Raw genomic sequence first — 243793 nt, 5'->3', positions numbered from 1 at the left:
TTTTGCATCAATATAAAGAAATTGACTTAAAACAATTGCCTGTTTCTTGCAAAAAAGGTGCTTATAAGGTTGTTTTGTTGTATTTCAAGTTTTCTAAGATATTTTCAATAGAAACTTGACAAAAAACACTTGGTTAGACTTAGATTTGTTTTGCAGTGTGTGATAAACGGTATTAAGTTAATCTTCCAAGGAGTTCAAGTAATCAAAAGATTAAAATGAACGCCAAAGAAATAAAGCACATGTGGCAACTAAACACCGTTTTGAACAACAACAAAAACCCTATTCTCTTTTATTGGACATTTTTGTAGAACACATTACAAAAAATAACAACAAAGAAGCCGAATGAGGATTTTTTTTCCGGAGTGGAAAGTACAAGCTTTGTTATTGTAAATCATGATCACTTTTTAATGCCCACGTTGCTCTAAAGAACACTGTGTCCAGCAGGCACCAGCACGACAAAATACACAAGCTGCAGGAAAAAGTGCCACTCCAGAGATGAGTCTCACAAAGTAAAAATACTTCATGTTTACGGTTCTCCATTGTTCCTCAAGCTCATTTTCCCTCGTGGCTTGTCCATTGTAATCTACACCGGTGCTATTAATGCAAAGAAAAGTTCTTGTTCCTCTCAAGGTGTTTCCTTTAAGGCTATAGTTGTGCATGGGCATGAGAAAGTCTCTCTACGGTGAACAGTAGCACTTCACTATTACCCAGAATGCACTGGAAAAGTTAACACCCATTTTTTCTTTTTTCTTTTTCAACAGGAGAGAAGCCAAGAAGAAACTTGTCAGTCCGAAGGTAGAGGGAACACGTAAAAAGCAAAGCATCTGGATTGGAGAAGCAACGTTTCCACTTGTATTTTTCTCTCTCAGGGGGATTTCTGTCACTCTTCTATGAACTATTGACTTGTTTGGCTCTTGCACAGACGCAGTGGAGTCAGCTTCTGTAGTTTTTGGCATTCCAAAGGTGTGAGAGATAGAGAGAAGACGGCTGGAGTGGAGGGAGGAGCTCCAGTGCTCTGCGTGTCAGGGCTCTGTTCAAATGGTAAATAGATGGTCACATGGGGCAATTTTAGGTCCTCAGGGAGTGGGGAAAAAGGGAGGGAAAACAACAAGAAGTTACGACACTACAGTGGAGGACTTTGGTCTGTCTGATGGACAGGAAGCAAAGACTTTCGCCCCCTAGTTTAGAGGACGTTTCCAAATAGAAGGTTTTGGAATATTTGCCATGTTGTGGTGACACTGGAGATTTAACACTTTTCACCAGTCCCCCGGAAGGGTTCTGGACTCTCTTTGGAAATTATCCTTTGTGGGAGAGGTGTCTTCCATCAAGCCTCTGCCCACTTTCTTTCTTCTTCTTCTTCTTCTTTTTTTTTAATTATCATCGGACACCTGACAGAGGAGCCAAGATGCCCACAAACTTCACTGTGGTAAAAGTTGAGGACATGGGGGATGGCAGCAACAGTGGAGCTGTAGCTGGAGGCAGCAGACCAATCAGTCTGGACAAAGTCTTCCAGGAAGAGGGGGATGTTAGCTCCCCGGAACCCGAGCCAGGTAAGACGGCATATCTGCCTGGTGTTAAACCAAACTAAAGGAGGGTTCTGCTGAAACAGAAGAGTCATCCCTCCCAGGATGCGCCGAGATAAGAAAAGACAAAGTGTGCACGTATGATAAAGTCAGAGAGTGATTCTGTGAGTAAGGATATACAAACGGAAAACCTCTGACATTGGCAAACGCAAGCCATAACATGCACATGCTTTATACACAGAGGAAAGAGTTTAAAGAGCTCAACCAGCTGGAACTTGCGCTGGGCATGAATGATGTGGCTGGGTGGGGGTCCTAATGTGTTGTCTGGTTATCGCAGTCCTAAGTGATTGTTTTAGCTTTATCACAAGCTTAAACTACCATGAAAGAAGTTTCATAAGCAATTTTCATAAAACGTGTTTAACCTACATAGATTGGGTTTTTTTCCATTTGTGAGCTCCAAATGCTTTTCCTGTAAAACAGAGTTTGCTACAAAATTTCCTGTCATGTAAACAAATAACCTGACAAAAGCCGAAATGATTAGATCCCCAGAGAATGTAACGCAGCTTGGGAAACATGAGAACATGTGCATGTTTACAGTGCCACACTGGATTCATACCCCTTGAGTGTTTTCCGTTTTGTCACGAACCATGAGCTTCAATATATTTATTGGAATGTTCATAGGCCAACATAATGTAGTGCAAGGAAAATCGTGCATGTTGCTTGCAAATATAAATATGAAAAGTCTAGCCTGCATTATTTTTGCGTTCATCCCCCTTTACACTGACAACCATAAGTGAAATCTATTGCAAGCAAATGCTTTCAAGAGCCCAGCTGTGTAAATGCATCTGGAGATCTGTTAGAGAAGTTTAAAGCAGGGATATGTTATAAAACAATATCTCAAGCTTTGGAGCAATGAAGGTGCTCTGATAAGATGAGATCAAAAATGAACCTCCTGAACTGCAGGCTGGTGTATGGTGATGCATTGGCTAGTACTGCTGCAAAGAGGTCCTTGCTTAAAATCCCATCCTGCTCTTACTTACACACGTCCTCTCATGTGTTCTCTCCAGTTACCTCAGTTTCCTCTCAGTTTCCTCTGTCTTGTAAAAACTCGTTACTTTTTGGTCAGTGGGTCCCTCTAAAATAGGGGTGGGCAATCCTGGTCTTTGAGGTTCTGGTGTTCTGCAACTCTGAGATGTCTCCCTGGTCCAACACACTTCAATCTGAATCGCCTCCTAAGTGCAGTCGAGTTCTCCAGAGTCCTGCTAATGTCCTCATTATTTGACTCTGGTGTGTTAAAGTAGCGATGCATGTAAAAAGTCGCAGGACACCGGCCCTCGAGGCCTGCTGTTGCCGACCCCTGCTCTAAATCAAGGATCTGCAACTCCAGTCCTTGAGTGCCACTGTCTGGGCAAATTTTGGATGCAGCCCAACAGATCTAAAGCAAAAGAATGGTTTATGGCCAGGCCTTTGTAGAATTTGCGGGGATGCCAAAACGCAATTTGATGCATCTGAAAATTGCAGGACAGTGGCAATGTTGGAGTTGCAGTGTTGTTGCGTTCTGTATCTAATTTGGCCCTAAGTTTCAGTGTGTCCGTGCATGGCGGTCTCTCCATTATGTGATGGACTGGTCACCTGTCCAGGCTGTACCCGGCCTGTCACTCAATGACTGCTAGAAACAGGTACCATCTCCCTGCAACAGCGAAGTGAGTATGGATGGACGGTTAAAAAGCAAAATAATATAGATAGTGAAAATGTCACACTGGACATCACCATGTATGCACAATGCATGGTGGTGGAACTATAGTTCTGTAGGGAATCTTTTCAATATTCTTAGGGACAGTTAGTCAAAGTTGATGTGAAGATAGAGGCAAATATAGAGAAATCCTGGTAGAAAACTGCAACAACAAAAAAAGACATGGCGGGAGGGTTTTGCTGGAGGTAATTAAGTGGCTGTAGGTTCAAAATATGTGAAGTTCAAGGGACATGAATGCCACCACAAGGCACTGTAACAATGAAACTCTCATTCCAGAAATCCACAGAATAAAAGAAACTGGTATTACCTGTCAGTGGAGGTCAAGTGACTGACTGAGTTGTTCTCTACTCATTGTTTTATGTTCAATAGGCTGACTAGCTTGCGTGGCAGCTCCTCTGTCATCTGTGTCCATGTTTCAGGGTGTGTATGAATCAGCAAAATACTATTACACACAATTTCAAAAATATTTTATTTTTTATTTCTTTCGAACATGATAGAAGTACAAAATCACACATTAACATGGAATGCAAAATACACATATTTTTGTATAATGAGTAAGAAACTTATGAACTCCTGCCCTATAAACTCATACAATATTTTTAGATGGACCCTCATTATTAAAAGAAAAATAGGACTATGATATTAGTTAATTTTTCCATCTTATCTGAGTTTACATGTCTAATACAGCCATTCCCACACACACACTCATATGCGTTAGTCTCAATTTACATATTTGTGCTAACTCTCACCCATATTTCTTATATTTTCTGAAAATGGCTTCCTTATATTTCCTTTTATATTAGAGGATATATGATGACAAAAAAACTATATTCAGACATCTGGACCCCAAATAATAATAATTACCACAGAAACTGTGGCTTTGTTTGGTTCTGTATTATGTTGACTGAAAACAAAAGACCAACTTTGTTTTCTTGCTGCACCTGTTTCATCAGCTGATGAATGCAATTTCCGAAGTCAATTTTCTACAAAAAAAAGAAGTAGAAATTGCAGTATACACAGTAGAATAACAGTAGAACAAAGTAATCAATCTTTTGTCATCAAAGCAAAAATATGCACTAATAATACATAACCAAACATTTTAAAACAAAACGGACGACCGAGTTAGTTGTGATTTTAAACACTCAAATTCTCAAGTGGAAATATAAAATACATATTATATGCTTATAATCTAAATTTCATCATGAAATCAGAGAATTATAACACTATTGGGGTTTTTTTTTAATCCAAAATAATTTTTTTTTGAAGGACAATATAGAATTTGGTTGATTCATAGGAGGTGGTTCTTACTTTCTACTGCATGCCATGCTGGTAGGGGAAGAAGTCTCAGCCTGTAACATTCACACCCTCAGACTCCAATGCCAAGTGCTGATTAGGCAAGATGCTAACTGTATAAACACCATCTCAGCACCATCATTTTCTAACAGGGTACTGCTAAGATCAGGTTTCGTTCTGACCCACTTTCTGCCTGTTTTACCAACCGACTGGAAATTGCCGCAATGTTTAGAGAGGATTTGTTCTCTTAAGTCTATTTACATAAACTCCAACGCTTAGTCTAAAGAGAGAGGAAAAAAATCAGGATGTCAAGGAAGATTTTAGACGTATTAAACCTCCTCACTCATGGAATGCGTTTTAGGTACTGAAACTGATTAGATTACAGTTCAGAAGATTATGACGAGTTATCAATAACTGAGCTTATTCATAGCTCAGTTATTGATATGACTGTAACATGTCGACAGGCTCTCTGCCCCCGCCTCCTTTCTGCCATTTCATTGCTACATTCATACTTACACCTGTGTGACTCCAATATATTTCACATCATGGTTCCACAATAAGCACACAGCCACAAACTCCTAGGGTTGTTTTTTCTCCTTCCATTTAATTCAATGCAATTTGCTGACATTAGAAAATCAATCTATGTTTGTCCTTTACTGGAGTTTTAGTTTTAGCAAAGTTCTCTGAGCCTATGGGAAATTTTGGTTTGGTTGTATACAAAAACATTGTGTTTTTTTTACTGGCTTTTTTTTTACATTTGAAATTTAAGGCTTGTATGTTTTGTACATTTAAATGACTTCTGGTTTCTGGATCTACCAATTCAGTCATTGAATTTTCTGGAAACGAAATACAAAAGGAAAAGCCAGTATAGCGGATACTACATCCAAGGATAGTTAAAATACTAAACAATGGGAATCCTGCATTGTACATGAACTTGATGGATTGATTGTATAAATAACCTGCAGTTGTTCATGTGGAAATATTAATATGTAGTGACTATAATTGACCTCGTTTTAAATTATTTGCTATATATGTTAAATAAGTTATGTGAAAGCATTTGAGTTTTTATATAAACCTACAGGTGATTTGGCCTGTGTACTTTGAGTTATTTTTAGTTTCTAAATTTTATACCCAGTATCTTGTTAGCTTTTTTTTCTTTATTAAAGTCTCTTTAAGGTCAGATTAGATGCATAATACTAAACTTAGAGCATAATTTTCTAAATGCGTAAATATTCAGAAATTATTTCTAAATGCGCAACATGTTACTTCCGTAAGTAACATGTTGCGTAACATATACGCCAGAAGTAAGCATGCTGCTTATTATAAAGGAAAGAAGATGCAACAAGCACAGTGTAGTATTGGAAAACATATTTATGGAAGATAACAAAAAAAAAGAAAATTATAAGGAAAGGAGCTTCACTGTAGAAATCTCAGTGCACACAAAAACTGACCTGGTGAGAATTTCAGACCTGAGAAATCACCTAAAAACTTTAATCCAGGATAGTGTGGTATGGATCAAATAAAAGTAGCAGAAAAATGCACAAACATTTTTGCAGTAAAAAAAATGCAGTAACATTTGACCAGACTAGAGTAAAAAAAAAAAAAGAAAAAAACAATAATTGAAAAAAAACAGTTGCCACACTCCATTTGTCTTATTACTGCATCCAGCAGGGTCACAGTGCGCACAGCTCAGTTTTCATTCCATGATCTATAGTGAAGAGCTGCGTGGCTATGAAGAAGAACTGGTGACAGATAATTGACCAAATTGAACAGTATGAAACTGCTGTACCAAAAGATGAAGGCAAAAATTCAACGGGACAGGCTTTAGCTGTGCTGTTTTGAAGAAATCTGGCGCCAGAAGCTCTTCAGATAGTCACACACCATGTAATTGCAAATTACTGACACTCAGATCCATCAAATGCAGTGTTTAAAATTGTTTTTGAACTGGTATTTTAGACTGTCATGGATATAGATCACTGTTTCAAGATGGGTTACTGTAATTGTATTTACTCTTTTGATTAACCTTTTCTATCACCCAGGATACTAAAAACATGACAATTTAAAACAGTTTGGTTGTTTTTTTGTCTTTGAAATGTTACTTTAGTGTTGTAGAACATAAATTTATCATTGGTTTTTTCAGATCTTATAAAAAGTCTCCCATTAAGCAAAGGGGCCATCCTTCTTTTGGCACTAGCTTGCAAAAGAAAAGGTTGTAACTATTGCCTGTGCAACAGGAAACAAACTTGAGTATCTTCGTGTCATATTCAAAGTAATGGTGGGATGAAAATAGGAGACGGAAGGATTATGGTTCTTCTGTTGCAATGCAGGCACTGCTTCAGTCTGATATGTTTTTAATTCCATATTTTAAAGGTTTCTTTTGGATCTAGAGTTCTTTATTTGACAGTAAGACATGCAGCAAAGGTCAACTCGAACTTGCAATGGCCGTAAGAGTATCCGTACATGGGTCCACAGTACCCTAATCTTGTTTTTTTTACATTTATTCTTCGACAAAAAACTTTAATAAAACAGTGTAGAATAGGACACAAATGCAAAGAGGAGGCAAGAGAGATGCGGTTGGAAAATGTCATCCTATATTCAAGGAAAAAAGCACAAGGCCCAGTAGACATGCAGAAGGTATCTGACACAGACACTGACTGAAAGATTTGAGCTTTAGAGTTAGTTGCTGAACCGGGTGCAGCTGTGAGGGACCAAAATTGAACGGAGGAAATGGCTGACAGAATGTAAGACAACCTGGGAATCAAGCAAACAGCAATGTAAACAAACCAGGGATGCAGCCCAACATAATAATTGATCAAGATCCAGACCAAAACGATGACATCAGAACACACAAGCAACAGGGAAACAAGTAAATAGAAAAAACAAGATTCCAAGAACTAAGATATATAGAGAAGTGTAGGTAAAGATTGCCACTCGGAGCTGAAAATCAATAGATATACCATGACCAATGCCAATACAGGAAAATCTTGCTCTCATATTACGAATGTAAGTAGGACACAACTCTACAACTTTGTGCAGTTGCTTGTTCTTCTGTTGTCTGTCTTGCTTCTTGTTAGTTTGTCAGTGTCTCATGTTTTTTTTCTTTTCTTTTGAATGTTTCTAATAGATGAAAGTCACAAAGAGTCCACTCCATTCCTTAACTCAAACGATGACGAGGACTGCAGCTATGAAGACAAAAACATGGCCCTGTATGAGGTAACCGACGCTCTCGCGTTTGATTTCTCAGAGGTTGGATTTGTTTCAGCTTTACTCTCACACATTGATCTGTTTGCCTTCAGGAGGAAATGGACAGCACCCCCATGGTAGCGTCTCTTCTCAACAAGTTGGCCAACTACACCAACCTCACCCAGGGCGTACGTGAGCACGAGGAGGCTGAAGATGGGGTCAGGAGGGTTGCCGTCATGGTACGGAGAATCTGTCTTAGTACCTAGAAGTTTCGGTCGTTAAAGTGAACGAGTTGCCTAACCCAGTAAAGTCACATTTAGATTACAGTGGACCCGGCCATACCCAACAATATAAACTTGGTCACTTGCTTCCAAGTGATTCTAGAATAGCATCTTACCATCTGTTTCTTTCTGGAGTAGACTTTGATTTCGTTTCATTACAACACAGAACCGTAACCAAAATGAACTAATGGAGTTATGCTAAAGGAACGAGGCGTGTTCTTTTACGGTAGCCTTTCACCTCATAAGACTTGTCATAAACACATTGCCAAAAGGTTATATTTTACTTGTTGGAGTACAAAAGTCATCCTCCTGAGCTTTTTTTTTCATCTTGGGAGTGTTTAAGAGCATTGACTAATTTTATTTTTATTTTTTTTTATATAGTTTGAATTTAAGAAGCTACTCCTGTGAGAAATTCCCTGTCTGTGAGAGAAACGGATGCCTTACAGCGATCCCACAGATTTACAGAGAATTGATTTTAAAAGGTATTTGCAGTTGTAATTTGTGTGTTTAATTACACATTCATTTAGCTTGCATAACATAATCAGTAACGTGACTTTAAGTTATTGAGTGAAGAAGCTGATGAAAATATCGATGCCAACAGGCTTTTTATGTTTGTTTTTTTTGTTTTGTTTTATTTAGCCACTGTGCAAGAAGCTTTTGGATTAGAACACAAAAAATGCTCAAAGATGTCAAACCAAGTCTATTGCTTTGATAAAGAGAGAAGACAGAAGTGTTAAAAGATGGCTTGGAGGATATGTGCCATGACCCTTGAAGGTCTTGTAGTTAATGGATAAACGTCCTTCAGAACAGAGTAAAGTTGGCTGCACTGCATAAAGACAAATGGTTCTACTTCAGAGAATTTTCCTTGATTTAAAGTTTATCGATCCTTGTACTCTTGCTCTACTTTGGGATTTGAAAACAGTTTCTTCTGCTTTAAAAGATGAGTTTTTTAAAAAATATTAGTAAACTAAATATCCTAGATTATTCACACTCTCACGGCAAACCTGCTGGACTTAAATGCTAAAACTCAGACCAGGGAACCTCCACTGAGCGCATATTTACTTATAAGACTTAATGTCTACCTGTTGGCCAATACCCAACGTTTACAAATACAGTAATCAGTCTTCTAGTAAAGTATAGTTTGCAACGAGTTTAGCTGCCCTTTTTAATGACTACCTAACGGGGCAGGAACAGTTTTCCAAATAGCTTCACAAAATGTTAGAATGTGAATGCTTCAATGGTGTGTATATGAACATTGTTGTCACGGCGTCCATATTCTGGGTCTTATTTACTCAGCAGATGTTCAAATGAGGTAACTCCCCAAGAAATAACTTGCTACATCTGCAACAAAAGTAGTCTGTTCAGCAGCGTGTCGAACGGAGAACATTGGGAATTTTCGATAAAAGCAGATCCTCCAACTTTGAACTCTTGGTCTGTTAAGAGACATTGATTGTGTGTTCATCAAGAACCGCCCCCTAAATGGCATCTTGGAGCACTTGGAGGAGATCTAAAGCCTAAGTCCAGCAGGAGTAAGACAGACGATGCAGAGAAGTTGAGGGGAAGGAAGGACGAAGCGGGAGGCAAATGCAGGGCAACTTGGGGGAGAAAATATGGGAAATGTGGAAATACACCTCCACAAAAGGCACGTTGCATCGTTTGGAGAAACCGCTGTGTGCAGTAGAGAAGGCACAGGTCAAGGAGTTTTTGAGTCAGAAGATGGTATGCATGTTTTGGTGTTTGGGGAAAGTGACAGTGAAGGTATGATGATATTTGATCCACCAGTTGTTTCTTGGAGATTATTAAAAAACAATTTTCCAACGTTTTCTGGATGGTGATTCTAAATTTCTGTTTTAATGCTAATGTTACTGTTTTAAGGTTTTATCAGGGTTTCCCCCAGTATATTATAGGCCTGGCAGCCCGCCATGTTTTACAAGCCCCACCGCCAGGCTAAGCCTTTCCTGTTTATGTTTTTAGGAAAATAATAAATAAATTAAAAAATGCTTTTTAAAAATTTTAAAGCTGTATTGCAAGCGTCTCTGTTGCTCTGAGCGTTTCACTGGCGGAGCAGATTTATTTCTAAAAGCTAAAAGATATGTTTATAGAAGATAGTTTTATAGTTTATTCATTTAAAGCCGGACCAATCACACCGCTGGCGCCTCTTCAGCAGCTGGATCAAGTTAACCTCTTCGCGGATCGCGCACGCCTCCTTTTACTCAAACTGGACACAGTATGGATATTTAAATCAACCTCTTGTGAGGAGTTATGTTATGTTTCTTTCCAGAGTTTTTGATCAAGACAGGAGTTTAAAAACCCACCGCGTTAGCTCTGGTTGTGCAGCTCTACGTAAACCTCAGGAATAACTTGTAGTGGCTTTCAGAGGTGCGTTGAGCGAGCGGTGAGAATGATTTATATTTGTGGACAAAGAATTTTGTGCGGCTTTTACATCTCTTACATGTAGCTCTGTCTACGCTGATAAGTTTATGTATGTGTTCCTGGTTGGCCGGAGCGTTAGTGGTTAACAACCAGCGCTGACCTCATCATGCAGGTTCAGACTGATTTTTAGTATTATTTTTCCAGTTATGATGCATCAAACTATATCAAATGCTTTTGCTTTGTCCACTTAGTCAGACAGAGGTAATGTGCGCGGAGATCTGACAAGCTGGACCAACCAAAATAGTTTCTGTGTCCCCTTGTTAAAAACTCAACAGACACGAAATTGAAGAGCTACTAAAGCCACATTAGCAGCATTAAATTAAATCTCCCGTTTGTTGCGCATCTCTGAGCAGTGCAGCGGATTTAACTCAAGCAGGGCCGGTCCAAGGCCGCATGAGGCCTAGGGCTGAATTTGCTGCTTAAAACGTCAGCATCTCTAACAGCTTCTGTGTTACGGGGTGGGGGAGTAGTTTAATCGGCCAACCTAAAAAGCGATAAGTTATAATTGCAGTTTACTAGTTTGTATTTGTGGGCAAACAGAGCTCAAACTCAAAGATTAAACTCACAGCATCAGATTGTTTCTATGGTAACAAAAAACAATCTAACTATGAATATTGTTCTTTGATCTTTTTACAAAGTAAACTTGCCAGCTCCTTAAAATCTTACATATAAATGTTAAACAATTTAAAATCTTTTAATTTATGTGCTGACACCACTAAATCAAATTCAGCAGCATTGATCATCTCAACAAACAAATGTTACATTTATGTATCTGTGCTCTGTGTTAAAATATTAGCATTTATGGCCCCTGAAGCCCTGGGGGCCTTATGGAGCTGCTGACTTAATTTGGATTAAACAGAAGTGCAAATAATTTATATTTATTTTAATTGTGTTTTCTGATTTGTTGTTTTTAAGACTAGTTGTTTGTTTAGATCGTGTTTCACTGGCGATGTTTTCCCGTAGCATATAATTACCCAGTAATATTTTTACATTTGCTGTCTACTTACCATCTTTTAATACAAAAACACGGTGGACCACCGGTGGACCGCCTCGGCACCCCGACCACCGGGCTTAGCTAGTTTTCTGGGGGAAACCCTGTTTATGTTGTCCAATCAGTAAATAAATTGATTTCAGAGTTGCTGTTTTAAAAGGGCGTTAAAGATAACTTCAGATGGGTCAAAAAGTTTAAGGCTTATTTTTACTTTTTCTCTTGAAAAAAAACATTGTAAGCACCTAATGCACATTTAAAAAAATATCCACTATAGCCTTAAATGTATTTGTTAAATCAAACAGTGGATTTTAACTTTTCTTTAGAAGCAGCTTCATTTTCTGTGCTGGATGAAAAGAAGTAAAACATACAATCCTTCAAAAAAAAAAAAAAAAAAACCCTCCCATTTTAGTCTGAATAACCATGTATTTCTCACAAATATTCACACTTAAAAGCAAAATGTGTTAAAAGCAAATATATAATTCTTTTGTGTCTTTATTATCTGAATAGATAAATGCAAGTTGTTGTATTTTAGAGGAGTGGAAAATACAGGCGCTGTTATATTTCTGTTATAAGAAGGGGAAGACTCCTGCTAAGTCATCATCTCTTATGCATTGGTTCATATGATTAGAAGTAAATGTCTGGCTTTAATCTAAGGATGCAGCTTGCATGGCAACTGTTTCCTGCAAACACTTTGCATACCCAACCCCTCTTTGCTATGCAGTCAAGAAAAGCAGCTTATGCAGTGCAGCAGTAAAAGACAATAATGCTTATTATAAAGAGTGGTAAAATATTGGGGTTAGGCGTTATTTGGAGCTAAAATAAACTTAGCAGCCACTTGATTTGGTCCACTTATTCTATTGCTTGCTGTAGCAAATAATGAATAATGAATGAGCCAATCGCATGGGAGCAACTCAGTGCATTAAGGCATCTAGATGCAACAAAGCATCAGCATGGGGAAGAAATCGGAAGTTACCTTGACATTGTTGGTCTGAGTACTTCAGAAAGTGACAGTCTACTGTGTTTTCATCCATGTCTGTCCTTTTATGACCGGAATGCGCCCATTTTGGTTCAAGGCTTCGACCAGCAGATGACAGAGTATAAATGATCCTGAACTCGTTTCCAGAACATGAAAACAGGTTCACTGAACTCCGACAGCCTCTGCTGTCACTAGATTTCTATCCAGTAATGAAGACTCTTAATGAATCTGAGCTACAACATTGCATTTCCCTTCGGGATCAATAAAGTATTTTTGAATTTGAATAGAGCACCATTCACATTTGTGTCCTTGTGATGCCGTCATGTCAGTACCGCGTAAAAAGCTCCCAGATCGACAAATCCATGCCATGGAGAATCATGGTAATTTAGGAGGCGAAGAGAATCCAGTAAGGTGTGCTTATAATGAAAAGACCAGATGAGTATTTTTAGTGCAATCCTGACGTCTGACATTCCCATGTTTGTATGTGTTTCTCTCTCCAGGTTCCTCAGATGGGCACTTTCATTGGGGTCTATCTACCCTGCATGCAGAACATTTTAGGCGTCGTCCTCTTTCTCCGCCTGACCTGGATCGTAGGCACAGCAGGGATCCTAGAATCGTTGGCCATCGTTTCCATGTGCTGCATCTGTGTGAGTTTTTCAGAATCCTTTTCAGGGTGCCCGCTTGCATCATTCCATAAAGTCCAACTCATTAACCACCACGTATTTGAGGTCGAGCCTAATGTACACCGAAGCATAGAAATGAACGCCCGTCTTGAGTTCACGGCTGGGCTCAGAAGAATTCCTCACAAAGAGAACAGAAAGTTTGTGTTTTTTAAAGTCCTGTACGTCAGCAGCTGCAGACGGCCAAACAGAGCACTGAGTGTTTGAAAAGTGTGAAATGAGCTTGAGCAGGACTCGTGATGTAATGTGAACACAACTTCAGTATATGCGCTCCATGCTTCTGATGGTTCCTTAAATCAATGGAACTGGTTTTGGTACATCAAGAATATTCACTAAGCTTTAAAGCATGGCTAATTTACACTTCTTTGATGTGACCACATTTTAAAAGTAATAACATCTATAAAATATCAACCACTTACTAAGAGGGGGGCATGTGTTGTTTAAAACTAAAGAAACTAAATTACCCCAAATGTTTTATTTTTATTTCTACTGCAACATTACTTTTATACCATTCTTAATTATGATCTGAGGATGGAATTAAAAACTTTAGTTCACGCAAAAGGAAAATTTGGAGTTCTTAGATGAATTTATTTAAAGATTTATGTCAAAGAGACATACGTTCATCACCTGGTGTAGCTCACACTGACCCAGGCAGAAACTTTATCTGTATAACTCTACAACAGATTTTGCTGGACAATAAATTGTGTTGTGTTGAGATAATCTTTAAATATTATATTAATAATGGCATAATGATACAAGTCTGCCTTCTCAAAGAGCATTACATTTTAATTGGTAAAGAATGCAACACTGGAACTGAAAGATCTTTTAAATACCACCCAACAAACCCCACAATAACAAAAAGACTAAAACTCAAACCGACGTTAAAAACCCCCCAAAACAACAACACACAGCTTAAATCAATTTATTTATCATGTGATCAATTGATTGATTAATTGCTTATTGCGACAGGCTTCATGCTATGAATTGATGAAAGCAGCTTTTTGCAGTTACAACTTGCCTCTGCAATTATAGAAAAATATGGTCATCTCTGGAAACACTTTGTTAGTAAAGCTCATCTTTTCTCATCAGCATCAACAGTACTCTTAATTTAAATCCTTAGATGTTTTTGTCAAATTTCTGTTTTGCATTTGGTGGTAAAAATGTGTGACTTTGAGTTACTGATGAACTTAATCACATTTCTTTTGCTTACATCTAAACATCTGTCTTCTGTCCTTCAGACCTTACTCACCGCCATATCAATGAGTGCCATAGCAACTAACGGAGTTGTACCAGGTAGATTAAATTCACGTATTTTTCAAACAGTGGATATTATATCCTTTTTGCCATGATCAATGTCTGGGATTTGCAGCTATACTGAAAATTACTGTATTTACATTTGTAGCTTTTGGAATACACAAGGATAATATAAATCTTGAAGTATAAAAAACACTGCAAATATTTGACACTTAAATCACATAGCAAAATATTTGTTGCAGCAGTCTCTGAAATGATTCAAATATAGTAATTCGAGATATGTTAGATAATAAATTAGGGTGGTATTTTTGAAAATATTTTTATTTGGGATGTTTCTTTCTGGGTAGCTGATGGGATATAATGAAACATCCTGTGTTAATTGATTAGTCTATTCATATTTTTTATCAACATTCTTAAAATCATTGAATAAAATTAATCTTTCTTGTCTCTATGAATATTTATTTGAAGCCTAAATTCTTTAACTTTAATTTAATACTTTACAGAACTGAAATTGGAATACTGGATCTATTCTCTACCAGAATCAATAACTAATCGATTAGTAATTAGATTGATGCATTTTATTTGAGAAATGAAGTTTAGAAGAAACCGTTGCATCATTTATCAAACATGAAATAAGAAAATATAACTGAGAAAGCAGGTTTACAGTATCAGCTGATTAGAGCTCCAAGTTTTTGAAAATTCTTTAAATTTCTCTTTATCAATTGTAATTACCTGTCTAAGCTTTAAAACAGGCTTGGAGAACAAAATGAAGTACAGCTCATCATTCTGTGACTCTTAAATTAGCATTAGCAAGAGCACACATGCCACACATACACATGATCGTGAAAACGTGTCTGTGACATATGGTCCAATCAAGGGAGCATTTTTAAAATAATTTTATCTCCATCGTCTTTTTTTTGACGAATATAGTTAACATAACTGTGAATTTCGTCTCTTTGCAGCTGGCGGCTCGTACTACATGATCTCCAGGTCGTTGGGACCAGAATTTGGAGGAGCGGTGGGTCTTTGTTTCTACTTGGGAACCACCTTCGCTGGATCACTGTACATCCTGGGCACCATAGAGATCCTGCTGGTAGATCCACGCGCAGTGGCAGCTTCATCTGCAGTCATCGGCTGCGGCTTTGTGATTCATTGGCTCTGTTTTCTTTTTCGTCTGCTCCCAGATGTACATCGTTCCTTTCGATGCGATGAAGGTATTAGACGAAAACGACATGCGTATCTACGGGACGTGCTGCCTCCTCCTGATGGCTCTGGTCGTGTTTGTTGGGGTGAAGTGAGTGTCCACGCCGATTAAAAGCACGGAAACAATCATCCAAGGACACATTTTCACCACTTGTTCTTTTCCGTCTGTAGGTATGTGAACAAACTGGCTCTAGTGTTTCTTTCCTGCGTGGCTCTCTCCATCATGGCCATATATGCGGGAGCCGCCAAGACATTAATCGAGCCGCCAGCGTTCAAGTGAGTGGAAAAAAGAATAAAATGGAAACGATTGTGTTTGTAAATTGTGTGCTGTTGTGAGAATACGCTTTCAATGACCAGATGTGAGCTTGTCAATGTCAAAATGTCAGTTAAACAATTTATTGTATTACTAAGCCAACCGGTGTGTTTTACTGGTGCTGACAAAAATGTTGGCACTAATTATTTGCAAGACAAATACAAGAAACGGATACTGTTGGCTGGATTTTTATTTACATACAAAGTCTGATTCTGATTGTGGGAATGATATTTATTATGACTTAACCAAGAGCTTATGCTCCTAAGCTTCAATAACAAACTGTATCTAAGCATGTTATGCATTCAAAACTATAGCAAATGCCTTACATTGTATGGCACTGATAGCACTGTGTGTATAAAAGATTAAAGGAGATTTAGATATAAATCATTACATGTGCAATAAAACGTCCTAACATCAGTTATCACTAAATGGTATTTATTGAGATTGTGCTTGTCCTAAAGCCTTTCAAAGCCGGTGTTTTATTAAAAGCTGACTTAACAGAGAAAGATTACTGAAATCAAGAAGCCGTGCTCCATCGGCTGCACTACAATCTACCATTTCTTCTTTGCAGTGTTTGTATGTTGGGGAATCGCGCTCTGAAAAACGAAATGTTTGATAAATGCGAAAAGACGGAACTGGTGACGAACCTTTTCTGCGGCCTCAACTCGACCTGCGATTTCTTCGAATCCAACAACATGAGTGAAATTGTGGCCATACCTGGGCTTCGGAGCGACGTTATCAAAGGTGAGAAGGAGAGAATAAGAAAAAATATTCTCTTATCGGATTGTCAATACCAAATAACAAGTCTTTATGATCATCAGCTGAAGTTTTCAACGCAACTGATTGCTCTTCTCTTTGCTTGCTCATTAGAAAACTTGTGGAGCAACTATGATGACGCCAACATGATCATAGAGAAGAAAATCTCCCCCAAATTGCCTTCAGTCAAAGCTGGAAGCAAAGATCAGTACTATGTCATCAATGACATCACCACATACTTCACATTGTTAGTTGGGATATACTTCCCTTCTGTCACAGGTATCAATTCAGGCTCAATTGCCAAAAGGGATCATTAATAAGGGAAATATGTTGTCTTGAATGTAGAATCTTTCAAATTGACTTTCTTCTGATATGTGTACATTTATTATGTCTTCTTTTTAGGGATCATGGCTGGTTCAAACCGATCTGGTGATCTTAGAGACGCTCAGAGATCCATCCCAGTGGGAACCATTTTGGCAATTGTCACCACTTCTTTCCTCTGTATCCTTTATATGTGTTTCTGCTACTGATGTTGATAGATTGCTTTTGACTTTGCTGTAATCCTCATTTGTTCTGTGGAGCACATATGTTAGACACCAGGCAGTGACAGTTTCTTAATGTCACTATAAGATATCTCCTTTGTTTTTTTGTTTGGAGCCTGTATCGAAGGAGTGGTGCTGAGAGACAAGTAAGACGACGTTCAGATGACACTTATCCTACTGTGCAGAAAAAATGGTGTTAAGTGGCAGCATTTATTTGGTGCTTTTTGTAGATTTGAAAAGGGAAAAATTAAAGACAAGCAGTGTACAAAGCAGTATTTATTATAGTTTGGTTGCCATGCTAACATCCAGCTACGCCATTAGAAAATATGAAGACCAGGCAAACCTAAAAAGAATGTCCTGGTTCCTTCCAGGTTTGGTTTCTCAGTGAAAACGATGCCGGTGATTGGTGTTCTCGCCTGGCCGTCCCCATGGGTGATTGTGATTGGCTCGTTTTTCTCTTGCTGCGGCGCGGGGCTGCAGAGCTTGACTGGCGCCCCCCGTCTGCTGCAGGCCATTGCTCGTGACGGCATCATCCCTTTGCTACAGGTAGGTGATGCATGAGTTTTACTTCAAGAGATTCTGATTCTGATAAAGGTTAGTTACAAAAACAAGTGTTCCACCTAGCAGGATTTTCATAATTGATGACCCAGAACCCTAACCCTATCTTCATTTATTTTTAACATTTATTTTACATAATTGATTTTACATTATACATTATTGACCAACCAAATCTCACAGGTTTCTTAGGAAAGTCCTGATGCGGCCCGGCCATCTGGAGATAGGAAGATACCTTGTACTGTTTTTTTACATATTTTTTTTTAGAAATGCTATTCTGCTTACAGTTTCTGTCATACATCATAGACGATGATCAACTGCTGCAAGAAATATGTTTTTGCTTGAGAAATGAATACAGGGTTTCCCCAGAAGTCCTATGGAAGGGATGCTAGCACCGTCCACCAGTAGCCCACTGTGTTTTTGTTTGAAAAAAAACAAAATCACCCACTGTTACAAACCCACTAACTTTCTTGTTATTGTAGAAACTTTTAGAAAGTTACTGGTACTTGTTTCTCGTTTGTGTACAAGAAAAAATCAGTACCAGCCAAAATGTAAATCTGCCGGTCAGGGTTTTTAAAGATTGGTAATCACTGATTGGCCAGAAAACTGCAATCGGTTCACCAATAATAGTAAATGTTCCACAATACCACAGAGCTTTGACCTGGAAGCAACAGAGTACTTTGTTAGGCACCTCATCAGATCTCTTGTCTTCTGTGTTTCTGTCTCTCTCAGGTCTTTGGTCATGGGAAGAGAAACGGAGAGCCCACCTGGGCTCTTTTGCTCACAGTTGGGATTTGTGAGATTGGGATCCTTATTGCCTCTCTGGACAAAGTGGCCCCCATCCTCTCCATGTGCGCTGCTGGAAGTCACCCACCTTCTCTTTTGGTGTTGCTCGCTGTACTTTGCATCACTAAACTCTCCATGTCGTTTGTGGTTTTAGGTTTTTCCTCATGTGCTACCTGTTTGTCAACCTGGCCTGTGCCGTTCAGACGCTGCTCCGGACTCCCAACTGGAGGCCGCGCTTCAAGTTCTACCACTGGTGAGAGACGAAGTAACTCAGAGTACTGGTTTCTACCCAGTGGGAAAACGTTTTGAATTCCACCTTTCCTCACATCCTTTCTTCCTAAAGATCTTAGTTCTTTTTTCTCCTTTTGTCTCTCCTTCCTTTTACTCTCCATATTTTTTGTCTCAAATCTTCCTTTCTGTTTATCATCTCCATTTCTTCCCTGTTGCATTTTTCCCTCTTTCTTTCCTTGTTTCCTTCCTTCTTCTGTCTTCTTTCCTTCTCTTGTGCCCTTATTGTTTCCTTTCTTTCATTTCCCTTCATCGCGTTCTCACTTTCTCCTTTCCTTCTTGTGCACCATTTACGTCCAATCCTTGTATTTCCTTTTCTCCTTCCTTTTTTCCTGCTTCCTTCTCTTCCTGTCATCCTTTCTTTTTACATTTCACATGTCTTTTGTTCCATCCTTTGTTCCTTGTTTCCCCTAATCATTTATTTGTCCTCTGGGCCCTCCTCCTTTCTTACTTTCTGGTTCCTGTTTTTTTTTTTTTTTTTGGATGCGTCATATTTACAGCCAAACAACTGTAGATAAATCTGTCTTAAACACACAGTTAACTTTAGTATTTTGACATTAAAAAGAGTGCAAAGGAATAACGTTATGAAAGTGATCAATTTTGACATGTTTATCTTTTTTTTCTTGCAGGACTTTGTCCTTCTTAGGCATGAGTCTCTGTCTTTCTCTCATGTTCATCTGCTCCTGGTATTACGCCATAGGTGCCATTTTGATCGCTGGCTGTATTTACAAATACATCGAATACAGAGGGTGAGTTCAGAAGTTTGAGACCAAGGGGTTATTTCAAAATCACTATAAACAAGGATTTAGTAATGACTTTTGGACGACAGGGACAGCTTTGTTCTAACAATGAAGCCTTTTCCTCATTAAGGCCCGACTGAATATATCCTGAAAATTAGCGCGTACAGATCTTCACTTTATTATGGGTCTTTAAGATGGTCCTGCAGTTAGTGAAGTGCAATTCATTACAACATCAAAATAATTTAGAGATGAACATTTGAGTGGAGAGCTGACTCTTTCCTGTTTAATGCAGAGCTGTGAAGGAGTGGGGCGACGGGATCAGAGGGCTGTCCTTGAACGCAGCACGCTATGCTCTCATTCGCCTGGAGGAAGCGCCGCTGCACACCAAAAACTGGAGGTGGCCGTTCCTTACGTCTACACAGGATCACTCCAACTTTAATACAAAGATGTGTTTACGGTGTTTCTCTTCTACTCGACAAATGTTTTTTATTTTTATTTTTTGCAGACCACAGTTGCTGGTGTTGTGCAAACTGAACTCTGACCTGAAAGTGAAGCATCCCCGTCTTCTGTCCTTCACCTCGCAACTCAAAGCTGGCAAAGGACTCACCATCGTCGGCTCGGTCCTGGAGGGAACGTACATGACGCGCAAGGCGGACGCCATCGCTGGAGAGCAGGTGTGCCTCTTGCTGTAGCTTCTTATGTAAAAACTTTTACTTTTTTTTTGTATCCACTTGGACCTCGTACTAGTAATTTTTTATACGCAAATAACACCGAATTGCTAATCCATTCAAACTCCTTGAACTTTTACACATTTCGTCACATTACAACCCAAAACATCAACATGCTTGATTGGAATATTTTCTTAATCAACCTAAAAACTGAAATGTATCCACCCCCCTTTTAATCTGAGATCCTTAGATAAAATCAAGAATACCTATGTGTCTTCAGATGTTGCCTTATTAACAAACATCCTGCCAGTAAATAATTTCATCTGATTATGAATCCAGCTGTGTTGTGACGGCCTTTTTGTTTAGAGAACAATTGCGAACAAGTAGCATCACAACAGAAGGGTCAGGGTTTACTGTCATTGTTACAAAATGCAGTTGTAAACAATAACCAAAATCTAAACACAGGCACGGTGAAAGAGAAACTTCTGGAAAATGCATATTATTTAAAAAAAACAAAAAAACAGAACATCTTTTGCTTCTGCAGTTATTAGTGCTGTGACAATTTAAACAATATAAAGTTTCGTGCAAGGAAAACAAAGAGAAAATTGCAAACCTTCAAGTACTTAAAACTGCAGTTTGCAGGAAAGACGGTTCTGAATACAAATTTATATATTATTCAGGTTCTTTGTTATAAAAAAGTGAAAGTTTTTACATAATTATTCACTGTTCTCTGTTGGTCTCTTGTATAAAATACTGATTAAAAAACATTGAAGTTTATGGTGGTAATACGACTGCGATGGACTGGCGACCTGTCCAGGGTGACGCCGCCTCTCGCCCAAAATGTCTCCCTGGAGATGGGCGCCAGAACCCCTCCCAACCATAGCATGGACAAGGGTGTAAGAAGATGGATGGATGAATGGGTTGTAATATAAAATAATGTGGAAAGCAAGGAAAATAGATACTTCTATCATGCACTGTAGCAGTAAACAATCCATCAAAAACTACTCCATGTCCAAGTCGATTGGAAATAGAATGAAGTACAAAAACATGTTTGTTTATTTAGCTGCTAAATGTGGCCAAAAACGTCCTCCTCCTCAGTCTTACTCTCATTCATTATGGTAACCCCAACATACAACGTTTTGAGGAAATATGTGACAGATGTTGCGCCTGAATGCAGTGGGAAATTTGCATTCTGGCAGAATGCAAATTCTGCATCAAATTCAACCTGATTCACCACTCTGCCTCATCCCCATGGCAACAGTGAGCAACAAAAGACACATCCATTTTGTCTTTTGGATATCGTGGCAAATAGTCTGCTCTCAGGGTGACAAGGTGAGCTGACATCTCTGAGTCTAGAGACTTGGCACGCTATGTGAAATGTGTTTAACAGTTTCAGTACAAATAAATAAAGGTAATTGCTATACTTGGAAAAAAGTACTGTAACAAATAATTCTCACAGATAATCACTCCATCTTTGACCTGGATTTTATTTTCTCCCGCAGAACATGAAAGCAGCCATGGCTGCAGAGCGGACCAAGGGCTTCTCCCACGTCATTGTGTCGTCCAGCCTGCGAGATGGTTTCTCCATTCTGATCCAGTCAGCGGGACTGGGAGGAATGAAACACAATGCCGTCCTCATGCCTTGGCCCGCAGGCTGGAAGCAGGCCAGAGACTCCCTGGCTCAAAGGAACTTCATAGGTAAACCACACAGAAGCGCAGTTAGTTTTATTTTCTAATTTTTATTTGGAGAAGGAAGTATTACAGACCCGTTCTGTTTGTGTTTGGAGAAAACACACTGAAGAGTGTAAGTTTGCCTGGATCAAAGTCGGGATACATTCTGAAACATGATAGTATTTTTATGTGAGAGACATATTTTACTCCATGGAGATTAGTGGTTTTACATTTTTGTCCAGTTTGACCAGATAGTGAAAAAAGATTTCCTTCGACCTTCAACAGAGAACGATAACGTCTCTAGAATCGAAGGCTACGTTCACAAGTACTGATAAAATACATTGAAGTTTGTGGTGCAAATCGGAAGTGACTCGCGTCCAATTTTTTTGTCAAATTGGATTGGTTTTTTGCAAAATATACTGTATGCGACCTCTCTGTGGTCACATATATCTACTGAACTGCAAACGATCTGAAAGTGTCCCGCATGCGCAGTAGGGGGCACGATAACGTCACACATAGCGAGCATGCTCAGTGTTTGTGGGAGTAAACATGGAGGCTAACGGTGGAGCATAGCTTGCGATTTTGAAGTTGTTGTCCAACCGGAGCAGCACTTTAACAACTTAATCCTCATTACAGTCCACCATGGTTGTTGTTTTTCTTCCTGCTTGCACGTATAAGGACTGAATAGTAAAGTTTGTCGAGTATCAGTGACGTTCAGGTCGGATGAATGAGACCTGGCTGCTTCAGCTTCAGGTCACATTTGAAAAGGTCGGCTATGTATCGGATTTCCAAGTGGCTTAGGTCGCATTAACGCAAAAATAAAAATTGTAATTGGGTCACTTTGGTCTGCAGTGTGAAGAAAGCCTAAATGTCCTGTACAATTTTTGAACCATTCATCAACAGCAGGCGCTTCGGTTTATGACATGAGGGCAGCAGATATTTAGCAGCTTGAGGCTTGTTTTAAAATATTCCTCTACATCCAGAGACGGTGAGAGAGACGACAGAAGCCCACCAGGCTCTGCTGGTTGCGAAGAACATCGACCATTTCCCCGACAACCACGAGCGTCTGAAGGAGGGCTCTATTGACGTGTGGTGGATCGTCCACGACGGCGGGCTTCTCATGCTGCTGCCCTTCCTGCTAATGCAGCACAAGGTGCGTGCTCGCCACAGGTTGTGTGTGTCTTTCGTGACCCATTCACCTGCAGGTCGCTCAAATGCCGTCGGCAGTTTCTCACGCGGGTGTGTTCGTAGGTGTGGAGGAAATGCAAAATGCGAGTCTTCACGGTGGCGCAGCTGGACGACAACTCCATCCAGATGAAAAAGGACCTGCAGGTGTTTCTGTACCAACTGCGCCTGGACGCAGAGGTGGAGGTGGTGGAGATGGTGAGGCAACATGGTGCCGCCCTCTAGTCAACGTAGCATAGCAACAGTTATACGCTGATAATACTGCGAGTTGCCTTGCGTCCTGAATCTGAAGGCGTTCTGTATGTTTCCGCAGCATGACAGTGACATCTCGGCTTTCACATACGAGAGGACTCTGAAGATGGAGCAGAGGTCCCAAATGCTGAAAGAGATGCAGCTGTCACGCACCGAGAGGGAGAGAGAGGTATGATCGCACAGGCAATACAAACTACTAAAGTCTACCAAATAAGCAGTAAATCATCCATAGTTCATTTATATTTGATGCATCTTTTATACACTATAGTATCTCCGGTCTCCAGACTTGCTGTTTGTACTGGTTTCAGTGGTTTGCCTAAACTTTTCATCTCAAAGCACCAACACAACGTATCAGTGCATCAGAAGTACTCATAACAGTTTTGTTACACTTTAATGTAGAAAAGGTAAATGATGCATCATGATTATTTTGTGTTGAAAAGTAAAAATACCGTACATATCGGAGGTAATATTTATTTTTTTCTATTCAGTTTTTTGTTTAATCTAAAAATCTATTATTATTAGCTTTTTGTTACAGTTACAAAGCTACATAAAGTTAAACAAAACAACATCACAATACTCAGAGCATTCCAGAGGATGAGGTAGCCAAGCTAACTAAACAGCTTGTCACAACCATCCACAGTGTCATCCTTCCACACTTTCCTCCTACCGTTCTTCCTCACCAACATAATCCAGTCATTCCAGCTGCAGGGCTTTCACAAGGGTGTGTCAGCAGAAGCTGAGTGCAGTAATTTCAGGCTCCTGCTGGTTTTGGAGGATCTTCTAATCCAAAAAAAAAAAAGATCGTTCTATATCTGCTTTCTCTCATCAATCAATCAATCAAATTTTATTTGTATAGCACATTTCAGCAGCAAGGCATTTCAAGGTGCTTTACATCATATCAAACACAAAAAACACAATGCAAGATAGAATCAACAATCAAAACACGACATTAAGTCAGGTTCCATCAATAAATTTGTAATTGATTACGTTTCAAATACAATCCTAGACAGGTGGGTTTTTAGTCGAGTTTGCATCCATAAAAGGTTTGTGTGTTTTCCATTCTTAAATTTTCAGGCTCTACTCTGGTGGTTTTTAACCCCTTAACTGTCACAGTCAAAACTCTTACATGTAAGCCGACGAGCAAGCCGGTGTCATTATGACAGTTAAGGGGTTAAACTGTGGGTCACTCACCCCTAAAAGAGGCCAGATGTTTTGACAGAGGGGCTTCAAGACCTCTCCTGGTATTTTTTAGTGATACAACCCAGTGTTTTGGTAATATTGTCTATACATCAGCGTTTCCTTGGTGACAGGGTGAGTGGCAGAGTGAATCTGAAATTTGATTTCATGCAGACAATTTAGAAACATTGAGTTTCGGTAATGTTATCTGGATTTTTCATTTAAATTAAGCTTATTGTTCTTAAAAAATAACATTTTGCTTTACTTCTAGTTTTTCTTTTTGGGACCCTTGGAGATGCCAACTTCTTTTACTTTGTTTTAAGAAAGCACAGTTTCCTGCTTGATTCTTAATTCATTTGCTGATCTCAAAAAGAAAAAACAAAAAACCCCACAAAAACTTGAGATTTTTGACACAACAAAAACCCAAGTGATCTTAAAATAATATTTTGAATTGATTTATTTTTAAAGTAAACCTTCCACATGGGTTGCTTGGACTAGAAGGTTTGGGATCCACTGCTCTAGCTAAAACAAAAAGCTGCCACTAGAGGAGGACAAAGCTATCATCAAGCAACTTTAAACACGGACAACTGTCCCAGCTGCAGTTATTCTGTCTGTTGGCTGCTGCTATTTAATTTTAGTTGTAGCATTAAAGGAAAACTGCTTATTGAGCAGAATATTTTACATTTTTGTTCTTCCTGCTGCAGCTAAATTTGCTGATCTCTGATAATTAGTCAGACTATCTGCCCAGGTGCCATCCCGCTGTTGGATCCTTTGTAAATATGCCTCCCATCGCTTGGCAACCATTGGTTCGAAAAAGAGTTATATGAAGGCTATTGAAGGGTGGCACTCGTTTAATTTCTACACAGCTATTGCTACTGAAATATTTATTGACAGCCAATATAGCAACTTTAATTCATTTGTCCTCATTTTTCACACAGTAAAAGTCAGTAAGATTTTCTGTGAAGCTCTGGAGTTGGATGTTTAACTGCAATAAATAACGGCGTAATTGTGCTGTAGTCACAGTGAGTGAGCAGATCGCCGAGTCTGGCAGCGCTCCTCCAAAAAATACGCTCCACCCATACGTATAAGCTTAGACTTCTCACAAAATATACGGGGGACTGTGGATGTTGTGTGCTCTGTTTCGGGGTGAATGTTGTAAATCTGTGCGGTTCAACACTTTGAATCTCCTGTTATTTGACCTAACTTCTCCCCTCTTTACAACAATCAATGTGTTTGGGTTCTATACTCAACTTTTGTCCATCTTCATCAAACCTGCTTCGCACTTGACTCCTCCTATAGCAGACTATACACACATATAGAGATGGTCTTCTGTTTTTTTATCTCCGTATTTGTATGTACTTCTGTGCAAATTATTCCAGGATGCCATTTGATTAATTATTCCAGTGACACAAATTTCTATTTCCCGTGTGTCGCTTAGGCCCAGCTGATTCACGACCGGAACACGGCAGCTCACTCTGCGAGCAACGACAAAGCGGCCGGCGCCACGCCCGAGCACGTCCGCATGACGTGGACCAAAGACAAGCTGCTGAACGAGAGGAACAAGCACAGAGAAGGCATGGCGGTTAAGGACATGTTCAACATGAAACCGTAAGTAGAACCAGCAGAACATGATGTAAGAAAATTGAAATCCCTTATCGCACCCCAAATATAAGCGGTTCAGCTCCCATGTTTAGCGTCTTAATGAACCTTTGAACTGGATTTTGAGAACTGTGTTCAGTGTATCCGGCCCTGTTTGACTATTTAGTTTTGCAGTTCATTCAACCTCTAACATTAACAAGGGCTGTCTTTTCAATATATCCATAGTTTTCCAGTTTAAAATATTTTTGAAAGAATAATATTTTGGTGACAATTTTGAATGACTGTGCTTTTCTTTCTTTTTTTCTCTTTTCCCCAGTGAGTGGGAGAATCTGTAAGTTGCTCCGTCTTTCAGTTTTTTTGGTTGCATGCGCTGAAACTGTTGCTTGCATGTATGTGTCATTCAGTTTGCCTCGAAAGGGAGGGAGGCGTGCATGGTGGCAAAAATAGCTTTAAAAACTCAACGCGAGTTCACTTGCAAGCGGTATAATCACAATTGGGGCCATGCAACGTTTCGCTTCGATGCCAGCTTTACAGCATCACCCTTCGCTAATAGCCCAAAGTTTTACTTAGCGACACGGTTATTGATGCGATTTTCCTGCAGCAACCAGGCGAACGTGCGACGGATGCACACAGCCGTGAAGCTGAATGAGGTGGTGAAGAAGAAATCCAAAGACTCCGAGTTGGTCCTGCTCAACATGCCGGGCCCACCGAGGAACAAGAAAGGCGAAGAGAACTGTATCCTTTTTGATTATGATTATTTACCACGTCTGGTGCGCATCTCCAGCAGTCATTGGGCGAGAGGCGGAGTACACCCTCCACAGGTTGCCAGTTCATTACACATACCCACACAACGGGGCCACTTACAGAGATTATTAACCTAGCAGTCATGTTTTTGCCTCGTCAGCCTGTCATTTAATATGGAAATGTATTTGATAATGTGAGTGTGACCTTCAAAATACAATCAAAAATGGTTTGTGTGGCACAGTTCAGCAACAAGGCAGTTCAACGTGCTTTATGTCATGAAAACACAACAATCAACAACTGAAACATGACATCAAAATGCTGTTGGTGAGTCATTTCTTATAGTACAACAGGTGGGTCTTTAATGTAGATTTAAAGAAACTCAGTGTTTCAGCTGTTTTACAATTTTCTGGAAGCTTGTTCCAGGTTTGTGGTGCATAGAAGCTAATTAGAAATTGGATAAAACGGCTGATGTGTACGATTTGTCCTTAACCACGGTGCGTTTCTCAGATATGGAGTTCTTGGAGGTTTTAATGGAAGGCCTGGACCGTGTGCTGCTGGTTCGTGGAGGAGGTCGGGAGGTCATCACCATCTACTCTTAGCGTCTAGTAGCTTTCATTCATTTCACATTTGGAGGAAACATGACGGCGCAGTCGGAAACCAGGCTGGAGGTTAACAAACGCCGTGGCACTAATGCTGGGACAGATCTCTCCTTCCACACTGTCGCAGACGGAAAAACAAGATCCAGCCGGTGTTTTAGTGCCGCAGTCCTGCTGTAAGGGGAGGGGAACTTGTCTGAGGGGCTCTCCATCGCTCCTCACTTTGTTGCTGTTTTCACTCCGCCATCATGTGGCCACACTGGGGAAAAACATCTTGTACTATTTCTGAAAGAACTGACGTTTCACATCGACAGGGTCTGATCCAGCAGCGACCGTTTTCCTGGAGAAGAACCTCTTGGTGTCTGCATCCACCATTAGCTACTATAAGTTCACAGTGAAATGGAGACTAAACGAACACTTATTATTTATTTCAGAGCCAGTTTCAGATGTATTTGGAACTTTTTTCAGACCATATAGTTTCTCAAGAAATGATTAATCTCACAAAAGGTTTTCATTACAGAGAACGCACACAAAAGTATTGACGATGAGCTAATCAATAGTTTGGATTTGTCAATTCTCTGCTGAGGTTTTTGTTGCCTTTTCTGACTGTTATCTTTATGACTAAGTAACAAAATGAAAATGCAGCAAATGCATTTCTTCTCCTGTATATTAGCAAGTCTTTTAGACGTATTTTGTTAGAAAGCCATGAAGAGTATCTACTTCTACATAAAATAGATACTCTTCATGTTTTAAGTTAACTTTATTCAATTGGGGTTTTTTTTCTAAAATTGAAGTTTTTCTGTAATGAGTGCATTTTAGGATTTTAAACAAAATAATTGCAATTTTAAAATGTAATGTCAGTCTTAGAGAAGTCTATGTTTTTATGTATTAAATTTTAAAGCGCAACACGTTTCGTGTGACACTTAGAAACTTTTTCTCACCATTTTCTGACATTTCCAGCAGGTGGCCTGATCCTGTCGGGACAAGAGCTGGATTGTGGTCAAGTCTTTACGTAACCGGCCCGGGGCTCAGTCTCCAAAAATCAATTTAATCCTAAAATAATTATTGTTTGTTTTGGATCACAAAGGAGCAAAGGGAGAACTTCAGAGCTGGCAGCAGATGTGGTCCGGGGATAAATGGCTTCCTGTTTGCCTCAGAGAGCGGTCAGCTGGGTCAGCACGCACAGAGCGACAATAGCGACCTGCACAGCTACACGCCGTGGTCGCTGTCTCAATTACGGCCCGACAACTTGTCTGTTAAACTGTGGCTCCCTGGCGAGGGTTTACGAGAGAAACCGAAGTTTGGCACTTTGTTCTTGTGCCATTGAAAATGTTGGCCTATAAAACCAAAAAAGGCACAACAGGCATGAAATAAAGCGGAGTTTATGTCTGATGAAAAACAAAAACGGTAAAATGATGGCTTCTCTGAACACTGGCTGGTGAATGGAAAAGGTTTTATGAACCCAAACATTCCTGCTTGTTGCTTTTGTTTTGTAACTTCAACCACAAAAACAGAAGTATAAAAGTGTAGTGGCAATTTTATTAAAATTATATAAAACCATTTTTCCTTGTACAGCATAAAACATATACTTTGTTTTATTTCATGACTATAATGAGCACTATATAAAATACACTGCTCATTTCTTAATGCAACATGCAAAATTGAATGCAGCATAAAATGGGTATGAATACTTTGGCAAGTTACTGTGAAGATAAACGTCTATCTTGTGAGATTCTTTATCAGTCTCCTTTGTTGATTTTGCCTGCCTTCTTTGGACAATTACCAATTTGATTCTTAAATCCAAAGAGAGTAAAAACACCAACGTTTGTTTGTCTCAGAATACGAGTGATTGTGTTCTGGTATCAGAATCTGCCAGGCCTCAAATATTTTCTTCCTTTCTCCAATCTTTTCCTCAGATTTAAAACGGGTAATAAGAAATTCAAATTATGTATGTATGCATGTATGAGAGATATGGACACTAATCTTGATCAGCTAACAATACTCTCAATGTTCAATTTGAGAGTATTGAACTCCCAAATTTTCCATACAGAAAATTTAGGACTTTTCTTTATGGAGTCCACATGAAATTGTTTATGTTGACGTTTCTTTACCAAATGAATTCTAAAGTATGCAAGTAGGTTTCGCTTAAGTAAAGAATAATTACAGCTCCGATGGATTTTTGATGAATTGGATTGTTGTGGAAAATCAAATTAATAAGTGAGATAGATTATATTTTAAATATATAAACATACTGCTCTGTTGTTTGTCAGTAAGTGTAAAAAACAAACAGAGACTCCTGCAAACTGGGTCACAATTTCCCAACATTAACCCAGACTAGTGGGGATTTTTTTTGTTTTTGTGTGTGTGGAAATTGTCAAGAAGGTGAACAGCAACTCGTTCGGTAAATACAACTATAAAACCGGGAATCTTACCAGCGCTCACAGTGATGGTAAACTTCACAAGATGATGGGTTTTGCAGAAACGATCAACACGGAAAAAATTCCAAAATAAATTTGGAACATGTGCTACATTTAGCTTTTTCTCCAAGCTAAGGAGAAAAGTTACAAACGATGACGGCACAGTATTCGGTAAAGGGCAGGACGATGTCTCATGTCCACCACGGCTTCTTTTCTTTCTCCCACAGTCTCCACTGACCTCTGAGTAAACCTTCAAGTAATTCTTGGTTTGTCCCCCCGCCTCTGAGCTAAATGGAGCTGAAGAGGGAAAACAGAGGAGGATCGGCAAAATAAAGCTTTCACCTCAGAAAGAGCTGCAGGGAGAAAGGAGGGCGGTGGGATCCTTTCTTTTTCTGAGCCATTATCATTCCAGCATCGTTCTAATAGCGAGGCGTGAACCGAGATGGATTATTTCTCAGATTCCCCGCTGACCTTGTGAACCTCTGAATACCTTGTTCTTTGTGAAAGAGTTAGGATATAATTTATGCAGGTGCTACACTCACCTATTCAAACTTCCTACTCTGCGACCTTTTGTATGGGGATTAAAAATACTTATTCTGGACAATGAAACCCAACTAAGCTTTCCTACTGGTCAACTCCACAGTTGACAGATTCAAACCCTCCATTGACTCAATTCTCAGCTAAAAAGAAAATCATACATGCAAACAAGTAACCTGTCAGTACAGTATGAAACAGATAGAGCTGATTAGGAAATGATTGGGAACGTTTAAACATCTTAAGCTTAGACCCCGTTGGATATCCTGTGCAGTGAAGTACATATGAGACGTACCGTAATCCAGCCTAAACTTATGTTTTGGTTACATGTGTAGTGATTCCAATCTGAAAAAGTCAAGAAGAGTTGGTGGAATACAAATACAAAACCACTGATCCAAAAAAAAAATAGCACTTTTTTTTTGTAAATTACGGACAACACAGCAGAGTTTGTTAAGGGTCTCCGGTCAAGAGAACCACCAGATACCAGGCACCATAAAAAATAAACTGACAATAATGTTAATTTTCAATTTATCTTTTGTAAAACGTTACAGCAAAATTAACAAATAGTTACTTTGACTGCACAAGCTTCACGTTTTCCAGTTTGCATGTTTTTAAATGGGGAATTGTTACATGATTCCTTGGGAACAAGGAAAATGGGTCGAGTTTTTTTTTAAGTGAGATTCTATTTAAAGTCTCTTCATTTAGTGTAGATCCAGATTCGTTGGTCCTGGAGGCTGGGGCTCATGACTAGTCTGAAAACAAAGTAGACTTCATCTCCAAGTTCAAAAATATTACAGCAGTGTATTTGAACACATTTTTTATGAACCTCTCTGTTACATTTGCATTGAACAGCTACAGCCATCGACTGTTAAAGTTGAGGAATGTGGGCAATCCGTAATCTGCAATAAATGATGAGTCTGTGGGAAACTCGTATAGAAAGATGAACATATAAAACATTTTCACTCAAAGCAAAGTATGACGCTGCAAAAATAAAAAAAATCCCTTTTACCCAAACCGCTGCAATATTGTTTTATGTATATACAGTATATATTTAACATGTTCCGTTATCGGCACGTGTTTCACACAGGAAGACAATTGCTGGCGCACTGGCTCCAGCCTTCATCTCACTTGAAAGTTTGGGTCTTCTGTGTAAATCAGAGATGCCCAAAGTCGGTCCTTGAGGGCCGGCATCCTGCATGTTTTAGTTCTCTCCCTGGTTTAATGACGGCTCGTTAGAAGGCCTTAGAAGAACGTTGACCTGCTGAAAAGGTTGTTGGTACTAACAGGGAGAGAACTGAAACGTGCAGGATGCCGGCCCTCGAGGACCAACTTTGGGCGCCCCTGGTGTAAATAAACATGCAATGCAAATGAAAGAATGCTTCAAATGTTAATACAATAGTGTTCCCATAAATCAGAGTGGGAAGTTGTTTCAAAATGGCAGCAGACCATTTTGGTCTTGGTACCCGACAGATTAGCAGATAGCTTTAGCCTCCGGGAACCAACTAATCCACCTTAACATAAAAAAACAATGCAAAGACCGATCTCTGCTGCACATTAGATAATTTACTTTTTACCTTTTTACTAGATCTTTACTTCAAAAACCCAAAACCATCCTCTTTAGATAACTATAAAATACTGTTTGCACAAATTACTGAGTTTGTCTTGGTCCAGCTGTTTCGCCAAAGTAAAGATAGAATGAGCCCTTTTACAACAAAGTTGGGAAAGTCATTGTTTTCCCTGTGGTCATGGATGATCAATAACTACATGGTGGTTGAATACATAATGAAGTTGGGGATTAGGTTACCAAGAGAAAATCTGTGCATCAGAGCTAGCAAACAGTAAGGTCGACCCTAGTTTACTTTAACACTTTAATTTTTCTTAACTTTAGGATTCACCAAACTGTTCCTTACCTAAGTCAATGGATGTTTAAACAAGTAAAGATAACAAAGAAAGTTACAGCAATAAGTTTTAATGACCAAAGGTTTACATGACATAATCTCAAACGGCCATAAAATTATCTAAAGCAGAAGGTTAGGAGAAAGGGTCTACTGAGCGTGCTGAAGAAATACGGAGGGGAGGGGGGATTTTTTTTTTAAGAGTCAGATTTCCCTAGTCCATGGATCCTGGGAGTCACTCGGCTCCAAACTGAGAGAGTCTTTGTGCAGAGAGAGAGAAAGAGAGGAGGAGAGAGAGGGAGAGAGTCGCAGTGTGACTTCAGGTCTGAACGGTGAGGGAGAACAGAGGGAGCACAGAGTCTGCCGCACTTTCATCACACACATGTAGCTGGAATTGCCTGCCAAAGCAGCATTTTCGTGTTTTACTCTGCAAAATGTGTCAAGGGTAAGAAGACGTCCTTTGTTTTATTGTAAGGCGTGTGAAGTTCTTCGGTTTAACGACTTTAAGAAAGTTTTTGTATGGCAACTACACTTCAGAACCCACTTGGGATTATTGGCGTATTTTGATTTGTATGCGTCGGTTTCAATCGCAGCCCACGAAAAGCTACTTCAAATCAAGAATGCAGACTTTTCGTTTGGTTTTGGTGTTTTGAATTTACCTTAAAGTCTAACCCCAACCCTCATGGTGTGTGTCTGCTGCATCACCACAGGTGGCCTCCTGCCCTTCTTCTCGCCCTGCTGTGCAGGATGGTTGCAGCCCAGCAGCTCATGGACGGTGAGTTTCCTGCCACTTCATCTTTCTTTACATCATCTCTCTACATCAACAAGTTCCATAAGTGAAAGTTAGTGGGTGCGTGAAATGGTACTCGTTATGCTGATGATCTTTGATGTACATCAGAAAATGTAGGAAGTACTCTCTCCATTTTGAAGGCATATCAGCTTTAACAAATGTGTGACGAGAAGCAGGGTTCACAGATTATTTAAGCTGATTGATCCTTGGTTGATTGTGGTGGTTGACGTTTGGAGAAGAAGTAGAAAATCTAAGATTTTTTTTATTCAAACTACTCCTTTTCATTCAAAACTTTTGTTTGTGTTGAATTGTGACACGTTCATTTTAAATTGTAATTGAATGAATAGAAAAAACAAACAAATAAAAAGCTTGTATAACAAAACGTTGTACAGCGACGGATTAAAATTTGGCTTAAATTTCTTTTCCAAGAATCCATGGAAATTTTTATTAGCTTGTTAGCTCTATTCTCGTTGCTAACTAACACATTTTACTATGACTTGTTGGTAAAAAGTTATTTTTAATCTCCGTAAAGTGTGTCTTTCAAAGGCTGTCTAAGCAAGAATCCCACTGAAATCAGCAGAAAATCTACTGATTGTTAAAAAGCAGGGTTTTTTTCTGTTTGTTAAATTGACAGGGGTAAGGTACCAGGATTCTTGAACTTGAGTAACAATCTTCTCACACTTCCTTAATGATATCAGTGATATAACTCACCCCTGTGTGTTGAGTTATCATTCAGTGACCCCCTACCGCTCCTCCACCCCCCTACCGTGTTGCTCCTCTTCTACAGATCCGCGGGAGAGTGATAGTTTGTTTGTTTGGCCGTGGGCCTGCTTTCCTAATCCCCTTTGTCTTATTTGTGTGCATGTGTGTGTGGGGCGTGTGTGTGTGTGTGTCTCCTGTGGGGTAGCTGGAAGTGGCAGACAAGGCAAACACTACACCAGGGTGGGAGGTGAAGTGTTTGGCTCGTATTGCTAACGGCGTTCGGAGTTGCCCCCTTTTTTTACTGCGCTGCTGTTTGTGTCACTTCAAACCGAGCCGTGAAGTGACAAAAACAATTCATCGTAATATAATGTTTGTATTTGAAAGATCAGCAAAATAGTAGCTAGCGTGGTTGTTGAGCACAGCAGTAAACAATTCTCATTGGCTTTCTTGCAGCTTGCAGTCACAATTGCTGGCAGAGTTGGTAAAGTTTGATAACTTTATAATGTAAATTTTTACTTTATAAGCCTGTAAGATCAATGAACACACCATTAGGAAACACTACAGATTACACTTGTCATTCACATCATACAAGGGGGTCAGGTGCTCCATGTTGGATTTGCAGAACCAAAGAGATGTTGCATAACTGATCAATATGCAGAAGACGCGTATTGAAGATTGAACTTATGTTTGCCATAACTCTGTTTCTGACGACTGTCCAAACACATTCAGTGCTTTAAACACAACTGGTGGATTTTCACGTAATCCTCGCTTTAAAGAACTTTTATGGCAAACGGTTTGGTTTTTCCCACCAACAACTAAGAAACATCTGTTGATTTACTCATGGCCAACATTGCCTTTTAATTGCTGAATGAAGAAAGTTTTCTAGATGTTGGTAATAGCTCCGTACTGATTCAGATGAATATCCAGCCTAGATTCTCGGTCATCCAGGACATAGCAATCCAGACTCCTTATGTAGAAACGGGCCTGTCACAATAAACAATAAATCAATTAATCAACTGGTAAATTAAAATGAGCTCAGTCATTTTCATCTGCATGATTTATCGTTTTTCTCTTGTCTCTTTCTATCAAATACCGGAGGCTAAAATTCTTCAGTCTGGTGTTTTGGTCTCAACTAGACCCTTTTTTGAAGGATAATGTTGTTGACAAAGACTTCATTATTCATTTTATTTATTGTTTTCTTTATTTATTTGGGATATTTAAAATGTCGTCCACTTCCGGTGTTAGATGCTCATTACAATTGAAAGTTTATTCATCTTTGAGAAAATGTTTTTGCCATTACAGTTGTATCGCTTGATCTCGAAACAACAACATCCTCGTCTATCGCAATAACTTTCGGGGCAATTTATTGTCCGGTAAAATTTTTTGTTGTGACAGGCTTACGTAGAAAGCAACTGAACCTTTTCAGAAAAAAAGACAATTCCACTTAAGTACTTGAGATTTATTCACATGTGCAGGCAGGAAAAGGTTTGTTTCATTGCCTGAGCTTGACAACCTGCTTAAAGAAACTCATGACAGTGTGCGTTGCCATGGGCGTAATTGTTAGAGGCTACCTTGTGACTTGCAAATCATGAGATTGATCCAGAAAAGTCATTTGAAACCACAGAGAAGGTTCATCATAATAATAATAATGACCACTGTTCCCTTAAGTAAATCACTGGAGCCTCAAACAACGGATGCCGCGTCATCAAAAGACGAGTTTAGATTTTAGCGTTTGAAATGGTTTCTCTGTGATTCTCTCCGTCCGTGTTCCAAATATCATGCTTTCATTATGAAAGACTTCAGTTTATCTATGGGGAGGCAAAAAAAAAAAAAAAGATTGGAGTGATGGAGATGATTGATATAAGAATAATCTTAAGAGTATTGTATGCTTCACAAAATTATTCATTGGATTAAATGTATTGTTCTTTACAGCATTGCATATCCATACAGAGGTGAAGGCGACTAAATGTTAATTTAATATGCATAGCTTCTGCCATTGTAAGGATTTGGTTTTTTCTGCGTGTTTATTTAGGTTTCTGTGTCAGTTGAGTTTCCGTGTCGTCCTGTCTACCATTGATTGTTCCCAGCTGTGTCTCGTTCCTTGATTACCCTCTGTGTACTTAATGCCACCTGTGTTCATTGTTCCTTGCCAGGTCCTTGTCATATTGTCTGGTTAACATCGGTTACTGCCGTCCAATGAGTTTCCAGTTGCTACCAGTTTTTTGGGCCTTCCGCTCTTTATCTGTGCTGCCTGGACTTTGGATTGTTGTTTTTTCTGAATTCATCATTAAATCATCTTTTATTCATTTCCTACCTGGGTCCTCAGCGTCTGCCTCACCGCCTCACACCGCACCTCATGACAGCCAATTCCTGCAACGGTAGAGAGTAATGTGTTACCAGAAGTTTAGACATAGTCAAATCCTTGAAATCGTTTGCATGCAGCGTTCGAAACGTCTGGTGGTTTTAAAAATGTACAATGACGGCAACTGAAAATGTCCCTGTCGATTTCCTTTACCACTTTGGCAACTTTTAAATGTTCAGCAGAGTTAAATCCAACTCAAGAATAAAAATTTCTCTTACGTTTTGACATTCAAAAGTTAGTGAATGCTACTAGATGACACAGCTGCTTGAATTTCATTTCAATTTGGTGTTATTAATCATTTATTTTAACTTTCTTTTTCATGGTTTGAATGATCAAATACCCAAACATTTTAAGTTGATTTTTAAAAGAAAGAAAAAATGGATGAACACAAAGTGCCTTGTTTGCACCGTTTCTTTAACTATCAAGGGTTTTTATTGTAACTCTGGATGTTATTTATCTCTTCTTTGGTAGAAAGAGCAGAAATCGTTTGAGTATGCAGATCCCTGGCTGGGGCTTGGCTTTTTGCGTATTGTACAGATGCTTGGCATACATGAGCTCAGAGCTTTCCAAGAACGTAAAAGTTTCCTCTCTTTATCTATTCATCATTGTCCTTATTAACTAATCATGTCAAAGTTTGCATCATTCGTCTCAGTGAAGCCAGTTCACACAGACTCCGAGTAGAGTGATGATCCAAACGGCCCTGATCTGCAGCTGCCCACATGGGTGAGCCTAATGACTGCTGGAGAAATGTTTTATGACTGGGCAAGAAAACGATTAAATTATTTCTACACAATGATAAAAGACATGCTAGTCCAAAAGCTTCGGTTTAATCTCCAATCAACAGCTAAGATGCTTTACCCGAGTTAAAACAATTCTGAAAATCCATGACCTCAAATCTGTGAACTATTCTTAAAAGTTGAGTCTGTGCCTGATAACTAATACATTTGAATTTACTCTGATCATTTAACAAAGTAGAGCTTCTAAAAGTCCAGTCAGAATTATGCCAAATGTTTGCTCATGACAACAACAAACATTTCCTTGGGTTAAAACCTGCTAAGAAAGATTTACCAAGCTTTCATTTAACTTAATTGGTATAATTTGGAAGTTATAATTTTGACCTACCACAAAACTTAATTTTATACCAAATTAAAACTTGCGCATCCAATTCTTGTTGAGGGAATATTATGTGGTGTCATCCTACCAGGAACAAAAGAACACTGCAAAAACACAAAATCTCACCAGGTTTTTGTGCTCTAACTTCTAGCCCAAACATCTCGGTACACTTGAAATAAGACAAAATTAACTCATAGGTAACTTTTCAGCAAGATACAAGAGCTTATTTTAAGTCAGTAATTCCTTAATATTGATTAATAAAATCTACTAGTTCCATTGACAGATTATTTCACTGATAGCAAGACAATTTTCCCATGTTGTAAGTGAAACGATTTGCCAATTGAACTAGCGCTTTTTCATCAATATTAAGGAATTATTTACTTAAAGCAAGCTCCTATATCTTGCTGAACACTCAGTTGTGAGTTAGTTGTGTCTTATTTCAAGTGCACTAAGATATTTGCACTTGAAACTGGACCAAAATTATTTGGTAAAATTTAGTGTTTTTGCAGTGAATGCTTCAAAATGGAAGCACATTACATAGACTGGGCAGCTTTTAAGGAAACAATCAGGAAACGTCCTTTTTGTTGTGTACAGATCTACATTTTCTCTGATTCGTACGCAAATGTCGTTTCTTCTGAAACTTGCGCCGCGATTTGGGGCCGAGAGCGGAATTTTGATATTTGGGTTTTTTGACGGGTCTGGCTTCACTCTTGATCTCCGTCTTCAGAAGAACAGAGAGGAAACCTTTTTGTCTGGATGTGGGCACCTTCACTTTCTATTTACAGTTGGTTGAGTTGCTCTGAATGGATTTCGTGTTTAGCCGATACAACTGATTCTAAGGTGAGCCCAGCAGGCATCTGTTTTGGCCCCGGTACAGTAAGGGAAAAAATCCAATTATTTTTACTGCAAAGTATTTCACTGCTGTTAGCGTTCATTTGGATCAATGCAGCAGTAACATTTTTTCCCTTCTCTCCGCCGACCTCGTTTGGTCTCTGATGTCGCAGGAAGAGAAACCCCTCTAAGCTCCCTTCAGCGTTTTACGACTGAGTAACCTGGCAGACGACTGTTTCATAGAGTCACATGGAAGAAACCTTCACCTAAAAGTCTTCAGCGTGCCGAACACCCACACTGCGATGCCGTTCAGTCTGGAACGCGTTCGTTCGTCCAAAGCCACTTTGGTTCGAACACGTTTCGACACAATGGGTCAACTGTAAGAGGTGTCATTGCTTTAGGGGGAACAACGTATAACTCAGTGTGATGTGAAAACGGAAAATCATTCTCTCTCTCTCTCTCTCTCTCTCTCTCTCTCTGGAAGGAAGAAAATAAAGTCTCTTTTTGTGTTGCTGCTCTCCTTCATACTTTCCATGATGTGATCCCCGCAGAGATCATGCAGTTCTCCCGCTTCGCCAGCTATCAGCATTCTGGGGAAACCGCTGTGTACCTGGGGTGAAAATAAAAAAGATGCCAGTGAAAACCATCATTGTTTATTAGCTGACCTAATTACGCTATGAAGACAGCCGCTTTGAAATATCACTGAAGCACAGCAAACACCGGTGATGCCAGTGGTTGTCTGTTTTTGTTTGTCTGTGCTGTTTCCATGGTTCCTTTCTGAAGAGCTGTGTATGAATCGCCATCAGTGGGAACGCCTTCGTTGCTCTCGATGCTTCAGCAAAGACAGCAACTTTGAGCCTTTAAAATATTCTTTAATTGTTTGAAATAGTGCTTGTTCCCTTTGTGTGATGGGATCTGAGATTCACCTTTCTTGTGTAAGCAACACATAAACAAGTTTCTTAGGTGTTTCCCTCCCCTCCCCCCTTTTCTTACATTTCGATACAACGGGAATTTTTACACTCGTTTCAGTTGTTTGTCGCACATAAATATTTCAGATAATCAAAGAAATGTTAATACTGAACAAAAATAAGTGAAGTAAATATGAAAAAACCCTACATTTCTAATTGTGATTTAATTTATTTAAAGTAGAAAAGCTATCCAAGCCAAGCTAGCTCTATGTTAATCATGAATCAACTGATCAACCATAAACTGTGTCAAAATCACTTCATGACTCGATCTGAGAAAATTCAGGAACAGGCGAGAAAGAAAGACAGTTTGAAAAGGCTCACAGGGAAATCCAGTGGCTGTCATCCACAAATGAAGAACAAAACAAAAAACAGGACGCAGAGAGGATTCTTCCTAGGATTGGCTGGTCTACCAAAATTACTCCAACGACGCATCGATAAATCAGGAGGTCACCAAAAACAAGCCCTACAAAAAACATCTAAAGCACCGCAGGCCTCCCCTGACTCAGTTATGTTCAGCTCATCATTAAACATGTTTAGGCAAACATGGCGTCTATGAAACATCCAAACCCAGTGGAAAAACAATACAGAGACACAGCTCACATAAAACTCTTGATGATGCACAAAAAATTTGGTTCTTCTTTCGACTGGAGAAACAATGGTCTTAACGTTTTGGAAGTTGTGCACCCCATTGCATCAGGCGTAAAACTAACACAGCATTTGAGAAAGAGAACGTCACACCAACAGCCAGACATGACGGTAGAATTGCAATTTGCTCTCATTGCTCTAACTCTCCATGAAACGATCCTGGAAGAGAACGTTCTGGGTTTTTAAACTGCGAGTGTGTTTGGGTGACGCAGCTGCACAGCGATCCAAAGCTCACCAGCAAACCTGAATTATGCCAGACTTAATCAAACCGTGAGAGGAGATTCTTTACTGACTGAAGTTTTGAACAACCTACCTTTCACTTCTTTGTACAACATGATGATCCATCCATCCATCCATCCATCCATCCATCCGCTTTATCCGGGGTAGGGTCGCAGGGGTAGCAGCTTCAGAAGGGAGGCCCAGACTTCCCTCTCCCCGGCCACTTGTTCCAGCTCCTCCGGGGGAGTCCCGAGGCGTTCCCAGGCCATAGTCATTGTTTATAGCCCCTCATATAGACATAGTCCCTCCAGCGTGTCCTGGGTCTTCCCCGGTGCCTCCTCCCGGTGGGACATGAACACCTCACCAGGGAGGCGTCCAGGAGGCATCCTGACCAGATGCCCCTCAACTGGCTCCTCTCGATGTGAGCGGCTCTACTCTGAGTCCCTCGCGGATGACTGAGGTCCTCACCCCATCTCTAAGGGAGAGCCCAGCCACCCTATGGAGAAAACCCATTTCGGCCGCTTGTATCCGCGATCTCGTTCTCTCGGTCATGACCCAAAGCTCATGACCATAGATGAGGGTGGGAACGTAGATAAATCGAGAGCTTCGCTTTTTGGCTCAGCTCTCTCTTCACCACGACGGACTGGTACAGCACCCGCTTCACTGCAGACGCTTCACCAATCCGCCTGTCAATCTCCCACTCCCTTCTTCCCCCATTCGTGAACAAGATCCCGAGATACTTGAACTCCTCCACTTGGGGCAGGACACCCTCCCCCCCAAGCACTCCACCCTTTTCCGGCTCAAGAAAACGTGATGATGGCAAATGAAAATATCCTGCTCCGTTTTGTTCTAATCTGCCCAGATTTCACCAAGTGTCTTTTCAGAGAACTGGAAATTTTGAATGGTACAAGTGCATAATTTGATTGAGATTCAAAGAATATAGCTGGAAAAGATGAGAATGCAGAGTGACTTTATTTAATTTAATTTTTAAATAAGAATTATACAAATGTGTTTGACACCATTTCTTGCAAAGTCACACCAGCACTCCACCAGGCGTTCTCGGACTCACCATAAAGAGCAAAACAGCAATTCACTACAGAAGGAAGGAAGTTTTCCTGAGTAAAAACTGATTCGAAACTTTTTCACTTGCAGTAAAAGGAAGTTCACGAGAAAAACACTTCAGAGAACCTGTTTATGTTTGGGTGAGCGTTTGCTGCTTCCGAGCGTCAGAGCGTGCAAAGCGAGATGAGAGAGCATCACGTCTTAATCCACTGAATGTTCAGGGAATTTAAAATTAAAGTCAAAATTTGATTCATATTCCTGTTAGCAATTTTAAAAAGAAATACCTACGTTGTTTTGGAAAAAGCTCTGCTGTGACAGTCAGTTTTATCCCAAAGTGAAACGCGCACACACACATGGACTAGGAGGTGAGAAAAAAAATATTAAATAGCTTTCTAAAAATGAAACCAGAACATTCTGCTGCAGATATGAGTTCCACCAATACCAAACGGATAATCCTACATAGGATGTGGCGTTACTTTCAGGAGTATCATGTTTATATATATATTAATTAAATCTCAGCATAAATGCTGCTGTTTGTGTGAACACCTCAAGGTTATAAAGAACAAACCTCATCATGACAGACAGGTCAGATAAAGTCCTGTGGAATAAATTTGGGAATAATCCCTAGCATTGAACAGCTCATATTTCTTTTTTTATGTAGTTAACGATACGGTGTAGTTACAGTGTTGTGTTTTCTATCAAGTGTGTGTCGCCCTCTTTCCGGTCATAAACACTGTAAATACTGCATCCATAACATTTAACTGCAGTGTTATAAACTGAGCTTTCATAAAACTCAACACTGAGCTACAGGAATGTAGCGTGTTTAGCCAACAGGGATACTTGCGTCTTTCTCTGTATATAAACAGATCCTGATTTACTCCGTGTTCAGTCACCTGTGCGTGACGTCAGTGCGCAGACAGGAAGTGCAACACTCTACTTGCGGCTCCTTCCACAATAATAATGCGGCATTTTGTGGTTTTCGTTCCTGTTGTGGTCAATAGACGGTCTCCGTGGAACAAAGCATGAGCTAATACTTTCCTGCCACATTTCTGCAAAGGTTGCCTTTCATTGCCCACTTCCTGTTCCGAGACTGCGACACAAAAATTACAAAACGGAGCGCCGACGAGGAGAAACGGGGTATTGGCACAAGCGTTTGTGTCTATTGCTTTTTTTTTTCCTCGTGGGATTCCCACGCGATTTCACGGCCGTGGTTAGGATATGTGTTCTGCGTGACCCGAACGAAGCTTTCGACGACTTCGTTGCCATTCGTGTCGGAGGAGGAGGAGGAGGAGAGGAGGCTGAACAACACTCAACAGCTGACCAAACATCACAAGGCGCACAAACACACGCTGGGAGCTGCGGTGTAAGAATCCAGCGCCTAATGTGTGAAGGGGAAAAACGTGAATCAGTCCAAATGAATTAGTTTACAGCTGAGTTTAAAGCCACTTTAAATGACTGCACTAGATTATTGCATGTCAAAGAGATTTATAGGATTAACAGGAACTCTTGTTCATTTGCATATAAGAAGTAGTAAAACTACATTGAAAGTGGTTGCATTTTGCTTGGGTGATTGTATCTGTACATACTTTTCAAATCTTAACATTAAGAGTTCTTAGTCTGTTATAGTCAAATTAAAATATAGTATTCACAACTATAGCAGTATTTTATGGCAGATATACATGTAGGCAGGATTTGTAAAAACCACTGACAGAAGGAAAGGAGGAAGGGAACAAGGGACACATGACAAGGAAAGGAGGAATAAAGGATATGATGAAGGAAAAAAAGGAAGAGGAAGAAGGACACATCAAATAAATGGCAAACACAACGAAGGAAAGAAAAAGACAAAGAGGAGGAAGGAAGAAAGACAATGTCACAAAGGAAAAAGGAAGCAAGGAGGAAATACAGGAAGGAAGAAAATAAAGGAGCGAATGAATGAAGAAACAAAACAGTAAAGGTAGAAAGGACAGAAAGAAGGCAAAAGAAACACAAAGAAGTGAAGGCTCAACAAATAGAGGAAGAGAACAAAGACCAGGAGGGTTGAAGAAGAAAGGACTCTAGGGAAGAAAGGACAGAAGTACACATAGAAGGAAAGGAAGCAAGAATCCAATAATGGAGGAAGGAAAGGAAGTATAAATGTTTCCCAAATCCTTAAGGGGGAAAGGAATAGAAGAACAAAAAGGAGAGACTGAATGAGGAAGTGTGGAAGGAAGTAGAGGAGAAGCAAAAGATTGACACGAGAGAAAAGAAGAACGCATTTACCCACTGAAGCAGGAAATAAAATCTAAAACTGCTGATCACTTTCTAGATTTAAATGTTCTTAATCCATATTGTCTAGACTTGAAACAGTTCCCCACCTTTTCCACCTGCACAGGAGCAGCGCGTGAAAACTTTTAAGGAAGTAAAGCGACAAGAATTCAATGGTGAGAGGAGGAGGGAAGTTTGGATGGCGAGGCCGGAGGCAACCGATGAAGCAACAAACTCCGACACTTGACCTACTGGAAAATATCTCTCGGCAGACGTCCACTCCTGACCTCCCGCTGACCCCAAACAGTGCACTCACCCATTAGCATTAAGCAGCGGGCCTTACAGCGAGCCACTGAGTGCAACTGTGTCTGTATGGCGACTGTGTGTGCCAAAGTCAGAAGTTCATGCGTTGGATTAGCTCAGTGGCTTGTTATCGTCTTGACGACGACAGTCTTTGCAGGCCAAAGTCATATCGTCATTTTCAGAGGTGGGTAGAGTAGCCAAGAATTGTACTCAAGTAAAAGTAGCATTACTTCAACATATTATTGCGCAAGTAAAAGTAAAAAGTAGACAATCAAGAAATTACTCTAGACTTCTGTCAACAGCTGCTGGATCAGTTATGTGTGGGTGGGCAGATCAGGGGTTTGAGTTAATCCCACCCAGGGGTGACACTCTTCCTCTGATGACCTTTTGTGACTTTCACTTTTTTTATTCTCACCATTTCCTCTGTGTCTTTTTTTTTTTAACCCTTTCTCTATTCCTTCCTGTACTTTTTGCCTTCGCTACTCTTTCCATTCCACCTCAACAAAATAAACAAGGCTGTGAAATAAACTAAAAAGCTCCCTATAAAACGACGGACCCAGGAATACGAATATGTTCTTGCTAAACTGCTCAGAGAATTTCTGTCAAATTTTCAAAACAAGCATCACGGTCCTCACCGGACCCTTGCGGAGTTTTTGGGTGCTGCACTGTCTTATTTCTGGAAATATTGAAAGCTATTTGTTTTTAAAAAACATTATTATTATTATTATGAGCAAATAGCGTAAATTAATGTCCTTTCTTTCTGACCTTTGCCAAAAATGACTGTGTCTGAAATGATATAAATTGAATCATTAGTGTAATAAGTGTAATCCTTATTCTAAATACGGAACAAACAAAGAACATTAAAATGATTTTTGTCAGCTAGTAGTTAAACATAGTCGTTATTTAACAAAATATTTCAAATAATGACATTAACAAAACATCAACATTCAATATTTGAACCTTACTCTGTTTATTTTTCTCTCCCACAAATCTGTATCCCTGCATAGGTTTTTATCAGTTTTTGATTTTATATCAGCCCTTTATCAAATTCCAGACATTGACATTTCTAGCTGAATATGTATACATTTTATGCATCAACAAGAAAGGTGAGGAATCTACTTAATCAAACGTCTGTTTGAAACAGCTGCCACTAAAGACTTCAAATGTGTGAAGCCAGATAATTTGTTCAAATTGCTTCCCAGATGTGGAAAATTGATTTTAAATCATTTCTTAATTTGTATCTGTTTAATGTATTCTGTCATGCAGGACAATGTTTTAAGTTAATAATGAATAAATGTTTTTGCAACATTGTGCAATCACTGTGATCAGTTCTTATGCATAATGCACTTAATAAATGTTTAACTGAGTAAAAGTATTGTCGAAATTGCCCATACCTTTCTTAAAAACTCTGAGGTTATTCACAATATATTTGGTAAAAGTGAAATTCGTTTAATATAAAAATCAACAAGTCCACTTTTGTTTTAGTTCTATTTAATCTTGCAATGAGTTTACTAGTGTGGCCCCCTTGAGATCAGACTAAGCTGTATGCGGCCCCTAAAAAAAGTGAGTTTGACACCCCTGACTTAAAGCATGAGAAAACAGAGGTCCATTATGTAGGACATTTGATATCACCCTTAACTGTCCAGTCTATTAATATAGGAGAAGATGCATTTTAATATCTGAGTCTGACAATATTTGCATCTCCTGTCTATTGTCCTATTGATATGAAACTTATACCAGTAGTTTAGAGAACAAGTGTGATTATATAGAAAAGGTGAAATCCCACTTAACTTCTTATTTCTTCAAGTTTGGAGGGGGATGCATTTTCTGGCAAAGCAAATTATTTGCCTGCCAACATCTGCTTACCCTATATATTTTCCCCAAATATTGTCCTATTGATATGAAACTCATACCAGCAGCTCATAGAACAAGTGTGATTATGTAGAAAAGGTTATTTCAATCTTAACTCTTTATTTCTTCAAGATAAGAGGGGGATGCATTTTTTGGCAAAGCTAATTATTAGCTTGCCGATATATACATGGCCTGTCTACTTCCCACAAATATAATCTTATTTATATGAAACTCATACCAGTAGTTTGTATAATAGGTGTGATTATGCAGAAAGCCTTACTATGTGTCTGAGTTAGCAGGGATGCTTATTTTGGTACAGCAAATTATTAGCCTGCCGATATTTGCAAGCCCTGTTTTTCAGCTCAAAATGTGTCAATACAGATATGAAAATCATACCAGTAACTTAATGGGAACAGGACTGTAATCTTGTATATTTAAAGTGGTTTATTGCCTCGTGGTAAACGCACCATAATGGTACGTTTACACCAAACACGTTACTTGCATCAAAAACGCCTCCGATGCTTCAAGGTCGACGCCTGTGCACTTTGAATGCAGACGCTTGATGCCAAATGCTTGACAACTAGCATTTGGTGCGTCTGGTGTACATTAAAAGACTGTGGAGGCGCGTCGAGGGCACGTCAGCTCTAGCCGTTTTCCGTTGGACGCTCTTGACGCCTCAAACGCTCCAAACGATTTAAAACGTGCAACGGCCTTCGTCGAGCCTCCACATAGACTTTCACTGTAAACCAGACGCGCCTGACGCTCAAAAGGAGTTTGGTGTGAACGCAGCAAAATGGACACGCGTTGAACTTGAAGCTTTGGGCACGTTTTTGACGTAACGCGTTTGGTGTGAACGCACCATTAGACAACCCCAAACCTTGACGTTACCAGAACTCCTAACCTCAGTCTAAACTTAATCTACACCTTAACCCAGATACTAAATATAATGCTTCACAGCATTAGGATCAGGCTTCAACAACATATATAAGTGAACAATAGAGACTATAGAGTCACCCTTATGTCAAAATTTAATCATTGGAGTGATTTATGACCTTAATAATTAATTGCCTTTAATTTCCAGTGATAGAAGATGTAACTAAGTCTCAGCGAGAAAGTGTATTTAAGAAATAAACACAGATTCACTGATTGAATTTGTGTTTGTTATGCAGCATATATTTGAATTGCATATCAAATATATGATATGCAATTTATATGTATGTAAGAGTTTAGTTCTTACAGATTTAGTTTTTTGAATGGATGAAGGAAATCACAAACTCATAGTCAGCACTGACTAGTCATGCTACCAGTTAAACTGTAGGGTTTTTTTTAGAGGTTTGTGATTTAGAGATACTGTTTGTTTCACTCTTACGCAAGGACAAGGGCTTTTTTCCTCTCACAACTGACCCCCCCACACACACAGACACTCACACACAGATGGTGTGCTGAGCAGGGCAGGGGTGACCCCTTTCCCCTTCACGCTGTGTATCAGGAAGACAATCTGTTTAAAACTAGAGGTATTACAACACTCCAAATCCATTTACATTTCTCTAGGTATAATATATACTATATATTATTATTGATTAAGTGTGTAGAAGACTATGTGCGTCTAAACAGGCGCTAAATCCAGATCTCTCGTCAATCGACTCTTCCTCGGTCAGAAGGACTAGGGCGACTCGAACGGTGCAGCTCAAAAGTTTATTGATGTTTCGTATATGAGTGTGTGTGTGTGTATGTATCATAAAAACGCACACAGGTTTCGTACACAAAGGACCCAAGATAGGTTGATGGTGGATGTCAGCGGATCCCACTTTCATGCCACCGAGCCACACAGTAGCACAGAAAAACAAGCCACTCAACTACGTGAAACGGAATCACAAAATGAACAGATGCATCTTGGGTAATGTAGTGCTAAACAAACAGACGGACTTTTAACAAAGTGTAACACTTATTGTTTTTCATACTTAATTGTATTCTTTTTATAAAATCATAGAGGTGAGAAGGAGTTTTTGAAAACAAAGTGTCACAAAGATGGGATTAACAGATGTCAAAAGAATGATTATTTTTTAAGGAGGGGGAGAGAGAGAGGCATCCAGTCACCAGAAATTAAAAGCAATTAATTATTAAGGTCATAAATCACTCTGTCAATTAAATTTTGACATATTGTGCTGTGGTAGCTGAAGGAGGAACAGCTTATCCTGCTCTCTCCTGTCTTTACTGATAACTTTGCCTGTGAGTAACTTTTTAAAGTGACAGCTTTTATAGTTATATTTACATTATCGACATGATAACTGGATTACTTCAAACCTAAGGACTGGGGGATTTTCTTACATTTACTTTTATTTTTTTACCTTACTTTTCTTCATCTCCAAGTTGAACCAGGGCAAAATGCCTCCAGCTAACCCCAAGGACATTAGCAGTATTATACAACGACTTCAGTCTATAGAAATGAAAATCAAACTGCTGGAAGTGAACTTTGAGATCAACGCTACCTGTGGAAATCAGACAACTCTTCCTCAAATCAACGGAGAGGCCGTACGCCTCGCATCAAGCAGCTCACCCTGGAACGCTCTGGGTGCCAAGCCGAAGCAAAAGTCTCACACTGCAGATCCGTGGAGACAACTAACAGGGAGAAATCCCTCACCTGGACGAATCAGCGTGGCCGGCTCTGAGCCGAAACCCACCTTCAACCTCAACACCTGCTAAACCAAAAGAAAACAAACAAGCAGCTGCAACCAAAACGGTTCTACCGACCGCGCTCCCAAGGACAGAGCGACCCGCCCGGGCCTCAAGACATTCTGACTCTGTGGGAATCCCACTGAAAAACAGATTTTCTGCACTCCAGCCTGAGCCTCTGAGTGAAACCTCGCCTTCAAACATCAACAATGAGGCAATACCAACACATCCACCCCCCAAACCCCAAAGGACAAAGCAGGTAAACCACCAGCTAAACGAAAGGTATCCCAAAAGTGCTTATTGTTGGAGATGAGGCAGTAAATGGAATCAGTCACGTTTGCAATCACAAGAAAATGAGAGTGATTTCTTCTCCTGGTGACACTGTATCTGATTTAACTCGCAAAGTTCTCTCTCTAACCGCTGATTGGCCAAATATTTATGTTACTTTAGTTGTGCATGTTGGAGCCAACAATCTGGCAAAGCAGAAACTTCTGAAAAAGGACTTTAATATTCTTCTAAACACTATGGGAAAGTTAAAAATGAAGTTATTTCTCAGTGGTCCAATTCCATCAGACAAAAAACACTCCAGGCCGGGCATGATAAACAAATGGCTGATTAAAACCTGCTCTGCCAGCTCAGTGACCTTCATCAATAACCTCTAGATCTATTGGCAGCGCTTTCACCTTTTTTGGAAGAGGCAGACGCAATCTTAATAAACATGGGACAAAGCTACTCACTGCAAATCCATCCATCCATCTTCTTCTGCTTATCCGGGATCGGGTCGCGGGGGTAGCAGCTTCAGAAGGGAGGCCCAGACTTCCCTCTCCCCAGCCACTTGTTCCAGCTCTCCCGGGGGAATCCCGAGGCGTTCCCAGGCCATAGTCATTGTTTATAGCCCCTCATATAGACATAGTCCCTCCAGCGTGTCCTGGGTCTTCCCTGGGGTCTCCTCCCGGTGGGACGTACCCGAGCCACCTCACCAGTGAGGCGTCCAGGAGGCATCCTGACCAGATGCCCCTCAACTGGCTCCTCTCGATGTGAAGCAGCAGAAGCTCTACTCTGAGTCCCTCCCGGATGACTGAGCTTCTCACCCTATCTCTAAGGGAGAGCCCAGCCACCCTACGGAGAAAACCCATTTCGGCCGCTTGTATCCACGATCTCGTTCTTTCGGTCATGACCAAAAGCTCATGACCATAGATGAGGGTGGGAACGTAGATCAACCGGTAAATCGAGAGCTTCGCTTTTTGGCTCAGCTCTCTCTTCACCACGACGGACTGGTACAGCACCCGCTTAATGGCAGACGCTGCGCCAATCCGCCTGTCGATCTCCCGCTCGCTTCTTCCCCCATTCGTGAACAAGATCCCGAGATACTTGAACTCCTCCACTTGGGGCAGGACACCCTCCCCCCCCCCCGACCCGGAGAAGGCACTCTACTCTTTTCCGGGGTAGAATCAGGCCATGGTGAGAACCAATGTGCTCCTGGAACGGACACAGAAGACTTTAGAAATTAAAAGATCCATGATGACAACCAGTTCCCTACCGTTCCCGACTCGTACATGTCCAGAAAAGTGCGCCCGATTCTCTGAAATATTGTTCTCTTTGGCGTTTCTTCCAGCATCAGCGTCTCATCCTCTGATTTTTTTGCTCTCCTGGATTTGGCTCTGTCCAGCTTCATTTTCAAATCAATAATCTCTTTGTTAAGTTGATCATTTTCCATTTCCAGCCATTCAATCTTTTCTGTCATCTTCCTCAGAGAATCCCGTGCGTTTTCTTTTATAGTTCTGTTTGTCCGTTCCTGGAGCACATTGATTCTCACCATGGAGTCGTAGTCAGATTGTAATCGTTGTGTCGTATTCCTGGCTTCGTCCAAATCTGAATTGAGGCGTCTGATTTTTTGTTCATAATGTTCATTGCGACTTCGTAGCATCTCGTTCATTGTTTGACAGTTTCTAATGTCGCTCTTGCTCTGGCTACGTTGGAGACGCTCGATTGTTTTCCTCAACATTGCCACTATTTCTTTGAGCTCCTTGTTTTCGCGCTCGTACTTCATGCAGCTCCTCTCCAAACTGTTTGTTCTTTCCACCAGGAAAACGTTTCCTCCCAGTGAAGTAGTCTTTACTTTTGCCAAAAAATAATCCTTCTCTGCCATGGTACTTGTCTCTTCGTGTCGAACCTAAAACCGCAAATGAATTTTTCTGTGGAATCTGGGAATACAGAGACAGTGACCAGTGATGTCACAGACAGGATGAGTGACATCACTGCTTCACATCAAAGCCACAAGAAGTCTGTTGCGTGGGCGGGGGGATGGGGGGGATGTTTTTTTTTAAACTTTATTCTCAGATACACTGTATAACGACAGAGTGAAACATTTGTTATGCCTCCAGAAAAACAAATACAGATAAATACAGATAAACATATTCAAGAAAAAGCTAAGGGGCTTCGGTTCCCAACTCAAAGCAGTACAGATTTCAATTGTTTTAGTAGCTATTTTTTGTCAGAGTCTTTCATAGTCGGGATATAAAACTTAACTTCATTGTAAAATGCAGCAAGGCATGGCTTTCTCTACCTGGAACAATGACTATGATATTTAGCTAGTGGCAATAAAGGATTTATGAGAAACTGAGAATTGTTGAGCATGATTTCAGTGAGGCCAAGTAAGAAATCTTCCCATAATATCATAAATTGTGCTTCTATGTTGTTGTGGATAAAGTCACACAGATTCTGCCAAAAAGCATCAACAAAGTTACAGCGCCAAAACAAGTGGACAGCAGTTTAAGGATATGAATCACAAAACGTATAATTTATATCAAATTCTTTCTTGAATATTTAATTCTCATAAAAGGATTAGTGCAAACATCTGCGATAGCTTTTCATTTTAAACGGGTAGGATATTCTGATGAAGTGATATTTTTGTGTTTTTGTCGTGTAAATTATTCCAATGCTATGCTAAGCATGACTTCTAAGCTTCCACTTCAGTCTCGTCACATAAAGAAATGAGTGATCAGAAATGATCATATTTAACATTAACACAGCCTGCTATAGTTTTCGTTTTGTAAACATCTTACACCGACTGAGCTATTTATCCCTGCTGCGGTAGGAAACGACGAGGCAGCACAGGTGGTCAGAACCACGGCTCATGTTAGATCCTTTTTTCTGGATACGGTGTGATTGATGATAAATTCTTGTTGAGCTTCTGTCTTTTTTTTCCTCTTAAAATAGCCGAGGATTCTTCTGCAAGGCTGCTGGACAATTTGTTTGGCAACACTAAAACTGTTCCCTGCATTTACTGGCTGCCCCTCACAGAGGAGCAGCTGAGAGACGCCACAGCTTTTACACTGATTTTAAATGTTTTTTTTTTTTACTTTTTGTTGCCTTATAAACACAAACTTCAGCGTATTTTGTTTGAATTTTAATTAACATAATTGCAAAGTTTAAGCAGAAAGAATTTTTTGAACAGTTTTTCATTATAATTGTTTGAAAAGTGTGGCATTCTGATATTCCAAAATAAAACTCAGCCAATTGCTTTTTTTTTCCTTTTCTTGATCTGTTAACATGTAATAAATGCACTGCGAAAACACAAACTCTGACCAAGTAGTTTTGGTCTAGTTTTTTAGTACATGAAGTAAGACAAAACTAACTTCATGCAGTTAGTTTTGTCTTACTAACTACAAGTTAGTAAGACATTTTCATTTAAAAATGAATTTAAATTCATTTTTAAATTTTTAATTTAAAAATTATTTACTTTTCAAAGTAAATAATTCCTTAATATTAATTTTTAAAAAGTACTAGTTCCTCTGACGGATCAAACTTTTAACAAGATATTTTTCCCATAAGTGAAATAATCTGCCAGTCGAACTAATGCTTCTTTAAAATCAATGCTAAGGAATTATTAACTTAAAACAATCTCCTCTGTTGTGTGTAAAAGTTACTTGTAACAGACAGAATACACATAAAAAGTAAAAGCAAAGTGCAGTACTAACTGGTGCATCAAACCAGAAGGATATCATAATTACCGGCAAAATAAAACACATTCACATTTGTTCTATATAAAAAAAAAGTTATTCAGAACTTGATTTAAATAATTGTAAATGTCCACATCTCGAATGAGTAAATCAAAAAGCTGATTTATTTCAATAATATTAAAAGTTGGCCTCCATATGGATTCCTTGCACACAATGTTATACATCTACAGCATTTATTTCTAATTATTTCACACCTGGGCTCCAAGGCATGCCCCGATGAAGGAGGATTTGGTAACGTAATTAGATTAGATGTGTTGCCACCCCCTCGCCACTAGAGGCAGTAGCAGGCCCGAAAAGATGCGACTAAGGAGCAGATTTAGAAGTACACCGAAAGCTACACAATTTGTTAAAAACTGTGAGCTGCGCTGAAGTAAATAAAAGAGAGAAGTTCAAATACATGCTGAGAGTGAAAATCCTTCCTAAAGGTGAAAATATATCGCAGATTTAAAAAGAAAATAAAAACGGGAGGCTGCAGATTATATAGGAAATAGCGCCTCCTTCACTTCCGGTGTGCAATGGTCCCGTTTCCATATAAGGTACGAGTCTGACAGTGGTCCGTCCCCACCCCTTTCTGTTTGCTGCAGCGAGGTGTACTTGACGCTATTTGTTTTTAAAAAACATTATTATTATTATGAGCAAATAGCGTAAATTAATGTCCTTTCTTTCTGACCTTTGCCAAAAATGACTATGTGTCTGAAATGATATAAATTGAATCATTAGTGTAACAGTAATCCCTTATTGTAAATACGGAACAAACAAAGAACATTAAAATGATTTTTGTCAGCTAGTAGTTAAACATAGTCATTTTTTAACAAAATATTTCAAATAATGATGTGGCATACAGGCCATTTTGATGGAATAGTCGAGGTAAATTAATACTGTTTTGTGTTTATTAATACTGTTTTGTGTTTCGTTGTGTGTTATTTACTAGTGGTGTCGCAGGTTGATGTGGTTGCGGAGGGGGTCAATATCACTCCGCCGTTGCTAGGTAACGACGGTTGTGGAACGTTGGTGAATGTGCTTTTTTTTCTAACGGCTGTTAGGAACGAGACCGCTAACGGAGTTACTTTGTAACAATTATTAAATTAAAATGTTGCGGACTCAATCTCAATATCTCTTTTGATTGTTTGTCACCGTTACATTTTTGGCGAGCCAGCCCCAGGAGGAGTTTCAGCTAAAAGTAACTAATCCAAACGAGACGAACCGAAGACGGAGGAGAAACTACCGATGGAGCAGCTTCAAGACGAAGTGAGCAGAACGCTGCTGATGCTAGAGAAGTCAGAGCTAATTTTAGTTTGTAAACACCTCAAGAGGGATGAACCTCCAGGAGGGTTTACTGGCCAAACTCGGCGTTCCCTCATCAGACTAGCAGAGACCACACTGGACGATATCGGAAATGAGGAAGAACCTGAATCGTTTCAACGGTTTCTCCAGAATTTAATCACCTTCATGGAATCTTGGACGTCGGATGAGCCCAGAACACCAGAACAGACACAAGCTGACGAAGGTGAATTAAACTCACTAAAAGTCAAGTATAAGGAATTCCAGGAAGAACATAGCAAAGCCCGACAGCGCATAGAGGAGGAAATTGGGGTTTTAGAGAAGAAACTGAGCATGACAATGCATATGGAGGAGACTGAACCACACTGTGCTCCATCACCTCACATACCAGAAGTGACCCTCAGGCGGGAGTTTCGGATTTGTGGGCAGATTGGAGAAGCTGGTCAGAGGGATAAATTGTCCTATACGAGCCTGATCAACCAAATTGAATCTGGGCAGAGGAAAGGATATTCAGAGACTGAGATCCTGGAAGCAGTCATACGGGCCATAAGCCCAGGGCTTCACCTGAGAGAGATGCTGGAAATCAAAAGAGGACTGACACTGTCCACTCTGAAAATTATCCTAAAAAGCCATTTTAAAGTGGACTCTTCCTCTGACCTCCTTCATCAGCTGATGAACATCTCACAAGATCCAAAAGAATCTGCACAGAATTTCTTATTTAGAGCTATAGAACTGAAAGAAAAAATGCTCTGGAAATCAAAAGAAGAGGATGAAAGCGAACAATTCAGCCCAGAACTGATACAAAAAAAATTTCTGCATTCCATAGACACAGGACTGCTAAGCGATGCAGTAAAATTCCAACTAAAATCTTACCTGACTAATCCTGCAGTATCAGATGAGGTCCTAATTGAGCGGGTGAGTGAAGCTGCAAACTTAGAGCAAGAAAGACAAAAAAAACTGAGAAAAAGTGCAGTGAGTAGGTTCCCAAAAATAAATGAACTGAGAGCTGAAGGAGGCATACATGAGTTTCAACCTCCTTCCATGGAAGAAGCTGCAACCACAAGTGAGATAGGGGACACAGTGATGACCAAAGATGTACTGAGAGGGGCCAAGAAAAATCGAAACACAGAACAGGAAGCAGGAACAACTAAACTCATCGAAGGACTGAAGGCTGAAATGTTAGAACTAAAGAAACTGGTGTTGGAAACAGTGGAGATTACTAAGAAACATCAGACAGAGAGAGCTACCACACACAGCTACCGCAAACCCAGAGGTTGCCCAGCCTGTCTAGAAGCACAGTCAGGGGAGAGGTGCACTCACTGTTATAAGTGTGGTCAAGGAGGACATCTTGCCAGAGGCTCCCGTCAGAACAGGGGACAGCAGGGAAACTGGACAGGGCTGCTGGGCCAGGACCCTCAGTAGCCCCACACAAAACACTCAGTCCCACCACAAACAAACCAGGCTCCCATACAGAACTTTCATCTACCCCAACAGCTCACTACATGAATCCACGGAGCAGACAGAAACTTCTGAACCTCATAGGTAAGAGATGCATTGTTCATTGTTGGATGGATGCCACTCCAGTAGAAGCATTATGGGACACTGGTGCCCAGGCATGTCTCATTAATGAAGAATGGAGACAATTACACTTACCACACCAGCGAGTTAGACCTCTGAATGAACTACTGGAGGTGGATACACTTATTGGGCTTGCAGCAAATCAGACACAAATTCATTTTCTGGGCTGGGTGGAAGTGGAATTTAGACTGGGCAAAGATTCACTCTCAGCAGAACCCCTGTTGGTACCAGTACTTGTGTCAATCTTGACTCCAGTGTGGCACAACAACCAATAATTGGCTACAATGTCATAGAGGAAGTGCTAGGAGACAACACACTTAAACACAGGAAACCGGAAGTCATCCAAAATGTGTGTGGAGCCTTTGCTGTCACTGTCCAAACTGCACAGACAATTGTCAAACTAATTCAGACATCAGATAGTCAGGTTGATGTGGGTCTTGTGCACACAGGGAGAAGTCGAATCAAATTAGCAGCTGAACAAATCACCATCATCCATGTTAAAGTTAATACTGGAACTCAGTTCAGAGGAGAGGACCTTCTTTTTGTTCCCTCGGAGGACTCGGTGCTGCCAGAAGGTGTCAGTGTTCAGGAGGGTCTCATGACAGTTCCTACAGAAAACCCAGGATTCGTATCAATCCCAATTTCCAACACCAATAAGTATAATGTTACTCTACATCAGCGTGCAGTCCTGGGGCACCTAGAAGCAGTAAAGACAGCTTATACTGTAAATGCACAACAGTTGAACATCACTGTTGGTGAACAACAAGATGACCCTTCACCCAGAACAAAGCCAGCTGCAGCTCAGTCCCTGATTATCAACAGCAAAGCAGAAAAACAGAAGCCAACACAGTGGGATCCTCCAGTTGACCTCAGCCACTTAACGGAAAGCCAAAGACAGACTGTGAGACAGATACTGAGAGAAGAGTGTCATGCATTCGCCTATGATGAAGGTGACATAGGTTTAATTCCCTCTTTGAAACTTCAAATCACTCTGCATGACACTACTCCAGTGAAGAAAACATATATGTCAGTTCCCAAGCCATTACATCAGGAAGTTAAAGAATACCTTCAAGATCTACTGAATAGAGGCTGGATAACTCAGTCACGTTCTCCATATGCATCACCAGTGGTATGTGTGAGAAAGAAAGATGGGGGTCTGAGGTTGTGCTGTGACTACCGGGAATTAAACAAAAAATCTGTCCCTGACCGCCACCCTATTCCCCGAATCCAAGACATGCTTGATTCTCTAACTGGCAGCTCCTGGTTCTCTGTATTAGATCAGGGGAAGGTGCAGTGTTGTATAAAGTACTGAAATCTCAGAGTCAAGTAAAAGTACAAGTACCTCTCCAAAATATGACTTTGGTAAAAGTCGAAGTCACTGACTGAAATGTTACTTGAGTAAAAGTCTTAAAGTATCTGAAACTTCTTGTACTTAAGTATGGAAAGTACTGTAAAAATGGATGTACTCAAGTAATGTAATGAAAAGTACAAGTAAAAAGTAAAACAAAGCAAATGCAGTTTGAATGACATTTTTTATATTTTGGTAAACTTGTCAAATACACTTAAAATAATGTACACAACCAAGTGCAGGCAAAATTAAACCTGCTAATAGATATACCTGCAGGCATCATTTAGTTAAGAAAATTAGGTGCTTTACCTATAGCACAAGGTTAACTTAACCTGCTTTACAACTGAACCAGCTTCTTAGTAAACCCTCCAGGACAGAAAATACAAAGTTTTTGTAAGCCTCAAGTTTTCCCTTCAAGTAAGGTCAGTGCTGAAAATGAGAAAAATAAATAGTACAGAAAATGCGGCCAACATGAAGAAAAAGAGCTGTTACGATTACTCTAATTCACAAATCAGTGAATCAGCCAATGCTACAGTCAGTAGGTGGTGCACACAACTGGTCACTATGCAAAAGAAAAAAAGAATTGGGAGGGAAATGCAGCTTATTGGCATCTGTAAACCTGGTTTTGAACTTGCATGCCTTTCCTATATTCGTTAAATTTAGTCTAAATTGCTATCGCTATGGCTTCTGTCACCCCTTGAACAGAGGAGTCTAGGTAGCCTGCTACAGTCAACATTAGGCCTAAGCTAAATACACCACGTGTGGAACTGAAACAATGCCAAACAAAGTTCATTTATGGTCAACGTTTCACAATACAGTAGTGTCTAGTGACCAAGCTATAGTTACTGAAACAGGAGGATTATAACCATTTCATAAGAAGTTACCTCGATGTGTTTCTTCAAGTTGGACGGGGAGTTTTTGTAAGATAGAATTTCCACATCTTCGGGCAGGAATAACATAAACCGCATGCGGTACGACGAATCTTTAACACCCACGAAAGAGTATATTGTGTTTAAATAAGGCCATGGGCTCTCATCACCAGCTGGTGGTTCCCCTGGAGCCGTGTCCGACGTAGTTGCAGTCGTTGTGGTCTCCGTCTCCTCCTCCATGTGACTGCGGCTGATTGCGAGACTTGCTTTGTGTTTAATGGGAGAAGCGAAACAGGTGTATCCTATTGGTGGTGATGAACAAGCCCAGGCAAGTAGGCTACGGACTTTGTTCGGTAGCCTGCTTGCTACTTGCTAATCAGTAGGTGGGATCAAAACACTTTCGTTTTTCTCTCGCGCATTTTTGTGAGTAACTAAACCACACATTGAAAATGTATCGGAGTAAAAGTACGCAATTAAGTTCGGAAATATAGTGAAGTAAAAGTGAAAGTCATCAAAAATTTTCATACTCCAGGAAAGTATGAAGTACTCCAAAATATACTTAAGTAAAGTAGTGAAGTATTTTTACTTCGTTACTATACAACACTGGGAAGGTGTACCATCAAGGGTTTCTGGATGAAAAAAGTCAGCCCTTAACTGCTTTCATAACACCATGGGGTTTGTACCAGTGGATCAGAATCCCCTTTGGTTTGAGTGCTGCCCCAGCAGAGTTCCAAAGAAGCATGGAGGAATGTCTGATTGGTTTAAGAGATGTGATATGCCAGCCCTATCTGGATGACAATTTAGTTCACAGCCCAAGTTTTGAGGATCATCTCAACCACATGAGAACTGTGTTGCAAAGATACCAGAAGCATGGAGTGAAGCTGAGCCCAAAGAAGTGTGAGGTGTTCAAAAGAAGAATGAGATTTCTGGGACGTCTTGTCTCTGGTGAGGGCTACACGATGGATCCAGCAGAAGTGGCACCAGTTCAAACTTTGAAGGAGAGAACCCCCACAACTGTAGGAGATCTGAGAAAAATGCTGGGATTTCTCTCCTATTATCGAACATATATACCCAACTTCTCCAGAATAGCTAAGCCCCTCTACCAGCTTCTGGCTAGTCCACCGGAAAAAAGACAGACGGAACATCAACACTGCAAGAAATAAAGGTAACCTCCCATCAAACACTCCCATTCACTGGACACAGAACCATCAAGAGACAATAAACACACTTATTGACAAACTCACTGAGCCTCCCATCCTTGGGTATCCAGATCTCACCCAACCATTTATTCTGCATGTTGATGCTTCCCAGGAAGGGTTGGGAGCAGTTCTGTATCAGAGACAGAATAACAAAATGGTTGTCATCGGGTATGGATCTAGAACACTGACCCCACCTGAGAAAAATTATCACATGCATTCAGGAAAATTGGAATTTCTAGCACTCAAGTGGGCAATATGTGAAAGGTTTAGAGATTATTTGTACCATGCACCTCATTTCACTGTATATACAGATAATAACCCCCTGACCTACATTCTCACCACAGCCAAGTTGAATGCCACAGGTCACAGGTGGGTTGCCCAACTTGCCGATTTCAATTTCACCATTAAATATCGACCAGGCAAACACAATACAGACGCAGATGGCCTCTCTCGCATGCCACTGGACATAAATGACTTATTGCAGCAATGTACAGAAGAAGTGACTCAGGATGTGATTAGTGCTTCAATTCAGGGAGTGACTGTGCTTCAACATGCCCCATCTGTCTGGATAACCACAGCTCACATCAATACACTGGACTTAGTAAGGGATGCCTCTTCACCTTCATTGCCTGCCCCACTAACACCAGAACAGATCAGAGAAAGTAAAAAAAAAAGACCCTCTCATCAAGCGAGTCATGCATTATAAAAGCCAAGATCAATTCCCCCCCAGAGGAGTGGTGAAAACCGAGCCTGCAGATGTTAGAGTGCTCTTGAGGCAGTGGCGAAAACTATATATCAGCGATGATGGGATCTTATACAGAAAAGCAGGACATACGTCTCAGCTAGTTTTGCCAAAAGAACATCATCCGTTAGTGTTTCAAGAATTACACAAAGAGATGGGTCATCTGGGGGTCGAAAGGACTCTGAATCTGATCCGAGACAGGTTTTATTGGGTCAGAATGCAGCAGGACACAGAACATTTTGTGACCCAAGTGTGTGAGTGTCTAAAGTCAAAACGACCACAGAGAGCAGCCAGAGCACCACTGATGCCAATTGTGACAACACGTCCATTCGAACTGGTTTCAATTGATTTCCTGCATCTGGAGGCCTGTAAGCAAGGCTATGAGTATATTCTGGTTATAATGGATCACTACACTCGCTTTGCACAGGCCTACCCCACAAAAAACAAATCCGCAAAAACAGTTGTGGAAAAGCTATTTGATGACTTTGCCCTTCGCTTTGGCTTTCCGGAGAAAATCCACCACGACATGGGGAAGGAATTTGAAAACCAGTTGATGGCTCAACTGCAGAGGTGTTGTCACGTGCGAGGGTCCCACACTACCTGCTACCACCCACAGGGTAACGGACAAGTGGAGCGATTTAACAGAACCCTGCTGTCTATGCTCCGTACGCTCACAAGTGCGCAAAAGTCTGACTGGAAAAAGTCATTATGTAAGATGGTGCACGCATATAACTGCACCCGCAGTGACACCACCGGCTTTGCTCCATATTATCTACTCTATGGGCGATCCCCACGTCTGCCGATAGATCTCCTGTTTAACATACAGCCAAATGAAACACAGCAAAGCTATGCTGAGTATGTCAAAGATTGGCAAAGCAGGATGCAGCAAGCCTACAAGATCGCAACCAAAACTGCCACCCGTGAATCGAACAGAGGAAAAAAAGGATATGACAAAAGAGTTTATGGAGCTGACCTGCAGCCTGGGGGGCGTGTGCTTGTACGCAACTTATCAGAGAGAGGAGGTCCTGGTAAGCTCAGATCCTTTTGGGAAGATAAAGTGCACATCATCACAAAGCGAAGAAGTGATATCAGCCCAGTATATGAAGTAGTACCAGAAGGAGGTGGCAAAAGACGTGTGCTGCATAGGAACCTCCTGCTCCCTTGTGACAGTCTGCCAATCGACAGCCCAGAAATAGACTCAAAAATGACAAAAAGGACTAAAAAGACTAAGTCGAATACATCTCCATGTCATCTTTGTCAACGAGAAGAATCTTCAGACAGTGAGAGGGATGAGGAAATGGAGCTAGTGTGCCAGTTTCCTCCTGCTCAGCACAGTGGTCACCGAGCTGTCAGCTTAAACCCAGATGCTGAACCATTTACACCAGACCTGCCTGACCAAGACAACGCACCGAAAGTGAATGAATCTCAGGCTAATTGGATGAACAACATACCAGAAGAAGAAGATGGAGGCCAAGACATGGAGCTACACCAGGATCTCCCTGAGCCATCTGCAGAAACAGCTTCTGAGGAAGAAGAGGATGCAGCTGTTCCACCACCTGCATTCAGCTACCCAAAGAGAGAGCGTCGCCGTCCGAGGATGGCTCACCCATGCTTTGGGTGAGCCAACCATGGTGGAATTAGGCATTAAAGAACTACCTGTGAGTATGATCCCAACCGGTAAAGAACTTTGGCGACCCTGGGTAGTTCCAGGTGTTAAAGTACAGAGTTAAAGACACACTGTATATAGGTTTAAGAACTACATTTAAAAGAAAAAGACTATACTTGAATTCTCAAAAGACAGTTTATTGACTGTGCTTTCAAGACAAAAGACTGGTATCAGAAAAAAACTGTGGCTGAAATTAAGGTTCTGTTACACTAGAGAGATGATCTGAACATATTTAGAAGTATTTGTAACTGGACATTTGTAATCTAAAGTGACAATATCCTCTGTTAGTGGTGGACACTATTACAATAATATGTAATATATGTATGTAATGAATGTCATGTTAAGTACCTTACTTATAACATCACTTCCAGTAAAAGGTCTTTAAAATGTCATAGGACTTTTTTTTTTTAATGAGGGGGAGAGTGTGGCATACAGGCCATTTTGATGGAATAGTCGAAGTAAATTAATACTGTTTTGTGTTTATTAATACTGTTTTGTGTTTCGTTGTGTGTTATTTACTAGTGGTGTCGCAGGTTGACGTGGTTGCGGAGGGGGTCAATATCACTCCGCCGTTGCTAGGTAACGACGGTTGTGGAACGTTGGTGAATGTGCTTTTTTTTCTAACGGCTGTTAGGAACGAGACCGCTAACGGAGTTACTTTGTAACAATTATTAAATTAAAATGTTGCGGACTCAATCTCAATATCTCTTTTGATTGTTTGTCACCGTTACAATGACATTAACAAAACATCAACATCCAATATTTGAACCTTACTCTGTTTATTTTTCTCTCCCACAAATCTGTATCCCTGCATAGGTTTTTATCAGTTTTTGATTTTATATCAGCCCTTTATCAAATTCCAGACATTGACATTTCTAGCTGAATATGTATACATTTTATGCATCAACAAGAAAGGTGAGGAATCTACTTAATCAAACGTCTGTTTGAAACAGCTGCCACTAAAGACTTCAAATGTGTGAAGCCAGATAATTTGTTCAAATTGCTTCCCAGATGTGGAAAATTGATTTTAAATCATTTCTTAATTTGTATCTGTTTAATGTATTCTGTCATGCAGGACAATGTTTTAAGTTAATAATGAATAAATGTTTTTGCAACATTGTGCAATCACTGTGATCAGTTCTTATGCATAATGCACTTAATAAATGTTTAACTGAGTAAAAGTATTGTCGAAATTGCCCATACCTTTCTTAAAAACTCTGAGGTTATTCACAATATATTTGGTAAAAGTGAAATTCGTTTAATATAAAAATCAACAAGTCCACTTTTGTTTTAGTTCTATTTAATCTTGCAATGAGTTTACTAGTGTGGCCCCCTTGAGATCAGACTAAGCTGTATGCGGCCCCTAAAAACAGTGAGTTTGACACCCCTGACTTAAAGCATGAGAAAACAGAGGTCCATTATGTAGGACATTTGATATCACCCTTAACTGTCCAGTCTATTAATATAGGAGAAGATGCATTTTAATATCTGAGTCTGACAATATTTGCATCTCCTGTCTATTGTCCTATTGATATGAAACTTATACCAGTAGTTTAGAGAACAAGTGTGATTATATAGAAAAGGTGAAATCCCACTTAACTCCTTATTTCTTCAAGTTTGGAGGGGGACGCATTTTCTGGCAAAGCAAATTATTTGCCTGCCAACATCTGCTTACCCTATATATTTTCCCCAAATATTGTCCTATTGATATGAAACTCATACCAGCAGCTCATAGAACAAGTGTGATTATGTAGAAAAGGTTATTTCAATCTTAACTCTTTACTTCTTCAAGATAAGAGGGGGATGCATTTTTTGGCAAAGCTAATTATTAGCTTGCCGATATATACATGGCCTGTCTACTTCCCACAAATATAATCTTATTTATATGAAACTCATACCAGTAGTTTGTATAATAGGTGTGATTATGCAGAAAGCCTTACTATGTGTCTGAGTTAGCAGGGATGCTTATTTTGGCACAGCAAATTATTAGCCTGCCGATATTTGCAAGCCCTGTTTTTCAGCTCAAAATGTGTCAATACAGATATGAAAATCATACCAGTAACTTAGTGGGAACAGGACTGTAATCTTGTATATTTAAAGTGGTTTATTGCCTCGTGGTAAACGCACCATAATGGTACGTTTACACCAAACACGTTACTTGCATCAAAAACGCCTCCGATGCTTCAAGGTCGACGCCTGTGCACTTTGAATGCAGACGCTTGATGCCAAATGCTTGACAACTAGCATTTGGTGCGTCTGGTGTACATTAAAAGACTGTGGAGGCGCGTCGAGGGCACGTCAGCTCTAGCCGTTTTCCGTTGGACGCTCTTGACGCCTCAAACGCTCCAAACGATTTAAAACGTGCAACGGCCTTCGTCGAGCCTCCACATAGACTTTCACTGTAAACCAGACGCGCCTGACGCTCAAAAGGAGTTTGGTGTGAACGCAGCAAAATGGACACGCGTTGAACTTGAAGCTTTGGGGACGTTTTTGACGTAACGTGTTTGGTGTGAACGCACCATTAGACAACCCCAAACCTTGACGTTACCAGAACACAAAACTACTCCTAACCTCAGTCTAAACTTAATCTACACCTTAACCCAGATACTAAATATAATGCTTCACAGCATTAGGATCATACTTCAACAACATATATAAGTGAACAATAGAGACTATAGAGTCACCCTTATGTCAAAATTTAATCATTGGAGTGATTTATGACCTTAATAATTAATTGCCTTTAATTTCCAGTGATAGAAGATGTAACTAAATCTCAGCGAGAAAGTGTATTTAAGAAATAAACACAGATTCACTGATTGAATTTGTGTTTGTTATGCAGCATATATTTGAATTGCATATCAAATATATGATATGCAATTTATATGTATGTAAGAGTTTAGTTCTTACAGATTTAGTTTTTTGAATGGATGAAGGAAATCACAAACTCATAGTCAGCACTGACTAGTCATGCTACCAGTTAAACTGTAGGGTTTTTTTTTAGATGTTGGTGATTTAGAGGTATGTTTCACTCTTATGCAAGGACAAGGGCTTTTTTCCTCTCACAACTGACCCCCCCCACACCCACACACACACAGAAACACCCACAGACACAGACACACAGATGGTGTGCTGAGCAGGGCAGGGGTCACCCCTCTCCCCTTCACGCTGTGTATCAGGAAGACAATCTGTTTAAAACTAGAGGTATTACAACACTCCAAATCCATTTACATTTCTCTAGGTATAATATATACTGTATATTATTATTGATTAAATGTAACACTTATTGTTTTTCATACTTAATTGTATTCTTTTTATAAAATCATAGAGGTGAGAAGGAGTTTATGAAAACAAAGTGTCACAAAGATGGGATTAACAGATGTCAAAAGAATGATTATTTTTTAAGGAGGGGGAGAGAGAGAGGCATCCAGTCACCAGAAATTAAAAGCAATTAATTATTAAGGTCATAAATCACTCTATCAATTAAATTTTGACATATTGTGCTGTGGTAGCTGAAGGAGGAACAGCTTATCCTGCTCTCTCCTGTCTTTACTGATAACTTTGCCTGTGAGTTACTTTTTAAAGTGACAGTTTTTATAGTTATATTTACATTATCGACATGATAACTGGATTACTTCAAACCTAAGGACTGGGGGATTTTCTTACTTTTACCTTTATTTTTTTACCTTACTTTTCTTCATCTCCAAGTTGAACCAGGGCAAAATGCCTCCAGCTAACCCCAAGGGACATTAGCAGTATTATACAATGACTTCAGTCTATAGAAATGAAAATCAAACTGCTGGAAGTGAACTTTGAGATCAACGCTACCTGTGGAAATCAGACAACTCTTCCTCAAATCAACGGAGAGGCCGTACGCCTCGCATCAAGCAGCTCACCCTGGAACGCTCTGGGTGCCAAGCCGAAGCAAAAGTCTCACACTGCAGATCCGTGGAGACAACTAACAGGGAGAAATCCCTCACCTGGACGAATCAGCGTGGCCGGCTCTGAGCCGAAACCCACCTTCAACCTCAATACCTGCTAAACCAGTGATTTCTTCTCCTGGTGACACTGTATCTGATTTAACTCGCAAAGTTCTCTCTCTAACCGCTGATTGGCCAAATATTTATGTTACTTTAGTTGTGCATGTTGGAGCCAACGATCTGGCAAAGCAGAAACTTCTGAAAAAGGACTTTAATATTCTTCTGAACACTATGGGAAAGTTAAAAATGAAGTTATTTCTCAGTGGTCCAATTCCATCAGACAAAAAACACTCCAGGCTGGGCATGATAAACAAATGGCTGATTAAAACCTGCTCTGCCAGCTCAGTGACCTTCATCAATAACCTCTAGATCTATTGGCAGCGCTTTCACCTTTTTTGGAAGAGGCAGACGCAATCTTAATAAACATGGGACAAAGCTACTCACTGCAAATCCATCCATCCATCTTCTTCTGCTTATCCGGGATCGGGTCGCGGGGGTAGCAGCTTCAGAAGGGAGGCCCAGACTTCCCTCTCCCCAGCCACTTGTTCCAGCTCTCCCCGGGGGAATCCCGAGGCATTCCCAGGCCATAGTCATTGTCTATAGCCCCTCATATAGACATAGTCCCTCCAGCGTGTCCTGGGTCTTCCCTGGGGTCTCCTCCCGGTAGGACGTACCCGAGCCACCTCACCAGGGAGGTGTCCAGGAGGCATCCTGACCAGATGCCCCTCAACTGGCTCCTCTCAACGTGAAGCAGCAGCGGCTCTACTCTGAGTCCCTCCCGGATGACTGAGCTTCTCACCCTATCTCTAAGGGAGAGCCCAGCCACCCTATGGAGAAAACACATTTCGGCCGCTTGTATCCACGATCTCGTTCTTTCGGTCATGACCCAAAGCTCATGACCATAGATGAGGGTGGGAACGTAGATCAACCGGTAAATCGAGAGCTTCGCTTTTTGGCTCAGCCCTCTCTTCACCACGACGGACTGGTACAGCACCCGCTTAATGGCAGACGCTGCGCCAATCCGCCTGTCGATCTCCCGCTCGCTTCTTCCCTCATTCGTGAACAAGATCCCGAGATACTTGAACTCCTCCACTTGGGGCAGGACACCCTCCCCCCCCGACCCGGAGAAGGCACTCTACCCTTTTCCGGGGTAGAATCAGGCCATGGTGAGAACCAATGTGCTCCTGGAACGGACACAGAAGACTTTAAAAATTAAAAGAACCATGATGACAACCAGTTTTGTATCGTTCCTGACTCGTACATGTCCAGAAAAGTGTGCCCGATTCTGTGAAATATTGTGGTCTTTGGAGTTTCTTCCAGCAACAAGATCTCGTCCTCTGATTTTTTTTCCATCCTGGATTTGGCTCTGTCCAGCTTAATTTTCAAAACAACAATCTCCTTGTTTAGTTGGTCATTTTCCGCTTCCAGGAATTCAATCTTTTCTGTCATCTTCCTCAGAGAATCCCGTGCGTTTTCTCTTATAGTTCTGTTTGTCCGTTCCTGGAGCACATTGGTTCTCGCCATGGAGTCGTAGTCAGTTTGTAGTCGTTGTGTCGTATTCCTGGCTTCGTCCAAATCTGAATTGAGATGTCTGATTTTTTGTTCATAATGTTCATTGCGACATCGTAGCATCTCATTCATTGTTTGACAGTTTCTAACGTCGCTCTTGCTCTGGCTAAGTTGGAGACACCCGATTTTTTTACTCAACATTGCCACCATGTTTTTAAGCTGCTCGTTTTCGCGCTCGTATTTCATGCAGCTCCTCTCCAAACTGTTTGTTCCTTCCACCAGGAAAACGTTTCCTCCCATTGAAGTAGTCTTTACTTTTGCCAAAAAATAATCCTTCTCTGCCATGGTACTTGTCTCTTCGTGTCGAACCTAAAACCGCAAATAAATTTTTCTGTGGAATCTGGGAATACAGAGACAGTGACCAGTGATGTCACAGACAGGATGAGTGACATCACTGCTTCACATCAAAGCCACAAGAAGTCTGTTGCGTGGGTGGGGGGGGGAGGATGTTTTTTTTTAAACTTTATTCTCAGATACACTGTAAAACGACAGAGTGAAACATTTGTTATGCCTCCAGAAAAACAAATACAGATAAATACAGATAAACATATTGAAGAAAAAGCTAAGGGGCTTCGGTTCCCAACTCAAAGCAGTACAGATTTCAATTGTTTTAGTAGCTATTTTTTGTCAGAGTCTTTCATAGTCAGGATATAAAACTTAACTTCATTGTAAAATGCAGCAAGGCATGGCTTTCTCTACCTGGAACAATGAATATGATATTTAGCTAGTGGCAATAAAGGATTTATGAGAAACTCAGAATTGTTGAGCATGATTTCAGTGAGGCCAAGTAAGAAATCTTCCCATAATATCATAAATTGTGCTTCTATGTTGTTGTGGATAAAGTCACACAGATTCTGCCAAAAAGCATCAACAAAGTTACAGCGCCAAAACAAGTGGACAGCAGTTTAAGGATATGAATCACAAAATGTACAATTTATATCAAATTCTTTCTTGAATATTTAATTCTCATAAAAGGATTAGTGCAAACATCTGCGATAGCTTTTCATTTTAAACGGGTAGGATATTCTGATGAAGTGATATTTTTGTGTTTTTGTCGTGTAAATTATTCCAATGCTATGCTAAGCATAACTTCTAAGCTTCCACTTCAGTCTCGTCACATAAAGAAATGAGTGATCAGAAATGATCATATTTAACATTAACACTGCCTGCTATAGTTTTCGTTTTGTAAACATCTTACACCGACTGAGCCATTTATCCCTGCTGCGGTAGGAAATGACGAGGCAGCACAGGTGGTCAGAACCACGGCTCATGTTAGATCCTTTTTTCTGGATACGGTGTGATTGATGATAAATTCTTGTTGAACTTCTGTCTTTTTTTTCTGTTTTGTTTTTTTTTTCCTCTTAAAATAGCCGAGGATTCTTCTGCAAGGCTGCTGGACGATTTGTTTGGCAACACTAAAACTGTTCCCTGCATTTACTGGCTGCCCCTCACAGAGGAGCAGCTGAGAGACGCCACAGCTTTTACACTGATTTTAAATGTTGTTTTTTTTTACTTTTTGTTGCCTTATAAACACAAACTTCAGCGTATTTTGTTTGAATTTTAATTAATATATTTGCAAAGTTTAAGCAGAAAGAATTTTTTGAACAGTTTTTCATTATAATTGTTTGAAAAGTGTGGCATTCTGATATTCCAAAATAAAACTCAGCCAATTGCTTTATTTTTTCTTTTCTTGATCTGTTAACATGTAATAAATGCACTGCGAAAACACAAACTCTGACCAAGTAGTTTTGGTCTAGTTTTTTAGTACATGAAGTAAGACAAAACTAACTTCATGCAGTTAGTTTTGTCTTACTAACTACAAGTTAGTAAGACATTTTCATTTAAAAATGAATTTAAATTCATTTTAAAATTTTTAATTTAAAAATTATTTACTTTTCAAAGTAAATAATTATATTATTATATTAATTTTTAAAAAGTACTAGTTCCTCTGACGGATCAAACTTTTAACAAGATATTTTTCCCATAAGTGAAATAATCTGCCAGTCGAACTAATGCTTCTTTAAAATCAATGCTAAGGAATTATTAACTTAAAACAATCTCCTCTGTTGTGTGTAAAAGTTACTTGTAACAGACAGAATACACATAAAAAGTAAAAGCAAAGTGCAGTACTAACTGGTGCATCAAACCAGAAGGATATCATAATTACCGGCAAAATAAAACACATTCACATTTGTTCTATATAAAAAAAAAGTTATTCAGAACTTGATTTAAATAATTGTAAATGTCCACATCTCGAATGAGTAAATCAAAAAGCTGATTTATTTCAATAATATTAAAAGTTGGCCTCCATATGGATTCCTTGCACACAATGTTATACATCTACAGCATTTATTTCTAATTATTTCACACCTGGGCTCCAAGGCATGCCCCGATGAAGGAGGATTTGGTAACGTAATTAGATTAGATGTGTTGCCACCCCCTCGCCACTAGAGGCAGTAGCAGGCCCGAAAAGATGCGACTAAGGAGCAGATTTAGAAGTACACCGAAAGCTACACAATTTGTTAAAAACTGTGAGCTGCGCTGAAGTAAATAAATGAGAGAAGTTCAAATACATGCTGAGAGTGAAAATCCTTCCTAAAGGTGAAAATATATCGCAGATTTAAAAAGAAAATAAAAACGGGAGGCTGCAGATCATATAGGAAATAGCGCCCCCTTCACTTCCGGAGTGCAATGGTCTCGTTTCCAAATAAGGTATGAGGCTGACAGTGGTCCGTCCCTGCCCCTTTCTGTTTGCTGCAGCGAGGTGTACTTGACGCTTTTAGCTCAAAATAGGTAGTACGATTAATCTGCATTATGCAACAGCAGCTGCTTTATATGCAAATGTCTGTAAAACCTTGTCAATTTGCCACTAATGTCGAAAAAACACAATTTGCATATGCGATGTTTCCATTAAATAAGAAACGGAATTAAAATCACATTGAAATGAGTTTGTTCAGTGATAAGTCATTAAAAAATATGCTGCGTGATCATCCTCCAACTACTTCCTGTTGTCTTCTTCGTGGTTTCCACCAGCGACAACATCCTGTTGTTGATCATGTGACTGGTGTGATGCGAAAAATGTGTTTCCACTGCAGTTTTGCAAACTAAACCAATTTCGGTACGGTAAAAAAAAACAACAACTTCATAGCGCCAAAACTATCGAAAAAAATGGTGTGGTTCCACTAAGTGAATTTATTTTCGAAATGTTAAATTGCACAATTATGGTAAATGGAAACGCAGCTACAGACAAGGTAAACGTTGTAGATTAATCACATGCGTAAGCCCACAAAAAGGACACAAAGACCCAACGCATATTTGCTCCTAAAAATAACAATGAAATAAAACAAAAAGATGTTGACGCCAGTGATGCTGCGGTGAAATACAGCGATGCTGCATTTCAGTGTTCAGTGAACTCGAGACAGAACTCTCAGTTTTTCGCTCACCGCTCACAGTCAGAGCTTCTGATTTGCCCGTTGACATGCAACTTGAACTATTGATTTTCAGAGTGATGTGGAATTGAAGGACAAATTTGCATCAGTTGGCTTGGACACATTTTACAAGTGTCTCCCACCAGGCTGTCCTAAACTGACAGCACTGGCTGCAAATATGTCCATGTTTGGGACTACCTGGTTTTGTGAGCAAATTTTGTCACTAATGAATATAAATAAAACAAAGCTGCGCTCAAAGCTCACACATAAGCACTTTAATGAGACTCTGAAACTGGCTGCTGCTCAGGACATGATGCCTGATATTGATGTTCTTGTCCAGGATAAAAGATGCCAAATTTCAGGGGCAAAAACTGAGTAAAACCAAATCCTATGGAATGTTTCTGACAACGTTGCACTATTAAAGAAATATAGCTTTGAATATTTGCTGAATTCATTCTGTTAAAGTTAGTGCTAGTCAGCAACAGATTTACAACAAAGAGTTTTGTTGAGTAAAATATTTCTCATGCATGCAATACATGTTATGTATGCACGTTTTTCTATATACAGTATATATACGGCTCTTTCAGAAATTAGTTCATATTTTTTTTGTTTTGATCAATATTTGGTCTGATTTGGAACAAACTTTGTAGGAATGTCGCTTTTTAATCACAAACATTCGAGAAACATGAAAAGACAACATCCCTGAAAACTTCAGAGTGTTTGTTTTAGTAAGTTTAGACAAAAGAGCTGCTTTGTTAGCAAATTTATTGTGTCATTATGAACATTTATTTTGTGATTGTTTTAAAATGTATTTCCCAAACATCAGTACATTATTTAATACGCAAATCTCCAATAACTTGTTCGAATTAATGTCCATTTACTGCATAACAAAGATTTTTGAGCTTTATTCTTATTGGTGCTTCTAGATTATGTAAGACGTACTTTATAAAACATAATTTGTTTGATTTTACTTTTTTTAAATCATAGTTTTTATTTACAGTCTATTTGGGGCACTTTTTTTTTTTTTTAGCTCTTATTGTCTCCATTCAAATGTTTTCAGCAAACAAAACTAATTTTAACACGTCTTGAGTACAAGTTAACGAAGAACATAAACACTTGTGTCTCCGGTACAGAAACTTGTGGCGCTCCCTGTGTAATCTTCACTAAATCTGATTCCTCGTTCATTAAGTGCACATAAAGGAAATGAGACGCAGTTAAGCCTTAAAATGATCCACACCTCTATTAGATTTGAAATTATTTTCTTTTTTCCAAGAAGTTGATTGGAGGTTCTTGGAAGCTGGTGGGAAATGTCTGCCTGCGTGCAAACCTGCGCGCGTGTGTGTGTGTGCGTTTGTTTCTATTATCTTGTGGGGACCATTTTCCTGACATATACTGCGTTGTGGAGACACACTGCTCTTTGTGAGGACCGAAGCCTGGTCCCCACAAGGGGAAACGCTGTTTTTGGGTCAGGGGTCAGATTTAGGACTAAGGTGTGAGTTGAGTTTTGGTTAAGGTTAGGTATGTAATGGTTAGGATAAGGGTAAGGGTAAGGTTTAGGCTGTAGAAATGAATGGAAGTCAATGGAAAGTCCCCGCAAAGATAGCTGCGCAAACATGTGCTGGTATGTGTGGGGGTGTGTGTGTGTGAGTGTGTTTGTGCACGTCTATTATAATCTGCCACATTCCACAGATACTCTGTCTGCCACCTGCTGTCCAAGACACAAAGGAGAATTGATCAAACAGTCAGATGCCGACTTTCTCCAATAGTCACCACTGAACCCAAACTGACGGCTCCAGTACCGCCTCTCAGGGATAGAGCCTTAAGTTACACGTCAGGCAAGTCAAACTCTAACATTTTTGTTAGATATATACAAAAAAATTTCATTTCAGCACATCTGACAAATGCAGGACTTTCCTTTAAGTTGAGATCTGGCTCGGTTACTCTTATTCTGACTCTATCGGTCACTGATGCTGTGATTAGCAGAAGTATTTGAACCATTTGAACTCTTTTGCCTTTTCTCATGTTTTCAACCAAAAACATCAATAAATGCTCTTTGGATTTTTTTTTTTAATTTTTATGACCGGTCAACACAAAAATTATGACAAATGATCTTCTTCCAAACTGTGATGTGGAAGAAGAGAGAAAACATGCCTACATCATAATGCGACCGCGTGTTGACACCAAATTCGTTTTCCAACCCCTGCGAGATTTTAGACGAAAGCCATAAAGTTTGGTGCTGAGCTCATGTGACGTAAAAACCTTTTCCACAGACTTGCACTCCAACAAACCTCCGTAGCCTCCAGAAAACAGGTGTGTTCATCCTGAGATGTACTCAGAAATCATCTGATTATAAATTAGATCACTTCCAAATGCCGTTAGCATCATTTTACTCAGGAGTACCTTCTTTTTTTTATTTTATAAAAAAGGTTTCATTGGCTCTAGTGGCCCTTATTTGATAGTGAATTAATAGGATAGAGGGCAATGAGAGAAGGGGAAGACATGCGGCAAAGGTCACCAGGCTGGGATTTGAACCTGCAACAGCCACGTCCAGGACTAAAGCCTCCATATGTGGGTTGAGCTTAACCCCTACGCCGCCCCCCCCCCAGGAGTATCACAGTTAAGGGGGTTTGACTACATAATCACCCCAAAACTTTTCAGATTTTTATTTGTAATCTCTGCTTCTTTTCAATTTTCTATTTTGTGCTGCAATTTTGCTATCATAAAAAAAAAAAATCAAAATAAAGTATCTGTAGAGAACAACTTAAACAGAACGCTGTTGTTATTTTTTTTTATTTTATTTTATTTCTTTGTTGCTATCTGGTGCAGTCTGTCTTGGCCAGGACACCTCAGGAGGAAGGATAGCTGGAGGGAGGAGGAAGAAATCTCAGAGAAAACAGAGTGCCAACACAGGCTTCATTGACCGATGGCAACAAGGTGTAAATGTGTGCGAACAGGTCGTCTCTGTTAACCTCTGCAGTTCCGCCCTGAGGCCAGCAGACTGATCGAAACACAGCAAACAGATATCTTAATCGTGTGTTTTCTCCACTCTTTAAATAGCTGAACAATTTTAGGAAAACTCATTTCTTTAAAATAAAATCCCCGGAGTCATATTTAGTTCTTCGAAAATAAATTCTCGTGATAGAAAGTTCATAAAAATACAAAATTCTCACTTGAGTTGCTTTTTTAAACTATGTTCCGTGTCAGAATTGGTCATTTCTATTAGACTGGACGTTTATTATTTGTACTTTTATTAGCACTGGAGTTTGCTGACCTCTTAAGAAGTGTTTTATATGCATTTTGTCACACGTGATTTTTATTTGCACTTAACTTTCAAGCCTCTAAACTCTCTGTACAGGTGGGCTTTACTGATTCTGTTCAGTCATCAGTAACAGTGGCAAGTTTTATATCACCCCTATAAATATTTAACAATTTCTGCAACAAAATTAAACACTGTAACTATAACAGAAGCTCTCAGACGAGTTTTCATTTATAACTGTTTTGCTGATTTTGTCCACAAGGTGGCAGCAGAGATTAGAACACGTGAACAACAGCTTCAGTTAAAGTGAGTAGCTCCAGTTGTTCTTTTTCCTGTTTACTGGAGGCCAGCGAAAAGTGGAAGAGAGTGTTGTATTATTTGCTTCAAAGTCAGGTTTTTACACACATTTTCTAACCATTTGTTTGATTTTAAACCCAGTATTTCTAACTGTATTTGTGTATTTGAGTCATATTTGTGAGCTTTACCTTCACCTTTCCAGACTTTCTCTGGAACTGTGATCAGGACTTTGCTGTAGTCGCCTCAGAAAACTGACTTTGTTTTCCTTAATTATGCATCATGACCAATCATGTCATTGTCCATTTAGAAGAATCCTTTGCCTCCCACACTTTGACTTCGTGGCTGACATCTCAAGATATTTAACAGCTCCACAAAGTGTTCTTTAATCATTATACCATTTTTTGTAAGTGGATGTTCTATTACAAAACTTGTACATATATGAGTGGCATGTTCTCAGGCTAGAAAACATACACTTTTTTCTCTCCTTTAAAAGTTAAACACTTAAATTTGAGGTTTATCTGAATTTTATATTGCTATATTCTGCACTAATCACTAGTGCTTGAAAAGTCTGGCTATTTGAAGACTCTATGGTCAGAAAAATGAGGTTTGAAAGATGTTTACTTGTTATGTTTGAAAAGAAGTCATTCATTATACTTTATTGTTATCATTGCTTATTTTATTGTCTATATGTAAGATATATTCTTAGTTTTTTCCCCGTTTCTCCTCTGACGTTATGTTATTTTCCAGAGTTCCCCCCCCCCCCACTCCGCACCCGCCCATCCTTTGTTGGATTGGCTGTGACACTAACCCAATTAGAGTTTATTGTGAGGTGGTTGCTAGGTAAAGCAGTCAGTAAATGAAAGGTGAAGGGTGAAGGGGGTTACTCCTTCAGGAATCCAAAAGTCCTTTTAATAGGGTCAAAGTGTTTAAAAAAAAGAAGAAAAAAAGGAAGGGACATATAATGAGGGAGATTCCTTCTAGTATATACCTGGTTTGTGTTTTTAGATTGTGCTGATATGCTTAAGGTTAAAGGGAAAGTCCATTTAAATGCTGATGACGATTGTGTGTTGCTCTTTCAAAAGCCGACCAGTTGGATCTCAGCTCAAATGGTAGGAAAACTGTGTGTGTAATCCCTTAAACATAGTTCAATGAAAAAACCTAAAAGTCCAACCAAGCAGTATTAGGTAATTAGAATGAAACGCAGTCATTCATTGACTTAAACCTACTCCATGCGGTGGCGCAAAAAAGTGGGTATGCAGTGTGTGCAACGCATAGGGGCGCTGCACTTCAGGGGGCGCAAAAACGTTGTGGGGAATATTTTTCTAGTCAGCATTTTATGTACTGAACAGCTGTTTGTGTATGAAATGATCAATAACAGAGGAACAGCACTGATTAGGCGGCCCCTCCCTGCCAGCCGCTCTCCGCTCCCATACAGGTAGCTTGTTTAGCGGCCCTTCGACAACTCGCTGAGGCGCGGTTAATGCCTCGACAACAGGGAGCTAAAGATGGGGCGGCAGAAAAAAAAACTCCGGGGCTCAAAACAGAAAACGGAAGAGGAGGAGGGATAAAGATGTTGGAGAGACAAAGAAAAGCTTTTCAAAGTGGTTGAAAGACAGAAGGTAAGTAAGTAATGTCAGCGTATCAACAAGAGAGCTGTAAATATTCAGGTTAGCTTAAGCTAGGCTACAATGACAGGCGGTTGTTGTCCAATACGGGACGCGATTTATTCCGTATTGCTATAAATGTCTGATAGACGCAGCTACCACACACATCTCAACAATAAGTGTAATAATAATGACCAAAACAAAACACGGGAAATATTAAGGTCAGCTAAATTGTCTTTGCGGGACCTAAATAGGACCCCTCCACGAACTGACGCTGTTGTCATGGTTACCTAGAGACGGACACTGCGCAGCCGCAGTGAGCTGCTATCAACCGGCGTCTTTTTAAAATGTCCACCCGATAAAACACCGTCCTTAGAAATAAAACCTCTGGCAAAAATGTAGACGTGAGAAGGCAGAAGCACATTCCAGGCTAAACAATTACAGTGAAGTTTAATAGGGGCATTAAAATAAATGTGTCGGCGACATTCAGTGGCGCCCAGTTTGATATCAGACAGAATGGATCAGGAGAGGAACCGCAGAACCTAAAGAACCAGACATCAGCCTCTTCATCCCTCAATCATTTCCTGAGACCGAAAAATAATATAAATGGCAATTTAAAGAACAAATCATACAATAGATTAATAAATAAAGTAATAAATAGTGTGAAGAGAAACCGTTTATTTTTTTCAACATTAAAAACGTTTGTTAGGATTGTGTAGGAAAAATGTTGATATGTTTTATAAATACAGTGTTTTGTGGTCAATGTTATTTCACCATTTTATTAATGTGGGTTGCCAGTTTGGATCAGGCTTCCTATCAAGCTATAAGAATGATAGAAAACATGCTAACGAAATGCCTCAGACCTGCAGACACAGGCTAACAGAAGTGGCTCTTTGGCTCACTTATATATTAAATGATGAAATATTGCCCTGTTTTTTGTTTCATTCTTTTTTTAATTGCCCAATAGGCAGCAATTTATTCCCATATATGCACATTTATTATTATTTATAAATAATTGGGGGGTGGGTGGGCGCCGATGACATGTTCGCATACACCTCAGAAAGTATGTACAGTAGTTGCGCCCCTGACTCCATGTTGCCACCAGGTTTTTTCCCACAGTGGTCTGACAATGACACTCAATCAGACCTTAGCCTAAGCAGACGCTTCCACTCTGTGTCAAACTTTCAGCAGCGCTGCGGACCCTCATCTTGGATCTCACCAAACATTTATGGAAGCACAATGCAACAGAACAAGCGTCTCTTTGTCTTAATCGGGAAGCGGGGGCCCCTGTGTTTGCTGCGTAATCTTTAAGCTCCACCAGAGAGAGAGGTTGTAGAGGTTATTTTCTAGTTTATAGATAATTCCACTCAAGCTTTTGTTTCTGAAGGAAAAGAAATGAATGTATTTACTTCTAATGTCGTCGTTTGCCGTATTCTTTGAATATTCTAGGCAATGCATTTCTCATGCCTGCATTAGTGTTGTATGGTTTAGTCTATTTTAACATAGGATCCATCTATAAAGTTTCATTAAATGACCCTGGTCTGAGATTTGATCAAAGCCAAGAAAAAATGCAGTAGATGCCTTTTAACTTTTTTTTCCAAAATAATGCAGATACATGATATGCAACAAAAATGCCAGATTGCTGGATGATACTCTCAACCCTAAGCTGCAGATTTGCTAAATCCTTTTGAGAATGCAATTTTGTTTCTAATTCAACTGTAGGTTCATGTATTTTGTGCAGATTTGACAAAGGACACTGTTATTGTCCGTCTTCCTTTTTCTTTTGTCTGTCTGATTCTTATTCTGACACATTTAAATTCTGGTTTTAACTTTTATAGATCAGTTCGCAGATAATTGTTATTTTAAAAAAAAATCTGAGATAAAAGAGACAAGCAAGTCAGTCGTGGCGTTGACCCCCTCTAGAGGAGTCGACGGGAAAATTACACTGGGAGAAAGACGTGCGGAGGTGTGGAAGGGAGGAGACCTCAGAGAGTTGGAGTAAGAGGCTGCAGCAGAAAAATAAGTCATTACAAAGACAAGAAGAAGAGAGGATAAAGGGAAAAGAGAAGAGAAACTAGAAAAACAAGGAGTTGGAACCCAGACAATTACGTTTTGGAATTTTTTTTTCTGGACATCATCTCCTGGATTTTCACTTCCTTCAGTATCCTGCGTTCACCTGTCACCTGTTGCAGATGGGAAAATAGCACCTGCTTGGCTTCTGTGTGTGTTACCAGTCGGACTACCTTCAATCTCACCACCACAGTTAAGAGGATGGGAGCTGTTCGCCTCTGTCTTGCGCTGGTTTTCCTGGCCTCTCCGGTGTGCGCGCAGTGGTGGAACTTTTTCTGGGCGAAGCCAAAAACCACCACTCTTCTTCCTCCCCTTTCCTCTCCGACCAGCTCCCACCAGAAGCCTTCCACCACCCAGGGGACTCCGTCGGAGTGGGGAGAGAGGAAAAAGGAGGACACGGTGACAGCAAACCATGTGGAGGACACCGGGACAGGGTGGACGACGCCGTCCTCTGCTCCACACACCTCAGGGGATTTAGCTTCCCGCAACAATAAGAAAACGTTGACATCGTCTTCTAGGGAGAACTCAGGTGGAATCGCCAAAGGCAGGTCCGAGAATAAACCACTGAAACAATGGAAGAGTGGTGAGTGATTGTGAATGGCTTTTGTGCCCAGTGAAACGTTTCTGAACACTTCAGTCTCATAAACAAAAACAAAAAGTCAGTAAGACATTGGCAAAGTCATCCCACTGATCAAATGACCCAATGATCTATTGGGGGGGGCTTCCTGCAGTTTTGGACGTCCATGCCTAAAAAACACGCTGGTGGTGTTTGTGAGAAATATGAGACAGGCCTTCGTGTTCTTTTTGGTCAACCGGGATTTTGGTCTTGGCACTCTCAAGTAGTGGCCACCATTGCCCAGTCTTTTACCTGTAATTAAATCATAAACACTGACCATGAGGAAAGTGGGACATGCAGTGCTTTAAATTATGTTCTAGGCTCTTATGTGACCAGTCTTACTGAGTTCACTTTTGAAGCAGGTTTCTTCCTCCTGGAAAGGTTCATTGTTGCGCCATGTTTTCACCATCTGTGGATGGAGACAACATCCACAGACGGTGGCTCACTGGAGCCCCAAAGACTAAAAAATGGCTCTGTACACTGCAAAAACACAAAAAGATATATGAGCTTATTTTATGTAAAGATTTCCTTGATATTGATTTTTAAAGCACTAGTTCCATAGACAGGTTATTTCACTTATAACCTGTCTATGGTTATAAGTGACATCGTCACTTATAAAAAAGTCTTATAACAAGACTTTTTTCCCATAAGTGAAACAATCTGCCAGTGGAACTAGAACTTTTTCATCAATATTAAGCAGTTATTGATTTAAAACAAGCTCATATACCTTGCTAAAATTGACTTGTCAGCTAGTCTTGTTTTATTTCAAGTGTACTAAAATATTTACACTTGAAACTAGAACAAATATACTTTGTAAGGTTTTGTGTTTTTGCAGTGTAACCCCTTTCCAAACTGATGCATGTTAATGACGTAGTTTCTCATTTGCTCTTGAATTTCTTTACATCTAAGCTTGATGAGTTGCATTTTGAGATCTTCTGGCCTACATCAGGTTGTCTGATGAGGCATTTCATAATGCTATAAGGTTTGACAGTATTGTTTCAGTATTGTGTATTGGAAAAATTAAATGAGTTGGACAACCTTTGATTTGGAAAATCAAGGTTTGTAATGATATTTAAACTTGCTTAGCGATCTGAAACATTTAATAGCAGAAATCAGTAAGGGGGAAAATCGTTGTTCACACCAGTGGATCAGGTGGGCTGATACAGCCATCATGTTCCACCATTATAACTTTAGCATAACATAGGAACAACTTGGTACAAGTATGTATTGTAGCAGTGTCATAGCCCACATATACGTGCATTTTCACTTAAACTCAGCTGGAAATGGGGCCCTCATCTGACTGACTTTTACGATTTCCTTGATTTTCCCTATTGGCCATGGCCAACAACTTCCAAGAAAGATTCTTCAGAAAATCTGGACCGTACATTTAAATAACTGTATATGTGTGGCCAGTTTAACATTCTTGATTTTGTCTGTCCGCCTAGGCTTTTTGTTTACAAGTTAGCTCACATTGAGCCAGATGTCCAGTAGCATCACACCCAGTAGTCTTTAATCTGTAGGTTGAGTGCGGATATTTTTTTTAGAGTGAAGGTTTTCCCAGTGGGTTTCGTGATCTGAGAGCATTTGAGGTATGTGACACACGTCGACCATGAAATGGTCTGAGCTAAATCTGCGGACTCAAAAAAAGAAATCTTGAGAGAGTGGGTCAGGCAGCTGGAAGCTTTTATGTGGCAGCCGGGGTCGAAGAGGGATTAAAAGGTTATAGATGGCCACATTGAGGGAGGGAGGGATTTTGGTTTTTACAAGACTCAACAAGCTGATGGAAGCTTCCATGTGGTCGACATGACCAGGACTAGCTGCTGGAGGAGGGACTGTGACAAGGGTAGAACATGACCCCAAATTTGTAATTAGACAAGTGACAGATCCGGTTGCTTGGTGTTTGGAAAGCATTGAATGAAACTGAATCAATGGTGAAAGGGATGTAGCATTGGGGATGGGTGAGTGTTAGATATTTACTGGCAACGGAAAAAGAATAATCGGAAATGGCTCAGAAGTTTGTACACATGATGGAGCAATGCGTATGGCTGATGCTTAAGTCAAAAAAACGGTCTAAAAGTTGGTGGCAGAAGCTGTTCGTTTTGATAGATAGTCCTTTAAAAAAAGTCTGGGAAAGTGCGGAGTTTTATTACTTTCCAAGTCTGGAAAAGTGCAGAAATGAAGAAAACCCAGGATAAAATCGCGGATAGGTTTTCCAGACTCAAGGAAAATATCAAAAGCTACAAGGAAGGAATTTTATATAAACAAAAACTTTTATATTGATATTTACAGTTGAAACGACATGCTTAGATGCAGAACATAACAAGGCACAGTTTTGGAGTTTTACAGAGTTGGAAACGTTTAATTTTCTTTACAATAAGATTTTGAAGCTTTTCTTTCATTCGCTGAGGTTTACAGATCTCAAGTTCTGCCCAACTCTCCCAATGATCCACTGCAGCAATTCAATCAGGTTAAAGTCTAGATTTCACTCTGGATCGCCGATGGCCCTTGATTCTTGTTCTTCTAACCATTATTTCATGGATTTGATGGGGTTTTTGTTTTATTGTGGTGCTTCATCACTCACATTTAATCAAGCGTTACCATTTGATTATATTCAAGTACATTATACTGAGGAGTTTCTGGTAAACTCGATGGCACTGCAAGCCATCATCCTTCTGACAGTCGCAGTCGCATGTCTGTGTTGACATGCTTGGCTGTTGCTGTTGCCTTTCCTTTTTGGCGTTGTGTTAACCAGAGTAGTAAACTACTAAAGCTCCTCGTTTCAACCACTGGTTCTTGATTTACCAGAACCCAGAGGTGGGTAGAGTATCCAAACATTGGACTCAAGTAGGAGTAGCACTAATTCAACATATTTTTAATCAAGTAAAAGTAAAAAGTGTAGCATAGTATAAACACTCCTGAAAGTAATTTAAAAAAAAAAAGTTACTCAAGTAAATGTAACTGAGTAAATGTGACCATAGTTACTACTGAACTCTGCCAGAATCTGATGATGGCACAGACTTAGGGAACTTGAGTTGTTTTGTAGACGTGATCTTTATTCTTGTGTTTTCATATTTTAGGATGCAAAATATGAAAACGCATTACTTACTACATTAATTTGTCGCTTTTATTTGTATTTTTTTCTTGTTAGCCATTCTAAATAATTCATAAGTAATATTACTGACAGAGTTTATAAGAGAAAAGTAAAAAAAAATAACAACATATAGTTGGGTTTTAGGACGCATAAAGGTTTTTTTAAGAAGCCTGACTTGGAATGATGTTGTGATTTGACATTTCGCACGAACCTGTAGGTTTGGGAAGTCACACAAGCAAAGACTGATGCTCTCTAACAGATTTCTGCAGCCAAGTCAAGTGTTGGATTAGTTTCTAACATTAATTTCAAATAATAACCTCACAGCCAGGAGCAAAATTGAACTATTTGCTGATCATGCTGGTCAAAAACCTCAGGTCTCCCGGAGTTCATCTGCTCCTTTTGGCCATTGCAGAAGCCCCAGCCAGGCCTGCACATCTGGACTGGAGGTGTGAGATCTAAGGAGAGTTTTAGTTTATGCACATGGACTTTGTTTGCACCTCTTTCCACCTCTGTTGGCAACAATAAACTCTTAAACATGTAGTTGTGTGAGTGATTAGCAGCAGTACGCCCACCCACACACACAAGCACACACAACCACAAACCTCTAATTACACTCATTTCCACTCGTTAGGACAGATGAATTAGAGACAAGCAAATGCTGGCCTGTCTGGTCTGGTCTGGTCTTTGTGTGTGTTCTAGAGTGTGAGTTTTCCATGTGTCTGGGTGTGTGTGTTTGTGCACATGACAGAAACATAGGATGAAGGGGCTAGCCTGTCCAGAACGCTGATCTTGTTGCTACGGGAGACAGGCTCCTTCGGAAGGGGTGCGGGCACACACACACACACACACACACACACACACACACACACACACACACACACACACACACACACACACTCACTCCAAGAATACTCTAATTACTACACACAGTGCGTTCTTTTCTGTTTGGAGGGATTATGTCGGTGTGAGGCAGGGCAGCGATGCGTGGTCATTAAAGCCGCGTTGGAGCGATTCGCACATACGTCTGCTCTTTTAGTCCCACGTTGTGGGATCAATTAGCAAGGCAGCAGACAGATCTGCACAGCTGTTAGAAATGTCATCAGCACAACATGAGGTATCAATGTCTGCATCCGAAGTAAAAACGTCAACGCCTCCTTTCCCTAACTGAGCAGTTGGCGTCAGATCAGCGGGTTTTCACCCAGAGTTGCTCTGTGTCGTTGACCTTTTCACCTTTGCGTTGTCTCCGTCAGAGAAAGCTTCAGGAAGTCATCTGGACCTGATGGATCTGATTGGCATCCCTCTGCCTCCCGCCGTCTCCTTCACCAATGGTTTCCAGGGGTTTCCGGCGTACAGCTTCGGAAGCGACGCCAACGTCGGCCGACTCACAAGGACATTTGTGCCCGGGCCTTTCTACAGGGACTTTGCCATTATTGTCACGGTACTGATTCGAAGCCGAGACACTTTCAAACTTCGTTCTGTTATTGGACGGAGTCACCAGAGTACTGATTTTAAACAATGTCCCTCCTTTATTAAATGCTTTTGAGCTTAAAAACGTAATGTATGTAAAACGTATATATGTCATTCAGCGTCTCTGATGTCCCCATTCTTTCCATCCCTTTCAGGTGCGTCCGACCGCCCAGAGAGGAGGCGTCCTGTTTGCCATCACAGACGCCCATCAGAAGGTAGTGGAGCTGGGTTTGGCCCTGACGCCGGTCCACGGAGGCCTCCAGCGAATCGTTCTGTACTACACCGACACGGAGCAGGCGTCCCACAGCCACAAAGCTGCTGCCTTCAGCGTCCCAGACATGACGGACCAGTGGACACGGTTCACGGTGGGCTGCTAAAGAAAATAGTCGTCTTAATTTTTTCTTTTTTAAATCTCTGTCAGTTGTTTATAGTTGCTCATGTTGTATGCATTTCTTTCTTTTTTTTTTACCATTTTCTTTCTTACATAAAATTACTTTTCTTTTAAGATAATAAAATCTAACTTTCTTGAGTGAAGTTGCCCCCCTACCCCCAACACCTTCTTTAAATCAGACAAAAATGGTGTCAAACAATTGAGCTACATTTGTGCTGGTTTGAGCAGCAATTTTTTTTGTTTGTGCTTCTTTGGCTTTGAAGATATTTATGAAAGTTTAAAGGTCAAAAGGTCGCCCAGTGACCTTTTGGCATTGACCGACTGACAAACACTGACACGGTGCAGACGTCCCATGGCCATTTTGATGTCACTTTTTATGACATCAGAATGACCTTTCAAATTCCATCCAGATCTTCAAAGCCAGAGCAGCACAAACAAAAACATTTTGCTGCACAAACGCGGTCGAGTTGATTGACACCAATTTTCTCTGACAAAAGTGATTAAAAAATAATTTTATAAAAATACATTTTTTTAAAAAATCAGACAAATTGACAACATTTAGTGTCAGAATGCTTTTATTAGATCACCCAACAAATTACAGGAGTTTATGCCCTCTTTGTTCAACAAGTTCTGCTTTAGACCCTGAACTCGTCAGAACACAGTCCCCCCACTTGGAGGGAAAAACACTGGAAGGTTTGGATTGACCCGCTGTTGGTGTGAAACATCCCATTTCAAAATGTATCATTTTGAACCCAAACAAGCCAAACCACAATGGTGGAACTTGGCAAAGAAGCAAAAAGACTGGCCCTTTAAGAACTTCATGTTGTGAAGACACAAGCAACATTGCACTGTGACATCACAGTGCAAAACTGACACCACAGTGCGACACTGTGACATCAGAGTGTAACACAGTGACATCACAGTGGGACTGTGACATCACAGAGACACTGTGACATCACAGTGGGACTGTGACATCACAAAGACACTGTGACATCACAGTGTCTCTGTGACATCACAAAGACATTGTGACATCACAGTGTCTCTGTGACATCACAAAGACACTGTGACATCACAGTGTCTCTGTGACATCACAAAGACACTGTGACATCACAGTGTCTCTGTAATGTCACAGTCCCACTGTGATGTCACTGTGTTACACTCTGATGTCACAGTCCCACTGTGATGTCACTGTGTTACACTCTGATGTCACTGTGTCACAATCTGACGTCACGGTGCGTGACGTCAGATTGTTACACCGTGACGTCAGATTGTGGCACTGTGACATCACAGTGACTCCTGTAAAGTCTTGGTTTCCCTCAGAATGCTGTGCAGCATGGAACAAAAAGTGAAATATTATATACTCTTTAATACTCTTTAATACACAAAGAAGCATTTTTACATTTTTAAGCAATGGGAAATCCTTTTTTGTACTAACTAGTTAATTTCTTTCCTCCATGAAACGATCAGTGACCAGCACTGCAGTTCTTCTATGAAAAAGTTTTGAATAAACTTGAGTGAAACAAGTAACAGAGATAGAATTTTTTTCATTTTCTTCTGGTTTTGCTACACTGACACGGAGCAGGCGGCCCACAGCCACTTCTCTTACGATAATAAAATCTAGGGTTCGGATTACTAGATAATTGTTCTTAGGGGGGATTTAAACTCAAAATTAGCTTAATATTAGCTTTAAATCCAGATGACACTTTGTTATATTTGGATGTGGCACGCAACAAAGATAAAGATGTAGCCAGAAACCTTTAGCTGTTAAATTTTATGACACATAGAAAACAATAGCACTGAATGTATGAGTGGATTAGAACCCCCCCCCCACAAACAATAAAATATATTTGTATTAAATACAAATATTTCTCTTCTGCAGTTGGTGGTGGAGCATAATGAGGTGCGTCTTTATATGGACTGCGGTGAGGCTGAGAGGACGACTTTCCGTCGCAGGCCAGAGAAACTCACCTTTTCACCAAACTCTGGCATTTTTGTCGCAAACGCAGGAAGCACAGGCCTCGATAAGTTTGAGGTGAGTAAAAGACATTATTCATACATCTGGTGTGTTTTTCTCTTTTCCTATATATTTATCTGGTGAATGGTTACAAAGATGCTTTTTTTTCTAAATAAAGATAGACAAAAAGAAAGAACATGTCACCATTTGTGTGCAGATGGGCCTCTCATTACCATGCTGCAGAGCTGAGATGCATGACTTCATCTCTCTCCTCTGGAAATGTTCCAGCATTCAGTCCAATTAACCCATCTCTGTTCCGGCTTTAATTCATCCGCCATCCTGGATGCGGAGACGGAAAGCGATCACTTTAGAATCAGAATGCCTTTCGTTATCGTAGACATCAAGTAAAAGTTGTCTCAAGAGGCGCATCTGAATGTTTAGCGATATAGAAATTTCAGCTTGTTTCCTGCCTCCAGAGGAATAGCCGTTGAATTTGATCAGTTTAATGGTTTTCTAGTAATAGTTATCTAAATATCCATCCATCCCAGGTCTTATATAGACCCAGATGTATGTAAGATCTATCCTGTATATTTCCAGCTGTCGCCGAAGTAGCAGCAGCTGCCATTGGAACTGGCACTTTCCGTGAAGTCAAAAATATTACAGGTCTTACACACCTTATTAAATAATAACATCATCATTTCTTTGAAAAAAAAATATTTACAAACAGTCAATAAGTTTTTCCGAAAACAGGGAACGGCATTCCCCAGATTCCCGTGCACCCAGTGGGACTGCCTCTGCTGCTGGTTCTGTCCTGCATGTTTCAGAAGATCAGAGACGGGGAGAGGGCAAGACGAGAGGAAATAACAGGCGGAGGACGGAAGAGTGGGGAGAGGCAGGAGAGGACAGCAAAGAAGCACGGGGGAGGAAACCAATAACAGACGAGGAAGTCCGAAATGTCAGCATGTCTTAGTTGTGGTCCAGTCAAGGGCTTGGATTATGCCAGTTAGGGCATATTAGTTTTCCCCTAAGTAGTTTTCCACAAAGGAAGAAACATATTTGATTTCATAACAAGTTTGTTTAGATTGTTATATGGCCAACAATGCGTGTGAATCCATTATTTAGAATAGGCGGGTTTTTAAAGCCGTAGCAATGATATTACACCAACTTGGCTACCAATTGAACGTGATCCGTTCCTGTTGCCGTGGTGAGCCAGTGTAGTCATTATCACTTCATTTAGCATTTGTTCAAAGTGGCCTGACTTCCTCAATGGGTTATCTGAAGCATGAGAGGCAGAATGTGAGCCCGCTCAGCAGCAGTTTGTCAACTTGGCTCTATCTGGGTCACAGAGCGGGTTTGTTCTCGGTGCTGTGGACCGGCGCAGTGTGGCATGGCGTTCTTTTTTCAGTCAGTGCGTTTATGGATTGGGGCACCGTAAATGTGACGATTAATGATGAACGGAACCAATGGCTTTTCTGCGTTTCTTCATGAAATGCACCACCACTTATGCAATCTGCTGACCACAACAAGAGAAAAGCAGTCGGTCATATGATATTTATGTTCTTCATGACATTTTAACAAAAGGAATTTCTTACATTTTTGGAAATTTAATATAAGACACTGACAGGCTTCATGGACATGTAAATATATGTAACTTCTTGAATTATTTCATCTATACATGGCATTAAACCACATTGTACTCAGTTATTTTTCTTTAGCTGTCTAGCAGTGGGAACAGACAAATGGAAATGTCAAAATGCAGTTTCTAAACAGTAGAAAATCAAATTATCCAACTTCGAAAACAATATCTGACAATATATGAAACTAGTATACCTTTTGCTATATATTCTTTTGCTTTTACTATGTTCATGAGGCAGAATTTAAAAGTTGAAACAATGGAAAACCAATTTTAGAGCAACTGTCTACAAATCTGACTGGCTGTGCATAAATCAAGTGTCAGCTGTGCAAAGTCACGTCTTCACAACAGGAAATGTTGTGTAACTGCTTTGCAATGTAATCACACTTTGAACACCTATTTAAAAAAAGTCAAAAACAGGTTAGCAAACCTTACTAAAAGTACATTTTACAAAAGCAAATGCTATTGTAAAATACAAATTCTTGGCATTTTGGAGTACAGCAAAGCAGTAGGACTGCCTCTGCTGCTGGCAGACCCAGGACTCCCACAGGCAGGACTGTTTACCCTCTGACCTGGAAGTGCTTTGGGGTTCTCCAGAATAAAGCGTCTCCAAAGAGCGGGAGATCTAAGTCTCTCTCCTGGTTCTGCTACCAAAGAATCCAATGTTTAACCGTTAATAAATAAAAAAACAGAAGTGCACACTTTTTCTGAAACAGAAGTCACTTATAAGAGCCCAACAAATAATAACTAATTACAGGTTTCCCTGTCAAATTCATGTTGGTGGAAGTAAATCATAATCCAAATGAGAAATTGAATCCAAATAATTTTCCCTCATTGGATAGGGATCATCGTAAGGAAGCGATGGCATTGCTTTTTTTAATTTTTTTTTTTTTTTTTTACGTAAGTCAGTGTCTACTGGTGTGACAACAGTAGCTTTGTCTTATTTTCCATGTATTTCCCTCTTCAGGGGTCTGTTCAGCAGCTGATCATAAGGGATGAACCCAGAGCAGCAGAGGAGCAGTGTGAAGAGGATGTGAGTCACTCAAACACAGCAGATATATGGGTTAGAACAGGGGTGGGCAATCCTGGTCCTCGAGGGCCGGTGTCCTGCAACTCTAAGATGTCTCCCTGGTCCAACACACTTGAATCCAATAACTGAATCACCTCCTAAGTGCAGTCAGGTTCTCCAGAGTCCTGCTAGTGACCTCATTATTTGACTCAGGTGTGCTGAAGTAGAGATGCATCTAAAAGTTGCAGGAGACCGGCCCTCGAGGCCTGGAGTTGCCCACCCCTGGGTTAGAACCAGCGGACATTTAAGGCTGGAGCGCCCTCTTGTGGATCGACAATTTACCGGGAAGTTGTTGATATTATTTTTTTTTCTGCTCAAGAACTATTTATGTTATGGATTTTTGAAAAGTAAAAAAAAAAAAAAAAGTCAGTAAGTGGAAAAAACTAAATGCAGGGCAAAATTACGAGCAAGGACGATTTCTTTATGTTTTGCACACAAATAAATCTGAGTCCTTTTAAGCTTTTACTTTGACAATGGAGACTGTTTTGATATTAAATTCTCATACTTTATTAGCTATTCTCAGTCAGAGTATTATTGTATGATTATGTACCTTGCCGAAACTGACCAATCACAACTATACAACTATTTGCCAACGTCTGTTATTTGCCAATACAACTGCTGCAAAATAGTGAAAATGATCTTACACAAAGGCTGAAAATTGTATCAGTGATTACAATTATCTGGAGATATGTTGTTTGAATAACAATTGTTCAACTTTTGGCAATCTTTTATGCAAAATCTAAAAAATGAGGCAGATCTGAAGTCTTTTTGCATAGCCATAGTTTAATCGTTTCTTGACATGACATCTGTAAATAACCCCAAATTCAGTTCTTTATTTGTCGTATTCTCTTATTTCGTTTACTTCCTTTTATGTATATTGTTGACTTCTGGTTTTGGATTTGATGCGTTTATTTTGATAAGACAACTTCCCCTGTATATATTATAGAACGGCAGCTTAAGATTCGACAGTGTCGTTAAAATGCGTCTTGTTATTTGCAGCCCCCTTGACAGAGGCACGAGCTCTTACGGTGAAACTAAGGGTTTATTTCCAATAAACCTCACTGTTCAACAGTAAAGCCTCAAACCTTCATTCTCAGGGGTATGCTGCAACATCTATGACAATCCTACCTTTTTCAACAAACGTTCAATTTCTAATGAGCGCAGGCCTCGGGGTATGCGAGCGGAGACGATCCTCTGGATGACAGAGAGACAGAGGTGGACTCCAGAAAAAGGGAAGATGGCGTCAAACGGCCAGTAGGTGGCTCTCTTCTCTCCATGCACTGTTTGTTCTTTACTACTCCCACAGGCAGGAAGTCAGTTTGACACAAAACAAACACAGAGTCAACTATAAAGGGTGAATCTTCAAATGAAACTGTCTTTCTAAAGCAGAATAGTAGCTTCTACACATTAAGGAGATTTTAAACATTTGGAGTAGTTAATCTACACTTTAGATCTCCTAGCTCCCAACAGATTCCTGATTTCTGAAGGTTTCTTTTTTGTTGTTGTTTGTAAACAGATATAGGAAAGAATTTATGAACATTCACATAAGAAACCTGATAATATCTGACACTTTCTTGACTGAAATCATGTGTAATGTAGTTGGATTGTCACGTCTCTCATTACCATTATTAATTTTTTATTTTTTTTTGCTTCCTACAGGAAGAACCTATATGATCTTACCAACAACAATCCACTTTTAACAATCTTCTCTGTTAAAGGTCGTCTCTCTGAAGGGTGAGAGCAACTTCCCTGTTGAAGCTCCGCCCACTGTTTTACCAGAGGTGGAGCTTGATGAGTATTCTGGTCACATGACTCCAACAGCAGCCAATGAGGACCTGCTGATAACAGGCGAGAAAGAGACTTCTTAGTGTTGCCAGTGGAAATTATTTCTAACATGGGAGCTCACTTTCTTAATAGGGTGCCTTGTTAAAGAATTTATGGCGAAGATTTTCCACATTATGTCACATTACAAACGTTAGCGAATTTTATTGAGATTTGGTTGACAGCCCAAGATAACGTATAATTGTGAATTGGAAAGAAAATGACACTTGGTTTTTAAAGCGTTTCACAATAAAAATCTAAAGAATGTGAGTCGTAGATTTGGTTTTAGTTCATTTTACTTTAGTTGCAAATGGAAGTCATCTTTCTCGTTTGAAACCAATATTTTAAGATTTAAAGATCCCAAAAAGTACTGTTTAATTCAACATCTGTAAATGGAAGGAGTAAGGCACAATTGCAAACCTGCCGAGACGTAGTTGTCCGTCGTAACGGAGAGCATCAACAGTAGAAGCAGCCAAGAGCAACGGGGCCACTCTGGAGGAGATGCAGAGAACCACAGCTCAGGCAGGAGAACTTTGTTAACACTGAATTATTCGTTATTCACTCCAGAAATCTGGGCTTTCGCAGAAGAAGGGCGAAAGAAACGAAAAATAGCTGAAGGAAAGCCATAAATAAAATCCTAATTGCCATTTGGCGCCACGGCAAACATTCAAAGAAGGTGCATTGCTCAGATGAGGAAATAGTTGTGGTTTTTGGACTACTTGCAAAATGTCGTGGCAGGAAACAAACACTGCACTGTACCCTGAACACACCATCCCCACAGTGAAACATGGAGGTGGAGACACTTTTAGCAGTAGCTGGTTGTATTTTATGGGAAGATGGTAAACCTGTTAGATGACTCAAAAGCATTGAAACCAGCACAAAGGTTCATTTTCTACGAGGGAGTCGAGCTAAAACATATTCAAGTGTTAGAATATTCCACAAAAGGTTAGGACCTAAATCTAATTTATGAAATCAGTTGTTTCAAGTCTATCTAGTCAATCCCCATCTAATTGGACTTGAGGGCAAATGTTGCAAACTCTAGATAGGCAAACCTGGTAGAGACATAATAACCCAAATGACTTGTATCTGTAACTGTTGCAAAAATGTTGGTCTTACAAGTTGTGGCAAAGTTTTTTTTTTAATTTTTTATTTTTTAAAAAGCACTTTTCAGACTCTCTGGAACTTTTACGATGTGATCAAATGTGAAAACTTTTGCTCGGCATCGTTTATTTTACCCCAAAATACAAGTACTATAAAGAAAGACTTACAAGCTGTTCACTTCAGTCCTCATTTTATAATGTCTGAAAAATCAGCAGCTGGACTTTCGTTTATTATTAATTTCTTTATTTGTTTGCTGATTTATTTATTATGTATGAATTATTATGTCAATGCACCATGTTATATGTCCAGAGTCTCATCAAACAGAAGAGGCAGGAGAGCGACCTGGACACGTGAGTACACACATCGTCAACATTTCACTATTAGAAAAATACCCACTGAATTACTTTTTCATTTATTTTTTATTATTCATTCTGTCAGTGACCTATTTGTCTCAGTCGTGTAAAAACACATACAGACTGAATTAAAGTTTAGCAAATATAAACTTAGGCTCTAAAGACTTGAAATGTGCAGGTTCTCATCAGGCCTGGCTTGAAAGGGGAACCAGGAGATCGTGGACCGCCGGGGCCACCGGGGCCTCCTGGTTCTCCGGGACCTCGCTACGTACACAAAGAGGGCCGTGGGAAACCTGGGCCACAAGGACCTCCTGGAGCCCCGGGAACACCAGGGGGCGATGGACAAAAGGTTTGTTTGTTTCACTATCTGGCATTTCAGTTGCATAAGAAGATCTGCTGTTTTAAGTAAATATCTTCTCACACCATTTGATCAGCAGGTTTATCACATTGCCACAGAGCCTTTCCTGAAAGCAGCACAACTCTGAAATATTATATATTTCATGTATGCATAACTTGACTTAATCTTGTGCTTTGTTATGCAGATGCTTTGTTTGCGCTGATGAAGAGTCATTCACTTTGTGCGACTGAACAGAGCAGAATTCGTATTGAAGTTTCATCCCTAAATTCTCAGCTGATCCTTAATTTAGAGTATTTAATGCAGCAGCAAACTAAGAATCCCAAACCCTTTGCCACAGTACATACAGAAAATACTGTAGTCTTGTGTGTTAAGTGTGTAAACTGGTTTCAGAACAGTTTGCAAGTCTCAAACAATTTTTCAGCCATTTTTTCCCTAACCTTCTGAATCTTTCTCTCTCACCTTTTGCAGGGAGGCAAAGGTGAAAAAGGTGAAGTGGTGAGTATCTGAATACTTGGAATTCTGCTTTATTTGTGTTTGCATTGCTGTTGTTTATGACGTACGAGTAACGGAGATGCGATTCTCTCGTCAGGGTCAAAAAGGACAACAGGGATTTCCAGGTTTGAGCGGAGAGGCTGGAGCTAAAGGAGACAAGGTGCATCTACAAATGATCCCAGGCTTGGTGCAACATTTGCATGTGTTTTCAATGTGAGACACAGAGTACTGTTTGCATATGTTCAAGACTGGCCCAATATGATCATTTAGTACTGTCCAGAGATCATATCATTGATAGTTTTAGAGTCCATTTGCCCCACACCAGTTTGTACCACCATTTTCCAGAGGTCGGTACAGAGTACCCAAGAATTGTACTCAAGTAAGAGTAGCACTACTTCAACATGTTAGTACTCAAGCAAAAGTAAAAAGTAGCCATCCAAGAAATTACTCGGGTAAGAGTAAAAAAAAAGCATTTGGTAAAAAGTCTTCTCAAGTAGTGAATAACTGTTCAAATTATCAATCCTTTAATATTTAAAAATGACATCAGATGGCCAAAAATGTAAAGTTAAGTGGAAATTTTGTTGTTTTTTTTTTAAGACGAAAATGTCAATACTTGATATAAGTAACGAAAAATGACAAAATTAAGCAAAAGAAAATTTTTCCAAATCAATTTCTTCCAATGAAAAAAACAAAAACTTATGAAACTTTAACAAAAACTACAGGTGTGTGTCTTTATCTGGTGAATTTTTGGTGAAAGAATATTTGTTCTTCATTCAGCGGGTAATAAGTTACTTACTCAAGTAAGAGTAGCAATACTTTGTAATAAAATTACTCAATTATAAATAAAAAGTGAAGCATAGTAAAAATACTCCTAAAAGGACATTTTTTCAAAAAACATTTACTCAAGTAAATGTAATGGAGTAAATTTAGCAACTATAAGTGGACAAACTCAAAGGTTGTTTCTGTTCTGGCATTGATTAGGTATTAGACTTAATTCTTAGCAAAGCATTTAATCTAAAAAGGTTCATGGCATTAACCAAAAAATGTTTAGCCTCTTAATTAAATTTTAAAAAGACAGGAAAAGTAAATGTTTGGATTATGTCTTCTCTGTTCACAGGGAGACCCAGGCGTTGGTTTGCCAGGCCCCCCTGGTCTTCCAGGACCCCCAGGACCTCCCAGATCCCGCAGTGTCCCAGTGAGCAGACGATGATAAAATTTTACGAATGGTTTGTAAAATTACCTTCATATTTTTAATTAAAACAAACATCATGTTTGTGTTTTAGTATGGACCAGATGCCCTTGGTTCTGGCTTTGAGGATCTGGACACCGATACTGTTTTCATCAGGGTAAGAGCCAAAAACGTTTAAACGTTTGCGATAATTTGAGATGATTTCATTTCTGTTTGATTTCCAGGGTCCAGCAGGTCCTCCGGGGCCTCCGGGACCACCCGGGCCTCCTGCACCCCAACTGTCATCAGAACTGACCCCTAGCCATCCCGGACCCCCGGGTTCACCTGGTGGTGATGGACTTCCAGGCGAACAGGGAATACCAGTAGGTTACCTGTCAACTTAAGGTGCATTTAGATACGAGTAGAAAAACGTCAATTGTTTATATCTATACTGCTGTGTTCTGTCATCCATGTTTTATATCTATCAGGTCCCCAGACTATAAATCTAAAAATGTTTTGTTCGTTGTATTTCCAATCAAGTTACAGGTTCTGCCACCACGGTGGCATTTGATTCTGTGTATAACTTCTATATCTACATTTGTCTCTGTCATCTATATGGGGTCCATGTTTTACTGTCACCCCATCCTGTTATAACTTAATTTTTCCTGTCCATCCATCTTCTACACTCGTGCCATTTCTCTGTCTCCTCTACTTTGTTGCAGATATTTGAGGATGACTCAAGTGGCTCTGGGCCTGTTGATTCAGCTTTGAGTCCAGAGCTGGCGTCAGTTCTCAATGCAAAACTTGCTACTGGTTCCGGTTCTGATTTCAGTTCCGCCTCCAGTGTTGGTTCGGGTTCTGGGCTTGAGTCTGCCTGGGGCTCGGGCGAGGTATACTGGCCTGGTTTCATCCAGGAATAAGGGAAGAATGAATGACAGAAGTGCTATCCAATGCATGAGCAGAGTGCCCAAACTCCGTAAAGACATAATGAAGGCGACACATTTGTCGGAGTGATAAAATTCCTGCTGAATGTCTGTGCTTGTTTTTCCAAATTCAAACTCTTGGGGCTTGTATCATCATTTTTTAACAGCTCTTAGTTTTTGGGATTGCAGCGATTGAGCTATGTTCATTTTCGTTTCTGAAGTCGAGAATGGCAGCCAAATATGCAGTCAAAAATATCACAAGAACAATGGAGATTTGTGCAGGACACAAAACCTAAAGGTAAAGCAGTGATAGTAATGTTGCCGGTTTGAATGTGAGTTCATACAACAGAAATGAATGTAGTGGTTTGTCCAGTGAGGAAGTCAGGAAAAAGGCCAACACCTTGGAGAGAGTTAAACATGGTTGGTCCACCTTCGGTTTGTGTCAGACGAAAGAAGATCCCTTCAGACCTCAGCACAAATTGTTTCTAGGCACACCCCCAATGATTCCAATGGGGAGGAAATCTACTGATGAAAGAACATTGTACTATCTTGCATTCGGGTAGTTGGTGAACTCATTCTTTAGGTATGTAATCTTCCTGAACCTAGACTTCACTGACAGTGATGCGCAGATCACTTTGTAACAGGGTCCGTCTTGACGTATCAGACCACACAATCTCTTTCTATTGCTCAAAAACCCAATTAAAGTCTCTTTTCCCTCACTGATCATTGGCTTTCTTACGTCATTATGCCTCAGAAAATATTCTTATTGAATATTTGAGTGATCGTCGGACGCAAACATTTAAAAATTCTTCCATAAAAAAGGGTCATAATTTTAGTCATTTCAGCAATCTCCAAGAAGAATCGTGATGTAGATTTTACATCAAAAACTTTCTTCATGTTGGACGTTCTGTGATTTAGTTTCGTTTCACAGTTTCAAGATTACCTTTGCGGTTCTAAAATATGATGATATTTGCCCTTTAAGGTCACTGCTTCAAATGTCAAGCGATAATGTCTTAACATTGTCGGCAGTCATTGTCTTTACTGCAATCCGTCTGTGCTGAATTCATGTTTAACTGCTGACTGAACATGCATCCATTCTGGCTTTTTGTCAGTGCAAAATGGGCACATCAGACACCACAATCAACAGCCAATCAGGATTGGTCGTATGAGATAAAAGCTTCTGAGTAACGGAGGGGCTTACCCCGAGATGTGACATTCAAACAATTTCTATAAATAAGAACTGGCTGATTTCAGTTGCCAGATGGCTGCGTCTCCTGGTGGAGATGTGGGCCCACCCGGGCCTCCTGGACTCTAAAGGCTCAGTGATTGTTTACCTGAAACAACTTTCAGGTAAACTTCAGTTTTATGTTAAAATCAAACTGATGGGCGTTCCGTGGTGGCGTAGCGGTTGGCGCGACCCATATTTGGAGGCCTTGAGTCCTCGACGGGGCCGTTGCGGGTTCGACTCCCGGACCCGATGATATTTGCCACATGTCTTCCCCCCTCTCCTTCCCAGTTTCCTGTCAGCCTACTGTCATTTAAGGGACACTAGAGCCCACAAAAAAGACTCCCTGGAGGGTTAAAAAAAAAAAAAAAATCAAACTGATTCCTGTGGTTAATTTTTTTTATTTTGCACATTTGATCTCAACGTAAAACAGGAAGTACGAAAATGTTGTTTTTATCGTGCTGCGTCGTATTGAAGAACAAATAAGATCCATTATTCCTTTTTTGTTGATTAGCAATTGACAGAACAAACAGTGGCTGTGCTGAAGCTGGCACAGTTTGAACTCTACTTAGATAAGTCTTATCAATGACTGGTATAGATGAAGTGCTGGCAGGGCAGATTAGCTTCCGTATAATTTTCCTACACTGTCATGTTGCTTGAATAATGGAGGAATGTTGTTTAACATCAATATTGTTGTGAAATGAACAACTCGTTTCCTTATAACTACTTGGAGCAGCACATTCTACTCTAAAACCTTTGAAACGTTTGCCACTAATGGCACCTTCAGGGATGCGCATGTCACCCTTTGCATGTACAAGTGTGCGGATTGCATTAAACAGTAGACAAACATGGCTGAATACTCTCATTATTTCATCTGTGAAGATGAAATGTGAGATGAAGAAATTATCCATGCCAGTGCAGTTGCTAACACCGCTACCTTCATGCTACATGTAGCTAAGTTACCAGTCTAGATTTGCATGTGGTTCAGTGTAACAATCCCACGGATGATTTCATGTCTTCATAAAACCGACTGTCATTATTCCCTTCCTCTATTCTCTGTGAAACTCGGTGTTGATCCCAGCTGGAAAGCCTGAGGGGTCAACAGAGAGCTTTGCCACCATGTTAGCATGCACTGTGGTACTTTTCACTTTCTCGTTGTTCCTTACCAGCCATTTAATTTGTGGCTGGTTGTGTTTATCCATCCAGGGTCCCGCAGGGACAGATGGCTCCCCGGGCCCACCAGGGGGTGCTGGACCAAAGGTACGGTCATCTTTGTGAAATTGATAACAACACATGATAGATTTGACTGTTTTCTAGACAGTTTTGATTTGCTATTTTTTTGGGCCGTCAGTAAGCAAGGCAGATCGAAGAGATGTTGACCAGCACCATAAAAGGAATGTCTGTTTGTTTGGTTTATTTTGTTCATGTTGTATTTTTATACCTTCAGGGCGACCAAGGGACACCTGGACCACCTGGACCAAAGGTAACGAATTGACTTCAAACAGTTATAGGATGTGCATAAACTGTGTTGATTTTCCCAAAATGACTACATTGTTGGGTGAGTAAAAAAGAGCTGTTCTGTTGAATGTGTCAGCCTTCTTGATCTGTGTGCCTTTGTGTCCTTAGGGTGAAAGTGGAGATGCGGGCCCACCAGGATCTCCTGGACTCCAAGGGCCCAATGGTCGACCAGGAAGAAAGGGACCTGCAGGTCCACCAGGACCCCCTGGCCCACCTGGCCCTCCAGGAACCAAAGTCCTTGTAGAGGTGATTGTAGTTTACGTCAAACACAGACCATATAAACAACTGCTAGCATAAGGAATGAAATGAGACATGGATGAACATAACGGGCACATTGGAAAAGAAGAGTGGGTTCTTCATTCACAACATTAGAGCATTTTACAAACAAGACTGTTTTCTTTGTTTCTTTTTCAAAGGATATGGAGGGATCGGGAAAGAGCGACTTGTTAATTAGGACAGGAGTAAGAGGACCGCAGGTCAGTGTAAATCATCTGTATGTTTGTGTGTGTTCTTAATATTATGTGGTAAATCTTTTCTTCTTTTTTTTTTCAAGGGCCCTCCTGGCGTACCAGGTCCCCCTGGACCACCGGTAATCTCTTCATATGTACACCGCCTTGACTTTCTCGCACTTTCAACATGTTGCCGACACAACTTTATAAACAACAAATATAGATTTCAGGGATCGATACAAACAGGCGCATATGAGTTGCACTATAATGTGCAACTCCTTGTTAGCCTGTAAGAGAAAATCTTGATAAAACACAGTTTGTGGCTGTTGAAATGAGAAAATGTTGAAGCAGTGTGACTTTAGCTTTTGCATCATTAATGACACGGCGGCGAAGGACTGCCGGGATCAGTTCTCACCTGTTAAAGAACGCCTGCCTTGCGAAAGCAGCCGGCTGCTTTCGCAAGGCATCCGACTGCGTTGACTTTCATTTAGGAACATCAGGCCAAAAATAAGAGTGAATACAAATGAGACAGGCCACGTCAAAACCTTGAACAAGTCTTCTCAGGGACGTTTTGAGTTATTCAAGGCTTTTCAATAATGTCAAATAAATGGATATCAAAACTCAAAAACACAATGAAGAAGATATGACCATTTGTTGGTTACTCGTTAAACAAGATTCTGAGAGTTTCTCCCTAACCCTGCAACTTACCCTGGGAAGATGAAAAATATTCCTGCATACATAAATTTCCTCTGCTCATATAAGTAGTTCTGTGTTGTTTTCTTTTCTTTTTTACAGTAGTTGTCATCTTCTAAGCATCTTTCTTTTCCAATGCCCGTTACCATTGTGGGTTGAGTGATGTGTTTACTTCAAACTTGCAACTTATTGGCCAAAAAACCGAAACATCGCTATTATGTACAATTGTATGTTAGAGAAAATCTCAATAAAGTACAGTTTGTGGCTGGGGAAATGATTTGCTTCATTAGTGACAGTGTTCTTGTGGTGCCTTCAGGGTGAGGACGGCGCTCCCGGTGTTCCTGGGCTTTCCGTCAAGGTGGGGCCATTCTAAACCTGAATGGATCACATTTCTTTTGTAAACAATTTGCTGTCTATCAGCGTCTCATCCATCCCTGTTCAATAGGTTTCAGAAATTACATTAAGTGAATTCCTTGCCATAATAATTGGTGTGCCAAACTGCTTCCAAGCTGAAGAAAATCCCTTTAAAGCCGCATCACTTCCACTTACCAACAAATGGCAGCTCATCAAACTAAACCGGAACATTGTCTACAAAAGATATGCGTATTATTTTTGCTGCATCAGGCAAATATGTAAATACATAACATTCACTTGATGTTGCACTCTATAACTTCTGTCATTTCAGGGGGAACCAGGGAAACGAGGACCAGACGGCCTTCAGGGCTTTGCAGGACTGCCAGGTCCTAGAGTAAGCATCAACAATAACACGGTGATGTAGGCGTGCACAGTATATCCGCATTAACATTGCGTTGGTATGACGAGTAAAACTGGGCATAACGTTTGATATTTGTTTCCATGTTGTTGCTGTTTTTGGTATGTGTTTTGGGTTGGCATGTGAACATGATATTGATGCAACGCAGGATTCTGGGTCGTTCTACTGAAGCAGAGAAGCGATGTCTGCTGTCGAACTAGTGGAAAATATACATAAAATACTAGTTATCGGCCGTAAAAGCAATGTTTTAATATTGGACAGCCCTGTAAAAGACACGTAAAAGTAAATGTAAATAAATGTCTTTTGTTGCTGGAGCAAAGTCTCACACTGAGAAAACTATTAAATGCCCTTAAAAAAATCAACTGAAACAATTTTTTATTTTTTTTACTTTTCTACTTAATGTTTTTGAGTTGATCATACTTTCTAGGAACTTATGTTTAGTTACCCTCAAACTTTTATTTGCTTCGGGCAGAAAAATGACGTGACTCATACTAGTCACCATGCGCAGGTAGCGCAATGGGAAGTGAGGTTAAAAATAAAAATGTTGAAACACTTTGTTAGATAACCACAGTAATAGGCAGCATCTTGGAGTCTTCAGGTCTCCATGACAACTATTAGACGTGATCTAACGAAGGCATCAGAATTGGGATCCGATGTTTCTGTGAAATGAGACCAATATTGAGGTTTTCAGTAACAGAGGTTCCAGTTGGATTTGGGCTGAAAAATATAAAGAATATGTGAAAATGACCTAAATATGGTGTGGGTCTGTTTCCCTTCCCAATGCTCTGAGGTCCTTGTTCAACTAATTGGTTTTATGAATGTTTTTTTTATAATGAACGTATGGTGGGAACTGAAAAATGAACTGAAAATGTTTCATCAGCCAGTTTTACAGAGGATATTCAAAACATATGGACTCATCAATGCAGAAGTAGTAGATTCAAAATCAAACTTCTCTGGAAACATGTTTATTATTATCATTAAAAATGATACTGGCACAAACAAAAAATGTTTTGCTGCACGAACCAGCACAAACGTAGCCAAGTTGACTGACACCAATTTTGCCTGATTTGAAGCGAGTTTGGGGGCTTGTTGACCTTTCATGACCTCTGGAAATATTTCTTAATATCTTTAAAATGACAGCCGCACAAACTAATACAAAGTTAGCACAAACATTTGAGACTAATCTCGTTAGATTTCAAGGAGGTGGGGGGGGGCTGCCTCACTCAGGTGATCATTCCTTCTGTGTCCCAATCTTGTGAAACTTTACAGAATTAGAAAACCTGCCTTCCTGTCAGATTAAGGAAGTTTTACAAAGTGCTTGTTGACAGGAAGGGAATCCAAGAGGGGATTTTGTAAGAATTTCTTTGATTTTCTCTCTGAACAAACCCAAAGTGAAATATAGGTTCAAACTTTATGGTGTTTTACACGTCCTTACCAGGGGCTCCAGCTAATCTGTACTGATCTGTTAGTACAAAGTCTTGCGATTAGTTGGATTAGTTGGACTGTGGTTGCTGCCAAAACATTCTAGTTGATGTTAAGTAGAATAAAATACTTATTTCTTCTTTCAAACAGGGGTCCAAAGGAGAAAAGGGCAGCCCAGGACCAAAGGTAGGAAGATTGGATACAATTATAAATGCTTCATGCAGCACAAGTCAAATTCTTCAGTCTGATAAATATATAAAATGCTGTTGGAAATAACCATTTTGCGTTCGCAGGGCGAGCCAGGTGCTGACGGGCTCAGTATCACAGGACCGCCCGGGCCTCCCGGACCTCCAGGACCTGTTGCAAACCTACAGGAAGTAGGCGATCACACAAACACACACCCAGTCTTCTGTTGTGATTTAAACTCGACAAACCCAAAGCGTGTGAGCACACGAACAGGAAATCAGCCAACACAGAATAATCAGAGTTTACTTTTTTATTCTTTTTTAGCGCTAGAAAAGAGAGACGCTTACCCTCACAGGCTAATTTGTTGTGAAGTGAATATAACCGAAATTATACAGCATCTGATCAAAAACGGACGATCCATTCCCTATATCTAAGACACGCCTATTGGTCGCCTGATGTGTTACGTCAGCTTAAGTTTCCATTTCTACAAAGGCCTTTGTGTGAAAGTGAAACATGCCAGGTGTGTAAAAGCTTATGAGTGCGTGTCCTTGATAAGCGTCTCAACAACTCCCCCTTCTGGTCTCAAAGAGACCACACAACCTGAGGAACACTGCCCCCATCCGGAAACATCCCCCGAGGCTCATTACTGATCTTGACCTTACTTTCAACGTTATGTTATTTCCATTCATTGGGGGTAAAACGTGATAGGGCACCCCACGCCTCCGAGGCGGTGGATCGAAACCACAATGTCCCTCTTACAGGCTAAAAAGAACATTCAAGAAAAAAAAATTAAATGTTAACAGTGCAATGTCAAAATAATATGTGAATGTTAATGAGCGGTAATGAAATGTTAGAAAAATATATATATATTTCCCCTTTTTTTTTGCTAAAACTGATTAGTAAGGTGTCAAAAAACAATAAAATGCAAATTGAGTAAAATTGTGAAGTTAGTGCTATAAATGCCAGTAAAACATAAACTTAATAATGGTTACAAAATGCAAAATGAATAAAGGGTTAGATAACCTGTTAGATATATCAAACCAAAACTTAAGACAATTAACTTTAAAATAACTGAATGTTCGACAATACTTAAAAATCAAAACGTAAACAAAGAAATGTTAAGACCCCATTTTTTTTGAAAGATGAAAGAAGGTGGATTTAATTCATGAAATGTGAAATCAGTACTGAAGAAGTTAATGGTTATAAAAGGAGTACTTTCAAAATATGCAAATCAATGTAACAGGCAAAAATTCAGACAATGTAATTATACTGGTAAAATAGTAAAATGTCAGCAGGATTGGGTTGTAATGTGATCCACAAAGTCTAATCAGAACAGTGTCTTCAGTGCAAGACCTAGCAATGTCGAACCAGTTTCTACGTGTGTCTAGATGCCTCATTTTCATCCTGGCACACCCAGAAAGGATTGGACTTCATTTACTTAAACTCTGGAAAGTTGCAGGTTCACGGTTGTTCTACGTTCACGGGAAACCATCTGATAGGCAGGGGGCTTCACATCACTCTCGCTCCCCTTCTCTATGGTTGAAGCTATACACCGTACAGCTAAGGATCTTAGACAAGGCACACAGCAGCAACCGCAGGTGATCAGGAATGCCAGGAAAGTTGCCGCAGAGACGAGCAAAGAGATGACGATGTCCTTGTACTTTCCAAAGAGGTCTGCGAACAACTTATCCAGAGGGTTGGAAACACCGGACTGCTCATGCATGGTTTTACTCAGGGCCTTAAGTCCTTCCAGCGCCTTGGTCACTGTCCCATCAGGTGCCGTGTGATTAGGCACAAAGACACAACAGAGATCCCCAAAAATAGCACAGACCCCCCTTTTTCTGCTAGTAACATATCTACTGCCATTCTATTCTGAAGAGTGATTAATGAGGTGGGGGCTAATTGTTCAGACAGACCTTCAATTGCATCTCTAGTGAAATTAGTTAACCTCAGGAAGTTGTAATGGATATAATTTATTCTGTTGACATTTTTATTGGGTGTTATCCGTAGGAAAATGCTCTCAAAACCTGGTGCAACCTGGTCCACTAATTTATATTGATCTGGAACCCCCTGCGGAACCCGTATGCTGTCGATATAAGTGGGTGAGTTAGTGGTAAAATCAAATGTGCTGCGCTTTACCCTGTTATTCAGGGGTTGCTGTTCTCCCACCATTATGACGTGCGCCCTCAGTCTCACCATAGCACAGACACCTGTCATACCTGTCTCTCTTCTCCCAATTAGTTTATTTCCCCCGCATAGATAAAATATCCCATCTCTCGCCCATGTGCCTATTAAGTGTCCTGGGAGTGTGATGTTACACCAACTTTCAGAAATCCGGCCCACACTCCGATTACCTGCTGTGAAATTGAAACAGACATAATGATCTTTAACTGGAATGGCGGGCACCATGCGGGTCCTGCTGTTAATTAAAGGAAATAAAGTTGTTAAGGTGTCACATCCGGAGGGCTGTTTAAATTTAGTCATATTGAGCATGCAGTTAAAACCCCAAATGTCAGATAGAATCAACGGCGCGGGCTCCGTATACATTCGAGGTCGTCCAGCTGCGCAGGCCACACAATTAGACATTCGATATTGTCGCACTGTTGCAGTCAGCCAGTCTAACCACAAATTAGTTCCAGTGTAACCTGTTGTTAACATTATCACATCAGCAGGGGTCAATTTAGAAGAGTCAAAAGTAAGCACACCCCCAGTTTCTTTGTCTAGAAAGCCTGAATTGTTATCATTACCTTGTTCAGAGAAAGTCTCATCTTCAGATTTGTTGTTTAGTGGTGTCAGGAGGTTAATTTGAATTACCTTTAGAGGGTCTCCTCCGCTGGCCTCAACTCCTAGCACAATGTGCATTGTGCTAGCGTTGCCATCATGCAGCGAACTCTGCACGCCATGTAGTGATAAAAGGAGTGGATTCTCTGTGGGTGAACTGAGCCTGGTAAATGACATCTTGCTTACCTGACTGCTGGGCAAATGGGAGTGAGTTGGTTTCCACATCCCTGTGTAATGAGTGACTGTATCCCAGTAAGGACAAAGTGAGCAGTAGGGACACCACCCGCCCTCACAAGCTGCGTAGCAATCGTTAATTTTGAAGTCCATACACAAATACACCTCCCAGTTCTTCCATCCCACTGGATTACCCCCACAGTCAATGATGTCACACAGGTCGAATCTAAATGAGGTGTCTGAGCCCTTGTAGTAGTTTAAGGTGAGTACAGGTTGTTGACCATCTGAAGTGCGTCTGCTGCCATCGGTTGCATGTTGCGAAGGAATGTCCCTAGGCACTATATGGTGTGATGGTAAGGTTGTCTGTGTGTTATTTATCCCACGTGCTCTTATGTGCTCTAATCCGAAGATCATGAAGGTCATCACTAGTGCGATGGTGCTCAATACTGCTGTCTTGTGCCAAGGATGTGTCTGGAGCACCCAGCGAATAGAAATGCGATTGGGTGGAGGCATGTTAAGTGCGTGTTACCGTTCCCGGTCCCGGTTCTGGGGCAGCCGCACACTGTGACCAATGGTACCAGGTGTCACCTTTCGTTTTGAGTTTCACTGCGTGAGATGTCCGCTCCACCACTTGATATGGGCCAGTGAACCTTGGTTCTGTCCACTTCCTTTAGATGACTTTCAACCACACCCACTGGGCGGTGGGCTCTGTGGGAGTCGCTCTGTCTGTTTGTTGTCCTTGGCAGTGACGTGCGGTCAGGGGAGGCAGGTGAGGCAGTGCCTCACCAGCCATCATGGAAAGAAAGAAAATATATAATCATAAAGTAATTTAAATTGTTATATTCATCCGGTGGTTTGTACTAAAAAATATTTATTTTTCATGTAGCTTCACCAATTTCGATTTTTATTTGTTCAAAATCGCTGAATTTTCTTATTTTCCCATTCAAATGCTTGGAAGCGATGCCGGTGAGGCAGCAGCGAGCTCTGCCTCACCTTGGATTGCGCAACCCCTGGCTCTGCGCTGGCTGCTAAGCGGAGAGAGCATGTTGCTGTACGGCGTCAATAAAATGGTTTAAACAAATTTAATATGTGAACTTATTTCCAATAATTTAGCTTATATATATAATGTACAGTGCTTTTTTCACCAACTGTGTTTGTGTAACGTGTTTCGTGTAATGAGCGATTATAAACGGCAGAGAACAGGTTCGAGGTGAGGCAGGCAGTTCTCTTGCCTCATGGCAGGGGGCGCTCAAGATCCCAGACGTTCGTCTTGTTCACTCCTCAACTGCCGAGTAAGTGACAGCGAGCTAGGCTAAACGATTCGGGAAGCAAGTCAAGTGCAGCGATAGATTATAATAGAGATAGTGATTTTTTTTCCTCTCGCTTATCCCGACTTTCGACATGGATGACTACATTACAACACTAAAAAAGTTTTCTCAAGTGGACTTTCAATCGAAGCAGGTAAGACAGTACATTTATTTTGTTTTGTTTTTTAAGGAAATGTGTGTTTTGTGAGCTACAGTTTGTATGTGTAAGGATGCAGAAGTGAAACATAACCTGTAAACTGCTGTCAATCTATGCATCTATTTGCAAATCTGATTCTGATGACGTCAGTGCCTCACCAGCTATGAACCTCACCGCACGTCACTGGTCCTTGGATCTTACACCATTCTTTCTTTAGAGTCTGTAAATGAGAAAAATAGTCTTTCCTTGTTAAAGGTCGTAGGTCACCTGGTTCCCCGGGTGGTGGTGTCAGTCCTGGAAAACTCTGTCCGGTGGTGAGCTCGAACGGTGTCAGTCCTGTCCTGGCGTTTATCGAACACCTGATGGACATCAAAGCCAGAGGTAATGCATCAACCCAATTTAATTTTGTTTGTGCACAAATTTTAGCCAATTTTGTTTTCAAATTCTGATTCATTCGTTCAACTTTTCCTTGAGATTTTGCGTGGTACACCGTTCCAAACCTATGTTTCAAACCGAGGTGAGCCTCCACTGTTTGAAGGTCCTTGTTTCTGAAGTGTGTTCCATTGTCTGACCTGATTTTCTCGGGGAAACCGTGCCTGGGGATGTAATGATTGATTAGACATTTTATTACTGTCTTGCTGTCTTCATTTGCTGCTGGCCAGGCTTCCGGCCACCCTGTGTAAGCATCAACACAAACCAGCATGTATCTTTTGCCTTGCACTGTGTTCACCATGTCCGTAAAAACCAACACAATCTCTTTCCCTGGACCTGTCAGTGGAGGGAACTGCCCCTGATGTGGACTCAAAGTTTTCTTAGGATTAAATTGTTCACACACTTCACAGTTTTGCACAAAATGTTTGATCATGCGAAGCATGTGGGGGTGCCACCATTCTTTGAGATTGTGCATCATTTGTTTAGTCCCAACATGCCCAACTCCGTGAGCTTCTTGGAGCAGCTCTTGTTTTTTCCCGGGGGGCAGAATTAGCCTGCCGTCCGGGCCCCTCCAGCATTCATTTGTTTCAGTGGCGCCTCAGTGCTTCCACATGTTTTTCTCTTCCGGCGACGCCCCCTTTTGGCATCTTACCACCTCTTCCAGTGTCAGTTTGTCATGTAATTCCTCCTCTGACGAACACACCATGACCAAATCTGTGTAACCTGCAGCCATTTTTGCTGCTCTGTCGGCTGCCTGGTTGCCTTTGGCAACCAGTGTATCTGATAAATCATGTCCTTTACATTTGATGACTGCCACTCTTTCTGGCAGCAGCAATGCTTCAGCAAGCTCCTTTGCCTCACGCTCATGTTTTATGGGTTGTCCGCTCGTGGTCAGAAACCCGCCTCTCATCCATTGGCAAAGTTCCAAATGCACTGTTCCTGCAATGTAGGCCGAATCTGTGTACACGTTGACCTGTAAGCCTTGGGCAAGCTTTAACGCTACGACCACTGCTTTTATTTCTGCCCTCTGTGCAGATGCTGGCCCTTGTAGTCTTTCTGCTTGTCTGGTGAGAAATGCTACTTCTGTGCTTTCAACTACTGCATAGCCTGCTCTTAACCCTTGTGTTTTGTGTCTGAAACAACAAGCATCTGTAAAGAACTGTCTCACCTCTGGTCCCAGCAGAGGAGTTGCTTGAAGGTCTGGTCTTACCTTCTCCGTCCTTGCCACCAGCTCCGCACACACATGTGGTTCTCCTTCTGCAAAACAGTCTGCCATGTTTACGCCTTCGTGTGTGAATGAAATGTTTGGAGCTTCCAGGACTTTGGAGAGTCTTTGTTGCCTCAATGCTGTCATGGTGAAACTCTGTGAGTTTACATATGCCACCACACTGTGTGTAGTTAACACCTGTAGTGCATGTCCCCTGACTATGTGTGCAGTATTTTGTATCAGTTTGGGTATCCCAGCTGCATGTTGCGTGCAAGGGTGATGCCTTTTTTCCATGTTGTCCATCATTACAGATAAGTACATCAGTACTCTTCTCTCTCCCCCTTTTTTCTGGAACAAAACTCTGTTTACAGCCAGTTTTGTCACAGAAACATCCAGAAAGAACGGCAAAGTGTAGTCAGGGATGGAGAGCTCTGCAGCCGACGCCATGTGCTGTTTGAGACAGGTAAAAGCTTGTTCGGCCTTAGTGTGCCAAATGAGGAGATTATTCAGATTTCTCATGCCTTGCTCGTTAACCAAGGCTCGAAGCGGCTGAGTCAGATCCGTGTAAGACGGAATGTAGCCCCTGCTGTAGCCCGTTAGACCCAGAAAGGAGAGCATGTCTTTAACTCTGGCGGGTTTTGGATGTTGCAAAATGGATTGTTTGTGAGATGAGGACATGCCAGTTGTTCCTGCTGAAATTATTCTTCCCAGAAACGAAACCTGTTTTCGTGCAATCTGCAATTTGTTTTTACTGACCTTAAAACCTGTTTGGTACAGGTGCTGCAAAACCAGGGAGGTGGCTTTAACGCAGATTTCCGCGGTGGGTGCAGCAAGCAAAAGGTCATCCACATATTGAATGAGGGTCGTTTGTGGCGGAAGTGGGCAGTCCTGTAAAACATCTTTCAAAACCTGATTAAACAGCCCTGGGGACAGGGCGAAGCCCTGTGGTAGCCTGGTGTAGCGCCAGCGCTGACCCTTGTGAGTGAACGAAAAGTAGTCCCTGCAGCTTTCAGCCAGAGGGAGACAGAAAAATGCATTTGCCAAATCAATACAGGTGTACCACTGCTGAGTGGGTGTTAATGCAGCAGTAGACACATATGGGTTCGGAACCGGCAGTTTTTGTCTTGAGAACTGCATTCACTGCCCGAAGATCATGGACCATTCTGTATTTACCAGTACCTTTTTTCTCCACAGGTAAAATGGGAGTGTTCCAATCAGACTGCGAGGGTTCCAGCACGCCTGCCTGAATTAGCCCTGTTATTGTTTCTGCGATGCCCTGTTCAGCTGCGGGTTTGTGCGGATACTGAGGAATCCAGAGAGGTCTCTCAGAGTCCACCTGAAATGAAATAGGAGCACAGGAAACCAGCCCAACTTCCGTAGGCGATTCTGCCCAGAGAGAAGTGGGCATAGATGTTATCATTTGTTCTGCTAAAGGGTGGTCAGATTTTTCACTACCGTGATGTCTAGACAGTCGTTCATGATGGAGCTCTACTGTTTCAGACCCTGAAAAACTGATTTTATATGTGTCAAGAGAGGGGGAGAAACACAAACCTGGCGCTGCTGTGACAATCCAATCTGTGGCTGCCAGTGATCGTTTAACCATTCCGCCCAGTTCCTTGACTTGATGCTCAGGGTGCAAACAGAGAGAGATGTGAGGCACAGCTTCATCAGACATTCGATACCACTCTAATTGCTGTTCTGTAAGACAGACAGCAGCAGCCACACAAAAATATCTGAAATTTTTACCTCCCAGGTCGCTTCCTCTGCGGAAGACAGGAAAGCTTCCTGGTACCATTCGGACTCATCTCTGTCGTAGAACAGGGTGACGTGAGGAGGGTCGGGCGGAGACACATAGGGGCGTAGGGCCAGGATCCAGGGCTTCCAAGCCATGAACGATGACATGAGGCTGCTGGAGGGTAAGTTCGTTAAAAGGCCCCAGTAGATGTCAGCATACTCAGACACCACTGGCTGCATGAGAAACTCTCCAGCTGTGTGAAAGTTTCCACAATGAAGGGAGTTGCCATCAGGAAAGGCAACAATTAGTCCATCAGCAGAACACATAACTGTGGCTCCCATCTTTATCAGCAGGTCTCGCCCCAGCAGACACACGGGAGTCGTGGGCGAACTCACAAAAGAGTGTTTCATTTGCTGATTACCCAATTTGAAGGTCAGAGGCGTAGTGAATGGCAGACTCTGTTCAGTCCCTGAGAACCCTGTTAAAGATACAGTTCGTGATGTCAGACAAAAAGGAGGGGCAGAGTTCAATGTAGAATGTGTGGCACCGGTGTCAACGAGGAAGTCTGTGTGTTTCCCTTCCACTGTTGCTGACAGCATGGGGTCTGCAGTGCCCACGCTGTCTCTGGGGTCCTCAGGGGTGTGTCAGTAGTTACTCTGTGTGGGCTCAGTGTCCCACTGAAAGTACTGTCCGGGTTCATTTGCTGCGGGAAGCACAGAGGGATTGTGGGGAATCATACCTGGCTGTCCGTGAGGGGAAACAGGAGCTGGTATATTCCAACAGTGCTGAGCCCAATGTCCAGGATGACTGCAGATGTAACATATGTCACAGGCTCTGGGCCCTCCGCCCCTTCCGCCGCGCCCCCGCTCCATACCCCTCCTCCCACGACCCCCAACACGCAGCCCCACTCCACGATAGGACGCTCCGTACCTGTTTGGAGAATATACAAAAGGGTAAAGAGGAGCAGGTGCTCCCCCATTTTGATTAGTGTTTTGCCAGTAATTAGGAACCCCACTTTGTGTAGGTGAAACTTGTGAGGGGGGTCCTGTTACTGCAACCATCACATGTTCATGCTTATCCTTTTTTTTACTTAGTTTTTGTTTTGCTTCCTGCAGTTGGAGTTTCAACAGCTGAATTTCTAAATCCTTTGTGTCAGACAGTTTTTTTTTTAAACTCATCCTGCGCCTTTAATAGGTGATGAAGCAGGTGTCTCTCCCATCTCACATGTTCACACCCTGCAAGATCTGGATTGTTTTTTATAGACTGCACAACCTGTTCAGGGACGCCTTTTAAAACTGCTTCTCGAAACATTTCAGTTAAGTTTGTGTGTTGGCCTTTGGGATTAACTGTAGTTTGTTTGAGCCAGGTTTCTGCAGCTTTATTTATATACTCTTTGGGATCCATGTTACAATCCCACTCAAATTTAGTAATAGGAGCGATGGTGGCTAGAGGAAACTGCTGTTTTATTGCTCGAGCCAAGGGTGTGATGAATTGGTGTACTGCAGTTGAATTATTTACATTTTGTGTCCCGGCTGTGTTCTCCACCTCTTTCATGACCATTCCGGACATAGATCTGCTCATTATTGCTCTAAAATCACCCATAACGAAAGTCATGCCTGATGTTAACAAGTCTAACTCTGCCAGCCAAAGGCTCCCTCCAGCGGTGATACTGGGAAGTTTATCTACTATTGCATCTCTGTCACCCAAGGGAAACTGAACATATTTCTGACCACCAACACTGTTTTTTAAACGAGGATAAGCTCCTGTGTAGCCCCCAGGCCGGCTATGTTCACCCCCTGTGTTTGCTTCCACGTCCGCAAGGCCTAGACCGCCCATGCTCCCTGGAGGACAGGCTACGTGATACACCTGTGTCATTTCATCACTTCTGTCTCTCAAGTCCTCTGACACCCATGTTCCACTCGCATCCAGCGTGACTTTAACGTTTCTGGCTGGTTTAGACCGTCTCTCGCCCTTTTCCATCTGTTCGGCCTTATCACATAAGTCCTGCAACCTCTGAGCAGACTGGCTGAAGGTGTCGCTTAGCTGTGACCAAACCATGGGATCCGGCGCGCACGCTCGAGGTTGGTTTGGGGTTTGATCTAATACGGTCCAAGTCGGGGTTCCATCCCCACTGAGGACCCCTGAAGTGTTTTGTGAGGGAGCTGTCCCCCCCTCGACTGGCAAAGTTCCATCTGTGATATTAATTACTGGATATATCCCCTGGGCAGGTCGAGCTTCGTCTCCAGTATCTGGTGGAGGAAGTGAATTCTGTGTGTGTATGTTTGCGTGTTCAGAGCTGGTGGCAATTTCTTGATTTCTGTGTTCAAATGCATGAGAGAGCCCCTGCCACGAGACCAAGAGTTTTTCACTCTTCCTGAGTTCTATCTCTGCGTTCTGCCTATTTTTTCTGCAGCCTATTTTAGTGAAAACTCCTGCCTCTTCCTGTTTCACCATGGCGTCTATCAATATTATTTTTGAATCAGTTATCCCTTGCAGCAAGTATTTTCCCAATGGCTGTCTGTTTAACAAGTCGCCACCTTTCTTCCCCACCAGACATTTAATCTTTTTTTGCAGTTTACCCTCTTCCTCCTTATTCTGAAATTCGTCATGCTCTGCCAGATAAGTTATTAATCCGTCTATTTGTTCACCAAGGGTAATCCAAGGCCCTATGCCCCACTTTGAATCATATTTCTCCCTGTCGACCTCCTCCGCCATGTTCAGACCCAGAGATCACCTCTCCTCTTCTCTGCCTTTTTTTACTGCCTCGCACTGCGGCGAGCCTCTGTCTCCCTTTTTTTTTTCTTTCTGCTCGCACGGCGGCGAGAAAACCAACACAGCAGATAAAGTTAAAAACCTTTCCCCAAATTACAGTTCCCAGACCCCAACCATGGTTTCAAAGCACATTTACAACAAACAGAAAAGCGAGGCATGGACAAAAACGTCTGCTCGGCGGCAGAGTCGGACACACACAGCTGACAGAGACACAGCTGACATAAAAGAGACAACTTTACACAAAACACGGAAATGGATCCACGCTCTTCAGAGCTCCTATTTTAGTAACACTTTTTTACTTATACTTTATACTTATACTTCATCTGAGGAGCAGATCGCGATCAACCTTAACCCAATATCTACGTTGTCCTATGGTGGCCAGCTTTCACCGCTTTTAGCGTTTCTCGAGCTGACCCAGATTGGCCGGCGCGTTATTTATTGAGGGCAGTACTCCTCGGGGACAAAACCGACAAAACCCAGCCTGAACCTTCGCCGCATCCGACGCAAGGGGGAGACGGCCAGTTCTCACTGCATGCCAATCGACCCAAACTTTTTTTTTTGTTTGTTTTTTATATTGCTCCTATAAATAATAAAAGACTTAGACCAACCAACGGAAAGCAGTACGAACACGACTGACAAATCAGACAACTCAATATGAACACCGGCTGATATATGGAATTTAGACAGCCCAAAGAAACAGTACAAGGGTGTATGTTTAAGGAAAAAGCTTCCTCACCTGTTTATTGGGGCCCAACGCCCGTGTACTGTCCCGGCAGGCTGTTGCCTTAAACGGCCCGTCCAATCTCTGCTCGCGTCTCAACACGAAACCATCCTCTGCTACCAATTGTTGTGATTTAAACTCGACGGACCCAAAGCGTGTGAGCACACGAACAGGAAATCAGCCAACACAGAATAATCAGAGTTTACTTTTTTTATTCTTTTTTAGCGCTAGAAAAGAGAGACGCTTACCCTCACAGGCTAATTTGTTGTGAAGTGAATATAACCAGAATTATACAGCATCTGATCAAAAACGGACGATCCATCCCTTATATCTAAGACTATATCTATATCTATTGGTCGCCTGATGTGTTACGTCAGCTTAAGTTTCCATTTCTACAAAGGCCTTTGTGTGAAAGTGAAACATGCCAGGTGTGTAAAAGCTTGTGAGTGTGTGTCCTTGACAAGCGTCTCAACACTTTTTATTTAAATGAAATATCACTTAAAATCCAAGCTTAAAACTAAATAATTATGACAAACTTACAAGGGCCAAAGTTCAGATTAAATTCTTCTGACGACATTTTGTGTTTGAATGCAGTCAGTCTAAAGCACAAATTTGAAAAAAATAAAATTAAATGTACTTCTTTTGCTGTAATACATTTATCATATTGTTGGTGACGTCATTAAAAGATGCTTTGTGTTTTGAACCATGTGTTCTGCCTGCAGCTGCTCCAGAACGCTACAGATGGGATGTTAAACTTCACAGAGTTCAGAGGACCCCCGGGGCCCAGGGTGCGTGCTCTCTGGCTACACATGTAAAAAGTGATGACGGTTATGCAATTTGATATATTTTTAAATATAAATACCGAGATGGATTTTGCAACATTAAAAAAAATTACTCCATGTTTTTGCAGCAGCTATAAGCAACGGAAATAAGCCATTATTTTTTTCAGAACTGTAAAAGTGTAACCAAACTGCTGCCATTGGTGTTTAGTTTAATGCTATGGCTTTGTCAGAATAGATAAATGACCGAGACTCGCTGCCTTTCCAGTACGGACATGAGTGTATTTGTGTGTGTTTGACTTGCTCCAGGGTCCTGAAGGTTTGCCGGGACAAGCCGGATTTCCAGTAAGTTACCTTTTGCTACTCCACTGTATGCTGAGCCTGTTGGCCCAACCGACTCTATGGCTCAGTGACTGTATGAAAGTCTGTTTGCTACATCAGTAAATCTTTCTTTTTCAGTAAACCAGCTGCTTAATTTGACAAGGATTTACTTCGTAGATTTCCTTTAGTTTACATGCAGTAGAATTTTCAAAATGGCTGAACTTCCAGTTTTATGGTCGTCCTTCCTGAACCTTCAAACTCAAGACGGTCAATAACTCCGTCCCAATGTCCTCGGGACTACATGAACTCTTTTCAAAAGTCATTGCGGCATAGAAATGTTTTTAGCTAATTCCCTGGATGTTTATATATTTGTTTCATTCTTGCTATTTCTGTCAAGACCTTTGTGATTTTTAGATTGTACAATTTACTGATTTTCTTCCCTTTCCCAGGGCCCTAGAGGACCAAAGGGAGACAGAGGCCCTCAAGGTATTGAGGGAGCTACAGGAGAGAAGGTTAGCAACAAGATTTTACAGCCTAAATGAACAGCTGACAGATCCTGACAAGTTCTGGAAAATATTTGTGTTTTCTCTCACTTCCTTTTTAAGCATCTTACTGATTGTGAGAATCGCCATGATTCAGCCTCCTTCCCTCAGCAATCCACACTGAAGATTGTTGTTGTCAGTGCAACGTCATAGCTCTTTGTTTGCAGGATATTTGAGATTCCAGCTGGGTGTCTGCTGAGCAACACCAATCATGCATAAAATATAACAATTTCTTTGTGTATCAGTCGTAAATATTTTTGAAAATATTGTGATTTTTGCATTATTTTTATTGTTCTTTTGCTTTTTATTTGTCTTTACAGGGAGAAAAGGGCGAACCTGGCGTGACAATTGCTGCAGATGGATCTACTTTGTCTGGACCGAGGGGCCCTCAGGGGCCAAAGGGCCCAAAGGTATGTTAAAACAACAACTTAAGCAACTTGTTTATGTTCTGTTTAAGACATCGAGATGAAGCATGCATTTCTATCAGAATTGCTGTCACTTCTGTTGTTAGAATTGAATAAAATGACAACGCTTCATTGAATGTTGGTGATTCTAAGCAGCTGATCGAAATACATTTAAAGTAGAAATGTAAATATTCAAGAAAGAAAATGAGTCAAACTGACAAGAAAAGCAACGCAAGTTATGATGGATACCAGATTGTGATGAAACGTTTATAAACATTAAAATAGAAATTACTTTTGGAAAAAAATGTCTCATCTGTGCCATGTTACAAGGTATATACATGTATATAAATGCTAATTATATATATATATAATTATATATATATATATATCATTGTGTTTTTTTGCTTTTATTCTGTAATTTTATGTTTTATTGTGCTGCTTTGTGATCTCCCAGGGCGACCGGGGCTTCCCAGGAGCCATAGGACCTGTGGTGAGTTTATAATAAGTTTAATATTTTTAAAGTTTACTGGTGTTAAAATAAAAAAGTCCTAAAATTTAAATTTAAGAAGAAGTTGACAATCCTGACACTAACGTTGTCTAACAGACTGCCTTTCATTTCAGGGACCGATGGGATATCCTGGTCAAAAAGGAGAGTATGGTTTCCCTGGACGCCCAGTGAGTAGTTTTATATGATCTCATACCTGCTGACCGCACAGCGCGGACAGGAAGTGAATAAACGCGGCACTGTGAAAACTACAATCTGCTCCTACATTTATTTTTTGAGCCAACAGGTAAACGCTGCTGTCTCTTGTTGTAGGGGCGACCCGGTATGGTGGGGAGAAAAGGCGACCGAGGAGAATCTGTCAGCCTGCCGGTAAGGAGGAACCCTCAAGCAGAGATTACAGAGATTAATAATAATATATGGTTAACGTAAACTCAGAACAATTCAAAGATTTAAGGAGCGACTTACTTTAAAACAAATGCAGAAACAATATTTCTTTTCTTTTTCTTTTTTTTTAGGGTCCTCCCGGTCCTCCGGGTCCTCCTGGTCCACCAGGAAGAATTCTCGGTCTAAATGGAGTAAGTATGCAAGTGATCATGGCTTATGTGAAAGTTTTATAATTAAAGGAACATGTTGCTTAATGTTTTATTTTTTTATTCTATCTGGCTCTTCTTGCGTTACGAAGCACAGTAAGTATTACAGTATTGTAGCTTTATACCAAAAAACAAGTTACTGACGGCCCTGGTGTGTGTAAAAGAACTGAAACATTCTTTATGTGGCTTGGTTGTAGTTAGTTTGGAGTTCTATTTCCTCCCTACTGACCACCAGAGGGCGGTGCTGAAAGCACTGAATGTTCCCTTCAGGCATGCGCCGTTTGAGCAATAATATCAACAGTCACACCTGTGAGATATCGGATGATCAATCAGAGGCCATGTAGCACGACGTCAGCCGAGGCTCTGTTCCTACAGAATCTTCTCGCGAAATGCAAGGATTCTGAGTGACAGAGAATCTCTGGCGGTCATCCGGGATTCATAGAACCCGTTACCTCCTTTACCGTCTTCCGCGTGTTGGATTGATATAAACTTTGAGAGCACTTGGGTTCTACAACTGGACGACAATCCTGCCGTTTCTGGTCAAAGTCCTGGCCTAAATCTGATTGAGCTGCACAGCATCAGATAAAACAGGGTGTTAATGCATGAAGACCCTCCGTTCCTTCAAAGATCACTGATTTAACTTCACACAGTGAGAAAAACTAACTTTTTTTGGTGACGAGCCAAATACTTTTTTTTACAACAATGTCTAGTTTAGGGAAATAGGATGATAAATAAATGTCCCTGATGTTCTGATCGACTCGTGAAAAAGGCAAAGTGTGACGTTAAAAGTTCCCACAGTTACATGCAAATAATTGAGATTTCACAATTACCCCAAAATAAGATGTGGACTTATTTTTTTGGCCTTCTTTTTCTATACTTAAATAAAATGAGATTTTTCTTTCTTTTTAGTGTAAGATTTCAATAAAAAATGGTTGAATGAATGGTTCCTTCCTGTTGGAAATGGGACCAATCTGGTGGTTCTGGTGGTGTGTGGGTTTTTGTTTGTTTTTTTAATAAAGCATGAAACCTCTCTGGTGCCTCCTTCCCTCCTTGTTACCTTCCCTTCCTGTTCTCCTAACAGCGTCTGATAAAGCCACATGAATGTGGACGTGGTGTGATTGCATCAGGCTTTAACATTTGTCTTGCACAGATTTTCCTGCAATATGAAAACATTGTTTTTTTTTAGTCCAAAACGTAACCAGAGAGATCAATCCCTGCATATCTGTAGATGGTTGAGCCAGGTCCAGTCATTAAAGACAAATGTTAATGCGAGGTGTTTCAGGGGGCATGCTGATCACTAGTTAGCTCATCTGCTCTTTCCCTTCTCAAAAGCTCATGGATGAGAAATGAAGGGAAGGAACATATCTTTTGTTTATGTAAATCAGAGTTGGTTCATCGTCACGTTTTTGATCAGTCGCTGAAAGAATGAAACTGCATGGCATGTAATAATCTTTTTGGTTGTTGTAAAAGCGATGGAGCTCCATCTCTGATCTACTTACTGTTGGGTAGATAAGTAAGGTTTCTTCCTGGTGTCTGTTTTTTTTTTTTTTTTTTTACCGTTTAGGATCTCGGAAAGGGATTCTTTGTGATAACCAAGTGCTGTAGGAAGTTGTGTCCCCTTAATAAAGTAACGTAAAACCAGGGTTACATTTCTGAAATTAAAGTCTGGTAGCTCATATTCTCTGAGGAAAACCCCAGAGCAGATCTAACTCCAAACCGTTTTTAATTCACGCTGCGCTGTAAAACCTTCGCGCTTTATCCTCCCCGTGCGTTAACCTCAATAACTGAGCATGTGTCTCTTGGATTGAATCAGTTTTTTCGCAGGGCTGGCAGCAACGTCATCGACACCCTTTTTACTCTGTTTAATGTCCAGCAGCATGTTTAACACATGCATACAACCTGAGCAATCCAGTTATTAATGTGTCTCTGTATGTGTGCGTGTGTGTCTAGGAGTCGGTGACGAAGAGAGACTCTGTGGGACTAAAAGGAGCCAAAGGCGATGAAGGGACGCCTGGTGAGCCGGGAACGCCCGGTAAGACTCGTCTCTTTCCTGCAGCATCAGCAGCAGCAGCTTTTGAACCTGCATCCCTTCAACTTGTTGCTTTCTTTGTTATTCACGGCACACCGCGTTACGGCCGCGTTCCCGCCAGCACCCCCGTTACCTGACGCGGCAGAGGTGAGTGAACGCCTGTCTCGCACATCTCCAACAGAGATGATCAGACAAAACAGTGGGGGAGAAATTGTTGTTGTCACGTTTTTGATGTTCCTGTTCAGAGCAACACGCAAAGGACGCGAGGAAACGAGTTGAGATTTGCTTTAGACGAAGTTTAGCAGCATCAAGTGATCAGAATGTGGAAGACAAACAGCGAGCCTGTTAGCTGCATGTGCTAAGCATACATCACAGTCCACTGTTACGATCGCATCCACCCAGTGAGGATGTGTAAACAAAACACTTTCAAATAAATTCACCTTTTATTGCAGTAAAAACTAATTAGAACATCCCATGTTTGATTTGAGTGTTTACTTGAGATGAGATCTCGTTAAAACGTTGTTTTAGTTTTGTTTTGTTCGACTGTTTTCTGTCGCTCAGGGAGCTAAAGGCGATCTGGGGGTCAAAGGTGAAAAGGGAGAAAAGGGCGACGCGGGCCAGCCCGGTCCTCCAGGACTTCCAGGGAAATCCGGACTTGTGGTGGGTTCAGCTCGAATCAGAAAATAGATCAAACTTTGGTTTTGCTCCCCGCTTACGCCAGTCGCCAGAACTCGCGAAGCGTTCCGATGGTCAAACTGTATGGAGAAATATTTCATTCTATTCTTAACACCAAATTTCAAAACATTTGCACCATTTGAAAAATGACGTTGAACCTGAGCAGGGTGTACATCGAAGCTGCTGCTTATCAAATACTGGAGATGCAAAATTTGGGCCGATATCGATATTCCAATATTAATGTTGCTGTTTTGTTTTGATAACCAATATTTACTGATATTCTATGCATTTCTCAACAATTCTGACACCTTTGAGAAAAGAAAGCGACAAAAAAACAGACAGCAACAAGATGGAAATAAATATTGGTTGTTCATATTGGCCCAGCTATATTTATCGGGCCGATACCGATGTGTTAAAAAATGCTTAATATCGTCCGATACCGATGTTGGTGCCGATGTATCGTGCATCCCTATCAAAAACCCATTAAATCGTTATAATTAAGTAAATGTAAGATAGCTTTGACAAAAAAAAACCCACACAGCTTTCTTAACCTAATCCATCTATCTTTGTGTTTGTGCCTTCAGGGTCCAAAGGGGGAGTCCGTTGTAGGTCCCCCAGGTCCGGCTGGTACTCCTGGTCCACCCGGAGCTCCCGGGCTCGGACAACCTGGGCCCCGAGGCCCGCCTGGTCCTGCCGGGCCCCCCGGACCGGCCCCCGAATATGGATCTGGTAAGTGTTTGACACAAAGAGATTTAGGAGGAACTGAGGAGTACATCTGTGATCATGCTGCATATCTTCTCTTCAGACGTCAGTGTCCCTGGTCCTCCCGGTCCTCCCGGTCCACCAGGATCTCCAGGCTACGCTAACCCGGTAAGATGGCTAATCCAAAGCGCCGGGAAGCGCTGGAAAGGGCTGGCAGTGACATTGTGACGGTGTGTGGTCAGGTGACGACCTTCAAGACTGTCAAGGCTCTCAGCAGAGAGACCAGAGACCAGAGAGCCGCCGAGGGAACGCTGGCGTACGTGTCCGAGAGAGGGGGGGAGCTGTACATCAGGGCACGCAACGGGTGGCGCAAAATCCAGGTTTGTACCGCAGATATACCTTCCACTGCCGTCTTATCTGTACGCTTGGCATTAGCTGGCATCTGAGAGTTACAGCTGGAAAAATGCCGCTGTTGGATTTTATCCATTAGTCGCATCAAAAGTCAAATGTGAAACATTTTAATTCTGAAAAACTTATAAATACCCTGTGTTTTTATTCCCTCCCCAGTCATCCACTAATTGGTGTTGGTCTTGTGAAATACATTATTTTTTAAGGTTGTGGCTTCAGTCATTTATCCTCCGTTCTTTATTCTATTTATTTTTTCGTCTTCTTGTGAGACTCGATGTGCATTTGTGATTTTGCTAAATCAGTTCAATAATTCTTCCATAATTTCACAATGAAAGTGGCTGCTAATGGCTTCTGTCTGTTTGTGATGACACGAAACACTTTTCTCAAAACATGCTAAACATCCATCCTCACATTTTTTTTTTTTTATCTTTTAGCTCGGAGAGCTGATTCAAAATGGAGCTTCCTCATCAGAAGCGTCTCAGGCTCTGAGCAGAGCGGGAGATCGGAGCCGACCACAAAGAGTTCACAGCCAGGTTCATACCAACACACGCATATACAACCCCTCTCTGTGGACCCAGTGTGTGTCATTTGTTTTTATCTGGACATTTTGCACATGCGCACAACGCTGGAGGGCAAAAAGACTATTCTTTTACATGCTGTCCATAGCCGCGCTGCTGTGGTAGAACAATTTCTTTAACTAAATTAAATCTGGAGATGTAGATATTATTAATTTAGTTCAGTGAGTCACAGGAAAGGCACAAATGGCACCATAGAACCGTTAAAAATACTTCAAAAGCACTTTTTTTCTTGCTCTGTGTCTCGGCTACACTACACGCAGACTTGTTGCCATAGCAATTGATTCAACACTAAAAAAACATTACGTCCATTACAGTGTTATGTTTTTAGGCCTGATGTTTACTTTGCCATTAATAATAAGTGACTGTAGTGGTGGTTCAGCTACCGCTGCTATTAGCTCACCTAACACAGCTGTGGTGGATTTAAACACCTGCTCTACTGATAAAATGACAGGAGTTGTGTGTGGGTCGACTTTTTTTTTAGTTTGTAACTTTTTGCCCTCCAGCAGGGAGATGGGGGCGGGACCTTGCACGTGTGACGTCACGCTGCGTAAACCAACTGTTTTTGTTGTCTCTGTTGATCAGGAACTGCAGGAGGGCAGCAGGGGATTCCAGCCCAGCTACAATATCTTGCCACAGACCATTGAGTCCGTACCTGGAGTGAGTGGAACAAATGTCGCGCTGAGTCGTCTTCGCCTCTTTCTACCGCTTACCTCTCCTCCTCTTTGCCTCCTTGTCTGAATTCAGCTCCATCTAGTGGCGCTGAATGCGCCGCTCAAAGGCGACATGCGCGGCATCCGCGGGGCAGACTTCCTGTGCTACCAGCAGGCGCGCTCCGTGGGGCTTACCGCCACCTACAGGGCCTTCCTGTCATCACACCTCCAGGACTTGGCGACCATAGTACGGAAGGCTGACCGCAACAACCTGCCGGTGGTTAATCTGAGGGTGAGGAAATGCTCTTCTTAGTCCAGTTTTTTTTTTTTTTTTTTTTTTCATTTTTTTGATTTCTTGTACAATATATTTTTTAAATGGCTGCTTTAAATTCATTGTATTTTCAAATGTATTTTTTCCCCACTTCTCTCAGGGGGAAATATTGTTCAGCACTTGGACCTCCATATTCTCTGAGAATGCGGGCATGTTCAACCCGTTGACACCCATTTATTCTTTCGATGGACGCAACATAATGACTGAGCCAGCATGGTGAGTGGATGTTAGCATTAGCAACCAGGGAGATACTGCTGATGGAAAACCAGAGGCAGAGAAAATGTGAGGTAGTATATGTGGACGACTAAAGATATCAACTATCCAGACTGGTCATTTTTATTACCAACACTTTTTAACTCCAGATTATTGAACTGGAGAACAATGGTGAGAAGAAATGAAGTTTTTCCAAAGCTAAAGTTGTTGAAAATTGCATGAAAAACATAGTATGGTCTAAGGGTGTGCCGATTTATCGGCCAGTCAATCTGTCTGTCGATCTTCCCAATCTGCTTAAACATAGCAAACTGGGAAGTAGTTCAAGATTTGTAGAGACCTTTGCATAAAGTTCTCTCTGTTGGGGGTTAAAAACCCATTTAACAGCCTTTATCTTTGGAGCAGTGTTAAAACATTTTATTTGGTTGAAGTTATTTATCCCCGATTTCTTTCATTTTGTGATTGACGATCGGTCAATACATGTGAAGCCGATCTTATCCACCAATCTTATCTACCTCACTAAAGATCTAAAAATCACCCACTGTCCTCTTCTCCTTTCCCGTGTGAAAGGTTCGACCCACCAGGTCATGTCTGCACATTTGCAGTTAACAATAGTCCCCCCACTGTTACCAAGTCAGCAACTTTCTTGCTATATTTAGCAACATTTCAGACTAAAATAAATTGGTATTGCCCAAAATCGGAATCGGCAAGTCGGTCTTTTTAAAAATCGGCAATCGGCATTTGATTGCCGATTTTTGATGCACTGCTAGTATAGTCATTATGCCAGTTTATAAGTAGAAGGGTAAAAGGCAAGTTAGTGAGTAAATAGATATGGAAATAAATGAGTAAGGAATTGAGAAGATTAAAAAATGTAGGTAACATAAGTAAAGAAATAGGCAACAAACTTGGTAAATAAATTGGTAGGATAGTTTAGACGGGTAAGTAAGTAACTGAACAGATACTGTATGTAGGGCAGGTGAATACATAAGTAAACAAATAAATAAGTTGGGCAAGTAAATAACTGACTTAGTAAATAAGAAAATACAGCAAGTATGTAATCAATTAAAAAACAAAATAGGCAACTTAATAACTAATAACAAGAGAATAGGGTGATTTTTTTTTTCTTTGAGCTAAAGGTGAATTATTTTTAGTTTCCTCACTGAAATATAGATTTTTTTAAAAATTCCACAGTGAATATAATCCGTTCAAATGTTGTTAGCAGTCCAGCTGATGAAAACTTAAGAGGGAGAGCATTTCAGAAAGAAACAGTTCTGACGCTGCTGCGTCGCCGCTCCTCGCCCTTCTGACCCCCTGCAGGCCGGAGAAGCTGGTGTGGCACGGCTCCAGCAAGGTGGGCACCCGCCTGACCGCCAACTACTGCGAGGCGTGGCGGACGGGCGACGTGGCGGTGACGGGCCAGGCGGCGCTGCTGCAGACGGGTCGTCTGCTGGGACAACACCCCCGCTCCTGCTCCAACCACTACGCAGTGCTGTGTATAGAGAACACATACGTGGGAAACATACCCCAACGGAGAACCTGAAGAAACACACACACACACACACACATATTAACACACATGCAGGCATGTTGAAAGTGGGAAATACGATTGGGGGAAAAACGCATTTAGGCACATGAAACACACACACATAGATACGTGTGTTTCATGTGTGTGTGTAAAATATTGTTTTATTTTTGTGTTTAGTTCCCACCTGAAAGGCGGCGTGAGACGGCAGCTCAACATGTCCGTCCAGGTCTAGAGCTCAGTTATTTTTGTAGTCTCTAACAGAGTAAAAAATAAAATGAATAATAATAATTAAAAAAAACATTGTCAGTGTTTGAGAGCTGCCAGCTTTACGATGTTTCTGGGGCTTCTTTGTTTTCCTGCTCTACAGACAAACTGGTAGAGAAACGTAGCAGAACTGCTGTAAAATAAACCGCAAAGTCGCCGGTCTGGTCTGAAGAGACAAAGTCTCCTTTTTCCTGTTTTCAAACTAAAGTGACGTTTCACATCTTAAGAAAGGTCTGATGAGACATGCAGCGATATCGGACTAAACGACTTACAACACCACACGTCAAAAAAAAAAGAGTCATACAATATATTGCTTCTATTGCAGTAGCATAATCTCACACATTAGAAAAAAAATTTAACAAAGACTTCTACAAAATGTCTTTTTTTTTTTTTCACCATTATTTTTCCTAAAAGACTCAAAAAATTTCTTTGACAAAAGATTTTCTAAAAAAAAAAAATCCAATTACAAAAGATTCTTTTCTAGAAAAAACATTTTTTTCTACTGGAAAAAAATTAGAGCAATTGTTTGACTTCTAAAAATTTGTTTGTCAAAAATTCTTTTTCAAATAAATTTCTGAGATTTTTGAAGCAAAGTTTGTACTGCACCTATTGGCATTCTAATTGCAACAGAATCATTTTTGTAAAGACTTAACATTTTCAGATTGACTACTAACTTGAAAAGGATCATTAGTTTGACCCATTCCGCTCTTCAAAATAGGAAAGACAGTAACTGGACTATTGATCTTCCCAGAATAAGGAAACGGCTACAATAAAGTGGATGTTTGTCTGAATTTGCCAATATCTCTATTAGTTCACCTATTAGAAAAAAAAACGTCTGTGATTTTTTTCTATTTATACAGTAGCATGTCCTAGAAAAACATAGCTAGTATGCATTCACATGTTGCTGTTTGAAGTTGAAACATGTGTTTGTTGACATTGTCCAGTTGTTTGTTTTTTTGTAATACTGTAGACGTCTTTTTCTTTTTTAATGAAGCACACTAAATGACTGATAATCTCCTCACCACGCTTTGATTGAAATGTTCTGCCTGTAAAGTTGACTGTTAGTTGTTCTACTGTCTGATTGTATCTTCTGTTGAAACAAAAACTTGACTTTCTTGTACTTACCTTCTGGTGCTCTCTAAATAAAGTGTCTGATTTTTAATTTTTTTTTTTGGTTTGTTTGTTTTTATAAGCAGTGATTCTAGTTTAGTAGAAATCTTGCTTCTTAATAAGTTGGAATGCAATCGCATATGTAGATCCGTTTGCATGTTGTGGCCCTTAGCAAATCTTCTTAATCCATTTTGCATCTTTTTTTTTTTTTTCATCCACGTTTTCCTTCCACTCAGTTTTCTAGCAATATATGTAGATACAGCCACTTTAAACAGTCACTTTTTGAGGCTCGTCTCTCTTCTGGAGAGTGTCGACATTCATAACCTTAGAAGTTCCATGTCCATTTTTTTGGAGAATGACCCAAAAGTATATTTGGTCACTTTGGATGCTTGAAATTTAGAATTTTCTACTGTGACTTTTTTTCTTTCTCTTTTTGGACAACATTTTTTAAAGTTTTGAGAAACTTAGAATTTTTTTTTTTTTTAACAAATTCCTCCGATATTTCAAGCAAATTTTTTGACCTCTGATTTAGAATTTTTGACTTCTCAAACATTTTGTGTCCAAAAGTGCTTTTTATAGAAAAACTTTTAAGTTTTGAGAAATTTAGAAATTAATTTAAAAAAAAAAATTCTACTAAAATTTGAGTTTTGTCGAGCAAAGTATCGACTTCTTGAAAATATGAAAATGGAAAATTAAAAAGAAATTGACAAAAAATGTTTGTTGAAAATAGTGCAGTACTATTTCAACGATACTTTATCCAGGCGTTAGAGTTGGATGATTGAAACTTTATTTTATCTCTATATTTATACATGTGTACTTTTTATCCCATTTTAATGTGTTTTATTTTAATTTGATTCTTTTTAGCTTAATCCTATTTTACTTTATTTTGCACCCTGAGTTTTTTCTAGCAAATTTTCAACTTTTCACACTTAAATTTATTCGTTTTTTTCTGGAGAATTTCAGATTTTTTTATTCTAGCAAATTTTTGGCTTTGCAAACTTAAAAATTGTGTTTTTCCTTAAAAAAAAAACAACAAAAACAATTCTTTCCCTTTTGTCTTACACTGAGGAATAAGCTGTAAGTCGCAATTATCAAACACAACTGCAGTAACTACTTAAAAGTATCATTTTGTGTATGATAAACCCATAAAATGAATCCCTCTCACTTTTGAATGGAATTTCTTAAAAGGTTTTCCTCCATGAAGGTTGTAATTTAGGAAACTCTCCACCAGGTGGGGTAAGTCCAAGTTTGGATAGAAAAGCGCATGCGTGGTTTTTTTCTCCTTTTTGTTATTTAACAAACATGTCTGCCTCCAGTCTGACGGCACTCAGGGCATCTCTGACAGGTAAAACCTTTTCACCCTTCACTGGGGTACATTCAGGACAGACAATATACTTTTCTTGTATTAGGACTAGATGTTACCAGGGTAACATAATTTATCTTGTATTAGTTACGTAGCTTGTTTGTATTGTTTTTAGCTGATTTAATTCCTGTACCTGCTGTAAACATAATATTGTTTGCTGGAGAAACCGTGATAAAGTTAAAAACTGGATTCGTCTTCCAGCTTTTCACGGAGGTTCCTGCCGGTGGCTCCTCGGTCGTCTGACCCCGATAGTGTGCCACCGTTTGCGGCTTCATGTCTCCCCCACCGCCGGGCTGTCCAGCTCCAGGACCGAGCCGACACGGAGCTCCGATGTGGCCGACAAGGTTGCAGACAGACTCGGGCAGGAAGAGCCGGAGTGTCCGGAGTATATCCCCAGGAAGAAGGCCAAGAACCCTATGATGAAGTTAGGATATGCTTGGTGAGCCTGCGGCACGTCCTGCTTATACCTCACGTCTTTACTCTACGTAAGACGTGATTATTTTCCCCCAAATATATTACTGAGAAACGAAGAAATCGCCAATCAGCATCAAAGAAAAACGAATGGTGCTCTGGGATTGGCTGCTTTCCAAATGCAAGCAGATGTTAGGTAGGATAACTCCTATTTCAGCTTCCCAAAATGCATTTTCTTTCAAATATTTTAGATATCCACAATGGGAGAGTCTGCAAATAAGCTTTTTTTTTTTTGTTGTTGTAAATTTAGAGCAACACTCCACAGAAAAATCTGCAAATACTGAAGCCGGAGTAGGTGGGGATCCATCGTGATCCAGAATTAAAGTGTGTCAATCACAGCTGAAACAGATTCATAAAGTACAAGTAAATGTGTTTGAAAAAGGAACTTAATTTAAAACCTGCAAACAAAGAAAAAAAGGGCGGAAAATGATGCCTTTTGTGATGTCACCAGATTCACCCGAGCACGAAAGCGTGCGCTTTTATCGCAAAGGTTTTGATCTCAACGAAGCAACATTTTACAACACAACCAATACGAAAATTTACCCTGACATGTAGATTTACAGTCGACAAACTATTATCTAAAAGTTTGATTTGATCTGCCTGGTAGCTTTAAAGAAACAAGTGGCGGACAGGAAGTAGGTCATTGTACAGAAATGGTCGTTTCTGGTGAATTTGACAATCTCTGGCTTGACCAAAAACATCTCCCGTCTCCCCCAGGATGATCGGGCTCCCCGCGGGGATCATCGGCTTCATTCTGGCCAAGAGACAAGTGGACAAGAACCGCCTGAAGCAGCTGAAGGTCAGACAGAGGATGAAACGATCCAACGAGGGCGAATACGACGGGAGTCGATATCGCCAGCACGCCAAGCTGGACCGGTGACGCGTAAACCCCGTCACGCCCCGAGAGACACGAGGACTTCTGCCTAAAGCCGCGTGGAGAAAAACAGATTTATACATGAAAAAGCTACATGTAAACAATAAGCACTACCTGGTGTAAACAAAAGGAAACAGTTTATTCCATACGAAAATGCAAACACGTTATCTTCAGGAATGATGTGTGTTTACACCAACTATGTGGTCTTTACATGCCGAGTGTTTGACGCTGCAGCTTTAATAAAAGGATTGCGTGCAGCTCTGGCCCGGAGCAGCAGCTGGGTGCGGTCGGGTAAATCAGGAGTGGATTTTTATTTTATTTTTTTTCCTTCGAAACATTTCACCGGTTGTTTGGGGGGGAAACTCCACCCTGCTGGCTCAGACTGCTTCTGATCTGACTGAGTCACTACAGGACTTACATAATGAAGTAGTTTTAGGAAAAAGATTTTTTTTGCCAAGGATACAGGTGATATTGCTTATAGTGGCACATTCAGGTTAGTAAGTTGTTACAAAGAAGAAAAAAAAAAAAAGACAGCAGCTATCTACAGTGAATCTCAAGCAAACACACGCCTGTTAAAATATTACTGTGACAGAAAAATATGAGCTGATGATTTTTTTTCGAGGTGGTTTTTCTTCCACCTCTCATGCGACACACCCTGTGAGCTTCAACTGGAAAACAAAATGCCTAATAAGGAAACTCCAACTTAATGCTGGATAGACGAATAATAATTAAACGTTGTTTCCAAACAAATCGACTAACTTATCCAAGGCGTGAATATTGTTTACTCATAAAACCCCCAAAATATTAATACAATTCACCTAATTTGGGCCATCTTACGTTTTATATAACTAATGACGTTTGCAAAACATCCATTCATTAAAAAAAAAAAAAAAATTAATTGGGAGGCGCCCTCAAAAACTGTAGCCCTGGGCTAGTGCCTCTGTAAACGCATTATAAACTATCCCAGGATAGATCTAGAGAACATTTAATAGCTCTGTAGAAAACACTGAAGTATGATGGCAGTTCCATTCTGTTTTGTAATTTAATATTTTTATTTTGTTTTTTCAACTGAATTCTCCACACATGGCATAATAAAAAGGCAGAAAACGTTTTGAATGGGTCTATAATGCTTCACTTGATATAAATGTGGAATTTAAACAGGGGTGTTTATCATCACTAGATGACAAGTGCATAATATAAATATGTATAATACAAGTATAAAAGTAGTTTTCGTTATCTCCATACATGGTAACAAAAATCTGATTGAGCCACTTGATTCTATCCCTGCATTGGTTCAATACCTTAATAAATGATTGTTTTTTTACCCCCCCCCCCAAAAAAGTAAAAGTTGTAACAGAGAAAAAAGCAACGTATTGCTTTCCAGCACCCATCCGGATCGCTCAGCCTCATTTGGTGAAGGATCCGATAATCTGCAGCAGGAACAGGAAGATCTGGACGATGTCGACGTAGAGGGACAGCGCGGCGAAGACGTACTCCTCCGGACTGATGGAGTACTTCCTGTTTCCTATCAGGAGCTGAGTGTGATATGCCAGGAACTACAAACACACACAGATGCATTAACAGCAAAAGAGTAGAAAGGGAGGGAAGGAATTATTTAACAGAAGAAAAAAAAAAAACACACACTCACCAGAGTGAACACTATGGCGCCTATCGCCGCGTACAGCATGTGAAGCCAATAAATCTGCGCGACAAACGTCGGTTAGGAGATCCTGAAGCCCGCTAAGTTTTGCTTATGAAATCTTTTTTTTTTTTTTTTTTTTTACCCTGACGTTTGCTCAGACTCACATATTTGAAGGAAAGCACGATGGCTGTGATGATGCCGGTCACAAACATAACAATCCCGAGGACGCAGAAGAGGCCCTGGCACTTTGTGAAATCCACCTGGACGGTGAAACCAGAAACCGGCCGGTTAAAAATGTGTTCCTGAACCAGCGTCGTAAAAGCAGAAACACACACACACACACACACACACACACACCTTTGTCTGGAAACAGAAGACTGTGACAGCGATGCACACAACAGCAGTGATCCCGAGAGCCAGAAACACAGCTTTTGTGTTGTAGTAACTACAACCGGAAAGAAACTGGATTAGTACTCAGGATAAAAAACAGGCTTTAGCTGTTTGTTTGGTTTTTCCCCCCAATACCTCGAGATGGTTCCAGTCATGTAAGACAGAGCGAGAGTCTGAGACCAGGGGGAAAAAAATAAAAGCATGAGTAACAATGTATGGCAAAGTTTTTATGAACTCTGAAGAAACTAACCGATCATAAAACCAAAACATCATTTGATTTGTAAAATTGCTCAATATGTTCACATTTTGTCACTTTACAACAACCTTCAACTTAGTTTATTAAGATTTTTTCTATTTTTCAACAAACACAAAGTTGTACGTAGCTGTGAAGTGGAAGAGAAGCTCAACACAGTTTCGACTTTCTTTTTTATTTTTTGAAGATATAATCTGAATGTGTTGTGTGTTTAGTGTATTGCTGCTCTATTTTGAACATCTAGACATCGAAACCTTCGGCTGTTCTTTCCAGAAACTCAGGAGGTTTGAATCCGAACAACATTTTTTTCCAAGTGTTCTGAAATTCTGATTAGGATTTTGGATTCACCATAGTTTCTGAACTCCGGCTCAAAATAATAAAGAACTTACAGCTTTAAATATAAATGTAATAAATGCTGGTTTTATCTGCGTTTTTGTTTTTCTTACATGTAATAAGTTGATTTCCCATGTCAAAGCGATTCTAAAAATACAAGTAGTGCTATTTTTAGATACATTTTTTTTTTTACCCTAAACTGGACACTTTGTGCTTTCCCCCCCGATTTTCCACAAATTCCCACATCATCCTCTGAAAACACACAGGAAATTGGATTCTTTAAAAACGACATCAAAGTTCCTGAAGCAGACATTTACAAAAATTCAACCTTTTTATTTATTGCTTTAAAAGGTCGTGTAACATTTGCGTCTCTAAACGAGTGTTGCTTCGCTGTATAGGGCAAATGTGGCATTCAGATTGCCTTCACAATCATGAATATGTTTTATTCCACTTCACAAACAATAATGTGCAACTTTGTGTTGTTCTATTACACTAAATTCTAAAAAAAAAAAAAAAAAACACCAAACCCATTCATCCATATGCAAAGCACAGACATGGGAGAAAATTTGACCACGACTTGATAACTCGTGGGAACGACTTGTTTAATTCATGACCACGACTTAATTATAACAAGTCGTGGTGACGAGTTGTTTTTTTTTTTTTTTCTCTCTCTCTTCGCCAGACGATCTCCGTAGTGAAGTGACAAAATGTGAAAAAGCTGGTTGAGCAGATAAAACAGAGATAACGAAGTAACAGCACTCAAACTGTCAGCAGGGAGGCTGCTGCTGAGTCACGGCTAAACCTCTAGCATGAAGGCTACGCTGATGGAAGAACCTGAACTTTTAAGTAGAGCGCTCCAACGGTTGAATCTAAGAATAAACTCTAGGTCAGTCCAGGAAGTCACGTCCTGTTTCGGATGACAAACTGTGAGAACGTGAACTCACAAAGATCAGCAGCAGAATGACGTTCCATGGGAACTTCCTCCTGAAGGAGGAAAGCATAAACAGGGCGGCTTTAGTACTTAGTGGTGATTATTTGCACAAATGTTGGTTTTCCTATAAAACTCACCGTGGGCCTTTACAGCAAACCAACACAATGTGGGTGATGAAATACACAGCGCTTTAAATTAAACAAACACTATAATTAATATTCACTTGTCTTCCAACATACAGTATTGCTTTAAGGCATATAAAAAATAAAGAGGAAGGCTTACTATGACGCCCAGTACACAGCCTGGTTTTTCCGTACAAAATCTCGGACCGGTGAACTGCGGGGAAACGGAGGCGGTTAGCAACAGGCGACGCTCCGGCGGCGACGGACAAGAACTGCGACGGCGTACTCACACGAAGGTGAATATGGCAACGATGGCTGTGGTGACGAGGAGCTGGGAGGCCAGGATCATGTAAACCTGAAACACACAGAGGGAAGCCGTTCTACTGCAGGCTGGAGGAGGAGCCGATCAGAAGAGGTCACCATTTGTTTTACAGGGAAAAAAACAAAAAAAAGGAAACGAAGTAAAAGTTTGCGTGAAAATGATTCGCAAGTTGTAAGTTGTGAGGGAAAAAAAAATATTGGGAGGGATGTGCAATGCTGTTCATCTGACAACATGGAAAACGCCACTTAGCATCATCCATAAAGAAATATGAATAATATAACGTCCTGTTAACGGTTTGCTGATGCACTTACAGCACTTAGTGTACGATACTCTAACTCAGTGCCTATAGTATGGTCACTGTTCATCAGCCCTTCATGTTGTTACTATTTTCAGTTTTGACATGAAACTCTACAGAGGAAGAATCCAGAAGAAAGAAAAGTTGACAACTTTAGGGTTTCTCCTGGTGTAACTGAAGCCTGGTGGGTCACCAGGCTTCAGTTACACCCCCACCAGGCTAAGCATCATTTATTTGTTTTTTTATAGATTTATTTACATACATAAACACGTAACAGTGATACCAAAGACAAGTTAAAAAGTCTCTTTGGTGAAAGGGTGTTTTTATTATTATTATTATTATTCACACAAACTCAATAACCCAGACTTTCATTAGGATGAAACAACTACAGTACAAAAAAAATCCTATTTATTTTAATTGGATTTATTTTATGTTTGCCTTTTTTTGAGACTTTATAGTTGGTGTTTGGGTATTGTTAATAATGTCTTCCAAAAACCCATAATCCCCTGGTCGTATTTTCAAATTTCCAGTTAGCTTTAAACTATTTTAAACTCATGACATGGCCTAGCGTCCCTACCACTGGGCTTAGCTCGTTTTAGTCTTATAACAAGAAAAAAAAAAAAAAAAGCTCACTGTATTTTTTAATAGGGCCCACATATCTTATCTAAAAATCTAACTTAAATAAATCTAATTAGAATACTGGAGTAGACGTAGAAGCAGCAGCTCTTAATTTGCTTTAGACATAAAGCAGGAAGTTGCTCCTAGACGTAATTCAACAGAAAGAAAAGTTTTCACATCATCAGGAAGTCCAACAAAACAAGACTCACTCGCAGCAAGGAAAGCTTAAAGAGAGATCAACAGGCGACAGGATTTTTTATTTCTTCTATACTCATTCTTGATTGAAACAGAAAAAAAAAAAAAATCTAAAAAAAAAAAAAAAACCCATAAAATTTGTGTCACTGCTGGACTTTCTTACTTCTCTCCGATGCAATATCATCTTATAAATGAGCCAAGTTTCCAGGCCTCCCGTCATGTGGGTTTATGCCAAAGGGAGTATAAAGGGAAATAAAACCCCTCATAAATAAATGCACTCCATTTAAAACAAGCGTCTGATAAAGCTAGATTTACATAGGACTGAAAGAGAAGCAAAGTATCTGTTATTATTTCGTCTACAGCTGGAGAGCAGCTGTGTTGAAAACGCTGCGCCCACAAAACAGCATGTTTGCGTAAACCAGAAACAGCTGTGGCTCGTCAGACCGCCAGGCCTGGCCTTCCTCACCCACTCTTTACCTTTCTGATGAAGGCATGCCGAATGCTCATGTCGTCCCAGTTGCTGCCGCTCGCCGCGAACTCCTCGTCTGCTTTATTCATGAAAAGAAGAAGAAATAAAAAGAAAAATAAGGCCACTAAAATCAGAGGTGAAGGAAATGCATTCGGATCAGATGCCAACAAAACATGCGATGCGGCTGAATACAGCGCAATTCAAGAGAAACGTTTAGAAGAGAAAGGTTTCCAGCTTGACGCACGGAAAGCGATGTCGATTCCTCTCTGTCTGTTTCCTATGGAGCCTCTACAATGTCCTCCAGCCAAAGTCTGATGACATATTAGGGCCATTGCAGATAGAAAAGAAAACGTGCAAATTTCCACAAAAAAAAAAAAAAATCAGAATTTTTCTAGAACAAGGAGATTTCTGAGTTTGAAAGTCTTTTGAAGAGTTTTGAATCTCAGAAATTTTGTAGAAAAAAAACACATGCAAGTATAAAAATGTTAGACTCTCGGAAATTTTGAAACTCAGAAATCTCCGTGTTTTGTGTTGTTTTTTTACAGAAAATTCCTGAGACCAATCTCACATTTTCTGAGTTTTTCTAAAAAATTTCAGATTTTCTTTTTTTTTTGCCAGAAATTTACTCCTCTTTTTTTTCTGTCTACAATATCCCTAACATGCCATCAGAGCCAAGTGACCAATGACATTCGTGCATCTGAAATTTTGTTTGGCGGCTGCTATTCGACACGAGAAAGTCGAAAAATGTTGACCTATTTGTGGCCGTCGTTTCCCGTGAGTTGGGTTTCAACTCGAGTGGCAATCGCTTTCTGTTCCCTGTCAAGACCGTTACCAATGATAGACACAAAAAGCTAGCTAGCCTGTTAGCAACGGTAGATTAGCAGGTAGTTAGCTCAAGTCACAGATTGCGATGAAGTTATGTGCGCTCAACTCAAAACTTTACAGTCCTGGGGGGAAAAAAATACATTTACAAGAATATATGAATATAAAGTACAACACCTGTGATTAAAATTCTATTTTGTTTTATAAATTTAAGACATTTTAAGACTTTAAAGGACACTGTTTCAACAATGTTGCTGCTTTGTGTTGTTGATAAAATGTGAACAATTTCAAAGAAGTCAAATGCTTTGCATGTTCTGCTGGACAGTAAAATAAACGGACCCTTACCTGAGCTCAGAACTCCTGATGGGATGGTGGGGGGCATGACTGGAGGCATTGGTGGTGGGGCGGGGTAGCCCGATCCCGGAGGTCCTGCAGGTTGCGGCTGTCCTGGGTACGGAGCGGCAGGATACCCCGTTGGTTGGCCCGGGAAGAGAGGGGCATTTGGGCCGCTTGGATAGGGAGCGAAAGGCTGACCCGGCTGAGGACCGCCATAGGAGGGGAAGCCATAAGAAGGTGGAGGCGGGTAGCCCCCACCCTGAGGTGGGTACATCGGACCATGGGAGTTGTCGTACCCTGGAGGGTAGTCTGACCTGGACATGACGCCTGTAGGGAAGGAAGTGGAATCAAAGAATCCTCATTGTAGTTTTTTTGCTATTTTTTAAACAGAAAATAAATAAATAAGTTCTCGGAAAATTGCGACTTTCTTCTGATAATATCCTCATAATATTCTGGTAATAATCATGACTATTCTTGTGATTTAAAAAAAAAAAAAAAAGTCTTAGCCTGGCTGCAATATTCAGTCATAGAGTTGACCCGAATTCAAAGTCCAAATGAACAGAAGCTGTAAAACACGCTTGCCAAACAAGATGGCGGTCCTGCTGACATCACTCTGAAATATGAAAACCCAAAAAGTGCGTTGCTTAAATTTTTTTAAAAAAAATCCAAAATATTAAATCTTCAAAAAACTAAAATTCCACAAAATCATTAAAACCAATTTATCGTCCAGTTCTAGACCTGCGTGATAATATGAAAATATGGTATTGCAATGATAATGTTGATAGTGATTAACCCACATTTAGCACACTGCTCTCTTCCTTTACCATGATCACAACATCTCCCTCCCCTCTTCCTCTCATAGATCAGGAGGGGGGCTCACATATACATGCAGCAACTGAAAATAGCTAGCCGAGCTTCAGCGACTCTTTATATATAGAAACGTTCCTTTTTGGCTGACGTTCATGTGTAACTAGAAACAGACTCTGTGCGTTACGTCACGCTTTGCTCCTCGGCCCTCTCTTCTCCGTCTTTAGAGGAAAGCACAACAAAGTCGGGCCTTAACGGGAAAACCTGTAACCCATCAGCCATTCCCAGCGGTGGATTCCCCCCCCATGAGACCCTGCTACATTATTATTCTAATACACTCCAGTATGACCTTTGCTTTTCCCTACTGACAAAATTAATCATGGAAATCCAAATATTTCAATATAAACAACGGATAAAAAACAGAGTCCAACTATAACCCGGCTGTGTGCGACTGTGTGTGTGTGTGTAAATATTTTATTTAACACTTCCAACACGCTGGGCAACATCCTAATGGATGTGGATTTGAATAAGTATGTGGTTAATTAAAAACACATGGACCTCCAGTAAATCTCCTAAAAAAAAGGAGGAACTTTTTTTTTTGCAAAGCCTGAAATATCATTTAAACAAGCAGAGCCACCGTATTAAAAAGAACAGATTAGTGGGTGGTTTTCCCATTTACATGTTGGCGTCTAAATGCAGCATGGTTTTGTTTTTAACAGGGCTTTTAGGGGGAAAATACACACACACACACACACACACGCCTGTCGTGAGGTCACATAGTGCGCTGCCAGGCAACCACCGGACACAAAACAGTCGCTGGAACTGGAAAAGCGCGGTCACAGAACAAGCTGCAGAGCCGGAGCCGATGATCTCCATGTTGGAATCGGACGGAGAGGAGCGTCAGGTTTCGCTTCTAGACGTGTCTGAGCAGCAGGGTGGAGCTTCGAGCTTGTTGCAAACCATGTGTGTCAGTTTTTCATGAGGGTTTTATGTTTGCTTGTTTGTTGGTGGTGGTGTTTTTTTAAAAAATAAAAGCACCACGATAAGCCGAAGTCATGCGGTTCTGAGTCATGGTGACTCGGGAACAAGCGAATGTGCAACATTTAATAGAAAACTCTCCTACTTCCCATACAATAAAATCCATCTCCTCAATTTGATTAAATATCATTTAAAAAATAGATCAGCCATGTTTCCTAAGATTATTAAAATATCCAGTCAAAACAATAATCTTTAAAGCTACTGTAATACAATGCCACATGCAAATGATGATTCGGGTGAGGAATTGTTGCTAAAACTGTGTTTACATGTAAGAAAATGTACGAAAATAACTTTCTAATCAACTACAAGAAGGTTGGATTATGATTGTTCTCGTTACACGTTTGTCTACAGACTCAGATAAAGTTCCTTGGAGATATATTTCAGTAAAAATATCCAGGAAAGATGGCAGAGAGAAGCGTGTGCTTCTACCTACACTTTTGTTGGTCCACTGTGTTCTTGCCATCGACAGGAACTTCAATATTGCTCAGCTATTTCTGTACTAGTTTTGTCTTTGTTTTTTATTTCAGCATTTTGTGTTTTTTCCTATTTCTTACATGTGTATGGAAAGATTGAAAATGACCGAAATTCATAAATAAATCTGATCTTTTCGTTAACTGGAAGTTGAAATGGCAAAATGTCATCTCAATACTATATTTACTAATTTAACAGCTATAGAGAGTTGAAGTTTTTTTTCATGAGTGAAGTTTGGTCATATTTAAAATACTAATGAAGAGGGGTTTTTCTATAACCTGAATTTACATTTCATGTCAAACCAATTGGTGTCAAATTTGAGATTCAAAAAAAAAGTGTTTCTATCAAAGACATATCTCTATGTTTACGTTTTAAGCTAATTATGCATTTTGTGTTTTAGATAATTGTCAGAAAAAGGTTATTTCTGTGTCGCAAACACTCCCCTGCTCTGTTGGATGTTGCTCTGTAAATTCAGGCAAAGAAAATGTCTGATGAAAGCTTAATTAGAGATGTGATGCACATGACAATAGATCATTGGTATTGCTGATCAATAAACATGGATCACTTGCCATGTCTCTATGGCAACTTACCAATGTGTGCAGAAATGTGCCAATATCCCGCAAATGTAGAGAAAAAAAAAAAATTTCACAACTGAGGGGTTTCCCTTACGAAACTCAAATTAAATCATATGTAAATAAGTTTGTTCACCTAATAAATCATTAAAAAAAATATGCCACATCCTGGTCCTCAAACTACTTCCTGTCGTCTACTTCATCTTAGTGGTTTGTGCCGGTGACAACATCTGGATATTGATCATGTGATTTGTGTGGAGTGAAGAAAAAAAAAAAAAAAAGTGTTTCCGTTGCAGTTTTGTGAAATTGCGCAATTATATGGTCAATGGAAATGCAGCTACTGTGTTGTCTGGGACTGCAGATTGGTGAAACTAGACTGGAGTGTCTTTTCTCTTGTAGAGGAAGATTGATGTCCATGAAGCTGCAATGTACATAACCGAGGATTAAACTGATGAGGACGACGCTATAGTTTCCCCATTGGAAGTTTAGTTTAGTTCTTATAGTGTTGGACTCCTTATTATATTAGCAGAGGGAAATCCGGCATAATAAATACCACCAGCTATGAAAAGATTCGGGTAGCATGTAGCTACATATGGCTGAGTGGGGGAAAAACAAACAACTTTTAGGAGTAATCTTACTTTTACTTGAGTAAACCTTCTGGATACTCTACCCACTGTGAGTAACTTCACTGAATAAAGAACAAGCTTGTTTCAAACAAGAAAAAAATAAATAAAATCACCAGATAGACACACACCTGCAGTTTTTGTTGAAGTCCCATATTGAAAGAAATTAGTTTGGAAAAATGCTTCTTATGTCTGGCTTTATGATTTTGTAATCATGTTATTTATCTAAATTATCAGTTTGGCCTTTAAAAAACCACGATTTCCACATAATTGTATATTTTGGTCTCTTCGACGGTGTAATTTTTAAACATTAAATGACTGATGTATTGGTCAGTTTCTCCGTATTCGGGTAAAATACTGTTTTACCCGAGTAATTTCTTGGACGGCTACTTTTTACTTTTACTTGAGTAAAAACAAGTGGAAGTAGTTCTTCTCTTATTTGTGTACAGTTTTTGGGTACTCTACCCACCTCTGTGTCCTTTATGGAGTTAACTAACTATGTTTCCTTTATTTTCTTGTTTTTAAGCCAGTCACAGGTGGATTTGCTGGCATCTTTTGAGTGATTGTCCTGCTGTATAAGCCAAGTACACAGTTTAGGGTCAGAAACTGATGACTGGACGTTCACCTTCAGGATTATATAAATAGATGCTGTATTCTCCCCCAACTCAGGACTTGTGGTTCCTTAGTTGTCAGGTTCTTTTGTAAATCCCTGGATGAGTTATCACTGTGCTCTCAGAATAATACTGAAAGGTGAGCGAGGCCAAAGATATTCAGCACTGCTCCATGTTTTGATGATAATGGCTCTGTAACCCTTTCCAGCCTGACAAATGTAAATTTCATTCAGCCTGTTTAACACTGTCTGCTTATATATATATATATTTTATCCTAGAGATTAGGTAAGGGTAACGATCAGGACTGGGTGCAGCTAGAGAAACCATACTCATCTTTTGAAATACTGTTTGTAATCTCAGATAATTCATGGTTTAACATGGTGGGTGGTTGCCTTTTTCAAAGTGAGGTTTAGAGTTGTTGTTTTTTTTTTTAAATTGATGTAAATTATTTGAAAACTGCATGTTGTATTTACTCAACTTACATTTGTTTGCTAATAATGCTTTCAGAAATGAAGATATTCTGCTCAGGTGTTGTCTAATCTAAGACTGAGATCAGCATACAGGTTCAGGTTCATGAGTCATGACTTGCTGTGGCTCTTTAGGAAACCAGCCCTATTGTTTCCACAAAAACCAGTTCTATGCCCAGCTATGAGTCCAAACGTGAACCAGAAACAAAAAGGTGCGTCCCGTGTCGGGGGGGAAAACGTTGAAAACGAAGAAGGTGGAAAACAGACGAGAGTCACACAAGAAGCGAAATGAAGCTGTTAAATCTACCAAATAAACAATTTTACCTATTTCACAACGGTTTCAGGAAAGGAGACTAAACAGCTGCTGTCGAAAGTCTTAAGTGACTTTATTTTGACTGAACGGAGGAACAAAAACATGGCTGATAAAGTTTGAGTCGGAAGGCTCGAGCGTCCTCCTCCACCCTGATTCGGAGAGACGAACCCGAAGTAACAAACGAGCCGTTCAGGTGAATCACCGAGGCGCTGTCCGCTCACAAAACTCACCGACACCATAATATCAAAATTTGCCTCCACCGTGAATATGCAGCCCTGTACGGCCCCATCAGCTGCCATGGAGACTATGAGGTTCAACTTACCAAATTATGAAGCGTCCAGCTGCTTCTTGTATTCCCACAGTTATCTGCCTCGAGCTGGTCACTTCCGGTCCCGTCACAGCGAAGACTGGTCGCTTTTAAGTCCTCGAGACTGAGGCAGTCGGGCCGACGCGTAGCAGCTGCAGCGACACGGTTTTCCACGAACTGTGGAGAGAGGACGGCTGCTGGGTGGAGTCCGGAGGAATCTGTGAAACACACCCAACACACACCCGCAGAGGGAGCAGCAGGGCCTCATGTTCGGCCCAGGGTCAGCTGCATTAACATTAGCAGGGTTGGTTCAGAGCAGCCCACCCTGGTTTATTCCTTCTTTAACCTCCGGCAGCAGTAACAATATTCTTGACTCTGATTTTTCTACTTTACGCTTCGATCTGAGCCATTTTAAGTATAAACCTGTGAAGCTATTATTACTCTAATGTTTATCCCATGTTGTACTTAGGCTTAAAATCCATCAAATACAACTTAAGGGTAATATGACTCATCACCACCCAGAGTAAACTTCCACTAGGGGGCGGCACAACCACTTCCCAAACAGGCTCTTATAATGCTACTGTAGCATTATAGGGTAAAGATACTGAAATCAGTATCTGATTTGCAGAATCCACATGGCACTTGATTCTATACATATACATAACATTGTTTACATTTGATCATCTGTAGCTTAAAAGGTTAAATTCTTGGACTGGCTTTTAACTCACTTTGGATTGAGACAAACATAATAAAAACATAATTTAAGGAGCAGCCTGGGATCAATAGTTTGATCAGAAGCTGATTGAAAACACAGTTGTGATTTATGAAACTTTTACCCTGCTTGTGTCTTAACCTGAGATGTAGCGCTGTATGTGGGAATATGACATGCTCGTTTCAGTGTCTTAAGCAAATGCAGTCGCAAAATCCAAGTGAGACGTCACAGTTGCCATGTCTACCATTTAAATACAGTTAATGTAAAGAGAAATGCATGCATTTCAGCAGTTTATGCTTTGTTATTCTCACTGCTTAGCAACTGAGGTTTATATTCAAATTATTGGAACTGTGACATCACAGAGACACTGTGACATCACAGAGACGCTGTGACATCACAGAGATGCTGTGACATCACAGAGACACTGTGACATCACAAAGACACTGTGACATCACAGAGATACTGTGACATCACAAAGACACTGTGACATCACAGAGACACTGTGACATCACAGAGATACTGTGACATCACAAAGACACTGTGACATCACAGAGACACTGTGACATCGCAGAGACACTGTGACATCGCAGAGACACTGTGACATCGCAGTGTCGCACTCTGATGTCAGTGTCGCACTCTCATGTCACAGTGTGACAGCGTGACATCAGACATTACATTAGAGTGTGACACTGTGACATCACAGTGCCTCCTGTAAAGTCTTGGTTTCTCACAGAATGCTGTGCAGCAAGGAACAAAAAGTGAAATCTCTCACTTTTGAATGGATGTGATCAAAACATTTTTTATCTTTAACCTAAAATGCTAAACACATCACTTTTGATGAGTACATTCCTGAGACTTTGACATGTTCCACAAACTCTTTGTATCAAATCTTCTGCCCGTCGTCTGGCCTGTAGCAACACACCTGTATTAAAGAGTCCAAGATGGCCACACAAAGCAGCATTTTTAAGCAATGGAAGATCTTTTCCATTGCTACACTGTGTTCGATCAGTGACCAGCACTGCAGTTCTTCTATGAGAATGAAACAAGTAACACAGATAGACCTTTTTTCATTTTCTTATCGATTTATTTCATAAATTTCAAAATAGGTGATTCTATGACAACTTTGATGTTTGATTGACCAAAATGCAAAAATTCACCTATCAAACAGAACCATTCAGAAACTCAAAGACTCGTATCCAGACACACTTGTAAACTAGAATCCATCGCACATCAGATCATTTAATACGTAGGCACGGTTCCAGACAGTTCAAACAAATCTCAAGACGAGCCTCTTGGTGAGAGTGTATTTGGGCTCTGGCATCTGCCTACTAGCTATCAAACAATGGTTGTTGACCTTCCTGTTCACACGCGTTAAGACGGTGAGTATGTCATCTCTGTTCGGGCTGTGAAGAAAACAAGAAAAAGAAAACAAATAAAAAAATTATGCAACCTGATTTGTACAAACGTAGCAACACAACACCAAAACACAGTAAAGAAGACCAAGGTTGCTCCAAACCAGGAAGACTGGAAACATTTTAAGGTTGATTTTTCTGGACTGGATTATGGCTGGCTTCCTGCTTTCTTTGTGCTAACTGGCTAAAATGTTACAAGGGGTCACCAGCTATGTTCAGGGTCAGCAAACGGCAGGTCGGGTTCTGGCCGCCATTTTGCTAATTAATGCATGGCTTAAAACCTGTTATTTTACTTCGTCCCTGACATCTACTACTTTTCTTTAAGACATGTGTTTTTATGTGTAAACTAATGGCTGACTTACAGACTGGTAGGTCACTAACAAACCGTTTCCAGGGGCCTACTTAAGGAGTGTTAGAAAACGATTTTTTAAGAGACGAAAAGAGATTGAACAGAAAATATTAACCAACACATACCAACATGTATTCATGCTAAAATTAGTTTGTTTGGTGTTTGTCATATTTACATAAATTTTAGACTCACCTGTGGCTTTAAGTGTTGTACATATATATATATATATATGTATATATATATATAATATCCATTTATATAAAATCCGCCATTGTTGGATTTTAAGCAACTTAAGCCAGGTTGAAACAAATTTTATTGTTTGTTTTTTATGGAGTAGTCTGTGGAAAAATTAAGAAAAAACATATATATATACAGTATATATATATATATTTTTTTTTTTTTCTTAATTCTACTTTTTACAGACTACTCCATAAAAAACAAACAATAAAATCACAACAAATGACAAATTCATCCTGGCTTAAGTTGCTTGAAATCCAACAATGGCGGTAACACTCAAAAATCATACCAGGCCTTTGTGTGACCTGGAGCGAATACTTTGCCACAAAAAAAAAAAAAAAACGTCTCACCTTTTAGCTGCATTTTCCAGCTCCTTGCAGAGTACCTGGATGTATATGGAGCCATTTTCTGTGTGCCGATAAGCTTTGCTGTAAGGCACTGTGGCCATGCCAATCAAAATGTCTCCATCCTTAGAAGGACAAGTCGCGTCCGAGTAGACAGAATTGGATGGCGTCTCTTTGGACGGCTCATCCTGGTTTGTCTTTTGAGGCACCTCTTGCTGACATGCCTGAATGAAGAAGAGCTTGGGCTTCCCAAACAAGGAGGAAACGTTCTTGAACGGCTCGAATATTTGTTCCAGTGTCACTTCCTTTTCATCGGTGCCAATGATGGTGCCTATTTCTCCGTGGGATAGCACACACACCACCTTACAGAGGATAAGAAAGAAGAGGGGGATGGGGGATGACTCCAAGGTGTATCATCTCCTAGTTTGACTTGGATTTAGATCAATTTAGCTTAAACGGCAACAACTAATCAAATAAACCTAATGGATTTGAGATGGTAACATCCAGCTAACAAATCAGCAGCAATTGTGTGATCCTAGCAAGTCAAAATGGACCAAAAATATCTCAGGAATGTAATCTTGTTTAATACAAGGAATTAAAGCTGCAGTATGCACATTTTATTTAAAAATAAAGAAGTTTTCTTTCTTGACTTTTTTTTTTTTTTTTACATAATTGTTGAAACTGCCACTATGTCATTACAGTATGGTATGAGTCAGATAATCTGTGAAAAAATTGAACTCCTCTACCTTCTCAGTGCTGACTAGAAACAACCAATCCAAGTGAGCCAAGACCCTCCCCTTAGCTCTGATTGGTTGTTTTTGGTCTGCATGTTTCTTCAGGCAACAATAGTAGCTTAGGGAGGAGATGTAGGAAACCAACCTTTTCACAGATTATCAGTCTTGTAACGACATGGTGACAGTTTTAACAAATATGTACAAAACATTTTTAAAAAAAATAAAAGTTACATAATGGACATTAAAGGCAGTTCCAAAGAAGGTGGTCTAAAGTTAGCTGGTAAATGTGAGTGTATGTGATTTACACTAGTTAAACTACATAAATAGAAAACATTTTTTAAAAATCCCTTACCAAGGCATCCTCTTTAGAAAAGTCCCTCTCGCTCAGCTTCTTGAGCGTCTCTGTAATCTTGTCGGCTGTCAGGTCTTTGTGTATGTCCGGAACAAAGCCGAAGCGTTTGAACAGCTCGCTTAGATTTTCTGCGTCACATAGAAGACAAATCCAAATCAAAGCACATTTAGATTCACGACTGCAACAGGCCATTAAATGCAACTTAATATAAATAGGTGAATCAGGACCGAGAGTTATTTAAAAACTAGAAAAACCTACCGTTGTCCTTGTTGCTTCCAAGACGTTTTTTGTATTTAGAGCCCATGAAGTCCTCGTTGCTGATGATCACACACAAGCCTCGAGGATTCTGTGTCAGACTGTAGAACTCGTCTATCTGCAGGACACAAGCACAGAGCCAGCTGAGACAAAGGCCCGAAATGAACGAACAAATGGCAGAAGAAGCAACTCGGATTGTCAAAAAGTCAATTACGTCTTCGGATGGCGCCGTCGCCTGTTGTGCACTACGATTGTTAACGCCTCCTTCTGGACCTGAAAGACAAACAGACATAAATTGTATTCATTTATTTTAAATACAGCAGCATAAACATATCTTTGTACTTTGGTCTTTCGCATACAAGCACTCTGTTTTCCTGGACAGTTCCTTTAAGCTAAGTTTTAGTAGCTTAAATAAATGTTTAGTTTAGTTATTAGAATGGCTTTCACAAAATGATGCGTTTCCAAAGTAATGAAGGTTTTCCTGCTTTTTGCACCAAATTGCCTACGCCAATATTGTGATTAAGTATAGCTGGATATGTTCAATTTCTTCAATGCCACAATTTCTTCAATGAAAACGTTGGAAGACTGTCTGTATGCCAGAGCTAAACGTTCCCCGGGGTCAAGGGGAGAAGGATGCATTGGTCGCGTTAACGAAGGGTCCAAATGACAGAATAAGGGATTATATTTCCAATTTTGCTGTGATACATAACTCTGACAGGCTTGGACGTTCTGAAGCTCTTGGTTTCATCTGTTGCCACCTTGTTTCTTTTCCTCCTTTTGGCAAAACAGATCAAAATATAGCTGTAGGTTTTTCAATTGATTTCTTACGTAACTTTTGATAACTTTTAGATTCTGAATCAGCTTTCCTTACCAAAGCTCTTTAAATGAATTCATACCCTTGCATTGATAAGTAGTCTGTTCTACTAATCTACAGACTGTAGATTTAGCTTATGTTTGGTCTCTTTTTAATCTTAATAAGCAGTACCTAAATGTCAGCTGGTTCATAATATATTTGATTTTTATCATTAAACTACTATTATTCTTATCATAATCTTTAAATGAGATGTTCATTTGTTTCTTTTTTATAAATAATCCAGAAAAAAATTGTCAATATCCCCAGATTTCTCTTAAAATTAACATCATACTGCACAGAAAAAACGTATTTTCAGTATTTTCAGATTGTTTTTGAAAACCACACGGACAGATTTAACATTAAAGCTAACAAAAGCTAACAATCTTCATCACAAAACTTGTGTCACAGTGCTCATGTTTACCTGCGGGAGGGAGCCTGTCTTTGTACCTTTTGACAATTTCTGCCAGCGGTTTATGCCCAATGTCGATCATGAGCTCGTGGAGTTTATCCACGTTGCTTTTAGAGATCACACCTGCCTTCTCCATTTCAGCAAACACGTTTAAAGCCGTCTGTAATATTCAGAGAGAGGAAGGTTTTTGTTTTGTTTTCTTTTACTTAAGATTTTCATAAATTTTATGAAAACTACAAAGCCCCATCCACCACCACGCCCGTCACAAAAGAACATTTAGCTGGACGATAAATCATTATTGCGATAAAAAATATTGTTGCTTTGAGACCGTTTTCAAGTGTATAAATAATGCAAGGACACATTCTAGAAGGCCAGACAGCTTTCAATTCTAATGACCATTTAACACTAGAGCTTTACATTTTAAATATCCAAAACGACTAAACAAAACATTAAATATAATGAACTGGGAAGTCTCTGTAAACAAAACAAAGTTCTTTAAAACAAGACTCAAAAAAGGGCTGGTTGAGACCGACTGAAGACTTTACTCATTCAGTTTTTGGTATAAAGAGAGAGAGAATAGAGACAAACAATAAATCATGCGATTCAAAATGATGGGAGCTCAAATTAATCTATCACCTGATTAATTGAATACCTGATTTATTGCTTATTGCGACAGGCCAACATACTGCTGAAGGACAAAGTAGTGATTCGAGGTAATTATTTGCTATTCTGAATGACGAGCGTGGCAAGCTGACGTTCAAAGTGTGTGGGTGTGTTCTCACGCTGCTCATGTCCAGGTGTCGTTTGGCGATCTGATCGTTGACCAGAAACTTCAACGTCTCCACCTTGTCGTCGGTCAAATCCTCGTGTATTTTATACAGCATCAACCTTGGGGTGAGAGCATACAAGTTCAAATAAAACAAGTCGAAACTTATTCAGTTCTGTTCTAATGTCTAGAATTCAATTTCAGTATTTTCTTTGTGTCCGCTTTTCTTTCCCTTCTTTCTTGTGTCCTTCATTTTGTAGTTTTTTTCTTGACTTTAGTTCCCTCCATCCTCCTTTACTGTGCCTTTCCCATCTTTCTTGAATTTCCTTTCTTTGTGTCCGTTTTCTTCCCTCCTTGTGTAATTTTGCTGTTTTTCATAAGACTTATACTTCTTTTGTTGTCGTTGCACGACAATAAAATTGGCAACAAAATGTTGTCGCATGGCCACAGAAATATCACAGGTGTGCCTGTAAATATAGAAATAAATATACGACTAACACTTTATTGCTAAAAATATCTGACTTAGCATCTTCAGACAGTCTCAGTGTTATTACTCCTCCCTTCCTTCGTTTTGCCCTTCCTCGTATCCTTATTCCTTCATTCTAGTTTCTCCTTTTCTGGTTTCTTTCTCGTTCTTTCTTGTGTCATTTCTCCCTTTCCACCCTTTCTTGTGCCCTGTTTTTCTTTCAATCGTTCTGTCATTTTTCCTTCTACTTCCATTTCCCCTTCGTGTCTTTTCAAGACTTCATATTTAGCTTGTGTCAAAAATACAAATATCTGCCACGGATGCAAGGCAAACGTTAGTGTTTTCACATTTAGAATCAACGTAAAGGCCTGAGAACTTGGAAAAGTTCATTGTGGATGTGTGGGAAACCCTGAACCTCATATTCAAAGTAGCAAGCCAAGTACGACTTGATCAACACAGCTACATCAGTGCTCTTGTTACCTGTATTCAGGCAGGTAAGCGGGAGAGGCGTCCGTTTCCTCCCTTTCTCTGCCGTCGCTCTGAAGCAGTTTGAGGAGATCTACTCGGCGGGTGGTGCTGAACAGCTCGGCGAGGAATGCACTGTTCAAGAAACCTTTCTCCTCCAGTTTCACGAACAAGTCCCTTGCACACTTGATCTGCGGGATGAAGAGCGAGAAAAAAACCCAACACACAAATAGATGCTGAGGAGAGAAACTTAAGACACACCTGAGAACTAAAAACATGTGCCGCTGACCTCCTCAAGTTGCTTTCTGTTGATGACGTCGCTGCACAGGAAGCACAGCTCGGCCACCTCTCCAGCGTCCAGGTCCTCGTCAATCCGGGACAGCAGCAGCCTGTCCATTGTCCTGTCCTTAAAGCTAGAGCCGCTGGGGGATAAAGATTACAAAAGAAATAAAAAAAAAACATAATCAGAGAATATCTGTAAAAAGGTCCCAACAGGATATGTTTCTTTCTTTTCCATCAGAGTGATAAACTCCAGAAAGTGAGAACTCTACTGACTCCCCTCTTCTGTGATGAAGTAAGTTTGGATTTTCTTTTTGTAACTTCTGACTTGAACTAAATCGTTGGTATGCTCCTAGAGAAATTACATGGAAATACAGCACAGTGAAACTGGGAAGAAAAAAACAGGAGTACTTCCGCATTGAAACTATTGACTCATAATAGACAGAGGCTGTTATGGATTTTTGATTATTTTGGTGCTACTGTTAGTGTGTCTGTAAGTAAAAGTCATAGTTCATGACTGATCAAAAAGTAATTTGTTAATTTAAATCAATAAAACATTTTTTGTTTTACATTAATGTTACACATACAACAATCCAGCTTACGTCGTAATGTCATCACTGAAACAAATAAACTCTAAATTGTTCTTACTAAAAAAAGAAACTATTTCAACGACCGAAAACGTTTTCACACCGCGCTGGGTATCATTGTCTCTCATTACCTAATTTTTAAAAAAACTTTGTCACCCCAGGAGAGCTACGGTGGCCGAAGTTTGAAACCAACGAAGTCTAATATACTCACTGAAGCCGACGGCTGACAAGGCTGTCAAGTAAAAGCGTCAAAAAGAAGAAAAGTCTCTTCAGAAGTTGATAACTTGGTGGGGGGATTTCTACCCGAAACAAAAACACAAAGTACCAAACTGGGTGGCGGTCATTAAAACAGCTCCTCGCTGAGTGAAGCGGGTTTGTTTCACTTTCAGAGGAAGTGAGCGCAATGAGCAGACTGAGCAGAACGTCATTATCGTTCAACTCTGCGATTCCTGCCGCGCTTTCTTCAAATTACGTGACGTTTTCTTTCTTTCTTTTCTCTCTCTTTGATTTTTTTTTTTTTATTTATTTTATTTTTTTTTTTTTTTAGAAAATTAGTCTACGACAACTTAGTTTAGACTGCTTGGTAAGGGTTCTTAATATTCACCGAAACACTCCGGGCTTTTAATGATAAAGGTACTCTCTGCGTTTCCTGTTTTTGCGTTGCGAATCCAGAGGGTCAGAAGACGTAGAAACGTCCAGAACGTACGTCAAGGTCGCCGCCATGTTGTGAGTGGCATTTGCTTGGGATGTAAGGGGGGGGAAGAAACTTATTTAGTTCATGCTGTCTGAAGTAAAAGCAAAAATAGTATTAACATTTTTTTGATACCGGAATGGTCTTATTGCGATTATCAAGGTGGCGTCATAGATATAGGAAAATAGTTCCAACATTTTCTTATCAATAAAGTCTGAGGCACATCTTACGTAGAAACTTTTTTTAATGGTTAAAAATGTTTCCAGGGGCTACATATTGTGAAAATAAAATCAAAAATTAAGAAAAAAGAGAAAAGGCAGAAACCAATCTATAATTTATTGCTATATTAAAACGACAAGTATTTCAATTTATACAAACTGAAATCAACACAATTCATTACTAATGAATAGCTAGATTAAATATTTCTTTAGTGTTGTTTTACAGAAATCCTTAAATATAAAGAGGAGAAAGTGTCTCAACACTGAGAATATTTAGAATCTAATTCCAAAGGTGACGAACAACATAAAAATAATTTTAGTGTGATTAAAGTTTTGGACTGGGATTAATAGTGTCCCAGTAAGAGTCTTGTCTTGAATCTCAGGGAGATTCTGTGAAGAGACGCAAAGACTAGGGTGACAGAAAAGAAGCATTTCAAAATGAAAGACTTGGAGCTCATCACCAAAGACAGAATTTCATAATGCCGGTGGTAACATCCAAATGCCCAACCAACCTTTAACAGTTCTCTTTAAAACAAATCAGTTCATTTAGATCCCTTAGATGACCAGGTCTGCGATTTTAAAGTTTCCCTTCTTACCTTAAATTCTACGTTAAATATGCAACATGGCGTGAATAAATTAGGTAAACTAATTAAAAATTACAATGAAGTACATAGAAGCATTGACAGGAAGCGAGCAAGAAAATAATGTTCTTGGGTGTGGGCGATGTTCCTGCTGAAGTGCGTCAGGGTGAGGCGGTTTTCAGGCTAGACCTCGGGGAATGGTAGGTGGAATAAGGAGGGAAATATTCTCGAGCAAACTGGAAGATGTTGTCCGGTTTCACAATCAGCAAGTCCTGTAGGAAGTCGGACAGGAGGGCTCGGAGCTCCGGGTGCTCCCTCAGGTATGAATTGTGTTCTGCCTTCAGAAAGTCCTGCCACAGTGGGAAACAGGGATACGATTAATACTGTTCTGTTCTTCGGGAAGGTTTGTGATTACCTCGACCGACTTTAAATAAATAAGCATCCGATAATAAGTTTTTGTTTTGTAAAAACATCACTGGTTACCTTGTTATCCAAATACAGAGAGTACAACTGCATGTCTTCCTGCCAGACCAGCGGGACCTTCATACGCCCTGACACAGAGAGAAAACAAACTTAAATGACTCCTCCGTCAACACTGCTCCTCTCTGCATGGGATATTTTAGGGTCATTTTGTATCCATGCATCACATTTTTGTCCCCTTCTACTTCGTTTCTGCACAGGTAAAACAAAGTATTGTGTACCCAGGTAGTAAAAAAGTTATTTATATTGAAGTTTTTTGATGATCTGAAACATTTAAGTATGACCTAAAATAGAAAAACAGAAGAAAGCTGTGGGAAGAAAAGGTGGGTTTTTTGGGCGGGGGGGGGGGGGGGGGGGGGGGTTGCCAAAAGTGACTTTTGGCAAAAAATGACTTAGGCCATTATTTTTATTTTTTATATATTCACAGAAAATGTTAAAAATGTTCACATATTCTTCTATGGAAAAATATGTGAATAGGCACATTTTTTGCAAATAACTTGAAGTTCATAGAAAAATCTGCAAATCCACAAATATAGAATCGCAAATGAGCAGGAGTACACTGTATTATGAGATAATCATAAATAGAATGAAAAGTGACATGATTTACCTGTGTATTATTAAGAAGTTTTTTTTACACCTTGTTTCTGTTGATTGTGGTTCTGATACCAGCATAGAACAACTGGAATCTGATAAAACTGAGAAATAACGACAAACTAAAATAACTGAGAGGGCTCTTGTTGAAAGATATTTTATTCAGAATCACGTAACCAAATTTCCTTTGAGAAGACTTGGAAAATTATTTTCTTTTATCATTTGACAAAGCATGCGTGAAAACATCCTGTGACGAACGGCTCAATAGCTCATTAAAGTAATGGAAGAGGTCGAGTAGGAAACCAGCAAAACTACAACAAGGTGTCAAAACTTGAATTATTTACCTCTGTCTTTCTTCGAAAGCTCATGTATAACCTTCATTGTGACTGGAGATCCCACCTGTTTTCTGCTGGCCAAGTAACTAATAAAAAAAAAAAAAAACACATTTCAAGTAAACTAAAACCTCAATTAGATCATTTTCCAAAATGATTTTTAACAGTAGTTTTCACATGCGCAACCTATTTGTTGCAAATCAAATTTCAACTACTCATCCTAAATGCGAACATGAACTCACCCGTTATTGAGGAAGTAGCTGTGCCACGTGGAATGGTCGCCGTCAGCGGAACAAACCATCCTCTCAAGCCCAAATACCTCTACGGTCTCACCGTGCACCTTTATTTTCTTCGCGGCCAGCTCACGCTGATTGCGCGCCAAAACATCACAGTTTACCCCAACATGCTAACGTTCTCCTGGCGCACGCTCACAGCTGCAGTTACTTACAAACGTGGTCTGAGTTATATGTAAACTTCGGTCCAAGATGATGAAGACCATGTTCTTTGGAACCTTCTTCCTCAGAGCCATGAGACGCATCAATAGCATGCTGGATCCCTCGGTGACCAGGCCGCGCAGGACAGACATGGGATAAGACACGCACTCCTCCTCGGTCACGTCCTTCGCTCACATTCATTCACACGCACACCAAGAAAAAAATACAGCCAAAGGTAATCTGACAACCGAAGGCATGCTATTGTCTGCCAGGTGTCAACGCAAAGACGGGTTGACGCTAAAAATGTTTTCAAAACTATTCATAACACTTGGCATTTCTTCTGTCTTACAAAACAGAAGAAATGTTTTGAAAATTATGGTTTTAACATGACAAAATGTGCAAAGGCTTAACTGTATGAATAGTTTTCCAAAGGCACTGAAAACATAAGACGCGACATTGTTCATTTTTACCTCTCCCATGGCGGTGATTTTGTTGATGACCATCTGTTCGTCACGTTGCGCCATGTGCCACTTCTTCTCCACATTGTAACTGTCGAGCTAAATACGTTTTTAGAGAGGATAAGCAAACTGTTAAAACAGTAAACTTTGCTATAAACAATTAGGTTATTTCTTAAAAGTAGGCACATTTAAGTTAAGCGGCTGCTTAAGTCCTCCACATCACCAGGGGGCTCCCAAGAGCAAAAAGCAAGCGTGATTAAAAAAAAAAGAACATTAAATAATGTAAACTAAATGCTATCATACATGGAAAAGCAACAGGCTAACAGGTTATTTGTGTTGGTACACACATCATAGGCTAATTTCTTCCACTGTTTTGGGAAATATAACATATGTTTGTCTGCTTATGTTAGTTTTAAATATTTAAAATAATGTGGCACATTTAAATACCACCTTGGATTTCAAAATTCAAATATCTTTTACAATAACACCAGTACCATGAAAGTTAATTACAAACAGCGCTAATAATTGATACACAGGCGGACATATGAATGATGGAGCGTCTGTTGTTGAACTGTTTGTTTGGTTTGTGGGGGGACCCAAATGAAAATCTGCACAGGGCCCCAAAGAGGATTGGGTCGTCCCTGAAAGGAGGTGATGTTTAAAGGGCTGACCTTGACATACTCATGGTAGTCTTCCTCCAGGACCTCCAGGTCAGCGGTTAGGTAAGCTTAAAAGTCAATAGTAGAAGAGAAGACATACAGTGATATGCAACATAACGCACCCGGAACCATCAGTGATCACCTGATGGATAACTGATCTCACCGGTCACCGATGTTCCACAGGGAGAGCCGTCGATAGCTCCGTGGCTCCGAGCATGCAGAATGACGCAGGGCTCCAGGGCTCTGTGTGTTAACTCCACAGACATGCTGAACTCCCCCAGGACTCCGCCACAGTCCGACATCACCAGCAGAGACTCTGAAAACACGCACTTCTGCAGCTCCTCGGGCTCTGGCGGAACAGACAAGCCACCGCTGACACCACCAAACACCTCTGGTGATGTTTTCCCAACCCGCGTTTGCTGTTTTTGACACAGAACTGGACGTTTGAATGTCAAACTTACCTATGGAGGTCAAGAAATTGACAGCCTCTTCTGAAGCTCTGAACTCTTCTTCAGGTTTAGACTCTCCGGAAACAGCCTCGTCTGGAACTTTGGACTCTTCAGCGACAGCTTCCTCTGAAGCTTTTGACTCTTCCTCATGTTTGGACTCTTCAGCGACAGCTTCCTCTGAAGCTTTTGACTCTTCCTCATGTTTGGACTCTTCAGCGACAGCTTCCTCTGAAGCTTTTGACTCTTCCTCATGTTTGGACTCTTCAGCGACAGCTTCCTCTGAAGCTTTTGACTCTTCCTCATGTTTGGACTCTTCAGCGACAGCTTCCTCTGAAGCTTTTGACTCTTCCTCATGTTTGGACTCTTCGGCGGCAGCCTCCAACTCTTCCTCAGGTTGCGACTCTGTAGCGACTGCAGGAACATCGTCCTCCTCCATTATTGACGCAGCTTTATTTGGTCGCTTTTTCTCCCTCCAGCAGTTTTACAAACTCCTCACGAACAACGGTTGAGTTGCGTCGTCCTCTCTGCTCGGAGACAAATTTGGGTTGTCATGGTAACGACGCCGTTTGTCAGCGCGCAGCCGCAATAGAACCCGGATATACAGTCTTGAGTAACCGAGTTTTTCATGTATTAGGTCAATTAAAAGACAAGAAAACATTTTTTTTACCCGTTTGTTTTCGATTAAACATTAATAAAGCATCTAGATATATATTTTTTTATTCTAAAGAAAAAAATATGTATCTAGATGCTAAAAAAATATTATTGCTAATTAAAATGAGTTAAGAAAAGCAAGGAACTGGTGTAAAAGTAACGGTGAGACACCAGGAGAGCTTTAAAAAACCACTTGTTACAAAATGAGAGTAAATGAATATGATATGTGACAAAAATTGTGTTGGGCAGGGTATATCCATCTAATAAAATTAACTTTGTGATATGAATTCTGTAACTATGCTGTTGCAATCTAATACATCTAACAAACTGCAGTGCAGGATTTGACCATTTGCTGGTACCAAAATCCATGCAAAACCAAAGGAGGTTTGGAGAGCCATTAGTTGATCAAAGTCCAGACAAACCGTCCATTTGGCCACAACTGGACATTTCTCAGCTTTTCTTTTTCCCTCTCTTGTATTTTAAAGGTTAAACAGTCTGACTTCGGTCTGCTTTCCGTGTGGTCCCATTGCTCCTGACAGAACTTGTATAAGTCTGGTTTGTACCTGCACAGGTGAGCCTTCCTACAGCCAAATATTTGTAAATTAATAAAAATGAATGGAAATCAAAAGCTTTACTAAATTGGTTACGTTTCTTTTAAATTTGAAGACGGTAGTAAAAGTTAAGTTGTTTCTGTTATTGCTTGAAAAAAATATTTAGGCACTTGAGCAACATTGGGTTTATTATTGGGATTTCATGTTATGTAACTTAAATCTACACATGTGGGCTTATAACACACAGTCACAACATTGTGAATATGTTAAAATTGAAAATTAAGCTATTTAGTGACTCTGCTGGGTGCCAGAATTTGATATATAGAGCAGTTGTATATTTGGCATGTGTATTTATATGTGTTTAATAAAGGAGACGGCAGAAAAAAATAAAAGCAGACTGGCCACACAAAAACAAAGGAAAACAAAAGTTGAGACTTAAAATTAGATTGGAAAATACAGTATGCTAAGGAAATTACACACACTATACATTTTTCAGATGTATAGTGAAAAATACATCATTATACATGCATTTAGATAAAGAATCTTCTTAAAGCCACACTCTTCTGCAGGCACTGTTGGACTTCAAGGGCAACGTGGCGACAGAACGAGTTTCTTCCTCAGAGTGAACTTCACTTCAGGCGCCTGTTTTACCCGGCCAACATGGATGGAGCCCTCCTTCTGGCCCACCATGTCATTTACTCGATGCAGGATGGAAGTAAAGTCTTCACCACTGAAATTAGGAGAAAAACAAACATGTCACCATAACTGCATATAGAGTAGAACAGAAAAAAAATCCCTCATCAAACACAAAGAGGGCAATGGTTATACTGTTAGAAGTACAAAACGGAAAACATTTTACATGAGATCTAGCAGACAAAATGAGTTACCTAGGGCAGTGCGACTCCAGCTGCTCACACACCGACTGGATAAACCAGCTTCCATCTACTACATGTCTAAAGGATACGTAGCCTTCAACAGTGGAAACAGCAACGAGAAAATCTGCTTCCTCAGGAATGGATGTTGCACTATCGTCCTCCACATCGTTCGGCAACACCCCTCGTTGTGCTGCAGACACCTTGTCGAATTGGCAGGCCTGAATCAGGAACACTTTGGGTTTGCCAGTGAGGGCTGGCAGCTTAGTGGCCACAAAATGTTTTTTAATTTCTTTAATGACAAGAGGCTGTGAGTCGACCCCATAAACTTGACTCAATGACCCGTGGGTCAGAATGCAGCAGACGAAGGCGTCGCCGTGCCTAACCGGCTGCTGGGGAGCAGAGAGGCAGTCGTCGCACCATTCCTGAACACCCAGCTCCAGTAGCTGGAGTTGCCTCTCCTCATCAAGAGGAGAGGCAACTATCTTCAGTGTCTGTTCCATCTGGTCCCCGGTTTGGTCTTTACACATCAACACCTTGAAGCCCAGCCAGCTGAACACCTTCGCTAGTCTCTCTGTGGGAATTTTTTTTTTAAAGAGAGGAATTAAAATTGGCCAAACATTTTGAAAAACAAACTGAAAAGAAGACATACCGGCATCTTTGTCTGTCCCCCTTCTCTGTTTGAGGCTGTGGAAATTCTCATTGTTTATGATCAGGCAGAGACCAACAGGCTCGCTTTTGAGTTCATAAACCTCATCCTAAAACAAGAGACAATGTGACGCATTCAAACTCAATTCATAGCAAAAAAAAAAAAAAAAAAAAAAAGTTCTATTCAAAATTTCTATACTATTCTGAGTTTGCAAACCTCTTTAATATATCCAGGTACATTCCAGAAAACTTGAATATCGTGAAAAAGTTCAATATTGGAAGTTGACGACATCACACACAAAACACATCAACTGCCTCGTTTCCATTGAAGAGCACAGGATGTATTGGTGCAGTTTAGTACAGCATCTTATGGTCCGGCATATTCAGGACAGTTTCAATTAAGGCTGAACAATATATCAGCAATATCGGTACTGCCCGATTAAAGCAAAGGAAATGACAAATGATCAAATTTTTAAAAATCCAAAAAAAATCAGCATGGCTAACCTAGCTTAAAATTCAAGGATCATGTTATGACCTTCACTTTTTTTTAAAACAAATTTACCAAATTAAATGAACGTTTTGGTGATATTCTAGTTTACGTAGAAGTACCTGCATGTTCATAAAGCAATAGTTCCAGTTAGTTGTTGTGGCAAGCTACATTATTCTACTTTCTTAAAAATATTGGGAAATCAAGCTTGTTTTCTTGTAATAACTATTTTAAAAACCCCACTATCTTGAGATGTCAAAGCTTGAATTATGAAGATAAGGAGTTAATTCATTTCAACCCACAGATCATGTCAGCAATGCTTCCCATTTTTTCAAGTTGTACAACATCCTTTATAGACCAATTTATTGCAACTGCTCATCATCCCTGAATCTAACAACTGAAACGAACTAAAATGCAATAATTGGTCATTTGTGCCATAGTTAATAAAATAAAATAAAAATAGGAGAAAATAACCTCAATTTAAAATGTTTCAAATTATCCAAACTAAGAAAGCGATACAAGCAAATTTAATGTCATACTTTTAAAATCTTGTGTAGACAAGAGGACTTCCAGACTTAAGAAGTGTAACAATATTTTAATATAAATTATTCTTGAGTTACCTGAATGAATGAATGCAGGTAAACCTCTTATCTTTAATAAATCCAGGGTAAAACTAGCCCGCTTAGTCACATCATTCTGCCGTTTCCGCACAAGGAACTCACCTTTTTCAGCCTTTTAGCTTCAGGCACCATGTCTGCTAAAAGTGAAAGCAAAACCATACGAATTAAATCTCTTTCCTCAACCTCTATAACAGTATAAATATGCAACACAAGCATTTTTATTACCACTGCAAGGTGAGGTAGCTTGGACCGGCTTGAGTAAAACGTCATGGAGCTTCATGCTCTTCAGGTCAGGAAAGGTTTCAACAATGTCGTCGGTTTGCAGTAGCTCCAGAAAGTTTTGGCAGGTTTCTTCTCCTTTATTCATGATCTTGTCCACAAGCTCTATAACGTGGCCCGCCACATGCTCTTTGTTGATGCTCTTGAGATTGGTGTACTCCCTCGAAGTTATCAGCTTATCCTTATTCTCCTGAACTTTGTTGAGGATAAATGGATAGTCCATACATAAAACGTCGATGAGTTTTGTTTTATTACGCTTCAGGGTCTCCGTGGCGGTCTTCTTGGCGGACATTACTGCGACAATTACACGCGCTGGCGCTCAAGGATGCGAAACGTGAACCGTCTGAACCCCGAATATCTTAATGTCGTTGCTTTGTTTTATGTCCTTTGAAGCAGGATTTCTCAAAGAAAGCAAGTAGTAAGAGGTTAGAAGGTCAACAACGACTTACGAGCCAGAAGCAGTCAGCCAAACTTCTACTTTGACACGACTTGGACGGTCCAAAAATGGGCTCAAGTCTAAAAGCTATAAAGATGAACTTGTCAAGGAAGTGAAACTCCCGCCACGGATAAGTAGAAAGAAGTCCTTTCTTACTTTACTAGTAGAGTATCTTTAACCAAAGTGTGGCGTTTGCTGCCCCCTCATGGTAAAAGACTATGCAAAACTATGCAATGGCATTTCCTCGAGAGGAAACAGGAGGCTGTCATTTTCACATGTAATTAAAGTAACACTGGTAAGCTTTAAAAAAAAGAAGAAAAAAGTAAGTTTTAATAAAAGAAAAACTCTCATAGTGCTTTGTCTTCCGGTTCTTCTAGATGTCACTTTTGCATAGTCCATAATAAGCACATTCATAAATCATTTACACACTATTTAGTTTAATACAATTACAATAAAACTGAACTGCACATTTTCAGTGGAGTTTAATTGACTCCCTTTGTTTCATTTGTGAGTCTCATGCCTCTATCTCTACCTGGTCACTTTGCACCTGTCACCTGAACTCATGAGCAGAAGGTTTTCCTTTGACTACACTAACTTCTTCTAAGGAAGTCTCTTACGTCCATATTTCTCAGACATGCCACCTGGCTGCACCTAATAACCAAACACATGTACACCGATCACAGATTCAAATGTTAATATAAATGAAAGCTGTGATATTAAAATACATCTGGCTTAAGATAGAGGCGGCAGCTACAAAATAAGCAAGAAATGTCAGAGCTAATCACCGGAGCTTGTGAGAGATCTGCAAGGAAATGGGCTGCAGTTTCTTTCTAGGCCTTAGTGCCCAATAGAGATCTGAGATATTGAATATTCTGGTATACCAAATAAATACTGGGACAGTATCGCCAAAACTGATACATATTATTTAAGTAAATTATCCTAAAGGTCAAACGTCTGGCCTTAGTTTTTGATTTCTTTTCCTCTTTTCAATTATTTTGTTAAAACTTTGGACAGAAGTTTTTACAAAATAGATCAATTTATGTGCATTGTTCATCTAAATAATAATGATCCTTTTTGAATAATCTAAAGAAACATCTTTTACAGTACAGTGGAGGAATGACAACACAAAAACTAAATAAAATTTCAAGATGAAATCTAAAACTAAGTATCTTACCAGGCTGAATCGGGATCTGTATCCGTTTTATTCTCCAACACTGAATTCGGACGCCTTCTGAAAAACGCAGGCACCAAACACCGTAGTTTCAACTTCCCATCAACATTTCACGTGTCGAGCTCGATAGGTTAAGGCCAACACCTTCCATCTAGTGAAGGTATTAGCCCATTAAGTATTAAAATAAAATAGAAAAAATGTCCAACCAAAGTGTAGTCTTTGCTGCCATCTCGTGGTTAAAAAAAGGAAAGCAATGCAATAAGAGTTTTAGCTTAAGAGTTTTGTACCAGCCACGTGTGGTAAGTCTATGGTAGGATTAAAGCAACACATAACACCGTGTACCAACATTTTTACTGTTTGGGAACATAATATAAACGTCAGCAATCAGCAAGTTTTAACTTCCCGTAGCAGCGCTGAACTTCATTTGACCTTTTTGTTTTTAACGTTTTGTGACCGCTTAAGCTGAAGTGGAAACCAACTGAATGTCCCAGATTTGGACATTCAGTTGGTTTCCACTTTTTACTGCACTTTCCCAAAAATATTTCCTTCAGCTACCTTTTAACTATGCCTCCTACACTTTTTTTTTACTCCAACTTAAAAAAAAAAGACAGTGGTCTCTGAACTTAAATGTGCGATGTAAAGAGAAAATAGACCCACAATCTGGTGAATCAACATAAATGATCTATAAACCTTTAAACTACAAAACTACAGAGCAGCACAGTTTGAATTGTTTTATTAGGATCCAAATAGTGCTGACGATGGTGTTGAGTGGAGTTTTACCTCGAACTCTTTTAGAGGAATACAATAAAAACAATCCTGAAGTGTTTTCAATATTAGGAACTTCAGCTTAGTTTGCTTAAAGCCTATTGAAAACTATTGCTATTTTTGTTAAAGTCAGAATTAAAATTAGTTTGAAAAACATACACTGGTGCCTGTTAGTAAATTAAAATATTTTGAAAAATGCAAATGATTCAAGTCTTTTTATTCAAAAAATTAATCTCAGACTAAAAGCATTCATCTATATGAATTCATTCAGCATTTATTTAATTTAGATGATTATGACTCATAGCTAATAAATCCCTCCCCCCAAAAAATATTTTTTTCTGAAAATATAAAAATTACTCAAGTCCCAAATATAGTCGATTTTGAACACAGAAATGTTACGGAAAAAACAGAGTCATGGAGAAGACTGCTGACTGGATAATTGTCCGTCAGAGGGTCACCAAAGGTCAATGGGAAAGATGCTGGTTTGTCCTCAGAGTTCTGTGTAAAAGCGTAACAAAGTGGGAAAGTTATAAATGGAGTGTTGCTCGGTGGACCGAAGTCGCATGTTTCAGATTATGATGGTAAAGTTTTTATTTAATTTCTAAACCAAGATCAGGCCAGAGGACAAGTGGATAAGTGGATCCACGTTGCTTGAAGTCCAGCAGTGATTTGAGGAGAAATGAAGCCGAGTTTTCCGCCAGTCCAAAGTCTTACCTCAAAGTTATAGAGCAGGTCGCGCTTCCCTGTGCTGACGAGCTTTGTGGTGACGCCGATTTTACCTTCCAACAAGACTCGGCAACCATTCACCAATCACTCAGGTTGATTGACCAGCAAACTGGCCTGACCTGGTTAGAGTTTTGTGTAGGGAGACCAGGTATGGTTGTAACACTTTTTGCTCCAGCACCTTTAACTCACAGAATTTTTGAGCTAGAGTTTTCAAACTTTTATACAAAATACCCACATTTGTTTACTACAAATGGCACCAATTCAAACCTCTGCAAGAATATCACAGACCTCATGAGTTCATGTCAAATACATGGTGTTCCTTTGTTACAACCTACCCCGCTACCGAGGTAGGTTGTAACACCTGCTGGGGTAAGTTGTAACAATTAGACAAAAGAAGCAAAAACAGAGGCCACACCATGTGATATGCTTCAAAAAGAGGTTTACTGAATTAAAAGAACAATACAAGAACAATGTCTCTCTCTCTGTGACTGACCATAACTCAAATATACTCTGTTTGTGTGTGTGCATGTGTGTAAATTATTCTACTAGAATAAACTTCCTTAACATGTATAATGTATGCTTGATGAACACTGAACAAACATGTAGGTCTAACAAAAAACAATGTCAATGTGTGTGTGTGTTTGTGTCTATGTGTGTATCCTTAATCAGAGTCACAGTGGTGACAAATGAATGATGGTAGCTCAGGAGTGCAGGCTTGGTGGGCCCAGAGACTGCATAGGGCACATCTTACCCACACTTCCTGTGGCTTTGAGTTGCCAAATGGCTCCATACAGACAACACAAAAATATTCATCGTCTGAGGTCTCAGAATCCTCAGCATTGGCTTTTAACATTTTCTTGGCAGGCTTTCTCTCCTTCCTCTTTTGCTTGCCTTTATTCTTGGCAAAGAAACTCTTCCTTACATGTTTGCTTCCTCTTCTCTGTTCTTCTTCCATCAGTGCTTGTTTCACTGGTGTGTCAGTGAGTATTTCAGATTTCCTTTTCTTCATGATCCTGCCAGTTGTTTTCCTTCGCCCTGCTTTTGGAAATGGCCGCATAGCCAAAGAATTGAATGCCTGACCAGGAGACACCCCGAGGTGCTTGGCTCATCTGGAGCACAGGACATGGTCACATCATTAACTGCAGAGGAGCCAGAAGTACCGTATTTTCCGCACTATAAGGCGCACCTAAAAACCTTCAATTTTCTCAAAAGCCCAGAGTGCGCCTTATAATCCGGTGCGCCTTATATATGGACCAATATTGAGCCACAACAGGTCTCGCAACTACGGTAAGCAGCCGCCGACTTCCTTTTCCCCGTAGAAGAAGAAGCGCGCGGTGCATGCTGGGTTTTGTGTAAAGACCCCAAAATGGCTCCTATTAAGAGACACGCTTACGACGCAGAGTTTAAGCTCAAGGTGATCAGTCATGCAGTAGAACATGGGAATAGAGCAGCAGCGAGAGAATTTAACATGAACCAATCAATGGTGCGGAAGTGGATATATATTGTGATTGCACTAATGTTTGATTTACCATAACAGTATCAGACTGTTTTTTACGTGTTTATTGAATCGAGGAAAAGTTCCCCTCCACTATATGTTATACCTTGCTGTTGTTAAAAGATAAACTGTGTCACGAAAATACCACGTCACTGACTTTACCTCGGGGAAAATAATAAAACAGATGTTTATTCACTTTGGGAATGAACAGAGTTTTCAGAACGTTGGTTTGTAATCTATTAATAAAGTTTGACTGACCTATCTGACTATTTTGTTGACATTTCCCTTAGCGCAGCTCCATCTAATGGATGCATAACGTAACCCCAGCCTCTACTGTAGCGTCTGTTCTATGCGCCTTATAATGCGGTGCGCCATCCATCCATCCATCCATCCATCTTCTTCCGCTTATCCGAGGTCGGGTCGCGGGGGTAGCAGCTTCAGAAGGGAGGCCCAGACTTCCCTCTCCCCGGCCACTTCTTCCAGCTCTTCCGGGGGAATCCCGAGGCGTTCCCAGGCCAGCCGAGAGACATAGTCTCTCCAGCGTGTCCTGGGTCTTCCCCGGGGCCTCCTCCCGGTGGGACGTGCCCGGAACACCTCACCAGGGAGGCGTCCAGGAGGCATCCTGACCAGATGCCCAAGCCACCTCAACTGGCTCCTCTCGATGTGAAGGAGCAGCGGCTCTACTCTGAGTCCCTCCCGGATGACTGAGCTTCTCACCCTATCTCTAAGGGAGAGCCCAGCCACCCTACGGAGAAAACCCATTTCGGCCGCTTGTATCCGCGATCTCGTTCTTTCGGTCATGACCCAAAGCTCATGACCATAGATGAGGGTGGGAACGTAGATCGACCGGTAAATCGAGAGCTTCGCTTTTTGGCTCAGCTCTCTCTTCACCACGACGGACCGGTACAGCGCCCGCTTGACAGCAGACGCTGCGCCAATCCGCCTGTCGATCTCCCGCTCCCTTCTTCCCCCATTCGTGAACAAGATCCCGAGATACTTAAACCGGGAGTATGGGGTACCGGGCCCTTTGATACGGGCTGTCAGGTCCCTGTATGACCGGTGTCAGAGTCTGGTCCGCATTGCCGGCAGTAAGTCGGGCTCGTTTCCGGTGAGAGTTGGACTCCGCCAGGGCTGCCCTTTGTCACCGATTCTGTTCATCACTTTTATGGACAGAATTTCTAGGCGCAGCCAAGGTGTTGAGGGGATCCGATTTGGTGGCCTTAGGATCTCATCTCTGCTTTTCGCAGACGATGTGGTCCTTTTGGCTTCATCAGATCGTGATCTGCAGCTCTCGCTGGAGCGGTTCGCAGCCGAGTGTGAAGCGGCCGGGATGGGGATCAGTGCCTCCAAATCCGAGGCCATGGTCTTGAGCCGGAAAAGGGTAGAGTGCCTTCTCCGGGTCAGGGGGGGTGTCCTGCCCCAAGTGGAGGAGTTTAAGTATCTCGGGATCTTGTTCACGAATGGGGGAAGAAGGGAGCGGTGCGCCATATATATGAGAAAAGTTTTAAAAACAGGCCATTCATTGAAGGTGCGCCTTATAATGTGGTGCGCCTTATAGTGCGGAAAATACGGTAGTAGTCTCCAGGTGAGGAGAGGAGAGGAGGCTGTCCCCAGGTGAGGAGAGGAGGCAATCCCCAGGTGAGCTGGTGGAGACTGCGGCTGGAAAGCTCCAGATGTCAGTGATGTACCTGGGTCGGGACGGTCAGTGACTTGTGAGGGTGCATATGTAACATAGTTAATGTTGTATAGAATTCCACTTGTCATTACTTCCAAGTTTGGGTTCATGTGTAATGGGTGAAACAGCACCCCCTCCTGGTGGTTGGCAGTGTTAAATATACTGAACACAGATATCTCGTTGCCAGTTCATGAGAGATGAGCGCGAGGTAGGTTCACTGAGTTTAACACTCTGGTAAAATCTTGTTAGCTTGATGCTAACATGAAATGCTATTCCTTGTAAGGTGCTCTACCCGCTGTGATGAACCTGATTCCTGATCAGTCGTTATTCTGTTCCATACAGGTACATATTGTTTTATTTCTTTGTATTTCTGTCTAATATTAATGTATTAAATACGGCCGTTGCCCAGTTCATGAGAGATGAGCGCGAGGTGCTGTACCCGCGGTGATGAACCTGATTCCTGATCAGTCGTTATTCTGTTCCATTCAGATAAAAATCATTTCATCTCATCCTGTCTCCTGGCTCTTATTCACACAACGCAGAACTGAGTTGAACTGAGCTATCACGATTATCGAGGTTATACATAGTCACACTCCTCAAAAATGTCAGGATTGAAGGTCCAAATACCTGTGGATTGGAAACCGGCCTGAATGTTTTTCGGTGTTGCAGTTGCAGGCAGAGCAGTCTTCACAATTCTTGGAATATCATATATCGTCATCGTCTTGGCAGGATTCATCTTCATCCAGGCATCACTTGCGGCGTTCACCATTTTCTTAAATGGGCCGTAGACACTGCGATCCAGTGGCTGAAGCTTATGGCTACAGTGGGGGGGGGGGGGGGGGGGGGGTGGACGTAAGTAGCACTATTCCCTTTTCTTTGCAGAAATCAATAGCTTTAAGAGTTCAGCAGTCTGATGGCAAGTAGGAAAAAGCTGTTTCAGAACCAGGTGGGCCTGCACCGGATGCTGCAGAACCTCTTTCCAGAGGGCAGCAGGGAGAACAGTCCATGGTGGGGGTGTGAGGGGTCACTGATGATGTTTCGGCCTCAGGACACGCATCCTGCATCGATGGTTGACCTGACACTTCGCCCTTTTGCCTGAGCTGGGTGTGGAAGGTTGTTGCCGAAGCAGTTTCTCCTTGTGTGCCTTCTTCTCTCTCACATGAGAGTTACCGAACTCTTTTGCAAGCTCAACCAGGAAGTCCACCCGTCTCTCCTGCACCCCAATGCATGCCTGATAAAGCACATGTGCATTCAGTGCTGCCATGTCAATCATGTTTGCCAGGTTTGCTGACCAGCTGTCACATAGTGATGGAACCATGGCCCTGTACAGCCAATATGGGGAGAACTCGAAAACCCAGCCATCCTAGTGTTAACAGATATATGTGAACAGTGATTATCCAGCAAAAGTAAAACCTTCTTCTCTGGGCTGACCTTTGTGTGTTTTGCAAAATGAGCAAGGAATAAGAGGAAGTCTTCCTCTTGCATCCATCCTGAGGCGTTACCACTTCCTGCACTTCCTGTTGGCCCACTCTGAATGAAGAATTCCTTGTAACGTTTACGGGGGAATACAAAGAAGGGAGGAATTGCATTTCCCAGCGCTTGCACAGCGCATGCTACTGACCCGAGCACACCTCTCTCACCTGATGTCGTCGCACCCACCTGCTTGACACCACGACGAGCAACAACACGGTCTGGTGACTGGACTGTTGTTACACCAGTTTCATCTACATTCCATATATCGCTCCCGTCGAAGTTGTATCTCTCAATGACCTGTCCAAGGCTGTTGAAGAAACGTTCCACATTTTGGCGGTTAAAACTTGTGGCCCGTGTAAGGCTGGCTGCCTCAGGACTCCTTATTGACAGGCTAGGGATCCGCTTCATAAATAATGTGAACCAGTCAGGCCCTGCCATCTGCTTCTCATCCCATGTTAGTGGGTGTTTGATGTTATATGTTACTGCCAGTAGATATGCAAATTTTCTGACCTAAAAGAAAGAGGAATAGAAAATCAGAGTACATAGACACAAAAAGTTTTTCAATTTGTCTAGCACCTACGCTGGTATTCAATTCTTCTCTTGTCTCCAGTGACTAACCTGTCATATGCTTACCTCACGTGGAGTCAGTCCATAATACAGGTCTGCTGCCTGAGTCAAATAGTCAGCCAACACTTCCTCCTGCACCTCAGAGAAGACTTTGTTGCTGCTCCAATAACCTACACTGGGAAGATCACCGGACCCCTGTTCTCTCAGCTTCTGCAGTGATTTGCAGTATCTGCTCAGTGTTACATGGCAGATCCCATGCGCCTTTGCAACTCTTCTGACTGACTTGCTCTTCTTTGTGATCTCATCAGATGCCTTTTTTAAAACATCTGCAGGCACACCTCTATCAGTGTTTCGTATCCACTGCCTAGGCATTCTGTAAAATTATTAAAATCAAAATGTTCTTAGTTGTATGTAAGGGGATGGTTGTAACACTTTTTAAAGATGTGTTACAACCCACACTCTAAAAAGAGTATTTGGGCTGTAGTTCATGTTATGGACTTATTTACATTAACCTCACTTAATTCTTTTCCTTTAGTTAAGACAACTTACTTTCATGAGTTCAATTAACTTAACAGTCACGCATTTGATCTCAAACGAACTTTTTACTTTGAGTCGAAGTGAAACAATTAAGTTTAATGCAGCTTTACGTCTGACGTCATTACGTAAGCTTTGCCCGGGACAGATCCTGCATCTCTGGTACCGACCACATGTGCGACCGCCATTTCTTCTGAGTATCGACTATCAACGAGATTCAGATAAAACAGTACGTATGCTGCCCCACCATAACCAAACGTTAAATAAACGGTGTAAAAATATTTAAAACTCTTTCTACCTTAAATTTGAAACAGTGAACTGTGTTTAACGTCGAAGTGTCATCAGTTATTTGCTCTTAACACATTTGCTAGTTGTAATTAGCCGCGCTGTTTGGCGGGGTTCAAATCTCAACATGTTTTAACATAACTACTCTGAGTTAGACTGACTGTTTATTTTGTGTGTGTACTTTTACGCTAAAAAACGTAACTTGAAATTACAGAGGTGGGGGTGTTCTATGCAAAACTAATTTAATGTGATGCAACTCCACTGTGCTAATAACTGTGAGCTGCAGCCGGTGAAGCCATTTTTTCCAGTTTTCTCATGCTGCTTACTGGCGACATAATATAAAACGCATAATATCCTGACAGCGCTAAGAATCCATCAGGTGTCATTTCTCTTAAAAAAGCAATTTGTGTCTGTAGGAACATTGCGCAGTGTTCTAGCTAGCGGTTGATCGCCAGGCACTGGGCCGGGCTTAGACGCCCTCGGGCTGGGCTGAGGATTTCACAACTTCACTTTCGGAGCTCTGCTGTCACTGCATTTAGTAGCCTGCCCCACAGACTCCGCCCCGGCTAGATCGCTTCTTGCCCTTTATTATTTCTCTGCAATTTGCAATCTACCACAGCGCACGGACAGTTCACAATGTGCAAGTTTGATCTCCCTATGGTCGTCTGCGCCCTTGATTTCACCGGCTACAGAAATCGAAATGACAACCGGCATGAACGCGAGAAGAAAGAGGAAAAATTAAGATCAAATGAAAATTTCAGGCATAATTTAACAGGAGTGGATCATCACTGACAAGTTTTTCCATGCCTCCACTGTTCTGTGCTGTGAGTGTGCGTGTGTGGCTGCGCGCCTACATTTTGTTCGCTGTGCAGAGAATGTCAGCTGTTGTTTTTTTCTTTACGTCAGCTGTATCCACCAGAACCATCACTATAACCAGTTTGCTAGCAGGGGGCTGTCATTAGCACTAGCGGTCGTTCTGCATCGGGCCTACATACATTACCGAAAATCCTCGCTAAAGCTACCCTGCACCTGAGAAATGTAACTACATGTTCACAAGAACTGTGATTACTGCCTAGGCTTCAGAGGTGCTTTCTGGTTACTTATGTAGGCACTGCCACTCAATTAACAAGTGGGAGCAGCTTTTAGCGGTTAGCATTCGTTTGCTAATTAGCATTAGCATTTCTGGCTAGAACTCTGTTGTGTTAACTTCTCTTACCCACTTCTCTTTCCAGGCCTAGAACCAAGAATCATCAAGCCACATAAGGTGAGCCATATTTTCTTCATAAAGGATTTGCGTAATATCTGATAGGCCTTTGCTGTTGTGAACAGCCCAAATATATTAGTTATATCATGAATCTCTTCAGATATGAAATATTGAAATGATAACTTTTCTCCAGGTTGAAGACATTGGGATTCGAAGGGAATGTGTTCTGAAAGGGCTCATCACCTTTCTTGGAGAGGATGCAAAAGACCTTATTAAGGAACACTGTGTAAGTTTTTAAAGGTTTAAAGTTGCATCTCATCCCATTCAAGCAAATGGACAAATTCAATGTCAGGATTGAAAGAACCCCCAGAAGACATTGGCATCGTCATTGAGGGAGTGGAGGTGTTGCATGACCTGACTTCAGTTGCCTCAGCATGTGCCCTGCTTCTGGGTTTGATATATTCCCTTAACCTGGCTTATCCAAAGGCTCTGCGCTTCACATTTGAAGTGTTCCAAAAAATCTTCATGCAGCTTGAGCAGCACAAGATGTCTCCCAAAGTTCAAAATTTGTTTGGAAGACTTCAGACCTCACAGTAAAGACACTGGCATGTTGTGCAACAGGACAGATTATCTTCTGTCTTCTTTGTTTGGACAGAAGAGCGCCATGTTTTGGAAGCTTAACACCTCAAGGAACTGCACTTTGTGAACTTCTGTGGGGACATTGTTCATATTAAAGCCACAAGTAATACAGAGTTTACTGGATAACAATTGTGACTGGTATTTCTGGAGGATGTTTACTGATGAGGTTGTGATGAACATTATCATTTTGGGAGTAGGTCTTTTTTTGTTTTTGACATTTCATAAAGTTACATGGTTCATCTCTTTGGTTTTGTGTTGGAAAAAATACAGGTTAAGGGGGAAAGATTACAGTAGGAAAGTAGTAGGCTACTGCAGTTTGTGGACACTTTCACAGAATTTTCTGTTTGCATTTTTTAGTTTTATTTTTTATTTGAATCAACAGATTTGTGCAGTGTTTTTTGAAGGAGGTTGAACGGATCTAGATCATAATGTTTACTATTCTGTTCTTTTCTGGTGTCAGTTAAATTAACGGACTTGATTTAAACTAGGCAGCTGTTACACCACATCTTTGTTTGAAAACTTTTTGCCTAAATATTTTTTGGGTATTGCTCTTGTTTTCAGTGTAAAAATAGTCACTAGTGTCATTATATTTTATGTCAAAAACATGTTCTCAGCAAATGTTATGGTCTAAGAGTGTGGATTTTCTTTTTTAGGAGGACTTGTGTTAAATCTAAAAAACCACAGTTTTTTCCTGAGGAATACTTCTGGATTCTACAACCTCACACAGGGGTGTCCCTGACTTACTTTTCTGCTTAATTGGGGTTGTATTTTTGAATACTTAAACCTTTTTGGTCAGCGACCTGCTAGATCAGAGGTGCCCAAGTCCAGTTCTGGAGAGCCATCATCCTGCAACTTTCAGATGGACCCTATTTCAATACCACCTGAAGCTAATTTCTGAATTCTGCATTCTGTCTCAGCAGAGGCAGAATGCCTCTGCTGAGACATTCAGCTCAGCAGAGGCATTGTAATGGGCAGTTCATTTGATTCAGATATATTGGAGATGGGATGCATCTGAAAGTTGCAGGATGATGGCTCTCCAGAACTGGACTTGGGCACCTCTGATCTAGCAGGTCGCTGACCAAAAAGGTTTAAGTAAATACAAAAATACAACCCCAATTAAGCAGAAAAGTAATATCCCTTATGAAGTTTCAAAAGATCTGTGTAGCATGTTTAATGCATAATATTTTGGGAAAAACCTGTAAGTTTGTGATGCTTTCACAATAAAATTTAAAATGTTCCATTTGTGTAGATTTATTTTAACCAAGTGGAATTTCTGAGTAGCATAAAGGTATTTTACTCCTATTTGAAAAACTAAAATAACATGCTAAAAAACACTTTTAAAATGATTTAAATGCAAGCTATATTTTAAGTAAAATGTGAGTGATAATTTCATTTGGGGTAGTTTAGTTTTTTAAGTAGGAACAACTTAAAATTTTGAGTTGACTTTCTATAAAATTAAGTAAGATGGATTTAATTTTTTTATTTGGAATAAAGTCAATGAATTGAGTAAGACTGACTTAAATTTGTCAAGTTAACCAAACTTAATAAATTGGGTTGGATAAAATTAATTGAATTACTTGTTACCAATTGAAGCAATTCAATTAAGTTGGATCAACTATTTTCTTTTTTCAGTGCACCCCAACCCTCGTCCATGTTTAGCTAGCTGTAGTAGCATAGCGGTTTGAAATTAGCATGGGAAAATGCATCACATTTTGCCTGAGAAATTACACTTTCATCTAATGTAAGTCACATGGTTTTATCTGCAACAGTATAAGTACTAAACAAAATATAGTCATGGTCAAAAAATTTACTTTCTTACCTCAAAATCCGTTTTTTTCTCCTTAGTATCTGCATGTGCCTGTTTCCAGCCTTGACAATCACAATATGGGATTGGGGAGGAAGCGGGTAAACGCTGAAATGATCATGTGACTCCTATCTTATCCCTGATTGGTGGAACTGGTGGTGTGACAACTCTCCCTATGTTACAACCATACCCGGTCTCCCCACAGGAAGATGAGAAAAAGTGGGCTGTTGACCTCCGGGCCCCAACTATGTGCTAAATGCATATACAGTAAACTGCATTGAATTTTTAAAAAAATCAAAAAAAAAATTTTATATATTAAATATATATATATATATATATATATATATATATATATATATTGTTCTATTGTAATACAGTGAACCCTGACTATATCGCGGTTCACCTTTCACGGTCGCTGCTTCGCGGATTTGCATCGTGCATTGTGTTCTGCCTTCTGATTGGCTAAACAGTCTCTCTGCCTCTTCTCTACCTGTGTATCAATAACTTTGCGGTTTAATATGTACACGTACGTAAAACAGCTTGCCAAATTTAACATAATCGATGGTGGCATGTCAGTTTATAAGAATCTTTTTGCCCAGAAGAAAAAAGAGCAACAACTACCGATAACTATGTTCTTCTCTCGAAAAAACACACCTGCACCGCGGGCTTTAGAAGAAAAAAAAACAGAGTGGAGTCAGGATGCAGCGGCTCAGTCAAAAAAGCAGTGAAATACACCTGAGTCACTATTTGTCCTACTGTACTTTGTTTTTTTTTTTTTTCATAATCATTTTTTATTTTCTCCCGTTCTAATCCAATGACTTGGGTCGCGGTGAGGCGGCGCTGATCTCCGCAATTCGGGCACGGGAATCCGCCTTCAGTTCGTATTAAAATTATTATTTTACAGTACAGTAGTTATTTGTTAAACAAATGTTTGGGCCTGTAAAAAGGTTTTGTTCTTTGGTTTCAATGTATCATGGAGTATTTTATTGTATAATAATTGTAAAAAAAAAAAGAAAAAAAAAGGTCATTACTTCATGGATTTCGCCTATCACAGATTCTTTTTGGAACGTAACCCCCGCGATAAACGAGGGTTCACTTACATATTCCGAGAAACTGAATTTCGGGGTTTTGTCAGCTTTGATCGTTAATAATCAAAATACAAACATTTTTTAAAACATCTTCACAATATGAGTTGTATTAAACTAATTAAATAACATTTTTTAAATCAAATTTATTAAAACTCAAATAGTAAATTTTGCTCTTTTAGAGTGTTTTCCACGAAATGTTCACGTTTCAAGCTGTGTAACTGTGTGCCGGTACTAAGATGTGTACACAGTGAGCAATGTGACGAAAAACAAAGCGATGAGGGGAAAAAAAAAAAAGAAAAACTGCTTTGGTTTCCTGAAGCTTTGTACAGTAGGTGACGTCATGCTTCGTATTTCCCCAAAATCGTCCCCTCAAAGTTATAGAGACGTTGTGTCTCCTGGCAGAAAGTGAAACGCATTCAGCAGCATCGTAGAGAGACAGAAGGAGGTAAGGACACCTTATTAACTCTTTATCTAATGGTTTTTCTGTAGCTTAACAGGCAAAAGGCTCTGCTAGAGTTTCCCTACTAAGGTATGAGTTGATATGTACAGTAAGAGGTCACAGCTGTGTCCATTTCTTGAAGTAGCCATGTGTGTAAACACAGTGGAACCCAGATAACTCTTTGTGTCTCTTAATTGTGGTTGAAAACTGAGTTTCTGATCCCTTGAAGGCATCATGTAGAGAACCAGTACTGAAACCAGAAAAGGGGTTTCTTTAAATCCGTTTGTGCCCCCCCTGAGGTGGCTTACAAGAAGTCAGCCTGTGTATGAAGGAAGCTAAAAAGGGGAAGTCTAAAAAGCCAGGAAATTACCCGCAGTTAACTCAGTCGGTCGCTTCTTTGCTGCTTGTGGTCCAACGACTGCCCAAAAACTGAGGCTGAAACTCATGTCTGGACGGACATAAGCAGGTATTCGCTTACTTACGGAAAGGTAAAAGTGTCTAATATCGACGAGGATTCCTTACATCTTCTTAATCCAGTTGTGTGAATCTGATGTCTGTGTGTGTTTTGCCAGTTTTGGACCGACTATGAAGCTCTCTCCTGCTCTTCCAGTCCTGTGGTACAGTTTTCTCCTGCTGCTGCGAGTCTCACAGAGTGGTGGGTGTCTTCTTATACATTCCAACTTACAATTAAAACAAAAATATGCATGATTATAGGTAGGATGCTACTATAATGACCACAGGATGTTGGCTCCTTTTCCCTTTAGACAAACATTCCTGGACACTCCAAAGAACGAGGATTTAAGGATATAACACAGAGCTGATGAATTCAGAATGGCGCATTGATACAAACTTGCTTCACTGCAAAATAAAATAAAAATAAATCTTACCAAATATTTTTTGTCATGTTTAGAGACCAAAAATTTAATTAAGATATGCACTTAACTCAAGTGCATATCTTAGTACACTTGAATTTTAAAAAAAACTTACAAACAACTTTTCATCAAGAAATAAGAGCTTTTAAGTCAATAATTCCTTTATATTAATTTGAAAAAAGACAATCCTTTCCATTTATAACAAGACATTTTTAAAAGTGACAACCTGCCAGTGGAACTAGAACCTTTTCATTAATATTAAGGACTTATTGACTTAAAACAAGCTCCTATAACTTGCTGAAAAGTTGCTTGTAAGTCAGTTTTGTCCCATTTCAAGTGTTTGAAGATATTTATAGAAACTAGACATGAACTGACACGATGACGAGCCACATGAACCTGACGACGAATGTCCTCTCTCTCATGTTCTAACTCTGGATTTGTGTTATTTTCTTCTACCAGAGTACGAGGACTATGATCTAAACGTCGATACCCGTTCTACTGTACGAGCACCAAAATTTTCTTTCACATTCAAAATCCCCTTGTGGCTTTTAACATACGACATTTTAGTTTCCAAGAACGTTTTAGTTTCTCCTAAATCTTCTCCTCTTCCATTCATTTGCAGAACGTGACGGAGTGCGAAGAAATAGACGAAGAGACGGAGGAGGCGTCTGTCGTCTGTACGGTGTCCCGAGCGAACAAGCTCAACTGTTCCTGGTCGGTCCACGCTCTGGAGACGGGCGCTCAGCTGTCTGTTTCTGTCAGGTAATCCCAGTCACCGTAATCCGCTCAAAACAGAAAACATTAACACTCCCCTAAACTTAGAAACGCGTAAAACACGACTGTGAGGCTGTTTCTGTTTGTTTCTTTGCAGGTTGTTTGAGAATGAGCGCTTGGTCGATTCTCGGAACCAAAGCTCAGCGAACGGCGTTGGCTTCATATCCTGGACAATCGATGGCGGCCAGGAAAAGTCTGTAGTCGTCGATTTTGACGTGATCCTGCGTGGCGCCAGGACGTGTTACACCGCCGTGTTCGAAGAGGATATATTGAGTAATCTTCAAATCCACACACTGTTCTGGCTGAGTGCTCTGTAAAATTATTTCTTTGACAACAAACAGCACCGTGAAGATCAGGAATCTCAGGCAGGCAAGGTCAGGAGCAGTAGTTTGAGAGAAAGCGATATATTTTAATATCTAACCGTTCGGTCCTTGAATGGCCCGTCTCCATGGAAACTGGTTGACAGAAAGATTGATGAGAGTAAAGATGGGGACGGTCCTGGAAGGAAACCCGTTGGATGATCACCTTCCAGCAGGACGACCTTGAGCCCTGTAGCCAGAGCAACAACGGAATAGATCAAAGCATATCCAAGCCTTAGACTGGCCCAGTCAAAGCCCAGACCAAAATCCAATTGATAGTCTAATACAAGACTTGAAAAGAACCATTTGCACATTTTGTAGGTTCCAATCTGATTGAGCTTGAGAAAATGTTAGAATAAATAATAATAATAATTTTAAAAATCCATTTTTAAATGCATGAAACGGGTGGAGAGATACCTACGGAAGAGCACAGGGGCCACTGACCAAAACAAAAACAAATCTGACCATTTTTTCTCAAAATTCTGACATTAATCTCAGAATTCTGAGAAGAAAAAAAAAAAGTCAGATTATTTTCCGCCAGTGGCCCCATTCCTCTTCCATACATACTCAAAAATACTTTCTAAACTGTTTATCCTTCACTTTCCACTTCATAGTTATACACTACTTTGTGTTGGTCTGTCACATAAGATCCCAATGAAAGACACCAAAATTTGTAGTTTCATTGAGGAAAAACTTCAACGTCCAAACCCGCTTTTACAAAGTCCTTAAAGTTAGTGCCAGCATCAGACTCATTCTCCACTTCCTGTCTGTGTCACTCAGCTCTTTTATTGGCAGAGTATTGCAAATTACTGAAAGCACAGGATTTGAATAACCTGAAACAAGATAATAAGATTATGTTGATGATAATATGATGAGTCCAAATCCATCCGTGTTTGTTTTCTGAAACATTAAATTAAAAGAAACATTAAGAAAAGCAGTTGTAGGACTGAATACAAGGTTTTTGAAAAGGAGAATTTAAAACCCGAATTGAGAATTTTGAGAATTGGAAAGCACCCATCATACCCATGCACTGAGCTACGTACATCCTTAGTGTCATTAATAACTCCACATTTGCTGAATTTTTACTCCACACCAGACGGTAGAGTCCCACAGCTAAAAATAGCCCCTCACTGTTTTTCTAGCTGAAAACATGAGGACAGGAAATGATCAGGTTAAAGTGTTGACACTGTAACCTGAATAAACTTGACAGTTTTGGACTGCAGCAGGCACTTTATTAACAACTCGGGGCGTAATGTCAGAGATCAGAACTCATTTGGGCTTTAGGAACATAAAAGCTGTCGTCTTGTGACGCCCTGCTGATGGAGCAACACTTTCTCGTTAAAAACTCCGGATTTTGAAGAAGTAGAACAGCTCTTCCTATGTATGCTTATATATTCAAAGAATTTCTCCCAGAGAGTTATTTCTGGTTGGTTCTGCTTCATGTTGAAGTAGTTTTATTTTATTTTTTTTAGTAAGATGAAAAATTAAATTACTTGGAATATGAAAGCATCCGACAGCTGCAATGACACATTTTTGTCTGCTCTGATTAAATTCAGGTCAAAATTGAATAGTGGCTACACAGTGATGCACTGAGATGATAAAAGAGATGTTAAATATGGAATAAAAATTCCTTGCACTCTTTTTGGCAATAGATTATCTGATACTGTTCCCAACTGCAGTCAAAGCCCTATAAACACAAAATACTCTTTTTCAAAAAAAACAAAAATAGCAAATAAAATCAAAACTAACTGATAAGACCACTTCAAGACTTTAGACTCATTCTAAAGTTAAAGTGGTGCAATTTTATCCCCAAGCAGATCACAATGACAGCATTTAATGACATTTAAAAAATATATTAATATGTGTTGCTGTGTCTATGGTGGAAAAACATAGAAAAAACACCAACGATACTTTTTTTCCACCTCATCATGGAGAGTTGTTTCTGCGTTAAGTCAAAACACAATGTTCAATAAATATGTTCAATAATTACCCACCCTTCATGATAAAGAAGAATATTAGGTCAAATGGAAAAAAAGTACGAGACCAAAATTCTTTTTCCAGTGGCCCTAATGTTCTTCCATACAACAGCATACTCGATATATGCTAATAGACTAATATTAGTCTATGGCCCTAATGTTCTTCCATACAACAGCATACTCGATTATGCTAATAGACTAGTCTATTGTAAATAAATAAATAAAAGAGGAGTAAATTTCAGCCCAAAAAATCTCAGTAATCTTCTAGAAAAAAAAGAAAGACACGAAAATTTGAGTTTCAAAAGACAAAAATTTGCTAGAAAAAAGCTCAAAGGTTTAGATTAAACCCAGACATTTTCTAGAAAAGGTCAGACATTTTCCACTTGCCAAACTCAAAAATGTTTCCAAGTTCCAAGAAAGTTTAACTTTTCAAATTTCCTTGTTTTTTTTTTCTAGAAAATTACTGAGCTCAACCCCTAAAGCTCTGAGTTTTGTTTGACACAAATTGTACTCCACTCCCCAGCCGCCTTTCCATCTATAATGACCCTAATGCTCAAACGGCTGGGCAGCTATTAAAAGGGTCCGAGTCCCATAAATAAATCAGATTATTGTCATGCAAGTTTGGAGTGAAACGCCTATGTTTGACTGTTCTTTTAAGCCTGATTCTCTTTTCACAACGTTTTTCTTAGAAACAAACTTCCCGTTTTGAGTCATTTCTGGTTATTTTTGGTTTGGCCGCAGATATCCTGAATCCTCCGGCAAACCTTAATGCATCGATCCAGGATGGGAACCTTCATGTAAACTGGGATGTGCCAACCAGTAAATTTTTTCCACATTGTTTTGATTACCAGCTGGACATCGGCGACCAGGTATGTCTGTCTCAGTGTGTGTGTGTGGCTACATAGTGGTATGAAAGAGTGTTTGCCTCCTTCCTAATTTGATATATTTTTGCATGTTTGTCACACTTCGGTGTCTCAGTGTTGATTCTTTCTTCGTGTATTCATTGGTTTTATTGGGTTTTTTTTTACTATTTTTGTTGCGAAGCACTGTGTGACTGCTGTCTGAAAAAGGTGTTAAATAAATAAAATGTACTTTCTTTCCTCGGGGTAATTTTGGTTGGCCTGCCTCTCGTGGGAAGCTTCGCCGCCGTCCCATGTTTAGTTAATTTTTTTTCTCATTGGTTCCTGACTTTCTTTCTTCCTCAGCATCATGTCTGGGTGTTGAGGATCGCTTGGTGTTCTTCCCTTCGTCAGGCAGGTCCTAAGTGATGTCTTGATTGAGAACAGGTGCTGCAGTAATCAGCTGGGTGTAGCTAGACGCAGTGCTTCTCGATTCCAGTCCTCAGGACCCCCTGCTCTGCATGTTTTAGATGTGCCCCCTGTTCCAGAACGGCCGATCCAAATGATCGTATGACCTTCTTCTGTAGAAGTCTGTTAATCACCCATAGATTCAATCCAGGTGTGTGGCAGCAGGGAAACACCTAAAACATGTAGGGCAGGAGGGCTTGAGGACCGGAATTGAGAAACGCTAGGCTAGAGGCAGTGTGTGACAAACAAACCACAGTTAAGTTATGATTTAGCAGCAGGGGGGCAATCACCTTTTCTCATCGGGGCCATGCAGGTTTGGACTTTTCTCTCTCTTAAAGGAGATCTATTATGCAAAATATTCACATTTTGCACTTTTTTTTGGACTTCCATTTCGGTTTCTACTGTTTCTAAAAGCAGCCCATGTACTTTAAAAACCCAGCCAGGTTTTGGCAACAAGTTCATATTTTTTGGTGTCTGGAAAATGAGCCGTTTCAAAAATCTCTGTAATGTAACGCCACAAATCAGCAGTTACTGCCCCTCACCTGGCAACCCTAGCCAAGGCTAGCCCATCAACTAGCAACCCAAGTTGAGTTTCAGCATGTTTGGTCAGCTGGTTTTACCGCTGTATGTGTTGTACAACGGCTGCTGGAAAAGACAAGTGTTTTGTTATTGATTTCACATCCAGAAACCACTTGCTGCGTTCTTGTTGATTGTGCAGGAGGCTCCAGTTTTGCTTATTCAAACGCTACTATACAACTTTCACAGTTGTATAATTGTGCATCCATTTTCACATATGAGCGCAAACGTTGAGTTGGTGGGCGTGGCCAGCATCAGCTTCTTTGATTTAAAGGATTTAAAGTGACAGAGACCCTAAAACAATTCGATCTTAAAGGAACTCAAATTAGGGAGAACGGTGAAACTAATATCTTATCTAAGAATGATTTTGTGCAAAAACAAAACAAAACATGTAAAGAACATTTTTTGTAGCACATTGATCTATCCTAACCTGTTTAAGGGAGTATAATAGGTCCCTTTTAATAATTTAAGATCTGCATTCTTTGTTTATTTGTGTTGTCTTTCACTGTTTAAATTGGTCTGATGTTGTGCAACAAACACTGAAGTCAGTAAGTGGGGCAAACACTTTTTCACACCAGTGTAAATGGCACACCAGCCACAGTATGACTCAACCTGAATCAACCAACTGAAATGAAAAATAATCTTTTCAAAACAGGAAAAACCGAGAATCTTTTCAGCTAAGCTGCAATACGTAGTGCCAAACGCTGCCGCTCCAACCTACAGGGTGAGGATGAGGGCGAAGGTATCGCCCACCTGCTACGGGTGCCCCCACTGGAGCGAGTGGAGCCCCACAGTCAGTGAGTTTTATTTTTTTTTTATTTTCTCAGATTGAACGATCTGACCGTCGACTCGTTCCTGTTTTCACTCTGACAACTTCCAGCTGAAGTCTTCAGTGAAATAACTCATCTCCATGTGTGTGTATGTATGTGTGTGTGTGTGTGTGTGTGTGTGCGCACGCAGCGATGGAGCGGCCAACGTACAGACTCGATCCTCTCGTAATCGCCTTGATTTCGCTCGGAATCCCCATGATCCTCCTGGCCGTGCTGTTGATATTGCGCCATCAGAGGTAGACTGATGACCCGTTGTAGCCGTTTTCATCTCCTTGTTGCTCAACCAATTCCGAGCTGACGCATGACTTCTCATAATTATAAAGCAAAAAAAAAAAAAAACCCCAGACAAAGGTAACTTTTAAGTTTGCAGAAGTTGTGAAGTTTCTTTCAAAGAAGAGTAAGAAGGATATGAGTAGTCTCTTTCCAAGTGAGAAAACCACAGGCCAGCGCCTTCACCAGACTGTTTTGTTCTCATAAAACGTACGCTTGAGATGTTCAGGAGTAGCCAATAAGAGGAAGGAAGTTAAAGGATAATGAGTTCAATAGTAATAAAGAAAGCCTTGGTGTTTTCTTTTCTTTTTTTTTCCTTCAACATTTCCATGTCATAACAAAGTTGGTATAAAGTGACTTTGAAATATGGATTCAAGATCGTCCTAAAGCGTACCTTGTGTCTCTCAGGCTGGTCAAAGTTCTGTTTCCTCCGATTCCTCGTCCCCCCGCCAAGTACAAACATTTCCTGGAAAAGACCGATCCGCTCAACGTAAGCACATCCTCATACTGTACACACACATTCGCTCGCACTTTACAGAAGTTTTCACACCCAGTGTGGAAAGGTTAATTATTTATTTTTTTAATTTTTTTTAATTTTTCATAAAATCAAACTTGAAAATGTTTTTGTTTTTTTGTTTGTTTTTTATGAGGATTTCATGCACCAAAAAAAAAAGTATGATTGTGTTGAGGAGGAAAAGGGAGGGTGCGGAAATGTGTTTTGTGTGTGTGTGTGTGTGTGTGTGTGTGTGGGTGTGTTATCAGGTAATTTAGTCCCTTTGTTGTCTCGTCTACACCCTGATTAGCTCCAACTGTCTCTTCTTCTTCCCTTTTTTATGGCGGTTGGCAAAACAACTTTTAGTTGCATTACCGCCCCCAGCTGTCTCTCGTGTGTATTTAACCCCTCCTGTGTCTCTTGCTCCCCGCTGCATCCTTGTCTTCGTCACGTCATTGTTTGCCTACCGCAGTTCTTGTTCGTGTCTCGTCACTCACCTGTGGTCCTTGCTTTATGTTCTTGTTGGACTTCATTAAACGTATTTCTCCACCTCATCCTGGGTCCGTCCGCGTCCTTCCTCGTCTTCGGCAACCCATTTCCTCACAGACAGCAGGTCTTCTGAATATTTAACAAAAAATAAATTAAACAAACTCTGGCGCGAGTTGCGCACACAGACCGCGTCAAGACACAGCGGACTCCGCAGACCGCTACAAACGACTATAGCGCAGGGCATTGTGGGTAAACACAACCAAATCAAACGCGCGTGTCTAGCGCTAGCTGGAGAAATGGTTCGTGGTCTTTAGACAAAAGAAAAGACATCCTACAACCACTAAGATGTGACACTACTCCGTTTCTGTTTACATTTTCCAAATGAGAAAGTTTGTGTCTTCTTCTGATGTTTTCATGTCGTTCTTGGTGCAGCGCCGCCACAGGCGATGTGGAGAACAGTTTTTCAAAGGGTTTTTTTTTTTTTCCTCGTCTGACGCAGTGCAGTGTGAAAGCGAAACGCGTTGTAACTTTGATCCCCAGTCGAACCGAGTCTATCAGGTGTGAAAACACCTAAAAACATAAAGTTGGCAGAAAGTTTATTTATTTATTTATTTCGAACATGATAGAAGTATAAAATCACACACATGAACAAGGAACGCAAAAGACACACATTTTTGTACCACAATGATCTTAACATGCTCCAAAAGGAGTAGGAAGAAGTAGGAAACTTATGAACTCCTACCCCATAAACTCATACAATAATCTCAGATGGACCCTTGTAATTAAATCAAATAAAAATAAATAAATAAATAAACATAGATTAATTAATCATCAATTTTTTCTGGGTTTACATATGTCTAAACATATACATCCATACCCACACACTCAAACACATTAGCCTCAATTTACATATGCGATTTGTGCTAAATCTCACCCATATTTTTATATCTTGTGAAAATAAGCTCCTTATATTTCCTTTTAAATTGTATTAAATTTTGACTTTGTTTTAACTCCTTATTTAACTTGTTCCACAGTTTCACATAAATTGAAATACAACAGCTCTTTCTTGTTGTGCACATACTACGAATCCTTGAGTTTGAGTAACCCCTTAAGTTATATCCCTAGTTTTATTGCCCTGGACTATATTTAAGCATATCCAAATAAAGGATATCATATCACACGTTTCTGAATTTAATTTGCAAACAATTTTGGGAACCATTTACGATTTTCCTCCCAATATGCATCCCACTTTGTATCTTTGGCACCAGTGTAATCATTAGTGTCTGTGTCCATTTGGTTCTGATGTTTTTCTTCTTCTTCTTCTTCTTCTTCTTGTGTTTGCAGTTCTTCCATCCTGTTCCAACAACTAAGCCCGAGGAAGAAATCACTGAGGTGGAGGACGCAGAGCAACCGCCTGCAACAGCCCATTAAAGCAGTTCAGGGAGAAGGCGTGTTTTGACTGCCAGTCATTCTGTATCATACTTATACTGACGAGCCAGCACACGTATGTAGAGGGCACATAATGCCGCAGATATATAACAGCTTGTGTAGAAATTGTATTTAAATGCATTCATAATCCTCTTCTGTGGCGCCTGGTCTAAAATCACGTCAATAATTCATATTTGTAATTGAATCTGAAAAACGATATGCAAGATTGTGAATTTTGGAGCGAAAAATAGTTATTTACAGACTGGAATTGTGAAATGTCTTGCTACAGGTTTAGAATTTAAGACTTTTTAAGACCACTATGAATGAAATTTAGGACCTGCATCAACAGAGAAATGTACAAAAGGAGACTGAATATTTGATATAATAGTGCTAAGTGTCAACACAGAGGCCACAGGTGTACAAGCAATTTGTAAAACATGGTGGAGGATCTTTTGTAGTTCAGTGGAAGTTTTACTTCTTTTAATGAGAAGCCAACAGAGAAGGGCTGCAATGGAGAAATAAACTGGAACTGACCTGACCTAAATACTGACCTGGAATTGTACAAACTCTGTTACATATCAGATATTGCTTGTTTGCACATGTTTTGTCGTTCGATTTTCTCAGTCGTACCTGCAGAATCTGAAGAGAGGGGGGTGGTTTAAGATGTTTGCACATGTACTAAGCTGAGATTATTCCAGCGTTTATTCCGATGTTCTGCAAAACTTGGACTCTTTATGTTTAATAAAATTGAGTTCTTGAGTATTCCATTCGATCTGGTACTCCAGTTATATGATTATTTACCTTTTTTTAATTTTTACGAAACATGTGACTTTTAGACACAAACCAAAGAGTTATTAAATGATTCTGTTAATTAAAAGAGCAACCAACGTGGAAAACTGTAATTCGGGACACTTTTTTGTAACCATGGCGCCTGGTCCTGTGTTGTACAGGATTTCACACCAAACCCCAGATGGAGCATTTATTACTGAAAAAGTCTTTAGTCTCTTCTGACCCAACAATACGGTTCCAGTTAAATCCTTACTGGTTTTAATAACTTCAGATGTTACTGTTCATGATGATAAAACAGAAAAGGCTTTATTTAAAAAAATATTAGACTATTCTTTTTGAAAAACCATTGATGTAAATGACCTCTAAAGCGGTGGTGTCCAAAACGTTTCCACAGACCGGGGGCCAAAATCAACAAGTTGAAAGTCGTGTGGGGTCACACTTTTCTTTCCCCCCCCCAATTAATAGCACAACATGTTATTGCAAATTCTTCACCCCAAATTTTAACCATTTGGAGAATCCTGACATGTTTTTGCTTCTGGAAAATAAGGAGTTCTGGATTATGTTGGAGAATCGAAAGGTGGCTAAACTCTTAAATATATAGGTAAATAAATAATGTACAGAGACGTGATTCTTACTGCTGCCGGCCACGACGGGTTTGGGAGATTTATTACACTCTTCCACGGATTCATCTTACAGCTTCATCAGTCCAAAACCAAAAATCTCTCCGTATTCTTAACATCACCCTTTTTTATACAGTCTCATCTTTGTTGATGTGAGTTGGAAAGTTTCGACCAATAGCAACACTGCCCTTGATTTACGTAAAGATCCTGGCAGCCCCTAGACTGAGTGTGTGTGGCCGGCGGCAACATCTGCTCCATTTCAGAATTGCCGCATAAGCCAATTCATCACAAATTGTTGTTCTTATCTGCCCAAACAACATCTAACCCAAGTCATATTTGGTCCAACTTTTTGTGCTTCGCAAGGGCAGAGAGAGTGTCAGGTCAGTTTGACCCAAAGAGGTACCAAGAATCCTCTTGCAAAAACATCTCCATAAATAGTATTTCCTCTCTTACTATTACTTATTAAAAGTTCCTAAACACTGTCACCAAATAAAAAAAGTATTTTAAAAAATCACAATTGCTTCGGTTGTATGTGTTTTATAGGAATTATGTAGACTGTAAATGAGTCTGTTACTTCTTAACCACAGACAAAATTCTTGAATGAATGGCGGCTTCTTTCTTCCAAGAATTTCAGCGGGTGATTATATCCTAAGATTTTCACACAGATAAGTGATATATGTGGATTAGGCTTTTTTTTTTTTTGAACATATAAAATACTCTTGTATTTGTTTACCTTGCATTTGTTTAGTCTATGTTCTCAAACCTTCAGTCGGTGACAGAAAATTTGCGCTCACGCTGAGCCAGGTTCTGGTTCTGCTGGCAGTTTCTTCATGTTAAAGGGGAGTTTTTCCTGTTCACTGTCACCATGTGCGTGATTGGTATGAGGGATTGCTGCCAAGTCCACAACATAACGCCAACGATCGTCCAGGAGGAGTGAATGCTGCAAGTCTGTGACTCGATGCAATCTGAATAAGAAACTGAACTATTTGATAACTAGGACCAATTTTAAAATTTGTACTTGACTTGGAATCTGTCTGTATGATTAGACTGACCTGTTTTTGTTATTTTTGAAAAGGGCACTTTGGTAAATTGGTGCAATATAAACTAAACTGAATTACTTCAGCTATCCATTTTTCAGACGTGTTAACGAAGCTAAAAGAAATATTGTTGCAATTCTCAACAAATGTCTCAAGGCACTTTACAAGGAAAAAAAAAGAAGGGAAAAAGTCAGGTGAAATTCTTTACTGTATTAAATACCAGTTGCATGCAGCAAAAGCTAAAAGTTTAGTTGACAAACACCTCAATAATTAACTTGTTTATATATCAAAAAGGAAGCAAATAAAACCACACGTGCCCTGCAAACGAGCGGTCCAATGCAAAAGCTTCAGTCTTTTTTTTTGTTGTTGTCTTGTTTCACCTGATATCACAAGCGAGTGGAGGCTTGTGGCGCAAAAACGAACAATTAAAACTCCTGCGGTGAAACAGCCTCTCCCGCAGCGCGCGCTCGCGCACCCGCCACGCGCTTCTCCGTTACCTCCACTGCTGTCGCCTGTCTGATGCCTTCAGATAACAGGGAGGAGAGCGAACCGCAGACATAAAGAGGTTCAAAACAGAGCCATTAGCTGAAGCGCACAGAAAATCCCTTTGGTGTGAAATCTGAAGGAAAGCGTCGGGGCTGCGAGCCGAAGCCGTCTCGCGCAGACAGGCAGCGATGGAGCTCAGATAAAGAACGCAGGTCTGCAGAGAGGAAACCACAGCAGATCAGACAGAGGATTACACCCCGTAATTACGCTGCATTAATTCAAGGCAGAAACACCTTCACCACACACACAGACATCAGCAAAAAAAAAAAACATACACTCTTCAGAGCTCTTCCCAGGAACTTTAAACGCCAAAGGTTTTACATTTATTTCAAAAAGCATATCAGAAAATACAAACGCTAATACAAAAATAAATATGGAAAGGTTTCGGCTGAAGCAACAGATGGAAGAAGATGATCCGAGAGCGGTCGGCGTGGCGACGGGGTCTCACTGGCTGGACTGGCCGCCGCCGCCGCCGTTCATCTCCATGTAGACGAGTCCTGCGGTGAAGGAAGCAGTGGAAGAGATCAGGGGGACATGAGGCAGATGCTATCTCTTCTTCTCTTGTACATCAAAACCATTAGAAATCTCTGACTCATATCAGATCATGCATGGGAGTCGGTCTGCACCAATAATAGCAGTGGTGAGTGGAGGTGGGGTTTTTTTGCTTTCAAATCTGTTTTGCGTCGCACCTTGAATCCAGTTGCTCGGTACCGTCGCTCGGTCCAGAGGAAGGGTGAGGGGAGCTACACCTTGATGGGAGGTCGGGTGGCTTCTGTAGTGATCGATCAGCGACTCAATAGTACCAAACTTCAGCAGTCTTCCTCTTAAATCCTGTTAAACACACACACACACACACACACACACCCACACACACACACACACACACACACAACACACACACACACATTCAAACTGTTGTGAAAACCTCTTTGGTTCCCTTTCAGACTTGTGTCGTGTTTTTGTTTTTTTTTGTCGCACTTAATTTGAATGTTTCGAATCCTCAAACACATCCGGGCCAGATTACACTGAAAAAACACAAAATCTTACCAAGACATTTTGTTGTGCAAATATCTTAGGACACATTAAATGAGACTAAACTAACTTGTAAGTAACTTTCAGCAATAAATAGCTTTTTTATAAGTCAGTAATTCCTTAATAGTGATGAAAAAGTACTACTTCCACTGGCAGATTATCTGACTTATAACAAAACATTTTTCCCATGTTAAGTGTAATTATCTGCCAGTGAAACTAGTACTTTTTGGAGAGATTTTTAATCAATATTATGGGATCATTTACTTAAAAAACTCCTATCTTGCTAAGAAGCTACTTGTAAGTTAGCTTTGTCTTAATTCAAGTATAATAAAGACATCTGAGTCGATACCAAAAGTCTTTGGTGAGATTTTGTGTGTTGGCAGTGTATTTCTATACATCCATCCTGACCAGTGCTACATATGAAGGTTGGTTGAACAGATCCTGCCAGACAACATGAAGTAGGCTAAAAGACCTCAAAAAGCAACACCTCATGCCACAATCTGAAGGAGATTCAACCTGAGGAACAAAGTCGCTGAAATCTATCGGTACAGAAAGACTGATAGATGACATTTCTAAGGATTTGGAGAACCTTCCCATGAGTAACCAGACTATCAAAATGACTCCAAAGGAGCATCAACAACTCATCCGGGAAAACACAAAACAACCAAGAAGAGAAACTATGTGTGAAGCTATGTGCATCCTGTTGCATCTGGTGTGAAACTAGTGGTCAGATGATTGCTGTGTTCCCAGAAGCCTTTGTGTTCCTGATGCAAAATGTTTGGCCATCAGTTTGTATCTTTAAAGGTGCAGCGTTATGTGTTTTCCAGCCACATAGTGACATTTTATACCACAATCAACTATGTTACCTTCAGTTGTCAATAAAAAGGTGTATATATCAAATGTGACAAGAGAAATTTGACTTTGTAGTTTAACGTCTTGAAATTGGGGCTCTGTCTCTTTAAGAAGCTCCTGCTCTTTCTGAAACTCTGCCTTCAGGAAGTCATCACAATCTAGCTCCTCCATTAACCCTTTAACAACGGTTTTACCAGTGTTATACCGAAGCTTAGCTCTTTTAATGAGCTCAGCAGTTGTGAAGTTCCACCAGGTCTTTGCTAATTGCTGCTGGCTAGTCTGAAGGAGCTGAGAGGGGAAGTCACTGCGTTCTGTGAAGCGGAAGTTTGGAAACATGGACACTGCGTCTCAAAGACGGCGCCCGGTGCAGCCAGGCGTGTTGCACAGCTGACTGGTTGCCATGGAGATAAAAGGATTTCTCAAACATGCATGAAAGACTCAAAGCAACACTCCAGGTGTGTTTTTGATGATCATTACGCCATCATGTACGTAGATCTCAATGAAAGTCAGTTTTATACAACACTGCTCCTTTAAGCCCAATCTCTCTGGGATTACACAGCAGGACAATGACCCAAAGCACACTGGCAGGCCCAGCGCAGACTGGCTCAAAGCAAAAATGTTATGAAGATTTTTGAGTGGTCCAGTCAAAGTAAGGACTTAAATCTTGAGTTAAATGCCGTACCATGAGCATAAACAGGTCAAAATTCCTCCACAGTGACGTAAATAACTCATCTCCAGTTATCACACATGCTTAATGGCGGCCGTTGCCAAGGGTTACCCTTCCATATAAGGTCGGATTAATTTGGCAAATATCTTAAATTGAATATTTATGGAAGTGAATTTTGTGTGATTTTATTTTTTGACCCCAAAAAAACAAAAAAAAAGCCAAAACAGAAAAAATCTTTAGAGAAACAAGCTGTCTTTTTTTTTTTTTTTTTTTTTTAGCAGCGTTTGTGTACTGGAGTGGAAACAGCGACTGGCTTCCTGGTCTGCGTTTCAGAGTCTGTACATGTGTCACCTGCTCCTCTGATCTTCACCCACCTGGAGGTACCAGCCACCACCGCCGCCGCCGCCGCCGCCGCCGCCGCGCTCCAGCCTGTAGGTGTGTACGAAGGGCGCCTTCCTGTGAAACAAAAACTGCTTTCAGACCACTTCTGCAAAACCGAAATAAGAAAACGTTTGAAACGGGCAGGTAATCTGGATCTGAGGCCCACGGTGACTCACTGACGTTCGGGGCGCACTCACTGTGAAAGCAGACATCAGTCGCTCTGCTCAGCGGTGTTGCTTTCGCCTGAAACATTCTCATTTTACCGCAATATTTTAGAATTTGAATCACTGCTTCCAATATTTTTGGGGGGGTGGGGTTTCGTTTTCTTTTTGTTTTTTTGTGTGGCCGATTTCTTCAGAAACGAGACCTGGCTTTAGCTCCTAAATGATTCATCAGAGCAGCTTTACATACGTTAACATTATTTTAATTTCTACTTAATCTCTGTGATTTGACGGTGAATATTTTTCTAGTGTAGAAAATAATCTTTTTTAGGGTTTTATTGGGATTCTGCGAAGAACCAGGCTGGCTCAACAATGAGACGGGTTTCCAGGAAAAAAACCCCCCAACAGTTTCTGGTTCCTGGTCCGACCCGTGAACAGCCATTAGAGACGGGACGGACTGAACGCTGATTAAACTCAACAGTCAGAAATTAGTGGGTTGGTTTTGCAGGTTTGACCAAGGCAAAAGATTTGACCAAAAGATATTTTAGACCAAAAACAATCATCACTTTTGGCAAAAAAAAAGAAAAAAAAAAGACGTAGGCCATTATTTTAGGAAAGTGGCGACGTATCATTTTGTTTGAGGTGACAGAGATTTTTAGGACTTGGTGGAGATTTTTCCCAAACTCACAGAGGTGAGACAGACGTCCTCTGTGTCTCAGGTAGAGTTGCTCATATTACCGATAACGGCGAGCTTTAAGGACATCGAGCGCCATTCAGCCTCTGTAGAGGGTTTTATATGGACGGCATCCATTTCACCGTTTAGCACGAGCAGAGAAAACGTCTCAAAACATTCTGAAGCTCTTAGAGCTTCAACTTATTGACTGAAGAGATGCTAACGGCTCGTCGCTCAAAGTGTTTTAAATTCAGATCATTAGAGGTGAATTATGCCTGATTTGGTTCCATTTTTGTTTTTGTCCGGTTTGGTGCCGACATTTCTCATCGGGAAGCATCTGACCTGAAATATTTAATAGTACAGCTTGTATTAAATTTAAACTTTGATTCTAGTAATAACTCTGGAGGATTTTTTTTTATAAAGCCCTGAGTGACGTGTCGTCGCCTAAGACAGAAACGAGTGCTGAGAAATAAACTAACTCAGTCTTTTTGAAGCGTAATATTGTGATTTATAAACATGGCTACTATGTGATACACCAGTCTCGGTGATTTAGTGATATTTGCACAAAGAAGCAGCGGCATGTGATTTGAAACTGGAGTCATTTATTGCTCACATTTTCTGATTTGGGAATTTCTCATTCGTCTTGAAACGCATTCAGAATATTTTTCCCTTTACGTGAGAATTTGCTCGTCCAGATTTTTTTCTCTTTTTATTTTTTTTGTCAAATTTAAATGTTGAAGACAATCAAACACATATGATACAAAGAGCAGTTTTAGAGTACTGATTTCAAATGTGAATGAAAAGAAGACATGGAAACCAGCCTGGCCTCAGACAGAGCAGTAACTGAGGAAAACCACACTGATGCCGAGTCAAGAAATCACAAACAGGAAACAGGACGCACGTGGCGCACCCTGAAAAATCTCTAAAAGCAACACATCCCGAAAGAAATCCGAGAACAGATGAAAAACAAACTCACTACCACCCGTCAGTCAGGGAAAGGTCAAAAGGTCATTTCTAAGTGTTTGGTTCGCCAGTAAACCACAGTGAGAGACGGCATTCACAAGAAAGAACCGGGAGCGTCGAGGAAGTGGTCGACCTGCCAGCATGACTTCAACAGTGGGTTGATGATTCAACCAGGAGCAACATCTAAAACGCAGCAGTCCTCTCCTGGCCTAGTTAAAGCTCACGATTTGAAAACAACAGAGAGAAGTTCAAGGCCATAAAGAACGCAAAGACCCGTTTCACAGCGGCTAGTAAACATCTCTACGCATCCCAGGATTATTTATTTATTTATTTTTAAAGTATTCTGCAAACCAACAAACGTGAAACTTTTGATGCGAAATTAGCACGACATTTAAGAAAAATAAAATTTTACCAACAATCAAACATGGTGGCGGCAGTATTATGCTCTGTGGACGCAATTCGCCCGTCAGGAACACTCGAGGGTTATGCAGCAGGGCAATAAGCAAAAATATGCAAAAAGGATCTCCTAGAGTGGCCTAGTCAAAGTCCAATTGACTGCCCCCTGAATGTGGCCAAACTAAAAGAATTGTGCATCAGATGAGAACAGGTTTTGCCAGGGTGCTTGGTTCCCCATCGCGGCCCGACTCTGCTTAGAATGAACGCAAGTGTTCACAGACACACTGACTTGGTCTGCGGCTGTCACTAAATATACTGCTCAAAAAAATAAAGGGAACACTTTGAGTGTGAAACACCTGTTTAAGTGTTCCCTTTATTTTTTTGAGCAGTGTATATCTGACACTAACGAATGCTTTTCTGTGACATTGTCGTTACATGTACACATGTTGTTTGTCGCTGTGGTTTCGCAGCTCTCTGCTCCATTTTCATTTTTCTCTCTCTAGCTTTTCGTTTTCCCCATCTTCGTTAAGACTGAAATAAACCAAAAGGCAAAAAAAAAAAAAAAAAGACATGTAACTTTCCACTTGGGAAGATAAATCAGTTTAAATCTGACACTCAGACAATAGTTCTGATTGCCGTGCAGCCGGACGGGCACACTAAAAATAATAATTATAATAAAAAAAATACAACTAATCATCATGAATGATGTATGTGAGAATGTGGCTTTTCTTATTTATTAGTTTTGTTTTGTTTTTTTTTACCAGTTATTTGTTATTTCTTACATTGTGTGTGAATTGTGAGACAGTTATTTTTTGTTTTTAAGCATATGCACTGACTGATGGCACTTTTTAAATTTCGTTGTTCTTGTGACAATGACAATAAAGATTTATCTTATCTTATCTTATCTTATCTTATCTTATCTTATCTAACTATTCTGCAAAAAATTTAGACAAAATTCCTCCATGTCGACATAAAAGATTCATTACCAAGAAGCGCAACAAACAATTAAGCTTAGAGGGAGATTACTTATTACTTTTATTTTTAGGTAGCATATTGGAATCTGTTTAAAGAGCTGAGAGATTTACAGTCAATTCACCAAAATTAGTCAGGATACTTTAGATGTAGACAGATTAGGACTTCAAACTACCGTACTTTAAACTAAACGGTAAGTAGTCGTTTTGTATTTATACAAATGTACTTTTTAATTGTACGTTGAAAATGATTTTAATAATCATTGGAAAGATCTTTTTGTGGCATCAAAACTTTCAAACACTGCTCATAAGTCATAATCTCTGCGGGGACTTTGAGGGTTCATCTGACCCCCTCCACAGGTACGGAACAACATTCAAGTCAAAATTGTGTCTGCGTCGCTCTGAAACGTAAATATTACTGCCGGCCAGAAGAAAACACGTCGCTAAAATAAAAAAAAAATAAAAAAAAGAAGATTACTTTAAACCTAAATCTGACAGATCTGATGAATCAATTTTGGGGGCTTAGGTGTAAACTGGATGTTATAAAAAAGTTTTTAAAAAAGGGAGACATATGTTTATGTAGCTTTTTTTTTTTTTTGCAGTGCAGCTGAAGAGATTTCATCTTTTATTATTATTTTTATTATAATTATTAGTCACACTAATTAGAGACCCGCACATTTCTTTTCACAGCTCCGTTGTTGGGGTCGTTCCGGTCATGCTAACTATAATGACACATAAAAAGCCTCATTTTACTTTAAAGCGCTTCATTCACATCGTCACACCCGCAGACCACCAGCCAGGAAGGTCTCGTCAGAGGAATTTGATATGACTAAATTAAAAAAAAACAAAAAAAAAAACATTTAGTCTGATGCGTTAATTACAACTTCATCAGAAAAAAACGTAGATGTTTTTTTGTTGTTGTGCCGCCTGTTCTCAGCAGAGAGTTTTGCTGCTGCTGTTTCATAACCTCTAAAAATATTCTCAGCGCTTTCAGTTCTAGAAAACGGAGCCGTTCTTGGGCAGCGCGATGCGTGGCGGCACACAGAAGACGGCGTGGCAGAGACTGTGGTGCCGTGGACGAAAAAGGAAAACGCCGAGATCGCGGCTGGCGAGAAGGCTTTCGTTGGCCGTTAGGAGTCATTTCTGCCTGCTTTCTGGGAACCTTTTTTGTTCCGTTCCTTGTGTTTATTTCTCAAGTCTGCGAAGCCAAGCTGCGAAGCGAAAGCGTCCACGGGCACAAATTTCATTTCTGCTGAGCATCTTTTATCGGAAACGTGTGAGAAAACTGTTGAAATCGAGAAAAGGGAAGGGGAAAAAAAAAAAAAAAAAAAAAAAACCTTAAAAGATTTGTGGTAGAGCCGTGAAGGCAGGAGTCTTAACCCTGCCTCTGTGGGACCAACTGAGAAAACGCTACCAAGAGAAAAACGTGAGGCAAAAAAAATCAGAAAAAGCGTGTCTAGTTTTTACGTTTAGATCAAAACCAATGCAACAAATGAAAAAAACAAAACAAAACACCCCTCCACCATTGTAAGGTGAGAAGAGAGAAGTGAGAAGTGAGACGTCACCTCACGCACAGACAGTAGGCCCCGGGCACCGTCTCACTGTCCCTCAGCAGGAAGCTGCCGTCGCATCCGAACCTCTCCAGCAGCTTCTCGGTGACTTTGCTCCCGATCCGGCCGTAGTAGATGGAGCGAACGGCGGCGCCCTCCGTCTCCATGGCGCCCTCAGAGCCAGGTGCCCATCTGCTGCGCTCTCTGCAGGTGGAGGTGAAGGCACTCTGCTGCACTACCAGAGAGAGAGAGAGAGAGACAGAGAGCGTGCGAAAGGTTATACGAGGCAGGAAAAGCGTTTCTGGTTTTCACACTTTTCTGTCATGCAGACACAAAACTGCAGCATGCATGTGATGATTTCTTTTTTTTTTAAAAACCACATTAAGGAGTTCACGGGGTGGAGCAGAAAAACAATTACTCTCATTCTTTTGCTTTTTCTCCTTTGGAGGCGCGAGTGTCTGTTTTTGTAAAGAAATAAAAATAAAATAAAAACTGAATCGTTCGATCGAATTTAATCGATTTTTTTTTTTTTAACCCAATCTGACTTTGATTTGTGTTTTAAACATGTGGAGAAAATGCGATGATTTAGCGGCACGTTTTATGTGCATCTCGGACAGAGAGGAGAGGATTCGGGCGAACAGAACGTGGCCCCGAAGCGGACAAACAACCAGCAACCCCCACGCTCCACCCAACGCCCGCAGCTACACAACACCAATAGCAGCTGTGGTTTCATTTGAACGCCTCAGGCCTGCTCACATGTTTTAAAGTTTTAAAAACACACACACACACACACACACACGCACACACACACACACACACACACAAAAACCATTTCACCTGAGAAAGGTCAGCCCTCTGGGGCACGACAAAGAGCAACAACGGGATTGAACGGAATATAGAGATCTATCTAGAATCGGTCCGAACCATGAAATTCCCTTCCCCCTCGTTGCGTTTGTAACGAATAAAAAAAGTTTTACAAATTCTAGTTGCATACAGTACAGACCAAAAGTCTGGACACACTTTCTCATTGAATTCAATGAGAAGGTGTGTCCAAACTTTTGGTCTGTACTGTATGTTTTCACACTTTTTTATCTCACGGTTTGTTGAAGCTCCTTTTTTCCTTTACTGTGTTTTCAGATTTGTATAGTCTTTGGTTGGAGTCTGGCAGCCAGCACACATCTCGGCCTCAACACAACCTTCTCCAAAATCCATCATTAGTTTTGTATTCTGAAACCTTTAGTTCTTCATTCTGGTAATTGTCATTCCAAAATTATGAATTATCCTCTCACAGAGTCAGTTGTTTTTTTGTTTTTATCCCACTTTGAAAGCTCGCTTTGACTCGCCATGATGCTGAAGGACAAAATCTCTTTCCAGAGGACGTCTGAACCTTTTTGGTCAAAACCGGCTGATATTCGGAGCTTTTTATGATTTATGATTGCTTCACAAAACCCCCTAATTCTATCTGAGTAAAAAGAAAGCCCAGAGCATAATCCTCTGGGATTGTCCTCTTGTGCATTCGGTTCTTTTCAAAAGGTGCCGTTTCATTTTGCTGTGTAACTTCACGTATTCTACATTGATCAAAAGTTCATCCGTCTGGGCGTGCCGTGGTGGCGTAGTGGTTAGCGCGACCCGTATTTGGAGGCCTTCAGTCCTCGACGCGGCCGTCGCGGGTTCGACTCCCGGACCCGACGACATTTGCCGCATGTCTTCCCCTCTCTCCTTCCCCGTTTCCTGTCAGCCTACTGTCATATAAGGGACACTAGAGCCCACAAAAGACCCCCTGGAGGGGTAAAAAAAAAAGTTCATCCGTCTTTCAGGAACCCGGATGAAGAAATTTTGCCTCATAATTACGAAATGTAGGTCTGCGACTAGCGATTGTTAGTGTGGTAACTCTTTATTTGACATTGTGTGCATAAGACTGACATGACACTGTCATAAACATGAAGGAGTCTTTGTGAATGTCTGTGAATGTCTATGAATGTCGTCATGAAGTGTCATTCGGTAAATAATGACAAATAATTACTTTAAAAGTTGCACTGAAAGTCCATTAGAAGCGACAACTTTGCATTAAGGTGTTATTATTCACAAAAGAATTCAAAGTTGGCACTTTTAATGCAACTTTACATTAAAAGTGTCATTATTTACCAAATGACACTTCATGACACCAGTCATAGACATTCATAAAGACTCGTTCATGTTGGTGTTATGTCACGTTTATGACAGTGTCAAGTCAACCTTATTCACACCCCGTCAAAAAATAAAGTGTTACCGATTGTTTTAACCACTTAGCCCTTTATATGCAACGTTTGAAATGCATTAAAAGATGCAAATAAACAATAAATTAAACATGATATTGCCTAAAATGTAACTACGTCACATTCTTTTAGTAAATTTGAACCAGGTGAAGCTGGCCTGTAAAACACATTTACAGACAAAGATGTTTTTGTCTTAAATGTATCTACATTTAAGACTGTATGCAAATCTGTATGTATGTACAGATTTGCCTTTATTGCTGCTTTTTCAGAATATCGTCTTTGCATTTTTGAGTCTGTATACTCCACTCGACGACTAATCGATTAATAAATGAGTTGACGATTTTTTCCCCAATGATCGATACATCACGATTGATCCGATGAATCGTTTCAGCCCCAATGAAATGTAATATGTACCTTATCTCAGAAGGGAAGTGAAACATGACGATAAATCTAATTCTTTGGAGCTTTCTGCTCTCGGCACCAGAACCAGGACCAGAGAAAGTATTGGCCGCCTTATCCGGGTCCAAAATCTGACTGCCGGTTTACTGATGAAACCAACTGGGCTTTCCATAGTTGTGCGGCTCCTGGAATCTCAACACAAAAGGCTGATCTCTTGGTGTTCCTTAAATCCACCTCGGATTAGGGAAAGGGTTGAATATGTAAGGAAGACGCTTTGAAAGGAAGTTAGTATGTGACTCTATGTAGGATGTGGAGAAAAAACACAACAAAATTCTTGAAGGAACTTTACATAAATTAGAAGAAGATAGCAAAATGTAAACAAAAATACCCATCATAATCAAAAGGTGATCATCTCTGTTGATGGATGCCCTGGGTCAGTATTACTCTAACTGAGTCATCGCAGCACTTCCTGGTGAGGAGACATCACAAGGATCATATAAACCAATCAGAATACTTTGGGTTACATGTAATGAAAAATTGCTTCCTGGAGGCATGGTCTCAGTTTAAAATTTTGAGGTTTTAAATTTTACTCCGTCGGTAACATTTAGCCGTGGTGCGTGATATGAAGCTGACCAGGAATTGCCTGCGCTGTAAACAACCATCCCCCAATTAGAAGAGAGAAGTGCCGATCCGGTCCAAGGCGGCGGTTAGCGTTGATTCCATTTTTTGGAAGCGTGGCCGACACGGACTGAACGGCTTCGTTCGCTTCCTCCGCTCACGTTGCTAAAACTAAGACGGCGCAGAAAATCAGCGTCAGCGTTCACTGGTTCTCCTTCTGTTCGCTGATTGGTTGAAATTCTACTGGAGGAATCCAAGTCAATGGGAGAAAGCCCAGCCTGCACTGTGAAGGGAGACGAGAACCAAGTAGGATTGTGTAGAAAAGCGATGGCCCAGCAACTGACGATGTAATGTGCTAAAGTACACAGCAGCTGTATTTTATGACTGAGAAGCAAAGACTGATGAATCCTCGCTGATATTTGAGAAAATGTCCCTTGACAAATTGTACCTTGATGACATCTTCAACAAGCTTCCATCTTAATACTGGCTGCATGTTTGACTATTCTTCTTGGCAGGAACTCCATGTAGATCATGAATACATTTTTTTTTTTACCTGACCCAACCCAAGCCCATCAGCATCGCCTCCATTCTGACCAAAAATCATTTACTGCATTTATAGACCCGAGCCTGAAGTAAACCTGACATATTATTTAAATGAATCTATTTCTGCTTTTGTTTTTAGGCTATCATTTGAGGAAGAGGTGCAACTTGTCCTGTTCTTAAGTTTTTCTTTAACGTCTTCCAGCTCCATCTTGTTGCTGGTTGTTACCGCAGGGTGAGTCAAGTGCAAATCTCCTGAGATGTGTGATTGATAAGAGCAGAGCAGGGTGTGGCAGTGTGCGCACTGTGCAGCACTTGTTACAGCCTAATAAACGTCTGAACCTTTATTTCTTTATTTCCCCTACTTAGACTACAAGTAAATTAACACAACTTTATATTGTGCATTTGTGTTTTGGTTTTCTCTGTGCTCTGTTAACAACCCGACCACAAAGCAACTCACTTTGGCCTGAATTTCGGGTCAGGTTCAGACCATGAATATAAATATATACCCTGACTTAAGGTTTTCCCAACAGGATCAGATTTATTGCCGAGAACCACGACTACAGCAAAGAAACGACGGATCAAACATTTCATTTTTCTACGTTTTATTTGGACCTGAATGTCGGATTTTGAGCCTGTTTGAATAGGAGAACATTCAAAGCTGTGAATCAAACCATTGCTATAAACACAGACATGCTGTCGTGATGGAGGATTATTGTGGTTAAAGGTGGAGAAAAGCTATCAATAGCCTTCTCCAACATAAAACATATAAAATAAAAGCCCTTTAAGTCAAGCCACATTTTGTAATAAAACAGTAAATTATTTTTTTTTTTTAAATCTTTGGATATTTTTGCTAGCTATATAAACAGACAGTTGATATTATTGGTAGCAAAAGTTTTTTTGTAAAATTTTCTTTACATTTAGCATTTGTCCCCCGTCTCTTTTTTAATGAGTGCATACAGTCGAAACAATAAGCTGTGTACTGCTGTTCCCCAACTTGTTCTGACCACAGACCATTTTAAGCACCAAGATCCAGCCCACATAGAGTGTAAAACATACTCTGGTTCTCTTTTAACTTTCTTCTCCTCCTTTAGCCTCCAGAGAGTCGATAGCTTGGAGCTCGGAGGAGAACTGCTCTCCTAGATCTTTGTTTGCCTGGAGGAAGCCCCGCAGCCGTTTCAGCTGCTCCGCGTCCTGAGGAGCAGACAGAGAGTCGGGGGGGGGGGGAGAAACGTGTGTCACGCATTCTTTACGTCTTGTTCAAAAGAAAAGAAAAAGAAAAGAGATGCAAGTGCGCGGTTTTTGTTCCGCCTACATGCGTCTTTGCGTCCTCGTCTTCCTCGTTAGCAGCACGCAGACACTCCCGCAGCATCTCCCGCAGCAGCTCGGCTTCCCACCGGCTGACCGACTCGGCGCCGGACTCCGGCGAGGCAGGGTCCGAATCGGCCGATGGGCCAGCGGAGTCCAGTCGGTCGACACCAAACACGCGTATCGAAAGATCTACGGTCAGCATCTGGATCACAAAAATATATATATATAAATATATAGTGTCGTGAAAACTGGCATAGAGTGGTGAGATCTTTCCTGGTTAACGCAGAAAACAGATCATACAAGCCTGAGAGACATAAGTAATCTTGTATTTTGATTTATTGATGATTATACAAAGAGTTGATGTAATAAAAAGCAGATCAAGAAATGAATAACATGAGGAATAAAATGGAGAATAGAATTAAACTCAGATGATTATTAAAAGAAGTTATGTTTGAAGAATTAAGTGAGAAAGATGATTATGTTTGATGATTTATGATGATCATACAGAATACATGGAATTGTAGCTGAAGTAATCATACGTTGTGTGAAGCATAGTGACATGTGATTCTCAGACTGTGTTATAATTAAGAGTAGAGGCCAGTCAGGGCCAGTCAGGGCCAGTCAAGGGTCTGAGCTGAGCGGGAAGGCAGAGGAACTCCAAAACAGGAACTGGAATGTTTTCTCCAAACCAAATGGTCAGTGGACTCATTTTTTGTTGTTTTTCTTTTTCTTTTTAGAAAAGTTACATACTGCAGCTTTCGTGGAAACACAACAATTGCGTTTTCCTGACATTTTCGACAGTCTTGCGCACGTTTGCAATGGAAGCGCAGCCGTAAAGAGCCCGAACGTGGAGCTGCCGCTGTTCTCCAAACAAACTCACGTCTTCGATTTGCCTCCCGACGGTCAGCATGTGGGGCACGAAGCTCAGCTGCTGCACAAAGTGCCTCAGAGCCGTCCTGTAGCGCCTCATCCAGTCGTCCTTCACCCGAAACTCGCAAGAGTGCATCAGCTCGTTCCTGCACTGAATCACCTGGAAGCAGAAACACAGGTGCGAAAATGCGGTTTTAGTCCCGACAGGAAGCCGCATTGCAAGTCTTTTTTTTGTTTGTTTGTTTGTTTTTTCTTTGCTCCACTGCTCACCTGTCTCACCAGCTTCGGATCCACGGAGCTGAAACAGTCGCAGTAGTTGATCAGGTTGAGCAGAGCCGAGGCGTCGAACTCGTCGGCGCGGCTCACCTTAGTCTGACCTCGTGGCATGTACGCCTGAAGACACACAGAGCAGCAGAGCGTGGGGACCCGACACGAGGAGCGCAAAGTCCAAACCTTCCTGATGGACTCGAGGTGGTTCGACGTCGAGCTGAAACGAGACGTTTTTGGGTTTTTTTTCCCTTTCTGCTCCAGAATGCGTCCCGTCACCGTGGTTTCCGTGTCTTCAGCAATGATGAATCCTGATCCTGTCAGAGATGTTTGTTTACGTTGGGCCTAGCATCTCGTCTCAGGTTGGCTTTCACGGCGTTTTCACTTCCTCTGAGTCCAGGCAGTGATTTCTGCTGTGTGCTTACCGGTGTGTTGAAGTGGAGCAAAAAAAAAAAAAATCACACACACACAAACACGATTCTGAAAAATCTGACACGTGTGTTTTACATTTGTACTCATCTTATCTCAGAATGGATGTAAATATGTTTGGCGTGGGGGGGGGTTGTGTTGATGTTTAATGTAATTTCCCATGGTATAAAAAAGTAGTTATCCATCTATGAATAGTTTTGGAGATTCTACAGATTTTTTGTTAAACATTTAAACCTTTTTTGCACAATTTAAGAAATATATTAAAATATGCAAATAGATAATGAATTAGATCCCTTTTTTAAATAAGAAACTAGACATTTTATTGCCTAAAATGCAATATAATAGCATTCCTTTTGTGACTTTGAACTGGGTGAGTATATATTGTTTTGAAAATACCACTTGAGGATTTAACACTTAATCAGTTACTAAAATAGTTAATCATTCCAATAACTGATTAATCACAATTAATTGTTTGTGCCTTAGTTTAGCAGAACCTCTAGAAAATTGAAACAATGAAATAGCTGTGGCGCTTTTTTAAAAATGATTTCATAATAGGTATTGGATGGCGCATCTGTTTTTTATTTCAGATAAAAGCAGTACTGCCATCTAGCGGAACTTTGCAGTACAGTAAGTCTCTATGTGTACAGCTCAGGAGTCTGCTGCTACCAGTGGCTCTTCGGATGCCTCTTAATCATTTTGGCTGAAAATAATACAGTACTGACAAATGTTTTTAAATATGAATTTAGCAAATGCAGGTTTTTGGCTGTTTTTATCCTGCAATTTTTGAATTTGGTTGCAAGTAATATGTTTTAGATCTGCTTTCATTGTCAATTGGATTCGATTGGAATCTAAATGCTTTTTCACAATTTTGTTTCCCATCCCACAAAAAAACAAAAACAAAAAACATCCTATTTTTAGGATTAAAAAAAAGAGAGTAATACCAACCTTCCTAGAGTGGCTGCGTATCTGAAATTATAATTTCTCATCCAGCAAAATGTGTTATTGTGACAGGCCTACCCGGTGAGCAAGCTCTGCACTGGCAGCCAATAAAACATCATGGAGACATCTTCACTCCAACCAAACCCTCTGAGTTTCTGATGTCACTATGCTAAAGCTAAGTTACCTAATAGTCCCATGCAATGGTGAAGATTCAGATCTTTTCGGGGAGATATTTTTTGCAATGAATGAGTCATTTTATGCTCAATCATCTATTGACAACACAAATTGTCAGCACAAGAAGTGGAGGAATGAAGTTTGGGAAGCAACGTTGGAGTCCCTCCCACAACTGTACAAATGCGTGACGCGGTGCGTCAATTTTTATCATCAATCAGTTTGATTCAGCACACGTTTCTGCGACATTGGGTTGACTTTGCGAGTGGATGGAGTGATGTGTGGTCTACCTTGGCCAGCTCCCAGTGGTCCGTCCTCCAGTAACTGGGAAAACAGTTTGTCCAGTGGATTGTGCCATCTGGCTGTCTGTGGTGTTTCAGGATAACTCTCTGCCACTCTGCACACACCCTGCATACCGAGACAAGCTGCCAGGACGGAAACCCAATGAAACACACTGACTGCGGGAAGTTATAAATGGAATACATTTACGGGAATAAAGGGTCAAATCCCACCGTATTTCCTCTGGGCTTACAGGAAGAGGTCTCGCAGGGTCTCCGCAGGGGAGGATACTGGTTGAGCAAATCTCCGTGGAAAGCTCTCAGCTGCTGGTCGGTGAACGGAAGGAGGCCGTCCTTCAGGATGAGCAGGCAGCGTCCTGCTTTCAGCCAGTTCTTGTACTCCTCGTCGTTCAGACGGAACGTCAACTCCTCGCGGCCCATCTCAGCTCTACTTCCTCATGAAGTGAAAACACAACAAAGGGGCAGGGCAATGTTCAGGCCACGTGCCCAGCTCAGCCCACTGGCTGCAGTTCAGCACGACGGCCACCAGATGGCGGTGTGTTACCGTAGCTACATGATGCCGGGGCGGGAAAACCAGGTGGGCTGGTCGAGGGAGACAACTTTATGAGTGAAATAAGGGAGTTTATGAGATAAGGGAGTATGTGTGGCAGAGAACTATGAAAAATTGGAGAAACTTAGTTTTGAAAGATTTTTATCTGAAGCTGAAACATGTAAGAACCTCATGTCATCACCTGCAGGACCAGGGAGGTCACCAGAGACTACTTGGAATCTGTCAGTACTAGCGAAACTTAAAATCTCAAATATTCATATTGAGGATATTTTTATTTCAGATCACAGACGTCCTTTTTAATTTGTCTTTAAGCATGGAATTATCTAAAACTCATTGTTTCATTGGCTCTCGTAATCTAGTTTGTAACTTTGCTGAAAAGTTTTTATTTCTCTTGACACGGCAGTTACGACATTGATTGTCTAGCTAATGTTTTTAAGCCAACATTTTTGGGAAATTCTAGATGAAAATCTCTTTATCAACTCTGTACCTTGTGGGAAAAGCCAGACTGGCTCTGTGGAGCAGCTATGTAGGAAGACTGGATGCTTGTGGAAGCCAACTAGGCTCTCTGCCCATCTCCTGCATTTGAAAAAGGTTTTGATTTCCCACAACTAGCCCACTGTATAAAAAAAGTTCAATTTCTCTAAGTCATCTCAAATGTGAGGACAGAATGATTTCAACATCTTCTGCTATAGGTATTATTCCAGCATCACTATTTAAAGCCGTTTTCCCTTGTACTGTAGAATCTATTAGCTACCCCCTAAATTTTGGTCAAGTTTCATCATTCAAAAATGGTGCATTTCTCCTCTTCTTAAAAAGTCTCCACTTTGGATTCATTGTGTCCGAATACTTATAGGGTTTTCTCAAAACTGTCTTTCCTGGCCAAAATTATACAGCAACCGTGGGATTCTGATGATTTTAATATTTCAGCCATATTTCAGTCTGGTTTTTGAAGAGCCTATTCAACAGAGTCAGGACTCCTTAGAGTGACTAGAGGTTTGATGATGTGGAAATGAGAATCGTTGGTGTTAGCTGGACGTAAATCTCAGATTTATGTTCAGCCCTTTAGTATCGGGGATCACTCAGTACTGCTTGTGAAACTGAGTCTTTCAGAAATATTTGTGTTGCCCAGTCCAATTTTAACTCGAGGTCTGTTACTCTCAACCATGGGCTTCTACCGTGTTTCTGTTTTTGGGCCTCATTTATTTGTCTTTGTCTCCTTCCTTTATGCAGTCTTTTAAAATCTTTTAATGAAATCTCTTATCATTACTACGCTGATGATACTCAGGTTTTAATTACTTTTAAACCCCATTCAATTTCCAAGCTATCTCTTCTACAATGGTATATGAAATCAAGCAAATGAAGGTCGAATAATGATTTTCTCCAGTTGAATGAAGAAAAAACACAGGCTCTTATCTTTGAAAACTTGGTTCCTTCATTTTCTGACCACTTGACTTCGGTTGCCTCATACATTAAGCTTCCTATTAAAAATAATTTTTTTGATGGTCCTGTATTGTTTTAACAATATGTGAAGGATGTCATTTATTCCTGCTTTTCTCACTTGAGGAACATTGGTAAACTCAGGTGTATCATTTCTAAAGCTCAGATGGAAATGGTGATTCATGTATTCATCTGTTCTTGTATTGATTATTGCATTTCATTTATTACCTTTTCTCAGTGAAAGTTGTAAAAATCATTCAACTGCAATATTTTTGACTTCCATATGGGCTCCAAGGCAACACCTGATTACTCTTCATAAACTACCAGTTCAGCACAGGACCCAGATCAAGGTTCTCGTGTGGAACCATAAGGTTCTTTATGGTAATGTTTCTGCATACATTACTAGACTTTTACGTCCATGTGTCACCACCACCGGGTCGCCACGGTTGACTGATCTGGGATTGCTTTACTGTCCTAAAGCCAGGATTAAAAATCAAAAGTGAAAGTATCTTTGCGGTTGTAGCTTCTCACGAAAACATGGGATTCAAAGGTGTTTTCATGCAGCCCAGAAGTGTCTCCAACAAATCTATGCAGCCCTTCCAGCAAGTTTTGGATCTGGCCACGGCTCTCCCCCAAGTTAGCCGGGTCATTGCCTTTCTATGCAGTACCGCTCCAGTCGAATCTCTCTTCACTGCTTTGTCAGGTGCTTTTCTTATTGAAGTGGATTGTCTCTGGTAGAATTTCAACCGGGTCACTCAGGGAACTGAAGGAGAAATTGTGAACGATGGCATCATATTTCTGCGCTGTTTTATAATTGTAGTCTGTCTGTAGCTTTGGCAATGGCAGCGGAGGAAGTGAATAGAGCTGTTCAGTCCGTGTTGGTCTCGCTTCCAAATACTGAATTAACATTAACAGCCATGTTGTTTGGCTCGGTACTTCACTCTCTGCAGTAGAGGATGGTTGTTTACAGTGCAGAAGATTTCCGGTAAGCTTCACTGCCTTGAACTGGCAGATTACACACGTCACAGCCAAACATTAGCAATAAGGTAAAATTTAAGACTTCAACAGAGACTGCGCTTCCAGGAAGCAATCGTTTCTCAATAGCCAATAGTTCAGACTCTCTGTACGAAGCAAATCGTACAACAAGGAACTAGGGTATGGGAAGCATTGCATAAAGATGCCCGAAATACCTCAGCTGATTTCTTTCAAAGTGGAGGAGGAGGCTCTGAGTCTTCCTTGATACAGAGTTTCTCACCGTATCTCCAATGCCAAATCCAGCCATGAAACAGAAGACTTTCCTCTCAGCTGCTTCACTCTCCTTCTTTTGATCATGATCCATCTCAAGAGAGATGAATCGGTAAATCAAGAGCTGCACAGTTTGCTCAGCTTTATACTCCATGACAGATCGTATACCCATTTACTGTTCTATCCTAACGTCGATCATGTACAAAACAGAGGGAGTATTCCACGTCTGCTGATTGAAACAAAAGCTAATGCAGCAGGTGGTGCAGTCTTCAGCTGGTGAAAATATGCAGACTTTCAATCAAGTTATTAATTTTATACAAACGCTATTTTTTTTGTCTCTAGTCTACAGGCCCTCTGGTAGTTACCCACTTCTTAAGAGAATCTGTGCCTTCCCTAGAGGTCCGACCATTTTAGTTGATGTTGAAACAAAGAGATTCACAGTTTTCACTCCTGACTCAGTGGCTGAAATTCTCTCATGTTCTCTGCACTGCTCTTACTAAAGTTTTCCTTTGCATGTTCCACGGTTCAAGAGAATTCGCTAATTAAGTACAATGTATTCGACAAAGATTTGATCAACTAGTTATTCTATTAGAAGGCTGAACTCCAAAACTAATTGCCCTGGTACAGCTTTCTACTTTTTTAGATTCTGAGTTTTACAGTTGTTTCAGATAATTCATCAGAAACCTTGATATCCGGCAAAAACATAGTGTCTTAGTGTCTGATTAACCCCGGATCTGTAGAATCAATAAATCAAATCCTGGTGTAGAGATTCAAGAACAGGTTAGAAACGGAGGTGCAGCGGTGGCATAAGACACATGTACGGAGGCCTTAGTCCTCTATGTGGCCATCACAGGCTCCTTCCCCGGTGCATTGACCTTTGCAGAATGTCTTCCCTTCTTTCACAACCCACTTTTCTGTCAATTCACTGTCAAATAAAGGCCACTAGAGCAAAAAAATTAAAAATACGTGTAAAGAAAAGAACAGGTTAGAAACAATGTGTAAAAAGCAGAACGAAGCCATTTTTGAAGGACTTGGGGTTCCAGTGAACCACAGCACATACACCGTGTTCCAAATTATTATGCAAATTGGATTTAAGTGTCATAAAGATACTTTTTTTTTGTTGTGCTATTAAATTAATAGATGGTATTGTGTGTCAGGGCTCTTTGAATCGCTATAACTAATTTCAGAGAGCTGGTTGATTAGTTTGTCTGGTGAGCTCAATTAAAGGAAATCTGCTCCAGAAGGATGTTCCACATTATTAAGCAGGCCACAGGTTTCAAGCAATATGGGAAAGAGAAAGAATCTCTGCTGAGGAAAATCATCAGATAGTGTGGTGCCGTATGACAAGGTATGAAAACATTAGATATTTAATGAAAACTGAAGCGTTATTGTACTGTGAAGAGATTTGTGATTCAGAACAAAGATGGGTTTGTACAGATAAAGACATAATGAGGAAGGTTTCTGTTAGACAAATTCATCGGATTAAGAGAGCAGCTGTTAAAATGCCCTTACAAAGCAGCAAACAGTTATTTGAAGCTACTGGAGCTTCTGGAACCTCAAGGTGGAGGATCCACCAGAGGCTTGCAGTGCATCAACCTACTATTGGGCCCCTAACCGGAGATCACAAGCAGAACCGGTTGCAGTGGGCCCAGCCGTACATGAAGATTAATTTTCAAACAGACTTGTTCACTGATGTCCTGTGCAACCCTGGATGGTCCAGATGGACGCAGTAGTGGATTGGTGGTGGATAGCCACCACGTCCCAACACAACTGTGACGTCAGCAAGGTGGTGGTGGAGTCATGCTTTGGGCTTAAATCATGAGGAGAGAATCATTGGTCGGCCCCTTCAGAGTCCCTGAAGGTGTGAAAATGACCTCAGCAAAGTAGATGGACTTTCTGACTGATCACTTTCTTTCATGGTTCAAAAAGAAGAGCAGAACCTTCAGTAGCAAAATCATCTTCATGCATCACAATGAATGCTGCAAGGAATACCACTGTGTCATTGGCTGCTATGGGCATAAAAGGGGAGAAACTCATGGTGTGACCTCTGACCCCAACCCTATTGAGAACCTTTGGAGTTTCCTCAAGCAGAAGATCTGAATGCAGTTCATATCAACCAGCAGCTCTGGGAAGATTTTCTGACATCCTGCAGAGAAATTCAAGCAGAAACTTTCCACAAACTCACAAGTTCAATAGATGCAAGAATTGTGCTGTGATATCAAAGAAGGTCCTATGTTAACATGTAACTCGGTCTGTTAAGATGTTTTTGATTGAAATAGCTTCTGATTTTAGTACATGTGACCACTTAATGCTGCACATTCAAAGAATGACAGTTTGTAGTTCTTTATAATCCATAAAATGTTTAGAAAATCTGCTGTGCATAATAATTTGGAACAGTGCATTTTGAGTTTTTTATTTCTGAAAAAAAAATACTGTTCTCATGGGGAGCTTTGTTCAGTAAAATTTGATTTATATTGTAATAGTTCATGACTTGAAAATTATACTGACCATCATTTGTACTGACCATTTAGGAAAATTTGAGAAAATATCATTTTCATAATAATTTGGAACACGGTGTATGGACAAAACAGAATACTGGGGTAGTGACCAGCCTACCAAAACTATACAGAGCACATTGGTTATTCCCGTTCCTCGGTCAAAGCCACTATTCATGATTTAACAGTGAGAAACAGGCAGGGCAAAAATGGCATCTAGATTTCTAAGGTGATTAAACCACAAAGGCCCATGTAACATACGATGAATACATCTAGATGACCAACAAGACCTTAGAGGAAATATTCTGGTGAATGATGAATCCTAACTCACCATTTCAGAGAAAGTACATCATGCTTTTCTTCAGGACCTGGATGACTTTCTGTCATTTTTGAAATCATAAATTCTGCTCTCTTCTGCAGAAAATCCTGGAGGAGAATGAACGGTCATCAGTTTGAGTCGATTAAGGTCTAATCTCACCACCATTGACTTCTTGTATGTATGACAGCTGAATGCAATTATGACATTTGTTGAACAGTTGAGAAAAAGACCAAAAAAAAAGAAAAAAGAAATGGACAAGGAAATAGACAAACATGCGTCTGTCCAATAATTTTAGATATGCGTTCATTTCACTTGTTTCCATTTCTTCGGATTTTGTGTTGTGGTGAAAAAGTAGGTCTCTCACCGATCTGTCTTTCACTCGAATTTTGCTTGAACATATTTTTATTCATAGCTCTGTGGAGAGCAACATGCAGCGTTCACTCAAAGATTAAGCCTCCCACCTTATCCCTATGTCTAAACCAATCCCTCTCCATCATACACCTACTTGAGAGCCTACATCACCCCGTTTCGGTGACTGATGTTCCTGACAGTAAAAACCTGTAAAGAAAACCTGTGAGGCGGCTTGGTCTCTGCGAAAAGCTTGGCCGCATCTGATTAAGACAATTCCAACCCCGCGTTTCATCCGCACAGAATCCCACAAGACTTACTTTAAGGGTAGCATAATTAGGCCACGTTCAGCAAGCTGTTCAGCAGTTCAGTCGTGACTCCGTCTGAGGACGCGTTCTCTGGTTAGGAAGATCTAAAGCGAGGACTGAAACCTTGATATCAAATGAGCTGTCTCTGCATGTGAAGCTACTGCTAGCATTTCTGTGTCAATGTTCTTCATATTCTTTCTTCACTTTGGGCAGGCCGGGACTGCAGAGAAGCAAATCCAGCGCCTGCCTTAGAGAAATGTGCCAAACAGAGCATCACTTTGTTGTAACGTGCACGGACAATCCCTATTACAAGAGCAGGAACGCATGTTGTTCTAAGTATTACTTGCAAAGTTCACTGCAATCATCAGGACTTTTTTTTTTCTATTTCAGTTTGCAAATCGTTATCTGAGCCTGCCAGTTCTACCTCTCGTTAAAGTTTTCCCATTTCCATTGCCTCAATGTAACTGATTGATTCGGGAGACAAATTTCACTTTTAACCATGGGAATTTGGGCCTGGTGAAAGCCTTGCTAAAATATTTAAATTGATTTTTATTTTAGGCGTCAGGTAATTCCTCCCTGGCTGCTCCCCACTCTTCCCCAAGCTGCTCGGCTTCCTCGCTCTTCCTCCACCTGCCCTCCAACCTTCTCCCGCTCTGCTCCTCTCTCATCGCCTCCCCTGCTTCTGCTCGGCTCTGAATTTAAATGAGGAAAATTGTCAAAGAAAACCATTAATACGAAGTGAAAGCACCTGATGGCAATTCTGACAGCACATGCGCAAAAGACACAATTAACTTGACCCGGCTTTGCAATCCAATTTGATACCTTTATGTCAAGAAATTGAATTATGATTGGATTAACTATAGGTACCTATATTTATAAATGACCTTAGCACATCCGACAGTTCCTACTGAATCAGTGGAGATGCTGAACGTACCTTTTGAGCAAATATGCCAGCTTCCTCTTCCTCTTCTTTGCTTTACTCAATAATCTCTGAAGATCCACTCAAAATAACTTAACCAGAGCTGAAATAATGCTAAAGATAGAACGTTCCAATAAGTTAGGAGAGAGAGCCAGTGTTTTCACTACACTGTCAAAAGATACACCTCTCACAAATTATAAATATTGGCTGTCAAACGAAACCTGCTAGGGGTGTTAGCTAAAATGAGCCGTATTAGCTTAGTGTAAAGTTAGCAACATAAACGCTATAAAAAAATTTGAGCTAAGTCTTGAATATTGTTTCACCAAAAAATGATTTACTGTTCATTTATTAGAAAAATAAACAAAGCCAATGGAAATGGCACAGCTGCAGCCATGCTAGCTAACAGTCTACCTGCTGAAAATTAGCATCAAGGTGCTACTTCCCAACAGAAACGCTGAAAAGGAGAATATTTGTATGCACAGCTGAGCTGTGGCTTCGGCTCAACTTCAATTAATTGGACTGCTGACCTTGTCTGAGCATTAAATCAGTTCATGGGAATCCATTTCGCCTCAAGTATGTCTGACTCCGTAATGACAGGTGGCGATGTGGCCCCTTTCAGCTTGTTAGCAACAGGGCCAACACAACTGAGTGTCTAAGTAATTCAGGTAATATGACATGAGGTCTGTACCTTCATCAATATAGTTGGAAGTTATCTGACATGTGCAGGCTTTTCTCACGTGTTGCAGAGTCAGAAGAAGAGAGTGAGAGGGGACAGGGGGCTTCTCAGTTTCCTGTAGAGTTGCCAACTTCTCAGTATGGAAAGTAGCTTTTAGCTATTCCGCATGTAGTATGAACTAGAAACAATGTGGAAGAAACTAAAAGTGAGCAAAACACCTTAATATCCTTAGAATTACAAAGGCATTTCATGCTGTCCATTCTTCTTTTGTCTAACGTCCCAGTTCCTCCCTGGTCTAATCCTTGGTTTTTGTCAAGCGAAGGTACTCAAAAGAGTCACCAGCTGAATTATTTAGCGCTTTTTTTTATTTAATCACATGAAATTTGAGTTCAGTTTAGTGAGGTTAATTTAAGACCACATTGTGGAACAGCTGGTTTCCTACCACAACCCAAAAATATATGTCTCACATCCATTGGTTCATTCTGATTTGCCATGTGAATGATTGTTGCAAGGAGGAAGTTGCAGATAAACATTTGTTTTATTTGAAATGTACTGCAAACTGTCCCAAATGTTTAATCTGGGCCAAATTTTATCTTTGCGTTATACCAGGGGTGGTGAGAGATGAAGGGTTCCACAGTTGCCACCTGTGGCAGAGTAACCTCATGGTAAGGGTGAGGCGAGAGCACGGGGCAGCAAGGCACTTCACAAAAACACATTGACCTCCATCTTTATTCAGTTCAATGCTTTGGCATATGATTCATAATTAACTGGGTCAAAACAAGGCGCAACATCAAGCACATCCCTAATCTATCCGAAAAGCGAGGGCCAATCAAAAGATTGGATCTTCACAGAAAGGCAATCTGCTTTTTTGTTTGATTGGCTCAGACCTTAACTTGTTTCTACGGAGGTGAGCAAACACAGATAGACCCGCGGAAAGGGAACAGACATCAAATATTCAACACACCAGTGAAACCCGGGGAGAGAAAAAAAAAAATTACTCTGAAAAGATTTTTTGTCACGCACTCGATCAAATAGGTCGCACTCTAGGGACCTGGAAAGCAAGAGAGCGGTTTGGATCAGGTTGATTGTATATGTCTAATTGGACTCCCAGGTGCATTTTGCTGGCTTAGGGATTCCATAAATTAGGATTCCAGACACCTCCAAGTCAGGGGCGTGTGTTATTATTTTCGGAAGAATAGTGTAGTAGGAATATCTTGGACCGTGTTTCATAAGAAGCGACAAAAGTTGGCATTGCTGTAAAATGTTCATTTGTAATGGTGAAGTGTTACTCCAGCTAGTTTCTAGTTTGAATTATTTATATTAACAGTAACGTTTCACGAGGTTCCAGGAAAAGGTCTTTTCTAGCTCTCCGTGCCGTGGGACCACATCTGCCTCCCGATCCGAGTGGAGGCGGTGCCCCTCATGAGAGGTGGCATCACCAAGCTGCTACACCTGCCGCCTGCAGTGAAAAGCAGAGTTGAACACCCAGAGGAGGCCGGCAGCTGCGTGCACCGACGTCCCCGAGGCCGCCGCTGAAGATGTACATCGGGGACCGGCTGACAGATACCATGCATCAACCGAGACCATAGTGGCTCGACGGAGGAATAGCAGCGACTAACCCTCTTGCTATTTCGAGCCTGAGCCGAGTGGAGAGACGTCTCGCGAATGTCTAAAGCAACAACTGAATATATATACAGTATATATATATATATATATATATATATATATATATGTATATATATATATATATATATATATATATATAAAGAAAAAACACTAAACATATATATATATATATATAGTACAGACCAAAAGTTTGGACACACCTTTTAATTCAATGAGTTTCCTTTATTTTCATGACTATTGACATTGTAGATTCACACTGAAGGCATCAAAACTATGAATAACACATATGGAAATATGCACTAAACAAAAAAGTTTAAAACAACTGAAAATACCCCTTATATTCTAGTTTCTTCAAAGTAGCAACCTTTTGCTGTGATTACTGCTTTGCACACACTCTGCATTTTCTTGATGAGCTTCAAGAGGTAGTCACCTGAAATGGTTTTCACTTCATAGGTGCCCTGTTAGGTTAATAAGTGGGATTTCTGCCTTATAAATAGTCATGAAAATAAAGAAAACCCATTGAATTAGAAGGTGTGTCCAAACTTTTGGTCTGTACTGTATATACTGTATATATACACTATATACTGTATATATCTATCTATATATATATAGATAGATATATACAGTATATATATATACTGTATATATCTATCTATCTATATATATAGATAGATAGATATATACAGTATATATATATACTGTATATATCTATCTATATATATATAGATAGATATATACAGTATATATATACTGTATATATCTATCTATCTATATATATAGATAGATAGATATATACAGTATATATATATACTGTATATATCTATCTATATATATATAGATAGATATATACAGTATATATATAAAGAAAAAACACTAAACATTGAAACCTTCCACTTCCATATCCGGGGCGCAACTGTTTTCGACAACTGTCCAAACCCGGAACGCTGTCAGCGACGTTTCTCCTGACGCAGCGGGTTTCTCGGTGCTGCAATTTCCCAGCAACCCGGAACTCCTGATTCTAAAGGAACAGAAGGGTTTACAATTTATATTGAATTACACTCCTCTAGGATGTTTTGTTTTTTATAGATTGAAAAGCAAAGCACCGGCTGTACATTTAATACCGCGGGCTCTTGCGTTGATGGCTATTAAAAGAGATTCATCAAGCCTGACGTGGGGGAAATCTTACACTGAAACAGGAGATCACTGAGGACCCAGAACTGGAAATTAAAGCTGAATTATGTCAGTCAGAACTCGGGTGGTTACTTTGAAGCTTCACTACTATGATGAACATTTCGTATCGAGTTCATCTTTCAGGTTTTGTCACGTTTGCACCAAAACTGCCATCTTGGAGATTGACTCAGTCTGGGTTGGGGTTAGGATTCGTGGCAGCACTACACCAGACCACAGAATAACACACCTTAGACAAAGTCAGCCCTTACTGTCAATGTGTCTGCTAGGTTTTGAGTTCATCCTTTGACTTTGTCTTTTGTACGTTGGTTTCCTTTGTCCTCTCCAGCTTATACATCTTGTTTTGCTTCCTTGCCTTGTTTTGGTTTGCTTTGCCTAAGGCAGTGCACCGTTTTCATTAAATCTCTGCTTTGATTCGGCTTGAGCGTGCACAGGCTAGCAGCAGGCTACGGTGGAGAGGAGAAGCTGTGTTTGAACTGGGAGAGGACTTCAGAAGAGCCAGGCTTCAGGAGGCTTAATGTCTGCTCTGATCAGCTGGGGATTGAGAGCAAAACTCAAACTACGAGCTTTCATACACAGGATTCTCAATATCGTACAACAAACATGTCGGGAAACAGTTTTACAGTGTATACAAAGTCAGTTGTGTAAATTTTATTTTAATGCAACAACTCAGAGCAAGGCGGATTTTTACAACTGAGAGCAGCCGTAGTTGCTCTCGGGTTTTTTTTTTTTATTAAACTTGAGAAAGAAAAAGTATAATTTTCCTTCCACTTCTCAATTAGGTTCTGCTTTGATCAAATAAAATGTCAACAAAGCTGAAGCTTGCGGTTGCGATGCTACAGTAATTTTGAGAAATGTGATGGTGGAAAAATGCTCTGGCTTCACTTAGTTACAGCTGCCACTGTGATTGTTTCTCGCGCTCGCTTCAAAAGTCTGAACATTTTTATGCTATCATTACGTCCCCTACTGAAAGCACCTCACAATAAACAACCTGACATTTACAAAATGTCAATACGCCGCTCTCCTGGCGCTTCGTCGGAGCAAATGCAGAAACGAAAGACAGCCGCCCCGCGCGGGGCCAAACCTTCGTCGTCTATGGGCGTCTTCGGTCCGGGTCCCGCATGTCACCCACATGACCTCTGACCTCTCCGAGCCCTGACTCAGAACAACGGGTTGGGAACAGATTGGGTTTACACCCGTATATTGTTTCTGCCTCTCCTTCAGGTTAAGTGGGCCAGGAGGGGGGGAAAAAAACAGCTTGAACAAGCAGAAGCGGTGACAGGACTCCTAATTAAAACGTATTACGTTACGATTATGAAAATGAAAAGACATTTGTGTTGTATCAAATAATTTCATCTTTACATGAAAATTTAATTAGTCTTTTAGGGTGTGCAGAGAAAAACAAATATCCCTCTATCTTTGTAATTGGATCTCTGAGGATTTGATGATGGTTAAAGTAGATTAGACACCCTGGAGTGCGTGTGTGGGAGTATGTGTGTGTGTGTGTGTGTGTGTGTGGGGGGGGGGTTGGGTTTGTGGGGTGTGTGTGTGTGTGTGCGCGCGCATAAATCAGCCCTATTCAGCAGTCAGTCGAGGGGACGCAACAATATTAATGCGACTGCGAGGATGTAGGTGCGTGTGCGGTACATGCATGCATCTGCCTGTGTTGAGAGTGAGAGTGTGTTTGCGCTCGAGTGTGTGCCCACAATCCCGGAAGGGCATTTCTTTTCTTTTTTAGCAGCAGAGATCAAAGGGACATTAGTATTCTGAAATAAATCACATGCTCAGGCCTCGCCGCGTTGGTCCCCTAACACATCCACAGGAGACATGCGCTCTCTGTCTCATTCTCCGCGTCTCCTCCTTTCTCTTTCTCCTTCCATCTCCATCTTCAAAAGACACCACCAAGCACCCCCCCCTCTCCCATCCACTCCTCCTCTCCTCTCCTCTCCTCTCTCTCTCTCTCTGGTTTTTGGCCCCCAGCGGCCTTCCGAGCTATCTGCTTACTGGGCTCCGAATCCTTTGTTGCATCCTTTCAGCTTCTCACGTTACGACTTGAGCTCCTTCTCCTCCCCTCCGTCTGCAAATAAGTGAGGAAAATGCTTTGTCAGAAAAAAAACTGTTGTTCATTGCCAAAGAAAAAAAAGAAGAAGAAAAAAAAAGTCAGAAGCGCAAAGTATGGGAATTTTGACAAGCATATCCGCCGGGAGAAGACCTCTTATTTGGCTGCATTTCTCTCTCTCTCTCTCTCACACCTCCTCTCTTTCACTCTGCTTCTGCCATTCTCCAACTCTCTTCACAGCTCAGCGGCACAATCAGTCTACAGCCGAATGGTGATTATTATTCCTTTTCTCCACTTTTCAGAGTGTGAATATCTTTTTAGTTGCGAGGGAAGTGTGAACACTTCTAAGACTTCTGACAATGTTGCTGCTCACTCCCAAATTCTCCAGTAATGAGAGCCGTTCTGCACGGACGGGCGGCGTCAGCCGGACCGTGCCTTCCCTCAGAAAGATGGCCGCCGCATTTTGCCTTGGGGGGGGGCGGGCGGAGGGAGGAATATAAAGGGAGAAAAGGGGGGACCTCCATGTTTTTGATGAGAAAGTTTCACACTTTCTCAGACTCTAATTTCCACAGTTCTCGGTGCTCTGTGACTCCACAAAATAACAATTCAGTCTGGACTGACGGCGTCTATTTCTGCATAGAGACATGGAAACGGGAAAATACAGAAGTTGACAGAAAGGAAGGGCGCAAGGAAGAATGGGAGGAAGGAGTGAAGGGGAAAAGGACACAAAGAAGCAAAAAGATGGAAGGCAGGACACACGGGAGAAAGGAATATGACAGGGAATGAAGGAGCGAAGGAAGGAAGGACTTAGGAAAACTTGAAGGAATGAAAAAAGTATGAGGGATTTAAGAAACACAAGGAAGTAAGCAAAGAAGGAAAAACACAGGGAAGTAGGAAGCTGGGAAGTAAACAGAGGAATATAAATGTAAGAACTCAAAGTAGGGAGGACAATGTAGCAAAGCTTTCATTACAAATGTGCACAAAACCTTGCCAAAAAGCACAATATTGCAATATTGCGATGTCTCCATTAAATAGCAATAAAAAACACAATTAAAATCACACATGAATAAGTTTGTTGACGTGACAAGTCACTGAAACACATGCCGTGCCAACATCCTCCAATGACTTCCTGGCCACTTCTTCGTTGGAGTTTTCGGCAGTGGCAACATCCAGATTGTTGATCACGTGACTCGATGCAAAAAATAAAAAAAAATAATAATTTCATTGCAACTCTTTGGACCTAGCCCCGCCTTCGAGACGCAGTTTCCAAGCTACCGTGCTTCCGTCTCACAGAGCAGCCCTCACTGTGACTCCACCACTCAGCTCCTTCAGACTAGCCAGCAGCAATTAGCAAAACAGCTGGATGAACGGCACATCTGCTGAGTTCATTATATGAGCTACTCTCTCATCAGCAACGCTGATTAAAAACATTGAAACAGGAGCTCTGCTGTGACGACTTCCCGAAGGAAAGAGTTTCAGGGGAGAGTAAGTTTCTTAAAGAGAAAGGCACAATTTCAAGGCATTAAACTACAAAGTCAAATTTCTTTAAAGTTATGTTTGATATATACAGCATTATATTAACAACGAAAAAGCAGGGGGGGAAGAAATGTAAGACTCAAGGAAGGAAAGTAGAAGGAGGGAATTGAGGCGCTAGAGAAGGACGCAAGAAAGGAGGGAATAAAGACGAGAAGAAGACGGACACAACGGTTAGAAAAAGAGAGAAAATAAAATCTCCAAATAAAAACATTTATCCACACTCTATTTTCCTTTCCTTTTGCTGTTTTCTTCCAGACTTTCCTAAACTTTCCCAGACTGCTTAGCAAAACCCCATAAGTGGAGGCAGGGAAGTGGGGGGGGGGGTGGAGGAGAAAAAATGATTGGCATAGCACCGCTGGGAGAGGAAGAAGCTCATTTTTTAGCCAGAGAATTAGAATGAGTGGAACATAAATGCCCCCTGTAGCTCCCTGACAGCTACAATATCCATGAGATTCAGCGTTTTCTTTGTGCCCCTGCTGTCGACGCGCGCGTGCGTTTTACATGTAAGAGAGAGAGAGAGAGAGAGAGAGAGAGAGAGAGAGAGAGAGAGAGGGGTACGTGTGTGGGATGGATAAGTTTCGTGCCAGCGTGTACACCCGTGTACTTATTTATGTGCGCGCTTGTAGCTGCGCGCGTGTGTCATTCTGATAGCCACCCACATGAATATGCAGATCAGTTTTAGAGAGCGTATGTGCTCAGCATTAAAGCCCACTCTCCACTGCTGACCCAATTTCACACTGCGGTGTATGCATGCACTTGCTTATCAATGTATTTCTCCGAGCTTGGATAAAGAAGGAAAAAAAATATATATATATTTATATATATCAGGCTGGTTAAGACCTGGGCGTGTGTGTAGGTTTGCATATGTGCGTTTTTACAGAGAGAGAGAGAGAAAACACACACACACACACATGTACATATTAAATCTCAGCCAGAGAAACACACACGCATTTCCAAAGCTGCCTGTGAATAACAAAATTCTCATTAATACGATCTGACCAAAAAAAAAAAAAAGAAGACGTAGAAGAAGCCCAATCCTAATGCTGAACAAGCTGGACTGCACTCTATCACAGTCAGAGGAGTAGTTTATTTCTCACAGCCGACGGCTTCAGCAATACCTGTCTGCCTTGGTTTAATGCAGCGCCGTAATGATGGAAGACCTCGCTAAACACGATCCTGCCCAGAATGAGGTGAAAACACGGCTACTGGGCTCATATCTGATGAATAAATATGAGGCTGCGGCCCAGCAGCTGGTGCTGGTACCAGATGCACTCGGTCTAACAGGTGGGCTTGGGGTCCTGGGCTTACAGATGGCGCCCGCTCTAAAGGGCCGGACTGCTGGCTACCACTGAAGGGAGCTGCTGTAGAAACATGCAAGCACCTACTACCGCGTGCTATTAGCTTATTGATGTGTCTTTGGAAATAAATGAACATGAAAAGCACTTTGCCACAAGTGATGGAGGATACAGACCAAAACATGAGGAAGAAGTTGTTCTGGTCGGACGAGAGCAGAATCGAATGTTTTCCACATGCCTATATGTGAAGGAGAAGCAACCCTGCACAAAACACCATTCCCACAGCGAAACATGGTAGAGGTGGCAACATGCTGTGGGGATGATTTTATTCAGCAGGGACAGGCGACCTGCCGAGTGACGGGAAATTGAATTAGGGTAAAAACAAGACACTCCTGGCGGCTGCGAAAAATTTGAGATTGGAGTGGAAGTTCGCTTTCCACAGGCTCAAAAAGTACGGTTCTTATTATGTCTAACATTTTCGAGCTTTATATCACGTTGAAATGTTATTCCATCATCAAAAACAGACCTGGAGTGTTGCTTTGATTCCTTCATGCATGTGTAAGAAGTCTTTTTATCTCCTGTTACAACCATTCAGAGTGCCCTAACGCTTGCCCTCACTCTCCCACTCAGCTCCTGCAGACTAGTGGCAGCAGCAATTAAGACCTGCAAGTCTGCTCTACTTATTGTACGATCTACTTCTCAGTCCAACTCTCCTGAGAACAGCTGTAAACTGCATAATGGAAAGCCACTGTTGGGATGATGTGATGAAGGCAGAGTGTTGGAACAAGCAGGAGCTTCTTAAAGAGACAGAAGCCCTATGTGAAGGTGCCAAATTGCAAAGTCAAATTTCTTTAAAGTCATGTTTGACATATAAGACAATTTCATAACAACTGAAGACGGCATAGTTACTTGACTGTGCTGTAAAACGGCACTATTTGTCTAAAAGAAATACATAACACTGCCCCTTTAATGAAACATACTTTATCACAATAATATTATCTTCTCGTCGGCTATGCATTGTGAACTAATCATTTCAATGTATACAAGTGTTGGCATTAATTTTGTCTTAAACTACGGTAATCTCCATTAGTTGAAAGGTAATTTGGCCTCATTTTCAAATTCCTCAAAATAAACCTGATTTGTCAACATTCACAGTTCATGCTGATCCGTGACATCATTGCATCATTTTATTGTTTGGCCTCTTTTAATAGTTATCCACACCCAAACCAAACATTTCACAACAAGGCTACCACTTTGTGTTCTTCCTCTACATAAAATCCCAATGAAATACTTTGGAGTTTGTAGTTGTAGCGTGATAAACAATGTGAAATTTCTCAAAGGCTACAAATATCCTCGCAATGTACTGTATTTTCGGGTCTGTTTTTATTTTTTTTCCCCTGTTAAAACTTAGATTTTCAAAAGCCTTCCTCTGCCCCGGGCTGCATGGCGTTCTGCCTCGGTGATTCCTGCTGATATCTCTTGCACTTCTTCACATGGGTTATGATGAGCAACTCTGCCAACGGGAGATTTGTTTACAGGCAGGAGCAGCTGGTTGCGCTATGCCAAAGCCCCTACTAATGCCTGTGATAAGACCAGGAGTCCCCGAAGAGTTGGAGAGAAGACGAGAAGGATGCGAGAGAATCGCAGAAAGGAGAGGAGTATCTCATCCTCAGTCGTCGGAGCCTATGTTAGGTCCCCGGGAGAAGGAATATATCAGACAGAGTTTAAAAACGGTGCCTTTGGAAGGAGAATTACGGCGATTAAATTTGAACGTTTTAACATTTTGTGACCCGTCTGTTAGCCCAGAAGCAGAAAAAAGATACAACTGTAAGAAAGAGTAGATGTCATAACACGCACGGAGGAAAATTTCCTGCATGTGATCCTAATTTAAAAACTGATTTTACAAGCTGGAGTGAAAATGTTTTAACTCCTTTGCAATTACGTGTTTTGATCGTAAAACTAGTATTAATATCAGACAAAGACAACCGGAGTGAATGCAAAATCAGTTGATTTCATTCATTACAATGAAAATATAACTGCCACCTGCGTTGAATTGTGAATTAACTTTTATTACCACATTGTTTTTTAATTCCTCTATCCAGACCTGAGGACTGCAAGACCTGGTAAATGGACAAATTTCTCCAATAGCACCAGTCTGATAACATGAAGTAGGCTAAAGATCTCAAACGGCAACAGAGAGAGCCGTCAAACTTGAACTTTAGCCAGGGGTGTCCAAACTTTTTGTGATGTGGGCCAAAAAAAATAAAAAATAAATAAAATTAAGCACAGAAAGTAGTCCCATTCTCTTTTATTTGTTTGTGTAGAAAAAGGGATGTTACTCCTTGTAGATCCAAACTTGAAAGAGACTTTGCACATTTTCTGTATTAAGCCTCCTGCAGTCTTTAGAGGTGGGGTTGCACAGAACCCGTGTGTGCTTTAATGAGTTTCCTTTTTCTTATGTGGGTTCGGGAACTGACGGTCTGATAGGACAACCCGTCTTCCCTCCCCCATGTTTCCCTGCTGTCCGACCGTGACATCTGTCGCACTCCTTCTGAGCATCGCGAGGGGGGTTAAAAGAAACTCATCTCGTTTTCAAATTCATGGAGGTCCGACTGAACAAATTTATTCTCAGTTATAGAAACAGAATGTAGGTCACTTTCTTTCAAAAGTTTAATAAATTCAGTAAAAGCTTATTTGGTCACAGCAAAGTCAGCTTTTCAGAAAAAAAAGTCTCTGAGTAGACGTGGTTCTAAAAAGACAAATACTTTGTGTTGTACTTAACGTTACCAAAAATAAAAAGTCTCCTCCTCCATCAACTAGTTGTGCTGGACAGGCCAGATTTGTATCATTCTTGAACTGCATTTGGGGGCCACACAGAATTAGTCCAAGGGCCACTAACGGGACCCTAGCTGCACTTTGGATAATCCTGGCTTAAGATCCAGCAAGTTCACCTCTAAGGAACTTAAAAAAATACAATTAAATTAAAATGAACGGAAGGCAGAATTAAAGTCTGAACTTAGGTACCATGCAAGACCTTAAACATTTATGCCCGGAAGTCCTTCAATGCGTCTGACTTTCACCAGTTCTGCCAAGAAAAGTGGGTCAGAGTTCCTCAACATTTTCACAAAGATTGATTGTCAGCTACTGCAAATGAAGGAAAGGTTTATTTTTCACACAAGAAGGTTGGTTTTGACAGCTTTTTTAAAACCCTTTGACAAATGAAATCATCATCCGGAAACTGCTTTATTTGTATTTACTGAGGTTTATCCTCATGTGAGAAAAGTTGGTTTGATGATCTGAAACATCCGAGTGAAAATATAGGGGGGGGATGAGAGAGAAAGCGAAAGCTTCGAGAGGGCAAGAATCAAATGTCTTATGTAAGAGACAAGGAGCTGTAATATTCAGGCCACTTAAGTCATTCCTGATGTAAAACAGCCACTTCTAAGTAGTATTTGTTTGTTTTCACATAAAACATCTGTATGGGATGGTATACTGGGGGTTTTCTTTTCAGCCTTATACATCATCTGGCAATGGCTCCATGTCTAACTTGTCATGTAAGTGGTGTGGATGGTGGTGAGGCAGACGCTGTAGACCCAGGTATGATGAATAAGGAATTTAATAAGGCAACACACAGTCCAAAAACAGTCCCAAAGCCGGGCAGCACGGCCGAGCTAAAGCCAGGGCTCGACGCCGGTAGCAAACGGTTAACGAGGGACGAAAGGTAGACAGGGCACACAGGAACGGCACGACAAACGCCAAGGGCGGCAAGTAACGACAAGGACCCGACAAAGAACAGACACACAGGTGACACTAAATACACTGGGGGTAATCATAGAAACGAGACACACCTGGGAACAATCAAGGGGAGGACAGGACAACGAAGAGACTTAAGGGGACAGAAAACTCTAAATAAACACAGAAAGACACAGATCATGACATAACTGGCCAGTTTAAGAGTTATCTTTGGAGAATAGAACTAATCAAACTATCATTTTATCCCGACATGAAAGAAAAGCACTGCGCTTGGCCCAGGCAGCAGCCCAGCCCATCAAATATTCAGAACCGCTCCCTCTTTCAACTTGTATGAATTTTAGACACCGGTGGTTCTGAGCTGCCAAACTGCTCCGCTTGGAAATATGTTTTTCAGGAATACATTTTATTTATTTATTTATTTATTTTAACAGTGAACATTTATTACACTGTAACAGACATTTTATGAAACGACTTCCATGTTGTCAAGTCAGCAATGCCAGTCGTGTAACCTGCCATGACACGAAGCCGCCAGTAGGTGGAAACGTTGAGTTGGTAAGGGAGTTAGAGGCATCGTTGAGGTAATGCCTCTCTGCTCTATTGTTCCCTGCATTCATCCTCACCCTCCTTTTTGCCTTCCAGTCTCAACTCCTCCTCACGGACTTCAAACGAACAGAAGAAAATAAGATAATTTAATTTGCCCCTCTGCCCCTACATATGCTTTTTGAATTCCTTATGCTAAACACCTAACCCATTTCCTCCCTCTTCTGAAAGTACAAACGCTGACTGTGGTGAAATAAATCCCATTGCTGGAAGGTCCTATAGATCATTAGGATGACCTTGTGTAAGCAAAGCACCTTGAAAACCAGGGAACCTGCTTCGGTACTGGCGGCACACGACCGGCCGACGGCTTAATAAACTCTGGCACCCGGTGTGCTGCAAACTCTGAGAGACATTCCTCAGCATCTTTAAACCTCAACCCCAGAAGCCCCGGCGCAGCACACACTGAACTCTGTGAAGTAGATCAATGGGAGGATTATCGCAGGACCAAGATGCCAGCTACAGAGCGGCTCTGTGCCGCCTCGGTGAGGGGGGAAGATTGAGAGGCTTCCCTTTGATCTGTGGCTGGGCGCATCTGAGAGGAACCCACCGCTGATGATAATGATGCCGAGGCCCGCCACAGAGAACCAGAGCGGCGCAGCCCTCCGACCGCCCTCCTCTCTCCCCACTCCCCCATCCCTCTACTGCTGTTATAAAAGACCGGCCTGTCGAGGCCTGGACGGGACAAACGTATTTAATCGGTCGGATTGCGGATTCATGAGAATTTATTCCAAACAAATGTGTTTCTGTGCCTCCCTAACCCCTCCTCTCCTGAGAAGGAATTATATTGGTGCAACAGTGATGTGTGAGTGTGTGAGGAAGTGTGTGTGCTCCAGTTGTTTCCTCCATCACATTAGATCCAGCTGAACACCTCTGTCCTTTTTCAAGGACACCCCTCCCTTCTGCATGTCTCCGTCCCTCAACTTCTCTCTTCCTCTCTCTCTCATCCTCACACACACACACGACCACCCCCGTGCACACACACACACACACCCCCACACGCTCACTGGGTGCTGTGTGACAGGCCGTGGTGCTGGAGAAGGCTGCTGACATTCTGGACAGTAAAAGGCTTAGGGTGGAGTGTGCGTTTGTGTGTCTGAAAGATGGATGAGGAAACCTTGCAAGTCTTCCTCCCCGCTCTATCGCTCCGTCTCATCTGAAGGGAATGCCATGCAGGGCCGGACTTACAGGGGGAATAGCCTGGGCACACCAGAGTACAGGTGCCTCTCAGTAATTTACTTACTTAGTTATTCATTATTCAAAAGGTGAAACTTTTGTGTTAAGCCAAAACTGAACCAGCGACAAAATCAGCATGGGTAAAAGGATTGAACCTTTGCTCAAAGGTCCCAAGTCCTCTTTTCAGCTGTACGTCTGTGCTTCATTTGGAAATCGAGGTCCCAGAGTCTGGAGAGACACAAAACTCACGCTGCTTGAGGTCCAGTGTGAAGTTTCCACAGTCGGTGATGATTGTTGGAGCCGCGCCATCTGCTGGTGCTGGTCCAGTATGTTGTCTGAAGTCCAAAGTGAGCAACTGAACAATGAGAGACATGAGAGGCGACAATATAAGGCAACATTAATAAATACCGAGGTTGTTTCATAAGTAGTGTATCTGCAAGACCTTTTACAAATCTGAGGGATGCGTTGTAAATTTGCATCCCACTCTCACACCTCTGACAGCCCTATGTAAAATTCAGCACAACCAATTGTCTTCAGAAGTCATAATTAGTACGCACTATTAATAGCTTCTGTTCAAAAGAAACTTGTGTGGGTTTGTCTCCCACGCCGGGTCCATTGAAGTGGGTAATGTCTTCCCGAGTCCAGCCTTGGTGCCATGGTCACACACAGAATCGGTGACCCCTCCCACTGTCCACAGCTGCCATGTGATTGACTCCTCCTTGTTGCTGCTTGACTGTTTGTCAAAGCTCGATGATTACGATAATAGGATGTGCGGACAGTAATCTCTTAATTAGTGCTAAGTGGGAATTAGATTAGGCTTTTGTTCATTTCAGGAATGGCTCTGGTTAACCAGATTAGCCAAGCGCGTGGATTAGGTCAGACGGCGAAAGTTCCAGGTTAGAGACCCGCCGACGCCGAAAGCGTTCTCCGATCGCCTGCCAGTCGGTTCGCGGCGAGAGGCTTCAGGATCGGCCAAGATGCCGAGCGGTGGGGGTAACAACCCGCTGGAGGGGAAGAGTCTTTGATGAGTTTGAGGGGACAACTTTTAATTCCTTCTGTGTGTGCTATGATCCAACTCCAGACTCTAGAGTACATCTAACACCTCCTTCACACATTGTTGTGCTCTCCTCTCCCCTCTCCGGCGTCGTGTCAATTCCTGCTCACTCCTTTGCTGCTTAAAAGCTTTTCTGTTCAACTGACCTCCTATCCACTTCATTTGATGGGCCCCCGCTAAGAGGACTCCACCTTCTCTCCTCTTTCTCCCTTTTTTCTTGCCTTCCATCTTCTTTTTGCTCTCCCTCTCAGTCTCTCATCATCCTCCTCCCCACCCTCGCACCCCCTCTTCTTTTCAGCAGCCCAGCGTGGGTGGCTGAGTTTAATGAATTCTCTTTTCTCTCTACAGCCAGGCACTGATTTCTGATTGTGGAGAGGCGTGTGTGTGTGTTGGGAGGAAGGGAGGCTGTGTGAGGCAGAGAGAGTCTACATAGGCACACATCTTTCTCAGCTTACTTCCCCTGCATCCACTGTGATCATTTCATAAGTCTAAACGAATCTTGGCCTTTGTCCTGATCAAGGAGTCGGGTTGCACTTCCGCCGTCTTTAAGGGGAAAGTCGGTCCACTGCCGGCTTTAAAATAGATCTGCCCCAGATTGTGTTTGTTGTTGTTGAGCACATTACCTGCCATCTCCTGCAGCATGAAACATGAGTCAAGAGTCTGTTTTGTCCTCTGTCTGTGAAGCCTAACTAATGCTCAGGGAAGAGGATACGGTAAATGACTCCACAAAGTGTCACAGACGAGACGCATAATGATTTTTGGCTAAGCACATTATCTTTTTGCTGGATCTCACTAGACGATGAAACCGAGTCGACAGCCGCGCAAGTTGTGACTGAAAGAATCACAATGGTGTTTTTTGGCGATAATTCAACCGCTTCGGAGGTGATTGGTAAGATAATGCATCCTTTGACTCAAAATAAGATAGACAGAACCAGTACCTTGAACAAATGTTCATACTCTCTTGATTCTTTTCACATTTTGTCACATTTCAGTGGGATGGGATTTTTTTGTGATAGATCAACACAAAACATTGTATTATTGTGAAATTAAACTGTTTTATGCTTTAGTCAGAAAAGTTTGGGATCAATTTCTGTTCCGCCCGTTTATTCTGACATTCGTGATTAAAATTCACCACAGTATCGATGAGGTTGTGGAGAAGTTTAAAGGGGCAGTTTTATGTATTTTCCAGCCACATAGTGCCATTTCACAGCACAATTGAGTTTAATAATAACAATTGAAATGAAATTAGACTTTATAATTTAACGCCTTGAAATTGGGCTTCTGTCTCTTGAAAAAACTACTGCTCTTTCTGAAACTCCGCCCTCAGGAAATCGTCACAACATTTCTCCTCTATTAACCCTTTAACAACATTTTCACCAGCGTTGCACTGAGAAGTGGCTCGTAAAATGAGCTCAGCGGGTGCGCAGTTCCACCAGGTGTTGGCTAATTGCTGCTGGCTAGTCTGAAGGAGCTGAGAGGGAGAGATGCGGGGGAAGGGCTGCTCTGTGATGTGGAAGCCTGGAAACTGCAGCTCAGAGGAGGAGCTTCACCCTCCAAGGCGGTGCCAGGTCCAGCCAGGCGTTTTGCCCAGCTGAATGGTTGCCAGGGGAGATTAAAATATTTCTCAAACATGCATGACAAAATCAAAATAACACTCCAGGTGTAACAGGAATAACATTATAACCTGGTGTAAAGCTCAAAAAAGTCGATTTCACACAAGATTGCCCCTTCATTAAATAACTTAGCCATAAAAATTATGCAATGAGATCCTACAAAACCACAAAGATGATTAGTTTCTTTCCATGCATGGAGTACTTGGGTTGCTACTAATACCTGGTGAAAATTTCATGCCAGTACCACCTTTAGAAATAGGTTTACTATGAAAAATCGGGATGTGCTCAATGCTTATTTTACCTGCTGTAACATTTTGAAAGCAGACCTACAAGTTTCATTTTGGTCTCATCTGAGCAGGTAGCACTGCGCATAACCCCAAACACAGCACACCAGCAGGAAAACATGGTGGAGATGCTTTTCTCCAGCGAGGAAGGGGGAAGCTGGTCAGAGTTGACAAGAAGATGGATGGAGCTAAATACAGGGCAGCTGACCTGAACCAGACCAAATTAGAGGCCAGAGAAGAGTAGAAAGTGGGGCGGAGGGCCGGTGTCCCTTCCAGCAGGATAATAGTGTTCACCGTCCAGACAATTTAGAACCGATTTTGTCTGATCTATACGTTTCTTGATCTTGATCTGCAGTTCCAGTACCTGATAATTACAGCGTACTGTGCAATTTGCGCTTAACTGATACAATTGCGACACAAATGTAAAACAAAACAACAAAAAAAACAATCTAGCTTCTTTGCAAGCCATTGACTTTATGACTGATTCTTCAGTCAAAGTGGGAATGTTGAACATAGTTATCACTCGCATGTGCTAGATACTCAGCTAGGCTGCTGTAGTATGGTAACAACGCATTCTTTAGAGAGAACTGAAGTTATTAACACAACCCAATGACATTAACATTACTATACGGCATCATTTTGCCATCATAACATGCTAAGAAAATGTTTGAAGAACCGAAGAACTAGACAAAAACAAAGTATGATAGTGTCCACTGACGATCAATAGCCAAGGAGGAGCTGCATCCTTGAAGGCGGTGCTAGGTCCACCCGGGCGTTTTGCCCAGCTGAATGGTTGCCACGGGAAATTAAAGGATCTCTCAAATACGCACAAAAGAATCAAGGCAACGCTCCAGGTGTGTTTTGATGAAGGAATAACATCATAACATTGTGTAAAGCTCAAAAAGTCGATTTTGCATCATGTTTTCCTGTGTTCCAAATATTCATCAGTCATTATATGAGGAATCAAATGAACGATGATATGTACAGACAACATCACCTCGATGCTCAGGCAAACTCTGTATGGAGGTTTAACGTCCATTTGGTTCGAGCTAAAGTGCCATTGTTTAAAGCAAATAGCACACCAACACACCGCACTGCCTCATCTAACAAAATAAATCTAAAATGCAAAAACTGAAATCGCGTAGAATAATGTGATGACAATTCTCCATAAAATGTCTCAGTCATTTGTTTATTACTTAAAGACTTTTCACATTTAAAGTACTTTTAAGAAAATGAATGTTCACTGTGTTGTAACGAGCTGCATGGTGAGAAAGTTGTTGCTATGCAACAGGAAGGTCATGGGTTTGACTCTATGTTACTTTGTTATTCTAAATCTCCCTTAGGTATTAGATACACTGTAAGGCAGTGGTCCCCAACCCTGGTCCTCAGGGCCCACTGGCCTGCATATTTAAGGTGTTTCCCTGCTGCTGCACACCTGGGTTAAATGAACAGGTGATTAAGCAGCTTCTGCAGCAATTGCAGGGATGCCAAAGAGGTAATGCAGTCATATGAATCAGCTGTGCTTTAGTCCGGACTCATCAAAGACATGCAGGACAGCGGTCCCTGAGGACCAGGGTTGGGACCACTGCTGTAAGGAACATTTTCCTAACGCATACCATGGAGACCAAGGCCTTGTCCTCACAAGGAGAATGTAAAATGAATTAATGTAAAATGAATGGAAGCCTATGCAAAGCTTTTGTGAAGAAAGCAAGACATACTCTGTACTACATATAGAGTAGCACTTTTACAACAGTTACAAAGATAGGTAATTTGAGGATAGTCCAGAGGTATGGTGTGAATTATGTTTTGGATAAGGTTAGGGTTAGGAACGGACTGGTAATGGTTAAGGTTCGGGAAAACGTTAGGCATAAATTCAGTTCCTCAAATGAATGGAAGTAAATACAAGGTCTTCAATTTGGTAGAAGTACAGGGATGTGTGTGTGTATCCAGGGTTGTTGGTCCTGTGTGTCTCTATGAAGCCCTATGATTGACTGCTGGTCTGTCCAAGGTGTCCTCCGTCTCTCACCCACTGGCTGCCAACAATGAGGACCAGCCGTCCACCACACCGCAAGGACAGCGGCTAGAGAGACAATAGATGGACAGATGGAAAATTGTAGATCACACAAATCCCATTGTCACTAATCCGCTTTGATTAAAGTGTTTGTTTTTAAATGAATTATATTTTTATAACTAATTACTTAATAATCACTAATTATTTGGGAAGCTTTTTGATTGATTTCATTTAAATTATGTCGTATCGTACTTTTGTTTTGACAGACAGAGAGACATACTGTAGGTACCATTGCAATGGGAACTCCTGAGGAAGAGGAGAGTTCTGGTCTGGCCCGCCTGCAGTCTTGACCTTTTCCCCAAAAGAGAAAGTGGAAAAATTTTTAAACTAAAATTTGTAACAACAGCAACCCTGCGCTGTTGCTCGCTGAGAGAACAGCACTAAACAACACCTGCACAGAAACATGAAACGGTTCTGGGCTCATAATGGCTGCGGCGACATAAGAAGTCAAAGGGAAATGTTTGTTGCTTTTATTATTTTAGATTTGACTGGTGAATCTACACGCTGTTACAAGCCTGACTGATAGGAGACACCTGTTCTATATAACAATCAGACAGAACACCATGCTTCAGATCTGAACTTGATCAACTTGCCCAAAACAAACAAGCAGAATTCTCTGAAACTGGGTTGCGGTCCTCTTCTCGTGCCAAACGCAGGACTTCAAACGAATGCAACTAAACAATCCTCCCCCGGATCGGAGCTGCTGCTCTGGAAAGTGGATCATCTTCACATCTGTCCAGGGTCACCGCCGCCTCCTCCGTCCTTCCCCTCCCGCTGATTGGACAGATGGATTAGCTGCTTAACGAGGTGAATTTGTTTAATCTGCTGATTGTCTCGGCGATGAAAACATATTCGGTTATTCTCGGCGGCCTCTGTTTTTTTCTGTCCTCCTGATTAAAGACGCCCTCGCTCTGGCACGCTCGCGCAAATAACGGAACAGTTGTTGTTGTGACCAGAAGACAACACTCTGAGGTGTGTTGGCACAAACACACACAGTCAGACCCACACGGTCCCCTGTGCGTACCCCCACCCTCGTTCGCCCTACCCCTGTGGTATGGTAATGAGCTGCTAATCTCTACGGTTTACACAGCCAGAATCTGTGTGTGTGTGTGTAGGGGTGTGTGTGTGTGTGTGTGTGTGTGTGTGTGTGTGTGTGTGTGTGTACATTAAGGTGCAGTGTAGAAAAGCCTAAGGAATTCTCTCAGGCCGTCAACCTTCTGCTCTTACTTGGGCACAGGCTGTCAACACATTAAATTCTAGAGTCTGAGTGTGAGTGTGTGTGAGGTGGAGAGAGAGAAAGAGAGAGAAAGTAAAAGCTCGACAGTAACGTTGAAAATGTGGGATGAGGGGGGGAAACTGAGGAAATGAGGCTAGAGACAGAAAGAAACCATGTAGATTAGGCGTTTGTTTATGTCCCTTGTAAATGTGCTTCTGTTCCATCTGATCTGCAAATCCCGAGTCCCTCTTTGGTATTCTTTTATGTGTTTTAACGCGGCGCTCGCGCGTGTCGGTGCGTGCGCGTGTTTATTTATCATGCCGAAGTCACATCGCTAATTAGTCCCTGGGAGAAGCCCGAGGCCATTTGAAAAATCCCACTGATTAAAAACAAGTCCAAATCCAACCTTGTGTCGCACACAAACACCCCCCCCCCACACACACACACACTCCCAGCACTCCCAGCGCATATAGTTTGCTCTGGCACGTCCACACACGCGTCTGCGCCGAGGAAAGCTACTTACTGTCAAGACTGGAACACGTGTGGGCGAGTGTTTGTGAAACGCATGTTGAACGGCTGCTGAATGGCTGTGAGGGAGCTGTCAGCCGCTAAGGCCAGTTTAATATTTAAACTACCGGGCCCTCTAAAGTTATCATACCCCAGGGTGACTCCTGTCACGCAGGGAAACAAACTCTCGGACGGCTCTCTCGCTGGGCGCCTCGCGCTGCGCTGCAACGTACGCACGTGCACGCTCAAATGCCTCCAGGAGCCCGGGCTTGTCACAAATCACACTCAAGATGTCAAGGGCACCTCGAGTTAGCGAGTGTGACAGACAGAAGCTGGGGAGAGACAGACGGAAGAAAACAAAACACAGAATCTCCGCCATGATTCTTCCTCCCCTTCGTCCTAATTGTGAATTAATTTCGCATCCGCGCACCTCCTGCAACCTGCCTCGGCCGACAAATTAGAACCGTGTCGATTAATCCCGTCTGAATTTTAATTTGCGCCGAACACGACGAGGGTTGGGGAGGGTGGAGTGGGGGAGCGAGAGGATGACGCTCCCCCACTCAGACGGAGGGATGGGGAAGGAGGAGATTGTGACAGGGTGGGGAGGAGGAAGAGGTGGAGGATGAGGAGGGAAGATGGTGATAAATTGCTTTGAACTTTAATGGACGTCTCAGATGCTCCTCTGGTGATGCGTTCGGACAATACACAACATTACAGGCGCACGTGAGGGCTGATTGCAGCTGACAGCGAAAGAGGCCCGTCTCCATCGACCTAGAGACAGGGCGCACACAGGCTGATATCCAGAGAAAGGAAAGAAAGACAAAAGTAAACTAAAAGAAACAGGAAAGGTTTTAGGATAGGGGTTCACCGAACAGTAATTCTGGCTAATATCCATTTATGGACTTTCTGTAAAACTTTGACCTGCTGCTGGTGCTAATTTTGACAGGTTCTACCGTCACCTTATGAACAGTGTGCTTCGTTCTGCTGTGGAAAGATTATGACCACAACTCTCAAGCATGTTTGTTTAGGTTTGTATGTAAAAAGTTCTTGATTCACGGTTTAGCTAAGTCTTTCCATATGTATCATTTTGGATGCACCTTCGGACATGTCCTTCCCAAGCTTGAACATGTTAGAACATGGCGTTATTGTCATTATTGGCATTGTCTATGTCATATTAATAGGCAGCTACCTGACCCACATAGAGAATCAATCCAATGACACCAAAGATAAAGAAAGCAGGTGTATCTACAACAGGGGCCTCCAACCCTAGTCCTCGAGATCTACTGTCCTGCCAGTTTTAGATGCATCCCTGCTCTATTAACCTGATCAAATGATTGATTTACCTCTTTGACATGCCATTAAGTTTGGCAAAGGCATCGTAACTGCCTTTCATTTGATTCAGGTGTTTTGGAGCAGAGTTACTTCTAAAACCTATAGGACAAGTATATCTTGAGGACTAGGGATGGAGACCCCTGATTTACAATATGTACAATGAGTTGAATGTGTGACTGAAGACGTTCTCTCACCGATTCGGTTGGAAGAGGCATCTGGAAGCAGAAGGACCGGTTAATTGGGGGCTTTAATAGAGTTCAGCATGAAACTGGTAAGTAACAGATTGGTGACGGCCATGGCATTGAAGTGAGGACGATGTATGAAGGGAGGTAGGTCTGGCCCTGGAGTGGTGAGTCCCAGAGTTCTATGGTGGTAGAGAGCGCGCAGGCCTCTGGAGGTGCAGAGGACATCCATGAAGAGGACTGATTCTGGAAGAGACAAGGAAATGGATTGCAATGTTGGACCACAAGAGTGGATGATAAGTAGACGTCAGGTAAGAAAACTTGAAATAATAAAATCAGAAGGTTTCTACACAGGAAAACAGAATGGTAAGAGCTAGCCAGCAATGTTAATCATCGGACAATGCTGTTCCTTAAATCCTCTGAACCCATTGAGGTAATTAATGCCAGGTGTGCCAGCTTTCAGGGATGGAACATCCAACCTCAGACATCCTTTGACAAACGGTAACTCTCATACACAAAAACAAACATGCCACAATCATAAAAGTTTGGAGCTGCATCTTTAACCACGCGAGTCTTAGCTTGTGTTTTCAAAAACTGGAACATGTGCCCAAAGTGAAACAGGATTAATGCTGTAATCAGTTGATTAGTTTTGCATCGGTTACCAATGGAGGAAGACTCAGAACAAATGTGTCAACATTTAAGGTGATTGCCAAGAATACCTCTAGGTTTGTCAACAAAAGTCCCCTGGAGGGAAATCCTTACTCCATCTTGTGGTTCTACTACAACCGTCCACCAGAGAAGACACGTTAACTGCTGAAGAAGGACTTACTCATAGAGTAGTGCTCTATCATCAGGTAATGATTTCAGGTTTAAGAAATGAGTATGTTTTATAATCTGTCATTGATTTTTGCATATCTTTATGTTGCTGAGCGCATTCTGAGCCTACAGTAGAAAATTGCCACTTCCAACCTCAAAAAAACAGAAAGCTAAACTATCAAAACACCAACGGAGGGGTGCTGTGGTGGTGCAGGGGCAAAGCACGACCCACGTATTGAGGCCTTAGTCCTCGTGACGGTGGTCGCAGGTTCGATTCCTGGCCTGGCGACATTTGCCACGTCTTCCTCCTCTCTGATTACCCTGTTTCCTGTCAAACTACTTTCAAATAAAGGCCAACAGAGCCAACAAAACCTTTAAGTAAAAACAAACACCAATGAAAACATGCATAAAGCTGGTCCGTAAATATATGGAGGGTTTGATTGCTTTAATGCCAATAAAAAAAGTCCAGACTAAATGTTGATAAGTGTGTAAATAATGCAAATAAAAACAAATTGCTCTTTTTTCCCATTGGTGTAATATAATTTGAAAAATAACTGTCATATTTCCTTGGGAAAGCTAAATTTTATTTCTATAAAACGTATGGAAATCAAAATTTGTGAATTAAAAATAGTTTGGGGCTTAACTGTTAATATACTATATCCATATCAGAGGCTATTTCATCAGGTTAACCCTCCTATCTTTGAAAGATAAAGGTGCAGCTAAGATTATATTGAACAATTTAAGGTATAACTGTCAATATTTCCTCATGTTGCCTGTCGTGGCCTTCTATGTTCCAAAAACCAAAAACTCCAGCAAAGGTCGTGGGTGGAAACAGGTGGTTTGATTTGCATAGACTTCTGACTTGATTGTTTTTTTAAAAAATGCCTTATTTGTTGTGAAAAATAGCGACAAAAAGATTACTAAAAATCTCTTAGAACTTGGTTGAAAGCAAAACTAAACTTAATTTGATGTGTCAAGTTAAAAAAAGTGGGAAAAAAAACAAAACATCATTTACAAAACTTCCCGTCAGGACATCAGACATTTGCCTAATAGACCTCCACCAAGCACCCGGTGTGTTAATTACTCAAATTAATGGGAGGGTCTAACAATTACCAAAGGAATCGAAACAATTCCAGATATAAAAATTAATTAAAAATTTTGGTTCTAAACTAACTTAAATATATTCTAACTGCCTATTCTAATTGCTTTCTACCAATTTCTAAATTGGTAGAAATTACAATCCACAAAATTGAGCATAAATGGCCACAACACTCTTTTAGGACAATTTGTTGTCTTACAAGGGTCTCCACTGTGTTTGTGGCTTCTTACCAGAGTAAAGTAGCAATCCAATAAATTGCTCAAATAAGAGTAAAAAAGTACTTGGTAAAAAGACTACTAAAGTACCGAGTACTTTAGTACTTTAGAAATATAAAATTTCTCAATTTAATATTGAGAAATATTAAATGACATAACTTTATACATTTCCACATATAAGGTTATGTGTAAATATTGGTAATTTAAAGGCCAAAATAAAAAATAATCTATTTAAATAACATTATTACAAAATAATAAACTCAGGCAAAATATATATTTTTTCCAAATCAATTTCTTTCAATATAAAACTTATGAAACTAACGAAAAACTACAGGTGTGTGTCTGTGCCTGGTGAATTTTTGGTTAAAACAAGTTTGTTTTTCATTCAGTGACTAAAATATCCAGAAAGTTTACTCAAGTAAGAGTAGCAATACTTCATAATAATATTATAGTATAATGATATTACTCAAGTAAAAGTAAAACATACAATGCAGAAGAAATACTCCAAAAAAAGAAAATTTCCCCAAACTCTACCTGTGTCACAGGTGCAAATGTAGATTTAAAAAAAAAAAATACTGTTTTTGAAAATGTCTGACACTAGACATTTTTTCACTGTGCATCTCTAAACATGTTTTGCAGCAGAAGTGTAAAAGTCATGGACTGAAGAAACGAGCTGAGGCTGATGAAAGTGTAAGGGTGAGAGTCCTGAGTTCAGAGAAGATCTTTGGGGGAGCAGAAGGAGCCATATGGCTCGGGTTCAGTTCAGACAAATAAAATGTTGCCTTTTTCTCCACAATGGTTAACCACGCACAAATGAATCACCAATGGAGCTCCTATTCACAGTGAGAAAACACACACACACACACACACCCCGACACGCACACGCGCACACAATGGCCGACATGAGAATAAAACTCAAAGATATTCACACAGAAGGAGCAATAAATGTCGACGGACGGAGGAGGAGGAGGAGGGGCCGGGAGGGAAACATGAAGGATTGTTTGTGTGGATGAAGCTATGTGTGGGTGGGTGTGTGGGCGTGAGGGTGTGTGTGTGTGTGGGGCCGCCCCGCTACCCTTCCACCTGACTGCCTCTCCGTGTGTGTGTGTGTGTGTGTCTTTGTGTGTGCTTGAATGACGGGTTTGTCCCTCAATCTGTGGCCCTCTACTTCGCCAGATTTCTAATGATTTTCCAATGATGATTCGTTCCTTATGTGTGTGTGTGTGTGTGTGTGTGTGTGTGTGTGTGTGTGTGTGTGTGTGTGTGTGCATCCATGGGTTCACTCAGCCTCTCTTTCTCTCCGCCCAGCTATTCTTCACGGTGCCGCTTTGGTTTTTTTCTTTTCTGCTTTCGTCTCGCGACAGAGAGAGCAACGCCAGTTCAGCCCCCAAACACAACAGCGCTCTCCATTTTGAGGGCTCCATAAAAGAGAGACGGCAGATATTAAACGCCAAAGCCCCAAACTGCACCCTGTGTTTACAGTGCTGCGCGCTCTCGCTCATCACTTCGCGGAGTTTACCATAAGATTTACATTTCATTTCCTACCTTCCACCCAGCTGCTGTTTTCTGATCAGCTCAGATGGAAGTCAGCTTGCAGGAGCTTATCAGATTGCAGGAGGGAGAGAGAGAGAGAAACAACAAAACATATTCTCTTTTTTTTTTCTTTTCTCCCAGTAGTGATCATTTTGAAAACTTTTTTTTTATTTTATTTTTTTTTATTAAGGTGTTTTCAAGGTTCCTTCGAAACCTAAAATGTCGTCCAACAAAAAACCCCCGCAACTATCGAGCCACTAAAAGCCTTGGGCACAACAGAAAGGACAAAATCTGGTTCAATATTTCTGTCACAAACACACGGACGGTGAAAAAGCTCGAGTTTTTCTGTCTGTTCTGAGCCGATTGTTCCTCAGATTTGTGGCAACGCTTTTAATCCACAACGTCTCACGTGTTTTTACCTCCGTCTTGCTATGGTGATTCGATGAGAAAACGTTCATATTTTACATTTTTAAGGGTTATCTCCCGTCTCGATTCTTTTCACCCGCAAGCAAGAACATTTTAATATTTTATTCCATTAGTTGTCTGAATGATCATGATTGTTTTATGCTTTCTGTGAATCAATAAACGGCTGAGATTAAAATGATGTTTTCAGGCTCAAAGATAATCACACAGCCAATGTTTGATTAAATGTCCCTCAGCCAGTTTTCTCCTCAGTGCCACGTTTTTGTCTTCTGACATTGTTTTGGTTGAAAGAAACCAAGAAAACTCCTGTTGTACTGTATGGATATCAGGTTTATTGCTTGATACAGATATGCAGGGGCGGCATACAGGGGGGGGGGGAAAGGTTATGACAATTCTAAGGGCCCCTGACCAACAGGGGGCCCTCCATAATTTATTTTTTTACTTTTTGGTCATAGAAATAAAAATAAAAAAATTGAGGTCCTGTCAATTACAAAATTAATCATATTGTATTTTTGAAGATTGTTTTTAGCAGTAAAAATTTAATGTTCTCACTCCCAGACCAAAAAACACACATTTGCCCTGAACCCCCTGGATCTGCATGAAATGGTTCGTTCCTGCTTGGACGGCAGCAGACAGTGGAAAACAAGAACGACTGTGGCTGTTACTATGCTGCCTAGAAGTATTATAAAGTGAGGTTTTCAAAAAAAAAAAAAAAATAGAGAGGGAAAGAAAAAGGCAAAAGTGTCAATTTATAACCCAGTTTTTCTCCAACAGAGGTGGGTGAGATTATCAACCATTTAGCATAGTTAGCTTAGCTACAGACTATTGTTTGCCTCCATTTCACTAGCATCTAATGAATTAAGGGAAAAAATATCAAGATATTCATATATTGAACTTGTCCTTTGTACCTTTTACCACTTAACAACAGATGAGTCAGTCAGCAGCAGCTCTAGTCCCTCCTGACCTGCCCTCTCCTGAATGAAATTAAAGCTGCAGTATGTAGCTTTTATTAAAATATTTTTTTCCATATATTTGTTAAAACTGTCACTATGTTGTGACAGTATGTCATGAGAAATAATTTGTGAAAAATGTATTTAATCTGCTTTCTCAAAGTGCTAGAAACAACCAGTCAGTGACAGGAGAGTTTTAGCGCTGTCAATCACCATCTCATGTGGCTGCTCATCCTTCCTCCCCCTCGCTCTGTGCTATGCTGCAGCTAGCATAGCCTGTTGTGAATGCTCAGTCTAGTTAGCATAGCTACCAGTGACGGCAGATGAACGATTTTCCTGTAATGATATGTTGTTTCTCCACCATTAGCACATTTAGCAGTGAGTGAATGAGGATGATTGACAGCGCTAAGACCCTCCTCCTGGCTCTGATTGGTTGTTTTGGTCGGAATGTTGCATTACTTTAGCCTGTAATAGTAATTCAGGGACAAGGTGAAGGAGATTGATTGTTTTCACAGATTATCTGTCTAATAAACTGTCACGACATGGTGGCAGCTTTAACAAATATATTTTTTAGAAAACATATTTTTTATTAAAGTTATATACTGCAACTTGAATAAAATGCAACTACATAGCTGGATTGTTTCATGTATATTTTGCATCTTGCCTATGACTGTTGCTCAGAGACATTTGAGTAATCTAAAACTAATAGAAAAAAATTTAAGCAACCTACTTGCACACTGTATGTGGACTGTTGCATGTAAAATTCATGAGCAGTAAATATTGTGCTAGTTATCAGTATTGGACCAAAGAAAGCAAGGCTTTAAAATTGTGACGCTTTTGTTGGGTCAGATACACTCAAAAAACTGTAACAGCAGCTGCGTGAGGGGGCCAATTACATTTTTTGTCAGGGGGCCCAAGATTCCTGGCCGCGCCCCTGCACATATGATACTGGTTTTCCAATTATCGATTTAGTGGCGTAATGTTAAAGGGGCAGTATTTTCTATGCACATAGTACCATTTTATAGCTCTAGTAACCATGTTATGTTCAGTTGTTATGAAACTGCGGTACACATCAAACATGACTCAAAAGGAATTTGACTTTATAGTTTATTGCCTTGAATTTGGGCGTCTCTCTCTCTCTCTCTGTAAGAAGCTCCTGCTCTTTCCAACCTTCAGGAAGTCATCACAACAACATAGTTACTCAAATAAATGTAACTGAGTAAATGTAACTAGCTACTGCCCAGCTCTAGAAGGGAGACAAACTTTCTAGGTCGATGCTGATGTGTCGCTCTCCATCTCCAAACCCCTCAGGCTTCAAAAAAAGGTTTTTCATTTTGTCTGTGTTTCACAACAACTCCACAAAATGCCCAGATGGTATTCCACCATCTAGTTTTTTCTGTTTTTCTTTTCTTTCCACACAACAACTGAAGAAAAATCACTTTCCATGGCTGAAAACGGATGGGGTTGTGACATTTAGACAGTTTTCTATGCAGCTGCGTTGAATAGAGTGGTGTCGCACAATACGGCGACTAACAAAAGCATTTCACCCCCTTGGATGTTTGACTCTTTTTATTGCAAATAAGTCAATCATGATCAACAAAATTAGACTTTTTTGACAAAAACATTTTTTATGTTGATATGAAAACTGATGTCAATGACAAGTAAATACAAATATATAACAAATCCACATAAAGCAATAGAAGAATAAGACATCCAAGTGGGCGAATACTTTCACAAGTGCTGTAACTGTGGGGAAAGTCAGAGTGTTTGTGGCCACATTTCAACAGAGACGGCTTCACAAACGCAGTGAAAGAGCTGCTTGGGGTTTGAAATCGCACATGGCCGCAGCGGAGCGAACGGAAACTGTTGTGTTTGCGCCGGAGACGCAGTTACGTGTTGACTTTGCCTTTACTGCGGCTGTTTTGTTGCTCCTTTTGATATCAAGGAGTTAAAATGTTCAAGTCCGCCCCTCGGAAAGCGCTCTCATGCGACTTCTGAACGCCTCCCGAAACAAATGGCGGAGTTCCCTCATCAGCCGTCATTCAGCTCTGCAGAGGCCTAGTAATGAACCATTGATTTGATTCAGGTGTGCAGGAGGAAGGAAGCATCTAAAAGTGGCAGCTTAGTAACTCTCGAGGACTGCTGTCGGATACCCCAAAGTTGTTCCGTCATGTTCCGTTGATGAGTTGGACAGAAATGAAAAGCAAGAGAGGGGCTGCTTCACGCTGCAGATAATGGTGATTTATTAGGAAATGTAGCAAAGAGGAGGAACAAGCACGAGAGGATCAGGGGAGAATGTGGCTCCGGCTGCGTTTCCAATGCGCAGTTTGACATTTCGAAAACAAATTCACTCAACAGAAACACGGCGACTTGTTTTTCGATGAAACGTTTTGTCGCTAGGTCGAGGTCGTTTCGGCCGTATTGTATTTGGTTTATTTTGCAAACCTGCAACGGAGAAACACTTTTTTTCGTATCACATGATCAACAATCAGATGTTGCCACCGGCGCAAACCACGAAGAACAGGAAGTAGCTGCAGCATCATTTGTAATGACTAACAAACATATTCACGTACAATTGTAATTGTCTTCCTTATTTAATGGAAACAACTGCAAAATTGTGTGTTTTCGACATTAATGGGACATAGACGGTTTTGGGGACGTTTTGTAAAGGAGACGCGGTTTCTAACAGCAAAGCAACGGTGACAGGAACACAGGCAAACCAGGATCTGATGAAACTGGCTGGCCTTTAACTGCTGGGAAGGTGATTGAATGACAACCAGGAGAGACTAATCTGAAAGTGAAGAATCGGGGGGTTTATGTACTAGGACACAAAAGGTTCTTAAAGGAACCAAAAGCAAAGAACAGGAAAGAAGTATTACAAATTACAAGATGGAGTAAATCAGGTATGAAATGCACAATGCCTCAACCCCAAAAAACGACTGAAAGGTAAAACCAGACGACATACAAGACACAGAAGCACATGGATCATGCGAAAATGAAGGAAAACGGTGTGTGGCTGACTACAATTTTCACAAATAAAAGCATCACTGCCTTTTACTTCCGTTAGCTAGTTAGTGAGCTGCAGGTCTTTTGGGGCATCTCTCTACAAGCCTTGCACGGCTACAGATCAAAAGATTTCTTCCATCCTTCTTGCAAAACAGCTTAAACTGAGTCAGACTGAATGCACGTCAATAAACCTCCTCATTGTAACTCTCGGTGACTACCATGTTTCTTTCAGCAAAAGCTTCTTTTTTTTTCTTGTCACCATTTTTTTTAATTTTTTTTATTGGATTTGTGGAGCCTAATGCCTAATGGAGGTCCTGTGACCAAATTCCTCCACCTGAGTTGTGGATATGTGCAGCTTATAATGAGGGTCTTGGCTACTTCTGCAGTTAATGATCTCCTTTCCCTGCCTGTCATTTTTGGTGGAAGGCCAAGTCATGTAGCGTTAGCAGCTGTGCCATACACTCTGTAATAACTTTCTCTCTGACCCGTCTGCTGTGTTCCTTGGTCTCCATTAGAGCTTGCGCCGGCCATTTTGGTGCCTTAGGCCCATCCCTGGGGAGTTATATTTATATATTTCAGTTATTGCAGCAGCGACCCCTGCAGCAGTTGCCACAATATGCAACCATCTGTATGACCTACGCCACGAGCCGGGTTGCCTTGATGCTGGTGGTCCTCTATTGTTCTCTGATAAACTCCTGAGGCCATCAGAACAACAACTCACAGTGAGACTCTCATTACTAATTGGGTGATTAATGAAGGATGGATTGCACTGGATATTTTTTAGGAGCATGGGGTAAAGGGTGCCTGTCTACACATGTCAAAATTATCAAGCAGTTTTTCCATTTCAGACTTTCGTACCACAATAATTCTTCCGTTAGTTTACGAATCACTGAATGGCTCGACACCACGACGCATTAAAGATATGCTGTTGTTGTTGTTGTTGTCGTCGACGTATCAACTTGCCAAGGTCTTCTGGTTCTGGTCTGATCTGGATCCCCACAACCAGAACCAAACATGGAGAAGCAGCATTCAGCTTCTATGCACCACAAATCTTTAATAAGCTTCCAGAAAACTGCTAAATAGCCAAAACACAGCTCCTTCAAATCTAAAGACCCATCTGTTTAGAGTTGCTTTTGAACAATAGCAAGTGGAATATTGACCAACATGTTTGGTATGTATTGATGATTTTAATAACGGCACTCATCAAAATCTAATGTTTGTTACTGGTTTCCACAATTGTTGACTGTATGATGCGTTGATTTGTGATGTGAAGATTTTGCAATTTATAGTTAAAGGGACAGTATTATGTAAAATTGACTTTTTTAGCTTTACATCGTGTCATATTGTTATTCCCTCATCAAGAACATACCTGGAGTGTTAACGTGCATGAAAAAAAAATCAATTCAACGTCTCCCGTGGCAACCGTTAAGCTTGGTGGGACCTAGCGCCACCTTCGAGACACATCTCCCCCTGAGAGCTGCAGTTTATGAGCTTCCACCACACAGAGCAGCCCTCCTCCATGATTCCCCCACTCAGCTCCTTCAGACTAGCCAGCAGCAATTAGCAATAGAATAGAATAGAATAGAATTACTTTATTCATCCCAGCAGGGAAATTACTTCGCAGTTACAGCATAGAGACAAGACACAACAACAACCACCACTGAGTAGCAGTTGAGTAAACACCTGGTAGAACTGTACATCTGCTGAGCTCATTATTCGAGCTACTTCTCAGGGCAGCGCTGGTAAAAACGTTGTTAAACGGTTAACAGAGAGAGGAGCTGCGTTGAAGGCGGAGTTTCAGAAAGCGCGGGAGTTTTTACAGAAACAGAAGCCTCCTTTCAAGGTGTTAAATTTCAAAGTCAAACTTCTTTTTCAGTCATATTTGATATATGTAGCATTTTTCTAACAACCAAAGGTAACATAGTTACCTGAGTGTGCTATAAACTGTCATTATGTGCCTGGAAAACACATAACACTGCCTCTTTAACAGGAGGGAAAAAAAAAAGAAGAAAAAACAACTTGCACCGTCCTGAGTGGTACGAACTGACAGCTGACACGTTTGAGGCACTGGTGGTAAGTAGGTCAGAACTATGAAGGTTTTCACCAAAAACGAGAGAAGGCATGTTGGGAACTCAGTGAGGTGGCACACAACCGCCCCTCCACCTCCCCCGAAACCCCCCAAAGTGACTACTGAGTCTGTGTGTGAATAGGGGATGAGGCCTGAGAGCTTGTATCAGTCTGAACACGCACGCAGCTGAATGTTTTATGGTGAGACAATAGGGGTACGTTTGCGTTAATCTTTCATGACCTTACGTTCACCGAGACGTTCGGTGCAGGCGGCCGCGCCCTCGGCCCGTCTGCGCAGCTCAGAGCAAGCTTTGAGGTTTTCAGAGAGAGAGAGAGAGAGAGAGGTGTTGTGAGAGGTGCTTCCTTTTCCGCGGCCGCACTCGCGGGAGGACGACCTGCGAGCTTTGACGCGTTGGTGTGTTGAGGCTCGTGTGGGCTTTTCGAGTGGGTGTTGTGGGTAGCAGCGGTGCAGGCAATGAAAGATTTAACTGCTCTACTGTATTGTTGAGGAGATAGCAAATGTTTCCATTTAGTGGTCATGCATGAGTTATAGCTCCCAGGGCATCGGTGTGTTTGTGCGAGGATGTGTGTGCGCCAGGCACGAGGCACTTGCCAGAATAGAGCTGTAGCAAATTTGTAAAAGTTATGGTAAAAAAAAAAAATTACACTTTTTTTTTTTTTTAAACGCAACAAATTTCCTTCATGTCAATGCCAGAGCGATCGGTTTTCTCAAGTTGTACGAGGGAATCAGAATAATACACTTTTACCGTATTTTCTGTGTGAAAATGGACTCTAGCACTTTTTCCTTCCTCAGAATAAGAAGAAGCTGAGATATCTGGAAATGTTTGTGAAAAACGACGACTGTGTTGTTCTGGAATGTAATGTAATGCAACAATCAGAAAACTCTTGTTTTACTGTTCAGAAAGAAACGCTTCCAGGCATAAACTAAATCAACTTCATTGATCACATTTCTGAACATTAAAGAAAAATGTGTTTTTCCAGCTGACGTGATGTGAAGCACTTGTTACATTTGGGTGAGTGTTCAAATAAAAATATTTAGCATTTCAACATGAATCAGCCAGACGATTTGACTGGTAGCGTTTTGATTTCTGCACTAAAAGCAAAATGTGTGTTTGAAAACTTAAAATGCATCTTTGACTGTGAAGTTTTTGATGAAAGAGGATCTATGAAGTGTAATAAAACACATAAAAGATGGAGTTTCGTCATAACTTATGAGCTACAAAGTTTTACTTTTTGGGTACTTTCATATAAAATTACACTTTTTAAATGTCAAATTAGATTATGTTGAATCGTTTTTTTGTTCTCATATGTTAAAATGTGCGTAGACCTTATCACCAACTTTCTCGATTCTGTAACTTTTCTTTACGGGGGTTTGTATGTCACACAGAAGTCTCTTCGACTATGTTACTGTATTTTCTAAAGCCTGGTGTGACATTATTGTTATGATTTTTGTCTAAGTCTAACCCTTTTATCGGAGAAATGTGCTGTTGTTTTTTTTTAACAACTATTGTTCCAGAAGCACATTTGTGCGGTCAGACTCTGACGCTGGCCAGGAATGCCTTCCTTCTGCTCTAATTCATCATAAATGTGTGTCAGAATTTACTCATTTGTGTCCATGTTGGAATAGAAAGAGAATATCTTCAAACGATTCACAAAACGTTTTGAGCATGAAATTGTCCAAAGCATGTTGGTCTGCTGAAACGTCCTTCTACTGGGACTACTGAGACGATCTCAACCCCTTAGCTACAGAGGCGCTGAGAGCTCAGCTCTGTACGTCCACCGGTGAACGTACGGACACACCACAACGTCCTTAACGCACCACACTTGACGTAAAGCAATCTGGCAAGTGCTGTTCACCTGGCAACAAACCCGGACTCATCCAAAGGATTTGCCAGACAAAGAGACGCGTAGCCCCAGAACCAGCACCAAACGTGGAGAAGCAGCATTCAGCTTCTGTGCATCGCAAATATGGAACAAACTTCCAGAAATCTGCAAAACAGCCGAAACACAGAGTTCTTTTCAATCAAGACAAAAAACCGACCGGCTTAGAGTTGCTCTTGAACCATAATAAATGGAACATTGACCGACATATCTGATGTTTATTGACAACAGAATGTAATGTCTGTTATTGGTTTAACCACCATCAACTGTATAATGTGTTCATGATGGGTTTTGTTTAATGTTTTTGTGATGTAAAGCACTTTGTTGTTGAAATGTGCCATACAAATAAACTTGATTGACTTTAATAATGTGGCATTGTGATACTTTGTTCTGTTGTTTCAAACAGATTGTTACAGAAACCAGCCTGTAGAGCGTTGAGCAACACTAACCATCTTCGTCAGGCAGCATTTGGCTATTGAACTGAAATTGGTATAAGTCATTCAAGCTGTGACTGTAATAGATCTAGCACTAGTAAAGCAGCCGGTGGTTCTACGTGGCACAAAAGGTGCCCTTTTTCTTTCCCACTTGCCCCCCGAAATGTCTCCGCATGCCACTGCCTACAGCCAACAAAAGGCCATAATGGGTAGGCGAGTTAAAGCAGGAAGAAATAAATCCCGTGTGCTGTTCCCAGGCTTTTTATTCCACCGGTGAACGTACGGACACGTTGCTGCCGGGCATACCGCGGAGTTCGGTTTGATTCTTCCTTTCATCCTTTTACACGGACAAGGAGGCAGGGTGAAACACCGCTAGACACACATACGCATTAGATCCATGGGTGTAAGGACAGACAGGAAGCACTCCTCCTCAGAGATCCGCGACTTTCTGAGAAGAACGACTAAACGGAGCCAGACTTTGCTCACTGTACACCTCTACAGCTTTTGTTGTGCTGAATAAAAGGTAACGCCGCTGGGAAACGGCGTGTTTAGCTGTGAGTGTGTGAATCAGTTGAGCAGCAGAGCACTTCAAACCCAGGTTCTAATCAGCCCCCCACACAACCACTCTACCTCCCTCTCTCCTACTCATCTTCTTCTTGTCCCCCCGTTTTCACCTCCCACAGTCTTCCTTTTGCATTGCCCCTCCTTCCCCCCGACCCACCCACCCTCCGCATCCCCTTCTTTTTCCTGCACCTCCCTGGAGATGGCTGCGGCGGCGTCGGTACGGATGCTGGCAGTAAGGGGAGGTGAACCCCCTGGGAATGGCGGGCACGGCAGCAGAAGTTTAACTTTCAGGTCATTCGAGTGCTTTCCCGCATCCCGGCGGTGGGGAGGGAACGTCAGCGGGCTGATCTGGGATCCACGTCCCGCCCGCCCCCCAGGGAACGGGCGGTGACAAGGCTGCTGGCGAACGCTGTGACGGCGCTGAAAAATTAAAGCTAATGGGACTGTGGCGAGGCGAGCATGTGGGCTTTGCATGCGTGTGCCAGTTTGCGAGCGCGCTGCTCATGAGTTGCAGCCACTTGATGTGAAGTGGAGTGAACAAAGTGGAATGGAGATGGATAATGCATTACACTCCAAAAACAACGGCACGGAAGAGAGAGCCGGAGCCGTAACAAAGCAAGAACTTAAACATCAGAGCGCGTAAAGGGAGGTTGTTAGGAAGCGAGGCAAAGACAGGGAAAGGGAGAGGAAAAACACAACAGGAAGGTTGAAGGAGCAAAACTATTCATATACTACGTATTTTGTAACGTCAGATCCACCATTTAGAATTTATGGAACATACTGATATGGAAAAAGTGTATATTTGTGAGGTATGAAAAAAGGGAAAAGGACAGTTTTCAACTTTCTCTACAGATGAAAATCCATAAACTGCCTTTGATTCAGCTCCACTGACTCAATGCTTTGTGGAAATATATTTTTCTGACAACATAGCTGCAACTCCTTAGTGGTACATCTACCAGCTTGGCACATCTTCTTATCTTCAGAGTTCTTTTCAACTTAGCTAAAGCCCAGTCAGAGGAGATAGAGAACGTCTTCCATAAACACCAACCAGTAGTTATACTGCTGATCACAGTAACTCCTCAAGACTCATTAAACTGGTTTCACTGGCCTGTCAGTTCAGGTCAGGGGTCTCTAACCTTTACAAACCAAAAGGTGACCATTTTTCTCGTAGTCCAGCAAATAAAACTCATTTAGAGCCACAAATGTTATATAACCTTTTGTGGAAAAACAACTTGAAAATGTTTCATAAATATCCAGAATAGGAAATTTGTGGTAATTTTTAAAGGACAGCCATTTCATTACTGTTTTTAGGTTTTAAAAGTATGAAAAACATAAAAGAAAGACATAATTACAAAGAGAATTGAAAGGTTTTGTCTTCTATGGGATGTTGATGTTTGTGGAAAATGATGTAACCCTCCTGTGGTTTCGGCAGACTCAGGAAGAGCGCGGCAGATGTCACTATCGGACAGCTGTGAAGTGGGGCCGTGTTTCCCGTCAGTTCCCAAAACCACACACAAAAAGAAAACCTGATAAAAGCGCACGCAGGGTCAGCGCGACCCTGCCGGACCATGCACAGAGTAAGCTTTTTGGAGCTTGTGGCGCTCCAAATGACCCTATCTGTTAAGATCATGGGAGGGCTAAACAAAAATAAAACAAAACCTTCGTTTCCAACATGATGATGAGAATGAAAAGATATATTACTGTTACTTGTGTCATGCTGTTGGGGAAATTTAAAGTGGCATTTATTCCATCCAAAAAAAACACTGGTAAATATGCCTTCGTTACATCTGTTTTTAAATTTCTGTTTTAGGAAATTTGTTGATTAAGTAATTCCTTTAGCCAAATTATCAAGAGCCATTGTGGAAGGTTCCAAAGAGCCACAGGTTGTAGGCTCCTGATTTAGGGGCCTTTTCTTGCTACGTCTTCACTTCCTCTCTTGCTAGGGTTCGTGTGATGGACTTAACAATGCATCCTAAGATTTTCTTAAAGCTTGGGATATTGTTTTGTAAACTAACTTTCTCCTTGAACCTGTCTGCCGTGTTTTTTTGGTCTCCATGATGCCGTTTGTTCTCCAACGTCCTCTAAAGAAACCTCTGAGAACTTCAAAGAGCAGAGAAAACTCTACTTAACTTGGCGGTACCAGATTTTACTTGGGTGTATTAACATGAAAGGGGCTGACTATAGATACTCTATTTTCTCTATTAAGGACAACTTTGTGTTGGCTACATAAACATAATCCCAATAAACGGTTGGAGCATGTCAAAATGTGGAAAAGTTTAAGCGGTATAAGTAATTTTAGTAAGGAAGAAGATGCTGCAGGAAGTGAGGAAACAAGACACAAGAAGAAAGCGAGACAGGAGAGTTGCACATAGAAATTAGAAAAAAACGAGAGACTGTTAAGATCCCTCAGCTGCCAATAAGTAGGAACACAAACCCAAACACACACACACACACACACACACACAGAGGCTCGGAGCTATCATACACATCGCCTGGAGCACAATACAGCTCGTTAGTGGGTACATGCTCAAAATGAGTCCCTCTCCCTCTCTCAGCCCCTCCATCTCTCAAGCAGTTGTCAATGTTATTATTTCCAAATGAATGCTCACAAATGCACTACATTGTCAGACAGAATATGCTATAAATACACGGCGTGAGCTGTATGACAAATACCGGGCGCCACGTTTGCAAAAGAAGCAAAGTATTCGCTGCTATATGTTTGGTGGGAGTAAGAACACGAGCAACAATTAAAAATGATGTGGCGTGTGCGTGCGTGTCGGAAAACACCCACAGCAAACACTTGTTCGTGCGAGACCTGAAAAATAGAGGGTTGAAATCAACGTTGCTGTGTGCACCTCGTAGGCATTCGGTTAAATTATGGATTTTAGCTCACACTCTCTGTCACTCCCTCTTCTCTCTCACACACACACAACAGGCAGGAGTGGGATGCTGTCGCTGTAAGATACAGAGTGCTGTTTTATCACTAACCGCTGCGATGTTAATTAAAATCAGACAGACATTCACAAGGAAATAAGTTGAGACGATTTCTGTCTAAGAGCGGGGAAAGTAGGCCAAGCTTCGGAGGCTCCGGATGTCCCACAGATGAGAAGTGACTGACAGGCCAGGAGAGGAGAGGACAGGAGAAGGAGCTGACCCCCATTGTTTGTTATCCCCCTGACAATCCACATAAACAGCATACTGCCATGCCAGTGTGTCACGCAATCTCCTTGTCACCTATCAAGCCTCCGAAGCAAAGAAGTGGGCCTGCTCGACTGCTTGCTGATTCCTCCCAGCCTGCCTCATCCCGCATCTGTCTGAAGTGACCACATCGGCACTCGTTAGCAGCGATTCCATTACAAAACACGCGCAAAACTTTGTTGATACTCTAATGTTGAGAAAATTACTCAATTTTGCCATTTCCATTAAATAAGAAGTGAAACTAAAATTACGTTTGTTTACGTGATACGTCATTTAAAAAAAAAAAAATCCTCCTACCACTTCCTGTTGTCTTCTTCTTCATCTTTTATGCCAGTAGTGACGTCAGGATGTTGGTCACATGACTTGTGTGATGCAAAAACAAAACAAAACAGTGTTTCCACTGTAGTTTTTGCGAAATATAAAAATATTTGGATATGACTGAAAAACCACCTCGCCTTAGGGCAGAAACGTTTCATTAAAAACATTTTTCTTTTTTTTTCTCAAAATTAGCTCATTTCCATTAAACAAATTTATTTTCGGGATTTCAATTTGGGCAATTGAACGCAGCTAAAGTTGATGCTGCTCCTCAATCAGTCCCCGTGCAGCATGTGGGTTTGTTTTTTTTTTACCCCTCCAGGGGGTCTTTTGTGGGCTCTAGTGTCCCTTATATGATAGTAGGCTGACAGGAAACAGGGAAGGAGAGGGGGGAAGACATGCGGCAAATATCGTCGGGTCCGGGAGTCGAACCCGCGACGGCCGCGTCGAGGACTCAAGGCCTCCAAATACGGGTCGCGCTAACCACTACGCCACCACGGCACGCCCCAGCATGTGGGTTTTTGAACCTGCAGGGAGGCGACGTGAATACTTCCTGAGGGACGTTTGTCTGATGCGCTGACGAATTTTGTACCTTCGTACAATTCTTCACTAAAACAGCCACAACAATAATAATAATAATG

At 40.8% G+C, this 243793-nt stretch overlaps 9 protein-coding genes and 3 long non-coding RNA genes across 22 annotated transcripts; 4 read left to right on the top strand and 8 right to left on the bottom strand.

Annotated features, from left to right (window-relative positions):
- Positions 1 to 744: 744 nt before the first annotated feature.
- LOC114145831 (solute carrier family 12 member 7-like) lies at positions 745 to 28603 on the top strand. Its single transcript, XM_028019469.1, has 26 exons — positions 745 to 1550; positions 7694 to 7782; positions 7866 to 7991; positions 12934 to 13080; positions 14352 to 14406; positions 15330 to 15460; positions 15552 to 15661; positions 15742 to 15846; positions 16455 to 16627; positions 16754 to 16918; positions 17042 to 17140; positions 17270 to 17327; positions 17553 to 17727; positions 18469 to 18587; positions 18677 to 18775; positions 19440 to 19559; positions 19843 to 19947; positions 20056 to 20224; positions 21721 to 21916; positions 22873 to 23042; positions 23141 to 23272; positions 23388 to 23495; positions 25941 to 26110; positions 26418 to 26432; positions 26703 to 26836; positions 27353 to 28603. The coding sequence occupies exons 1-26, from the start codon at positions 1406 to 1408 to the stop codon at positions 27442 to 27444; spliced, it is 3207 nt and encodes a 1068-aa protein (XP_027875270.1). The 5' UTR covers positions 745 to 1405; the 3' UTR covers positions 27445 to 28603.
- On the bottom strand, positions 10050 to 23348 carry LOC114145834 (uncharacterized). Its single transcript, XR_003595775.1, has 3 exons — positions 23337 to 23348; positions 11110 to 11116; positions 10050 to 10200 (listed from the first exon to the last, which is right to left on the bottom strand). It is a non-coding gene; the product is annotated as an uncharacterized LOC114145834 (long non-coding RNA).
- A 3088-nt stretch (positions 28604 to 31691) lies between the features above and the next one.
- On the top strand, positions 31692 to 122622 carry col15a1b (collagen, type XV, alpha 1b). Of its 4 annotated transcripts, XM_028019468.1 has the most exons (43): positions 31692 to 32732; positions 32998 to 33062; positions 81914 to 82101; positions 82286 to 82495; positions 84401 to 84553; positions 87076 to 87145; positions 88337 to 88431; positions 88896 to 89025; positions 90409 to 90449; positions 90631 to 90801; positions 91279 to 91305; positions 91400 to 91462; positions 92420 to 92497; positions 92586 to 92648; positions 92716 to 92853; positions 95825 to 95878; positions 96066 to 96101; positions 96245 to 96382; positions 96553 to 96612; positions 96690 to 96725; positions 97595 to 97636; positions 97964 to 98026; positions 99623 to 99658; positions 99766 to 99849; positions 111667 to 111732; positions 112033 to 112068; positions 112494 to 112556; positions 112907 to 112996; positions 113445 to 113480; positions 113612 to 113665; positions 113808 to 113864; positions 114011 to 114070; positions 116036 to 116117; positions 116236 to 116261; positions 116676 to 116774; positions 117374 to 117518; positions 117595 to 117659; positions 117734 to 117871; positions 118334 to 118432; positions 119060 to 119134; positions 119222 to 119419; positions 119559 to 119674; positions 120986 to 122622. In XM_028019468.1, the coding sequence occupies exons 1-43, from the start codon at positions 32722 to 32724 to the stop codon at positions 121206 to 121208; spliced, it is 3780 nt and encodes a 1259-aa protein (XP_027875269.1). In that variant the 5' UTR covers positions 31692 to 32721; the 3' UTR covers positions 121209 to 122622. The 4 variants fall into 4 exon arrangements, with proteins under 4 accessions (XP_027875269.1, XP_027875266.1, XP_027875267.1 ...); XM_028019465.1 differs by lacking the exons at positions 31692 to 32732; positions 32998 to 33062 and adding an exon at positions 76920 to 77539; XM_028019466.1 differs by lacking the exons at positions 31692 to 32732; positions 32998 to 33062; positions 96066 to 96101 and adding an exon at positions 76920 to 77539.
- LOC114145832 (uncharacterized) lies at positions 70741 to 72495 on the top strand. The gene is made up of 2 exons (XR_003595774.1): positions 70741 to 71247; positions 71294 to 72495. It is a non-coding gene; the product is annotated as an uncharacterized LOC114145832 (long non-coding RNA).
- A 2980-nt stretch (positions 122623 to 125602) lies between the features above and the next one.
- On the bottom strand, positions 125603 to 137439 carry LOC114146708 (protein lifeguard 3). Its single transcript, XM_028020996.1, has 12 exons — positions 137228 to 137439; positions 132013 to 132330; positions 130854 to 130921; positions 129237 to 129301; positions 129107 to 129160; positions 128962 to 129012; positions 128838 to 128877; positions 127443 to 127480; positions 127275 to 127362; positions 127082 to 127177; positions 126924 to 126977; positions 125603 to 126831 (listed from the first exon to the last, which is right to left on the bottom strand). The coding sequence occupies exons 2-12, from the start codon at positions 132323 to 132325 to the stop codon at positions 126682 to 126684; spliced, it is 1017 nt and encodes a 338-aa protein (XP_027876797.1). The 5' UTR covers positions 132326 to 132330; positions 137228 to 137439; the 3' UTR covers positions 125603 to 126681.
- Positions 137440 to 138982: 1543 nt separating this feature from the next.
- On the bottom strand, positions 138983 to 145863 carry casp8 (caspase 8, apoptosis-related cysteine peptidase). 2 transcript variants are annotated; one of them, XM_028021698.1, is made up of 10 exons: positions 145589 to 145863; positions 144856 to 144988; positions 144582 to 144757; positions 143652 to 143757; positions 142882 to 143029; positions 141822 to 141880; positions 141611 to 141725; positions 141353 to 141480; positions 140273 to 140628; positions 138983 to 139327 (listed from the first exon to the last, which is right to left on the bottom strand). In XM_028021698.1, exons 2-10 carry the CDS (start codon positions 144961 to 144963, stop codon positions 139192 to 139194), a joined length of 1332 nt encoding a protein of 443 aa, XP_027877499.1. In that variant the 5' UTR covers positions 144964 to 144988; positions 145589 to 145863; the 3' UTR covers positions 138983 to 139191. The 2 variants fall into 2 exon arrangements, with proteins under 2 accessions (XP_027877499.1, XP_027877498.1); XM_028021697.1 differs by having other exon boundaries at positions 138993 to 139327; positions 145644 to 145861.
- A 532-nt stretch (positions 145864 to 146395) lies between these two features.
- catip (ciliogenesis associated TTC17 interacting protein) lies at positions 146396 to 150979 on the bottom strand. 2 transcript variants are annotated; one of them, XM_028021704.1, is made up of 10 exons: positions 150680 to 150979; positions 150338 to 150475; positions 150040 to 150225; positions 149889 to 149944; positions 149230 to 149316; positions 148774 to 148944; positions 148568 to 148692; positions 148338 to 148414; positions 147406 to 147473; positions 146396 to 147272 (listed from the first exon to the last, which is right to left on the bottom strand). In XM_028021704.1, exons 1-10 carry the CDS (start codon positions 150759 to 150761, stop codon positions 147084 to 147086), a joined length of 1179 nt encoding a protein of 392 aa, XP_027877505.1. In that variant the 5' UTR covers positions 150762 to 150979; the 3' UTR covers positions 146396 to 147083. The 2 variants fall into 2 exon arrangements, with proteins under 2 accessions (XP_027877505.1, XP_027877503.1); XM_028021702.1 differs by having other exon boundaries at positions 150338 to 150979.
- A 718-nt stretch (positions 150980 to 151697) lies between these two features.
- Positions 151698 to 155023, bottom strand: LOC114147142 (caspase-8-like). 2 transcript variants are annotated; one of them, XM_028021705.1, is made up of 5 exons: positions 154380 to 155023; positions 154257 to 154291; positions 153052 to 153157; positions 152415 to 152973; positions 151698 to 152257 (listed from the first exon to the last, which is right to left on the bottom strand). In XM_028021705.1, exons 1-5 carry the CDS (start codon positions 154723 to 154725, stop codon positions 152110 to 152112), a joined length of 1194 nt encoding a protein of 397 aa, XP_027877506.1. In that variant the 5' UTR covers positions 154726 to 155023; the 3' UTR covers positions 151698 to 152109. The 2 variants fall into 2 exon arrangements, with proteins under 2 accessions (XP_027877506.1, XP_027877507.1); XM_028021706.1 differs by having other exon boundaries at positions 154257 to 154288.
- A 13181-nt stretch (positions 155024 to 168204) lies between these two features.
- Positions 168205 to 178880, top strand: LOC114146577 (interleukin-5 receptor subunit alpha-like). 3 transcript variants are annotated; one of them, XM_028020781.1, is made up of 10 exons: positions 168205 to 168740; positions 169307 to 169389; positions 170066 to 170106; positions 170229 to 170368; positions 170478 to 170653; positions 173457 to 173584; positions 175254 to 175395; positions 175559 to 175664; positions 176107 to 176188; positions 178025 to 178880. In XM_028020781.1, exons 2-10 carry the CDS (start codon positions 169320 to 169322, stop codon positions 178109 to 178111), a joined length of 972 nt encoding a protein of 323 aa, XP_027876582.1. In that variant the 5' UTR covers positions 168205 to 168740; positions 169307 to 169319; the 3' UTR covers positions 178112 to 178880. The 3 variants fall into 3 exon arrangements, with proteins under 3 accessions (XP_027876582.1, XP_027876584.1, XP_027876583.1); XM_028020783.1 differs by lacking the exon at positions 168205 to 168740 and adding an exon at positions 168749 to 169200; XM_028020782.1 differs by lacking the exon at positions 168205 to 168740 and adding an exon at positions 168749 to 169222.
- Positions 178881 to 180744: 1864 nt separating this feature from the next.
- On the bottom strand, positions 180745 to 193750 carry LOC114146579 (SH2 domain-containing protein 1A-like). Of its 3 annotated transcripts, none has more exons than XM_028020785.1 (5): positions 193618 to 193750; positions 188762 to 188981; positions 184026 to 184107; positions 181790 to 181931; positions 180745 to 181597 (listed from the first exon to the last, which is right to left on the bottom strand). In XM_028020785.1, coding segments are annotated over exons 1-5 (498 nt in total). In that variant the 5' UTR covers positions 193619 to 193750; the 3' UTR covers positions 180745 to 181544. The 3 variants fall into 3 exon arrangements, with proteins under 3 accessions (XP_027876586.1, XP_027876587.1, XP_027876588.1); XM_028020786.1 differs by having other exon boundaries at positions 188771 to 188981; XM_028020787.1 differs by having other exon boundaries at positions 188762 to 188976; positions 193618 to 193736.
- Positions 193147 to 197299, bottom strand: LOC114146578 (uncharacterized protein CXorf38). The gene is made up of 6 exons (XM_028020784.1): positions 197058 to 197299; positions 196836 to 196970; positions 195010 to 195132; positions 194750 to 194899; positions 193874 to 194071; positions 193147 to 193752 (listed from the first exon to the last, which is right to left on the bottom strand). Exons 1-6 carry the CDS (start codon positions 197262 to 197264, stop codon positions 193630 to 193632), a joined length of 936 nt encoding a protein of 311 aa, XP_027876585.1. The 5' UTR covers positions 197265 to 197299; the 3' UTR covers positions 193147 to 193629.
- Positions 197300 to 201539: 4240 nt separating this feature from the next.
- LOC114146024 (uncharacterized) lies at positions 201540 to 222921 on the bottom strand. Its single transcript, XR_003595826.1, has 3 exons — positions 222909 to 222921; positions 218189 to 218201; positions 201540 to 201686 (listed from the first exon to the last, which is right to left on the bottom strand). It is a non-coding gene; the product is annotated as an uncharacterized LOC114146024 (long non-coding RNA).
- Positions 222922 to 243793: the final 20872 nt, after the last annotated feature.

Source organism: Xiphophorus couchianus, chromosome 6 (assembly GCF_001444195.1).
Source record: "Xiphophorus couchianus chromosome 6, X_couchianus-1.0, whole genome shotgun sequence".
In the NCBI taxonomy this organism is placed as follows: domain Eukaryota; kingdom Metazoa; phylum Chordata; class Actinopteri; order Cyprinodontiformes; family Poeciliidae; genus Xiphophorus; species Xiphophorus couchianus.
The sequence above is the reverse complement of the archived record's forward strand: the minus strand, read 5'-3'. Positions and strand labels throughout refer to the sequence as shown.

Bases quoted from the DNA above. Each gene is read 5' to 3' on its own strand.
- LOC114145831 (XM_028019469.1), top strand. From the start codon at position 1,406: ATGCCCACAAACTTCACTGTGGTAAAAGTTGAGGACATGGGGGATGGC. The intron at 16,628-16,753 runs GTGAGAAGGAGA...CTTGCTCATTAG, and splicing joins TCGGAGCGACGTTATCAAAG to AAAACTTGTGGAGCAACTAT. The intron at 19,948-20,055 runs GTGGCCGTTCCT...TATTTTTTGCAG, and splicing joins CTGCACACCAAAAACTGGAG to ACCACAGTTGCTGGTGTTGT.
- col15a1b (XM_028019465.1), top strand. From the start codon at position 77,158: ATGGGAGCTGTTCGCCTCTGTCTTGCGCTGGTTTTCCTGGCCTCTCCG. The intron at 99,659-99,765 runs GTAGGAAGATTG...TTGCGTTCGCAG, and splicing joins AGGGCAGCCCAGGACCAAAG to GGCGAGCCAGGTGCTGACGG. The intron at 116,262-116,675 runs GTGAGTGAACGC...TCTGTCGCTCAG, and splicing joins CGTTACCTGACGCGGCAGAG to GGAGCTAAAGGCGATCTGGG.
- LOC114146708 (XM_028020996.1), bottom strand. From the start codon at position 132,325: ATGTCCAGGTCAGACTACCCTCCAGGGTACGACAACTCCCATGGTCCG. The intron at 129,161-129,236 runs GTGAGTACGCCG...GTTTCCCCGCAG, and splicing joins GTTGCCATATTCACCTTCGT to TTCACCGGTCCGAGATTTTG. The intron at 127,178-127,274 runs GTGTGTGTGTGT...TTCACCGTCCAG, and splicing joins TCTTCTGTTTCCAGACAAAG to GTGGATTTCACAAAGTGCCA.
- casp8 (XM_028021698.1), bottom strand. From the start codon at position 144,963: ATGGACAGGCTGCTGCTGTCCCGGATTGACGAGGACCTGGACGCTGGA. The intron at 143,030-143,651 runs GTGAGAACACAC...TGAATATTACAG, and splicing joins GACACCTGGACATGAGCAGC to ACGGCTTTAAACGTGTTTGC. The intron at 141,881-142,881 runs GTAAACATGAGC...TTTGTCTTTCAG, and splicing joins AGACAGGCTCCCTCCCGCAG to GTCCAGAAGGAGGCGTTAAC.
- catip (XM_028021702.1), bottom strand. From the start codon at position 150,761: ATGGAGGAGGACGATGTTCCTGCAGTCGCTACAGAGTCGCAACCTGAG. The intron at 149,317-149,888 runs GTCAGCCCTTTA...AAACGTATTTAG, and splicing joins ACTACCATGAGTATGTCAAG to CTCGACAGTTACAATGTGGA. The intron at 147,273-147,405 runs GTAACCAGTGAT...CCACTGTGGCAG, and splicing joins CTCTGTATTTGGATAACAAG to GACTTTCTGAAGGCAGAACA.
- LOC114147142 (XM_028021705.1), bottom strand. From the start codon at position 154,725: ATGTCCGCCAAGAAGACCGCCACGGAGACCCTGAAGCGTAATAAAACA. The intron at 154,292-154,379 runs GTAATAAAAATG...TTTCACTTTTAG, and splicing joins AGCTACCTCACCTTGCAGTG to CAGACATGGTGCCTGAAGCT. The intron at 152,258-152,414 runs GTAACTCATTTT...TCCTAATTTCAG, and splicing joins CTGGAGTCGCACTGCCCTAG to TGGTGAAGACTTTACTTCCA.
- LOC114146577 (XM_028020781.1), top strand. From the start codon at position 169,320: ATGAAGCTCTCTCCTGCTCTTCCAGTCCTGTGGTACAGTTTTCTCCTG. The intron at 173,585-175,253 runs GTATGTCTGTCT...TTTTCAAAACAG, and splicing joins AGCTGGACATCGGCGACCAG to GAAAAACCGAGAATCTTTTC. The intron at 176,189-178,024 runs GTAAGCACATCC...TTGTGTTTGCAG, and splicing joins AAAAGACCGATCCGCTCAAC to TTCTTCCATCCTGTTCCAAC.
- LOC114146579 (XM_028020785.1), bottom strand. The intron at 181,932-184,025 runs GTGGGTGAAGAT...TGTGTTTAACAG, and splicing joins GTGGTGGCTGGTACCTCCAG to GATTTAAGAGGAAGACTGCT. The intron at 181,598-181,789 runs GTGCGACGCAAA...CCTTCACCGCAG, and splicing joins ACCGAGCAACTGGATTCAAG to GACTCGTCTACATGGAGATG.
- LOC114146578 (XM_028020784.1), bottom strand. From the start codon at position 197,264: ATGGGCCGCGAGGAGTTGACGTTCCGTCTGAACGACGAGGAGTACAAG. The intron at 195,133-196,835 runs GTAGACCACACA...GTGTGTCTTCAG, and splicing joins ACCACTGGGAGCTGGCCAAG to GCGTACATGCCACGAGGTCA. The intron at 194,072-194,749 runs GTGAGTTTGTTT...TTTGTGATCCAG, and splicing joins TCGGGAGGCAAATCGAAGAC to ATGCTGACCGTAGATCTTTC.